Source organism: Podarcis liolepis (assembly GCF_965112155.1).
Source record: "Podarcis liolepis genome assembly, chromosome: 6".
Lineage (NCBI taxonomy): Eukaryota > Metazoa > Chordata > Lepidosauria > Squamata > Lacertidae > Podarcis > Podarcis liolepis.
This window is the reverse complement of record NC_139559.1, coordinates 65,475,881-65,701,761: the sequence shown is the minus strand read 5'-3', so window position 1 is coordinate 65,701,761 and position 225,881 is coordinate 65,475,881. Positions and strand designations below refer to the sequence as shown.

Here is a 225,881-nt window from a genome sequence, read left to right as displayed (position 1 = left end):
GTATCCCTGTAATCAGGAAGCGCCTGGATAGCATTTGTCAAGGCAATTTTCTTTTGAAGAGATAAACAGAATTCTAAGCAACAAGGCAACAACTTGCTCTGAGCAGGTCAAATTGTCAGATTTCATTAAAACGTCCAGTTTTCTTTATGTGCTATACCTGGGTGTATCTATGTGCTTCCATCCATGACTATGAAATGCAGAAGTCCATTCTGTTACACTTTGGCTTTAACCACACACTTGAGAAACAAAAAAAATGTATTGCAAGTAAACCTATTTTTCTTTGAGTAAACGTTAAAAATATATTGCAAGTTTTAGTATTAGGCATTCAGGGCAAAATACTATTTTGTTTTGCGGCAGATGTTTTAGATAGCTGTGCCACCTGCCTTTTTAGGACAAAGAAGCAAAACATGAAACATTGTATGTGCACACATACACCATCTGTTAAAGGGAATAGTCGTGCACATGAAAGTTTGTGTGTGCAGATTCCCAGTGGGACTGAGAACTGTGAATGCTTTATATAAATAAATTTTTATTTATACCCCGCCCTCCCCAGCCAAGACCAGGCTCAGGGCAGCTAACAACCAATAATAAAAACAAATTGATTAAAATACAATTTTAAAAAAGATTAAAATACAACATTAAAACATTAGGGTACAGCCTCTTCACAGGAGAAAGGAAAAAGAAAGAGGGGGAGGGAATCAAACTGATTCTAAGCCAAAGGCCAGGTGGAACAAATCTGTCTTACAGGCCCTGCGGAAAGAAATCAGATCCTGCAGGGCCCTGGTCTCATGAGACAGAGTGTCCCACCAGGCGGGAGCCAGTGTTGAGAAGGCCCTGGCTCTGGTTGAGGCTAATCTAACTTCCTTAGGGCCCGGGACCTCTAGGGTGTTGCTATATATGAACTTTAAGGTCCTCCGTGGGGCATACCAGGAGAGGCGGTCCCGTAGGTATGAAATATGAAATACCTATGGGTGGATTTTTGCATCTGGGGTTATACATGCCATTCCAATCATTACATTAGAATCATATACCCAGCACATGGCAGATGTCACTGTCAGTTTTGACACTGCTGACCACATTTTGGGAGACATGAAAGAACTAAATGTAATAATGCAATATACTGAATGAAACTCTCATGAAACATGCAGCCTTCATACAATCAAGCTCATTACAGAAGAGTGTCTGTATTATTATACCCTGGTTAAACCAGGCATGTTCATTAGGACACTGTGGTGGATAATACAAAGTGCTAGACAGGAGCTATATATTATGGGTGTGTACATGCCCTAAGATTTGCCTTGTAACTGCATTTTTTTGCATTCTGGTTTGTTTCTGAGTTGCTCGGTGCACTCTCCACTTTGCTCTGTTCTCCAGCTTCTGAGGTCATCAACATAAAACAAAGTGTTGTGTTCTGCATTCACTTGGAGTCTAAAAATAGCCATAACATTTTCTCTTTTGGGCCCAAGTGGATGAAATAGGATTCCTTCCATGGTGTATTAATCCCACCAAATTCTAGACAAATAGGTCTAGGGGATTTTGTAGGGGGATTTACCTCCATAATCCATTTTAGGGTAATACCATATTAATAGGGCCAACAAAAATTCCAAAATCCATATTAATTTCATATTTTTGAGGGGGGAGTTTTATCTTCCTTCTAACCTTAACATAATTAAGAGACAGCCAAATGGGACTCAGGAAAACCTTTCTCTGCAGTATTATTATTATTATTATTATTATTATTATTATTATTAAGGTCTCACACTTCCATTTTCTCTGCTTGAACCCATTATTTATTTACACTGCACTATACCAGGAAAATAAATACTGCTTTATAAATGGGGCAGGAGGGAAAAACAGGTTGTCTAGAGTCTCTTAATCTGTAATAGAAGCAAGCATGAAATAAGCAGACCGATAATGAGCCAATTGAAATTCTGGGCTTTTAAAGATAATCCTAAACAATTTACATCCTTCTGCATGCTAATAACACAATCACTTATGTTTAGTAGTACAAGACAATTCACTATCACGCAGGAGCTTAATAGCAAATGAGAACGTTCCAATGTCAGTTGGAAGGATAGCATTATTAGATTTCATTGCCTTGTTCTTATAATGCCCCATCAAGTCATTGCTTAAGACAGGGATTTGTTTGATCTATTTAGGAAGCATCTGATTCATGGTCACAACCCTATTAAAATGCAGAAACAATGAAATTTCTTCCCTGTCCTCATCACTGTAGCAGCCCTGAGCTGTTGGAAAGGCTAATAATGCTTTGTTTTAAAAATTGCTTTTAAAATGTCACCTTGAAATTTAAGGTCAAAAGTGAAGCACAAAAATATATGCTAGCAAGTGGGAAAATAAGGGTACCAGTGACTGCTATGCTATCTCCAGGATCAGAGGTAACATCTTCTGAATATCAGTTGCTGGGGAACAGTGGAAAACAACGCTGTCCACCTGTCCTGCTTGTTGGCTTCTCAGGGGCACTGTGGCCCTGAAAGGTGTGTAAAAAAATGCTGAATGAATGAATTTTGCTTGGGAATTCAGGGGAACAGGATGCTGAAGTAGATAAGTCCTTGATCAGACCCAGCAGGGCGCTTCTTATGGCAAAGATATACAGTATGCAATGTATTATTTAGGGCCCATCAAATCAAGAAGCAATTTTTATTCTTAGGGGAAATGGCATTGCCAAATGTTATGTTCACATGATTGTCAAGAATGAATTGTAACAAGTAGATTTAATTACTACAAATATGGAGCTAATGGTAAATATTACAATTAATTGCTTTCCTCATGTTTATAGAAGTGAAGAGACTACTCATCTAATCAATGTGTTCAAAAGAATGTAGTCAAATCCATCTGTTAGAATCTCTCTGTCCTCAATATCAAAATTAAACTGGTAATAACAAGTAATAAATATTTGCATCCATAATGACTAAAATGGATGCATTGCTTAAATATTTTACTGTGATTGAAAAAAAGGTTGGGTAATCCTATTTAGATTTATTGACATACTGTGCAATCAAACTCCAGATCCATCGGGCTGGAGGGGTTTATGTAATATAGCACAATGGCTCTTCTGGTATAAAAGCTAAAGGTAAAGGACCCCCAGACGGTTAAGTCCAGTAAAAGAAAACCATAGGGTGCAACATTCATCTCGCTTCAGGCCAAGAGAGTGGGCGTTTGTCCACAGACAGCTTTCAAGGTCATGTGGCCAGCATGGCTACATCACTTCTGGTGCAACAGAACACCGTGATGGAAGCTAGAGTGCACGGAAACGCCGTTTACCTTCTAGCCACAGCGGTACCTATTTATCTACTTGCAGTAGTGTGCTTTTGATCTGCTGTGTTGGCAGAAGCTGGGACAGAACAATGGGAGCTCACCCCGTTACGTGGATTCAAACCGCCGACCTTCCAATCGGCAAGCCCAAGAGGCCCAGTGGTTTAGACCACAGCGCCACCCATGTCCCCCTCCTGGTATAGTACCCTCACCGGAAGACACATCCCCACCCAAAGAAGACCACGTGCCCACCTACAGGCAGCACTCATCTGCCTGGTGTAACAACCCCCACCCAAAAGGAGTGTGATGGGTTATGCCAGGACTGTGAGAGATTTGACAAACCAGGAATTTTAGTTCTCTCTGGAGGTATACAAAGAAATAACAGAAAATATTACAGGACTCCCTTGGCTAAGAGGACATTAGCGAAAGCTGTTGCCTGGCAACCACCACCCAGGGAAGATTTACTCCCTCAAATTGAGTGAGATCTAGCTGCTTAGCCTCACGCTCTGGCTTCAGAGAACATAAGTCAGACTGTTGCCTAGTAGGCAGAGGCTGACAGGGCAGGAAATGAAAGCTGAAAAATTCTGACACCACAGCGGTACCATGTTATTTCTGTTCTTGATGCCAGAGTTGAATGTGATTTATATCGTGGGAATCTTTTGCAAATTGCTTTGAGAGCCTCTCAGGGCCATCTAATATGATAGAAGTTTTCAAAACAAAACAAAACAAATAAACATTTAATGCAATATGTATGTTTTGGGAAATTTATGTTGAATGTACTGTACAAACACCAGAAATTAGAAATAAGCAGAAGATATGAAGAATGTGTAAAAACGGACATGAACAAACAGAATATTATATATCACTCAAACATTATGCATAGTCTTCACTTAGTGACCATGTATATTGACTGGCAATGAATGTAGTTCCTCAGATAAATTTACATCTTCCAAATTCACTTGAGAACTATGCATATTGACAAACCACTGTATGAAATATCCAGTTTATACTGTCAATCTGAGCTCATTTTCCATGCCTTCATGTAAATGCACATCATATCTATAAGTATTCTCCATTCAACAGACATCAGTCTCAACATCAGTGCTTTTTTTTCTGGCAGTACGCAACAGTATGAAGTACTACCACCTTTTGGGGGGGGGAGCTGGGAGGGCTCTCAGACCCTGTCAACACGCCATGTCGCTTTCTCCAAGCCTGGGAAGCGTTTGCCCTGCTTAGGGAAGGAGGTCCAATGCTCTGACACAATACTGAAGCCTTGCTGCCAAAGCTGGGCAGGGGAAGTCTCTTCACCTGGGAGGCAGTGCCCCGGTAGGTGGGTGGGCAGGCAAGGGATCATTAAGCAGCTAACCCTTCCTCACCACCCAGCCTTGGCCTCAGGCCACACCCCTCCCTCATGTGCTGGGCCCTCTCCCTGCTTCCTGGTACCTAAGTACAGGCACTTTTTTTCTAGAAAAAAACCCACTGTTCAATATATACCCTCAAATTCCTTTAAAGTGGATGGTTTTTAAAAGGAACTCTATACTGTTAGGCAACATTAGGTACAATGAAGTGCAGGAGAAAACAGAACAGATCACTCTTTTCTGCTGAAATGGGATTATATATGCATAAGAGCTGTTCTATGCAGAATGATGGAGCTCTTAGTATGGTCAAATACTAGAACATTAAAGAAAGTGCTCAATCCTTTTTTTTACTAGTAACATGATGTAGAATGTCAGTGCAGCCATCAATATTACAATAAATACTTGCAATTACTATAATAGTGTTGTCCACTGCACAAGAAAACACCATAAAGAAGCAGAAACAACCCAGAAGTCAGCTTATCAAACCAACACATCTAGAGATTCCAACAATAAAACTTATATGAAGGGATATCATAGATATGGCAAATGAAATAATATAGAATAAAAAACAATTTAATCATCTTTTAAAAGCTTTTATAAACAACTTATTTTAAATATATTTCTGTGGAAATTAATGTTTTGAAATGAAGAATAATAATTTAAAAGTTCTAGAATTATACTGTTTCTGTTCATGTATCTGGTTTTGCTGCTGCAAAATTGGTGCATGCAAACCAGAAAGACAGAATGCTCCAGAACTATAATGCCTTTTTAAAAAATATATATATTTTCAGGCTCTACCTATATTAGTGCTTCAGACTATAGTATAAATTATTGCTGGTCTTCAGTAGGTACTTGTTCAGCAGCAAGGCAATCAGTCTCATACTTTTTCTTCAGACCTTTTAGGTATATTCGCAAACTGTCTGGATCTAGTCGAGAGTTGCGGGCAGTTTGAACTAACATATTTGCTAAGTGATATGTAGCCTTCTTCTTTAATGTCTCAGGAGTACTTCTTTGTTGCTTCTGTTATTTAAAAGGACATGAACAAATTAAAACCAGACTTTTAGCATTATATTTACTATTGATTAGTTACTTAGTTGCCTAATGCCAACAATCAATTGGGACTAACAACAGATTTTAAACTTCCAAAAGTTTCAGCTATAAACAATTAACATTATACATTTAATTAACATTAACATTTCAAAAGCACATCAACCGCCAAAAACAAAAGCATAACTCAGAATGTCACCATTGAATAAGCCATGACAACTAACTCATCATATAGGGAATAAGATAGATGCCAAAAGTGTTGGTGCCCAGCAATCTTTGCTGGAGGAAACTTCGCACAGATGGGGGACTACAACCAAATTGTTCAAGTCAGGAGAGGCATTCTGATAGGACTTTTGATCCCAAGCTGCATAATGCTGTAAATTAAAACCAACACTTTGAATTGGGCTTGCAAATGTATTGGCAGCCAATGTCAAGGCTGCACTATCGGCGGTGAAGTTGGACCAATTGCACCAGCAAGGGGGCCTAGACGTGGAACTTTCATTTATTAAAAACATGAACAAAAAACAATTGGCCTCCAATTAAGAAAGTTAAAATGTGAAACATGCAGACAGATGAGCCAATTTGAGCTGATAATTTGAGTTATACGTGGTGGTTTTTGTTTTAATTTTTTTTAAAATCATTGTTTTTTCCTATGGTATGCTGCATTAACTGCCACTATGTTGCCTGTATATACAATGCAAAATAAATAAACTACAGAATTTACTTCCAAGCAAAATTGTTTAAAATCAGCACCTAACAAAAAGAGCTAACACCAGAGAATGTTTTGAGATAATACTACATACCGACATTTGTCTAGAAATCAGAGTTATGATCTCCTTGGCATCCTGTATTATTGATGGTGGAAGAGAGGAAACCTCTGCAGCTTTAAGTCCTAAATATAAAACATATGAAGCTGTTTTTAATTGTCAGAGGTAGAGAATGTTACATTTAAACAAAAAGTCTATCAGGACCAATGATGATGTAATGCTCCTGGTCTTTTAACCAAAGCTAAAAGATTAGGAGCACAAAAGGCCACAAGATGACACGTAACCTCCACCTATCCTCCCCTCCAAAATCCCATCTCCTTTCCCACGTGAGCTTAAACCATGGATTAGTGTTACATCTGCATCAATGTTAACAAGAATTTTCTTCTTAAACAAGATTTGAAGCAGCTTTGCAGATCCTAATAAAGAGGGTTTTTATCAGTTATCATAGTTAGCATTTAACTACAGTTAGGAGTTGTACAAATATAATGCTAAGCCATGGAAATGTAGGGTAGAATTCACTCCAAACATGAGATGAGGGAGCACATGGTCACATGACTTAACCACAGCCAAGAGGTCAGCAGCATTACATCTACACTAGCGTCTAGATTTTTTAAAAAAATAAAAAACCTTTTAATGTCAATCTTGAAAATGCTTCTTATTAGTATCTGACTGGGTAATTTGCTTAACAGAAAGTTAACTCAGAATCAGAATAGCTGTGCATGTTCAACTGTCATGTTGAATCAACTGTCATATTGATTCTCAAAAGGCTCAACAAGGTTTCTCCAATTTACATAATATTCCCCCATAACAGACTAAATAATTATTAAATAATGAGAATGAGAAGAGGAACACCAATACCGCCATTTCTTTCTTCACAATATTATATCGAATAGTACTGAAACACAGTGGAGTAATACAAGAGACTGAAAAGAAGTGGAACATTTTGCAGAGTAGAGAGGCTAATGACAGCAGCAGTAATAACAAGTAGGTAATAAAAATCTTAGTAAGCTTCTGAGTGAAATAGATGCACAAACCATATAGTTCTAAATACAGAAAGTAGTGGCTGAATGAATCCCTCTGCACATGCAGACAACATCTTTCATGTGTTTAATGGAACAGGTATCTAGGTACTCTTGTTTTATCTCTTCATATTAATGTTCTATATGTTTATTTCTGTAAATTATAATAATCCATATAGCATATTACCATAGTTTTTTTCCTCCGTGTGTCCTTTAGAAAGAATATAAGTATACGCAATTTTCTCCCTACTTCCATAACTACTTCTTACGTGTTGCACTTCAAAGTAATTGTTTTCCACATTGGGATATAAGGCATCAATTTGACATAATTCCAAAAAATGAGTGGCAAAGAGTGTAAATGCCTAAAGTATGAAACAAGAAATTAAATAGACTATAAATTATTGGAAAAGAGAAATCTTAATGACTATTACTATCTTTTATAATATTTAGGGAAATTTCATGCACTTATTGATTAAAATATTAATAATACCTTCAAATTAAGAAGATATTCACAGACTGCGTAACATATGCCGATGCCTTCTTCAGCACTGGTACCTCTGCCAAGCTCATCAATTATGATAAGTGATCTGTCATTAGCATTTTGTATGATATATGCTATCTAGAGAGAAAGACATCAAATTTCATTACTAGCAGTAGCATGTGAGGATAAAATCTGTTAATAAGAATTCTCATTTCCTGCCCAAAACAAGAGTCAGGAAATTTACTTTAGGAATGTTTTACCAGCTGCCACATAAAAACAGAACATCCATCAACACAAACAGCTCAGTCTAAGAGTTCTGAATGCACATTCAATGCACACAGAAGGCTACACATCCCTTTTCAAACTTCTTTGCTGGTAGCAGCTCCATTAGGGATGCTGTCAGTCAGCAAAAAGAGGTGCTAATAACAACTGAATGCCTCTGATTGATTACTTGTACATAAGTGTGGGCTGAGCAGGACCGATATCTGATCCCCCACTGCTACCATCTTTGTTGCCTTCCAAAGGGCCCCCAAACCAGAGGCGGGAGCCTCCAGCTCTTTGATAGAGCCACAGATAGGTTTGGGGGCTTATGGGAGACAGGAAGGAAGGAAGCAGCAGCAATATTTTCATCTAATTGTTATTTCAGTGTGAGAGATAAAGTACAGTGGTGCCTCGCAAGACGAAATTAATCTGTTCCGCGAGTCTCTTCGTCTTGCGGTTTTTTCGTCTTGCGAAGCACGGCTATTAGCGGCTATTAACGGCTTAGCGGCTTTAAGAAAAAGGAAACAAACTCGCAAGGACTCGCAAAACGTTTCGTCTTGCGGAACGACTCAAAAAACGGAAAACTCTTTCGTCTTGCGTGTTTTTCGTCTTGCGAGGCATTCGTCTTGCGAGGTACCACTGTAACACAAGTCAATGTAAAAGGCAATATATGGTTTGGTACAATATTCAGCATAGAAGCTGAACCACTACAGAAAGAGATCCTCTTTCTGAATGGGCGTTCCCTCTCTCCTCTTCCAGTCCCCTCAGAAATGGCAGGGGATGCGGTTCAATTGCTCACAGCTGGAGTGGGGAACTGGAAAATGGAATATCCCCTTGTATGAGTAGAAGTCCCTTTGATTCTCCTCCAGGATTCTGATGTATCCTAGCCATTAATATTTTGCAACAAGAATGCACAGTCTGTGGAATTTAAATGGTAGCTTACAAGGTGGCATGTGTGTGTTGGTGGAGGTGTTTGCATGGGAAAGGGACTGGTGTGCTGAAGAAGAAGAAAATGAAAACATTGGGTATGTGCAGCCTATTAGTCTAATCTTTGCCCTGTAAGGAGAAAAACAGAAGCAGAGGTCCTTGAATATTTATATGTAAGCAAAATGTGCAAACCTGTGGGCCAATTAAATATTAATCAAGGCCACTGATAAAAGAAACACTAAGCTCATCTGAATACCTCTTTCATCTCCTTCATGAATGTTGATGAATTTGTTTCTATATCATCATCCATACCTATTCTAGTAAATATTTGCTCAGCAATCCTAAATGAAGAATATTCTGCTGGGACAAAAGATCCTGCAAATTAAAGAGAAGTACAAATTAATGTGAGGAGAAGTTAGCAGTAATGTTGCAGTTTAATGTTAGCCATGTGAAATTCTTAAAATAGTAGGAAATGATAGGGTTCTCTCTTCTAAATAATAACTTTGTAAGGCTCTGTTGACAGGTGACTCCTGCCTTCAGCCTTCTCTGGTCAGAAATTGTCTTGTGTGGCGATGACAGTATGGGCCTCACCCTTATCAATAGATACTCAGACAAACAGGGAGAAGGGGTGCAGTCATATAATGGGAAACTGCACAGACTGGGGAATGAAAGATAAACAAAAGAGAATAAGTATTCTGGGCTGGGGAAAGGAAGAGAAGTCAGGCAGAGACTGTGAGTAATGGAACAGATTTGTAGAGGGGTGGGGATGGCGAGACTGTATCAGAGTTGATTAAACAAGATAACTAAACAATGTTATTTGAAACTTAAGTTCCTGATTATGAGAAATTGCTGAGACCTCCTGTAAGGATAGTAACCTCACCAGGTCTCCTCTAAAACTAAGACAGACTTGGGACTCTGAAGGAATCAAGGCTGCTAAAAGTTGCTGAACTTAAAGGGAAAGGAAAGTGTAACACATTGGTTTGCTAAAATCACTGGATAAGAGAAACAATGAAAGTTCAAATAACTGCTTACCAATTTGTGCCATAATCTGAGAAAGGGCTATCTGTTTTAGGTAAGTTGACTTTCCACTCATATTTGGTCCTGTAATTATGATAAAATTACTTCCCTCTGTGATGTAAGTATTGTTGGCAACAGGTTTCTCAAAAGATATTTTTTCAAGAACAGGGTGCCATCCTTCCTTTATTGCTAATGTGTCAGTAAACTCAGGACGTACTAAGAAAAAATAGATAATATTTACGGTAAATGTTTTGCTGTTAATAACAAGTATATCACAATCCTACTTTGGTTAAGTCTTGTTCTTGTTCCTTGTTAGTTTATGAGAAATCTAGTAATCAATAAATTCGGAACGAAATAGGCAAATAAATTGAGTAAAACAGTAATCCTCATGTCTTGACAATATAATTCTACATACATTTACTCAGAAGTCCCAGTAATTTAAATGTGGCTTACTGCTAGGTAATTGGGTAAGACTGCAGTCCAAGGAGGCAGCTGTCAGCAAAGTGTCACCAATGGGTAAACAAACGTGGTTGGTGGCCACTGTGGATAGGAGCCAACCTTAGCTCCCATTCAAAAGTGGTGGCACCACCCACCTAGCACTGAAACAGCCCAGTGCCTGACAGAGTTGTGAGTGGTGGTGCAGCACCTAACCTAGCTGACTATTGTGCTGGGTCTGAGCCTAAGAATAGTTCCACTGATAGGAATAATATAAAGAAGAAACTTTTTGAAAACTGTAACTTTAATGCAACAAAGTTCAGGGGAGTGTTTCCTTAAATAATATTTGATTTTTGCTATATTTTGCTTCTCCTGTATACGAGAACTCGCTATTTGCTTCTATTTAAAAGACGAATATGAAACAATTGAAGGACATGTGAAGCAACTTATTAAAGTCTTATGAAAAAGCAACAAAAACTAAGTGAAGCTTCAATTTGATAGCCAAACATATTTTCAGAGATGCTCGACAGAATAAAAAAGATTACACCCAGATCTTAACTTCTGAGTCAAAGAATCTGTCTAAACAAACTATATTACATATGGTTTGGTGATGCCATGATGCTATAGCAGTAGGAATTATTTGCATGTTGATGCAGGCAGTCTTTGAATCTGCCAATTACATTATGTCAGCATTATTATTTGACTAATTCACAGTTTGGGGACAGGGGAGGTAAACCGCAAGTTTTAGTAAAAGCTTTTCTAAATAACAAAGCTACTCACCATAGTCAGAAAGCGTACAGGCGTGGGCAAATGACTGCAACATATCCAGCATAGACACTGCATCAGAGAGTTTGTACAGGCAATGAATGTGTTCATAAATTTCACTCAGTAATTTACACACTATCCTGAAAGCACATAATAGCACAGTTTATTTTATTCCTCAAAGCAATAGACAAAATATTTAATAAAAATGTTGAGCTTTTAGTCTGAAATAGCAACTGTATCCCAATACAACTAAGAATAAATCAAATACAACCAAATGTGTAATTGTCTACTTATATGGAAGTGGACAACTGCCAAGCAAGTTCAGCACAGTCACAGTTTTCTTCAAAAGAGTGAACATCTCAAAAATACAGGGTTTGTTTTTTAAAAAATGAAAGGGAAATTCAGGAGCTTCAAATTTCTCCATAATGCTTGGGGGTTAATCAAAACCATTATAATAAAAGGTCATCTAGAATGTATATTGCAGATCAGGACAAGTATCACCAAGGCCAAGAGGATGCCAGTGTGTTTAATGACCCAAATAAAGAAAGCTATTAGAAGCTAGAAGGCGTCTTTCAATAAGTGTAAGTCTTGCCCAAATAAGGAGAACAAAAAGGAACACCAAGTCTGGTGAAGTAAGTGGAAGCAGACAATAAGGGATGCAAAAAAATAAAATAAAAAATCAAGGAAATCACTGAAGACGTTAATAGGACAATAAAATATTATTTTATTAGAAGCAACGAACTGTCCAGGGAGATGGTTAGCCCTTTGTATGACCAGAGTGTCAAAGGAGGAAAACATGGAAGACAGTAAGGAATTGCACAACTTGCTTTAAGAAAATTGCAAGCTTGAATCTAAGACCTGAAACTGGGTGAAAATTCCAAGTTTGAGTGAAAATTCCTAGTTTAAAATCACTACCCACAAAAAGAAATTTAAAAGCTCATATCCAAATGTTAATTGGGCACAATATCAAATAAAAATGTTTGAAGTATTCTTACAAGTATGTCATGTGATAAATTTCTCTCAAAGACTCTTGGCATCTTTCATTCATTTTCATTAAGTCTTGTGAAGTAAAGCTATACACATTTTTCATTTTAGTAATCTGTAGGGAAATTTCAAAAAGAGATGCTAGATAAGCATAAATAACTACTCCCAGAAAACAAAGCAAGAGCAATTTGAAAAACATGAGAGTAAACTGCCTTCATTATTTTTTAAAAAAGAGAAAAGCAATAGTAATAAAGCAGAAACGTAAATTGAAAATAATTAGTGTGCAATTATTTTATCACTGGATAATGTACACCACCCCATAAATGTTTATTAAAATAGCAAGTGCTTTTGTATGTGTTTAAATTGTGGTAGCACAAGCTAACCCACTGTAAGATTAAACATTTCTAGGCTTTAAAATGAAGAAATTTGTGTTCAGATTATAAACACCCTCTTTGGTCATAAGCATTTACATGACAGACTACTGAAGAGCAAATGAATGCAGCATACAGAAAAGAATCTTCACCAAATGTTGTTGGGGTTGGAATTCTGTGCCACCACAGATTTCTGTAAATATAGCATCTTGTCCAAAGATATATTTCTTTATTGACTTGTGTAGGGGATGCAGGATGGAAAAAAGATTGGGGGGGGGGAGCAAGTGGCATCATTCTAGCAAGGAAGGGCCACTGGCAGGGATGGGCTTCTGTACCCACAGATTTTTAGGGATACAATAGAGATCTCTCCATTGACTTGGAGATGGTGGGGAAATAGAATAAATACTATAAATCTCCAGGATTTCGATTGACTTGACGTGAAAAACAAATTCCAATCCCTCCTGCAAATCACTGCACTTAGGAGTGCCCTGAGAAAATACTTGTGATTAAAATCTAGACCTATTTTCCCAAGCTTGTTTGATTTTGTTTCTTGGAGGAAGGGAGAAACGGCTGAGCATTTTTTGGACATGAGACCACAGAGTCACTTGGATATTTGGGAAGTCCTTGAGCCACTCAAGATGCCTTGTTTTTAATGGAACAATTCAATTCAGAAATGTAAGACTCTTCCTAGAATTACCTCAGTACAAACCCCTGGAATATATACAAGAAAATCCTTATTTTCATTTCTGTAACGTTGCAAGTTAGGGTAGTTAATGAATATTTACAGATATTATAGAAAGAATATTATTTATAACAGGCTAGATCCAGACTGCATTAGCTGAAATCAGCATGACTTCACTTAATCGTATTAATTACATTTTCACACTGATTTCACTGGGTTCTCAATACCACAAAGAGTGCAGCCTTGTCTTCTTAATATTGATGGCTGGAGGAAAGGGGTTAGGATAGAGCATATGTGCCTCTCGAACCAGCTATCCCACCAGTGGTTCACTTGCTTCTTCAAGTGTGATGCCCCAAAATAGCATCAGAAGGTTGGTGGTTCAAGGCCCTGCTACAGGGTGAGCTCCCGTTGTTCAGTCCCAGCTCCTGCCAACCTAGCAGTTTGAAAGCACGCAGTACAAGTAGATAAATAGGTACTGCTCTGGCGGGAAGGCGGTGTTTCCGTGCGCTGCTCTGGCTTCGCCAGAAGTGGCTTAGTCATGCTGGCCACATGACCTGGAAAAACCGTGTGCAGAGCAGACAATCGCTGGCTCCCTCAGCCTGTAAAGCAAGATGAGAGCTGCAACCTCAGAGTCGTTTGTGACTAGGGTACCTTTACCTTTACGAGTCCCAGTTTAAAGCTTAAATATTAAGACACTTTAATCTTACCACCTTGCTGAGAGTGAAAATGAGAACAGGGAGTGTGACAACCTAGTATTTCTAGTGCTAAAAATAGCAACAACCCCCATGAATGATCTTGACAGTAACTTCAGCATGGAGACTAGTACCGTGACTGGTTGGGTAGTGGTGAGTAGTAGTTCTTAGGACAGCAGCATGGTAAGCACTGGGCTAGCCCCAAAAGGGGGATAGAGAAGAGTTACAGAATCAGTGATCTGCACATCAGAACTGATAGCCTCAACATCAGAGAAGAGATGGCCTGAAGCACAGTAGTAAGTAGTAGTGCATCTGAAGCTGGATCTTGGCTGGACAAAGGGAAAAATTGCTGCCATTTATCCAGTATGAATCGAGGCAGCAAGGTTGGCATGTTAGATGTGTAAATAAGGGTGCATTCTACACCCATCAAATCTCGATGTAAATTCACTAACTATAATGACCCAACAGCTCCAAAATGTGTACCTTGGTAAATTCTGAAGGAAGTTGACCATTGTGTATTGCTGCACAGTCAGCACTCATCTGAATAAAAAATCCTCGTGCGGAACTGAAGCTTGTTTTCAAAGGAAGGTTGTATTTTTCTGCAAGCTGTGCTATCATTCCTTAATAGCAAGATGTAAAACAAAAACATTTTATAATGTAACACAGTAAGGTTCATCATAGCTATCACAAAAATATTGACGGAAGTACTATTATGCAAACAAGTACAGGCTATGATATTGCAGAAAAAGTATATATATTTAAAGTACCCAAAATTAAATACCTAAACAGTGAAGTACCTGCAATATCATCCACAATCTCAGTGTATGTTCTTCGTGCTATATCAAGAAATTCATTTATATTAGGCTTCACTGCATAGCATTTCTGTGTTCTCATATTCAAGCATCCTTTTGTGTATCTTGTATCATCATTAATGACAGTTTTAATCTTTTCAAGTATGACTCCAAACCTAGAAATATATAAAATTGGGGCAATGTCTATGCCATATTTTACAAATGCTGTATTTATCTAAAAGTAATGCAATTCAAATATTCAAATCCAAAACTTCTGTACTTCATATTCACTGGGTTGTAACCAAAGTTGTCTGTGCCTAAGTGGATTGGACTTTCACTTGCACAGCAAAACAGCAAAACTTTGCCTTCTTCTCCTTTCCCCTGCAGCCCCCTGCACACACTCAAAATTTGCTCTGGCAGGTTGGTGGAGAGGAAGGTAAAGGCCCACTACATGATTAGAAGTCCACTCTTCATGCCGAATTTGGATATTTTCAAAACCCTAATAACATCTTCATATCTAAAGCTGCACAATCACATGTTAGATACTTTGCATGGGTTTCCTAAATGTAGCTTAGATGTGAACAATAATTTTATTTGTCAGAATTCTTTGTTTACTGGCAATTTTATTGAAATTAATAGCATGTTTTTTTCTTCTTTAATGTGAGCGCTAGTTTTTCACCCATGTATTCTTTTTCATGGTATGCTTTGTTTCTAACTAATCAAGTTGGTTATTTTCTGTCTTTCAACAAGTTTCCTGCTCTTCCAGTCAGCCACTCCTCCAACAAAGTCAACTTGCAAGCTGGTCCTATCTTTCAATGGGAGGAAGAGCAATCTGAAAGGGTCTTGAATACCCTCCTTACTCTACTAGAGAAAATAAAATGCACATTTTACAAAAACAGGGTGCAAGAAATAATAACATCAGTGTCAAAGATGTTTTTAAAAATAAAACAGTACCTGTTGTCTTCCAAGGAACTATAGTAAGCCTTTAACAATGGTGTTTTATAGCTTTTTAAAGCATCCTGTTAAAATCAACATGAAAAACTGATATATTCAAGTGTACAGAAATGTTAATGGATTCAATACCCTTTCATTCATTTAGGTTTAACTGGAAAAAACAGCTAATAAAATCTGTCAATATTAGATGATTACATAGAACAATATATTTTCTGTACACTGAACTTTAAGAATAAGAGTCAACTTAAAATAAAAATCTAAACATTAGTGTTTTAACCTCTTGGCTGATTATTGTATGAACGTGGCTCACATTCTAGGAAATGCCATTAACACAAAGAACAATCTTGCACAAGATAGAATTTTATTGCTTTTGAATTCTAATCAGTTTATTTAAAATATATACAACCTGACTCAATCAAAATTGACTCATGCGGCAGCTAACAATAAAAAAGTAACAACTAAAACAAACAAAACATCATTGAGTGTTAGCTAACTGACTCATTAAAGGTAAAGGGACCCCTGACCATTAGGTCCAGTTGTGACCGACTCTGGGGTTGCAGCGTTCATCTCGCTTCATTGGCCGAGGGAGCTGGCGTACAGCTTCTGAGTCATGTGGCCAGCATGACTAAGCCGCTTCTGGCGAACCAGAGCAGCACACGGAAACGCCATTTACCTTCCCACCAGAGCGGTACCTATTTATCTACTTGCACTTTGACGTGCTTTCGAACTGCTAGGTTGGCAGGAGCAGGGACTGAGCAACGGGAGCTCACCCCGTCGTGGGGATTCGAACCACCGACTTTCTGCTTAGCAAGTCCTAGGCTCTGTGGTTTAACCCACAGCACCACAACTGACTCATTAGGTGATAGCGAATGTCTCACAAGTAGACTTCCATTTGCATGATGAGACTACCCCTTTCTCTCTTCCACACACTCCCAAGAGAGGTCCTTCTATCTTCTAGAACATATTTTGGGTGTGCGCAGGGGGCTGCATGGCGCGTGGGGGGGATCTGTTCTACAATGGTGTCCATTTCACTGACAAATTGACATATTGGATTTCACCCATTAAAAACATGAGAGCAGAGAGTGAGTGCTAGGGCCACCCCTGTTCTCAAGGCGCATTAATTACTTCCACAACACAGGTAGCCTTTTCTTCCAGACAAAATGTAGTTGACCATGATAGATAATGGTCAGACATACAGAGCATGGATCAAATTGCTCCAATAATCCTATCCACATCCTCAGCTCACAACTGAAAGACATCTAAGTAATAAAGTACTGATAAAATTACTCCCTGGATACATTCTGCATTTGTATCCTTTCAAAAGTGGGATCAAAGTTGTGAGCGATTTCCTTTGCAAAATACCTTGTATCATAGAAGGCCTCTGATGGCACAAAGTAATCATGGGGTGGAAGGGATAAAAGCCTCCTCACAAGAGCTTTGCTGGATATTGGAGCATAGATTTCTAGCACAGAGTAGGCTCCAAGATGAGCTCTAGACAATGACTAGCCATGCTTACTCCTAATATGCTTTCGTCTACGTTGTAGCTGTCTTTTTAAAGCATACAATTGTCAGGCCAGCGTTCTGGAGATGAGCAGGAAGTGTAAATTATACAGGGGCAGGCGGCCTAAGTAATTAATTGTTCAGACCGAGGAATTAATTGTTCAGACCGAGGAATAATGCCAGGCAGCAGCTTTCCAGCACTAGGTGAAATAATAGCTCTTTGTTACTGGATGCCTAGTTGAGATGCAATAATACCACCCTCTGGCCATCTGAAGTGGTGAGGCACAATAGATGGCAAGCAACTGGTTCCCTTCTCTGGCAAACTAACACAGTGGCACAGATGGTAAAGGGCCTGGTTCCCACTGCAGGAGGACTTGGTTTTAAGACTCAAAGGGCCAAATGATAACCGTAACTGACATTTAACATAAAGCTTCAGGACAGAATACCTTCAAAGGTTCTACAAGTTCCAGGGTGTGCTTCAGATAAATTAAATTTGTTATCTTTGATTCAGATGAATTAACCTGTTAGAAAGCAGAAAAGGTATATATTTTATCATTATTTTACTGTTTGATTAGCATAATGTGGCCTAGATACTGTTGTGCTTAATATAATTGTTGCCTGTTCAATTGTATTCATATTTTTTTCTGCATGAAGCATGACCACAAATGTTAGGAATGTTAACTGACTTATTTCCTTTCTCCCTAATGAACTGATCACTTTGACTGGCACTGTTATATCGCCATCATTTATATTCATCTAATATTGACACTTGGTGATTCTATGTTTATCAGTTTTTGCAGTGAAACAGGAGCCTCTTTCATACACTTTCGGTAGGGAAAAAGGAATATACACCCACACCCGCACCCCAGTACTTAGCACCTACCTGTTCACCTAGGCAACACCTTAGTGGTCAAAACTTAACAATCTCATTCTATGGTGCTATGGAGGAAGGGGGAATTTATTGTGGACCACCAGCTTGCCACTTCTAGTAATCTACTAGAAATGTTCTAGTCAGGAATTTAGCTTTAGTGTCATGAAGACTAAATAGTAGCACCTATAGCTCTAGGCAGGCATGAATAATTGACAATTAGTGAAAGATAACATAGTAGCAGGTCTTAACAGAACAGTAATTCATAGGGTTCATAACACGAGCTACTTTATTACTGGATAAAGGTTGATCTGTTAATTCTAGTTTTATTGAGTTGGATGGCCACCTATCATGTATGATCTAGTTGAGATTTCTGCATTGCAGGGGGTTGGACTAGATGGCCCTTAAGATCCTTTCCAACTATACAATGCTATGATTTGTGTTATTGGTACTTTCCTCAAGTTAAAGTATTTTGTATGCTTTTTATATAGAATTATTTCAATTTTTTACTGGAGCTTGTACATATTTTTTCCTAGTGTTATATTACTGGAGGCTAAAAACTTTATTAACAATGATAACAATATTAGCTCTTTATTGTAGGAAATCATTATTTTGGAGACTGGGACTATGTGCCTAGTCGTTATAACCAACAAATGCCAAACCTAAAAATAATTTGATTTTCAAAAACATAAAGTGTAAGTGCAATTCAGTGAAAATTAAACACAGAGAAATTCCATTAAATTGTGTGAATTATTAAAATAAATATAGTATGTTAAATTAATTTTTTTATTAGTAATTAATGAACATTTAAAATATGTTCAATACCCTGTAATTGCAAACTTCTAGAAATCTAATAAAGATTTTTATCTCATTTGTACTCTGGTGTGAAAGTACTCAAATTTAAATGGTAAAATTCTCATTTAGTGCTGCAAGTTATGAACTGAGCACACAAATCAATTAAGAGATTTCTCTCAAAACAAACACAGAAGTGATTGATAATAAAAGGAAAGATAAGTGGCAGCTATTTATTTACCATTTATGAAGTAAAAGTATTTATAAACATACCGTATCCTGCTTTGGAATTTGAACTAAAACCGAAAGTAGTTGATCAGTGTCCAGGAATCTTGAAATAACTATAAAACAGAAATCAAGCAATCATTGAGCTCAAGCCACAACCGTTATACCCGATTGACTGAGATTTAATCCTATTAATATAATTAAGGCTAAACTGCTTTAAATCTAAAATTAATATGGCCAAAATGTTAGACAGAATATACTTTTTATCTTAATAAACATTAAATTTGACCAGAACAGCAACACTGGGGGAAACTGTTCTCTCATATTGTTTCATCAATCTGGATAATCCTCCAAAACTGCTATTGGCCTTGGGGGGAGGAGGGGATACAGATATATCATTGGTATCAGAATTCACTTCCACTAGCTTGGAAATGTGGTGCAGGAAGGAAGAGTTAAACACTCCTTCCCCCAAGCCCCACTGTTCCAATCAAATCTGGAGATCCCTACACTTAAAAACTTAAAAAACATACATACATACATACATACAGCGATCCACTCATAACAAGCTGAGAATGAAGCAGCAACAATATTCATCCTGCTCAAAAGCTGTGATTAATAGAAATATAATACCCATTATTAAAGGAAATATGTTATCCATTCTATAAAGCGATATTTGATTACCTGACTGAAGACCCAAAAAGAGTTCCTCTTCCTGAAGTAGCTCTTGAACAGAATCCAACCTTGTATTAATGGTATCAGCATCAATCAAAGGCTCTAGAATATTAGATCGAAGTCTCCGACTTCCCCCTGGTGTTTTAGTATAATTTAGAACACCAAAAAGAGTGTGTCCATTCCTTTGAAAAACAGCACAGTTGGGGGGGGGGGATCTCATTAAGAAGTTGATACAAAACAATTTAAACGTTCTACAACTGCTAACACACAAATCACATTCCAAGGCTACACTCGTGCTCCTTCAATCTGCGGAAAGCACAGCAGTACCTGCCATGCCACCTCTATGAAATGCATGTTGCTGCATTTATTAACAGAAATTTGCACTCAAGTGATGATGGAACCTCTGCCCCCGCTGCATCCAGCTAACTGCACAAAAGCTTGAAATAGTTCTGGAAATATTTAGCAACCATCTCTCTGTGTGTAGGTGCTTTTCAATAAGGGAAAGAATCAGAAGTTAGAAGTTTTGAAAAGGATGCCATGTACAGGAAAGCACTGAGTGGCCTTTGACATCAATATCACAGTGCACCCAACAATGCAGATGCTCTGTGGGAGCAGGGGAATATTATGCTGGAGGTCTAAAGTGAGCTGCTCCAAACCTGTTCTTCATGTGCCAAAGAAAAAGGATATTAGCACAAGAGATAATACCGGCAATTATTATGCAACAAGTATATGACTTACTAAAACAGCTTCAGCATATAGCTATGCATTTGTTAAAGACCCAAGTCATGCATTTTGCTTATTAGTGTGTGACTATAATACATCAAAAGTTTTCTTCTGAGCAGTGAATTTTATTTCTCAGTGAAAAGGAAGTAATTTACTCAGACAGTGCCAAATGAAAGTATTGTGATAAGAACAAATGAGAGGAAAATTTAACTAATCATTTGTACAGATGTTATCAAGAATATTAGAATTGTATGTTCTGTCAAGCAAAAAGAGAGAGAACAGACTTCAGAAGAATATATTGAAACTAGTACCACATTTACCATTTCTGTCTGCAGTGGGAAGGAAGAGATTAACACAGAGAACTGGGGTGGAAGCAGCTATAACTTTAGTGGACACATTATGGCAAGTAGAGGGCAGAGAGCAAAGTGAGCAGGACAGTATCAGGCAGAGGCTGACACTAGCCAAGAAGTGGTTATTAGCCAGCCCAGTGGGAAAAGACTTCTTTACTGGGTTAAGTTAAAGGTTCCTAAGTAAGAATTAATGGTGGTGGCGGCGGCACAAGTTTAGGAGAATCATTGGAGCTGGAATAAATAACCCTCTTCTCTCCACACCTCCGATGACTCCTTTTGTTGTTGTTGTTAAATACACAACTTTGAAGGAAGACTCATGGGACTGCTCATCGCATGTAGCATATAATTATCCTAATCACAAACTTTAAAGGAAATGGTACATTCAGAATGGAATTTATACCGTGTTCAATATGGAACAACAAATATCTATAAAAAGAAACACAGGATAAATCGGGGGGGAGTGCACTTGAGGGGAGAAGCTCTTTAGGACCTCAGGGATTCCTACTGCCTGGGAATCACAAACAACAATCACAGCTCTGACTTCACTCATTGCCTAAATACACTGCTAGATGGGAGCAATCACATTTAGAAAACTATGTGCACCTTTTGCTTAATAACTTTATTTATTTATTTATTAAATTTCTATACCACCATTCATCTGAGGATCACAAGGAAGTTTACAATATAATTTTTTCCCCTATAAGACAATAAAGTTCAGTCTGTGGCACCTGCCCGAGAGCACCATTGAAGCCCTTCATGGGTGCCATGGTTGGTGACACCTGGGTTAGACAGAAAAGACCAAAATATATTTTTAGCTGAAAAACAAACTTTATTTTTTAAAACACCGTAGGTATGCATCAATATCCACCAGTTGTTGTATAATGCAAATATAAATTCATTCTATCTTTTCCATACCTTAGAGTTGTGAAATGAAACATCTTACCTAGGATTCCTATTGTTAGTTATTAATTCAAGGTTTATGGCTGACGTTGAATCAATCATTGCTGTTTGCTCACTTCCATGGAAACTAATCTTAAGTGACTTAGGTGCATAAACTGAATTTTGTATGAACTCAACATACTTCAGCACAGCTGCAACAGCTGCCAGACAGTAGTATCTATGAAATTGTAAGACAAAATAAAAACAAAATTGCACATACTATTGTGCATAAGCTTTTAAGACTTACAGCTTACCTAGCTTTGAAGGTAGAAACCCTGAAAATATTAGCTGGGATGAGCTAGAGTAAGGCTTTCAAATAACTCTCAGAAACTGATAATGACATTTGAAAGGTCCTTCTTTGAAAGATAGTAAATCACATAAAATATCTAAAGGGCTCGCTTCTCCCATACACATCTGTCTAGCTGTTAAGATCTTCTCCAGGGCTCACTGCTGAGTCCTCCCACCTTCAGAATCAGAAAGCTATAAAGTCCAGGGCCTTCTCTGCGGTGGCACCTTGTTTCTGGAACTCCCTCATTTTTTATTTAGAGCATTTGTAACTTAATCTTCAGCAAAAAGAAGTTCCTACAAAGGCTTACACAAAATCAGTTAAAATAAGAGAGTCTCTGCTTGCAGTCTTACATATATGACCGACACAAAAGGTGAAATGGTCAGGGAGGCAAGAGGATTTGACTAGCATCTAGTCTGATAGTCTTTCAATGCCAGCATGCCCTGCAATCTCCCAAATCTGCTCTTGAGCACTGGGGAAACCACCAAAGCAGATCAGGGGGATGCGTGAAGTACATGGGAGTGGGGAAAAATTGTTCCACAAGTGGCAGTAATTCTACTTTTGCAATAATGTCATTATATACAACCCAAAGAGACTTTAATAATTTACTTTGCAAGAAATACTTGTGAGAGTATAACTCTTTGCTTTAAGACAACTGAGGAAGGAAGGGATGAAATATATTTATAAAAATTATGGATGGTATGGACAATGCTAAATATTTTCTCTCTCATCATTCTAGAACTGGGGCTCATCTAATTAAATTGATTGGCAGTAAATTCAGCATAAATGAAATAAAATACTTCATAGTACACATAGCTAACGTATCATTCATTTAAGCAGGAAATGGAGATTTCATCTAGCTTAGACATTTTTTTAAAAAAAATAAAGCTTACATGAATTAATAGTGCTTATTCCATCAGTCATCAACCAGGAAAGCAAAATATATTATTCATATTAAAGGCAGTGTATGTATAATATCCAGATGCTGAGGAGGTGGGGCTAAGGATGGCCATTTCCAAGATACACGGCTTGTTAATTTTTCAGAAGCAGCTAGTTGGCTACTGTTTGAAAGCAGAATAGTGGATGAGATGAATCTTGTCTGATCTTCCAAAGCAATTCATGTGTTAAGGGAAGAGCAAGGAATATTGCAGATGGTAAACAATCTGAAATAATTTCCTTTCTGTGGATAAAGTTGTCATGTTTGCCTGCTCTACAGGAATGACTCACAATCTCCCTGTCAACACATCTTATTATAATCAAGAACCATCTGTCATCAATGAAGGCTCAGAGATAGGACAGGTGGAAATACTACTTAGCCGATGTCCAGCTGGGTTTTAGTCCTGTTACAGAGACTTTATAAATAATCTGAAGTCTTGTACTACATAGTTATGGGTAGGGATGTAATAAGGCATCATTCTCTGTCCTGCCCTATATTCTTCACATGCAGCACTGTTTCCATTCTGCTGCAGTAGTAGATAGGTAGCCGTGTTGGTCTGCCATAGTCAAAATAAAAAAATTCCTTCCAGTAGCACCTTAAAGACCAACTAAGTTAGTTCTTGGTATGAGCTTTCGTGTGCATGCACACTTCTTCAGATACACTGAAACAGAAGTTGCCAGATCCTTCTATATAGTGAGAAGGTGGGGAGGGGTGTTACTGAGAAGGGTGGTGGGAATGGGAGATAGGCAGATAGCTGAGAGAGCCTCTTGACGACTCTTAACGACTGTAATAGGTCTTAACTTAATGCAGTTAGTCTTCTATTAAAAGTTATGTTATTCATCTCTCCGTCTGCTGGTGAAATTATGTAACAAGTGTAACTTATTATGTAAATTATGTTGTCATGATGTTATTTAATCACATTCATTGAATGTGGAAAAATACTTGGGTATCATTTGTAGACTGAAAGCAGCAATAGTAAATATGAATCATATTCAATGGAATGATTTCTGTTCTGGACGTAAGTGAACATTGGCAATTTCTATCCTGGTTTCTGTTTTTGTTGGAATTCTGCAGCATCCCAAGTTAAGAGGAATTTTAGATTGAAATATGGTAAACAATTAAAATTCACATTCAACCATGCAGCACAGTGACCTTGGACAAACCACTGACATACAGCCTTACTTAACTCACACTGTTGTTGAAAAGCTAAAATGACAATAATAAATTGAGAGAGGGTGAGATATAAGTGAAATAAATACATTTAAGGCAGATACCTAAACCATGTCCTGTAAAATTTGTAGATCACAGTCTAGAAACTGTTACAAAAGATTCAAAGAAGGTTAATTAAGAATGAAAGCTAGTAAAAGCAAATGATTTGGAAAAGTGATCCTGGCATATGCACAGGGACGCGGACTTATAAAAAATATTGGGGGGGCCCGGGAAAGCTCATGAATAATAAATAAGCTCATGAATATGCAAATAAAGTGGCGCCGCCTCCTCGTGAGCGAAGAGGGGAGAGCGTGCTGCGCCTATTAATCAGCTCCGGAGCGGAAATTGGGTGGAGCTTTTGCTCGGGAGGGAGGGCAGGAGGCATGCAGCCCGACCCTGTGCATTTTATGCTGGGGGAGGGGCAGAGATGGCGCTCTGCTGGAGGGGCGCCGGAGATTATTGGGGGGGCAGAGCCCCCCCAAACAAATTTTTGAGGGGGCTCGGGCCCCCTCAAGCCCCATGGAGTCGGCGCCTATGCATATGCACAGAGTGTAATCTTGAGACAAAGCCAATTTTTCCATTGTCTTGAATGTAAAGAGATAAAGATAAAAGCATAGTGTAAAGTCATACTTGGTGGTGATTCAAACACTGTAAGAGTGGACTATCTGAAATGAATTTATATAGGCATAAACTGCTGAAGCTGAGCAAAACTTTGAAGCTACAATTGAATAATAAACAAAAACAGGAACAGAGGAGACAATGCATTACTTTATGCAATTGTTCTTTTTCCAACAGAAGCAACAATTTTGGCCTATACGCCCTCTGCTGGAATAAAGCACTGGTTGCACATATCGAACAGCAACATAAGAACACAACTTGGAGCTATAAAGGAACTAAAGTGATATAACTAATGAAAGATAACTGACAGAGAGTCTTTCTTAAGACATTCCATTAAGGAAAACAGCAGCTTCACAGCAGTTTAACACTCTAATCCTAAACACATTTACCTGGAAGTATTCTATATAAACCTTATTTTCATGTAACGTTGTGTGATATCATATCTTTCTATAAATCCAACCCACAATTATTAAGGAGAAGGTTATACTGAGCCAACAGAACATACTCCAAGCTGCTTTATATGCAGAGTTAAGGTTATAGCCAACTAAACCATTGCACATGTGAAACAAGAACCAAGAACTCAACAGAAATTCCCTTCTTTCTCTTCCCCCGGCCTCCAAAACCCCTCCCGCCCCCAATCTATGGCAGAGGCTTGGAGAAAACCTTGGCGCACTCTCTAATTATTTTATCTAGTTGGTGTAAGAGTCAACAACATCAAATTATAATTGGTTGGTAAATGCAGTTTCAACGGAGATAATGATTACAGAAATGTTGAAAGCAAACAATGGCTTGGATCCAAACCTGCTTTTGGGCAAGTACAATGGGATTTCATTGATGCAAGGCAGCTCAGTTCCTGCTGATTCACCCTCCCACTGCAATCCTCTGTGCTATATTCTATATGCTTCCAAACACTTCCTTGCCTCCAGGAGTTGCTTTTCAGGATGTACCACGGGATTGTGGTGAAGGGTGTGTGTAGAAAAACCCTAGAATTCTACTCATGTATCTTTGGTTTCAACCCAATATACAATAATAAGTAACCCAACATATTGGGCCAAAATCAATCATTATTATCAACAAGGAATATATATAAAGTAGACTAATAATCTTGTAGGTAGATGACCAGCCTATGAACTGTGAAATTACTAAAAATGTGGCATATCCAAAGATAAACTGGTAATTTCTATTTACATACATACTTGGACTGAACTTCCATCAGAACAGTGCTGAACTCAGGTATACATAATTGCTCAATATATTCCAAGCCTTTTGTTTCATGGAAGTATTTTCTTTGGACTGTAGTGAAAGTCACATTCTGGAAAACAAGCAAAGGCAGGATTACAGAACGTTGCTCCAATATGTAGAACCTTTCATTCCAATGTTCTAAAGAAATTAATAATTTCAAGCAGCAAAGCGAATTATTTACTTGTAAAGTCCCAAGTCTCAATATTTGCATTTTGCTATGGGTGTGATTCAGAAACACACATATGCACTGAATGGGTCATTTTTGTAAGCCTTTGATTACGTTTTTATTTTATTCAATTTTTAAGTGCCCCTTCATCAAACAAGATCCTGAGACGGTTTGCACACATAAGCATATTATAGCAAAACTAATAGTAACTAATTAAAATAAAACACTTTCCCACAGCTTCCAAATGTCAATACACTTAATTAATTAGATATCCTGTTTCTTTCCCAATTGTTCATTTTTCCTATGCAATAATTAAAAATCATGGCTCTTTCCCACTCCCACCACTCTTTTCCCTTCAAATAGCCTCTGGACGTTCCTGTGTAAACTTTGGCAGGTTTCTTACCCTGGGGCACCTCCCTCATAGTTTGAACCCCCAGGAAGGAGGAGGAGGGCAAGTTCCATTGCACAGCCAAAAGTCCTTGTGCTAGCAGATGCACTTGATTGGATACCACCCCAATGGTTTCCTACATGAAAATCCCTGGATGAATGTTTGAGATTTGGCAGGCTTAATCTACTCTCAAGGGACTCCTTTATCTGCAATCTTGCCCAAAAAAGATATAACTGTTTGTAGATTCCCCTTTAGAGTTATTGGAGCCATAGCAGAGCATCAGATTTAACAAATCAGATTTGGATCCAAATAACATGCTGAATCAGAATAACACAGATTGGCCTGCTTCTAGATGTTAGAAACACAAGGTGAATCCTGCACACCTTCATAATATAGTTTCTAAACTATGGTTACTACAAAATGTTTTGCAGTTGTTTGAACTGAGAAATTAGTAGCAATACATTGCTAGCTTCAAAGGAGTTTAAGCATTAGTCTGAGTCATCAGTGAAGAAGTTGTTGGTACGAATTTTTTTAGAACACGAATAGGCTGACTGCAGACTTTGTTTAATTTTTTAAAAAAACTACTTCAACAATGGGCTTTAAATTTACAAAGCAACAGCCTCCCTTAATAATAAAGCATTGCTAATTTATGGGCTCTTCTGCACATCTTTTGAAAATGCACCATTTTCCACATCTGTTTTGTGCACTGTTTTGCACTACAGTCTTTTGTGGTTCTATACCACAAGTGATCTCACATTCCATGGTAAAAGGTTCACATGCCCTGCTCATTTTCCCCCTCAGCTCTACTGTTGTGTTTCTCGTGTACCTCTCATCACCAAACCATAAACTAGATGACACTTTTTTTCTGTCACTGTTTTCTGAAGATATAGGAGGGATGTGCTCTCTGCTTCTTTTTCAGTATTTCCATCACATTGTTTGATTATTGCTGTGTTCTGACTAAATATTATTGTTTCTAGCAATGCATTTCACAATGTACGGTACATTACTATCTGTCTCTGGTTTCAGCTTTCTCTACCATGCACACTGTTTGCCCTGAGTATTTTTCAGGTCCAAAGGAGAAGGATATACTGCACTCTGACTAAACATGGTTACTAGTGTTATATTCCACCCCAATATCCTGAATGGTGCAAGATTTCAGGGGTCCAAGCACTTACGCAGGATCTGTGTGTCCTTTGGAAATGAGGCACATCAGAGACTGCAGTATCTTTACAATATATGGTTTATTTACGCATATATACAACCAGATCTAGATGGAGGGAGTTCAGAGCATTCACATTCCAGTAGAGTCTCTTGCTTCTTGCATAGGTGCAGCAGTCTTGTATCCAAAATGCAAAAAGCCATGCTCTGTCCCATGTTGGCCCACTTTCTCAGCAGCTTGCAAACTCCAAACTGATTTTCCTGCTCCCTTGCATCAGGTCAAAATGAAATCCTAAACCTTTTCCAAATTGTCTTGTCTCTGCACACTAACACACAGCTGGAGGAGGGACTCCACTTCCCTTGCTGTCTGACACTGAAATTCCTGATGACCCATCTTTTGTTAGGCTAATGACTTGGCCATCATCAGCTTTGATCTGCCAATGACCCACACTAAGCTAGCTTTGCCAGGCTGGACTGGCTTGTTTAACATACAGTGGTACCTCAGGTTACAGACGCTTCAGGTTACAGATGCTTCAGGTTACAGACTCCACTAACCCAGAAATAGTACCTCGGGTTAAGTACTGCACTGCCAGAGCACGATTTCTGTTCTCATCCTGAAGCAAAGTTCTTAACCTGAAGCACTATTTATGGGTTAGCGGAGTCTGTAACCTGAAGCGTATGTAACCTGAAGCATATGTAACCCGAGGTACCACTGTATAATCTTTCTCTCTATTATGCAAGTGACAACAACATGCAATTCCCCCCCCCCCCATGAGGGTTTAATTTTAGTTTTATTCAGAGAAAATAAATGGTTCTTCTTTAAGAAATTGGGCTACAACTACCACACAAATATTTGTCAAATAATATGTTAAATAAGTGTTCCTTGAATGTACCTTGAAATTTTCTGTTATCAAGCTGAACAATTTTGTTGCATTTCCTGTATCACATGCAGTATTTGACATGATGATTTCCAAAGGTGCTAAAATTCTGAGTTTAGTGATAACCTAAAAAAAGTAACATGATTTGGTAAAAATATTTACATGAGCAGCTTTTATAGCACATGTTGTTATTTATTTATTTATTCTTAAGTGTGTGTGTGTGTGTGTGTGAGATAGAGAGAGAGAGAGAGAGAGAGACATAATCAGTGTGCACAACAGTGTGTAACTACAGGACAAGTATTTGCCCTTTAAACTGCAATCTCAAATATGACACAGGGAGTCAACAGAGGGAAAGAAAAAGAAAAGGGGGGACTGAGCAAGAGAATGGTAGCAATTGAGTATCATGTTGTTATCAAGAATCATAGGCTTGCTGTCATTTTGAGTAGCTTTCTAGCTCCTTTATTCCAAAATCTCTGTTTGGTCTGTCAAGGCAGACAAAGCTGAGACCTAGGACAAGAAAGCAACAAGTGCAGAGGAGGCACACAGGGAGAAGGGGGAAGTTCCATTGTGTGAGTGTGCCTCATTATGCACACGCAACAATTTAGGTAATCCTGTCCAGTGAGTCAGTGACTGTAATTCTATGCCACGTACATGCAATACCTATTGACTTCAATGCAAGGGGGACTTAAGCAGTTTATATACAAATATATATCCAGATTTACCTTGGCATATGTTGTATTGTCTGCAAACTGAGATAGCACAACTTCTGGATTTTTTAAGTCAATACTTGCCATCCCCACTTCACCTCTGGCAAGACCTCTCCCTTCTATTACAGCCACAATAACAGATGCAGCATTGTGAGCAGAGACTGAAGATGATGTAACTGTAAAAACAGTGTGATACATTAGGTAACCTGACCTAATCTAAACTCTGCTCTAGCTCTACAAAAATTAATGGAGTTTGTTACAAGCAACACTTGATTGTTCATATTGCTGTTTAAAGCATGTGCTTCTCTCAGGTATATCAAAATTTTGAAAAGCCCAAAATAATTTATCTTGAGAAAAATCACACATGGTGCAACATTTACAGATATGTGTGCAGTATATCATATCTATGTAAAACAATAATGTTTACAAAGACAAACATAAGCAGTACTTTACTAGGCATATATGCTTTATAAACAACTGTTTTTAACATTAAGCGTTTTGTAGTCACACTGATTTAAGCACTGCATGTGCTTTTCTTGCTCATTAAAAACAGAGGGCAAAATCCATCATTGAATGAATGAATTGATTGATTTCGGTCACTGATCAGAGTCCAACACTGTACCAATGGATTTTCCTTTCCTTCCTTCCTGCGGCAGTCCCCACCAACCTGTTCCAGTGGGTCCCCAATCCTCCAGAGTAGTTTGGGAGTTCATAGTGGATGTAAGGAGGGATAAAGGAAGGGAACTCCCATTTGCACAAGATGAAATTTGTTGCACAAGTGGAGTATTACCCAATATGGCTGAACTGTGCTCCATAATTTTTAAGTCAGAAGAAAATTACTCATAAAGTTTCTGCATTACTTACATAAACTAATGCCAACCTTTCTATTAGACCCCAATGCCTATTAAATAATGCCAAAATTTTCTGTTTTATTTTATAGTAAGAACTGTTTGTGTGTGTTTTAAAAGAGAAAACAGAACCCCGAAGACAGGTCAGTGCACATGTGGAGTTTTGAAATACGAGGGCTGTTGCATCCTGTCCACTACAATGGACGGGATCTAATCATTCCCACATGCATGAAGAGGTATGTTTGCACAGCTTCTCCCTTTAATTGGACCCATAATGTATATCAGAATGCTGTTTGTGAGATGAAACAGCTGGCCATTTATTTGCAAAAAAAGTCACTAATTTTTTATATTGTTCTGATGCTGTTTCTCAAAACAATTTCCACTGTTTGCGAATGGCGTTGAGGGAAATCTGAATAACTTAATACTTTTTGTGACCTTATTGTCAAAGTGCTATACTAACTAATTTTACTAACAGGTGAATGGTATGCGCCACTACACTAAGATTTGTAGATGTCAAATGCAATACCAGAGGCCCAGTCACACACCAAGCTGCAATCCAAGAGCAGTTTTTATTTGTAATAAGTGACCATTCCTCCCTTCCTGGCATAGTTTTGCTAAGCAAAGGCAAAAACAAGGTACTGCATATCAGTGACAGACCATTAAGTGGCATTTCAAGCAATCCTTTAATGCTATTCTCCAATACAAAATGGCATTTAAATGCTAGTGTGACAGTAACAAAAATGGAACTGTCAGTTAACAAAACATTTAGATGATGAATAAAATGATGTTGTTTCTAATGTAATTATATTTTCAAAAATATCCCTAGAATTGTCTAGGTAATTATTTTTATTACAAAATACCTTAAGGGCCAGAAATTGACATTAAGAAATTACCGGTATATGCAATGTGGTTCACATGTCCTAAATGATAGTTGTCACATCATGTTCAGTCATACAGCAGATAATGCTTACAACAGCACAAACGGTAAATCACCAGTCAAAACATCAGTATATGTTTGTTTCTTTTGTTTAAAAATACGTTCTGTTGGTGATTACAACACTAGAGAACTCATCAGTCTTTTTAATCAAATGTTAATATGGAAAGTAATATCATCATCAATCTTTTTTTCAATTTCAGAATCATGCTCACTATTCTGGCAGTCAACATCTTCATCAATGTCAACTCTCCTCTTATTTATCTTTTTGCATACTATACAATGGAGAAGGCATTCAAAACTGCTTGCTTTCCCACTTCCAATAATTGAATAATTATATTTCATTAGAATAGCCTAGCCTAACAAAATATATAATGTTAAATAGTAATTCTTTGTTGTGGTTGTTAACTACTATAACCATAGTCAGGTTTGCTAGCTGTAACTTTCCAAAAACATTCTAATATAATTTTACATTGCCCTCTACTGTCCACTTAATTTTTTGCCAACGGTGGATGCAAGAATATAACAGAATGAAATGCCACATAATTTTTCAACAATTCTGGTCTTAATACTTGTAAGATTTCCCTGAGATGCTAAATATTTGCCTCAAAACTGTTTGATTATAACTTAAGAAACCAGAACATGCAAGGATATCACTTTGAGGGGAAATGACTTTCTAACAGAAATCTGTAGTCTTCAGAGCACCAGTAAACTATTTAATAGTATCTATCTTTGCATTGGGCAACATCTAGAATACTGTAGACTGTGCTGGTGGGCCCATCTAAAAAATCTTATCATGGAGCTGAAGACACAGAAAATGCCAAATAAAACAATAAAGGCGAAAATGACCTTTCCTGTGGGAATTTTTTTTAGAGTTTGAGATTTTAATTTAGTCCAGAAAAAATAATTATGAGAGGATATGACAGTGGTCTACAAAATTGGGGAAAGGTTAGAAAGGGATCCAAGGTGGAAAGGATAGGAATGCAGGTGCTGTGGCTTTGCTGAAGCTGAGCAGGTGCTTACTTGATTGATGATCTGAGTGGATGAAAAGACTGCATAAAGAGAAATTTGAACATAAGAGCTCTACTGGATCAGATCAAATGTCTATCTAGTATAGCATTCTGTTCTCACAGATGTCTAGAGAAGCCCACAAGCAGGTCATGAGCAGAATAGCTACCTCCTGCATGTGATCTTTAGCAATAGGTATTCAGATAACTCTGACAGTAACTATCAAAAACCCACAAACAGGACCTGAGTGCAACCATGCTAGCCCCGCTTTTGATTCCTAGCAACTGGTATTCACACGCATACTGTCTCTTATAGTGGAGTTAGAGCATAGACTTAACCTCCATGAAATTGTCTAACCATCTCTGAAAGCTTTCCAAGTTGGTGGTCATCACTACCATTTGTATTAGTGAATTAAATAATGTAATATATGAAGAAATACTTGTTTCTGTGTGTCTCGAATCTCCAGCCATTCAGCTTCACTCAATGACCCCTAGTTCTGTTATCATGAGAGAAACACTGCACTCTGTCAACTGTCTCCACACTATGACTCCCCTTACCCGCTTTTTAAAAAATTAAGAAGCCTGAAAGAAGTAATATTTTTTCATGGGGGGGGGGGTGTAGATATAGATTCCTGATCATTACGGCTGTCTTGTGTATCTTTTTCTTCTCTACAATATTCTTTTGAGATGTGGCAACCAGAACTGTATGAAGTATTTCAAGTGTGCACTGGTACTGAATATGCAAAATTAGATTATTTTTGTCTGAATATGCATCACTTTACACTTGTTTACATTGCACTGTATTTCCTATTTTAATGCCAGTCACCCAATTTGGAGAGATCCTTTTGGAGCTCCTCACAACCCCTTTTTGTTTTTACTTTTCGTTTTAATGATTTGGTGTTATCAGCAAACTTGGCCACCTTATTTTTCACTTTCATAAAAATAGAATTTGGATATGTGCAGTGAAATAGACTGGCAGTAGGTTCACAAGATACATTACACAACAATAAGTAAGAAATTTGCAGAATTGCCCAGCATGGTATGTGGTGATGGCCCTCAGCTATATGGCTTTGAAAAGGCTTGGAGAAATCAGTGGAGGAAGAGTTTCTCAACAGGTATTACTGTATTTAAGAGAAGTGGAACCTGCAACAATTAAAAGTGCTTTGTATTTAGCACTTCTCACAAGCTTGGCGATACCTCCTGGTATGTGGAAGGCGCTGTTTTTGTTACATAAAGACTGACACCTCTCAACTTCAGAAAGAGGCAATGCAAGTTACCGGTAAATGGAAGCACCATGTTAAGAGGCAGTAAACCTTGAGTATTAGATGCTGGAGACAAAAAGCAGGGGAAGGTCATCACCATTACGCCTTGCCTGTGAGCTTCTCAAAGGTTTTGGGTCCGAGCACAATTTACGGTATCTGGACTAAATAGATCTTAATCTGATCCATCAATGCAATTCTTATGTTCTTCTCCAAGTCTGAAATTTGCATTTTCTAAATTCATGAGCTATAGGTATAAAGCAGGAAAACAATGAAACTGGGTTTTTCCTAAAGTTAACTTCTCATTGTGGGAGCTGCTGCATTGCTGCACTCTTTCTGTCCCCTGAAGGTAACAACAGAAGCCTTGAGCCATTTGGCAGAAGACCCTGCAAGTGCTGCTGCCTCAACATTCTATCCAGTGCACAACACTGACTTTTTGTTACATAGAAATGTGACAATTTATTTTGTGATATATTGATCATGGAAACACACAAGACATCTTCTAACCTAACCTCATCTTGAAGATACAGTTACATTCTGATGCCTTACAGCAGAATTTGTGAAAATTCTTCAAGAAAATCTCTTTTCCACAACCATGAGTTAGGGTAACAAATGATCAAACCAAATATGGAGTCCAATGGTGGTCACCCACCAGCGGAAATGATTTCCACTGGGGCAATGCGACTTTCCCTTCTTCTCTTGCCCCCTGCAGCCCCAAAATTTTATCCTGAGGGCTGGGGACCATCTTCAGAGTGAATTTGGGGAGGCTGTGGGGGACAGATAAGAAGCCCATTCATGTAGTGTTGCCCCAACTATTTTTATTTTGTATTTACAACCCATCTGTGTAAATATTAAGATGTACAAATCACAGTAGGTGAACTTCACCTGAATATCCCATAAAAGGAGTCCCGTTTCTGCACCCTGTTCTACTTGAAGAGAGAGGTGTTTTTCGTACTCGAGAAATATGTAGAGCTCGGGTTGAAGAAGAGCTTGTCAAATTCACTGTGCTAATGTTTTCTGCATAGGAACTCTTGTCTCCAAAGTATGACTCTAATAAAAAAAAAGAATTGCTCTTAAAGAGAAATTTAGAATTAGTGATTGCAATGTTTGCTTTGCAGAGATAGCTGCAACAGTAGCTTGTAAGAACAATCTTGATCCTATTAAATTCAATGTAAAATTACTCTGAGACCTGTAACAGAAATGATCACCCTAACAAATAATTTTAGGATGTTCTAAACATATTTGGAAAATCAAGATAACCAATTCCCATTTTAACAAAAATTAATCTTTTTCTGCACAAGCAAAAGAAAAAAACAGTACCTGTTATATATTTATTATATATAATTGTGCTTCTCCTATCTGTTATATATAATTGTACCTTTCCCTCTACCATTTTCTAATCACCTAATCCTAAATTAGTTCATTTCTGGACTTTTATACTATTTACATATACTGGATCTTGAACTGTATTTAAATAGGCTTAATTAATAAATCATTTTGGATGGGAATACAGCCTTAGCATTGGGGTTTTTTTATTGGTTTGAGTGGGTGAAGAGTATGATTTACAATGCAATCCTATACATGTATATTCATGACAGAGTGGGGATTTTTGAACCCTTATCTCCCAGCTCTTAGTCCGACACTCTAACCACTATACCACACTGGTTTCCTAGAGTACTTCTGCTATGGAGCAGCTGTATAAATTAAATAGGAAAACAAATATGAGGAAAGCAAAATGCCACTTAGAGAAGGATCCAATATATTTTCCTTGATGCTTGAATTTGTTTTATTGTGGATTGTTTTATTTAATGTTTCAATGTGTTGCAAACTGCTTTGAGATTTTTTCTTTAAAATAAATAAATAAATCAGTGTGGTGCAAGCAAATTTTTATTCTTAAGGTCTGGCCCAGATAAAAAAAGTTGTGCTTAACTACTATTAAGTCATGTTCATTAAGTTCAAAGGGTTTTCTCTGAATAGAACATTGGAAACAATTGCAGCCATAGTGGAATTGAGTGTTTAGGTGCAGAGAAGTGGATTTGTAAATGTTCAAATAATTATTTACTACCCCAGTTTGATCTTACACATTTTTGAAAGATGTGGGGAGTTTTCACATGCCTTTCAGCTTCTTATGAATTGTCTGGATTCATGTGCGACCATTGTTAATGAAAGGCAGTAGGGAGGAAACAGAGAAAGTGCTTTGCTGCAAATACAAAAATCTTAAATTCTCATCTTAGGGAAAAGAGGAAAAGCAAAACACACTTTTTTTTTAACTAAGGAAAACACTTTTTCTACATATATGAATAAAGACCCGGTGCCACTGTTCATTAGGCACACACACACACACACACACACACACAATTAAAACTTGGCAGATCTTATGTGAATAAACCCAGAATATGGGGTTATGTTATGCGAATAAACCCAGAATATGAGGTCTTCTGGAAGAGCCAGAAGATGATTGACGAAATCTGGAATTGTGCAGCACTTAACCAATTTAAAGCTCTGCAACTGAGGTGGTTTTGGGAAAGGAGAGGCATAGCTGAACACGTCCCTAGGTTGCTTATCAACACAACCAGTTGTTACTTTTGCCTTTGAACCCTCAGAACTCAAGCTGACGGTGTGTCTGTTTTAACCCAGAGGAGAGAAACTGCCTCTCCCACCCTCCAGCCCCCTTGAGAGGAAGGGCGCCATGAAGCCGCTGCGGGAGCCTCGGTCTCTCTGAGGGCGAAGGGGCTGCTCGTCCGAGGAAGACGGAAGGTCGCCGCCGCGGCCAGCAGGCGCCTGCTCCGACCCGAGCAGGCCACAGGGCCGCCGCTCCACGCAAGGCGAAGAAGAGGAAGGAGCCGAGAAGGAGGTGGAGGCTGCCGAAACCTCCTCCATCCGGAGGCTTGTTCAAACGTCTCCCCAATCCTGAAGCCAGAACCCGCCTTGAAGCCCTCGCGGGTTCATCCCTCCCCCTCGCATAGAGCCAGGAATCCGCACGGCGGGAAAGACGGTTGAACGGGCTGATCCATTTCAGCCAGCAGAGGGACGGGAGGGGAAGGTTGGTAGTTTTTGTTACTGTCAACGACAGTAAAGACACTGAGTACACCTCCACGCAGTTCTGGTTTCCTTCTTTAAGGGGATTTTCCGGCCACTCTCCACATGGAGAGCATTGCAAAATAATAATGTGATTCCCCTCCACCTCGCGTGCAGGTTTAAGGTGGTACGGTCCATCCCTATAGAGGCTTCAGCGCCGCACAGGGACGGCGGGTGACCCCAATGGCTTTGCCTTAGTGCCGGTCAGAGGTTCGTTAAGTGCGGCAGCGCCTGCTTCTCCCTTTGACCGACTGTCATTTCTTCCTGCCTCATACGCCTAACAGCATACGGCCTTACCTTTATGTATGAAGAAAACTCGTTATGTTCTGAAGGGTACAGGACAACGCATGCATCACAAGTAGCTAAAAAAAATATGGTGGAAATTGTAGCCCAACATTTGGAAGGCAGCACGTCGGCTGTCCCCAACCTAGGGAATGGCCCACAAAGTAATTTTCCATTCCCTCTCTGCAGCCTCCTCCCCAAAAAAACTTCTGAGGAATTTCTTTATGACTATCTGCAGAATGTGGCTAGGGAAAACTTTCTGAAAACACAAGTTTGTGCGAGTTTCCTATGCTCACTCCTTTTCCAACAACCCCAGCTTTCACTCCAAATCGTTCTATCTTCCAGATTTGGGGGTGGGGGGCTCAAGTGGCTGCAGGGAAAGGACCAGGAAATTTCCCTTTCATGAACTTCCTGCAGTTTCACCAAGCAAAATACACTACAATTTACACTATAATATTTGCTTGCAGCCTACTAATCTGACAGAAAGGCTGGGGGGGGATGCAGATAGGGGCTTGCGTTTATGAAGAATTGTTAGCATAAATTCAAGCTAAAGATCTAGCAAACCAGCCAAGGAGAAGCTGATGAACAGGGAAAAAATTTGTATAGTGGTACCTCGGGTTTCAGACGCTTCAGGTTACAGACTCTGCTAACCCAGAAACAGTACCTCAGGTTAAGAATTTTGCTCCAGGATGAGAACAGAAATCACGCTGCAGCAGCAGGAGGCCCCATTAGCTAAAGTGGTACCTCGGGTTAAGAACGGACCTCCAGAACGAATTAAGTTCTTAACCCGAGGTACCACTGTACTGCAGTAGAGATGGTATATATGCATTAGAAATAGTGGTTAGATATTTCAGTCATAATCATTGGCCTTTCTGCCTTCAAAGCAGGTTGACATTTCTTTTTTCCCTTCAGGATACATTGTCTCAAAGGGGTTCTCATTTCTTGAACACATGTAGATTTTTAGCACCACTGTCCTTTATCTGTAATTAGTACCAAAATGTCTGGCTTTCACTTCAAATCTAAAATATCAATGATACAGCCAATGTAACAGGTGTTAACAACAAGACTTTTCTCTCATCCTGCTCAACCCTACATCTTCTCTGGAGACTTTAGAGGGCCTGCAAGTGAGAGAGGAGAGATATCCTATGAGGATGATTTGGGAGAGCACAGGGAAAGCCTCACTGGAGGCTTGTGCTAACTGAACAACTTCGTTGGATACAACCTGCCCTATTTCCAGTTCTGATGTACACTATTCAGAAGCAGTTCCAAGGATGCAACCATAATATTCAATTAAGAGCCAACTGGATAAAAGCCAAAGGTCCATCTAACCCAGTATTGCTCTCGCGGTGCACAGGTGCCTCTTCGCCCACAAGCGGACCTGAAAACATTAGAACTTTCCTCACTTGTAATCCATAGCAACTCTATTCAAAAGCATGCTACCTCAAACTGTGGAAGCAGAACATAGCCTTACTCCACCCATGAATTGGTCTAATCCTCTTTTAAAGCTATCCAAGTTAGCAGGCGTCACTACATCTTGTGGGTGCAATTTCAACAATTTATGTACTATGTGAAATTATTTTGTCCTTCAAGTTCTACTACTGCTGGAAAGGGAGACAACCACCACTCTTGTACACTTTCTTCACAAAATGCATAATTTTGTACACTTCCATCAATGGCCTCCCTTGCTTACTTTTTCTTAAGCAAAAAGCCCCAAATGCCGTAACCAGTCAGAAACCAATTTTTCACAAAATGACTTGTCAACAAGAAAAGTAAAAACAACATTGTCTCCAATGGACCATTAGTACTTCAAGTCGTGTCTTCATAATTAGCTTTAATTTATTTGAAGCAGAATCCCATTTCATACTCAGAAGATTTCAGCCAAGTTACAAATGTACAATTGTGACAAATGTGAAATGGAAGCACTTCTAGAGTTCCAGTGGAAGCAGATAATTCATCCTGCAGAAAGTAATATTCTTCTATAGCTTTATTCTTGACTATATACAACCATTTGAAGTGCTACTGAAACTGGGCTTCAAGCCACAGTTACAATAAATACATTAGAGCAAAGGAACAAATTCTAAAATTCAGCAAGGCCATTAGTTCAAAACAAGTTAATGGTAATTAATCTTCACTGAATGTCACTAGTAGAAAGCAGTTGTCAAAGTACCATAAAATTTCTAGTTATGTAAAACTAGAACATGTGATTGAAATTGGATAAAAAAGTGTAGCAGTCAGATCCTAAACAGGAACTCAAGTGCATAAAGTGTCACTGGCATTAGCAAGTCAATTTCTTTCGATAGAAACAGTGCTTAGGACAATTCACTGTCCAGTACATGCTGTCACCAAGATGAGTGAATGATTGTGTCATAAATATCAAGTCACACAATTCAAGTATTCTTCTATTGTGTCTAGTACAGTATATTTCAAAGTAGCATGACTGGAATGGAGCCCGGAGGCAAACATATTTAAATACATTTAAACATATGTCTACATCTGTTATTGAGAACCTCAAGCACATGTAACACTCAGTTTATTTACTTTGGATACAATCCAGATACAAAATGACAGTGCTTACAGTAAAGTGGTAATTTATCATGTAAACACATTTAGAAATGTCTTTTGACAGAAAATTCAAAGCAGCTGAGTATGGCAAAATTGTACACATCAAAACCTAGCTTACAAGTTCTGGCTGCACATTTATTCTTTGAAGAACCTCTTCAGGCATACAAAACACAGGATTCACAGGCTTAATTTGCTCTTCTCCCAGTAATGATAGTCCAGCAATTCCAAACAAGGTATGGAATGGATCCACCTACAACATATTAAATACACAAGGAGGTTTTTACATGGTTTCACACTTTCAAAAGGTTAGTGGGTGTGCATTAATAGATTTGAAAATTTAAATAAGGCAGAAAGCTGCAATAAGATATTTTACTGTCTAACTTCTCTCAAATTCCAAATAAACTGTGAGATTAAAGTTAACTGTTTGAATTTATAGGCAACCGATACCCAGATTGCAATAGCCTAGAAGCCAGCCAAAAATCCCAATAGCTCTGTTGCTTCATTTAATTGACATGTGCTTATCAAGAACCACCTAAAAGGCTCTACGGCAGAAGAGACAGGGAAAGCACTTCCTCTGTAGCAAGATGCCCATGCATACTCAAGAATGAAACACCTTCTAGTGACAACCCTTGTACAGAGTTTCATTTCAGAGGATCCTGTGGCCTTTAGATGAGATGATTATAGAGCTCCAAGAGACTGACAGAGGGAGGACCTAAAAAGTATCCATGTACGGTGCATGAAGCCTTTTGGATCTCATTTTGGCCCAATATTTTGAATATATTTGATTAGCTATATCCTATACAGCAGTGTTTCCCAACCGGTGTTCCGCGGCACACGAGTGTGCCGTGAGACGTTGCCTCGTGTGCCGCGAGATGCCTGGAGGGAGGCGGGCGAGTCGGGCGGGGATTTAGTTGCACGAGCCGCCTAACTCCTCTTTCCGATTCAAAGGACTTTTTGGCAGGGGGTGGGGGACAGGTAGAGGAAGAGGAGGGGCAATTTTATTTATGTCGCATACTTCCGTTACCTAAAGGAAGGAGCTACGGTTTCCTCTTGGTTGAACGCTTGTGGGATTATTGCTGTCCAGCATGCAAGTCTCTCTCCCCTCCCCTTTTTGCATGGCAAAGGCAGTTCCCGCCCAGTATTAAAGGAAAATATCTCACGTGCATGATTTGTTATTTTTTAGCAGGGAGGCGGGCGAGTCGGGCGGCGAGAGGCGGGGCGGCGAGGAGAGGCTGCGCCTCCTGCTGCTGCCTGGCGCTCCTCCTCGCAGCCGGCAGCGCTGCCTGGGCGCCTCCGCGCGACTCTGCCTCGCTGGGTTTGGTCTCCCAGCAGAGACGGGTCACACGCGCCCCTCCCTCCCTCCCTCAGCCTGCGCGGAGGGAGAGCCAGAGAGAGGCATCGCTCCTGCGCTCCAAGGCGGATTGAGCGCAGCTGAGAGGAGCTGCCGAGGGAAAAAACTTTCACTTTTGTGCGTCCCTCCCGGCGTGACGCTGCGCGCTGACGTCACGGGGCGGGGCTTTAATGGTGGTGTGCCGCGAGATTTTTTTTCAGTAAACAGGTGTGCCGTTGCCCAAAAACGTTTGGGAAACACTGCTATACAGAACACTCCCCCCCCCCCGCAAGCAGTAATCTATTAAATATCACCTGGGCCTGGGCCTAAATCAGCTCAACTTCTGATATGAAATTGTATCAGTTGCCTTATCTTCTTGAGTAATCCAGAACTACTACATCTGTTTTTGTAGAATATGGATCCTTTTAAAGATCCTCAAATTTTGCCTTATCAGTTTAGAAATGTCAAACATACATAGTGTTTATTTCAGGGGTCGCCAACGCAACACCTTGGTTGTCATACACTTTGGTATTCGTATGTTTTGGCTTCCAAACAATCGAAACCCGGAAGTGAGCCGGTTTTCGAACATTCTTTTGGAAGCCGAATGTCCAATGCAGCTTCCGCTATGGCTTCCGGCGTGACTGCGCAATCGGGAGTCGTGCCTTGGATTCCGAACGTTTCAGAAGTTGAACGGACTGCCAGAATGCATTTTGTTTGAAAACCAAGGTACTATTGTAGTTTAATAGTGCCTCTGAGGTCTTTCCTTGGTACCCACAAAACACCCAAGTTCTGCCTCCCCCCACATTGCCCCCTGCTCATGAAGGTGTGGGTGGCTACTTTTATTCCTTGAAAGGTACATCAAGATGAAGTTAGGAGAGTGACACTCTTTTCTACTTTGTCTTCCAAGTGTATGTGCTTTTCAAGGCTTAAGATTTCTTATCAAATCAATCTTCTGATTCAGTAGAATCAAAGTACACATGCACACACACCGTTGCTGTGTGTCTGTGAGAACAGGCAACTCAAGAGGTGATGAAAGGGGGTAGTACCCCCCCAGCACTCCCTCAAAAATTCAAATTGTGCCCACCAGCTGGAAAACGTTGGCAAACACTGGTTTAGTTAAATAAAAATTATTGAAGGTTAGTAACTTGCCATATCTCCTGGCCTGTCAGCAAATCCTCCGGTCTCCTCATCCTGGCAAGCCAAGATAAAACTGCGCAGTTTCTCTCTGTCAATCCAGTGCAACCTGCCAATAATCTTCAGGGATGCCAATACCCACCATGAATAGCATACATCCGGTAACTAACAAATATAATAATGACAATATAGGTTAGGACAACTGCAATTATAATCTCAAGATCAGGTTAACTGTTGAATGTAGTGAGAAACAACCACATAAAGACACACAGGGTTCTTGTGAAGACAGATTGAAATTAATATATTTAACTTCATTTATTGCATTTGTATACCACCTTTCTGCCAAGACAGCCATAGTGGTTTACAATTTTAAAGTATTAAGACAAATGTTGTAATATGCAAATGCTAAACATGTTGATGAATCTACTCACGAGTGTGACTTAGTGGGATAAAATCCACATATCTTTCAAGAAGTGTATTCAGTTTAGAAGAATTACAACCAATTTTCTTTTTGATTCTATCCTTCCACTGAACGTGCACAGCTAAATTTAAACTGTCCTAAGATACAATGGGTTATGCTTATGTTCCTAATTAAACAGACTAAGATAATGGACTAAAGATATATATAAAAAACTGTCAGAGCTGCTCTCAGATCCTAGCTCACAGAGGATCACGCTAGCCAGCATTCACTTTATAAAAGTCTTTATTGAGTTACAGTTTCCATTTCCAAGCTGCTGCGTGCAGCTCTACGTCTTATAAGCTAGACCGGCGAAGCTCCGTCTGAGTCTCCGCCCCTTGTACACCAACTTAATACCCTAGCCTTACTCCACCTTTTCCGCCTGACCGTTCTCCTCTGGGTCCCTCTGCCCCCCGTGGTCTCTTCCTTCCTGGACTCTTCTGACGCTGACCCCCCGGACCCTCCTGTCTCCTTGCGTCGGGCTTTAGGACCTGGCTCCCTTTCCGGGCTGCTCACTGCGCCGCCTTCCGGTGCATTTGAACTTGGCGCGCGCGCCCAACCTTCCACTTTCCGCTTGACCGTTTCTTCGCTCTCCGATGGAGGTGTGGCCACTCCTGACTCATGCCCTCCCCCCTGCTGCGAGCTGCCAGAGCTCGATACCTGGCGCCTTTCCTCCCCACTGCGCTCTGTTGGTGACGCTGGCCCCGATTTCCAACTGCTGCCCTCTGAACCCTCTCTGGACCCTTCTTCCTGGGGTGTCCCCCTAAGCTCCCCCCTTGCTCTGGCCACTGACGCTCCTTTCTGTGAATCTTCTGATTCACTGGACAGGCTCGGAGATCTCGGGTCGTCGTCGTCACTCATCTTTTCTTCGGACTCCTCCCCCTCGCTCTCTGTTTCCTCCCTTGCCCTCGCCTCTGCTCCTGAACCCCTGACAAAAACCAATACTCAAATCCTGATGTCATGTCATACCCTTAAAAAAAATGTGAAATATTTTGACATCCTATTTTCCACTAGAAATAGAAACATTTGCTTGCCTATAATAGTGATGCAAACAAGGACTTTTTGAGTGGATTGCCTCCATAAGCTCGCATCAAACAGCAAATTGCTAGAAGTGAGAAAGCCTAAGGTTCTTATTCATAACCCATCATTACAGTGGGGCCCATAGCTCCAAAGTCTTTTTATTTTAGTGCTGTGACAGAATTCTTTATGTGCATGAAACACCAAGTTTGCCAAACCTGATCCTGAATATAATAGACACATTAACTGTCTTTCAGTGTATTTACTTGCTGCAAGCTAACTTTTGCTGAATTGTACCATTTTTTTAACTGTGCATTTTAAAAAGATTATGAAAGAGCAATCCAATTCTACAGACATTATTCAAAGTTAAAATAGTCTTAATATATTTACCAAAACCACTCTTTAGGAAATCTACTTATGGACTACTGGTGCTACTCCCCCACCACAGCTCCCTCCATCTATAAAGTATTTAAAATATAAAATGTAACTTAATACCTTCTCTGGCCTTCCATTAAGGCCACCAGATGGCAACTGGCGTTCACAAAGCCACCAGCCTAGCAGGTCAGCGTTTATTTGGTGTAACTGGCCAGTTATGGCTAGGAATCCTGTGCAACAATAGATCTAAAATTACAGATATAAAGTTCATGTCTATTTAAAAATATAGCTACTCAGGTGAAACAAAGGAAGATTACAATGTAGAATCCCAAACAATTGTGCAAAAATGTTTACTTAATAAATTAGTCAGCATCGTTCATTAATAAAAATTTAAATCAAAATTATTTTTTTTAGAGGCTGATTTATCTTACATAACTCCTCATTTGAGATACATCTAGAAATGTGTAGCATACAGCAAGATAATGGACCAGTCTGCATGCAACTTTAAACCATGGCTTAGTTTGATAAGGACAATCCACAACTAGTTTTGAGCTCAAGCACTCTCTCCTTCATCCCCTGTCCTTTGGAACGGCCACTTGGAGATCAGAAGCTTCTGCATCTTTTAGGTTAAGCGGTTTAGCATTATGTTAGAAAAACAACAACAGTGCTTATAACTGAAATTGGTGAAAACAAGCTAGTTTCATAAACCAATTTCAAACAGACTAAAGTCACTAAAAAAATCAGTTTAGATTTGAATGTAACAAAAAACTGCAGTAAATGGAATTGAATGTTTCCAAACACCCACCCGACTTGTGGCAATGCCAGAAGAACGGGAAAGTGAAAGAACTGAGGCTCACCCTTTTAACACCAATATATGTTTAGTGTTACGTGCAAACACAGCCATTGTGCTCATCCACATTGGTGCCCATACCTACGAATACAGAATTTAGCATGAGGGGACAAACACCACTGCAGCACCAACAGGTGGTTCTGTGCTGTTAGTTTTGAACATCGAAGGATGGGTTACTCTGAGGCTCTAGGCACACCACCTTATGTATAGAGGTGTCTTACTTGCCAATCAGATGCCACTGTGGGACCTCCAAAGATAATGCAGGTAAGATCCTAATTAGAGTTCCTCCTCCAGCTTAATAATTTAGTTTTATTACAGTTACTTTTGTTTTCAAAGCTGAATATAAAAATACATAAGCTGCTCTATTTTAATACTGGACACCTGAGTTCAGTTTTCTTATTTCAGACTCCAGTTCCTAATCTCCATCCAAATAAATAATGGAAATATTTAGCACCACGGGAACCAGGATAGACATCTCTACAAATCACACCCTTCCTTCCTTCCTCCATCCCATGAAGTGCAACATTTACAAACTGTCCTATTTCTAGGCATATTTGGGGAAAATAGTTGCCTGTTGCATTGTATTATACAGAATTTAGGACATCTTAAATGTTTGCGTATCTGACATTTATGAAGCTGATAAATAATTGAGCTAAAATAACTAAACTGAACAGAAATAGGTTAGTATGTTAATTGGTGTCAACAGGCATTAATAATCTCTTGCAAGGTTTATTTAAGAAGCAGAACTACTTACCTGTCCTGCATGAGACTCAGATCCTGGTCTACAACCAAATCCTCCATCAAAGTTCATACAGGACAACACAAATTCTACTGCTTTGTCCACATCAATTGCATCCAGTTTCCCCTGAAAGGCAGTAAAATCCTTGTAATGTGTTTCCTCCATTTTAATACCAAGGATATTCAACTCCAAACATACTAGTGCTGTCCCTGCAATTTACTTCTGTGTGAAAGCTGTTAATGTCTGCAGTTTTCACTTGAATGGCATGGAGGGGGGGGGAAACGTTTCTTAGAAAATTGGCAGATGAACCTGAGATTCATTTGTTCTCTACAGGTCAACAGACAAGAAAGTATCCCAAACTTATCCCTGCCTACAGCTCCTTACCACTGTGGGGTGTGGAAAAGCTTCCTTTCACAACATATGTCAAGGGAGACAAATATGACATAGATCATGTAATATATTTCTATAGCACAGTACTCTGTTATTTACCAAATTCTTCTTTTTACAAGAAACCTGTCTCATATATGAACTGCAGCACACAAAAGCTGGAACAGTGCTATCCTAAGTACACTTTAGATGAGCAAAATAAGGAGGATCACAGAATACTGCACTCTGAAGACCTTGTATATTAGGGTTTGGGGGATAGAAAATATCAAAATGTGATGCTGTACCATTTATTCATTAAAATACTTTGCTTTTGCCTTTCCACATAATGCCTATGGATGCTCTTCTAACCTCCTCTCCAATATAACCACATGACTTGGTCAGTACAGAACAACTAACATGTCATGAGTACTTGCTGCCGTTTGCAACTCTGTAAGTATTTCAAGTTGCTAGCTTGCTTGTGATATGCTGGAGAACTTCTTACCTCCTAAAGGAAATAAAGTTTATTTGAAAGTCTTCTTTGCCCACTGTAATTTAAACATGTATTTCAAAATCACGACTGCCACTGATGAAAGGACTCACCAAGAGAGCCAACGTTGCAACAGCACAGAAGGAAAACCTCGTGTCTATTTCTCCTGCAGGAAGAAATAAACTAAGTTTTCATCCTGACAAAGCATTTAAGCAATAATTCAATAAACAAAAAGATGCAAAAAAAGCATTTTAAATGGAATTATTCCCTTGTTCCTATTTTCTAATTCCCCCCCCCCAAAGATTTCTTTCATTAAGTATTTGTTATGCAGCATCACAAAAACAATTCTGTAGTGAAATGGAGTAACCTCCCAAGTTATTTTCATTGTAAAGCCTTTCAATAAGCATATCAGCACTTTCTTAAACACTAGTACTAGTAAAGTACTAGCTTGATCTGCTTGTAGATAAAACAATAAGGTGCAAATTATGGGATCTTAAAAGCATTAAAGGTGCAACAATATTATTCTCAGATCTCAGAGTAATTCTAGAGCTAAAATGGTGACAGACATCAGCTTTATTGTCAGATATATACAAAAAATCATCACAGATCTGAGAAGCTACTGAATCAGTAAAAATGGATATGGGAATACGATTGACAACCCCTCTAAAACTGAACTTTCACACCGAGGAGGATTGTGCACGACACAAAAGGAAAGCCAAACATGGCACAATAATGCAAGTTAGAAAATGTTACCCCATATGTCTCCAGCAAACGATCCATCCTCTTTCTGTAGGTTCTTTACATAATCAACAATTTTATTTACATTAACAACCTGGAGACTGTCATAGAGAGTTAGAATCTGAAAAACAAAACCAATCAAATTAAATGTTGGTGTATTTCAGAACTACTTCAAATTGTTTTCAAATATTTGTATATTTCAAACTCCACCCCAAACATCATGAAAAGAATTAACTTTTTATTGCTACATTGTTTTCCCTTCGGTGATGCATTCTTCCCCTATTTTCATGAAATATTCTCAGGTCTCAGAGTAATTCTAGAGCTATGTGTTAAAAACCACATCAACTTTAGATTCAGATAAAGATGTCAAATCTCTTCACTGACCCAAGCAGCCGTGTTCATGCTTTTATTACACAAAATGTGTCAAACTGTGCCCACTACCCATCCTAATTTCTGGCCTTCAAGCTGAACCAAGTGTTTCAGTATTTGTAGAAAAGGCCTGCGATAACACTGCTTTTTAGCCAGCTACAGATGAAGCTTCACCAAAAGAAACCTCAAGTAATTAAGTTGCATCTCCGAAACAGGATGTACCCACACTGGTATTATTTAATTTTCCTACAATATAATCAATATTATAGCCTCAGAAAGTTCACCATTAGTAAAGATAAATTAATTCACTAAACCAATACTATTACTCATGAGCTTACCTGGACAGCGCTAAGTGTGTATAATAGGTGAGGATCATGACCTATACTGGCACTTATGCCACCACATTCACGCTGGCACGATTTGATAAATGCCAGAATTTCTTCTTTGCTCATCCGATGCAGCTGCCCCATGAGATCCATCACAGTCAGTCCCCAATAGACACCACTCATTCGTAAATATTCTGACATACAGTATTCCTAAAAAAAAGTGTAACGGATTAGTTCCTAAAGTGATATAGTATAAAACTGACGTAACTTCCCATTTAGTAGTTTCAGAAATCCCCCAAACACCAAGCTGCTTGATTTCATTCCCTTTAAAAACAGTTTTAAACGGCCAGTTTTAAATTGCCCCTTATTTTTATACTCACTTTTAGCACCAATCCAGCACAAGGCCTTGCTAGAGAAGGCTCCCTATATCTGTTTATGGCTCATATTTGTAAATGATCAAGGGAGATGTGTACTTAGTTCTAAGAACTAAATTTTTTTAAGTGAAGAGCTTATAAATGTTTTGATCTATAAATTGCTTTGAGTGTCAAAGCACAATACAACAGCTTTCAACCTCTGCAGCAGCAAAAGAAATATGGATGCTACATAACACAGAAGTGCTTACTGCACATTTATTGCTCAAACTTTTCCAATCACTTAAAAGGCCTCAACTCTCTCCTATCTCCAACTTGAATAAAAAAAACCCAAGTTGCCCTTCATGCTAATGTTTACAGATAGGACACTGGATAGTTGCACTACGATCAATTTAACATGGTTCTCCCTTGAGAGGCTTTCAATCATTACAACAGATTCATATCAAGATTAGAACAATTTATAAAATAATACTGTGAACTTGGCTCTTAATATTTGCTTAAATTCCAACAAGTGGAGGTTTCAGAATAGCTGCCTAAATGTTTACTGGCTTGGTGTGCACAAAATTGTAAACTATGGTTTGTTCTCATCTTGCTCTTGTGGTCTGTTTGGAGGGAAACAGACTATGGATGCTAGGTTTGCATGCAATGCCTACACTCATTTCCTCGTGGTAAAGCAAAATGTGGTGGGCAGACACAATTTGAACAGTATGCACAAGCACACTTGCTCATTCCCAGTAAGCCAGTTTGCTTAATTCTGATTTGCTGTTTTATGCAAACTACACCACAGAATATATAATCCACTGTAGCTGCCTTCCTATAAACACTTACCAAGGAGTCAGTCCCATTGAACTAAGGTGGGTTTACTTCTTTGTAGATATGTATAAGTTTGTCAGATTCAGCACAAGTGCAATACATTTTTTTCACATTCAATAATCAACTTAAATAAACGTTTCTTAGGTCTCAGATCAATAAGTATATCTTCAACTTTGTAGTCAGATAATACATGCCAGGTTACATCATCGACCTAGAGAAACCATTTGCACTTTATGTCACAAATAAACCTACTCTTTTACTCAATATATTAATAGTCATATGAACTATACTGTAGTAAAAGTAAATGCTACTAAGCTTATATTACGGTACTCACATAATCATCTTTCTTTGTTCCATAAGCTGCTATGTAGTCCGCATGTTTTTCTAATAATAATGAAGTTGGTGCATCATTTTTTATTATGACATCTTTTTGTGGCGTTCCCTTAAAAATAATATGGTAAAATTATTTTCACATTTTCCCCTAAATCTGATTGCATGTAACATGTCAGACATAAAACGAATAAAACAAATGGCAGAACTGATGTGTACATACACTTCAGGAATTTATCAAGATCCTTCATATAGTTTGTTTCTTTGGTTTTGTTGTAAAGAAATGCTACTGTACCTACGCAATTGGCTATAAAGGTTTCAGTACACTATGTAAGCATTTATGCCTCTCAAACAGATTTTCCAAGTGATGTTCTGGCACTTTTCTAGAAAAATAGCACTGTATATATCATAAATAAAATGAATTCTCATAATTAATGCTTAGTATAGGCAGAATAAAAAAAGAATGGGGAGTATTTAGGAAAAGCTATTCTAATTTCTAATTCTAGGAGCAGGTGATTACCCTGTGTTACATCTTCTTGACTACATGTTCCCCAACATAAATTAGAAACGTGAAATCCAGCAATAATACCAAAGTGCTGACTCATAGGCAATGTACATTCACCTCTATCATGCTTACACAACATGGAGAATTTGGCAACTACAAACATATGCAAAGTCAGACTTTGTATTTCTTTTTACTAACCAATATATATAGTTTTAGAACAATGCATCCACTTTTATTTATACAACATCAAAAATCGCTACAAACTATGCATAACCTTAAAAAGACAAATTTTCCCAAAAGAACAAAGTAGATGGAAGGGGCGTGTAAAGAAAGAAGAAAATAAAGATACAGAAGAGTAAGACCCTGAAAACATTTGAAAATAATTGCAAAAAGCTTACAAGTTTAATGAGGAGCTGAAAAAGAATTTACGCTAATTAAATGGGCAATGTAAAATTGAAACATATACCTGATCTATAAACATAAACCAAATCTATAAGGTTTTGGGTCTCCAAAAGTCCTCTCAGATGCCATTCCCTTTATTGCTGTTTTAAGGAACTCTGGAATCCAATAGTAGATAGGTAGCCGTGTTGGTCTGTCATAGTCAAAATAAAAAAATTCCTTCCAGTAGCACCTTAAAGACCAACTAAGTTAGTTCTTGGTATGAGCTTTCGTGTGCATGCACACGAAAGCTCATACCAAGAACTAACTTAGTTGGTCTTTAAGGTGCTACTGGAAGGAATTTTTTTATCTGGAATCCAACACAGAGCATTTCACACATCCATGAAGCATTCCACTTATGTGAGAACAAAGAAGCCATGTGGCTTCAGGGTGGGGTGGGTTTAGGAAAGGGGGTGGTAGCAGTTCATATATACTTGGGGACTGGTAGCTTGTGGATCTGCTAAAGCAGTGAAAAAAGAATCTGTTACTCTCATCTAGGCCAAAACAGCTTTGCAAAACAGCCTACCAGAAAAAAGCCAGTCTGCACCAGTCATCTGGGACTAGAGTTGGAAGGCAGCACTCTGGCCTCTACCAAGATCCAGGAGACCAAGGGCCACTGAGAGGTTATACCCAGTTCCCAGAAGAAAGTTTTGGTCAACCAGGCTCCGTCTATCAGCCACTTTCCCCCAAGCTTTCTTTCCATTTTCTTCCCAATGCTCTTCTCTATCATGTCTATTAGAGCATGTGCCTGTGGGCAAGGGCATTCTTTTACTATATAAAGTCTCTCAGAAAATGTTAATGCACTTTATAAGCATTAAATAATAAAGTACAGCTTAAAACTACAATCTTGATTATTATTTTTTTAAAGTTCCAGGAAATCCTACCACTGCTGAAGAAGACATTCGCTCTCAAATGCTAACAGAAACAGCTTTGCGATAGCCTACCAAAATTCAAAGTACTATTCCACGCTGCCTATTTTTTAGCAACTAATAAACCCCCACATTCTGTTGCTTAAAATTACGTGCCTTTGGTTACATTGCAATCTATATCCTATGCTGCGTAATATGTCGCTTTAAAATAAAGAGCAATTCTACATTAAAAAAAGAAAAGCACCACTTGGTGCAGTTTTTCGCTTCTTAAACAGGCGATGTTTTACTATGGCGGCCGAGCCCGCAGCCCTCGTGCCTGCAACCCGCACAGCCCTTTACCGCCAGTGATCAAGGGAAGAGTGCCCGCAACCCTTTGAGACCATCCATAGTAATCCCATTACAAAAACCTTTGCTTGGAGAGAGAGAAGACGAAGCGAGGCCACGCCACGTGCACGGCTCCCAGCACGCGACCCTCCATGGCTCCACCAGCGAGATTCTGAAAGAGCCACGTGACTCTCCCTCGGGGGCGCCGCGCGCAGGTTCTGAAGGGCGGGCACGTCCCTATCCAGCTCTTAGGCCGCAGACGGGCCAACAGCTTGATTGGCGGATCGAGTGACCAATCATCGCCCAACACGTCGTTCACTAGACTCAGCTATTCCTTCGCAGGCTCTATTATCCTCCCTCCCCCTCCCCCCCACGCCAGACCGTCTACCGAAAACCCGACGGAGCTCGTCTGCTACGTGGGCACGACCGACTCGTTTCCCCCTCACAGCTCGCGGAACTGGGATGGCGGGCTGAAGGGAGTTGTAGCGCGAGAGGGGAAACCGCCCTCGCGTGAGAGAGGACGGGAGGAAAACGCGACTTGCTACTGACCATGTTGGCACATCTGCGGGACTCAGCCCTGCGCCCAGCGCGCACGCGCCACCTCGGCCGGAAGAGAACGCCATTTCCGGCTTGAGGACCCCCAGTATAGCTGTCTTTGTGATGCCTGCAGTGACGTTCGTAAATGTATTAGGCGCTGCTTATGGCCCACGTTATTAACAGCCTGTGGGGGAGGAGTTTTTGCCGTTTAAAATGGCAAGGCTTTCCCCTCTCCCCCCTGAATAGGTTTCACCACAACTGGAAACCGTAACTAGCGTTTTCTCCCCTTCTCTTTTTATTGCTTTCAGTATTTATTTATTGCTTTTTGCAGTAGATACTGAACGCGGAAGGAGACGAATGGGGACATTTGTCCTGGGTGAATTTTTTTCCACAGGAACGACATGGGCTCTATCAAGCCCCATATTCACGCGATCAGAAAAACACGTTGACCTTTGGGGATTGTGCCATCATGACCCAAACTATTCCTAATTTTATGCCTGTTTGCGCTGAGCTGTGGGGTGGAAGTGTTTTCTTGGGGCAGCACAAAGGCATCCCTGGAAGTTCAAAGTCGCAAGACAGAACTAAAAGAAGGGACCCTGGCAGCCTGTGAACACTTGCCCTATGCATAAATATGTAGAAAAAGGAAAGAAACTTTTGAAACAGATACTGTAATTCTATTATGCATTTTCTTACTTAAATGTTTTGCTCTCTCAAAATTATCAATGTTGGTTTCTTATAAAAGTTAGGTGTTTTAAAATGATTTGTGAGAGTAGATTGCATTTGATGAAAAAGTCCAAAATAGCTAGTCAGGGCCTAGTACAGGCAAGGTGTTGATTTCAAAGAGTATTTTGATTTATTGAAAAGGCAGAGCTTTCAAGAAGTCTTTTTTAAACAAAGATGCAAGTGCAACCTAAGAGATAAATTATAGAATGCGCACTCTGACCATCCACACACAAAAATGCACCAGTCATTTTTTTAAAAAAAGCATTTCAATGCATACCATTCCCACCACCAGAACAAGTAATATAAAAAATGCATTTAGTTGCAAGAGAAAAGTTATCAGACAGCATTTCACAGCAAACTCCAACATCGGAGATCAACTGAACCGCACTACAGTTGAAGCAGAGACTGGACACCAGTATTCTAATGACACCTTAGAACAGATTTAATACTAACACAAATGAGCTGTTTTCCATTTCAATGCCAAAATTCATACCCAGATTATAGAACAAAAACAGAGTTTCAGGGCAAGTATTTTTTTTAATTAGTTGATACTATAGCTAACTGACATAATGACAGTACTGTAAACATTACTGGAACCAAAAAATACATTGTATGGCTTTTTTCATATTTGAGTGCAATAAAGCATTTGTTTAGTAAGTTTGATATAATCAGGCTAAAGGCACCAAAACCAATATGTATACTCTTCAGATAATTGAAAAGTTCAACACAGGCACCATAGGTTTTGTTTTACAACAACATACAAAGTTGTTTGCAAAACTGCTACTCTTCAGTTTCCAAAGTCATAAAATTAAAAGTCTTTATTTTTTCATAGAAGTTAATACAAATATACAGTAATGTGGCTTTTCCAAGGTCAAGGCAATTTGTTCTGAGGCACACTGTAGCATGGTGTGAGGTACACATTGATTTCAAAAGTAAGGTTCATTGTTTCTTTGTTTCACATTGCTCTTTGTATGTTGTTGAAAAAATCCACACTACAGCTGTTCCACAGATGTTTTGCATAGCTACGCTATATAGAGAAATGGCAAATTAAAATACAGTCACAGTACAGCTGACTTGATAGTGATTATAATTTCACACCTTACCTTGCGTACAATATGCATTATTTGGTAATAATTGGTATGATAACATGGTGAGTCCAGAATCTTCTTATTGCACAGAAACAAACATTCTTAAGTGGCCCTACTCCCAAAATACACAATTTGCAAATAGAAAAGAAGAACCTTAAACTGCCGGTATTGGTATGAACTTCTTAATCCAATACAGTGTCACAAGTTCAATTTGAGGCACTTTAAAAATGTTGTGAGAAGATCAGAGGGCAGGGATAACCAAGTAACTATGGAGTAAGGTGAAAGTAAAAGCAGCCACTAAAAAAACAAACTAAAAAGAACCACATGCACCAACATGTGTCTAATAACCCATTTTTTCAAGAGGTCTCTGGCTAACAGTTTCAATAATTAAGGAAAAAAGTTTTTTCCATATATTGAAGATCTGAAACAGATATGCTACTACTTTGAGGCCATTTTATTTTTTCAATCTTAAAAGGAGCATACCAGAATAAAGACAAATGTTTGCAGAATCAGGTTAATATATGCCCTTGTCTCTCTTCAAAAGTTCTCAACCCTTAAACCTGCCAATGTGTTCACGAGCTACAATCAGTCTCTGTATCTGAGCTGTGCCTTCATATATCTGAAAAGAAAGCATACAATAAATAAATAAAAGGCAGGTGCTTTTGAGCATTTTCAAAACTACATAAAATATGAAAACACAGGGAACTTCTTATCAGTATGTTACCAGTTCAATGCAAAAGTTGCTACAGATGCTTAATGGCGGGGAAACAAATCTCACCAGGTACTTCAAGGCTGCACTTAAATGGCTATGGTCCAATAGGCTACTTTAGTTAAGCCTAAGAACTTAAGCGTACCTAGTGGCATTTTTCAACTTTCTTCTTTGAACAGCAGACACCCATGGAACATAACAAATCATTTGTGAAAATTTCCTCCATTTCAAAATGTGTTTTCCATATGGACACTTCTGTTATAGAAACAAGTTCAAATCCCTGAAGTACAATGATCTACTGCTGGTGGGTCAGGATCCAGTACTGAGTTCCAGCCTAATCATACGTGGGTCACAACAGCAGCACTACCACCATACAAATAAATGGTAAATATGAAGAAATGGGTTTCAAGGTGGGTCCCGGGTCTGAAAAGGTAGAAGACTACTGCTCTAGTTTGTACAGTTATGCCATTCAGACCTCAGGCAGAATTTTTATACTATTTAAAAAAGGAATGGCTATAACCTGAGCTATGGAAACCGACCTCCTTTTCAAAAATATTACTTGATTTCAAACCGCATAGGTGCTAATCCTACTCTGAGTAGACCAACATAAAATTAATAAACATTGCTTAGGTTACTTAATTTCAATGGGTTCTGCTCCAAGTATGACTTAGTTGATTATAACGTAATATTTTGTTAATAATTACCACATTTTAATTATATATATATGTGTGTGTGTTTGTATGTGTGTTTTTATCTGAGGTCAAGCCGCTACATGTAACATACTTTCCAGGTAACTACATATACTATATTTTGTATAGGATTGCATCCTAAACAGGTCTTTTCTCCACACTGCCACGGATTTAATGCTCAGAAGATTTTAATTTTTAACCTGCAGGCATTTCATACAAATACTGCTTAAAAAAACCCTGCAGGTGCTGAGTACCACCTTAAAAGAAGCTGCCTCTCCTATGAAAGAGTATACCTCTTAAGATGAATGCTGCAACAACACAGATGTGTCATTTAAAAGGGAAACATACTTTTGTCTTTATATTATATACAGAAATTTATTAATAGACTGCTGCTATCAATTCACTAAAAATGTTAACTGGGCAACATTTCTAGTATTTGCATTAAATGGGTTACCTACCTGGTATATTTTGGCATCTCTCATTAGCTTTTCTACTGGGTATTCACTATTGAATCCATTTCCTCCAAAAATCTGGACGGCATCAGAAGCTACTTGATTTGCAATGTCTCCAGCGTATCCCTTTGCAATAGATGCATAGTAGGTGTTTCGACGGCCAGCATCTACCTCCCATGCTGCCCTTTGGTAAGCCAAGCGAGCAAGCTCCACTTTCATTGCCATTTCAGCCAACATGAAGGACACTGCCTGGTGCTAAGATAGTTGAAGAATATAGGTAAATATTGACCAGTTAGAATTGAGAAGTTTACTTTTTTGTGTACAATACATATCAAGGAACATGTAGCAGGCTTCTGCATAGTGCTGAAAATGCATTTTCACCTCCCTCATTTCTCCTGCTGCTGAGACCCAATACGTGCCATATCCAAACGCAGGTTCACAATTTATTTTCCTCAAAGAAGCCACGAGCAATAAGAACTAAACTTGGTTACAGCTCACGGTTTGTTTGGAGAGACACAAACCACAAGCCTTGCCTTAGCTCCGAGAAGGAGGTTCTGGCTGCAATTTTACCAGTGCGTATGCTGTGTGATCCCCATTAATTCACAGTTAGGTTTCACTATGGTTTAAAGTGACATGTGAATCAGACAGAAAAAGGAAAACTTTATCAATACAGTATATAGAATTAAATATTTTGCTAAGCTACTTTGTTCATATTTGTTAAAAATTACAATGAAATTTCATCTAATTAGAAAAGTTACCAATGTACAGCCAAGCCTCAGGAATTACCCAAAGTCAGAATTATTGGTTCTGGTTCTGGTTCTTCATCAGGTTTTAGGATTTCCCTAAGACTCCTATCACTCCTCAGCTATATTTATTTTGTGATCGTAGCATTAGTTATCAGAAAGCAGTGCTAGTTTAATCTGAAGTGCTTATATATTTAAATAATTCTCTATTAATGAATGTGTGCAGATTACTAAATGACTTCATGTCGCCTTGTCTCAGTAACAAACAAGAAAACCCTAAAATGGCTTACAGTCAAACATGTATTTATTTATTAAATTTATATTTTGCCTTTCCTCCCAAATAAGCCATTTGTGGGGTGGGGGGTTACATATGGAGACGCACAGTTAATACACAATGACAAGTATACAAATGTGATTAGTTTGGTTTGTTGCAGTGACTAGCCACGCTATCCCTCATTGACAAAATCAGCATTAGCTTTGCTATACGACAGTCCACATTTTTTAACTGTCAGCTGCAGCAATCTTGAATCCTCTTACCCATTTACAAAGCAACACTACCCTTAAATTTAAATGGCTTCTAGTAAGAGATTGGTGGATCATATTTTGGTTTTACCAGCATTTTGACTTCCAACTTGCTAAGCTTTTCTTTTAGGACCCTACAATATAAGCTTTGTGAAAAAGATTTCCCTCAATACACATTAACTGGAAATGGCATCATATAAATGATAAAGAGATTCACATACCTCTGCAATGACCTTTCCAAAGGTTTTTCTTTCCATAGCATACTTTGTAGCTTCATCCAAAGCTCTTTGTGCTAGCCCTACAGCACCAGCAGCTACCTATAATTTTAATGATGTGTATCATAAAAACAGAACTCTAAAATGATATATTTCTAGAACTTATTTCAGATACTTACCGGAGGCCTTGTTTTATCAAATGCTCCCATGGCAATTTTAAAGCCAGCACCTTCACCAATTAATACATTCTCTTTGGGCACTCTCACATCCTCAAAAACAATCCCTCTTGTATCTGAGCAGCGTTGACCCATATTCAGTTCCTGAAAAGAAAGTGAAATATTTATTTATGCCTTAACTTAATTATTTGATGAAGTCAAAAACTAATGTAAATTGGTAATTTATAGCCAAGAGTGCAATAATTATGCTTGTTATTTTACACATCCACACATAGAATCTAGGTGTGTGTGTGTACTCTACCTTTCTTCCAATTTGTATTCCAGGGCTGTCCGCTTCCACAATAAATCCAGTAAAAGCTTTGCCTGCAGGAGCTTTGGGATCAGGACTGGAGCGAGCCAATAAAAAATACCTAATAAACACACACAAAAACAAGAGCCAAGTTTGACTTTAACAGATGCTTCTGGTAGCTTTATACCAGAAATTAAACAACGATAAGGCGGTTTCAAAAAAGGAGGACAACCCAGTGGGTTTTCAAGACTTCTCCTGAGCTTTAACATAGTTAAGACTGGACTTCTATTGTTCGGTATTATATATAAAACAAAAAGGAAATACAAGACAATATACAACGAAAAGACTCATAAAGCACATGTGGCACAGGATGGTATTTAGTAAAAGGATGGTTTCAGCCCTCCCAACATGTACTGTCACTCCTCATTCCAAATTGTCTCTCTTCCTTCCTTCTAAACCAAATCCTGGATAGGGTAAGAGATAATACCTGATCTCCCCAACTGGTTTCTAATAAACATTCTGTATCTTAGTCACACTGAGCATGACACAAAAACAGATCAAATGTGGGTAAGAGCTACATAGAAAGTAAAGCTAGTTAACAATTGCTATACCAGTTAGCCTTGCCACCATTGGTGATCCACATTTTTTGTCCATTAATTATATATTCATCTCCTTTCTTTTCGGCTCTTGTTTTTAAACCCGCTACATCAGAGCCTGCTCCAGGTTCCGTTACACAGTAGGCCTGAGGAGAAAAAGAAAAAGGAATAAACAGGAGGCACACCTGTTTAGGCAAGCACATCTGATTTTGTTGGCTTAACTGTCTGTTTTTAGTAACTGCTGTGCTTTTTAATTGCTTGTTTTATTGCATATTTTCATTAAGACTTAGCGTATTCTAGCGCCCAATGGAATTGCTATTGTGTATTTCAATTATGCATTGATGTTATTGTTGTAAACTGCGTGGAAGCAATATTTTGCATATAAGCTGTATATAAATTAATAATACCGTATTTTTCCATCTATAAGATGAGGTTTTTTACCCAGTTTTTTTAGGTTGAAAAACAAGGTTCGTCTTATCCACGGAATACAGCAATTAAATATATAAATAAATATGGTACTTGCTTTAGCAGTCGCAGCTCCCGGCAGTGGCGAGCTGCGTGGCCTCTGTCGTCTGCTTGCCTCCTCCCACTCTGTCCACCCTACAGATGGGAGGGAGGCTATAGGCAGTCCGTTTTTGTGCGGCGTCTTCACATGGCTCCAAGCAGACTAACAAGGCCACATGAGAAAGGTATCTTCGATCGCTGTGGCCAACTGGAGTGGCAGTACCTTTCCTGCGGGGCATTCTTAGTCTGCTTGCCTCCTCCCACTATGCCCGCCCTACAGCTGTGGGGGAGGCTGCGTGTGATCTGTTTTTTCTGTGTGGCATCTTCTCGCGACTCCATTTGTGCGCGGGTGGCACAATGTTACACAGGAGGAGCGCAAGGTGCGATGTTTCGCTGATGTGAAAGGCACAAAGGGGGGATATTACTTCAATTGCCGCGCTCCTCCTGTGTAATGTCGCGCCACCTGCGTACAAAAACAGACTGCCTACAGCCTTCCTCCCAGCTGTAGGACAGGCAGAGTGGGAGGAGGCAAGCAGAATACGGAGGCCCCACGGGAAAGGTGAAATGTGCTAAAAGTAAAACGTGCTTCAGCACTCTTCCCTCCCCCCCAAAAAGCTTAACCCTGCCCTCCCCCAAAGCTCAGCGATTGCCCGCGAAGAAACAGCTGATAGGCAGCATGTTAGACGCGCGGCTGTTAGGCTCTGGGCAATCCTCTCCAAAAAAATTTCAACAAGTTAGGGCAATTCCCCCCCCCCCCATTTTCTTAATTTGGAGTCTCCCAAAATAGGGGGCGTCCTATACATGGGGGCGTCCAATATACAGAAAAATACGGTAAGTGTATACAGGTTTTTCCAAAGAAAGCAAAGTAAAATTCTATAGACTTGGGGGGAGAGGGGGAACTTACACACATCATAGGTTCCTCTGTCATTCTTCCCAGATATTTCTTCTGCTGCTGCTCATTTCCTGCAATGATGACTGGCATTTGCTGCAAGAAAAAAAAGAAACATTCAATACAAAGAAAGTCATGATCTAGACTACTACAAAGAAAGAAGGAAAATACTTACACCCAGGGAATTTGCTTCAATAGCTGTTTGAACCCCTGTACACCCATAAGCTAATTCTTCAGTAATAAGGCAGGCATCAAAACAGCCAAGGCCAAGGCCACCTATAGCAAAACATTATGAAACAAAAAACAGTCCCATACAAATTCATTTTAAGTCCACTTTACTTCCTATACACTCTAACCTTTGATAGGGTGAATTTTGACATCAGCGTAACAGGATGTTTCAATTCCATTTGTATATATCCCTTCAACAACAAAATACACACACCAAACCCCCACAATATTGGTAGCATATCCCTATTCAGAATAACCCCAGTAGTTAACTAAATAATAACTTGCATGTAGGAATGGGACGATACCAATTCAGGATACAAATTCTTCCACGTAATATTGAAAGACAATAATAAAAATCAAAACATCATCAAAGCACAATAAACCTTTGGGATCCTTTCTACAGAGCTATTGGTGGTAAATGGCCTTATGGTTGAAGAGGATGGTCCAGATGTAACACAACACCTTTCAATGGTGTCTGCTTGCATATCCACTTACCAATCATCAAACATACTGCAAAGAAGTTAACTAATATCCATATACATATACCCTGTATGTTTCGCAATACTGCTATTTCTAATAAGGTCTCAAGAGATGAAAACTTATCTTACACCAGACATACTGGCTATTGCTATTCCTTCACATTCATAAAACATCCTATCGTAAAATCTGTCATATCTTTGCCTCCTAAAAGTGTTCCTTAGTTGATGCTATTTTATTGCTTAAAAGGTAGTTTACTCACCACAGCTCTCTGGTATATGTGAATTTATCAAGCCGAGCTCCCATGCCCTTTTTATGAGGGGAACAGGGTACTAGAAAGAAAAGAAATAAAATATTTCATTTTATGTACAGTGTCTCTTTTTAGAAACATTTACTCAATGAAATGTTAAAGCAAGCTGTTTTCCTCTTATATAGCAAGCCTACCTCTCCAGTTCTGTCATATTCGGCAGCAACGGGCAAGATTTCCTCTCTAGCAAATTTACGAGCTGTAGCTTGAAATTCTTTCTGTTCATCAGTAAGTTCTAGAAAACAAGGCATTCACATGTCAAACAATCAAATATATCCAAATATTTGAAATACCTGTAATAATTCAACATAGTAGCAGAACTGCAATACTTTGCACCTGACATTGCTAGAGTGCATTATTTTGGCACCCAAATTCATCCCTAATTCTACTCGCCAGGATGTGACAGGACATGAAGCAGCACAGCAATATAGGGAAAACCATGACCAAATGGGGCAAGAGCAGGATATTCCAAGAGGTATAAGGGCATGAAGCAACATCAGCTGAAATAAATTATATTTTTGGAACAGTGTGAGGAAAATCGGGAGCCTCTGTTCAAGAAACGGACGGTTCGTTTGCCTCTTACAGAAGCATCTACTGCAAGCGAGATGACTGCACATCAGTTTTTCCACCTGAGGACATAAGACAAGCCCTGCTGGATCAGATCAGACCTCCAAGTATCTCTATCCCTGGCCATCAGGGTCCTCCCCAGGCCACACCATCTCTCTCCAGGCTCCTCATTGGTCCTGCTCTGCACCCTCCTTGAAAGCCTGGATGGAGAGATGACTGTGTGTGGCTGCAATGTAGTCTACTGCACACAAACAGCCGTTACATCTGTTGATCAGCCTAGTGTATTGGCTCTGGCTACAACATCCATTGGTATTTGGGCCCCTGTCTGACTGCACTGAAAAAAATGCAAACGCCTGTATCATATATTTTCCCTTATGAACAAAAAAGCAGCTCAGAAAGCAATTTAAACTGGGAAAGTGGCATAAGGAAAAGATGTAACGCGCACTGCACTTCTCCAATTACAATTCGTAGTTCACTAATTGTATTTAGTAAAACTGCACAGCTGCTTTTAGTAAAATAAAAAGTAAGTGCATCAGGCATTGAGTCCTCAGTCTCCTGCCATCACACATCAAATGGTTCAAATTCTGATAATTTTCTTTAGGTTTGTGAAATACTTGAGGCATGGGACATAATGTAAGATTAATAGGGGATATTTTTACAGTGCTTTGTCAATACTTACCAAAGCTAAATCCAGCTGCCGATTTACTTTTGGGTGCTGTTGCAGCAGCTTGACTCGATTGTGATCTCCAACCACATATAGCAATGCTTCGTAACACCTGAAATTTTGATTTTGGGGGGAATAAGAATAGCTCCGATAAAAGCCTCCAATAAATTTCTCAATCCTACTGCAAGTGCCAACTAAAAAATAGTCTGCAGCAGAGACCAATGCATTTACCACAGAACTGATCGTATTTTTCACTAGAAGTAGTTGGGGAATTCTGTGTTTTTCAATGTGGCCTTTGCAAATAAATATGCCCCTGTACCTTTCTATGGACTTTGTTGTCTTCCTATGAACTTTCCATTGCTGGAGCAAACTGAAGATTTTGCAAATTATTATTATATAGTTCTGCTGAAGATACATACTTATAGGACATATATTATATCTTATTGATGAAAGATCTAGTAGTATCCTTAGCATTTATTATTAATGAAAGTGACTAAAATACATAGGAAATTTCAGGGACAGGTCTCTGCCTTACAATCTAAAGGCATGAAACAATAGGAGAGGGGACTTAGAAGGGGGAAATGGAGAAACTTTCTCTGGAAGAATAAAAGAAAGAAAGAAAATGTTCAAAGTAAATATATATAATGCTTAACTGACAATTAAAGAAACAAAGCAAAACTGCAAGAAAAAAGGACAATTTTGTGCTTTCTTAAAGTGAGACAAAGTGATAGTGAACTGAATATCAAGAGGGAGAGAGTTCCACATATAAGGAGCCCAGAAAAAGCATGAAGTTGAGAAACAACACAAGGGAGTGGAAGTTAAATAGGATGTGTTTGATACCCCCAAGTAAGTTTAAACTGAAGCACAAGACTACTAAACCATTGCAGTCATCAGCCCAAGACAGGAATTAGAGTCTGAATAAGGAATTCAGTCTAAATAGACTAAAATGGAAGAGATTGAGAATTATTAACAAGAGAACCAGCAAGCCTTAGATAAGATAGGAAAGAAAAAAAGAAAGAAAAGAATGAGAAGGGTCAAAGATAATGACTAAACTCCTAATTTGCAGGGGGAAATTGCAGTGTAGAAACACTGACTTTTGCTGGGCTACAATGCGGCTCTGTGTACAAGTCACATCTGTGGTTCAACTCACTTTTGCCTCTGGCCCCACTCACCACTGGTGCAGAGAACAGTGAGATAAGATGGGACAATGGTCTGACACAATATAGGGCAGCTTCCTACACTCCTAATTTGGGGAACAAGAACTAAAATTAGTAGCTTTGACTAAGCAGAATATGAAAGTGACAACGAAAGATGGTCCAGTGGTTAATAAAATAGCAAGAGAACAAAGTCCATTTAATTATACAACTACACACCAGTCATTCAAAAGAAAAAGAAGTGAATGAGATAAAGATTGCATAAGACATGCACAAGATGTTCTATCAAGTGTACAATATTAACCAAAAGGCCACAAAGCTTTGGAGATGAATAAGTTATTGACCATTTCAACTTCACTACAATTTCAAAGAATAATTTACACTAAAATACTTTGTAACCTGTGGCTCCCTGGCTTCAAGGGTGATGCTTCATCAAACAATTGTGGAATTAAGTCTCTAATGCTATTTGATTTAAGTAAAGCATCTTTATCCTACTTTCAGCCAACACAGAGAGAGAAAGAGAGGCTCCCAGAGTACCTTACAAATGCCAGTGTTAGAAAGGCCCTCCCCCAAGGATTACAACCTAAAATATGTGACATAAAAGGCAAAGAGAATGGGAGGATGAAAAAAGCAAACACAGAAACTATTTTTTAGTTACCGAGTTTTTGTAATGGCCAGCTGGAATAGAAAGTTTTTTAGCACTCTGCTCCATACCTTGCTTTTCAGGGGTTGGAACTTATCAGTTATCTTATGTGGCATACTCTTGGGGGGGGGGGAGAAGCAGACTGCTCACTGGCACTGCCAACACCAAATTCCATTAAAGTTACACGGTACAGTGGTTTAAAGGCTGACCTTTTCGTTGTGGCAATTTTCAATTACATGTTGTCCTTATGGAAAACACTTCTGCTTTTCACTCTCATAGCAGTTATCTTTTTCAAAAAGAACTCTCTGTACACAAATGAAACATTTGCCCTGTTTATCCTCCAGTTTCCTGGGTAAGTCCTAGACAGAAATACATGCTCATAACAATCACTTGTTATGATTTATGTGTGACACCTACAGAGTAGAATATTACAAAGTTCCCACATCATAAACCAACCTGTATGAGACTGGTAAAGTGGCACAACACATTAATTGCACACAACATTACCACATCACCATATGCAATACTCAGCTCACTGGTTTGGCAACCTTCAGTTTTATCAATAACTGTCTACCAACAAATTTAACCAACAGAAATCTTGTGTAGGGCCATTTCTGTCATAGAAGAAAAATCCTCAGAGAACTGTTAATAGCCCTGCAAATCCTTTCTAGGCGAACTATTGTATACATCAATCTGTACCTGCACATTTTCAGAGTGCAAAAATGCATTTATTTACATACTGAGTATGTCATATAGATTGACTCATCAGTGATAAGTGGGTTATTATCAATGTTTAGTAGCTTTGCTCACATTTTGCTTAAATCAAGGGTAAACAGCTACTAGATCAAAGTATTCTGTACAAATTTGAAACAAAACTGCAAATATAAAAGTATTCTTATTAGCTTTATAAATCAAGTGTATAAACAAAACCCATAAAAGGACTGTTCTGCCCAACATTCTCAAAGAGCTAGTGTGGCATAGTAGTTAAGAGACTACCCTATTCATCAGACTATCTGTATTCTAAATCTCATCTCTGCCATGGACATACTAGATGGCCTTAAGCACATTTTCTTAGCCTTAGGTCTTTGTCTATAGTATGTAGATAATACTGAAGGACTTTAAAAGGGCAAAGGGACACCCAAACTACCAAGATTCAAAAGCAGTCATTTCCCAGTCACAGCACTGAACAATGCTTTAAAAAGTTGTTTTTCTTTCTAGCATATGACTTCTTAAGACTATGTCTGTCTCATTAATATACTTAGGGGCAAAAACCAATACAAACTGGGATTTTGTAACAAACCATAAACAAGAATAAAAGTTGGAAGATATACCGGTACCAGCTATACTGGCACAAAAATGTTTTATATGAAATATATAGTGGGTAGTATAATTAGTTAAACCTATTCACAGAAGATAACTCTATCAAAATCCCCTAAACCTAACACACATATGATCTCGGTTTCTATAGATCTCTTCTGTTTCCCTACATTTGCCATAAATTAAAACAACAACAACCCTAGGATCAAGGTAAGGCAGTTTCCTTCCGGAAACCAACCCCTCCTTATGAATGCCAAACAAATAAATAGATACAGTATGTTGTTGCATAATACCAAAAACTGCGGTATTGTTGTTTGTTACGGGAGAGAATGTATCTCGCTTTATATAAGCTGGAAGTATCATTCTGTGTGGGTACCTTTTCCTTTCCCCCGTGAGAACTTGGCATCCTTCCCCTCTTCTAAATATTTATGTTCTAGTTCTTCCAACTGTACAGTGTTGTAATTATAGAAGTCTTAGGACTACTAAATACGCAGTAAACCCCTTCGCCAGCTTATCAGCACTTTACTGGGGCAGTGGGTAAACTCCCTTGCACTAAACGGGGTTTTCTCCCGAGTAGGCACGCTTCGGGCTTGCATTGCCGGGTTACAGAAACCCACCCCGCCCCACCTTGGAAGGCCGCCTTCCCTCAGCAATCCGAGGCCGCCCCCAAGCTTGCCGCTTTCGGTTTCTGCGCCCGGCTTCTCCCCTCACGCCCCTCGCCCACCTACTCCGTACCCGAGAGACCTTCAGCGCGGCGGCCATGACGTGCCCTTCCTCTTCCACCGGCCGCGGCAGCAACCTCCCACCCAGTAGGCACCAAGCCAAGGCCCGCCCCCTGCGCTCGGGGATCGCTCCAGGAAGCTAGGCCTCAAGAGAGAGGCGACGAGGGAGGAGGAGCCGAGAGAAGGAAGGCGGGGGGGGGGGAGGGACGTCGGCTGACAAAGGCCGGTTGGGCTCCGGTGCCACGGTAAGCCCTGGCGGCCGCCGGTGACAACAGCGGATATTTTTTTGTGGGGCGGGGGAGCGTCTCTCTCACTTTCGCCGGGGCCCCAATCCGCCTTGCCACGCAGCCAGTGGGCAGAGGGCTCATTGCACGGCAAAGCCAGGCCATTGGTGGTGACTACTTGTGATTTGGGCACTGAAAAAGGGTTTCAGGAGGGTGACAATAAAATATTGTAGGGGGACAAGTAAGCCGCGCCTCGCATAATCGATCATACGATGGGGCGCACCCACCCTATCTGAATGTCAATATGTATCAACTTTTGGGGTGGGGGGCGGCCCCCTCCAAAATTCTATGGGGGGCGAAGGGACCACAGCCCCCTAGGAGCTGGCTCCTGCTATGAAGAGCTTCATAGCAATGCCAGCGAAACACATTTTCGTGTGTTTGCTCACTCTCTGGGTAATACACGTGGAGGGGAAATCAGGCCTGGCATCACAACCTCTGCCCACTTGTTCGATCCCTTTCTGGGGGCAATGGGACCCCACCGCTGTACCAGCCTGTGGGCACATGCAACATGTGGGATGACTGCCACACACGCTTCCCTTGTTTAACTTGGTTTTTGCTCCTCTGGGTGGCACAGCAGTGAGAACTCTGCCCCACTTAGGAAAATTCTCTCTGCTTGTCTACTGAAAGAGATAAGGAGGTCAGTAAAGAGGTCAAAGGTATGGGGATAGTCTTAAGCAGGCATCCCCAACCTGCGCCCTCCAGATGTTTTGGCCTACAACTCCCATGATCCCTAGCTAACAGGACCAGTGGTCAGGGATGATGGGAATTGTAGTCCAAAACATCTGGAGGGCCAAAGGTTGGGGATGCCTGGTCTTAAGTATCTGCAGGTTTCTTGCTCTGTCTGTTTTAAGCCTATATAAACTCTTCTCAGCAAGCTGAGTTTCACCCAAACTTCCAACCTGAAGAAATGGGACAACACCTCTGTTTGGATCAAGTAATCTTGAAATCAGGAATGTAAGGTAAACAACCCCTGGACAGTTAAGTCTCATCTTGCTTCAGGCCAAGGGAGCTGGTGTTTGTCTGCAGACAGCTTTCCGGGTCAAGTGGCCAGCATGACTAAACTGCTTCTGGTGCAAAGGGACACAGTGGCGAGTGCCAGAGCGCACGAAAATGCCGTCTACCTTCCCACTGCAGTGGTACCTTTTTATCTACACGCGTTGGTATGCTTTTGAACAGCTAGGTTGACACAGATGCAATGGGAGCTCACTCCGTTGCATGGATTCGAACTGCCAACCTTCCAATCGGCAAGCCCCAAAGGCTCAGTAGTTTAGACCACAATGTCACCCACGTCCGCAGGAATGACAATCCTGTAGCCCTGCCAGTGTTGTTGACCATTGGCTATGTTGGCTGCATCTGATAGGCACTGAAATCCAACAACATTCAGAAGCCCTCAGATTTTTGTATCCCTGCTCTAAACAACTTGTTAAAATCACATAGGACATTCTAGAGAGCTTCGGGAAAACATGCTGTTTTGCCAAGTTACGGCAGAAATGTCTTTACCTAGCCTGTCTTTACTGAGCCATGTCTAGAAACATTTCATTGACATGATGGAAAGGGCCAGCTCAAAACAGACATTTGGTAATGAAATAACAAGACATCTATTTAAAGTTACACAAATACCCTCTAGGGACAAAGCAGTAATTGTGTGACTTAAATACTTCCTTCTGGGATTTTAAAAACTAAAGTCAATCCAAATGTCTCACTTGTGCTTGTCAGGATGCAAGGGTGAATGATGCAAGCGAATTTGAGTACACAAACGAGGAGTGAATCTCAATTGAGTTATATGTGCTGGAGGCAAAAAGACAGGAAGGGTGTCAATGGAGGAAAAGTGAAGAAGGAAAGTGATGCAATAGTGAGGTGAAGGATAGTCAAATGGGAAAAAAGGTAGGAAACTATAGAGAACATCTATATGGGGCACAGTAATCAGGCCAAGTAATGACTGGACAAAAGAGCCAGGTTGGACATGGAGAAGAGATTTAATACAATAAGCCAGAAACTCTGAGGCAATGCCAGGGAACACAAGTAAACTCTTCCATTCTTCCAAGAGAAACAACTGATTTCATTCATACAACTTGGACATTTTAACAAAGTTGTATAACTAGGATCAGTAGTTTAATATCACGGAGCAGGGAATACAAATACAATTGCCACACTTTACTTTGGATTAGAAGCGTAGGGAGTGCAGACGTATGCCGAATAATGCAGTAGACTGGTATTGAGGAACATATTTACTTATGAAACAAACTCACTGGCTCATCATTTGAGTAGCATTAGGATGTAGCGGCAGACTGATGATAACACTAGAAATACAGATCTGCTCCTAGCCCTTCTCATTTCACAAACATGCCCACACAGTGGAAATCTACACTACAACAGGACCTCGTGTACGTAATTCCATTGACTCCAATGCAGGGGAAAGAGATCAAATGAAAATCACTTTCCTCATCTCGCACCCTGAGTTTCATGTGGTTTTCCCCTCCTGTCCTGAACTGGGGATGGATTGGATGCAGGAGATGTTATGAGAATGTAACTATAATGGCTCTACCACCTACAATCACAGAAATGTAAATGTAGAATTGTTCTGTAAATTTAGTATAATATTGTTATAATTTAAAAATAAAATGGCACAAAGGCATTCCTAATCTCAAATCTTTCTGGAATCCATACAATGGATCCATAGTAGTTTTTCTGATTGAGCACTGGCTACATTTACTAGCAATCCTGCTGTACCTTTGTTTTATAATTTGTCTTATGAGACATTTTCTCCCTGCAGTTTGGAATATATATTACTTTCACAGTTTCATTAATACAGAAGAAATCCCCTTTATTATTCTAATGAATAGTAGAGGCTTGTTGGTTGTTGCCAGGTTGTATAAATTAGCAAGTAAACATTGTAAAATAAGGATAATATATTACAAAAAGAGCAGTTTTTCATTTATTTAGACACTTGCATTACAGATTCATTATTTCTCTTAATATTTAATGAGTTATTTTGTGCTAAATGTTTATTGCAGTTATTACTATTAAGTTTGTATAATATTTTTTATTAATTAAGTGTTGATATTATGAAACATTACTAAACTGTATGCCACTAAATTATTGTTAATCACTAGAAATCTGTTAGTTTAAAAATTGAACAAAAAGATTTCTAAAGTTAAGATATGGGCAACTTTCTAATAAGACACTTTATCAACATATAATTGTAATAAAATTGTTTTAAAAACTAATAGGATTGTAATTAACCAGGTAATTATTTATATCACGCCATCACATGGTTCTTCACAATCTCTGACTAACCACATCTCTTCAGAAGTAAGGCCTATTGAATTCACTGGGGCTTTCTCTCAAGTAAATGGGGTTAGGACTGCAGCTCAAGTCATATTCATAGTAGGCCCACCTATATAAATAAATTTCAAGGGGTCTACCCTAAGCTTCTGGGAAATCAAAGTCTTTGGGTTCTGAGGAGTGTACGGTTGCAAAACAGGAAGGGCCTGTGGCTTAATTTGATTCAACATGGGGAAACTCACATGTCCTGTACATGGAAAGGATTGACAGATGGAAAACTGTTTCTCAATTCTGTGGGTAGTGGTACATGGCCATTCTTAGTTGGTGGAGCAATTTGTCTGGTTAATTCTGATAATAAATGAGACTCTGACATGATAACTAGTTATGGGACCCCTGAGCAGTCAGCATCCAACTTTTTCATTCATAAAATCACAGAATTGTAGAGTTGGAAAGGACCTGGGGGTCATCTAGTTCAATCCTCTGCAATGTAGGAATCTCACCCATGACAGGCAGCTAGCCAACTTCTGCATAAAAACCAATGAAGGATTCTGTTCCCCTGACAGCTTTTACTTTCAGAAAGTTATTCCTGATGTTTGGTTGGAATCTCCTTTCTCCTAAATTGAAGCCATCGGTTCGGGTCCTACCTTCCAGAGCAGGAGAAAACAAGCTTGCGCCATCTTTAGATATCATATCTCCTCTCAGTCTCCTCATATCTAGGCCAAACATACCCAACTCCCTCAACTGTTCCTCATAAGCCTTGGTTTCCTTAATCATCTTGGTTTCTCTCCTCTGCACATGTTCCAGCTTGTCAGTATCCTTCTTCAGTTCTGGTGCCCAGAACTGGTCCCATTTGAGAATGTCATTTTGAATCCCAGTTCTGTCTTCTGCAACATTATAACTATGCCTGCTATGCAGATGTGATGAGCATCACCTCAATTCCCTCTTAAAAGTCATTTGTAAAGATGTTGGACAACAATGGGCCCAGGACAGAATCCTGTGGCACCCCACTTTGTCACTTTTTTCCAGGATAATGAGGAACCAGTAGTTAGTACTCTTTGGGTTCAGCCAGTCAACCAGCGACAAATCCACCTAACAGTTACCTTGTCCAGTCCACATTTTACCAGCTTCTCCACATGTCTGCGAAGAACACTTACAACCTGAATTTCGTGGAATTCAAACTACAATACAATAGAATTCATTATAAGAAATAAGACATACAAAAAATTTAAAAACCATACAGTATCTAGCATAGTACATTGTAATTGCTGCAACAGGCAGCAAAATCATTATGTGATCCACCAAGAAATATAGCAATTTCAAGAGGTCCATGGGCAGGGGGAGTTTGGGAATCACTGGAAAATGAGAATGCTGAACTGAAGGGATGCACATAAAGAAAGCAAAGCGGGCCTTTTTAAGCATACAGTGTATAGGAATATGTGACAAATAAAAGGTTTTGCAACTCTTTGGGGGATCAGTGAACGGAAAACATACATTGACAAGTTCAGGTATTAAATTCAACACAGTTCTGTTTTATAGTGCATGTTTTGTATTCACAAACCATGTCCCACGACTTCAGGTGGGCTGGTACCTACATTCTCCCTCCCCCCTTTCTTTTATCTAAAAAAATATTTATACTTCTCCCCCGCCCGTCTTGATTACAGTTCCAAACTAGTTTTAATTAACTGGAAAGATCTTATATACAACTCGTTTGTTTGTCTTTGATTGGAATTTGAAAGTAATTCACTGCATGGCTTAAAATCATTTTCAAGTTTCCTTTTATTTTTGTCCTTAGATGATTCAAACATTGCTTTGTGTTTGCACTCCAGGAATGAACGGTGTTTGTATCTTGCTTGTTATTATAAAACAACATTTGTTTGAATTTGCTGGCAATGAAAAATAAACAACATTGGAGTGCAGAGCATGTTGATTTCCTTATCTTCAGAAAGGACCAATATATATTGGAAGGTGAGACTTTGTAGCATATACTTTGAAGAAAGGGATGAAAGAGAAGAAGAAACAGAACTATTATTTCAATTAAAAAACACTTGATATTTTCAGACCTGCTACACATAACTCTTTGGATGTTGTTCTCCAATAGTAGAAGATACTAGTACTGTATAGGAATGTTGAGTTTCATTCTGTTTTTAAGATATGGAACATTCCATTTTTGTTGGTTTTTATTTTGGAATTTGAAAAATATACAAATTCAAATTGATGTTGAAAAAATTGATGTTGGTAAATAAATGGAAAACCAATAATAGCTGCATTGACATGCAACTCTAAGCCACACTTTGGTGCTATGTGCCTTGGGTTTATGTGCTGCACACCCGCCGGTACTGCCATAAAGACATTGGAAGCTTTTGCTTCAAGAAACCAAATTTAACACTAACCACAGATTCTGAAATAACAATATATTGCAGTTAGTTCATGCACATTTACACTAGACTGATTTAGCACTGTGTGTGAACCTGGCTAGTCACAACTTTGAACATTCAGTTGAATGTAATTCTGCACTAAACGGTGCTCTGTCCGTGTGGTTTATTTGCACTGACTCAGTCTGACTCAGTATAAGGCAACTTCCTGTGTTTGTACATGGTTATCACAATGCAGTTTGTCTGGCTCATGTGCACAGAGTTCCAGACAGTGTTTCTTAAATCCATTGTTTGCGGGAACTCTTATTGTCGTGATACTTTTGTGTAAGCTGAGAGTTTGTGTGAACCCGGAGGCTGAGAGGGAGGATGTGTCAGAAGGAAAATGAAGTGTTTTTGTGTACATATAAAACTTTGCATTAAGGTAACTGTTACATATAAAACTCTATTTTATATATTAACTGTATATTTTTGTTTAAGTTGTCTGTTGTTGCTTCTTTTTTTCCTATGTAGTTTCCAAATTGTGAAGCAACAGTAGAGGGCACTGTGGCAGGAGATGGCACAGATTTCTAACAATTATCCACACAAATACTTATACATTTTAAAATGTATATCAGAACACATTTTCTCACTTGTGACATGCAGAGTCTTAGATTCATATGTACAGTACAGCAAGGTCTTAATTTCAGGGTCGTAGGTTTGAGCCCTACACTGGGCAAACAGATTCCTGCACTGCAGGGAGTTGGACTAGAGGAGCCTTGTGGTCCCTTCTACAGTTCTTTTATTCTAAGTTATTTCCAAGTTAATTCTATGCTTTGTACAACAGAGGCTGCCTTTTATTCATGTTGGAGGAAATCCAGTTAGATGGAGCAATAGCCTTACTCCAAAGAAGGGAAATTTGTATTTTCCTAAACCAATAATCCTTTACACCTACAAATATATTAAGAGATTCATGTTCAAGATGATTAGATCAACGGTGGCAATATTCTACCTTCCAGCTCACCATGGGATAAATTCACACATGCTTAATGTGGCGAATGCAGCTTCAAGTGGTTATTACCTGTCTGAAACATCGTTCTCTGAAACTCTCAGAACCTTCCCCTGGTGATGAACATGGATAAAGTATCTGCTGTTCCTCCATACCTTTCAATTTCTGTCCATTTTCAAGTCTCACAAATTGCACATATATCACCACATAGACATAATATCATCACATGTACTAACAGAGAGCTCAGGACTGAATTATATTTAAAATTAAATTTATATTACACCTTTTCTCCAAAGATCGCAAGGTGGTACACATGGTTCTCCTCCCGCTCCTCCCTATTTTATTCTCAACAACCCTGTGATGTAGGGTCGACTGAGAGGCTTGACTGGCTCCCCAAGTATCCAGTGAGCTTAGTGGAGATTGGAACTCTGGTCTTCCAGGTCCTCATCTAACCCTGCTACACTCATGCAGTCAAAACGGAGCTACTGAAAATGAGGTATCAGTACACTTAGGAAACCTAAAGGTGGGGAAACCTAAGGAGGCAAAAAACAAACAGAAAATCTGCAAAAGAGCACAGCCTAATGAAAAATGAGCATCTTCAGTGGACACAGAATGCACTTGTTGAAGTGGCACAAAAAAATCCAGGGGGGAGGGGGAGGAATGGAAAGGAGGAGTCTGAAGGAAGATCTGGCTAGCTGATTGGCTGAAATACTGTTGAGGAACACTCTACTGCAACATGTTGTTATAGGTCCCATTTGCTTTTATCATTTGTTATGCAGTTGTAAAAATATCATACTCTCCAACACAATACATCTAATCTAAGCAATGAGCAATCAACTATTAGTTGGGGTACAACTTGTAATTTGCTTAATTGCTAATCAGCCCAACCTTTCATTTGTAAAGGGCAATTTTAATAAGTAGTGCTGAAAGTTAAGGAATCACTTTACTTGTTTGCATCGGTCCTTGCATATCTCTGTAAATTAGGGAGTGAATTAGGTATGGAGTAACAGCAGATACTTTATCCATTTAGGTAACGGTTTATTAAATTGTAAATGATCATACCTCCAAAAGGCACCATTTTTGTAATATGTAAACATACTGTATTTAAATGTAATTGATTACTTAAGTTATAGAGCTAATGATCAACTAAACATTTTAAATTGGATAGTAGCCCCCATTATCACACTTGTGTGAATCAGCTCTGAGAGAGGCAGTTCCTGGCTGAACTGCTTTTATTGGGGGGAAACAACCAAGGCAAACATTCACCCTTTTCTTAGCTCACCTTTCATAATTCCACATACAATAGGTTTCTTCTCTATATATATCACACATCTATGTTAAAAAGAGCTTTACCGATTCTGCTTTCCCCCCTGGAATTCTGTAGAGGTGAAGACTAGCCAATGCTTCTGGGAGATCAGCATATATTAAATGTGACCTTAATCATTCGCCAAGAGCATAGATCTGGGGAGACCCTGGAAGCCAGATTCATCACACTCAAACCAGTTCTGATTAAGTTGTAATATAAATTGCAATAAAATAAAACACATTATTCTAGTGAGAGTTCTTTGCCATAAAATATATTGGTATTTTGATTAAGAAGAGCAACTTGTGAAAAATAAAAGACTCAATACCATTAAAATATATTTGCTGAAATCCCATTTCCCCTTCCTTTCCCCCTTAAGGTAACATGGATACAGTTCCCAGGCAGCCTTCCATCCAGACATAAACCAGAACCAGGGCTGTTGTATCATCACCTTAAACCAGGGGTCAGCAACCTTTTCCAGTTGTGGGCCGGTCCACCATCCCTCAGACTATGTGGGCCGGACTATATTTTGGAAAAAAAATATGAACGAATTCCTATGTCCCACAAATAACCCAGAGATGCATTTTCAATACAGTGGTATCTCGGGTTACATACGCTTCAGGTTACAGACTCTGCTAACCCAGAAATAGTGCTTCAGGTTAAGAATTTTGCTTCAGGATGAGAACAGAAATCGTGCTCCGGTGGCACTGCAGCAGCAGGAGGCCCCATTAGCTAAAGTGGTGCTTCAGGCTAAGAACAGTTTCAGGTTAAGTACGGACCTCCGGAACGAATTAAGTACTTAACCCGAGGTACCACTGTAAAAGCACACATTCTACTCATGTAAAAACACCAGACAGGCCCCACAAATAACCCAGAGATGCATTTTAAATAAAAGGACAAATTCTACTCATGTAAAAACACGCTGATTCCCAGACCGTCCATGGGTCGGACTGAGAAGGCGATTGGGCCACATTTGGCCCCCAGGCCTTAGGTTGCCTACCCCTGCCTTAAACCATGCTGAATGGTCTACTGACAGCTCAACCATTGCCCACATTGTCAAATAATCCTGACAAAATGGCAGATAATCAGAATCTGGCTCAACAGATGCAAGGGAGGCATTTTTAATATTATTATTTTTTACTTTTACTTTGAACATATAGCTTGGCGTGGCTCAAAAAGACCTTTGGAATGAGAGTTTGCTCAAATAAAATATTTATAGGTTAATATTAATGAAAACTTTCATTTTACTTGTTGCATAGTGCGGGATCACTGAAACCATTTACCGTATTATGGATTCTTTTACATGCATACCCAGAAAGACTACAAGTAATGCAAGTAACCAGCACCTTGATTTGAGTCTTCTCTGTTCTTCATAAGTGGTCCTGAGATTTATGTCCCAGTGCAGCGGAGATGAAATTCCTGCACCTTATAAATGTACCTACAGGGCGACACCCAACTTTAGTCAGAGCAGACCCATTAAAATCATGGAGTTAAGTAATTTGCCCATAGATTTTAGTGGGTCTCCTCTGAGTAGGACTAATGGGTTTATGTACTCTGCCACCCCTCTCTATTCCTTATCACAATCTTAAAATACAAAATCTTTTTTAAAAAAAATTTAATGCAATGAAGCTTTCAGATCGACTGCATCGACAAGCTTTGAAGGAGGATTCTCCAAGGCTGCGAACACGAGGCCTAAGCTGATCCATCCCTGTCGTGCAGCGAAACTCCTCCATCAGCACGGGAGGAAAGGACAGCTCCACGGGAGCCTAGAAAACCGAGAGCAAACTTTCCAAGGGCAACTTTGCATGTGGGGAAAGGACCACCCCGCAGAGGCAAATATTGCCCTAAAATGTAGACAGCACGCCCTAGTCATTGAGGATTTCCCCCATTCCCGGGCTGCTGCCTTTCGCGTGCCTGAAGAGCTTTTCTACTATCTAAAAATAATAATAGACGGTACGGGAAAGTCGAAACTCCACAACGCCTCTCTCCAACAAGTGTGGGGGGGGGAGAGGGAGAGGAGTAAACGCGCCTTTGACTGTCCCCCACCGGCCTTAAGCACAGACGCCCCTGCGTGGCCAAAGTTAGGCTTCCCAGAAGAAGCCCCTCGGGCCTGAAGTTGGCGAGCCTCTCTGGCCGCTGGGCGGGCTCATTGGCGCCCTCGGGGGGCTCTGGCTCGCTGCATATGGATGGCGGGGCGGGCTGAGGCGCGGGGGGCAGTCCCACGTGCCCCCTCCCTCCCCGCGTGCATGGGAAGGCCGGGAAGGCATTCAGCAACTGCAGCTGTGCTGCTGCTCCCGCCGCCGCCTCACAGCTCGCCTCAGTGTTTACCTGCTGCAGCCCCTCTGCCTTAACCAGCGCAGGAGCGACGAGCGGGGGGGGGGTCGCTCTCGGGGCGCGAGGAGGGGGGGAAACAACAACCGACCCAGCGCTCGGTAGCTCCCGCCGCTTCTGCTGCTGCTTCTGCTTCTTCAGAGCCTGCCTGCGGCTGCCTGCTCTCATGCCATCACAGCAACAAAGAACACGCTGAGCAGCGCGCGGAGAGAGGCGCCCGGGCTCCAGGCTCCACGAAGCCGAAAGACGGCGGGCGACCATGGCTAGGAAGGGGGACGCCGCTGCCTCTCCTTACGGTGAGTGAGGCGAGGGGTGCTCGGGCGGCGGCGGCAACGCAGAGTGAGGGGCGGGCGCCGCGACGCAGCCCACTTCGGGCCGGCTCCTCCTGGGTTTCATTTCGGCCTGTTTTGGCGCGCGCAGCCCCGCTGCCGCCGGAGTTTGTTTGCCTTTGGCGAGCGGAGGACCCGGGCAGGTCCCTCGGTCGCCTCCGCGTTTCTGAGCGTCCCCCCCCCCCTCTCTCTCCCTTCCTCACTCAGGCGAGCGCGGCTTGTTGCTGCGCCCTTGAGGAGGTCGGAAAGTTGGGGCTGACTGAGGCTGGCGGAGCGACGGCGAAAGGCGGCAAGTCCGGGGCAAAAGCCGCTGCTCTGCTGCTTCCCTCACGGTCGTGTAACAGGGAAGAGAGGAGCGGGGGGGGGGGGAGCCGGCAGGTGCACCGCCGCCGCCGCCGCCGCTTTGTCTTCCCTCCCGGGGGAGGACCGAGCACTGCTCCTTGTGGCCACGAGGTGCGAAGGGAGACATTTGGGGAGGGGTGAAAGGGGGGTGGGGGAGGGATGGGGCAGGAAATAGGGTACGAGGCACTGGGGAGCTTCGGCCGAGGAGATTTGGTGTGGGCAGCTGGGGCTTGTCAGTCACCTCTCTTCCTCCCCCCCCCCCACACCACCCGATGAAAAGGGGGTTTAAATTCGCACCGTGGCAACATTTATTTATTTATATTTGTGTGCAGCCAGAAGAGGAAGAGGAGGAAATGATGGTGGTGATGCTGGACATACAACTCTGCTTCCTCGGTTTGGGGAGGGAGGCGGGAAGTGGTTTCTCCTGTTGCGCCAGGAGTTAAGGACGAGAGATTTGGAGGCAGATATGGTGAGAATACGGTGTCAGGGTTGGGTTTAGGAGAATAGGACTATTTGGAGGGATGCTTCCGACTTGGGAATCTGGGGTGTTGGATTTGTGGGGTGGATGTATCAGCAGGAGCAGGAGGGATTTGAATAAAAGGTTAGGCTGAGAAATGTGGTGCTGAGGCTGAGCTGTAAGGGCTTAGTGTGGAGCCGGAAAGACTAGACTCAAGAGTTGCAGTGGGGTCGGGGAGGGATGTCATGTCTAAACTGTGTACATTTAAAGCACAAAGAATGCTGGGGACTGTAGTTTGTTAAGGGTGCTAGGAACCATAGATCCCTGAGGGGTAAACTACAGTTCCCAGGATTATTTGAGGGAAATAATGAGCTTTAATTGTGCATTAAATATATGGCGTGCACTGGTGATTATTTTCGAGGGGACCCAATGAATCAAGGATGCACAATTTTGTCTGTGTTTTAAGGACTTGAAATGCCTGTAATGGAGATGTAGAACTAGAGACTGTAGGCTGTTGTGGTGTAGTGATAAACAAATAACCCCATTTGTGACTGCTGTTTCTGTGTCCAAATTAAAAAAAAAAGGATATAGGTGAGTGCTGTTAATATGGTGTGTGTTGTGGTGTATAAGAGGGAATAATTAAACCTATAAGGAGCTGGAGTTAGAGAATGTAGAGTTGGAGCATTTTTCTATGCATCCCATGCCATTTGGAGGCTTTGATGTTTTGCAGAGCAGCTAAGCCATTTGTGTCTACAGTAATAGACTAGTACTTTCAAAATCTAATAAAATTCCAATTTAAAACACATGAAAGCTACTGAAACCGTTTTTTTCCTTTCACATCCCTTTTCCAGCTCAACACCAACCAACCAACCAAACTCAGTTCCCTCCCAAAAAGTATCTTCTGAAATATGTTTACCCTTGGGCTTAGCACATTTAATTTAACACAGGGACAGTACATTTTGGTTTACTGCAGTGGGGAAACCGCTATGTCCATGTTTTATATGAAGCTGTTAAAATATGCTAAGGAATAGCAGATATCTGAACTGAGAAACAGATTTTAAAATGTGGTGTAATCACACAGCTATAAACGTACCAGAAGTGAGAACTGAGTCACAAGAATGTGATGGTTGTTACTTTACATCTTCTGTGTGACAGCTAAAAAGTGTTGTGTCAGTGTGACTATCTGATGGCGTACCATACAACACATAATAAACAATGTTCATTCAAATCTTATTGCCTCCTTTTGTGTAGGAGAAGCCATGAGATCTGATGAATTATGCAAACTTACAAAACTACTGGGATGTATGGGGTGTTGGGGGAAAGGTAGTACCTCTTCTGGGGTAGTTTGTCCACCTTTGGTCCCCCACCCTGCACTCAGCTGTCACCTGTGGCTCCTGGAAGCTGTCAGAACCCAACAGCAGCCACACCCTGGGAACAGCTTTAACCGGCTGGCTAAACCAGTGAGGGTAGCGGATGGGTTTCAGATCCTCAGCAAATTAGGGACTTTCCCTTCATGCAAAGACGGTCTCCAGGGGATTGAGTGGATAAGACCAATAGTGCTTTTCATCAGCCTCATCTTCTGAAAAATAAATCACATCCAATTTCTCTCAAATTCCACAGCAGCAATTTGAAATTTTGCTCCACAGTGTGTTTTCAGGTGGTTTCCAAGGCTACAAAGAAAATAATAGAGGAAAAGCTGAAGGCCTTTTCCAGAGGAAACTGATGAATGCTGAATTAAAACGTGGCTTGGAACTGGGTAGTAGTAATGTCTTGACAAACATCTGAGAGCATGGAATCCCAATTAGATTATACCAGCTATCTAGCAATTTTAACCCTTTCGCTTACTTTCAGTTCAGCTGCAATGGAGTTCAGAAGGGAATGGTTTTGGTGTTTTTTTTTAATTTGAAATATTTCAAGTAGCTTCCCATATTATTGCTATAGCATGCAAAGTTCTGGATTATTGCAAAGGAAAAGCAAACCATGTTAATGGTTGGCTGTTCAACAGAGTTTAAGAGTCAAGCCATTTGAAACCATTTGTTGTTCTAACCAGCTAAAAAGTTCTGGCATTAAAAACATGCTTTTTATATTTGTTACAATAACTAATGAATCTCATCACTATAACTTGATTGAAGCCCCTTTAGATAGCTGAGAATCAGAAGTGGGAAGAGTGCTTCTGTGCACAGGTCCTGCTTGCTGACTTCCCAAAGGAATCTGGTTGGCCACTGTGAGAATAGGATCCTGGGCTAGATGAGCATTTGACCTAATCAAGCAGGGGTTTCCTTAGGTTCTTTTGTCCCAGACCCTTTGCACTAATGGCTATTAAAGCTGCACAGAAGAAGACTTTGATAAACGTGGAAGCATGTTGTTTACACTATGATATTGTTGTGAGTTTGGGTGTGTGTGAGTAGGCCATATTCAAAGACCCTTCTAACCCTGATCCAGCAAGTTTTAAAACTTCTAACACCCGTGTCGCTCACCACCCCAGTCTCCAAAGTGGTGCGAGATTACAGGGGTTCCAGGTGCTTACACACAGTTTGTGTTTCCTTCAGAACAAGGCACAGCAGAGTCTGTGGTGTCTTTATGATATATGGTTTATTTACACAAATATACAATTTGAGCCTATGGTGGAGGGGTTCACAGCCTTAACACCCCAAAAGGGTCTTGTTTCTCCAGTAGTTGTAACCTTGGATTGAAGGCTATTCCCAGCTTGCTGCTTTGCTTCTAGACCTCAACTCTGGTTTTGTCCTTCTAACTAACTGAAAGGGGGGGGGGGCACAGACATTTGCTGTCTTGCACAGAGCCCCTTTCACTTTGTTTCCCTTAATGCTCCATCACCCAGGCGATCATCTAATCCAGAAACCAGCCTGGTTTATATTTTCACACTTTCTGGATCCAGGGGTTAGAAGGGTCTCTGCGTACAGCCTACTCTCACTGCCCAAACTCATAACACTATATATCTTATTTCAGATATTGTTTCCTGGTTGTGTGGATGGAATACACAGGGAAGTACAGATTCCTACTGTTCAGTGGAAGTGCCCCCCCTCCCCACAGCTTCCTAATTCACAAATTAGTGTTCATTCATCAGTAGAAAACCCTTCCACAGATCCTTTTCATTGCAAGGGATATCCACATTCAGCACATTTAAACTTTTAAAAGTCATGTTTGCTCTGACTTTGCTTTTGCTGCCCCACTTCTTCAAAACTGTGGGATTAAAATGAAATAGATGAGGTAAAGCTGTTTGAACTCTCTTATCTAAGTTATATCCCTTTACCAGTTACTTTCCCCTAATAAATGTCTATAATAAATGCCCCCTTCCCTACATTCTTTAATCAATAGAACATAACTAGTTTCCCATGTATCATACCTTGCAACTTTTTAATGTCCCTTAGATGTAAACTGTTGTACTAACTCAATGAAAAAGAAATAAGCCTCTGTCAAAGCAAAGTTTATACAGCTGGCACTGTGGGGAGAAATCTATCAGTGTAATTACAGGCTGCTTTTTGTATATTATAAAATGCAGTTACTTAGGACCATGCAGGGCAATTTCTTACATTGCTTTTTTTTCTTACACATGCTATTAGTGTGTACATAAAATTTTGGAAATAGTTCCCAGCACTTAAATAATCTGAATAGCTGACACGTCTTTTCAGAAGGTACAAAAAATAAATATTTCATGATACTTTCAAAGGGAAGATTTGTGAGAAGTAAAAGAATAAAAGCAGACCTCAATCTACAAGCTATTCAAAATGAATTATTCTAATCAATGTATTGGGACTAAACTGATTTAAGCTGACACACACCTGCTCTGGCCCTGGCTGGCCATGATTGGAATTACATCAGCAAAATGATCTTGCCATTTGCTGAGCATATGAATCACATTGTTGTTGATGATGACAGTAATACTACTTCTTAATCTTACATGTATGCCATGTTGACTTCTGATCAGTTTCTAGTTGCAAATACAGAACTGACTGTTGATCATTTATACAAATTTAGGCCACCCTAATTTCATGAGCCAAGAAAATCTAGAGAATATTTGTGCTTATTTATAGCTGGTCAATAATTGGTACCATAACATCAGACTGGTTCCCTTTAGTTCTATCTTCTATTCTCTCTTATCATCAAGCAATTGTACCATAGATGCATGGTACATTTAACTGGTGGTACAGTTGGTGCCACAGTTGTTTGGTACAATGCATTTAAACATGACCTAAAACTCTTTAATAAGCCTCTTTCACAGCAGAATACATTTGAAAGGGAAGAAGATCCATGAAATATAGAAATACACTTTTTGTTAAGATCTCTTTTCTGAAATAAAAATGGCATGTGAGTAATTTGTAAATCAATAGGTGAACTGTTGGAAATAGAAATGGATGTATTGGTGCAAAACCCAGCTGAGAATTACTGTAAGCAACTTAGCCTCTCAGCTCCAGTCCTGAAGTATAAAATGGGAAAGAAAATGGGGTATTTCATTGGAGCTTGCAAAATTCTAATGATATTCTTATTCTTATTATTAAATTAAATTTCTATACTGTCCTTCATCCGAAGATCACACAGAGGATTACAATATAAAAGCACAAAAATACATACCATAAAAACAATAACCACCTTGCACATAGTTTAAATATGTGGTCCTGAATTGTGGTCCTGAGTGGTTTAAGGCTTTACGGGTCAATAATAACTGGCAGTTAATGCAGTCATGTCAGGATTGGCATTATACGCTTAATTCATCTTGCACCAGTGAGCAACCTCCATGCCCTCCAACATTTCTCTAATGAAAATAGGGACATCCTAAGGAAAAGTTGGACATTCCGGGATCAAATCAGAAACGGGGGGTCTGAACCTGGCCTCCAAATTCTGCACCAGCTGAAGTTTCTGAACTGTCTTCAGAGGCAGCCCTACATAATAACATGTTGCAATAATCTATCCTAGAGTTTACTAGAGCATAGTATGTATAAGTTTGGCTATCCCTGTCAAGATAGGGGTTCAGCTGGGCCACCAGCCGAAGCTGATGGAAGGCATTCTGCACCACCGAGGCTACCTAAGTCTCAAACAACAGCGAAGGATCCAGAAATACCTGCAAGCTGTGTAACCCTCTCCTTCAGAGGAAGTGTAACCCCATCAAGAGCAAGCAACCCTCCCATCCATCCAGTCTAGGGAACCAGTAACAGTGACTTGGTCTTATCTGGATTGAGTTTCAGTTTGTTGGCTCTCATCCAGTCAATTACTGAGGAAATACAGCAGTCCAGCACATCCATTGCCTCACCTGCAGATGTGAAGGAGAGATAGACAAATAGAGCTGCGTGTCACCAGCGTGTTGCTGACAATGTATTCCAAAACTCCAGATGACCCCACTCAGTTGTTTCATGTAGATGTTAAACAGCATTTAAATTAAACCCACACTGAAGGCTCCACAGGGCTGAAGAGCACTCCCCAGGTGTTATCCAAGCAAAACTGAAACCACCACAGAGTGGTTCCACTGCAAAATGGTTGCTTTTCGTTTACATGTATGTAAACTATTCATTTTGCTTATTTCCCTCCTCATCAATAGTTTATGACTATTAGTCTGTAATTTTATTACTTTTTACTCTGGAAATTATAGGCAGGAATGTGAGGATCTGTAGCCTTGGTTGCCCACTGATCACAATTTGTTTATTACCAACTGATATGTGAGAAGTCATTGGGACCTCACTTGTAATGGGGACACCTTCACAGTATTTACTTCATTGCCACATAGTTCTATGTGTTTCTCATGTTGAGCTTCAATAAAATACTTTCACATTTGAAAAATCCTAATTGTGGCTAACATTGTGTGTTTACTTTTTGTACGTATCTGATGTACTATGTATAGCTCAAAGCGTAACCACATTTAAAACTTGTTGAGCAATTTTATATATTACGTAGACAAATAAACATGTTCATCATGAAATATGCGTATATTCACAGCTTCTCTTGGCTTACTTTTCAATTTGTTAAGGTTTTGCATCCTATTCATGTCAGCTGGGAATTATGCCAAGCAGGATTTGGCTGCTGGATTATTCTTTTTCTCATTGTTAAACTGAAAGGCTATATTGAAAGGACCAGATACAGAAATCCCTCCTATGTGTGCAAAATGAGATACAACAAGATGCAATGACATTTTGGATATATTATAGTCATATTGTAAATATGTATTTTAGAGTTGTTTAACCTAAATAGTAAGGACTTCAACAAAGCATTATGCAGATAGAAACTATCTTAAGATATTCTATAAATATGTATGTAGGGAGTTTTAAGGCATGTATCATTTTTGTATTGCATGTTTAATAATCTTAACATATATAGAATATTTGCATACAATAAACTGTATATATATTGATGCATAGGGACGCGGGTGGCGCTGTGGGTAAAACCTCAGCGCCTAGGACTTGCCGATCGCTTGGTCGGCGGTTCGAATCCCCACGGCGGGGTGCGCTCCCGTCGTTCGGTCCCAGCGCCTGCCAACCTAGCAGTTCGAAAGCACCCCCGGGTGCAAGTAGACAAATAGGGACCGCTTACTAGCGGGAAGGTAAACGGTGTTCCGTGTGTTGCGCTGGCTCGCCAGATGCAGCTTGTCACGCTGGCCATGTGACCCGGAAGTGTCTGTGGACAGCGCTGGCTCCCGGCCTATAGAGTGAGATGAGCGCACAACCCTAGAGTCTGTCAAGACTGGCCTGTACGGGCAGGGGTACCTTTACCTTTACCTTTTATATTGATGCATATAAAATAGGAAATACTGTTATATTTACATTTTTATATATAAACTTGAGCCTTTGGTACAGTGACAGGTTATGTACAGTTTTGCTAACATTATTATCTTGTTTGTGCTTTAGGATGCTTGTTATGATTTTAATTGTGCAAATACTTAAGGACACAGGCAACATTTGTAATCATGAGAAGTCACACCGAGTGGGATTATTCTCAGCAAAGCTACATTGTTTTAAGGCTGAAAGTTCAAAAGAAATATTGACATAGAAATAATCAATGTTTAGGAAGGTTTTTCTTATTTCTCTGTGCACAAAAGGCCACGGTGACTAATAAAGTTTTTGTTCCATTTGAAAAATCATTAAATGCAAGAAACAGCAAAAAGATACAAAATGCATACGTTTGGCCCTGTGTGAATTTGCTGAGCAGAATGTGGCTGAAATGGCAGAACTTAAATGCAGGACAAATAACTAAGTTATTATTCATTAATTTATGAATTGTTTTTTTATATATGCCTCAGGGTGATTTACAAACATACAGTAGAAATAGAACTAAAAATGCCCACAGCTAAAGAGAGATTTAAAAACAATACAGAATTGACACCTAAGACAGAAACCCTGGAAAAGCTTGCTGGAACAAATATATCTTTAAAAATATGATAGTGTGAAGGACTGGCAGGGCTCTGAAGAATGTGTGGCAGAGGCAGGGGGCCAGGGGGTGACCCAGGAGAAGGGCCCAGCAATTTATGGGGTTTGTCATCACCCACAAGGCAGGAGCCAAGGTAGGGGGAGGAAGAAGAGTTAGGGCAGTCTGAGACATAGGATGTGGCAGAAGAAGAAGAGGCTGTTCTGGCAACAGATGGGTTAGTAGATTCCTTACCTTCCCCCACCCTGCTGTCTCCCAGCTCTAAGAGGGACTTGAAGCAGGAAAGAGAAGTAACAATTTCTGGGCAGGAGAAGTCTCAGGTTGTGGGTATGCAACCTGTCAGGGGAGGGTATATAAGCCAAATGCTGATGAAACATACGACACTAGCTTCTAAATAATTGCATTTGACTTTTATTTATTTTATCAATTTCATAAAATTTATACATTGCTTGTTTGTACAAAACAACAACCCTCAAAGCACTTTACAAAAAGATAAAACCATAAAATAAGGAAAAAAAATATGATACATTAACACACACAAGAACTTTAAATCCTAAAACAAATTAAAATTCACGTCAGCTTCCAGGTACCTGCACGACAGGCTGCAGTCACATGCAGAGTTATCCAGGAATAAAGCCCATTAAACTTAGTGGGGCCTACTCCTTAGTAAGCACGAGGAAAGGATTGGGATGCATTTAATTATTTCTTGTTGCATTTACTGGTATATCCAACCTTTCCTCCAAGTAGCTCAAAGTGGATCTGTCCCCTCCTCATTTAATCCCCACAACAACTCTGTGAGATAGGTTAGGCTAAGCGACTGCCTTCAGGTCATCCAGTCCTAGTTTCACAAGCTAACCATTACACCACCACTGGCAGTGTTGGCGAAATATATTGACTCAGACGTGATAAAGCCAGATTACCTAACCTATGGATCCAGACAACCTATGGGCAGATTTTTGCCAGTTGCCCCTTCTGCCTTTACTGCCCCCCCCCCCACTTGGAACAGCATGGGGAATGGTGCTAGGGGATGCAGACAGAAGCGGAAATTAGTGAAAATTGCTTCTCTCTCCCCCCTTGCCTAGTGTGATCCTTCCTAGATCTTGGTCCCTTCTGCAAATGGAAAGAGACTTTCTTTTCCCCCCTTTCTTTTTGCAAGTTTGGATTCAGCCCCATATTTTATGTCAAGCAATACAGTTTCAACAGGCTGCATCCCCAGATTTTTTGTCTTTTAGACATCAGGTGAAAACCTTTTTATTCTCTAGTCTAGAGCAGCCTTCTTCAACTTAACATTTTGAACTGCATTTGCCATTAGCCAGCATGTCCAAAATATCTGGAGGGCACCAAATTGTAGAAGCATGCTGTAACCCTTCTACAGTGTTTTTATTTTTCCTAGCTCCAAACATATTTGTTTTTCTGCTGCTTTTAACTATGGTCAGTTGTTTTGATTTGTTGTAATTGTATACTGTACTTTGAGAGTGTACAGGTTAGCTGATGATGACAAATGGAAGCTCACAACCTATCTGAAGAGTAGCTGTGCTAAGCTGTACACAGCTGCTGAACGACTGCGTACCCAGTTTCTGAACAGGAGGCAATCCTCGTAGAGAGGTGAGATGCTGGTGGAATAAAGAGAAATGGAATACAACTGCAGGTGCCAACCCATGTTAGATATACGCCATTCAGTCTTGCATTGTTTTTTCTTTTTTTTCTTTTTTAAAGATATTTATTGAAATTTTAAACAGTAAAAGAAACCTTCCAATCAAACCTTAAAAGAAACATCATCATCACACTCAAAGCAAAACAGAAAAATACAGTAAAAAACCTAAAAAAGATAGGAAATAAAGAAGAAGAAAACATGAAAAAAGACATAAAAATCCAATTTTTTGCTTGTTATTTTCATAACCCTTCTTCCTGACTTCCTCACATCTCCCTTTTTTGTGTTCCTTTTTGCACAACCATGTTCAGCAAATATCTTACCCTCTTTCAAATCTTGATCTATATTATAGATTTCAACCCAATGTGTCTCCAATTCTTCCTTTTATATCCTTTTGTTTACATTTGACACAATGTAATCTAGTTTTTTCACCCATGTCTTTTGAAACATTTGTTACATATTCCTTTTACCTATGTCACTGATGCCACATTGTCTTTATATCTTGCATCATTTTAACACTCCAACATTTTACAATGTTTTTGCAAGTAGTCTTTAAACTTCTTCCAGTCCTCTTCCACTAACTCTTCTCCCAGGTCTCGGATTCTGCCAGTCATTTCTGCCAATTCCCAGTCTTGCATTGTTTTTTCACCATCAGCTAGGCAGTCACTTTATCTGCCTATTTGAATGTTTCCTTGTACTGATTTGAATAGCAAAAGCAATCATTGTTGCATTTCTATGAAATGCTGATTAGTTCACTGAGAGCAGACTTTTCTAAATGTTTTAACAGTCATGTGTGGAGCCATAAAACAACAACAACGATGTAACAAAAACAATCAAACCCTATATGAAATGGAGCAATTCAGTAAATATAACAGAGCCACCATTAATCAATTGATTTACTAATATAAGACTAATTAATACTTATCTGTACTTAGGGCTTTGTTCTCTGTTCCCCAAACCAAAAGAAGAGATCATGTGAGCCTGCCATTGGACAGTCATTGTGAGCTTATTATAATTGGACTTGCGGTGTGTAACTAATTCACTGTAATAGGACCTCAGGTCCTCTCACAGTTTGTTTTGTACCAGTATGGAAATATCCCCATGTACGTACACTACTCTGCTTAGGTGCCTATGAAAGGAGAATAGTTTTGAGCTCATCTGCTTCTTTATTCCCCAAAAGTGCTAATATGTGGCAGAAGACTAACCTACAAATTAGGTGCTAACATGAGAGCCAACTACTAAGGGCTGATGTTCATTTGCTCCCCCCTAAAGTATTTGAGGGGGCTGGTCCCTTCCAAAGTTGATGGACATGGCTATTCAAATGGTGTGTGTGTGCCACATCATGTGATTGATAATGTAGGGGAGGGCCTACCTGCTCCCCTCAATATTTTATTCAAGTTGGCACCCCTGGATGTTATAACAGCATTCAGTAGATGTCCCACATATTGCCAATGTGCACTATACATAAATGCACATCTCTATATCTAAATTTTGTTGTTTTACAAATCCCAATAAATATAACAGGTTTAATCCAGACTTTGTAATATACATGCATACATATATTGCACTTGCTTGTGAAATTATTTTGTTTTAGACAAGTTAATTCCTATTAAACTGTGTTTGAACATCGCGGCGAGCCATGGTTAACTGGTAAGCCAATAATATTTTTAGATCATGGTTTGTTTGGAGCAAAACAAACCATGACTCCTGGTTTGGACATGAGGCTAAGTCAAGGATTGGGTTTTTTTGCCCCTGAGCTCCAATGTAAAGGAACAAGGTCGGTAGCCATGGTTTACCACTAGCCACAGTTTACCACAACATGCAAACCCACCCAGTGTGTGAAGTAAATTCTATAGGACTTTTAATAAAGAAGCACATTCTAAGTAAAATAGCCTGACTTAACAATGGGCCTCTTTGCAAAACAATAGCATTTGTTTTTTCATACTTCTTGGACAGATAAGTTCTAACTGACATGCAACTTATACAAGAAACAGGTGGTCTTCAGACTTAAGACGCTTACACGAGTAATACAGATCTTTCTCTTTATGCAACCCCCAGAAAACCACTTTGCCACTCAATGATAGTGACAGATAAATTGGAAGGTTGCAGTGCATAATTAACACGTAAATATTATAGCATGATTATCATTATGACAGATGTGATGGGCATTAGCAGAGGTTTTTTTAAAAAAAGGATTAGATAATTTTGTCAAGGATAGATGTATGAATATTAAGTGCCATAACAGCAGTAAATGAATTTGTTTCATGTTCAGAGGCCATAAACATCTGATTACCAGTTTCTACCTACAATGTCCTACCTGCATTGTTGGGTATCCGTCTCTGTGAAAAGTGTGGTGGACAGGGCCTGCTGAATCACACACAGCTATATATTTCTAAATAATGTTTAGCTTGTGACCTGCATACATTGGAGACATCCCTCTCCCTCACCTCATGTTCCATTGTAGTAACTGTGGTGAACTTGAATATCTTACTAAAGAAGTACAACTTCCCACATATGATAGCTTAAGAATGGCAAGGTTAAGGTTTGGTATATATGAAGTAAACACCTATGTTGTTCTGAGTATATGCACTTTTAGAAATAAAGCAGAGTGCCATTCTGTTTTCAGTGCATCTGGTGTTAGCATGATCTTGTGCAGAGTTAAACATGCCTTAGCTCACAGATTTCCATTGGTCCTTTACACAGCACCAAGCTGCAAAGAGCATGCGGGAAGGACTGTTTTGGGCTATGAAACCTGCTTTCACTACAAGATCGCCAGAGCATTGTCTGAAAACAGAGCAAAGCACTTTTTGTTGGAAAAGGATGTGCTTTTTCAAGTATATTTTGTATTTTATTAATATTGAAATACTAAGAGGATGACCCAGCCTAGCATATGTGGGAAGGGTCTATTTTAAGTCCCATTGATTTCAGCAGGGAGCATTCAAACACATTCATAACTTTTATCTTTTTAACCTTGGCTGGAACTTCCCACACTATGGATTATGCCTTTTGTTAAATTTGTTGTTCCCTGTGCTGTTACAGGGATGGAAGGGTTTATACATTGTGCAGTCCAATCCCATACACATCTCCTATCGAGTTCAGTTGGACTTACTCTCAGGTAAGTAGGTATAAGATCGTAGGCCAAACCAGAAAAATACATTATCAATAGACCTTGAAATAAGGTGATTTTGTTACTTTTGACAGCACAGCATTATTTTTGGGTGGGGGAGGGAGGGAAATGAAAAACGTAGGTGAAAAATGGGTAATAAATCTTAATGCAGGAGGCATACAAAAATGATTGCATCATCAAGTGCATCATCAGTAACAATGCTAAATGTGCTTCATACACTTTAATGCCATCAGTCTTGAGCTTGTATTTCTGTAGTCATCAGTCACAATCTCATATGCAGCTAAGAGACAAGAAGCTTATCAAGGATTTGTGTATAGTACAAGTGATGTACCACAGCTGCAGCCTTTCCCTCTCAGCAGCAAAATTACCTATTAGTTTTGGAACATGAAAGTTCATTATTCTCTGTGATGAAACAAGAACAACACAATTTTGTCATTGTCAGCCCAGGACATGTTTACTTCTTATCACCATTGCTGCAGTGCAACATATATTTCCACAGACATTTTTGCAGACTTTTGTATATATATAATATTCCTCTGTGAAGGCACTTTCTTTGGAAGCGATGGCTACAACTTTTGCCATGGCATCTGAATTGTTCCTGCTTTTTTCTAGGGATAGCCCAGCACATTTTTGTGCTCTAAAAATGGATGCTGAATTTGCCACGTTGTTAAATAATTCTGTTCTCCATCCAAGTGGTATCCATATTCAGTCTAAGAATCTTATAGACTGCAAGTTAGACAGTGCTGTGAATATAAGTTTTGAAACCACAGCTACAGCTCTCAAGGTGCCCATGCCCATGTTCCTGTTTTTCCAGAGCACCTTTCTTTTAGTTAGATTATCTCAGAGCTCAGGTTCAGGAAGATGAAAGGATCAAGCTTGTATTTAACAAGCTTTCAAGAGTGGTTGCTTGTAAGGCTAATGCCAGCATAAATTAGGACGGACTGAAAATTTGTGTCATGGCATTAGGAATGATGGTTTGAAGACTCTCTGGCTTGGACATGACTTGACCTAGGACTTGCCTGATAGTTTCCCATTTTTTTCTAGCAAAAGGCTATTTGGACAATCACTGATAAGCTTCTTACTGATGTCATGAGTTGGGACAAGGGGAGTAGGCTGTATTTCAAGACCCTTCTAACCCCTGGATCCAGCAAGTATGAAAATATAAACCAGGCTAGCTTTCTGATGAGGTGATCTCCTGGGTGATGGGCCATTAAGGGAAACAAAGAAGACGGAAAGCAGGTGGGGCCCCCTCCCCAGACTTGTGGTTAGTTAGAAGAAGAAAGCCAGAGTTTAGGGCATAGAGTTTGCAGTGATGTGAGCTAAAGGCAAAGCAGCAAGCTGGAGAGAGACTCAGAGCAATGTTTGACTTCTCTTTGAATCAAAGACTGTAGGTATGGGGGAAACAAGATATATGTGGAAATAAACCATATATCATAAGGACACCCCAGTATGCACAGTGCCTCATTCCAAAAGAAGACACAAACGTTCGGTAAGCGCCTGGAACCCCTTGGTATCTTGCACCACTCAGAGATTTGGTGTAGCACGATGCAACATTAAATTAGTGGGAAATAAAAAGCGATCCCCGAAGTTTTCCTTTTGTTTCCAAAGAAATGTCCAGGGCAGCAGAGATTTTGCTATCAGGAGCATAGTCTGCCCAAGTTTCAGTCAAAGTCGGCTAAAAATCAGAAAGAAAGAACAAAGCGAGCTTTGTTTCGCAGCTGCTCTAGCCACCAGCCCTGGAACAGAAAGAGTGACTGATTCATGCCTGCCCCTTCCCACAGATCATAGTGGGAGGGAGGCTAGCCAGTTTCTCTTCAGAGTGGAAGAATATCTTCAGAAACAGTTGGGTGTTAAGACATCATATCACAGGGATACCTCACTGAGTTCAAAGTGGCACTCAAGGAGTGCTTTTTGATTTCTTCCTTGCCAGGGGATTTGGCAGCAACAACAAAATTGCTGATAGAAGGGGCCAATCAGCAGCTGTAACAGTTGCAGGGTATAGAACAGGTTCCAGATACTGAAAATAGCAATGGCATGTAGTCTGTAATTTTCCACTTTAAAAAGAAGGGCAGGGGGACAAGCCTATTTTATGATTTCAAATGGCTGAACAAATACATCAGACATATATTTTAACATGTAGAAATCCTCTCCTATGTAGCCATGGACATGGACACCTTGTAGAAGTGGGTGGGATGTTTTATTATTGCATTTCTTTTTTCTCTTGGTTTTAATGTATCTCTGCAGCTTGGTGGAGGGTCTGTCTGTTTGGCTGCATGTTGCTTTGGGCTGCCCTGGGCAAGATAAAGTGGCTAACAAATTTAATAAAAAATAAAAATAAACATTCAGCCAGGAATCATATAATCATAGAATTGTAGAGATGGAAGGGACCCGAGGGTCATCTAGTCCAACCCTCTGCAATGTGGGAATCTCAACTAGGTCATACATGACAGGTGACTTCATGGTTTCTGTAGGTTTCTAGGACACACAGATGCACATAAGTGAAGCTTGTTCACAGGAAATGTCTCTGTTATGGCTTCAACAGGTGACATTATCCATCATGTGAATTTTGCATTAGACTTTCCATTACCCAGAAAGTTCAACAAGGTGCTGATTATAGTGATAGCTTTGTGAAGAGAACAGGGTATTCCCACATGCGCTCATTGTAAGGGCACCATTCTTTGAAACGACAGAGGTGTGGCAATGGTAGTGCACCTTTCCTCTAAGGTAGTCTTCCCTATAAACGGCAACAAGATTCAGATTAACCCATTTCAAGATATATAGCATATGGAATATATTCTATAATCTAGACTGTATCTTCCATGCTGTTCCTGTCTCATGAAAGAACAAAACATCATCTCTTTTCAGGTAGAAATTAAGATGAAACTGTTTAGAAGATATTTTGAGGTTGTGTTTACAATCAAGGGGTATACAAATTTTGCCAAATAAATTAAGCTTTGTCCCACTAGTTTATATATATGCCAGGACAAATTTTACTTGGTCATTTCACCATGGCATGGGAATCAAACCTGGACGAGTAAAAATGCTGGCAATTTAAAAACAAAAACAAAAAACATTTGACAATGACATTTCTTTTCCAAGCAGCAGTCAGTTGCAAAGCACCCAATTGTTAATTCAGGAGAGCATGGCCATTATGGAAACATTTTCAACTCCTTATTTATTAAATGAGTGTGTATTTTAGAAGACAGCACATGCATGTAATGTGAGCTCAGCTTGGAAGTCCTCTCTGCCACAAGGAATGTGAGCAGACATAAGCATGAATTCAGCACTGCTAAACAAATTCTGTAAAATAAGCGAATAAATACACACCCAGAAGTTTGAAGAAATAGATGTTTTCACATTCTCTCCCTCTCTCTGTGAATTCTAACTTGTGTTCACTGAAATATTTAGTATTTCACTAAATTCAGGAGACCATTGATTAGCTACAAATGAACTAACTTGCATAATCATTAATACAACTGCTGCATAGTATCCAGCATTAGCTTTGGAATACAGTAGTAGCTATGTTCTGCTTGCTAATTGTGTCACTGCAGCATTAGATGTTTTTTATCAGTGAGGCTGCTTCATAAGTATTCAGACTTTCCCCCTCTGAAATACTTGCCATGTTTTCTTTTTTTTAAAAAAACAACAACAACTGGATAAAGTATTTCATGCCTATTGATCACTGTAGTTTAACAATGTCAAGCTGGTGGGGAGGTATGTATTATTGTTTCAGAGCTGTGCCTCACTTTTCATAGCAGTGCATCATAAATACGGTATGTTTAAGAAATTGAATCTTATATTCTTTCTAAGGAAGTTGGATATATTATGATTTGTGGACTGAATATTTACAGCACTTTACTTCTGTTCATAGTTTATTTTCATAAGTGTGAGTCCAACTAGCTTTATGCTTATGTAGGTTATGACAATTTATGACTCAATACGCACCTTTCCAGGCAGGCATTGTGGTCCATCAATAAGCTTCCTGTTCTTGTTGGTTCCTAAGGAAAAAACAGTGTGATTATCAAGCACACAGGCCATCATATGTGATTCATCAGGGATGGAAAATCTGTGTCCTTCCAAATTTTATCATCCCCAGCCACCATGGTCAATGGCCAGGGATATGGTAGTTCAAGTACCTCCTGGGGGGTGGGGACAGGTTCTTATTATCTTGCTGCCCTCTAGTCTATGTCCTGTTTTTGGATCATTACTTTCCAGCACAGTATCTAAGCCAAGATGTGTGTGGCCTCCATATGTCTGAACATAGCACCTTCATACAAGTCTGGGAGGTGGGAATGCCGGGGTGGGGACACACATAGGAAGCAAATAGTAAGGGACTTCATATCTGTGCACAGAGTACAGTACAAGCATATCTGCTTCCTGACTTTCTAAGGCAGGAGTTGATCATTTGAAAACAGCTATATATTCATATCTGTATCTGTATCTGTATATATGTATGTATGTATATATGTATGTATGTATGTATGTATGTAAAGGGACCCCTGACCATTAGGTCCAGTCGTGGCCGACTCTGGGGTTGTGGCACTCATCTCACTTTATTGGCTGTGGGAGCCGGCGTACAGGTCATGTGGCCAGCATGGCTAAGCCGTTTCTGGCAAACCAGAGCAGCGCACGGAAACGCCGTTATATACATATACACACACACAAACACAAACATATAGACACATTCATCTTCCATCTCATTCAAGATCTTACATCTTTCTTTGTCTCTCAGAGGGATTTCTATTTAAAAAAGAGTTTTCCTAAAAACTGGGAGCTGTGATGGACATTCCCTTGCTAATCTGGGATAGGTGTAGGTACTTTAGAGTACTATTGAAGGTAGTATATTCTATTTCTTGTTCTGGCTTCATTTCCATCTTTTATTATTTAAGAGAAAATTTCCCTCTCTTCCCAGCTATAGTCGGAACAAGGCGGTTAAAGGATAGATTCTTCCCCTTTCCCAAGGAGTCTTAACTACACATTTATGGGTCAAGAGGGGATTTTAATTGTCCTTAGTGACTATGAAACAGGATCTTATTTTGGATTAATTAATGCCAGCTACAAGGATGTTACCCTTTACACATCCATCAGACTCCCTCTCTGATGATATTTTGGAAGCAACTAACTGATTCCCCAACCCATTTAGTTCCAGTGTTTTGTGTGATGCTGAAATTAATTTGTTAGATGATTATTAATCTTTGTGTTACTTTGTTGTGGGTGGCTGCCTTCAATAACATTGTGATGGAGTTTGCTTGTGATTAATCTTATGTATATGATGTCTGCCCAATCCTGAGCCCACCCAAATTCCTAGTAATATTTTTTAAGGCATGAGCTGGCCTTTTAAGAAATCAATTATCTTAAGCCTGTATCACTATGGAAGGTAGCCAACTAAATCAGGCAGTAGAACCATTGAAGCCAATTGTTGTGAGCAGCTGTAACAGACTGTCAAGTCTGTTGATGTCATTGGGCTTGCCATGAGTATTTCTTAGTTGCCTATATCTCTGTGGATTTTTATCACCTGTTTCATGGGCATTTGCTTTGCATGAACAATCAGAACTGGTTCCCACCAGTAGCCATGGCATTTCGTTTGGGCAGAACTTTTTCAGTCAATTTAATGATAGTCAAGATTAAACTGAAACACATTCAGCCACATCTATTGTATTGTACATTCCAGTATTGCACTGCTATGATACTGATATTACTGTCAACTTTTAGTTATGATTTGTTGGTTGACCAAAACTATTATTTAACAATGTGTTAAAAATGTGATGTATCTAGAAACATTATCTAGGATTGGGGAGACGAAAAGCAAAATCCTTGGTTGGCCTTCAGTAATGTGCGTCTCACAGGAAATTGTGTGAATGAAACTAAGCAATCACATCCCTTGTGATTCCTTGTACTCACATCAGGTCCAGAATCTATCTGGACCTATTTGTAAATATGGACTGATTACTTCATTCATCATAGTGCAAACCATCATACTATGTCTACAAACCAAATTGAACTTTTAAAATAAAACATTTTGATTCTATATTTTCATTTGACTCTCTGTTGTGTTTGGATAAGAAAAGGTCAGGTCATTAAGCCCTTTGGGTGCTGTTATGCTAATACCAGTGTGTAACGTGGGTCTCATGTACTAGAATTGGCTTACCCAAATAGTCGACAAGAGTTCAATTTGTCTAATTTGTTTTTCTAGTGCTGTTAAGCTTTTTTATTTTTCTTCTTGGCATCTCTACTTTTTCCTCATATTATTAAACATATAAGCATATTATGCATCTCGTTGCTTCAACAAAATGCATGGGTTCTGTCAAGAGCAGGACACTTGTAGCTGAATATGGATTCATTATGCCTCTTGCGCTTGTAATCACTGCTTGCTTGGTCATCAGTCTTCACATACATACGGATTTACTCAGTTTGCTGTGCAAAGCCACAACATAACCACCCACATCTGTTAACATGAAGCCCTTCTCCTGCTCCTTCTTGTTGCTCTGTGGTCCATTCCAAAGGTAATAAGTATTAAAAATAGCAGTTACATAGGTAATGGTATTTGGATTGTTGAAAGTTATTTGCCCAGTAAAATAAATGTAGGCATACTGAATGTGATAAAATAAACTGCATTGACTTTGAACTATTAAAACACTTAAGTACTTAAACAGAGTGATTAGTTTTTCTGTGATGTTATTGGCAAAATTGGTTATAGAAGTATGTTCTGTGCTATTATAGCTGGTTTCTCAGTTCTAATTTCATGCCCTACCGAAGTCCACAGAAATATAATATATACCTAGCCAGTGAAATGCACTGGTGATTCCAAGGTATGGTCATACTTCGCCCTTGTGTTATGGTCTGGGGTCACATGAAGCAGCCAAATGACTGAAGTCTTGGTGCATGTTTTCCAGTCATTACTTCCAAGAGAACAATTAAAAAAATATTTAAAGTCCTCCTTCCACAATAAGTGTATTTGGTGATAATTGAATACCTTGAATAGTGCAGTTCTGGGTATTACTGTGTGGTATTATTTGTACTGGGTGGTACAGTAAAACTAATTGGTTTTCATCACTTAACAATTCTCCCTGACAGGATTTCTTGGACGTGCTTGGTATGTTAAAAAAGCAGCTGACTAACAAATAATGTTGCAATAATACTGTATTTATTTTGGGCCTTTCCAAAAGAATGATAAATAGCCTCTGTACTGCGGCTTTGCTGGTAGCTGACAAAGGGCAATGAACTATATCTCTGAATGCCCCCTTCTGTTGCTTTCAATACAATGTGATATCTGTGCTAGCATCTAGACAGCAGCTAGAACAAGCAAGACGATAATAACTGTTATGTCTCTCAGGCCAGCATACTTGAATTCTTGTAATGTTTATCCCAATAAGTAATTTGAAAGTATGAGATGAGATTTGTGAAATGCTCATCTATTTTTATACAGATGATGGTATTCTCCCTTGTTCCCTTTAATTCTGGCAGTTGGAAATTACTTCTCAGCTTCAATGTGAAGAAAAGTGTTATAAATCTTTTAAAAACTGCAATATGCTGAGCAGTTCTACATTCCAATTTCGCTGGGTAGAGGGGTGGGAGGAAGATACACCACGAGTATGCTGGAGAAATAGCTAATGCATGGTCAGCCCAGGGTGGGGTGCGAAATGCACAATAAGGAAATTCCAAAATATTGGGGAAATGGCCGAAATTGATCCAGCAGCACCACTAAAAAAATCACAAATCTGGTGCCATCTACATGCTGCCTGCTTACAGAAGGAGCTCATTAACTTAGGTTGAGTTCTGCACAACTGCACAACTCTCAAAGCGTCACCTCACCCTGATTCCATGAGAGCCCCAGTGGCACAGGCAGCAATGGCCGTAGCAATTCCCAGGCATCTCTCTAGGCAGGGGTTTGTGTCCCCTCTTGCTCCATAACATCACTCTTTTATGAGCACAGCACACAGAGCAGGGAAAAAGGATTCTGCACACAACGTATCACCTACATAGCTCTCCTGGGACAAGGGTTCAAATTCCATCAAGAGAGGAACATACCCTCTTGCCAAGCAACCATGAAGATGGGACTGAAGAAGCAATAGAAGCACAGTGACAGCAGCAGCTTCAGGTAGTTCACTGCATATAGTGTATGGAGTAAGGAAGGAGGAGTTCAAGTCCTCCTTGGGAAAAAGAGAGAATATGACCCCACTCACTTTTTGCACAGATCGTTGTAACATTTTGTTGTTGAAACTTGTACATGTCTTCTTATTGAGTTCTGCTTTAGAGTGGCAATAAACTGTGGGATAAATGCATTTTATTTTGTTTCCAGTCGCATCAATCCATAAATTTGCTCGTCATTACTCCTGTAGATTCTTGGAGGTTTTAAGTAATCAATGGAGATGTGTAAATGACTTTGCATATATGAAACATAGCCCATGATATGTTACTGCTGACAATGTCTGTTACTACATTATGTAAACATACATATGTTCATAATACGTAATAGTAATCAATTAATAATGCCCGTTCTGGGAGCCAGGAAAATTGCTTTTCTAGGTCATGAGATAAGAGTATTTACAGGCAGATGGAAAGTTAAAGAAAACTTCTTTCTGTAAATGAAACCACAGTTTAGTCTAGCCTGTAGCTGCTTCCTCTTGGTCTGACCTCAGCTTGACTTGTTGTTCTGTCAACTCCTAAATCCAGCCAAATTGTCCTTTTATATCTTATATAAGTAACCTTTCACTATCAAATTGTAGACTTCCGTACCACCAATTACCCTTGTAACCCAGATCACAGCCAACTGATTGCAAGATTTCCTTGTAACATTGAAGGAGGTACAGTACCTGCCTATAATTGTAGGTACTGTATGCAGTTAAAACCTAGTGTTATAACAGCTGTGTTTCAGTCGGCTTAAACACCACACACAACACTGGTTCTATGCAGTAAAATTTAAGTGGATACCTGTGGTACCTGATCATCTGGATCTACCATGGGATTCACCCTCAAGTCCTCAATATACTAATTCTGGCCAAAGCCACCAGCACAGAGAAATTAGACTCACCCCCCCTCCATTAAGTTAGGGAGCCTTACTAATACCTAAATTCACCTGTTTCAGCCACTTATTTAATCATCAAGTACAGAGGTGGATTAAGGAATATATGGGAAATTTAATACATCCATGGAATCATAGAATTGAAGAGTTGGAAGTGACCCTAAGGACCTAGTCTATCACCATATGGGGATCAAATCTGCAAACTTGGTGTTATCAGCAGCATGTTCTAACAAACTGAGTTATCCAGTTGATCGAGCAGGCTTAGTGTCAAATAGTAGCATCCTTAATCCTACTATACTAAAGCCCAGGAGTGGCTGGCATAGAGTAGAGGGTGCCTTGTTGTCTTTGTTTTCTGAAGTGCATAGGATCAAGTCATTTGGTGTCAGAATTATAATTCTAATATTTGTATTCCTACAGAATCATATATGGGCTCTTTCAAGAAATACCTATAAATATACAGTGGTACCTCGGGTTACAGACGTTTCAGGTTACAGACACTTCAGGTTACAGACTCCGCTAACCTGGAAGTAGTACCTCAGGTTAAGAACTTTGCCCCAGGATGAGAACAGAAATTGTGCGGTGGCGGGAGGCCCCATTAGCTAAAATAGTATCTCAGGTTAAGAATAGTTTCAGGTTAAGAATGGACCTCCAGAACGAATAAAGTTCTTAACCCGAGGTACCACTGTATGAGGTATTGTGCCCCCCCATTTATAGTTTTATTTCTTTTTATAGGAATAAGAATTTGCATTTTCCTCACAATACAGCATGCAGTGATTTTCTGCCTTATGATGTGGCTATCTAATATGAAAGGACAAACTTGGCTGTCCACACTGCATCACCAATGAGATGCTGTGTGAAGAGGGTTCATTGCTCTGCATCTGACAAAGTGGGCTTGCTGCAAGGACATATATGCTATTATACAATAAATGTGTTAGTCTCTAAAGTAACTTAAGGCTATTCATTATTATTTGTGACCAACATGCAGTGGACCTTTGTGCTGTTATCCATGCATAGAAGGCAGCAGAGTAGATTTCCTCAGTATATCAAAAGGTTGTGGAACAATATGTCTACTGTCCGAATATTGAGGCATTTGTTTTGAAGAAATGCTGCCTTTTTACGTTGCAGTGAAAAATGCTTGTATGGGCAGCAGGAATGCTAGCGGGTATTTCCCCTACATAACTTGGAGATGCAGCATCTGTATTTCTGCATAACAGCTTGCCTGTGAAAATATATGGATAACTACATGGGATCTAGGTGGGGGGAAACATTAGGACATATTGTGTTCTCAGTGTGTTGCCAGCCTCCTATGGTTTGTAATTTGTGACTTCAATACAGAAGTGGTATCTGGTGTATATTATTTCTGAAAACATATAGCGTGCCTTTAAACAGATGGAAAATCTTTAGAAACACCCATAAATCGCTATTTTGAAAGGACTTTCTCAAAAGTTGAATTCCTTAAATAAGAAAAATAAAAAGAGTTGTTTTGGAACAAACAAGGGTCCGTCAGTTGCAGCATAGCATTTCCTATAGTGGCTAGCTAGATTCATCTTGGAATTCTGCAAGTGGAATGCTAAGCAACAACCTTCCCTCGTTGTCTGTCTCACCCCACCTGGCATTCAGAGGTATGCAACTTTTAAATACAGAATATCCACTTAGCTATCATGTCCAGTAGCTACCTATTGATCTATGTTCCATTAATTTGTGTGATTATTTTTTAAACCCATCTAGGCTAGAGATACAGTGGTACCCCTTGTTACATATGCTTCAGGTTACATATGCTTCAGGTTACAGACTCCGCTAACACAGAAAGAGTGCTTCAGGTTAAGAACTTTGCTTCAGGATGAGAACAGAAATTGTGCTCCAGCGGCATCAGCAGCAGGAGGCCCCATTAGCTAAAGTGGTGCTTCAGGTTAAGAACAGTTTCAGGTTAAGTACGGACCTCCGGAACGAATTAAGTACTTAACCTGAGGTACCACTGTAGTTAGAATTACGCCTTTCGGCTTTGAATTCCGTAAGTTAATTATATGTTTACATTAAAAAGTTCTTCCATTTCCTTGACTTGAATCTACTTCCACCAATTTTATTGGGTGACAAAACTGTATTTATTCACTTCCTCCACAATATGCGTATTCTTGTGTCACCCCACCTCCAGTTGCCTGAAGTTGCCTTTAGTCTAAATTTAAAATATGGAAATGCTTTAAGTCTTACATTGTAGGAAAGGTGCTCTAGCCCTTCAATCAAGGATGGGACAAGCATAATTATACATAGTATTTACAGTGCTGAATATAAGGGCATTATGAAACTAGTGATTTCAATTTCAATCCCTAATCATATACTAGTTTTTCAATCCCTAATCATATCCTCAGTTTTGTTAAACTGAGATGTGAATGAGCCTTGCGCTTGTGAACAAAGCCCCATTCCTCCTCCCTCCTCAGCAGGCTACAATTAAACACAGAGATCACCAGTTAACCATGGTTTCCTTTTGTATCCAAATCCAGAAACCATGGTTACCCAGTGTGGGACAAGGCAAGATCTTAAACCACAGTTTAAAGTGTTTGTTCAACAGCTCCTCTGTGATTTCCTCCTTCTCCTTTCACTCCTTTGCTGTCTAATTGTAAGACTGCTGAACTGGCTGTTTCCCTGCTTCTGACAGATCAAATATTTGTTCATCCTGTGGGCTCCTTTAAGAGGAAGGATAGGATATAAATATAATAAATAAATAAATAATATGTGCCTTAATGCTTTTAGCAATATGCATACATGTTTGAGGTGTTCTGGCAACCATACAAGGCATATTAGAGTGAATTGTTACCACTTCCAGCCTAAACATTAAAAGAAATAAAGGATGAGAACTAATAACACACAAATGTGACACTGGCTTTTTCCTGTTTAGAAAAAGTGCATTTTTCTCTTCAAAACAACAGTTCATTAGCTGCTATATTTATTTCTCATGTGTCTTTTTTCTATCACTGTCATTTTGATCCAGGAGATTTTTGTAGGTTTAGAGACTGTCTTTTTGCAAGAGCTTTCATGTTCACTTGAATGGAGAACACTATGAATAACATACAATACTCAGCAACGATTCAGAAGAGCTAAGATCACACATTTAGGTACTGTGGAACTCCAGCATAGGAGTATGGATAATGATGTAATGCTTTGAAATGAAATAGTTTCATCATCAATCATTTGGAAGTGCATATTTTCAACTAATATTTAGGAGCCACAAAAAAAGAAGAGGGAAATACAATATTCTGTGGAACATATTCCACAGAAGAGGCATAAATATTAGTGTAAAAAGTGGATGGCACTAAGAGTTGAAAGAAAATGCTGGTGCTTATCTGTAAAGTTCTATATGTTTTGGGACCCATACATCTGTTGGAACATGCCAGTGTAGGTGTTAATACCAATCATCTAGTGCATGGAGCTTACCATCAGAATTCCTTCTCTGGATTCCTCTGCCATTTGACATAATGTGTGTGTCAGAGAGAGGGCCTTTTCAGTGGCAGTGCTTCATCCTTTCAGCGCCCTCCGCCCCCCACTGCTGGGAGTCTTGTCTAGCACCTACTTTGATGACTTTTCAGGGTGAGGGAAGAGACCTTTTTATTTTTCCAATCCTTTACTATGGTTTCCAAGTGTTTGACAGCCAGCTTGGCTGTTGGGCTCTTGGGAAATCTGCACATTGGATTTTGACAGACAGGCAGGACAACACACCTGGCAATCATGTTACATAATGACATCATATGACTGACAGTTGGATTGTCCCATTTGCCTGTCACAGTTGGCTTATGGGGGGCTCTGGCCTGTGTAGTCAAAAATATTCTCCACCCCTGACTTAGAACTACGACCTTCTGAGGCCTAGATTTGCTGATAAGAACTTTGGTGTTCATATTGTTGTGCTTTATTTTAAGGTTCTTAAGAGATGAGGCAAATAAGGCTTCCTTTTCTAACAGAGGTGCATTGAGGAGTGCTTGTGAAGGGCTTATATCAAATACACAGTAGAGATGCTAAGTATTATAACTGTTTTATGAGACAGATCATCTATTAACCTTGAAGTGCTGCTGATTGATTCTACATGATATATGTTGACAAGGCAAATGTGGGGATGTAGTTTTTTCGAGGAAAAGGCCCCCTCAGCTCAGCTTGGCTAGCTCAGTTTCTGAGACTGCAGCGCATGATAACGCTAATGAGTTTCTGGGTGACAGTAAGAGTGGGATTGAAAATTTCTGCCGTGGATTGTGAAAAGGATGTTCTTTCCTTCTCCTAGTAACTATTTCCCAGCACTGTGTCAATGAAACTCCTACACTGCGGAGGGCTTGCTAATTATCCTTTCCCTCAAATAAAAACAATTAAGCAGGAGCTTCTCAGAACTAATGCCACAAGTATAATTCTCAACAGGTAAACTTAACACCCCAGTTAGTTTGCCCTGATGCTCCTGTAAGCATCATTGGGCTCCTTCTTCAGCCAAATCTGTCCTTTAAGCATAAGTTGGAACTGCTTCAGTGACTGAGAACAAACACTCTCTGTCTATTACAGGCATGCAATTCTGAGTCAGACAATTGGCTCATATAGGCCTGTTCTGCCTACATTTCCACATCCAATGTGGTTCTACATCCAAACCATGCATTCTTTTAATTTGAGAATTTAACCTGGGATTTAATGTATGCAAAGTACAGGGTGATTCATAATGAAGTATAACTGTATGCTTCATTATGAATCACCCTGTATATGCTATTCTACCGAAGTACAGATTTCCTGGTCTAGCTTCAGATAGCCTTTACACATATGGCTATAGCCTGCCTTCTCCTCCAGCTGGGATTCCCTTTAAAGTTTCACTTTCTCAGTCTTGCTAGCTCTTGAAACCCATATCTAAGTATTGTACATACCAATATTAGTCACTGTACCATGTCAGAAGTCTGAAAGAAAAATAACAAATTCTGTTATTTCTACCAAGTTTTGCCTGCTCATCTTCTGGAAATGATCCTCACTAACTACAGGTGATCAAGCAAACAGTTGTTTAGAAGTGTAACAGAGATGTTGTGGCAGCCAAGCTTATTTGATTAAAGATGCTATGAAAGAGTGAGCTGTATTAGCAGTAAATACAGGATAAGTTCATTGAATTAAGAATGCTATGGATGAGCTAGATGTATTGATGGCCATCTTAGGAGCTCGAGTCATTTGACATCAAGTGGCAAGATTCCCATTGATTTTATTGGAGCTGACTCACTTCACGACAGATTGGGAAATAATATATAGTTATAACATGGCTGTTCCTTAATTCACTTACATCTGCAGCTGAAGCACATTTTGAAATATTTCTTAAGGTTCCATATATTTGGCACTAGCAATGCTTGCTGCCAATGTGTGTGCTCCCATATCTATTGGAATACTATTAGATAATTGCCCAGAGAATTTGGTTCTTTGCAACTACTGAGGAAATACTTTATTAGCATTTATCCCCAAACACCATTATTAACAAAGTTTTGAAATGGGCTGGGAAAGTAGGTTAAAAAACATGGTTTGAAGTACATTTGCAGGATATGTCTGAATTGGCAAACTATAGTTGAAGCAATCAATTTGTTTCTAGAGGCCATTGCACCTAGAGACAGATATACTGAGAAGATGGGAAAGGGAATCTAGACATGTTGCTTTTGCTTAAATCATGCTTTCCCCGTATGTTTGGAACCTCAACCCATGGTGTGGGTTCTAAACAATGAGCATGGGCACAAGTCATGATTTGTTGCTACTTAAAAAATGATATATTGATCTCACATGTAGCAAGTTTACAGAAGCTATAACTGACAAATTGGAAATAGTTATGTATAGATACATTCCTGTAACAGGGGATTATAAAAGCAATTTTATATACAAACAATATTATGCTTTTTCAAGACTATATCTGTGAATAATATTTTAAACTTTAAACTTTAAGCTCACCCTTTGCTTTGCTGGCATTATAAAGGGTGTAGCAATTTTCTTTGCACAGTGGAATGGACTAAGTCAGAATCTGGTATTGTAATGAAGATAGCTTTTTCTTCATTTTCCTGTGCTGCATTTGCTGATGCAATGACAGAAGCATTACCATGTGCTAATATCAGCCACTATATTTGTTGTTAGTCGCATGCTTACTCTTGCCAACTTCCCCATGCTGTTCCTTTGAAACATGGTGTACACAGTACACAGAAATTTTCAGCTGTATAATAAACTGATTACTTTGCCACTTCTTCAAGATTGGCTTTCTTCAAGATGTCTTGATCTCTGAGTTCTATGCTTGTGTGTCCAATGTTTTCTGCAGTGCCTCTATTCTTGTTAATCATGCTATATTAATGACAATAAAACAAGGAAGCCAAGTGGTATATCTTTCCAGCCAGAGGGTAAATATACTGCTTTTTCTGCAATAGCAGGGAATTAGACAGGGACAATGTATTGAAATACATCTCCAGTGTGATAAGACATAGACTGTGAAGATTTAATGGATAATAGACTCATGTTTTAATTAAAGATTTGAAATCGTTAAATGTTTAATTAAAAGCCAATGTTGAAGAAAGGTTCTTTCCATCTAATCATGGATGAAATCAGATAGATATACCTTCAGTGTAGCCCATAACTGCCTGTTAATTGAGTTATCTTATAAATTGCTTTTACTGTTTCTTTCATCCTAAGTGTGTTTACACTTGACCAAAAGTGAACAGTAATTAGGCTGCAATGTTTAACTGATTAATTGGCTAGATTAATTGATTAAAGCATGTAATCAACTATAAAGGTTCTCTTGGTTAATAGCGCAGTAGAGTGTAAATCTATTTGTGGTGCAAATTCTTACAAAGAGGGGAAAGCGCCATTGTAAAATATTCAATTTCCCATTTCTCCAATAAAGGATGGGACACTTCTTCTAAGATCTGGTGTGGGCAACCTGTGGTCTTGTAGATGTTGTTGAACTCAGCCATGGTAAGCAAGGCCAATGGTCTGGGGTGATGGTAGCTGGAGTCCAGTAACACCTGGAAGGCCACTGGTTCCCCATCCCAATCCAAGATGATGATGATGATTTATATAATTTATATACCACCCTTTATCAAAAGATCTCAGAACTGGCATTATATAGCCTAAGAAAGAATATGTCCTTTTTGATTCGAAAATGTTGTTTTTACTCATATTCAAAATTAACCTGCTATCATGCAATGTATAACATAGCAAAGATGTCCTTCTTCATTCACCCATATGCAAACTTAATAGAATAATAAACTAAAACCTTTATTATTAATTAACCAAAATTTCTTCAATTCTAATTTTAGGTTTTTAGGTGTTTTTTTAAAGCTGCAATTCTATACTTATTTTAGGGCAGAGTAAGTGATTCTCTCTAGTACTCATTTTGAATTCATTCTAAGCATTTGTTTTTGTGAAGAACACAACTCTGTGAAATCTTACTTCCAGTCTGAAGTTAAGGAACATAAGCATATCAAAAGGTCAGTCTACTTACTCCTTCCCCCCTTTAAAAAAGAAATACAGTATAACTTATATTACAAATGCAGTTTCGTGTCTTTATGGAGGGAATTAAATAGAAGTAAAGGAGGTGATCTGATAAAAAGTGCCTGAAAACCGCACCAAATTCAATTCGGAGCTGTATAATATGACCCACGTGGCATTGGAAGTTTTATTTCAGTAGCTTATACCAGGGTGCATAGGGGAGAAAAGGAAATCTTACTAAAAGTCTTAACTGCCATAGAGGAATAGTTTTGTTCTCAACTGGGTAGAAATGATGGTGCTCTTAAGGCTATGGAGGAAACGGCTAAAGGTTTGTGGATTTCATATATGCAATCATTGTATTGAAGCAATAGATGCTTCCAGATTATTCTGCTTTCTTCTTTGGTTTATTTATTCATTATGAATATTCTCCTAATGGGCAGCAGCGTGGTGTATTTAATTGGGCTTCTTTTATTTAAATAATGAACCATTCTTCCATTAATTAAATGTAAATTAGGGTTGTGAAGAGTCAGGAAATATAATGAGTAAGTCCTGCAGACCTACACCTTCATCTTGCTTTCTTTGTTATTTTTATACATCATAATGACTTTATAAGAACTCTCCTCAACCCTGCAATTTAACATGCTCATCAGTAATCTCTTGTTAAATGAAATTTCTTATCTCTGTAACATTGGAAGGTTGATGAGCTTCTTAACTGATAACCACACTTGTGATGACCTGTCATGTTAAAATTCATTTGCTCTGACATTGATCCATTTTTCTTTTTTCATATTTTTAAGACATCTGATTGTGGTTTTAATGTCTGTTTTGCATATGAATTGCAATAATACCTCTACTTTCTTCATGGAATCAGAGTTGTAAAAAAAGGATACCAGTGCAGCCATATGGGATATTTCCCCCCCAAAAAACATTTTGAGGATATGTGTAGTATTTGCTACCAAATTTTGGTAACCCCGTTTTATTGTTGGTAAGCAAGCTATTGAGGAATTATTATTATTATTATTATTATTATTATTATTATTATTATTATTATTATTATTATTTATTTCTTTTCTTGGTCAACTCTGATAGCAGATTCTATCCAGATATTCCAGCAGAGCACTTTATAAAAACTTACCATAGAGATTGCATGCACTGTACCACATACCACTGCTGAAAGTTTGGATCTATTCTGAGTCTGTAAGGTGGCAAATATATAGACTGGGCACAGGTGATTATTTCTGTGGAGCAACAGGAACATTTCCCCCTATTGCTGTGATGGTACTAGCTCTAATCATGATTCAGTAGATTCACAGCCGTGCACACTTAATGAAGGAGATGGGGACTAATAAATGGGTTCAGACCACTGCTGCCATTTACGTACTTTTTATTCTTATTGTTGGAAGGAGGTGAAGAAAGAGACTCGGGGTTTTTTTGCCTTACACTTTTCATCTCCTGAATCAGGCATAAAGGGTACATTCTTTTGCTGTGGGGGGGGGGGATATCATATTTACGATTTATTTTGTCTGTTTTTAGTTCATGAAGAAATTTACTAAAATAAAATATTTCCTATACTACATTTTTTAAAGGGGAGAGCAGAAAGCATAAATAAAGCTTTCTGCTAAAAACCCCCACAAAACATCCAGTAGTCTTTTGGTTCACAACAGTGATAGGGTTCTTTATGAAAGAGACAAAGACATTTTGGTTCTGTGGTTGATGGGTGGGATCAGGATAATGAGATTGCTACATGCTAATCTGGCGCACAGACACCGCTTTCATTTTAATTGTCTTATGTGCTGTGGAAGTTCATTTTAGTCAAGTTTTGACAGTTCAGATTAGAGCTTGCAGAAATGGAATCAGACTGTAGTGTAGAAGAATTGTGAGTGTTCAAAGCCGGTTTCATGGAGATGAGTCAAATCTGCAGTCGGGAATCATACGCAATCTAATGCTGGGCGATCAGAGTCAAAAGAAGTAATTGGTATAGTGTAGGAGAGCAGGAATTGAGGAGGAGCAGGACTGGATCCTGTTCACAACTAGGATCAAAGCAGATACCTGTAGGCCAGAATAAAGAAGAAAAGAGAAGCTACTCTGAAAGCAAGTTCGCTTCCAAAGGGACTTGACCATATACGGCTGCTGGCTCTTTTATTTCTCAGATCATTATTTTATAAGACTTTATGGGCCCATCCATCAAAATGAAAGCAGGAAATGCCAACCAGTTGGGATGCTGAAAGTTTGCCCCTTCTCATTTCTGCACGATTGGTTTTGGTTCAGTGAGAGACTGTTAATGGACTCCATATTCCAAGAACCCCAAGAAACTCACTGCAAGGAGTATTTATGTTGCCTGCCTGTTAATGGCCTATCCTTCAGATTCATATTTTTCATCATTCTACAGGTTTTTTTAACAGGTGTTTTGAGAATGGTCAATTGCCAATATGGTTTTATTGAAGGAGTGTGAAATAACAGAGGAGATCTAAAGTCTGTAAGAAACCATTACAGATTATGTCCGTAAGAAGCCAGACCTTTGAAATGGACTTGAATAACATATTTACTTCTAATAGTGAATATGCAGGCAACTGCTGACAGGACTGGAATAAGAGGAGATATCAGCATGCTTCATTATCAATCCCAAAGTACAACTCTTTTTTTCTTTTTTAAAGAACACTCTAATACGTAGAAACCTCAAACAGTCCAATGAGATCTGGGCATGCTCCATAGCCACAGAATGTTAAGCGCCAGAAAACAGAAGTGAATACGGGTGGGATGGGGACTGGAATGAATATTCTGAAGAAGGGCATGGCTAGCACTACCCTTGTGTTAGTTGATGAAGATAGATTGCAGCATTTCATTGCAGGTCTCACTTTTATTTATTAATAGTGAACTCAGGTGGTCAAGTACCCATCCCAGCTTGGATGCAAGAATGAGGCCCTGTAGTGATTTCTGTATACTCAGGGGGCTCCCCAGGTATGCAGAAGCAGAAAAGCTTGCAAATAAAAAGTAAAGTGCCCCCAAATCAGTTGTATAGGCACTTGAGCTTCAAATGTTGAATGTTAGTTGGAAAAGAAAACCTGGAAGGAGGGAGGTTGACTGGCCTTACAAATAGCAGTTTTCTGGAGAAGGGAATGTTGCTTATTCTCGACAGGAGAACTCTTGCTAAGAGGATCATAATACATTTTTCTTGCATGCCCTGCTTGGTCTTTCTAATAGTGAATTCAGGTAGTTGAGTTCTTAGTACTAGAAAGAGAAATAAAAGTAGTGGCTTCTTCATACTTGGGGGACTCCCTTAGGTGCACAGAACCATGCAAGTTTATAAAACAACAGAATATTGAATATTGTTGTTTAATAAACAGACAGAAGCAAAATGTCCTGCAAGGGCATGTGAATTTCCAGGATGTATGGAATGTTGAGTGTTAGTTAAAAAGGGAAGAGAAGAGGTTAGAAAAAAAGAACTCAGAGAAACTTGTCACATTCCCCAGACAGAAATGCAATTTAAAATGGATACCATATGACCTTTCCTGCTTCTTGAAATTTCTTCCTTAGTCTCTTGCATCTGAAATCATATGCGACACCTGTGACATAGATTAGAATGGTAGTATTTTATCCATACTTAATACAATAGAAAATTAGTCCCAATATTGTTGATTGTATAATGTATGAATAGCATTAATCTTCATATACGTCTTCTTTGTCCATCATTATGTAGCTGTCATTTGCCTGTTTTGTAATTTATGCCTGTTTAGTTCTTAATTGCTCCTTTTAGGTTTTATTTCAAGTTGCTATCAAGGACCAGCAAACATGGATTCTAATAAGTCAGCACAGATCAAAGGTGATAAACTTCCTTAAATAGAAAAATGTTAAATAGAAAAATGGAAAAATATCAAGCAAAGCTGAAGTGAAACGTGATGGGGAAAACGCAGCTAAGATTAAGAAAAATGCCTTAATGTTACAAGTACATGAGCCATGAAAGGTCAGGGAATGGAGAAGAGGCCCTTAGTGGCTGACAATAGTAATTTATTGGCAGAAGAGCTACTATAGACATTGATTTGGGATGTGGGGAATTAAATGAGCCCTTTGGTTCTAACAGTTTTCAAAACAATAGGCATGGAATTATTATTATTTAAATAAAAACAGCTTCCCAAGAAACAAAGAAAAATGCCTGAAGCAAGCAAGCTTCCAACTAAATAAATAATTCTGAAATGGGCATGTTTTAAGATATATAGAATTTGTGTGTGGGGTCTGAATAATTTTTTAAATGAAAAATATGTATTTCACAGCTTTTTGAGAGGAACAGTAACAGAGACTAGGAGAGAATGTTTAGTACCTCCAGATATTTTTAAATGGCATTCTTGGTTTTCACACAGCCTTTTTTGTTGGTTTTTGGTCAGTCTGTAATGGACTGTAAATGTCATCTAAAATGGCCCTTATGTGCTATTTGAATTTGATCACACGTTCTCCTAAATGTCAGTGAAGTACCTTCTAGTTCCATAGGCACTTGAGGCTCATGAAGGAAGTGGGTAGTGTCCAGGAAAGGCAAGTCAAAGGCAGGTCAAAGTATAGAACAGACATGATCAGGACCTTGGACAGCTCTGCAGGTTGAAGCGCTCTCCTCCTAAGAAGATGTTGTCTCATCTGGAAATTGGAGAGAACTGAAGCTTTATGTAGGCTGACAAGAGCTGGAGTGCTTCCCTGGAGGACCAGGCTGGGAGGTTAATGGTCCTTCTCCTTATTTTGCAGTCTTTTACTTCTGTGACTCAGGGGAAACAAAGGTACTGCAAGGGACTTCTCCTCTAGGGATAGAAGATAGTGCCAGAACTGTGCCCTCTGGTCAGATTAAGAACTGAAAGGTGGTCAGATCATGTGACACCATTCCTGTGCCATCTGCAATAGTAAATTGTTGTTTTAGACGTTTAAAAATAGTCGTGTGCCAAAAAATTTTTCTCCTGTTGTTTTTTCAACCATTCTGAATCAATAAGTTGTAGGCACCGTGAAGAATGAATTGTCTGAAAACAAATACCAGATGCTTTCCAAGCAGTCTTTGGGGCAGATAAAATGTTAAACCATTCTTTAAAGAAGTATATTTTATTGATTTTGGTACAAAACCGTAAAAATGGGTAACAGTAATGATTCTGTAAAGTGATATTGCAGTATGCTATCCTTTCTGAAAAGCAAATGGTTCAAAATGAGTAGGATATTAATTTACCAGTCAAGACATTTTTATTTGAAATGCATTTGTGATCTGTAGTAATTGGCCCTGTTGGGGGTCTCTTTGGCTTCATGAAGTCCATAGTGGACTAAGGAGGATATAACATATATTGTCAGAAAAGGTCATATGGAATTGAATAGACAAGTTTTCTGATCACTGAGAATTGATTTTTTTAAAAAAATTATCCCATGACAATGTCTGTAAGTTTCGAGTCACTGCTTTTAAGTGCAGCGGAGTCTTGTTGGGAAAAAATAAATAAATTTACACTTGCTGGGAAGGTAGCAACGAAACCTGATTTGTGCATTAGATTTATTCACAAGACTGCCCAATTGTTTTATCATCACCTGAGTGCAAAAAACACATGCTAGTGAGGGACAGCTTTTTTAAAAAAACACAGTGAACTAGTTTTAAGTTTTCATTCATACTCTCTGAGTGCTGACACCTGTATTTGAAGTCACTGAGAGCTAGTATATTATTTTTGAATTTCATGTCCTTCTTTTTCTTTTTACTCAAATAATACCAACACTTATACTCCGAACAGTCAAATGAGTCTCTCTTCATGTTTATGGCTTCACTTAAAGTTATATCGTCAGTACTGAAACTTCTGCTGTTCTCTACTAAAACTCTGCTTGAATTGCTGAGTCATACTTTATAGAACTAACTGCCTGCCTTCTCTCTTGCAAGGGGAAGTGCTCCAGAACAGTCTTCAAAGTGCAGGGTTATGAAGTACACATTTTACACATATATACAAACATGGATGCTCAGCAGGCTTTTAATGCACAGGATGTTAGCACTTGATGTTTTGTTTCTCTTTAAAGGTGTCTGAACGAGTTGCAGATGTTTCATTGGATATTTGCAGTAGAAATAGGTGTGTAATTCTAGAGGCTGCAGCGAGTTGTTCAATGTAAGCTGTTTCTGAGACTTTAGCAATAACAGTGCCCATTTCTGAATGTAGCCTACTTATCTCTCTGAGCTTAGGTCTGGTTGTCTATATGCCATAAGTAACTCCATGGAGATACTCAAAAGTTGTTGCGTATGGATTTTACTTGTTGTGAAATTGTTGGTGAAATTTCTAGACATCCTAAACATCTGTGCCCTAGAAAAGTTGGTCCTGGAGTCAACCAAAGAGGTGGCAATTCTGGACTTAATCTTAAGTAGTGCCCATGACCTGGGGTGAGATGTACCTCTTGTTGAACTGATTGTGAACCACAGTGCTATCAAATTTGATAAATAGACAACTACCAAAAACCTGCAATGCAGTCACATTTCACTTCAAAACAGAAAGCTTCACAAAAATGAGGGGACTGGGGAAAAGGAAATTGAAATGTAAAATCATGGAACTTTCTGACATAACCACATGAGAGTCTACCTACGGTATATTTTACTGCACATGCTGTATAACGGGGTTAAATTCTGCAACTTCTGTTTGAATTAGTGTTATAATCATTATGTGTCCTCTGATAATTCCAACAGTTAATTAAACATTGAAAATGATATTAATTATCAAGCAAATTGATACAGCCGTTTCAACACTTTTTTCTACGTTCGTTGCCGTGCAGTAGTACCTAAAATATTTTTGCGGATTTGCAGGTTGAAATAAAGGCTCTATGTAAGCACCACTGAAGTAAATTGGCTAGATTGGATGAATTGCTATCATTTTCAGTGATCGTTATGGTTGGTGCATGGTTTTAGTAAGAATGTAATTATAATTCAAGAAAAATAATCATGTAGTGATTGTCTCACTGGTTGTGATGCACCTGATGGCAGTTCAAAAAGCCTGGATGAAAGTAGTATTATTCCATGGCTTCCCACACAGAAGTGCCACCTAAGGGCTGAAATGGGTTTTTTTGCAGACACATATTATAAAGCTACATTATACTATGGTTACCAGATGTCCCCGGTTCCCGGGACAGCCCGTGGATTTACCAACCTGTACCCAGACAAAATCCATCCCCGGAATGTCCCCGGATTTACTGTAATGTCCCTGGATTAATCATATGCCTGGGGACTTCAAGACCCTCCCCAGAGCCCGAAGCAATCATCCGCTACAGTTCCAAAGAGGGTCTCCCCGGGAGTGAGAGGTGCAGCTGGGCTTTGCTGCAACTCTCCCACCTATCTGCTGATGTTCGAAAAGAACCTCAGCTCTGCAAACAGCCCTGCTCCTCCTCCTTGCTTGCTTGAGCCAGAGAGGCAAGGCTACTCTTTGGACCGGCAGAGCTGAGGTTCAGGGAAGAAGACTCCCTGCATGACATCTCTGCAAGCTTCCCTGTCTCTCCTGCTTGCTCATGAGGAAGAAGGAGCCTTTTTTCATACTTTTAAAGCCCCTTTGCTGCATTCTGCCTGCTTGTTAGCTGAGCTACCAAGCCGGCAGAAAGCAGGATGCTGCCTTGAGCCTTCCCAGATCTTGTCAATTGCTGTATCGCTTAATGCGTTTTGTTTTCATTGATTTCCTCCCCCTATTTCTTACATCCTATTTTATTAGATTATTTCATGTAATCTGCTATGTATGTAACATGCAGTCTCCCCACATCTTCTCTGACAGGTTGATGTTGTCCCTGGTATGATGTCAAATATTTGCAAAGGGGAAGGATAACACCTCTGTAAGAGTTTCGAAGAAGATTCCTTAATTGGACCAAAACTGCTTTAAAAGTCCCCCCCCCCCCTCAAAGCAAAAGCCTGGTCTGTTTTCATTACAGGTTATTATTTGAAGTTCCATTTCTTGAGGAATTTTTGTGACCATAAGATAGCCAAATTCTACCTCAATTAACATTTTGTATATAGTTGATACTACTACATCCTTTGATATAGCAGGAACATTGACCATAAGTTATTCTAAAGTGGTCAACTCAAAAGAAAACTGATGGCTGCAAGAAGCTTCTAGCCCATTGATGTCTGGTGTGAGGAAGAATTGGAAAAAGCATAGAAAGAAGGACTTTAATACTAAGATCTGATGTATTTTTTGGAAAGAATTTACTGGACTGGAAATATAGACCGTTTGGCCCTAATAGAATTGCACTGAATAAAACAAAAGTCAGGTTCTTTGTTATCATTTGTTTAATTCAGTGCAATTCTATTAGGGCCAAACAGTCTGTATTTCTAATCAGACAGTTAACTGAAAAATCTGCTGTTTGCATCACGCCCCTTCTGAAATGAGATACTTAGTTATTACAATCAGTATGTTTTTGCTCCAATATGTAAGCATTTGCAAATATGAATAACTTAATTAGGTGCCATAAAAAAATCTAGCTTCAAATCACATTTAAGTTGGCAGAGGAAAGGAAGATTAAGATGATTACCTAAGTGAAGAACAGTGTGGGAAACCTGGATAACCTTAAATGGAGATCTTATGCATTTCATGAAAAACTTCACATCCCTGCCATAAACTGCAGCCCTGAAGTTATTTGTGGGGAGGGTTGCAAAATTATGTGAAAATGTTGTCCCATTTAGAGCAAGAACAGCATTGCCTTCAGTCTGATATAGCTTCTTGATGTCATTATTTCGGAGCCTATTCAAAATGAAGGCAGGTTTGATTTAGATTTGTGACATCTCACATATCCAGACTTGACTGCATAGTGACATGATGCCATGTTGTCTATGTGATTCCTAATTGGCTCTTATTCTGTCAGGAAGAAGTCTGTGAGTGTGTGTGCATATTTCTATCTGTCTGCAAATCAGGGAAATAAGAAGCATTTGAACAGTGTGCAACAGAGGAAATGTTTGCTGGGTAATTTTGTGAACTTTCCACATTTGAAGCCTTCTGTTTTGCCTCCTAATTATTGTGGGTGAAATTCAGTGCACTCCTACCTGAGAAGCAGTGGTTTTGATTTATAACAGACACTAGCAAAGACCTAGATACCAAAAAAGTGGTGGTGTAATGCACAAACAATATGGAATACAATTTCTGTTAAAGGGAAATATTGAATACAACTTATAATAGCAAACAGTGACCACAATGTTTGGTGCACACTGAAAATGCAAAAAGCTTGTAACAAACAAAACTTATTGCACATCTAAATGACACAAAGAAAACTTCTTATTCATAGAAACTTTGTAGAAAGTCAGAATTTTCTGGCGGAAAAAAAGATTTATGATGATATATGAACTATAAGGATCCAAAACATGTTATCTGATTTTGCATCTTTCCTAATTGATGACCAGTTCTGTAGTTATACAGATTTTGGATAATTGTTTGAGTTTATTCAAAAACTCTCATGTCCTGTAAATGTGCTTAAATATGTTCTTCCCTCTCTGTTGTTTAGGTTTTCCTGCCAACAGTATACTCTTCAGCCTCCAGTTATTCCTGTGCTAATGCTTCTATCCAAATTGCACAGAGTCATGATGAGTCAATTGTTTGTACTGTACTGAGATTGCTATGGCCAGGGCATGTGCAATCTGTAGAGCTGGAGGGAGAAAGCTCTATAGTTTCAATTAATTCCCCTTCCACACAGCTTATTTTCAAGGAAGAGCAAGACACTATTCTGCTAGTCCTTATGTTCACGGCTTCATAAGTTTTTATTATCAGGTAATAAAATAGAATTTTGACTCTTAATTGTTTGTATCAAATGGCAGCTTTCTTCTTTGCTATAGGAAATCTTTCAGCTATGGTGCTACTTTGAGTGATCTCATCATTTGTAAAGTTAATTTTTGGCTGCAGCTGTAGAGCTGGGCCATTAAATGCTGCTCAAAAGAAGGCGCTAAAATGACTTCAGTTAAGCTTTTTGTGATTTTCTGAATCTGGGGAGGATGTGCCAGTTTATAGGTACACTCAAGAGCTCAGTAGTGGCTCACAACATGCAGATTAGGGGACTGCATGATCCTTTTTCAACTGGAATAATTTTGTAGCATTTTACATCTGTGGTGGTAATGAAATTCTTGTTCTCCTTACCTTGAGGAGGCTAGCCAGCCAGCCAGTTCTTCCTTATAATAGGTACACTGAAGAGCTCTGTACTGCTTAGTTATTTGAAAATGCTTTTAACATTTTCTTTGAATTTCTGTAGACCTTTAGGTGAAGGATGGGTAAATAATAATAATAATAATAATAATAATAATAATAATAATAATAATGGTGCTGATGAGGGAACCATAAGATATTTGCCATAAGAGTGAGGAGGGGAGTTATTTCTTCCTTTTCACCACACAATGGATTGGGATGTTGGGGAGTTGGGATGCTTTGATACTGCTGTCTCTGGGAGAGGCCCTTTAACTTACTTCTATGACTACAGTGGTACCTCGGGTTAAGAACTTAACTCGTTCCAGAGGTACATTCTTAACATGAAACTGTTCTTAACCTGAAGCACCACTTTAGCTAATGGGGCCTCCACTGCCGCTGTACTGCTGGACCACGATTTCTGTTCTCATCCTGAAGCAAAGTTCTTAACCCGAGGTACTATTTCTTGGTTAGCAGAGTCTGTAACCTGAAGTGTCTGCAACCTGAAGCGTATGTAACCCGAGGTACCACTGTATATTCATGAGGCACAGAGGCAGTAGTTAATGGTGTCATGTTCCCATTCAAAGATGATTGTGCTATAATATTTTTTTAAAAAAACTAATTGAACATAAAAACAGAATGTTTATTATTTGCAAATTTAACCGAGGGAGGAAGGTAAAGAAAATGTTTATTTAAAAGACAGAAAAAAGAAACAATATATGATTAACTATGGTAATAATAATAAGGCTGCCAACAGCTCACATGAAGTATAAAATAACCATCAGTACATCCATATTAATAGCTTAATGTACGGTAAGTCCCCCAGATGTCCAAGTGGTTGTGGGTCAAATTGTGACAAATGAGCTAGAAACTAAAGATTGCAAATCATGGTCGAACAAACCCTACACTACAACAAAAGTAGGAACAACAAAGCCCTTTTGACCAGCTAAACATTAAAAATGTCTAAAAGCTAAAACAAATGTAAAATGTTAGAGCAAATAAAATGCCTGGTGCTTATAAGAATACAGTGTTGGTGCATACCTCCCTCAGGAGGGCATTCCAAAGATCAGGCCCTCTCCTTTGTACTTCTTTTAAAAGAAAATATGGAGAAGGGTCTCCAGGAGGTGCTGACATCATTCAAGCAGCCACATAACATTTCCATAGTTGTGGATATGCTTTAAAAGGGAAATAATTCCACTTTCGCAGATACAGTGGTACCTCGTGTTACGTACCGTCCCCCTTGCGAATGCTTCGGGTTATGCGCTCCGCTAACCCAGAAGTAGGTCTCCTTGTTGCGAACTTTGCCCCAGGATGCGAGCAGAAGTCGTGCTGCGCTCGCTGTGGTAGGCGCCATTAGCGAAAGTGCGCCTCATGTTACGAGCGGTTTCTGGTTACGAACAGACCTCCGGAACCAATTAAGTTTATAACCGAAGGTACCACTGTATTGCATATCGACCCCAGAACTGATACTGAACTGTCTACACTTTGGGTGACCACTGGGCATTTAGGCCATAGTACAATTCAAGAGTTAAGCTCCCAGTCCCATTGATTTCAATCTGCCTAAGCATGCTTGACTCATTGTGGTCATCCTGCAATCAGGGGGAAAAGGGAAGAAAGGGCCGTGAAGGGAAGAATAAGTTCACATCTAAAACTAGATGCCCCTGGTGAGCAAAATGTACAGGTCACACATTAAGATTTCAATTTGTTAAGGCAGTTTAACACATGATTAACTTTAGGAATGTGCTCTGAGTGCTATTAGCTCCTTGCTTGATGATGATGAGTACACACTTGAATACTTCCTTAAATGTATTTTAAGGAAGTGAGTGAGGCATTGACATTGACTGTTAATGAGCACAAAGAGAAGGCTTCCTACACATGTGGGCTGAAGCTGGGTTGCATTATGTTTTCAGATTTTCAGTGCTTGACCTTTGAAGTTTCTTACAGATTTGTGGAATACATTTTTTTCTGGATGGGAAGGACCTGTTAACTCTGTGCCTCTTGGTGTCTGCTGGCAACACCTGCCGGCAACACCACTGCCATTCCTCTGCAGTAGTTTATGCTGGCGTATTCATAAGGAGAAGGGACACGGGTGGCACTGTGGGTTAAACCACAGAGCCTAGGACTTGCAGATCAGAAGATCGGTGGTTCGAATCCCAGCAACGGGGTGAGCTCCTGTTGCTCAGTCCCTGCTCCTGCCAACCTAGCAGTTCAAAAGCACATCAAAGTGCAAGTAGATAAATAGGTACCGCTCCAGTGGGAAGGTAAACAGCGTTTCTGTGCACTGCTCTGGTTCGCCAGAAGCGGCTTAGTCATGCTGGCCACATGACCCAGAAGCACTACAACCCCAGAGTCGTTCGTGACTGGACCTAATGGCCAGGGGTCCCTTTACCTTTACCTTTATTCATAAGGAGTTGTTGAAAAGGAGGCAAAATGGGATTTGCTTCATATCTAACCTGTAGTTCCTTCGCTAGCATGTGTGCTACTGCCCTGGTGTTTTTCTTTTACTCAAGTCACAGGAAAAAGGGTTACAACTTCCTTATGGAACTGGGATGATCTGAGGACAACTTGACTCCTTTGGAAACTAGGACAGCCTGTACCCTTACTGAGCAATACATGCAAACCTTGAACCTTCAAGAACTATGCCTACAGATCCTTTTAAAGTGGCAGTAAGCTCAGGATATGGTCTTCTCTGAACAACTACACCCATCCTTTTTGACATTGTGAGTCTTGATAACATGGCTAGAATCTTACAAACTGATCAACCCTCCCACACAGAATTTCCCTTGCAGAAAATGCCCACTGAGAATTCATAATTGACTGACTATACCAGGGCTGTGGGGGACTGAATTCAGGCTAGTGGGCTGGATCCAGACCTTCCTACAACCATTGCAGGCTACTTTTGACAGGTGGTTGCAGCCACCCAGACATCAGACATCTATCATCACATCAAGTGGAAGTATTTTCTTTCGCTGGCACAGTTTTATTTCAAAGGAAGCATGGTTTGCACCAGCTGCTGATCAGCTGATCATCAGTGGCTGCAAACCTCAGCACTTTTGCCAGCATGATTTGATTTCAAACCATGTGGGCAAAAGAAACATTTCCATTTGGGGTTTGCTGTTCAGCTGATTGGCACTTACAGTAATTGGCTGCACAGCACGGTTCCTGATGGGGAACTCTGTAGTGCAGCCAATTTCTCTGGGGTTCTCTGATGGGCATTTGCAGCAAAGGCAAGGAACAATCAGGAGTGCTCTTTAGACTGTTGATTGGCCCTTTGTATCAACATATTTACCTACCTCACATACAAAGCTGAGGGTGAGGCACATGGGTGTGGTTTGGGGAAGGCAACCTGACCGACCGAAGTAGAATCCCTGACCAGCTGATTTGATCCGAGGGCTGAGGTTCACCACTGTTAGTCTAAACTCCCTTAAAGAAATAATAATTTAGGGATCAAACACCAGAGCAGTTTTAAGGGGGACATTATATAGGCTATATATGCATAGAAAGATCATAGAATTGTATAGTTGTAGGGGACCCTGAGTATTATCTAGTCCAGGGGTAGTCAAACTTTTTATACCTACGGCCCACTAATGCATCTTTCTTGATGGTAAAATTTCCTTCCCGCCCACCAGTGCTCAATGGAAGGAGGATTCAGCTTGTGTCATAGAACCCCCTACCGCCCACCTAGAATCCTGAAATGCCCACTAGTGGGCGGTAGGGGCTAGGTTGACAACCCCTGATCTAGTCCAAGCCCTGCAATGTAGGAATAGGCAGCTTGCATGCAGGCATGCAAAGAACTCCAAACCTTTTGCTGTATCCATCCACTGCACCTTTGTTTACATTGTGTACACCTTTGTGTACATTATGGAAAGTTTTCAGTGTGGCAGGATTGCTTTTTTCTGACACTTGCTGCAGGAGGGGGAAAATGCAGAGACTGCATTGGATTGAAGAAAAGGAAAATATTGTTTAGAAGCTGAAAGAAAAAGAGATATGTATTGCTGGGAGGTGTCTTTATTTTTGATTTTTTAAGGAAGAAACTCTGATGTAAATCTACATATGATGTTTTTAGGTGGTTTAAAAGAAGATCCAGCGTGGAGGCGAAATAAGGTTCGGTGGAGGTGCCAACCTGCTGTTAATTTGGGCTCCCCTTTTTGACTTTGTTTATTCTGAGTGCTTCCCATTCCTCTCTCTTCCTCCTCAAACAACTATTTTCTCATAGCAAGAGTGGGAAACCACAACATAGGAAGCAGAAGAAGGGCTTACCACGGCTCTTGACTGGAAAGCTGTGCATGCATCTTGCATGCTTTGATGGTTTCCATGCAGTCAGTAAGTTAGATGGAGACAAAAACAAAGAGAACTCAACTTTAAGTACACCCATCCCACATCACAAAAGCAGTTGAAAGTATCTTTAATGCAACATATCATTTAATGTTCATTCTAGTTTGGGCAGTAAGCCCCATTGAATGCAAGTGGACTTAATTCTGAGTCTGCATGCATAGGGTTGACCTTCAAAAACTTCAGGGACTGGGAGCTTGCTTCTATTCTCACTTCTTTCCACCAATAAAATCACAACATTGTGTTCAGTTTGGATGGAAATATAAAAGTGTCTGTTACTGTTGTAAATTATCAGAAACCTCTATGATTTGTGTTAAGAGCACATGGAAATTCAGTTACAAGTGTTCCTTAAACTTCTTGGGCTGCAATCTGAAGTACATGTTCTCGGGAATAGGCATCATTGGACTCAGCGATGGGCCATGTTTACTAACATTTGTTATGTGATGGGCCATATTTTCCCACTGATGGCAGCTGCTTTGTGCTGTTGCTTACACCACATTATCGAATTTTGCAAATATGCCCATAGCCCAGAAATATGTGATATCTCTGCATTAAGTTATGGCATGGCACTACTCTGAAAAAGAAAACATTGTGCATTAATTTAGCTTTTTGTTGCTGTGGTACCTTTGTAAGGATATTAACACTAAGTTGATCTTCCAGCTTTTGCTAGAGTTTGCAAAAATTGCTCTGCAGGCATTTGTTTTTGAATTTTTGCTTATTACAGTACTTTCAGGGCCCACACTTTATTTTGCTAGGATTTCTGATCACACATTCATTGACTCTCTTAACCCCTCATTTCTTATATAAAATAGAACATCTCAGTGACTGTTCTGTCACTTCTTGTTTCCATGGAGACTCTCTTTGAATGCAGTTATAATTAGCATGCTGCAGCCACAGTAGTTTGTCCTCTGAAAGAAATAAGAACATCCTAGGAAAAATGTGTTATACTGTCAATTTTGGAACACTTAAACGGAAGCAATTTCTATGAACTATGAGGTCAAGCTAATAAAATGTGTTCTGAGGCATAGCAGTTTGGCTGCAGCATTAAAGAAGCCAGCTTGCAGATGTCTTCCACACATGTAAACATGATGTAAATGTGGAAAAATGTTGCATTAGGTACTTTGTCTATTTGCTTTTATACTGTGCTTATGGAAAACATTCTGGTCTGAGCAACATGTAAGAGTGCTTCTACATAAATGTGTTTGCCCCCGATCACTTAGTTAGGCTAATCATTTGCAAATCACATGATGGATTGATAATGGATAATATAATTGTAACCAGAATGGAACCATTTGTCTGAAATGGAAAAAAAGAAAAGAAAGCCCCTGGTTCAATTAGATTATTAGAATGACTGGCAAATTTGACAACTATGCTGTGGCTTAGAAATGGGATTGCCTGGTTGAAACAAATAAATGCATATTTACCTTGATACATACTAATACAGTGTGTGATAAGGTAGCCATGGCTTCCTCCAATGGTTTTGCCCTTGTTCTTTTGTTTACACTCATCCTGTGGGTTGGCAAATATGTATTCTTGCTCACAGCTCTAATTTAAGTAGCCTACACTATAGCCACACTATAGCTGATTATTTGTATCATGTAATTGGGCGAAACTGATTTATTTATTTTTTGAGCTGTTCCAGTATCATTTTAGTTCTGGTTTTGGTACTAGATGTCTTTAGCAACCCTGCTTGGTGACATGCCAGGAGAGAAATGGGAAGTGTCACCCCATTCATTGTTCTAAACTGCTCAGCTGCTTTCAGTTCTATTGACCATGGTCTCTGTATTGGAGATAGGGGTAGTACCATATTGCAGTGGTTCTGGTCCTTACTGGGAAACAGGTTCTGAAAATTGACTCTCTTTTAATTCTCTTATAGGGTTTGTCAAAGGTCAATTTTATTTAGACATTTGCATGAAGCCACAGGAAGCATTTGTCTGTGGAAACAGAGCATGGCATCATCAATATGTTGATGATGCCTTCCTCTATTTCTCTTTGTCATCAGATCTAGGTGTAGCAGTGATCTCTCACAATAAATGCCTGAAATCATTCACTAGACTGGGTGAGGGTGAATAAACAGAAACTCAATACAAATAAGATAAAAATTATGGTAACAGGAGACTCAGTAGACTGACTGGCTGGGAAATGCCTGGATCAGATCCATAACTTGGGGGTATTCCTGTATCCAGTTTTGCTTTTGGAACCATGGGTAGTGACTGTGACCCATGGTGATTTTTTCAGCTTCAGCTAGTTCATGCCCACAACTCAGACTATGAGATCTGGCCAATGTCATTCATACCTTGCTAAACTGCGAATTTTAGACTATTGTAATGCATTGTTTTTGTGCAACTGCCTTTGAACACAGACCAAAAACTTCAGTTAGCTTAGTGACTGCAAGCATGGCTTTTGATGGGTCTAACCAGTGAGAAAATACTATGCTTATTCTTCAGCAATTGCAGTGATTAACATCTAGGATCAACAGAAGATGATGGCTGGATCTATAAAGCTCTGAAATATGTTGTGGAATATTTCTTCCCTCTGCTCCATGTTTTAAGCCTGCCTTTGCCAACTTTCCTGTATTTTGGACTACAGCTTCTATCAGCCCCAGCCAGTATGGAGGACACAAAGTTGGCAAAGACTGCTTTAAGATCTGTGACAAACTCCTCTTCATTTGTAGCTGCAAGGTTTGCATCCACCAGTGTATGGCTTTTTCAGTAATATTTACTCCAGTGTGTAGAACTCCCAGGAGGCTCGTTTAATCCCAGCGTTTCCCCCCCCCAGACACAGACAGAAACATTTTTGCTCTTTTAATTGAGACATGTTTTGAGTTTTATCCTAGCCTTGCACCATTTACATTCATTTTAAAATTGTTATATTAAAAGCGTTCTGTCATAAACTGCTTGAAAACAGGTCAAAGGAGGTTAAACATTTCACAAACAAATAAAATGAAACTGTGTGAGGAAGCTTCTGCTGCAGTTTCAGTTTCTCTTTAATTATTAGATAATATCAATTATTATTCTTTGGTTTATCTCCCTCTCAGCCTTGGAGAAAGCTTTGAAGCTGTTGGATTAACAGGCAGTCCTTAAAGACTTTAACATTCCATACATGTTCTCTTTTGTTTCCTATATCCCCAAATATTGTCCTGTACTAGTAGAATCATTACGGACTTATACACATCGTCCAACACACACTGTAACTTCAGAAATGTACAATGGCCAATATTCTTTCAAAATGCTACCTATGAAATGCATACAAATGGACTTGCTGCCTTTCCAGGTGATTTGACACAACTTTAAAATGCTGTTGGGTGAACAGGAAAATGTGCTCAGAAATTGATTTTTCTTACACCATTTCAGAACTACCTTTTCTCAGTAGATTTAGGAGGTTGATAGGCCCGGTGACTTTAGGTGAATTTCCTGGGTGTTGTTTTTTTTGTCAGCACCCATTAAATTGTTGCTTTATGCTGGTTTGAACTTTAGAACAATGAATACCACAGAAAAATGGCTAAAATAAGTGGAAGAAATATATAGTGGGGGCAGGGAATTTTGATGGATACTAGATAGCAGATGGGCCAAAACTCTTGTCTACAATGTTATCTGTATGCAAAAACCGAACCTATGCATTGTTCAAACTCCCCATTTCCTGCAGTAATTATTTCATCCACTGTGGATATCTTCTCAGATATTGTGACATGTTTGTCCTTAAATTAGCTCCTAGCTTTAAAAAAACCTGCTACGAAGAAGAAATATTTTTCAAAAAAGGTTAAATGTGTTCAGAAACTCCCCATCACCCTCTAAAACCTATAGGAGAACTTTAAGTTATTGGCTACCCCAAGATGGCGGAATCAAGCAACACAATATAATGAGTCTTGGTTGATGGTGTCTTAGAGCAAAAGCAGGACTCCGTTTATATATATTTAGAGCTTAATATAGTGATTCCCATATTTTGATAGCTGGGATCTCTCAAAATGAATGTCTGTGACACAGTCATCTCACATGTACGTCAAAGGGCAAGAGGGTGAAGTTTAATACTATTTCAGCAGATGTTCTTCACTAAGGTCTTTAGAGAGTGGATATCTTTTGGTTCTGGTCAAGTATGCTTAGTGGTCTTACTAGTAGCCTACAAATAACACTGGGTTAATCTCTCTGTACATGTATCATGTTTCCAACCAAAATGAAAGACGACCCAACAGGAAACTGGTCTGTGATTTTGTGTGATTCTAGTGATGTTTGCTGTGGTCCACCTTTAGCTCTAGTATTCAGCTGAGCTCTTTTTGCACTTTGTCCAGGCCATATTAATCCTGTAAGCTTGTTGTCTCTGAATCTGATTTATGGTCTGACCTTTGGAGGTACTTTCTGACTTGCTTACTAACTTTTATCTTGGTATTGACCCATTTTATTATCAGTTAATCCTTCTGGTTTATAGCTTGGTCCTCTGCATTTTCATTCATCATCCTGCTTTTAGTTTTCACACTCTTCCAATTATGTCTGGCTTCCCGCTTATTAAGTAGAGCCATGCATGCCAAATCTTTTAAAATATTTTTTTAAACCAAAACATTTATTTACTTTATAATCTGCTGCTATATGGGGCTCTCAGTGGTCTGTCATCCAAAGGACTGATCAGGTTCACACCTGCTCAGTTCTTACAATACTGTCTGATCAGGTACTTCTAAACCATTTGCTAGGCCCAGTGCCAAATCTTAAATGGCCATGAAATGAAATGAAGGTAAGAAGTGGAAGTTGTTAAGTAGTCATTTTATACTAAGAGATTATGGTAATTTCTGGGGGGAAATGTTATATTTATGCTTTTAAGTGCTTTGCTTTAGTGCATTTGTTAATTTGCAAATTTTGCTGTGAACCCTCTAGTGAGCCAGTAAACAAATATGTAATTTTGGTCTAAATGACATAAAGCTAAGTATTTCTTCATAACTTTCTGCATTAAAAAAAATGAACAAGCCCCAGTTGTTACTTCTTTAGCAATAACCATTTGCAGTCTGTGTATGTGATATTACACAAGCCTAATTAAACCAGAGGGATTTGCAGGGAGAAAATTTAGCAAGTTAGAACTGGATTCAGCTCTCAGAAAAGTGTAAATCCATAGGAAGCTAGTGGAGTCATATTTGTTATTTACATTCAACAGGAACTGAAGAACTGCATAACTAGTACTGAGCAACCAAGGGAACCTTCAGTTTGCACTGCATGGATAATCACTTTTGAAACTGCAGAGAAGAAGGAAGAAAAAGGGAGGTCAGAATATCCACTGGGTATATGCAAGCCCTTGAACAGACTTCAAGTATCTGGATGCTGGCTCTTCATTGTTGTTGCCATTTAATCCTCAGTGACACATGGCCCTTTAGTCGTAAACCTCTCGGGCACAGCTTTTTATTAGCCGTCACAAAGACAACAGTGCCAGTTAAAACATTTAAATAGGGGGCTTGCAGATTTAAAGAGCTTGGGACAGAACCTGGTGGCCACAGTATTGTACTAGGGAGGTCTTCCAGGGAGCAAGTCTTCCAGAACTCATGGCCAGGAGTGATGGGTTGCATTTAGGTGTTTATTGGTTTTGTTTTTGTAGGGAGGGGATGGAGTTACAAATTGTGCTAGTTGTACTGGCATTTTAAAAATCTGAGCCAATTTGAGGGCACTCCTTTGGAATTATTGGTTAGCAATTAGTAAACCACTGACAACTCTTTAGTAGTGATATTCTCATTTTGAATTTGTGTGTATTCATTGTGTTTTTCAATGAATAAATGCATTTAGGAGAAATAGCTTGTTGAATATTGTCTGATGATTTGAATAATAAGGTTTAAAGAAAATTCAGTTCACAGGGCAGTTCACTGTAGTGGTTATCTTATGATCAAATTAAATAAATTAGTGTCAGAAGCAATAGAACAATTGTTAACAACAGAATCAGACTCATAAGAACAAAGAAACATCAGGGAAAAGATGGGTAATATCAAAAAGTTTCAAAGGAACATTTTGTTTAAACTAATCAGAACGATACTGTAGAATTGTTGCAGGAGTTTTGAAATTCCTTTGTGGCATGGGGCTCTCAGTACCTGCATATATAATTGGGCTTCTAAAATTAGTAAAACAGCCTGAAAACAGCTGTGCGACACCAGCAAGTTGTGGTGCTCAATTATTGTGCGGCTGTCCTCTTTTGTGTCAGTGCAGCCTACAAAGGAGCTGATTGAGGAAATCTAGAGAGATCGTGGAGTGGTGGCGTTATCATCCTTTGCTGGCCTGTTTTTTGAGAAGGAAGAATGAAAGTCGGTAGAGTCTCTGTCTGTGTGACCTTTGCATTGAGGTCATTGAACTTTGCTGTTGGAAGGTACCTTGAAGGTCATTTGTTCCAACTTCTTGCTAAGTGCAGGAATCTTGCAACTATTGCATCCCTAAGAGATAAACATTCAGCCTCTGCTTACAAACTCTGTGCAAAGGTGTATTCTTGGAACATAAGACCTTCCCTATCCAGTCTGGATGACGTCTAAGCATTTGCAACCTAGACACGTGTCCTAGATTCAAAGTATTCTGTTTCAGAACAGACACTTCCTCTCTATCTCTAAAGAGGCATCTCTTCTGAGTGCTTTGCTCCCAAATACTGTTCCTTTACCAGAGGGTCTGTTGCTATGGGTCCTAATTAACAACTATTCCTATTGGGAGCTCTGAGGAATTTTGAATTTGCTAAAATGCTTATGGCTAACTTTTCATGTAGAATAAAGAGGTGCCAAACTGGAGGCAAGATTCAATCAAGTAGTTCTGATGACATTCTAAAGTTGAAAGATACAGTTTGAATGGTTTATGAATAGCTCCACTACTGAGACGTTAAATTACAGCCTGTATAACCACATGAGGACGATGAATACTGGATACATAAAACACTTTTATTGCCAGTTACCTTTAAGGTTGAGCAGAATGAAAATCCATCATGCGGGAGCAGTCCTGCAGCACATCTTGCACAAGGGGATTACAGTAAGAAGGAGAGAGAGAGAATTTGAGATTCAAGGAGAAGGAGGGTTTCAGGGCCTGTGACCCAGGAAAACGAGGATTACTGAACGCATGATATGGGAGGAAAAGCATTACAGCTTGTGTGATGTTGGGAAGACACCGATTATGGCAATACAAATTTGTAAACCTTCACACTTTTTAAAAATAATGTTAGTTAGAGAAACCCAGTGGAGATCTGTTTCAACAAGAGACCGCTATCTTTACAGTACAGTTGTTCCGCGCATTTCCTTCCTAGCAAATGCGTAGGTGATGTAATTGTTATCATGCCTCAGCACATGGGCATGTGACACCCTGGGGTGTTTATGTGAGTAAGAAAATCCAGCTTGTTAAAAGGAGGATTAAAAAATAAAGCGTATTGCAGAAACCAATTACTTGAAGTAAAACATGATCACTGTAAAACTGCTGGTTAGTGGTGATATTTTTTTAAATGTTTGCAGAGTTAAATGAGCACTCTGAAATATTTATTGCTTGTTCAGAATGAGTTTTCAGTGTCATTCATACTTTTAGGTAACATTAGTTGTTGACTTTTCCACTTCTTGAGAGATGTCGGCTAATTTAATGCTCATCCGGAAGAGGTAGTTTAGACAGCGCTGTGTGTGCTGATTTTCTTGCACTTCATTCCCAGTAGGGTCCTTGTGTGATACTGGGATGTTACACACCCCACAAGCACACCAGTATGTATATATATGGAATGTGAACAACAGCTTTCATCTGGGATGCAAGTGGGCTTTCTTAATCCTTCTTCATCATTTTATTAGAAGGCCGCCTTTCGCTAATTAAAACCATGCTCAAGGAGACTTAGAGCATGAAAAGATTTACGGAATTACAAACAAAACAAAAGTAGTGATAAACAATAAGTAAAACGCATAAAAAAAACGCAACAAAATCGAACAAATTCCACGAAAAATCTCAATAAGATCTAAAAATAAATATACAAAAAAGTAGTATCAATTACAGCAACAAAACCACCCAACACACCACCCTAAATAATACCACAGCCCCTTGTTAGGAGAGCAAAATATGAAGTTTTTGGAGTGGTTGATGTTTGCTTGCTGTAATGGTACTTGGCAGTTTGTGGTATTAAGAATGAAGGTGGTTTGTATGGGTGTCAAGGAGTATTGCTTAGAATGAACTTACAGTGGTACCTCGGGTTAAGTACTTAATTTGTTCCAGAGGTCCGTACTTAACCTGAAGCACCACTTTAGCTAATGGGGGCCTCCTGCTGCTGCCGCGCTGCCAGAGCATGATTTCTGTTCTCATCCTGAAGCAAAGTTCTTAACCTGAAGCACTATTTCTGGGTTAGCGGAGTCTGTAACCTGAAGCGTATGTAACCTGAAGCATATGTAACCCGAGGTACCACTGTACTCATTTCTACTGATTGTGCCCTAACCCATTCAGTTGCTGCTATTAAGGCATAACACATTGTCGTGGAGCAGGAAGGGGTAGATAACATGCTGCATTGACTGTATGTCATGTTTATGCTACAACTGCTATAGCACATTTGTAAAACTCTCTCCAGTGGGAATATTACATATTCCACTGCAGAAATGTACAGGATAGAAATATGTTGCAGATTTTAGTGAGAATTTACAAAGGAAGGAAGCTGATGGTAGCAGATGGCAGTTGAGTTTCCAGATTACAATCTGGGAAATGTGTACTTCCTTTTAAAATTCACTGATCAACAGAGATATATGGTGGTCTAGACAGCTCTTGTCAGTTCCTTGCCTGATACTTCCCTCTGAGCTCCTTCTCCACCTGCAGGACACCAGCTGTGCTCTGTTACAGGCCAAAATGTTAAAAGATCATCTGAAAAATGGATGGGAGCAGCATTGACAACCATTAATGCCTTTAAAGGTTAAACACGTATTCTGTGGGTTTCAAACTGACAATCCTACTATTAAAAGTCTACAGTAGGGTTCATGCAATCCGTGGGTGGAGATGTCAAAGAGCCACAGTTCCACCTACATATGAGGATAATAGCATATGGCTATCTTACAGGATAATTGTAAGGAGTGCTGATTTGTGTGAATTGGATTGAACACCACACGATGTATAAATGCACAAGTACTAAAGTAAACTCGTTATCCATAATGGCACAACTCTCCAACAGCCACATTTTATGTTAATTGATACTACTGTACTTCAGTGAACTCCCAACCACCTCTCCGTTGCATTTTGTATACAAAAGCAGTAAGAATGTGGTAGTTGCTAGCTAAATGTTAAGTTGAATTAACATCTGCAGCTGTGAAGTAGGGCTGCAATAAAGGGGACTGAAGATGCAATCCAATGCTCACTTTCCTGGGAACAAGCCTCATTGAATTCAATGGGGTTTACTTTTTTAAATAAGGTTTTATAAAAGCCCCCCCATAATACAATAAGAAAAAAGAAACTAAACTAAATGAAAACAAAAAACAGAGAAAGAAAGAGAAAAGAAAACACCAAAGGGGGAAAAATAGTTCTGTGACACATGTTGGCTCTTTATTGTGGATATGGCATAATTCATGGTCTGCAGTTTACACTTTTGAAAAACAAATGAATACACCCCTAGTTTTATCTTGGTCAGTTTTAGGATGGAAGATGCATGTTTGGCTGGGATGATAACACTGGTATTGGTGTCATGCTAAATAATTTCTCAGTACTGTACCTGGACCATAAAGAAGGCTGATTGCCGAAGAATTGATGCTTTTGAATTATGGTGCTGGAGGAGTCCCATGGACTGCAAGAAGATCAAACCTATCAATTCTGAAGGAAATCAGCCCTGAGTGCTCACTGGAAGGACAGATCGTGAAGCTGAGGCTCCAATACTTTGGCTACCTCATGAGAAGAGAAGACTCCTTGGAAAAGACCCTGATGTTGGGAAAGATGGAGGGCACAAGGAGAAGAGGACAACAGAGGATGAGATGGTTGGACAGTGTTCTCAAAGCTACCAACATGAGCTTGACCAAACTGCGGGAGGCAGTGGAAGACAGGAGTGCCTGGCGTGCTCTGGTCCATGGGGTCACGAAGAGTCAGACATGACTAAACAACACCAACAATACCTGACCTTGAGTAACAAAGTAACACAAATCTCTCAGTTACTTGGCAGTTGAACTGTTTTTTGTGGTGTTTTTTAAAGGCATGTGTCACATGCTCCTCAGTGTGTGGTTATTCTTTAAAATATCTGTGTTAAACAAAATATAAATTCATGAATGAGGAAAATGTGAGGAAAGAAGCTGTTCTTTGCAGATTCTATAGCTACCATTTTGTTTAACATAGTAAGCCTTCTAAAACTGATCTCTGCCAATTGAGTTTTGTTTCCAATTTTCTGCACTCAGTTAAAATCCAGTTCAAATGGACAAAATCCAGTTCAAATGGTGACTTCGCGCCGGGCTCCCGAGGGCTGCGCAGAGCTGCCTGCATTCTGAAGCCTGGGGCGCGCTGAAGAGCGCACCCGGGCTTCGTGCAGCTCTCCACTCCGTAGGATTGCGGATAACAGGCTGTTCTGGGGGCTGGGGTTGGGGGAAGCTCGGGCTTCCCCCACGTCAGCCCCGCGCCTGGGGGGGGGGAAAAATAAATTTTTTTTCTTTATTCCCCCCCCCCCCAAAAAAACTAGGTGTGTCCTATGGGGCGGTGCGCCCTATGGGGCGAAAAATACGGTATATATATTTTTTTATGTAAAAAATATGCACCTGTAGTTCTATGTGCATAGGTTAAAATATTGATTATAGGATACAGGTGAAAGCAGCAGAATGACTTTGGATGTTTCATGCAAAAAATAGGCAATTTCTGTTCAAACTGAAGCTAAATGTACCAGGCAGCAGACTTTCACATGCATGTCCTATCATTTTATTGCCTTATCATTGTTTTCAAGTGCATGAATGCAGCATAGTGCATAAAACTGAAAATGGGCTATAAAATGTTTACATTCTGTGACTTTTTTATTAGGATTTTAAAATGATGAAGCATGCAGTTAAAATGTGAAAATCAATATTGAAAAATACAATATATGAATGTAATTGAGGGGAACTATGCCTTTCCCTTTTGGCTGTGTCTGGTTCTGTTGTTAATAGTACTTTAAAAAAAATTCAATATTATTTAGAGGATTTTTTTTTAAATGAGCATTTTCTATTTTTTAACATTTAGTCTCATGTGTCAGGCCTGAGGAATCTCTCCCTCCCCTCCCAAAGGTTTCAAGGAGCCAGGAGGAAACAAGAAAGTTTTACTTATGATTTATTAAGTCACTGCAGTAACAGACAAAGAATTCCAGCCTTTCCTCCATGATGGAGTCACTCACTCTGGCTCCTTCTCCTCCTTCCCCCTTCCCCAACAGCACCCGCCTCTACGGAAGCCTCCCATTGCCAAACATTGCTGCGTATGTTGTTCTTGTACCCACAATGACTGTCGCATCCTAGGGGACGGAGGATCCCCTATGCTGTCTATTGAAGCGTTCGCTGACTGCTCTCTCCCCTCCCTTACTTCTCCTAACTCAGCATACCTTGCCTGCTCGCTACATAGCTTGGCTGGACTTCAATACTGTCTCTCTCCTCCCTTCAGCTCCAGGAGAAGGTGGGAGTAGGGGAGAGATCCCCACCATTCCTCTGTCTCTTCATTCCATTCCCTGACATCATGAGAGACACATTTCCTATCAGCAGGTTTCAATTCTGAATCCTTTCTTCACAAAGCTGTGTCTGTCAGATAGTGGATGCCAGGTAATTTTGATCAACCAAGGGTGGGGATTGTTTGACTTTCCAGCTATCAAGACTCCAACTCCCACCAGTGCCAGACAGCACGGCCAGTGGTCAGGGATGATGGGAACTGTAGTCCACAGGTTTCCCACCCTTGCTTTACAAAGAACTTCGGATTGTCATGTCCTTTGCTGTATTTTGATATTTGTTGAGTACCATGAGTGTGCACTGCTCGTTACAGAGTTACATGGGCAGGAATAGACAGCCCCATGCCCTTTAAAATCTAAAATACTGAATGAAGAAAACAACAAATGGTGCTCATGTGCCTCATCATGTGATCAATTATGTGGGGCGGGGCTAACCTGCCCCTCCCCCCAATATTTTATTTAAGTTGGCACACCTGCCCTACATTATATTACCCCCCCCCACAGCATTATCATTGGTGTGTTACTGAAGAGGAACTGAGGGAGCTAACTAGAAGGAAGAGTAATGGTCGTAGAAGAAGAATGGATAGCACAAAGGAGACAACTAAAGTCTCTGCTGGAAGAGAATATTTGCTGGCGTGTGTATAAGAACTTGTATCTGGCTTTTATAACTTAAAGCATAAAGAATTTTTATACTGGTAGCATCTTTAATTTTATGTGCCGATCTGCAAACATTTCCTCTATTCATTGATTTCACAGTGAATACCACTGCCCTTCACTACCATGTAGTTAGAATAATATTGAATCTAAACTTGGAACAGATTGAAGAAACTCCTATTGGTAATTCTGTTCTCCATTGGTAATTCTGTTCTCCACACTGAAGCTCTTTTTATACTTGTTATATTAAACCCCCATAAGCAAAGACATATGCAGAGAATGAGAATATTTCCTCAGTTTCTTTCTCCCCCCACTCTCACACACTTCTTTTGTAAAGGAGATTGAATGGACAGCAAAATGTAGAATGATTTAACATATTATATTTACAACTAGGACAAGAACTTAATATAATGTATGCAGCTCCATGCGGTTTCATTTGGTACATCCTTTGTAGCCTGAGGGTTTGGAAATACTAGCCACAGTGCAGCTATAAATATTTTATCTCATCAAGGAAGTAAAAAATGAAAAGAAAAGAAAAAGATATAACTATGAATCTTTTAATTATGTTACTTATGCATTGCTTTCATTGTGTTAGTTATACAAAGCTGTTTAACTTTTCGGAATAGTGACAAACCTCTTCCTCCCATGGGTTGCAGTCCCGATAACAGTTCTCCCTCCTCCCAGTAAGTAAAGAAAAAGCAAACTGTGAACAGCTTCACACTATGCATGACAAGTGGGGAACAGCCATAGCAGTGTTTCCCAACTTGGGCCTCCAGCTGTTTTTGGCCTATGACCCCCATTATCCATACCTAGCAAGACCAGTAGTCAGAGATGATGGGAATTGTAGTCCAAAAGCAGCTGGAGACCCAAGTTTGGCAAACATTGGGCCATAGCTCAGTGGCAGAACATCTGCTTAACATTCAGAAGATCTCAGGTTTAATCTTTGGCATCTCCCACTGTGGCTGGGAAAGTCCCCTGATCCCAAACCTCAGACAACATTGTAAACAACACTGAACTTGATGGCCTAATGGTATGATTTGATATAAGGCAGCTTCCTATGTTTATCATGTACTGACCTTCATACAGTATGACTGTTACCAAAAAGTGGCCCATAGTTAAGTATCAGAGAATCCTAGCATTACTGGAACACTCAGATCCTTCATTTCATGCATTTGTTTTCTAAATTCATGTAATAAATCTTTAAGAATGTTTTAGTCAGTTATCCCTAAAGAAATTACGTGTCTTTTAATATTGATTATGAACAACCTCATGCTACAGTGGGCTAGTATGTAGAAGTTGTACGAATGAATAAAATCCAAACACTGCCTTTATTACCCAAGGAAAAACAGAAGAGGACCTACAGAAAGTAAACAAATAGCAGAAGAGGTGGAGAAGGAAAAATCCCTTTCAGGACTTGTGGGTATATTCCTTGTTGGACACTGGTAGTGTAAGATTCAACAATTCAGTGTTGACATTAGAGACTGGATTTTATGAGAGAATAATCTATCTGCATATTTGAAATTTTCTTCTGCTCCCAAACTCTAACACGGATAGACTTCTGGAGCTTTTTCTTTTCTTTCTTGAGACCAATCATAACAAATAGTGGCTGGGTGCAGGGGATAAAATGTGAGGACCATGCAGGTCATTTAACTTCCTCTCTTGTGAAGTGGAAATGTAATCATTCTGGAAAATTAAACATGACTGACTTGGATTACTGCGTATGAAGGTACAAATGATAATTATAATCATTCTACATCAGACGTTTATACGTCATTTATATCTCTTGTCATTTCGCAAGGCTAATTTTACACAGCATCCGTCACATAATAGCTCAAGAAGTAGGACCAAGGTAGAAAGAAAGAACCTCCTTCTTCACCCCCAAGTCATTATAAAAGTCTAATAGAATATAGAAAGGACATCTAGCAATCAAAATGTCAAACAATTACAGTGCCCAACTAGCTCAACACCAGTTTTTCATATCCATATATCTGTATTTTCTAAAATTAATGTGCATAAAGTGAATATGGTTTGACTACTCAGATAAGTATATATTCACTCAAATAAACATACATATTCAGAAGTTCATCCACATTCACCCAAAAGTGCTAGTGCTTTTCAACTTACACTGGTCTGGGGGGGAAATTGTGTGCAGTCCTGAATGTGTTTACTCAAGTCCCATTGTGGGGCTTCCTCCCAGGTAAAAGGGTATAGGATTTCAGATTTGGTTAAGAAAATATGCAGAGGTAAATAAGATATTCATGATCAACTAGGAAGATATTAAAATATTAATACTGGATCAAATTATAGGACTCTGAAGTATTTCTCTGATAGCTCCATCTGTGTAGTGATGCCAAGGCCTAATACGAGAAAGGGTAAGGTAAAAGGTAAAGGACTCCTGGATGGTTAAGTCTAGTCAAAGGTGACTATGGGGTGCGGCACCCATCTCACTTTTCAGGCAGAGGGAGCTGGTGTTTGGCCACAGACAGCTTTCCAGGTCATGTGGCCAGCATGACTAAACCACTTCTGGTGCACAGAGGGCAGTGATGAGTGCCAGAGCACACAGAAATGCCGTTTACCTTCCCGCCGCAGCGGTATCTATTTATCTACTTGCACTGGTATGCTTTCAAACTGCTAGGTTGGCAGGAGCTGGGACAGAGCAACAGGATCTCACCCCCTTGCGCTGATTCAAACTGCTGACCTTCTAATCGGCAAGCCCAAGAGGCTCAGTGGTTTAGAGCACAGCGCCACCCACGTACCTCAAGGGTATGCAGTACTGACACCTTTTTTCTAGAAGAAAAGCACTGGTTAAAAATGTAACACTTCCTGTAACAACTTCATGACACCTTTTTTTCCCTACAGTAAAAACACCCTGAAGATCTGTATGTAGAAGCAGGCTTCTGTATAGAAATATGTTCAATATGGAGAGTAAAAGAAAAGGGGCACTTTCTCCTTTTAATGACACTGTAGCATGAACACAAATAATTGTGCCATATTTTTAATTTATTCATAAAATATATCATCTTTCCAATCTTAAAAAGAACCCCAAAGTGATTTCCAGTTATTAAAATCTCATCACAATTCGAACTAGGAAGCATTAAAAAGCCAGAAGACAAATAGGTGAATTGCAATCACTGTCACATGAATAATAGCTTGTGAGCCACTTAATGTGCATTGGGAGAAAAGAGAATGGCCATGTGACTCAGAAGATCCATAGAACTACCTGCAGCTTTGGCCCCTCCCCCAAACCCTAACTTGGGACAGCTATCCCCTTTCCCAAGGCAATATCATAAACTGGTTTTGAAATATCACTCATTTTCAGAAGTGTTTTGCCAAATAGATTAATGGACTTCTGTTTGAGAAACAGATAGGTTAAGGAAGCATAGACTTAGAGGAAACACAATTAATTCTGATTTATTTCTGTATTGGCATATTTTATTGACATATACAGTATATTTCTGCTTGTACTATTGTAGTCGAATATTGCTTTTCCCCTTTTAAGTGAGTAGATGAGACGGCATTGCTCTCTGATTGTTTTAATTGCTAAGTGAGATTTATTCAAACTTGATTGCCATTATGCAACTGAAGGAGCAGGTTGTTCCCATTATAATGATGCCTCGGTGCCGGCGGAGGGGGGGAGGCGTTGGGCAACACCATGCAGTCCTTGAATTGCAGGAATTGGAAAGAGGCTGGTGTTGATGTGAAAACTTAACCTCAATATACTGCATTATGTAAATTGCCTGCTGGAAAAAATGGGGAAGGAAGTGCTTGTTTTCACTGTTAGGCGGAATTAGCTTGACACTGAAACATCTTTATATTTCTTTGCACTGTACTGGTAATTGTACAAAGGCGAACAACGAATAACAAAAAATTCTGTCTTGCAAAACAGCTGATGTCAATCTAATTTAAGTCAGAGAATATTTAAATATGTCTGCACTCATTCCAAGAATACGTATACATTCATTTGTCTCTTCACAGGAACTGCCATTCACCTACATTCTGTAGAGCAAAGCTATGGCTGCCAAACGTTTGGTCCAGCAAGGCACATTTTAATTTTGAGAAAGTGCTGTGGGCGCCAGTGACATCACTTCTGTGGGGGTGTGGCATAAAAACATGGCTGTCATGGGAGGGGGCCGAGTACAGGCATTGCTGGTTGCTCTCTTCCCAAATGCACACGTTCATTTCACATATACAGGCCACAGATAAATATATCCCTCAGCCCAAGTACATCTCTTCCTTTCTCACACACATATTCATACATACATATTTCACATACATACATATTTCATACATACATTTTTCAACCCCTGCTTGCAAACATACACCACAAACACACCTCTCCATCTCCATGTATGGGCTAGTTTCTGCGCAAAAAAATTGAGAAGAATGGTATCTGTATGTTTTGCCTCATATCTCAGGTTCTAAAAATGCTAGAAACTTTGTCTGTTTATATGAGAACTGGGAACCTAGGGGTTATGATTTATCTGGGGTACACCAAAGAAGGCCTTTGTGGGCACCTGCACACACTGGGTCAGCAATCCCTGCTGTAGAGTCTTGTGGAAGCATGTCATTGCCTCAGGACATGCTGAGGCACTTGAGTCCAAAGGAACCTGCAGCTTTATTAGCTAAACAGATTAACTTCTGGATCATTCCAGTCAAAAGGTCTAATGACCCAATATAGCCAATGTGTTGTCTTGCCCCATGATCCAAGTATGCTTCTATTTCTTTTTCTCCACCAATGCCTCTGTTCTCTGTTCCCTTTTTAGTGCCACACAAACATCTCATTCCAGCCAGACTTTCTTCTTGGTTCATCCCCCCTCTGGTTTTCAAGCGCTCATCTATTTCTTGCTCTCCTGCTAAATTCACCAGCCATCTTTCAGTTATAGCACCAGTGTGTGTGTGTGTGTGTGTGTGTGTGTGTGTGTGTGTGTGTGTGTTTGTAACAGCTTATATGTGTTATATATGCATTAATAATGTATCTCCCAACAAGCAAAGATGTTAATTATTTTATATTAGATCACGGTTTTAAAAGGACCTGTTTAAGGATTCAGAATGCAAAGCAACTGCAGGGCATGTGGGATTATAAAGCAAGTACTGAAGTGCCTAATTAGGCACTGCACTTTTCTTTCTATAACAAATCTTGCTGCTCTTTTTAATGAACTTTTAAAGAAGTAGTTAAATAGTGTTGTATTCTACAAATACAGAATTTAAATCGATCTTATGAAAGCAAAAGTATAAACGTAACAGCGCACTGATTTTAAAAAAATACTAAATACTTCTTTAAACATACAGAATCATAGAATCGTAGAGTTGGAGGGGACCCTGAGGGTCATCTAGTCCAACCCCCTGCAATGCAGGAATATGCAGCTGTCCTGTACGGGGATCGAACCTGCAACCTTGGTGTTATCAGCACCATGCTCTAAACCGAGTTATGCAGTGAATCCAAGGTTGTGTATAGGGACCATGTCTTTAGGCAGATCTTATAATAAAGCTTTCTCACCTTGTACACATACTGTGCTGTATATCCTGTGTGTGTGTGTTCATTTTAAGCAACAGGACATTTTAAATATTAGTTAAATTGTAAAAAAAAAGGTTATTTAGAAATGTCTTCTTTCTTATATGAGAGTAGTCCATGGAGCATGCGGATGGACAGACAGGCTCTTAACCACTTTGAGCCAGAGTAGAGAGGCACTTCTCTAGGCCTGCACCCTGGGTAGGAACAAACCTAGCCAACCCCTGGGTACAGCTCAGTTTTATACAACAAAATCTGAAAATCTGAAGCAGAAATTTCCCTTTTCTTCTTTAATAAATGAAGAGATATAAAATGTTCATTCTCACTAGATGCCACAATAGATTGCTAGCATCCAAAAACTACAGCCAAGGAATTAGATGATTTTTTTAAAAAAATTGCTTATTAAATTTGAACTCTACCTTTACGTCAAAAGTTGCTTAAGGCAGCTAACAAGAATAATATAAATTAAATATAATAAAGTACAACAATAAAGCAGCAATAATAATAAAAAGTAAAAATGAATTGACAACTGATGAAAGAAGCCACAACTGACAAATTGTAGTAAATAAACAGAATTAATTGTGGTTTGTTTGGTTAATAGGTGGTTGATAACATTTCAAGTCAGTGCTTATCTGTGCTTTAAAATGCATGATGTATGTCTTATTATGACACCCTTTTAATGTTGGTTATTATTTGACAGCAGGCAAAATGTTATGTGTGACATGTCATTGAAAACCAGGATTTGTCAGGGCAAATTTTGAGAATGGGAAGGCTATTAGAGTTTTGTGCATATTGGAACGGCTGTGAGTTGGCATCCCTGCTTCATTCATTTTGTTCTCTAAAAGCTTACTAAAGTGGCAGAGAAACAAGACATTGTGGTTTGTATAAAGCAGAGGTTTCCTCTTATAATGGGAGTCTCACACACAGTACTTAACATTGTAAAATGTGGTGATGGTGATATAATAGGTACAGTAACAGAATATTATCCTTTTAAAAATGGCAGAATGGCAGCATTCATTAGGCATGTAGGCAGAGAAGATCTGTTACATAGCTCAATATTTCAATAATAAAAATCCCAATAACGCACTGATTGTTTACAACTTCCCCAATGTTAGGGTTTTATATTACATGGAGACTGCTTCTAGTTCAATTCAGATCATCCGGTGAGTGACAGTATGAGATATTTTTCATCATTGTTTTCCCTAGACTTAGGCAACCAGGTCAGTCTTAGCCCGTTAGCATCATTTAGTTCGGTTGCATATTATTCTACAGTATTGTTCAGGTCTACCATTCCAAGTGCGTTGCAGCCAAGTTCACTAAGTGGTCTTCTGGTTATCTGGTATTTGGCAGATGTCAAAACAATGCAGCTCCCAGGGCTCTGCATGCCAGAATGTTAGTCAAGTGCAGTACATATTTAAAAGAAGATAACAAAGGACGAATATGAAAGACAAGGTCAGAAATTCTGAAAAGCTTCAAGTAGCTGCAGTGTATTTTAAATTATGTCATAGTATTTGTCATTCTTTTGTTCGCAGTACATGCTTTTTGTTCGAGAATAAAACAGAGTATGAGCCTCAGCTTCCCTTGTATATGTTTTATATGTCTTAATCCACATATTTCAAAAAGAGTTTTTTGGCTTCTGAATTTATGCATATGTTTATTTGTTTGTTGATAACTAGTTCTGAGCCTGCTGGAAAGAATGGGATAAAAATTCAGATTAATTTTTTTAAAAAATAATAATAATAAAGTGCCTACCTAGGCCTTGTCAGACCCAATATGGGGGAGGGTTTTATTACAGGTAATGGCTATGTTGAAAGAACTACTCCAGCTAAACCATTTTCCTTTGACGACAATGCAGAGCTAATAAGACATGCCCTATATTGTATCTGACAACTTCTGGTACCCCTGACACAAGTCCATATCATAGGGATAGAAAGCCTTTTTTTCAGCCTGAGAACCCATATCTCAGTGGGGGACAGGGCCAGCAGATATGAAGAAGAAGAAGAAGAAGAAGAAGAGGAGGAGGAGGAGGAGGAGGAGGAGGAGGAGGAGGAGGAGGAGTTTGGACTTGATATCCTGCCTTTTCACTCCCCTTAAGGAGTCTCACACCGGCTAACATTCTCATTTCCCTTCCTCCCCAACAACAAGCACTCTGTGAGGTGAGTGAGGCTGAGAGACTTCAAAGAAGTGTGACTGGCCCAAGGTCACCCAGCAGCTGCATGTGGAGGAGCGGGGAAGGGAACCCAGTTCACCAGATTACGAGTCCACTGCTCTTAACCACTATACCACGCTGGCTCCCCAATAATAATATGACTCTTATTAGGCTACATTCCAGCCAAACACAAGCCAGAGGTTTCTGCTCTCCTTCTCCCACCTATATTTCTCTAGCCAAGCAAGCAGCAGACATTATCACACATGCTGCAGATAACTCCCTGCACTGATAACCACACACTGGAAAAGGTTCTCGCAGCAGCATGTAAAAAGCCAGTGCATACAGCCACCCCACCAGCCATCTCAGTGTATGGCACAGGTAGTTCAAAGTCAGTGCAGCCAAAAGCTATTCTGCAAAGAAGATTGTGAGAAAAGGCATTTTTCTAGCTTTCAGGCATTCCAGTTTAGTGTTTGTGTGTATACATGAATAATTATTGAAAGCAATGGTGAAAAGTATAATGGAAAAGGAATGGTTGAATATATGCAGAAATGTATTTAAATCTCTTAATGAAAGGTCACATTCCTAAGCATAGAGGCCTGCAAGAGTTGCAGTAAAAAAACCAAAGCATTGAAAAGCTTTGAACCAAAGCATTTGAAGCATGCAGTTAGGAAACAGAGTAGTAGGATAAAAATAGACATTCAGATCCCATTTCTAAACATCCATTCATTCATCATCGGTTCCAATGTATTGTATTAGCCATAACAACACATCCAAAAGTATTATTATAGCTATTCAATAAAACAGAATGATAAAATATAATTTTTAACAGTTCAGTCAACTACATTCTGCTTGGTAAAATCAGTTCATCATTCCCTTTACTTCTGAGGCTCAAGTGTGAGTGCTGTTGCCCATATAGCCAAACAGTAATATTAATGCAAAAGAGGGAGTTGTCAGCAGGCATGCAGGAACTCTAAAGTTTACAGGAGTACAAAAAAAGAAAACTTTAGAAAGATTCCTAAGGGGGAATCCCCAAGAACACTACAATGATTTCTGAGCATGCTCAGTGGCTACTGAATACAGTACAAGCTAACTCCTGGGAGGTGAATGGGAAGCTTGGTGAGATGAGAATATAATGGAGTGTCCTGGCGGAGAACATCGCTCACTGACTGGAACAGTGAACAAGAGCATTTCACATTTCGACATTTCTGCAACATTTAATCGTGACTTTTCAGACTGCATTAAAATAGCAATGCTACAATACTCAAAAATCACTGTTAAAAAAGAATATAAAATACAATCGCATCTTGCATGCAATTAACTTGCACGATGTCAACCTTGTGGACTACATTGCTTACTTTAGTGTCATTGCTGAACTTGCCAGAAATGTTGGGCACTAAATGATACAGACAAGATGATACAAAAAGTTAAATATATGAAATATTTTTAAACAATTGTCTAAAGTTTACATCCTGAATGTGTGTGTTATCGTACCCTCAAAACCCTTTACACTGGCTATGCTGCTTGCAACACTGTTTTTGTTTGCACAATGTTACTACAGGACTTCAACATGATATACTAGTGGTATTTAAGTGAATAAAACTGCTTCAAAACTTCCCTGAAATTAACGAAACTCTAAAAATGCTCAAGTTTGCACAGAAAACTAGAAGCCTCTAAGCAACTAACGCAAAGGCAACATGAGATTGCAGCTGTTAGCATATTTAAATAAATAATTGAATAATACACAAAGCAGACTGTGTGGGATATATTTATACCACGGCAATGAATGCAATGCAATCTGTCTACACATGCAAAGAATATACAAGTTTTGAAGGGGTGGGGAGAGACGCACACAAAAAGCAAAGACAAAGAAAACAGTTGGTGAGTTACAAAAGGATTTGTAACAGTTCGGAACTCTACCAGGCAATGTTGCTTCCCAACCTACGGTGATTTGAATAGGGTTCTGTGTGTGCATTTGTGTACTTTGGAAAAGAGGTGGTTCTCTATAGAGTGACATTTATAGCAGCAGCCGTATGTTGGCACTGGGTGATATCAGTTTTCTTTTAGTCGTAAGTCCCACCCCCATTGTGAGCCGATCCTTATTGGATGAGGTTGTGCCATTCAATTAGTTTTATTTTTAAACCTGGTTACATGGTATTTTGTGGACATAAGCTCACTGTACAAACTGTTCTTCCTGAAAAGTCCTTGTAGTTGTACATTGCTAGAGTTGGAAGCAGCAATATGACTAAAAAGGAAGAATTCTACTATGGAGAAAATGGTAATCTTATATGTCTTTGCTCTAAATGAATAACGTGAAAAATGTTTTGTACCAGAGACTGATATTCAGGGTTCTCTTCCATCTCTGTGTCTTTGGGGTATGTGAAAAGTGATTGCTAGATGAAACAGTGTTCAGTAATTTGAAGATGTATTTTGTTTTACTTACGTAATGTATGTTTTTGAACCAATCTTTTAACTTCCAAACAAGTTAAAAATGGGTTCAACCCTTTTTGAAGCAACCTCTGTTGTACAAGTTCTGCTCTTAAACTTTAAAAAAAACCCTCAATATGTTGTGAAAAATGGGACAATTATTTAACTGCAAGTTTATCCCATAGCTTTCAATGAAAAGACTTGGTTTTGATTGCATTCTGTGCCTTTATATATGCATCAGATCAGCAAGATACATTATACAAATCTTTAGATTTAGAGCAAATTTCAAAATTAAAATTTCCTCCAAGCAAAACCTTCCTATAATACTATAATGTGTTTCTATCTGGAACTTTCTGCTACCACTGATATTTACAGTTGTCAGTTTTAACAAATTATTGTTATTTTTTGACTTTTTGTATATTAACCTTCCTTTAGTAAACTGTCAAGTTCTGTCTTGGTAGCAATCTTAAACCAGACCCATCCCTCCCCAATATGAGTAGGTATTCTGATGCTTCAGTAGAGAGCTGTCATTTCTGGAAGGGGTTTTGAAGGTGTTTATAATAATTCAATGTTTTACTTTCTTCAGGGAACACTGTTGTCTTCAACTTGTGAAATTTGTTTGCTTTGTGAGTAATAAAAAACCACACCCCTTACTACTATGAGATCAGAGTATGGAGCGCTTAATCTACTATGCCCTTGTTCGTTAGTAAATTAACAGGTATTGGTTTTTCCTGGAGTGGTATTTTAACAGTCACATCTGATCCCCAAATGCATAGTTTTTCCATTTTAATATGATAGGAAACCAATAGAGGTGTGTCATGCATACTAAGGCGGAAGGAAATTATTATGAATTCTGTTTTGCTAAGAGGAATGGAGTCATTATAAAAAGTAGAATAACTTCTTGGAAAAAGAAACCTGGTGTGCACTTGGCCCCACTGGCTACATTATCAACCATTCTGTTTCATGTAGCTACCCTGAGCATTCAGGAAATTGCTGCTGTTGATGATGCTGCAGCATAATGTAGGGCAAAATAAAAGCATATGGAGGAAATTATGTATGAGGATCCTCTAGTCTTTTTGAAACCTTGGCTTATTACGGTCCTAAAGAGACAAGAAACTATGTCTGAAATGCAAAAATTTGCCAGTTCTACATAAATATTTCATACCTGTGTTTGATATACGGATACACCTGGATGTAACCATGCAAATATATAAACATTTGCTCCTGTTGGATGCATGCTGATGGGTTAATGAAGAGTATTATAAGACAGGTCTCTGCCACATCACCACATAGCTATGCAGATCCTTTTCCCATTTCCCTCCAATTGTGTGTAGGAAAGAAGTTGCTCTCATGCTCTCAGGGGGTTGCACTAAGTGATCCTTGGGGTCCTTGCCAGCTCTTTAGTTTTATGATTCTAGGTACAGCAACTTTCAAGTTCTAAATGAGCGTAACTGAAGGAAGTTCTGCAACTTAATGGAGTATAGGCAACTGCATAGCACATTGGGTACCTTTATATTTCCCTTATAAGCTTGGTTTTGGTCTGAAGGATTTCTGTGTGACAGGGTAATTTGTGTTCTGTACCAGCCAGCAGTTTTTATCACATACATCTGTTCCAAAGCTATTAGCTGCCAAGGTTCTTGTGTGGCAGAAATATGTTTTTGTTGGTTATTGGCATGGAAGAGAACATATTTGCTACAATGCAAACAGAAACAAGGGAGCTCCCTCAGTTTACAGAGCAGGGCTTGTGTGTTGTGAAGGTTTTCTGATATGAAGCAGGACAAAATTTCACTTTTGTTAATCAGTAAAATTCATCCCTCTCCACCCCCAAAAAGAGAGAAAATGTTCTCTGGCAGCACAGTCCTATGAAGTGTGCTCAGATTAAGCCTCACTGAGTTCAATATAACTTACTCTAGGAAACTGTGTATAGGGTTGCATCCTAAATTCCTTTGACGTAAACTGTTAGCAGTGGGCACAAATCATGTTTTCTCCCCCCTAGCAAATGGGATTTAAGAGTAGCTTCACTGAATGTCCATGTATCCTCTGAAGGAAAGAATCAGTGGTGTGTTGTAAAGAATGCTGAAAGAATGAGGTTCATAAACCTGTTAATGGTGCAAGTAGCATAGCCATATTATATACACCAAGCTTTAATATCTTGATGAGTGTGTCGACATGTGAACTGGGCCATAGTCAGCTGTCAGGATTTTCTAACACAAGCCAGAAGGTAATGCAGGTATAATGTGGTAAAGAATGTTAGACATTAACACACCTAGCTGATAGATAGGAAATATGTGCTACCATACCTAGTTTTCTTAGATTACTTTAGCAAAACCTGTGACATTTTCTTGGGTTTTTATCTCACATCTTTCCATAAAATAGTGAGAAGCAGAAGTGATAAGCTACTTTAATTTAACTGTCATCAGTAACCTGTGGAAGATAAGAAGTTGCTGGAAAGATTCTATCACCAGCTGCAGAAATGCACAGTGAATTCCTGATAAATTGACTCATCCTAAATATTTTTCCTCTGTCAATCTTTGGTGCACGGATTGAAGTTAAGAAATTCTATTATTTAACATAGCTGCTCCCAATGCAGTGAAGTAAACAAGACGTCTGAACAGAGTACCTATTAATCCACCTCACATTTCCTCCCCTTGCCTTGGAGGTTTCCTATGTTACTGCCAACACAGTCCACACAGAAGTAACACTGGTTTACTGTGTGTGCTGTGCTTTAAATAGCCTGTTTATGTGCCCATTTGCAAAAGAAAAAAAATGTGCTCACTCTCTATGCTAGTAATATGTTATTATTAATAAAAATAACTTTTTAAAGGTTGCATTCTGCCATTCTAGAAGGCTAGTTTATACAACAGTTTATTTTTACCTGTGAATTTTCCTGACTGTCTCTGGGTAGGCACTCACATGAAAAAAATGGCTCATGTGAACCAGCTAATTACCGGTATGTATATGGGCAGCATCAATTCTTGGGAATGTGGCAGCTAGGAAAATTTATCCATGGTGGTGGAAATTGCTATGAGGTATAACCAAAACCAGCCTATTCACAAAAAGGATTTTAGGCATGGGTTCAAAGACAAGTCGAGATTGTTTGTGTGTATAAACATTTTTACTTTGGAAGCCTGCTGTTCAAATATATCCTTCAAGTCACAAGGGAGCTTTAGGCAAGCTGTATTTTCCCCATCTTAGTCTCCCATCTGCAACATGGGAATATAATACTGTAAACTATTGTGTTGTTCCAAAGTTGCTATAAGGATTACTGAGATAGTGTCTGTGAAATTTGAACACTTGAAACCATAATTATTCAAAAGTTATTTTACAAATTGCCTCAGAATTATACTTTGTCCATGGTTGGTGGTACAAGCCAAACCTTAAGAATAAAAATTACCTTTGATAGCTTCGTATGAACTAACTGGTCATCAGGAAAGCAGGTTCAGATCCCCTGTACAGTAGTACCTCGGGTTACATACGCTTCAAGTTACATACACGTCAGGTTACAGACTCTGCTAACCCAGAAGTAGTGCTTCAGGTTAAGAACATTGCTTCAGGATGAGAACAGAAATCATGCTCTGGTGGCGCGGCGGCAGCAGGAGGCCCCATTAGCTAAAGTGGTGCTTCAGGTTAAGAACAGTTTCAGGTTAAGAACGGACCTCCAGAACGAATTAAGTACTTAACCCAAGGTACCACTGTATACAATAAGTGGCCCAGATGTTCATAGTGGAAAGCAAAATATTGCTCAGATACATTAAACACTAGATCTTGTATGTTTTTTAAAGTTGTTGCAGGAAATTGTCATGTTTTCACAAATCAGCTTGCTACTTACTGGACTGTGGCTGAAAGCATATATGCTTGCTTATGAGCAGTGCTGTTTTTCTAGAAAAAGAGGTGCCAAAACTCACCATGAACGCCTCCCTTGTTCTCTTATAATGGCAATGGCGACTGCCTGAGAGGTGCTGGAACTGAAGTTCCAGCTGAAAAAAGCCCTGCTTGTGAGTAAGTGCAATTGAACTCATTGGGACTGTGTTGGACTGTGTTGTAAACCAGTTAGTTCATTTCTGATTTTAATAGAACTTTTAAAGACATGGTGGAAGTCCTAGCTGTCCATAGAAATTTACTGGAAAAGCTAATATTTTAGTGTAGCTGTGATTGGACAGTAGACATTACAACCCAAATTAAATGTACCAGCAAAGAGAAGAACTAGTGTTCTTTCTAACCCATTTCTTATTTTATATGTGCTATTCGGTAATTTGAGTTCTCTGGTATTTAAAAGTAATACCCGTCAACAGGTCAGCTGATCAACCCATCATTGTAAAAGCAAGTTAGCAGAACAGGAGGCATACAATTGAGGATTAGAGTTTGCCTGGGAGAGGTCTGAAGTAGACTGACTTTGCTGCAGTCTGAGTTTTATATGAGTGATTCTTGGCTTGCAATACATACAAGCCTCATCCCAGCCTATGAACTGCAATACTTGCAGCAATGTACATAGCAGGATAGCCACAAACCCCTCACCTCATCTCTCTTACAATACTCCCAACTTGCAGTGTGAGAGTAACAACTGCAGACAACACAGCAGAGTTGTAGCAAGCTTCTCTCTCATCCTGAGCCCTAAGATATATTGTAGTGCTTTTGTAAATCACAGTGTAACATGCAACTTGACCCTCAACATGTAGTTTTAACCCTGGACTAAACTGGGCTGTGATAAGTCACACTCTCCCAGCCAAAGTTGAAAAACTAAAATAAAAATAAAACACCTGAGTTAGAAAATCTTGAGCTTCTCTGTTCTTTGATGCCATTTGTTTTGCTGAGGGCAGCCTCGTAGCAAATCACAATTGTGCTGAAATTTTGGGATTTCTCTATATTTATTTCCACAAGTAGCTTTCACTCCTTCTTTAGAGGACATTTCAATATGGCTTATCACTTAGACCCACAAAATTGTTTATCTTCCATGTAATGGCCCAGTCTTGTAATTTTATGTGCTTATGGAATAGGGACCATGCCCCAGTGGTAAGGTTGCCTGCTTAGCACAATGTGAGAGGAGCCAACCACATCTCCTCCCATCTGTCATGTTGGGGGGAAGACGGGACAGTGTGCCTTTGAGCAAAAAGAAGTAAACCCAGCTCTCCAGTGCTTAAGGTACAGTGATGCATCCAGTAATATCCCAGTGATGTGTAAGTGTGTATGAACTCAGAAAGCTTAAGCCATCAATGATATAGTTCCTACATTTTCTAGGCCATGTGCCTCTGATTCAAGGGTTAGGGATCTGGCTGAATTTCAAGATCAGTGTACCCCCCTATCTTTCTGTATGTGGGAAATTGTACTGCACTGTGATTCACACACCATATCAAGGGAACAGCAAACCTTAATGGTTTAATATCACTATTGGCCATATGCCACAGCTGAGCAGTAGTAGTTCAAGAAGACAGTTCACTAGCCCTTGAGAGCCATATATTGCTTTTTATATGGCATCGTTCATCCAGAAGGGTACCAAAGTGCTATGCATGTGAATATATATTCATTAGCCTCGGCAATAGCAAATGCTATCATTTATATTATGTTACAGAGTTCCATTATAAACCTCTTTATTCATTTGCTCATCTCTTTACGCTTTTGGGCTCAGACCTTTATATGCTTGCCGTACAGTCATAGGGCATTGTGCTTTTGTTTTAAATAAAACATATTAAAAGGGCCTCTTTTTAATGAAATTCTGACGTTAATTCCTCAAATCATATATTTGAGGGGGGAGAATTGACATATTTGTGCTTTTAAAGTAGCAAGATTTTTAAATTACACGGTCTTTTGCAGTTCTGCACTACTGTCTGTGTTTAGAAATGCTGCTTTGTACCTGTTTATTTGGTTCCCTTTTTAAGATCTATTGAAAGCCCTTTCTGGACTTAGGAAATAGTTCTAGATGAGCTGAAAGGGGATTGCAAAGACTTTTGTTGTCAGAACAGAGCAGGAGAAATCGCACTGTCCACTTATCTGTCAAATAATCAGACTACTCCAAAACCTCATTCCACAACTCTTACTCCTTCAGCCCCTTACTCTTTTGCTTTCTCATTTTGATTGCTGTACATTTTCCGACACTGATTGTGGTTCGAGGACCCGACCCCCGCAACGTGAAATGAATACGCAAGGACACGTGATATAAGGTTAATGGGCAAGAATAGGCCACAACTTTATTGATTACAGCAGTGAAAAGGTATTGTCTTAGGCATTGGATGTCTAAAACAAAGGGGGTTTATTCACCAGTAGGTGGAGCCTGTTGATGCTAATCCAACTATAGGCTCTCCCCTGATGTCACCGAGGGTCGTGCTATGGCCTCCCGCCAAGCAGGCATCGGACAGAATACACGACCGCCAGATTCCTTTAACGGAATACCCAAAAATTGAAGGCATAGGCGATGGCCACACCTAGCCCTTCGACACACCACAACACATTATTCCAATGCCTAACCTACCCACCAATACCACAAAAGTTGTGACGATTGCTACGAGGTAGGCTAAAAAACCAAAAAGCCTAATGCCAAATGGAAAAATTCCTACCAGGCCCCCTGGACAACCAGGGCGACCAACCTAAGGTCCATAGACGACGGTGAAGAATGAGGCCGAGGAGAGGCTGGCGCCGCAGCAAAAGGCTGCTGTACACGCCCCCTCGGAGGCACCTGGTTGGGTGCCTGCGGAGGGGCGTGGGCGCCAGCCGGGAGAGAGGAGGAAGCAGGGGGCAAACGCTCGGGCTCCCGCCCACAACCACTCCCCTCTTTTCCAGGGAGGAGAGTCTTTATTGTCTCTGTTAGCTAGATTTACTCACGCTTTTTGGTTGGAAAAACATGACCAAGTGGCTGCTAAAGCACTTTATTTTAAGGATAATGAAGAGAATACAGAGTTCAGTTCTCGGGGACTGCCCCCTGGTGCTATACTGGATATGTTGCCTGCAGGCACAAAGCACTACGTGCTCAAGGGACAATTTTGTCTTTTCATTTCCAGCCAGGTAAATTTTATGTCTAGTACTAGTATGGCTTTCTTTCTTGCCCTTTGTCTCCTGTTTCTTGCTTGCTGCCTTGCCACTGGTACTAACTGATCCTCCCAGGCCTTTCTGTATAGTTGGCACTTGCTCTCAACTTTTCACCGCCAACCCATATTCCAGCCATCTTCTGCTGCTGTCCACAACTCATTCTCTTCTGCTGTCTGATAACAGACCAAACAAAGCTCCTTTGCTCAGGAACATATGGGAGTTTGGTTTAAGATGCAAAGCTGAAGTGCATCTAATTGAGATGTACCAAAAGAAGGATTGACTGCTTGTCCTGTTTAAAGAGTGTCTATTCCCAACCGGCACACCTCTCTTTAATTGCCTCTGATGGAAGCAGAATAGTGTAGTGTACAAAAGCAGCTGGTTTTATAAGAGAAACAAGTCTAACGTTTGACACCCATGTGGCCATTCAGCATAAATATTCTATTAGTTGTGCAATTAAAATGTGTAGCTTCATAAGGAAGAGCAATGCTCCACATTGATTTGCAGGGATCAAGTGAGAAATCTTTTGGTGTGTTGATCCCTGTAATGAGCAATCTTGCCATACAAGGACAAAAAACTCAATTTTCCAGCTGTCATCATTGCATAGAAAAAGCAAAAATGTCGAATACTGGATTCACCTATGATTAAAGCCTCTTTGAGGGAAGTTCCACCAGGAATGAGCTTGGTTCATCGTATCTTTTCCTATAATTATAGCTTGAAATGCAAACAAATGCTGTCTCACAAACATTTTATATGTATTGCTTTATGAGTGTAAGCTGGCCCCACTGAGCCCAGTGCAGCTATTCGCACATATCAAGTAGTTTGCATGCATTAGAGTTTGCAGAATAGAATCTGAATACATGCAGTTCCTTAGAGTAGCTTGGTACGGTAAGAATACAACAGGGATTGTGGTCGACAAAGGTTAGGAGGAGACAACTTCCCAAAAGAGATGCAGCTTGGAGGAAGGGGAGGGAATCAATTTAATTAGAATGGATTCTTTTCATAGATAGCTTAAACCAACACACCAAATTCACTGCCTAAAACATGATTTTCTATCAATATTGATATAATGACATAAAACTCGAAGAACAGTCTTTCTTCGGTTCCATCCTACAAATTTGAGAGAGAGAGATGCAATTTTTATCTACGGACCATTGTTGATTAGGATGGGAAACCCAAAGCACATTTATTATGGAAATGTTTGCATTGAAGTCAGCACCATTGTTCCATTTTAAGTGTGTTGTGGACTGGAGCTTTAATCTCTATTGAATTCCTTAAGACTTCATCGTTAGCACTGCAATAAAAATGTGATTAAAAGATGAGAGGCTTGAAAGGAAGTGGGAAGGGGCAATGCACCCCAGGATTTCGAATGCGACCTTGTTGATTAACACCTCAAAAGCCAATTTAATTAATTTATTTCATTTCCAGTTTTCATTATATGGCATGTTGTTGTTGTTTTTTTAAAAAATATATCTTTGTGTTAATGTAATAATCCTGGGGAGGGTTCCAATGGGGTCAGATGGGGTCAGTCATGCAGCATGGCAAATGGCAATACCTCCGTCTCCTGAGTCACTAGGGTCCATCTCAAATTTGGACACCTTGCTTGTTAGGCCATCCTTGCCTCTGGAACCACTGGAGCCCAACTCAAGTTCAGCCTCTTAGGAGGAGGTGATTGCCCTATCTATTCTGTTTGCTCTAGAGGAGTCTCTGACACCTCCTCCATCACCTACTAGGTCACAGAGAAGGCAGGCCAGGCATGAACAGACAGGCCAGGCCCAGCCTTCCTGGAGGAGTGAGCATTTGCTTGCCAAGTCTAAGGAACAGCCTTGTTGGTTGCACTAAATTAGCCCCCCCCTCCACTCAAAATTACAGGGGGCATGTCACTTGTTGGATCAATGTCTTCAGTTGTCTAACTATGCGCTGTACCTGCTGTGCCTTTCAACTTTATCCTGCTTATGTATCGCACTGATATGAGTATTAAATATTTTGGTAGAAACTGTAATCTGAGTTTGAGTTCTTCATCCAGTAGGAGCCAGGACAGTGATTTGGATATTTGGATACAGAATTTGGAAACAACAACAACAACAACCACACCTTATGCAATTTACCTGTATAGAGAACCTTTTTAATGTTTAATGTTTTATTATGTTTTTTATATCTGTCAGAAGCTGCCCAGAGTGGCTGGGGCAACCCAGTCAGATGGGTGGGGTACAATTATTATTATTATTATTATTATTATTATTATTATTATTATTATTATTAGTTTGGCAGTATAACATTTCATAGATAGGCAAAAGTGCACAGCAATTTTTAAAAATGAGAAATTTAGATGTGGAACCATTTCTTATACCTTGAAATATATTATAGCAATGAAGAACATTTTATGATGCTATTTGGTTTGCAGCAAATAGCATAGAGGAAGAAATGTCTGGTTCATAGTTAAGGCATCAAGAAATAAGGAACTAAGAAGAGGCCTGTCAGTGGCCCATTTAGTGCAGCATTCTGTTCTCAAAGTGGTCAATTGGGTGCCTACAGGAAATAGCCTGTGGGCAGGACCTGAGTTCAGTTTTTTAATACCATAAACATTGTGGAAAGATGTTAAGCATTCAGTCATTTAATGTGAATCGTCACGTAAATACTACATAAGCAAGGAGTGCCTTGAATAAATGGATTTTACAAAAAGAGAAATTTATTGTCTTTACACTTCCAATATCATTTGCCCACCTACATTTTTTTTAATACTTTTGGGAGATATGAATGTTTGCTACTTCATCCATGAAAGCTAGATTTCACATAATCTAATAAATAAATAAAGCCTGATATTGTGAGCTCCTTTTTCATTAATTGCTCTATAACTTTGGTTTGTGGGACGCGGGTGGCGCCTGTGGGCTAAACCACAGAGCCTAGGACTTGCCCATCAGAAGGTCGGCGGTTCGAATCCCTGCGACGGGGTGAGCTCCCGTTGCTTGGTCCCTGCTCCTGCCAACCTAGCAGTTCGAAAGCACGTCAAAGTGCAAGTAGATAAATAGGTACCGCTCCGTCGGGAAGGTAAACGGTGTTTCCATGCGCTGCTCTGGTTCACCAGAAGCGGCGTAGTCATGCTGGCCACATGACCTGGAAGCTGTACACCGGCTCCCTCTGCCAATAAAGCGAGATGAGCGCCGCAACCCTAGAGTCAGTCATGACTGGACCTAATGGTCAGGGGTCCCTTTACCTTTTTAACTTTGGTTCACTTTCTGTGCATCATTCCAACATTTAACCAAGTCAGCCGTGGACAATAAAGTTATTTCATGTAATATTACATAATAATAAGAAAATGGCAACAACTAATAACTAGAACAGTGAAACTGTTAAGACAGACAAGCACGGTCTCCCTCAAATTAACAAAAGGCCAATTTAAGGGGTCTGACTTTCTGTTACAGTTACATATTCATTTTTTCATGCGTTTCTTTCTTGACAAGATGTGATGGCTCATTCATTTTTGTGTGTGCATGTTGAGGTTGGCACTAAATGTGTACTTCAATGCTGCTTAGTGTGTTGACTCTTCTTTTGGATGGTTTGGTACATGTACCAAAAAGTGTTTTGAACCAGGAATATTGTGGATGATATAATGAGAAGCTTATGTTGAAACAGGGGTGGTGTTTTTTAAAAATGTGGACATAAACAAAAATCCTAAATGCATGTTGAGGGCTATGTGAATTGTCCTCAAGTTAAGTGTGTTATAAAAGGAAGGACATTTGTTCCCAACTTTTCACATAATTATTGTTTTTCATAGCTCCCTTGAGTTGTAGTCACACTGAAAATAACAGCTCCAGCAAAATCGCATTTCATCTTCATTGAAACCTAGATAAATCTGCAAATTATGTGGTGTAAAATTATTTTTATAGGATATGGGAAGGCAAGGCTGTGAATAGAGCTTCTTATTTCATTTTAACATTTGCAATTAAGACTTTCAATGGGTAGTTTGAGAGAAAAGTAGCTTCAAATTCAAGGCAGCAATGCTTAATGGGTTTTTATTTCTCTCACAAGCCCACATTGAAGAAACACGTTGGGAAAGAGTGATAATTTTAAGACAAATGAAAGAACTATACTGCATGTTTTCTCGAAAAGATAATTGCTCTGTCTTTCCTGATTTACCTAGTTGTAGGCTGGCAAAACTTAACAAACCCGTGTTAATTCTTTGGTTCTGCAAATGGTTGCCTATTGTGCAGACTTGTTGTATACAGTACTTTGAAACAGTAGGAGGAAGCTCACAAAACTGGTGACTCTGAGAATGGCTGCTTACCCAGTTGTGGGGTAGGCAGCTATTTTGGCCTGTCACAGAGAACTTGCACTCCCAGGGAACAATTCCTGGGAACAACGACAGGCAGACTGGGGTATTCCCAGCCCAGCCGCTGTGGATTGGTGGGCTTTCCCACCAGCTGCTTGATTTAAATTCCAGCTGGTCCGGCCAGACTGAGTGGATGGGGGTTGGGAGCACATAAAGGCCAGCTGTGCCCAACCCTAGGGTCTCTGTCCAAAAACCTTCAGCAGCTTGGGAGAGTCATCTGTACAGACCTGCATCTTGCAGAGGACCCATTAATCCTGGGTCTGACCCTGCCATGTGGCAGCCCTCTACCAGTGGGGCTGGAAGGATATACACCCAATGCCTAAGCCAAGCGCAACAACCTACATGTGGAATCAATAAAGTTGTGGCCAATTTTTTAATCCCGGAATGTTGTCCTGTCCAGTTTGTTCTCTTTCACAGGCTAGGCCTTGCCTAGGGGTGTGTGTGGCTGATGTGCCCCTGCCTAGAGGGAGCGGTCATTGTGAGTGGGTCCACAATTCTTTTTCATTCCTTATAGCTTCTCTAGTCATTTGCACATACAGTGGTACCTCAGGTTACATACGCTTCAGGTTACATAACCCAGAAATATTACCTCAGGTTAAGAACTTTGCTTCAGGATGAGAACAGAAATTGTGCTTCAGTGGCGTGGCTGCAGCGGAAGGCCCCATTAGCTAAAGTGGTGCTTCAGGTTAAGAACAGTTTCAGGTTAAGGATGGACCTCCGGAACGAATTAAGTACTTAACCCGAGTTACCACTGTGTATCAAATATTAAGCACAAAATATATAGTTGCTTACAACAGTGCAAGTTGTGTCTACAGCACTTTCTCCCTTCCAGTTTGTACAACTCACCACACAATTTCAGGGTCATGTTTGGTTCTTATGTATATATAGTCAGACATACAATGCTGCCTTATGCTAGTAAACCAGTGGTCTATTTAGCCCAGTGTTGTCTACCAGTATAGCAGCAGGTCTCAAGCAGTAGGTTAGCCCTTTCCAGCATGCTACTGGATTTTTCTGACATCTGTTGCCAGGGATTGAATCTAGTACATTATGCAAGTAAAGCATGTGTTCTAGAATAGAGTTGTGAGTGTTTTTTCCACATCCCCCCCCCCCAACAAGGAACAGAATTCCTTGAGGTCTGGTGTGATTCTGTGTGTTCTTTGACTGTGATTCCCTGTCCTAGTCCCTCAGCTCACCCTGTTGCTCAGTTCCTGGTTCACTTCTGGCTGCTTTCTCCAACTTAACCTTGACAACATGATGGTTTAATGGAGTGGACACAGTTATACCGTTTATAGTGATACAGATACAGGCTGTGTACACAACATTCATTTAAAGTACACATGTATCTGCAAAGAATCCAGATAACTTTTATCTCTCATAGAGCTGCGGTTCCTTGACAGTCTTGAGGTTGTTGGGGGTTTTTTTTTGGGGGGGAGTACTTTAAATGTATGGTGTGTATACTGCCACAGCTTCACGTGATTTCTCTTCCTTAAACTAAACTTGAACCACTTATGCAAGCTGTCCTGTGAATCAAACTAAGCAATAAATTAGTGAGGTTTTTCATAAGAGTTTAACATAGGATAACAGATTATTCCTGACTTTCTGTTTTGTTTACTATGCTGTATCTTTATAATATTTTATTTTAAATGCAGGTGAACCAAGGAAATTTGACCCAAAGTTCAGAGGACCTATTCACAACAGGTAAATACTTCTGATTTAGTATATTAAACTCCTGCATTGTTTTTCTGTGAACAGAAGAAAAATATGCACTTAACTGAAAAAATTGTATCAGTTTTTATTTGTTTCCAGATGTTGTCTCTTTCTGTACTTTGGAAGTGAGGGGGAACTTTTTTCTTCCAATATAATTATGATGCTAATGCTGATGTAAGAGATTCGCAGAGTCTGCATGTTCCTCTTGCCATATGAGGGCTTTCATAAACGGCACGTCCATTGAGGGGTTGTCTACCCTACTTCAACTATAATGTTTAGGAACTGTTACTATGTGAAGTCCACCAGCTGAACTGGTGTGAAAATCACACTAAGCCAAACTATGACTTGGTGGGACTGTGCAAGCTGACATACACCTGGAAAGGAGCTCACAGCTACTTTGCTCCTTCCCCTTCCTTTTACTGCCACACTAAGGTTTGGCTTAGCATGTTCTCTGAACCCGGGCTCATGGGCTCATGACCAGTAAACAGATCTTGAGGCATGGCTCAATAAAAAATGTGGTCCCATTTTTGAAAGAAGAATTATGAGGCATTTTGCACTGCTCATCATTGCTTTCTTGGTTTGGTGTACAAGTACAGTAGTGACATTTCAAGCCATTCCAGAAATAGCATGCTAATATTTTCCGATGTGGGAGGTGCCATTTCCCCAGTACAGCCTAAATGCTAAGTTTTTCTATGGTAAGAAAAGTGGATATGGGTGACTGATAGTGCACATCTTCAAGATACTGTCAATTCACAAACTTAAGCATGAAGCTGCGTGTTCATGAGATCATGCTATTTCAAAAGGTAGATAACAAGCATAGGAATTAAATGTTGCCACATCTCGTGCTGCCATTGCTCATGAATCACACTAGCACATCAAAAATAAAATCACATTTGAAATATAAGGTGTTCTTAGAACCATTTGTGAATGCATTCTTTACTAGGGAGTGCTTAAATGTGGTGTGATTAAGCAATCCCACTTTACTTTGTTTTAACTATCATGATATATAATGTGCCTGAAGAGCACTGAAGATGGAAAGCCAGTAGAGAAGCATTACAAGCAATGTACTTTAACCTATAGCAGGCGTATAAGACGAAAACCAATGAAATATTATAAAAATATTCAAAGGGCTGCAAGAGGCATCCCCAAACTTGGCCCTCCAGATGTTTTGGGACTACAACTCCCATCATCCCTAGCTAACAGGACCAGTGGTCAGGGATGATGGGAGTTGTAGTCCCAAAACATCTGGAGGGCCAAGTTTGCCTATGCCTGACCTATAGTCTTCACTTGAGGCAGAATTCCTATTAAGCTTAATGGGATGCTTGGTATCTTTCAAAAACTGCATGCTGCATAGCAGTTTATTTGCAGTTATCTTCTGATTTTAGACCCCTGCTTTATACCATGACGCCCTAATACAAACATATAGTTACCATGACAATAGCTGCAGATACTGCAGTTATTTGTATTGTGCTTCATGTGCACGACCACAGAATATTATGGCTATTATGCAATTAACATTTAAATGTGGTGTATTTTATAAAACACTCGGGAGAAATGCTATATGGGGAGTTTGCATTTCCCACCCAAACACAGTCCCACATACAATTAAGACATAATCAAGAGCTTTATTTTGTCATGTTGCCTTTCTTTAAAAACAAGGATCATTTGTCCTTGGTACATACATTATTTTTGGACCTGATTATACTGTGTGACTGCAGTGCCCCATGATTAAAAATATATCACTATTATTTCAGACATTGGACAATATTTTTAGCTCTCTAATTGCCAAGAAAGGTGGCGTGTTTAGTGCCAACACTGGCATATTTAGTTGCTGCTAGTGTTTCTTATCTCACCCTCCCCGCCTTCAGTGAATGCTGATATTTTGATGGAAGGGGTGATAATCTTCTGCCCATTTTTTATGGCCCTGAGTTTAACTTTAAAGAGCTGAGCTCACACATTATATTTGGTGTATAACTCAAAGTGTGTGTGTGTAGTACACTCTACTAATTTACACCTGTTCCTAAAATAAGCAATGTGACATATGCAAGGGTAAAGGAAAATATCAATCTATACTTAATTTTTAGGTGGGCAGTTCTAACAAGCTTTTGGCTACATGTGTTGGGGAAGTGGGATCTCAGCTGTCCATCATAAGTACCTGATTCATCTCCAAGTCTGCTGGATGCTTACACATGAGTGTCTTCTTTGCATAGTGTCTACAAGTAAGAAATCTAACACATGTAGGCTTGAATTTTATGACGAATATGGAAAAAATGTGCATGATTAATTTATTTGCCTGTACACATTGTAAAGCAAGACACAGTTGCATGGTTGTCGAACAGTTTCAGTCTAGGCAGTCATTTGTTTTGGTGAGGCAGGAGCGATTCCACTGCCTGACCATGGATATCCAGTATGTTTGTCAGATCCAGCCCAAGGTCATCTATTGATTAACGTTGACAGAAGGTTATTTTCCTATGAAACTTATCATCTTTTTAGTATAGGAAGCTTTTTGAGATGTCAGTACAGTTCCAGAATCTGTAATAATATTTAATCAAGACTACCAAAAGGCCAAACCTAAAGCAGAATGACGTTTTATTTTATTTTTTCAGGTATACTATAATTATATGCAAAATAAAAACCCATTTGCAATAGAAGTTTACCAGAAATAGACACCTGAAAAGTTTGGAACCATTTATAGTCCATAGAAGATCTGCGTCATGTGATTGCACATGTAAGATTAGTGTATAGGGGAGATGTGTATTTTGGTATATAAGAACATAGGAGGCTTATACCAAGTCACACCATTGGATAATCTAGCTCAGGATTACCTACACCAACAGACAGCTGCTCTCCAGAGTTTCAGTCAGGATTCGCTCTCACCCCTACCTGGGGATCTACGTTTTCTACTACCGAGCTCCATTTTCCTGACACATGGCTTCTTTCGTTGTCTTCTTGACTGCACCATACAAGAGGACACTGATGTACAAAAGCAACAGCCTATTAGTTGTGGCATCCTGTTTCCCACAGCAGCCAAGAATGTTGCTCCCAAAAGCCCCTATGGAGGACATCCTGACATAGGCAGCTGTCACATAACTGGTGGGCTTGTCTACAGGTGCTCTCACTAGTAGCTGAGACCCAGACCTTCATGATGACCTGTGGTAGGACCGATTGCAACAGGGCTCATATCTGCAGGGGGACTGAGTTTCCTTTCCATAAAAAGCAAGTTTCTGATATTCTTAGAAGGAAAGTTATGAAGCAAAATGTACAGGCAAACTTTTAAAATAATTTCTGTGTGATGAGCTAACTTGGCTGCTTCTGCTTCTCACTTTTTTTGGCCAAAGAGAAAAGTGAGAGCTGTGATTGAAAAGTGGGTTGTTTGGTCTAGTACAGTGCAGTCCAACACAGAGCCCGAGGGGAACATTTGACACGTGTGTGCATGCACCCATCCACCCCTGCAGCCCTCATACTGTCTTCCCAAAGCCAGGTAAGCAGGGGGCTGGAATTGGGGAAGGAGGCATGAGGGCTCTGACAGAGTCCTAGAGGCTTCCAGCCTCCTTTCTAAAGCCTGGTGCCTTGCTTAGGTAGTTTTGGGAAGGCAGCATGAGGACTGGGGGGGGGGGAGCATCAGACTTGGGCCTTGGTTCCTCCCCACCCCCGCCATGTTAAAAGGCAGTGTGCAGCCCACAGATTCTGTGTTGAAGTACTCTTGCAGCCCACTTGGTGTAAAATGTTGGACCACCCTAGTCTAGTAGGTTCCTTCCAATGCAACTCTGGGCATAACTTAATGCATTGAACAGTCAAGACACCTGCTGTTCACTGCAGAGGAGTGGGGATGCAGAGAAGAAGAAGAAGAAGAAGAAGAAGAAGAAGAAGAGGAGGAGTTTGGATTTGATATCCCGCCTTTCACTCCCTTTAAGGAGTCTCAAAGCGGCTAACATTCTCCTTTCCCTTCCTCCCCCACAACAAACACCCTGTGAGGTGAGTGAGGCTGAGAGACTTCAGAGAAGTGTGACTGGCCCAAGGTCACCCAGCAGCTGCATGTGGAGGAGCGGAGACGCGAACCCGGTTCCCCAGATTACGAGTCTATCACTCTTAACCACTACACCACACTGAGAAGGCTTCAAGAAATCAAAACCTGTGCAAATTAAGACTTAGGTGAAATGGCTAAAATGTTTTGAATGCAAAAACATTATTGAGAATATGTTGCAAATGTGCTTTTGTTGTTTTCCTGGAAAAGAGAAAAATGAGACCACCAGCAATTACTTATCAATTTTAGTTTTCTCTCTGTGGGGAAAAAATGGAAAAGATAATAACAATGGTACTGTGATGTTCAAAGCAACATTTTAAGTACATAATGTTCTTTTCTACCCACCCATGTACTTTGTTATTATTAGTATTATAGTTGATATTTTGAAAATAGATAGAAGAGCCTTGAGTGAACATTTAGTGAGAGGTAACTATGGAACGTGATGGAGGAAGCTGCATTAATATTAATAAGGGAAATTGTATTAATGGAGCTCTTTCTGTGATAACTTCCCTAGTTATATAGGAAAAACATTTACAGATAAAATGAATAGCAGACAGATGCTAAATAATATTTTTATCAGTAGGCTTTTGTATCCTAAAGCTTGTATTTCTTTAGTATGTGGCCTGATCTTTATTGATTAACTTGAGTTATTTTTCAGCATATGTGGCAAATAGGGATCTGAATAGTCTGCCATGGACATATGCTATGTCTGAGATGAATATTCTTAATTTTTAAAAGTGATTCTGGAGAGGTGAAAGCTAATCATCTCCAAAACAGACTTTCTGAATAGTCAGGATTTTTAAAATCCTGTTTGGGGCCTTCCTGTATTACGGCATAATCTTATGTATGTCTGTTGAGGCATACAATCCATTGAATTCAATGGACCTTGCTTCCTGGTAAGCATTTGTTATTTTAGCCTTTGTCTTGTAGGCGATCTTACTGCACCAGAAATTGCACAGTGTCAGCAGAATGGCACCACAGTAAAATGTGACTGTGTGGTGATGTCACTTATGGTAAGTATGGGTGACTGGCAGCAAGGACAAAATAATTTAAATAAATGATGTCAACATTCTAGCTATAAAAGGCGAGTTTCTCCTGCACTGCTACAAATGTTTTTGAAAATTGATGAATAACCTTAGTTACAGCACAGTACGACAAACAGTACTAAAATGAGAAGTAGCTTGTGCTATTGGGTGAAAGAGAGAAGATGGAACTGCTCAGCACCTACTTTACCTCTGTCGTCATCAAAAAGTAAAGCATCCTTTACTTTACCCATCCTGGTGATAACAGAATAAATGATGGAGAGAGCTGTAGCCTAAGGTAGGGAAAGAGGTGATACGGGAACACCTAGCTACTTAAAACGAATTCAGATCTCCGGGGGCTGATGAGCTTCAGCTTGGTTTATTCCCCTTCATTTTCCTAACAAAAATTCTACTAATTTCTACGATGCATTTCCATAGGTTATATGTATTTATTGATTTAAAATATTTAAAATTCTCATATATCTCATTTTTTAATTGATTTAATTGATTCTCTCCGATTGGCAGCTAGCAATAAAGTTTAAAATAATTGTAATGCAAAAGAGAGAAAAAAGAATACTTAATTAAAAAAAAAATACAGTCATACCTCGGGTTGAATGTGCTTCAGGTTGAGCGCTTTCGGGTTGCACTCCGCGGCAACCCAGAAGTAACGGAGCACGTTACTTCCAGATTTCGTCGCATGCACTCAAAGTGAAATCACATGCATGCACGGAAGTGGCAAAACATGACCTGCGCATGCGCAGATGCACCGCCGCGTCTTACATTCCATTCAGGATGTGAACGGGGCTCCGGAACGGATCCCGTTTGCATCCTGAGATACCACTGTACCAAGTACAGCTTCATCAGGCTTAAAGCAATTCATTTAACGGAGCTTAAAGCACATTTCCGTATGGAAGTCCATTCATGAGGGAGCAAAGTGGGCCTCTCTTCTGAGGTGACTTCCAGTACCTTGGTACAGGTCCTAAGGAGGACCTTCCCCTGGTCCTGCCTATACTTATCTGTGGACCTTGAGTGCTATGTTGAAAATTTCATAGATGGGCATATTCGTGTGGGAAAAAGTAGTCCTTCAGATACCCAAACTGTAAAGAATTGGGAGCAACATTTTGAGTTGATACCAGAAACAAATTGGACACGCGCAGTTGTTTCCAACAGTGGTATCACATAATCCCGGTAGTCACCCACCATTAACAGCCTGACCACTGCATTTTGAAGCAATTCTAATTGATCTTTCAGATGTTTTGAGTGGACACATAACATGTAACATGTGAATTTGACTAATGTGAGTTTGCAAACATAGATGCCATACATGTACACTACTTAGGGAGCTGAAGCTGACTGCATCTTCCTTTGAAATGCACACTCAGTGGGAGAGGAGGGTTCACCCTGTGTGTAGGGGGTGGATTTCAAGATTGAGCTATTGTACTTATCTGACCATACTGTTCCGATTATATATGTTAACTTCTATGTATCAGTTGTAGCCTGATTTGATAACGCTTACCGTAGATAAAAGGAAAGCCATGAAGCTGTTCTCCATTGAGATGTGCATTGTATGTCTAGTATTTGAATAGTAGAACACTGTTACACTATTGTACTTAAGGGATTGTCTGTGCATCAGTGCTGTTGTTCCATTTCTAAATTTTAGCATCAGATTATAGTGCAGATGTTGCTGTTTTATGAATGATACATCATATTCTGGATACTACTGCACCAGTAATATAACAAGTGATGCAGTATTTGCTTCCAAAGGCTAATATTTCTCATAAAATTGGGGATTTCATAGACATGTCTACACTTTGGATGCTGGTGAGGGAGCATCTAAACTAGAGCTGTCAAGTAATTAAAGGCTTTTAGTTGATTAGCTGTCTTGCTTTTAATCAATTAATTAGACAAATTAAAGACAAGTGATGCTATTTCATGAAAACACCACTTGAATTGAATTAAATTGATAAATAAATTAGCATATGGGAGATTATTTTAAATGCATTTGTTAGATCAGGTTTAGACTGTCACTTCTCCAGAGAGGAATACACACCCAGCTATCGGCCATTTGTATATGTTAATTTATTTAAATGTATGTATATAGGGAATTGTCTGTTGTTTAGATAACTAGCGTAGAAAGCAGCTGTGTGATTATGCCTGACTGAGAGTTGATGCACTCGGATCATTTAGAAGAGTGAACTCAACTTTCACAGTGTGGGCCAAAGTTAAGTAATCCTGTTGATTTCATTGGGAGAATTAAGCACATCTTTAACTATCTCTCACTGAAACAGATGGGACTTATTTGCGCTTAACTTTAATACCCTCTGTGTTTTCCTCTTCGTACTTTAATGCATATCTAAATAATATTACAACATTTGTTACTTTGTGATCTAATAAGCACAATAATTACATTTTGTCGGAAAATGCTAGATAACGTAGTTACTTTATAGTCCCGGTATAACTGATTTGATGCTATTATCATTGCTTCATTATCCCTATACTGATTCCACTGAGGATCAGTAGGGAGAGAGAGCAGTACATGCATGTGCACACAAACATATCTAGATTCTGTACAGATGAATACTTGAACACTCTGAAGAGTACTGTTACCATAGTTTACCAGAATCATCAACAGCATGAATCATGATTACATAAATTAGATTCCTTCTCACTTTAATTCAATTCAGTCTTCAATAATGTTTCAGTTGGAATAGTTATTATTACTGTTATAAATATCAACAAACATTATGACTATAGATATTTCCTATTAGAAGTTTAATCAGTACGCTCTTAGTAATAACTAAGAAAGCTATTGGCAATCTTTATATATGGAGAGAGAGAGAGAGAGAAATTAAACTACTAATATTTTGTTTAACTGTTGGCTACACGAATCCTTTTATAATGGAAAATTTAGAGCTTTGCTCTGGCAGTGATGCACACTTGAACACACTACTGTTGAAATAGCGTGCATATATTTTCATTTGCCAAATTTTCATCCCGCTTCTGATTGTCACCTTTGAAACGGCGTACAAAAGGTAAAAATGCACACGTAGAAACACACCCTTTCTTAACCCAGCTCCTTTCTACCACCTCCACATTTAGTGCACTCAAGTATCTAAATAGAGACTGAACTGTTGGGAGGAAGATAATTTTTTTTAACATAAATGATCACAAAGGCAAAGCTAATACTTAACAGCGGTGCAAACTTTGTCAAACTAGAACATACACACAAAAATCTTTGAAAGAAGTGGAGCATGGTTTGGTTACCTTGTCTTCTGGTTTTTACTCCTTACCTTTTCCATACATTTCCCCCTTGGATTACTACGGTACCATTTCATTGCGCCATCATGAGACTAATAAGATTAGATCTTTCTTCTTAATTTGTTCACGTCCATGATTTCAAGAGGCAGTGTCACAAATCACGAGCCTATTAGTGGTATGCCCAATGACCTTTATTTTCTCTCTGTGAAGGCCTGAAGGGATTCCACAATTAAGCCTCCAAGAGTATATGAACAAAAAGAGCTATAATTGGTGGCCAAGAGAGGCCCTGAAATTAACAGGAACAGAAGAAAATATACTCTTTGAACTGATTGATTGCAGGATATTACATTAGCTACGCAAAAATGACTCCATAATTCAGTAACTTCAATCTCCCTCTCTCTCTCCCCCCCACCCCAAGTTTACAATCCTTAAATTCAGAAAGCTGATTTTTTGCTTGTGGTTGTTGCAAGGCCTCAGCCCTATTTAATTATACCTCTGGATGTGTTGGACAATGGTGAGCACTTTGCTTAGTTTTCACAGGTTGAAAGATAGCCAGCTTTCTCCCCACTCTAGAACTGAAGCTTTGGGCTGCTTTGTAAAATAGGCTTAGCTTTATTGAATAGTCTTTGTGTTTCCAAGCAGATAACAGAAGTGGGAAGGGATGGCACAGGGAAAGCAAATGAAACTGGCTGTTCCTAAGAAGTTCAGATAATCCTTGGTATGCCTATATAGGTATAAGCCACCTTTTTTAAAAAATACCAATTTCAGATGTTTTAATAAGGTACTAAGAATAACGTTTGAGAAAGGAAAGCTTACAGTATTAAGGTGGAAAACGCAAACCGCACTTCAGTATCCGGTTTCCCCCCTCTATTTCTCCCTGTCCTGGGGCTGCTGATATGGTTTATGATTATAGTAATCCCTGGGCAACTATTCCTTTTTAGTGTGTTATCCTCATGATACCTAGGGTGCTCCATTAACCTGGTCACCAGTTCTTCAATTATGATTTTCTATCCACTTCTGTAACAATTTCCAGAGAAACAGCCATTTTAGTCTTTTGCGGCAAAAAACAGCCGCCTCCTAGCAATTTAAAGATTTGGTTTTAGTGTTGGATACTAACTGCGCATAATAAATAGTGCATGAGCTTTTTGTCCCATCCTTTCAGGTGAGTACAGAAGCCTTACTGCTCCATCTGCTCCTGGGGCCGCACAACTCCTGGGACATGTTGTATGTTGGCCTCAGATATGCTCCTCAGCCTGCCTGTGTCCCACAGCCTTGAAGGCAAGTCTTGGGACTGCACCCTTCATGCTTCAAGGTGCCTAAAGTTTGACAAGTGCCCTTAACTACCTGATAATGTAGTATATAACTTCCACACAATGAACCTATTTAATGGCTGACACTCATTAAGCAGATCTGCCACCAAATCTGTACAGAATAGGCAAATCACACACACACTGCATACAATGGTGAGCAGTGATGCCTATGAAGGGCAGGAGGGTGGATAACAAGCAGCAAGAGGCAGGGAGGAGTTAAATAGCTTGAAGCCGAATGCCCAACTTTCTTTCCTTAAGTATCCACAAACACTGCTCACTGACTGATGATACCATTGTTTGGAGTGCAGCAGAAGGAGGATTGCTGATGCCATTGCTGTCATTTCAAGATAGTGGCAGGCAAAGGTGAAATGTGCTATCTCCTATAACCTGAATGGTTGTACTCCCAGTACTTTTCTGCCTCCCATCCCTTTAAATAAAACATATGTGCAATAACATTTGATTATTATTTTTTTGCATCAGTGATAGGACTTGCATTTGCTCATAGTTCTGTAGTTGCGGTCTTCCAGATACTGTCGGGCTCCCACCTCCCACCCGTCTCACCTCAACCAATGATCAAGATATTGGAAGTTGTAGTACATTGCTTGTTTAAAACCCTCTGTTGTTGTTGTTGTTTTGCAGTTTTTTATGTGCTTTAATTCCTTGGCATTTTAAGGTTTGTTATATTTACTTGTAATGAGTCTAGCTTCCTTTGCAGTGATTTAATTGTTGTGTTTATATTGTTATTGTGTTTATTATTTAATTTTTTATACTCTTATACATAAGCCACTGCTGCACTCACACTGACAGGGAATAGCTTTTCCCATCTCTTTCCCTCACAGAATGGGTGGGAGTATGGGTGTCCAATCCTAGCTCCTAATGAAATGCGGACATTTTAAAGGGTGCAGACTCGATGTAGGAGTAGCTGAGCTTTCAACTAAGCAGAAAGAGCAAACAGTCTCTAATGCATTGTGGATTTTTGAAGATATGTTCCCTGAGTGCTGGGCACTGTAGGAGGTATTGGTGGGCACAATGGCACATGTGTGTGCCAAGTTGGCTTGCCCTGTTCTAGATGTTCTATTTTTCAGCTAGCTGCATACTTTATCCTTTTTTATTTATTTCTTTAAATAGTAGAGGGAAATATATTAAAATGCCATGGGCATTATTAATCATGCACAAATTGTAATTGTGTCTGAAATGCGTTCTGGTTTAATATGCTTCTATATGGCTCTGATAAAAACCAAGCCTTCTGCCTCCTAGATTATTCTCTCCTCACTGCCGCAATAAAGTACATTGGCCTGCTTCTTTTGCTCTGCAATGATTTAGGAGGAACAAAAAGCATAAGCTGTGTGCATAACCTGCACTGTAATTTGGTTTCATGACAAGTTTGCTGATACATTTTCCCTTTAAACCCAGGCAGAAAAATGTTGCCTTAAACGAGAAAAATGCATTTAACATATGCTATCCGGCCATAACAACAACATAGTTATTAGAGTAGAACTTAACATACAGACACCTTGCAGCTGAACTAGAATGTCAAAGACTTATTTAACCATCAGAATATGAAATACATAATTACCAATCCGATATGATCTAACATCTTGCTACTTTGTTAGAATTTATAGCAGCTTGGTACAAGGCACTGTAGGGAAATGAATCTCCGTGCGGTGCACCTAAGTTTATTCAGTATTCAACCTTCCTATGTTAATCTTACTGCATGTGTTTAATATTTAATGCTACCATAGCTGAGAACTGAATTCCTGGGCACAAGCTATTTCAGTCATGGTACTGAACTTATATACTGGCAGTGGCAGCCTGGAATGGGTGTGTGAAATTTATATTATATTCTAGGTAATTGTACTATGGTTAAAAAAAAAAAGGCTTTCCAATTTGTTTAAGCTGTACAGGAAATAGAAAAGAAAATGATAGCAACAACAAAAGTTGCTTAGAGTATGCTAACCTTTCCGCTACACTCAATATGTTACACTCAATATGCTACACTCAATATGTCAGCAAATTTGGAAAACTCAGCAGTGGCCAGAGGATTGAAGAAGATCAGTCTATATCCCAATCCCAAAGAAGGGCAGTGCCAAAGAATGCTCCAACTACCGCACAATTGCACTCATTTCACATGCTAGCAAGGTTATGCTTAAAATTCTACAAGGCGGGCTTAAGCAGTATGTGGACCAAAAACTCCCAGAAGTGCAAGCTGGATTTCGAAGGGGCAGAGGAACCAGAGACCAAATTGCAAACATGCGCTGGATTATGGAGAAAGCTAGAGAGTTCAAGAAAGACATCCATTTCTGCTTCATTGACTATGCAAAAGCCTTTGACTGTGTCGACCACAGCAAACTATGGCAAGTTCTTAAAGAAATGGGAGTGCCTGATCACCTCATCTGTCTCCTGAGAAATCTCTATGTGGGACAAGAAGCTACAGTTAGAACTGGATATGGAACAACTGATTGGTTCAAAATTGGGAAAGGAGTACGACAAGGCTATATATTGTCTCCCTGTTTATTTAACTTATATGCAGAATTCATCATGCGAAAGGCTGGGCTGGATGAATCCCAAGCCAGAATTAAGATTGCCGGAAGAAATATCAACAACCTCAGATATGCAGATGACACAACCTTGATGGCAGAAAGTGAGGAGGAATTAAAGAACCTTTTAATGAGGGTGAAAGGGGAGAGCGCAAAATATGGTCTGAAGCTCAACATCAGAAAAACAAAGATCATGGCCACTGGCCCCATCACCTCCTGGCAAATAGAAGGGGAAGAAATGGAGGCAGTGAGAGATTTTACTTTCTTGGGCTCCATGATCACTGCAGATGGTGACAGCAGTCACGAAATTAAAAGACACCTGCTTCTTGGGAGAAAAGTAATGACAAACCTAGACAGCATCTTAAAAAGCAGAGACATCACCTTGCCGAAAAAGGTCCATATAGTTAAAGCCATGGTTTTCCCAGTAGTGATGTATGGAAGTGAGAGCTGGACCATAAAGAAGGCTGATCACCGAAGAATTGATGCTTTTGAATTATGGTGCTTCAGGAGACTCTTGAGAGTCCCATGGACTGCAAGAAGATCAAACCTATGCATTCTTAAGGAAATCAGCCCTGAGTGCTCACTGGAAGGACAGATTGTGAAGCTGAGGCTCCAATACTCTGGCCACCTCATGAGAAGAGAAGACTCCCTGGAAAAGACCCTGATGTTGGGAAAGATGGAGGGCACAAGGAGAAGGGGACGACAGAGGACAAGATGGTTGGACAGTGTTCTCGAAGCTACAAACATGAGTTTGACCAAACTGCGGGAGGCAGTGGAAGACAGGAGAGCCTGGCGTGCTCTGGTCCATGGGGTCACGAAGAGTCGGCCACGACTAAACGACTAAACAACAACAACCTTTTCGCTGAAAAGATCTTGAAATTAGGTCGCGCATTAAATGGATTCTGCAAACAACGCTTTTGAGGAGCTTTATCGGGATGTAAGAAGAGCCTGCTGGATCAGGCCAGTGGTTGGTTTAGTCCAGTATTCCTTTCTTTGCACTGGCCAACCAGATGCTTGTGAGAAGCCTTCATGCAGGACCTGAATACAAGAGCACACTCTCTGCTCCTGTGGTTTCCAGCAACTGGTATTCAGAAGCATTCCTGCCTCCAATTGTGGAGGCAGAGCATATAGCCATTGCCTCATCCTCTCTTAACGCCATCCAGGTTGGTGGCCATCATTGGTTCCTGTGGAAGTGGACTTCCAATAGTTTATGTGTTAGGTGAATAAGTCCTTTCCTGTATCTGTCCTGAATCCTCCAACACTCAGCTTCGTGGATGGATATCCATGAGTTCTATTCTTATGAGATGGGGGGGACGATGACTTTTCTCTATCCACATTCTCCATGCCATGCATAATTTTATAAACTTACCGCTTCTCCCCACCGCCAGCCTCCAAACCAGGTCGGGGAATAGCGGGGTGGTGGCGCTCCGCCTCCCCACTGTCCCCCGAGCTTGTGGGGCTGCCCGATATCTGCACGAAGCCCAGGGTGCGCTGTGCAGCACGCCCCAGGCTTCAGGATGCAGGCTGCTATCCACAAGCCTTGGAAGCCCGACGGGAACTCCCGTGGAGCTCCCAAGGCTTGCAGATAGCTTCCTGAAGCCTGGAGAGCGAGAGGGGTCCGTGTGCACCGACCCCTCTCGCTCTCCAGGCTTCAGCGAAAGCCTGCATTCACCCCATAGGACGCACACACATTTCCCCTTCATTTTTGGAGGGGAAAACGTGCATCCTATAGGGCGAAAAATATGGTATATTGTGTCACCTCATACCCACATTTTTTCTAAACTAAAAAGCCCCAAAGGATGCAACCTTTCTTCATAGGGGAGTTCCTATTGACTTTGTAAAAAGGACGTATTAATGTGTCTCTCTCATTTGAGTGAAGCTTCCTCTTTTGAAATCAAATGCATCCATCTTTGATTTTTTTGGCACTTGGCTCAACAATGCTTGCATCTTGTGCCAGGTCCTGGGCACCACTCAAGATTAGGTCACCACTCCTCTGGTTGGTTCCTGCACCAACTGGTCTATATTTAGGGTATATAGATTATTATTTTTTTACCTCTTTTAACGTCAAAAGCCTCCCTTAAGCCTGTTGTGAGCCTCTGTTTTACTCTGCTCAGCTGCACAATAGGTGGTTTAAGGCAGGAGAAGCATAAATTAAAGTTTTAAAATCAAAACAGGAAAGCTGTAGATGAAAAGAAAACAAGAAGAGAGACATAAAAACTTGCAAATAAACATTCACAAAGAAGGTCTTAACTGCTGGACAAAGTTTTCAGCACTATAGACGAATGAACATTAGAATGCTTCGTAAAAACTAAAAAGCCTTTGTTATCTGGATTTTCACTTTTTGAAATTTGGCAACCCCACACAGTAGCAATTTCCACTTATTCATATTTAGAACAAATCATTGCTTTTCAGGATGTGTCTTGATCTGCTGTTATTCTGGAATTTTGTCTCATCTAAATCCTCTACAGGAATTCATAGTCTATACAATGAAGGGCAGAATGGGACGACACTTCCTTAACCAAATATCTCTGTTGTATCTTTGTTGCTCAGCCCCATGTTGATGAGATTAATATATAATCTCTTTCTTTCTAATAAAACCAAAGCCCTCCTCAGGTATTTGTTGTTTACCTGCTTGCTGGACCTGCTACCCCCTCCCCACCTCTCTCTCTCTCACCACATGAAGAGAGCTATGGCACATTTAGTATCCTGCAGGGAGAAAGAGATTATGTCATAATCTTATCAAGTTGTGTGTGTGTGTTTTGCTGAAACAGCTAATATCCCTGCTTTATATTTACAAATGTGTAGTATATTTCCATCACGATGAAACCTCTGTTGGGTGCAGCAGTGTAAAACGTGTGTGACATTCAAAATAAAATATAGGCCAAAAATTAGGATACGTACAGTAAGTACTCATTGGAGGATGACTGCACCAAATGTTACAAATGTTACAAGGAAGATATGATTAGAATGTCTTGATTATGGCTGCTGTTTATCATGCTATTAGTTATGTAAATTTATAATGTTGCTTAAAAAGAGAGAGAAAATGTTACTGAATAATTGCAGTGTTCTAGTTTTCTTTGTTTGATAATTAAATGTTGCACTTTTTAACATGCACTGAAAAATGAAATAGTGCTTCAGTCTTGAAGTAGTTGATTTACCCTTGTGTTAGTAAAAGGTCGTAGCGTTTATTGGTCATCTTAAGGGAAAGGATACTGCTTTGCCTGTAATGGCATTGATTAAAAACCAAAATAAAGTAACACCTGAACTAAATGTTTGGGGCAAATCTGAATTAGAGCACTGGTCACCCACTTCCTCTTTTTGAGAGTAAATCTCTATCAGTCCAGATAGACAAGTTTCACAAGGCAAATCGAAGCTTTCATTGCATTGTGACAGTAACTCTTAACCCCCTGAACAGAATTTTCAGAGGAGGCTTACCTAAATAACTGCAGTTCCAAATGAATAATCTGTATTCAGATTCATTTAGCTTCTTCCTCATCAGAGAGGCATTGTCTGTCACACTGTTCTGAACCTTTGAAACCTTGATCCTTGGGTGTCTGTGGTACCCAGTGCCTGGCACTGCAAGAACCGACTTAGCTCTGTAAAATATTTTAAGTTTGGTCCCCGATGAATATAATAGAATCATAGAATTGTAGAGTTGGAAGGGATCCTGAGATCATCTAACCCAGTGGTTCCCAACCTTTTTTTGGCCATGCCCCACCTAAGCATCCCTAAAATCCTGATGCCCCCTCCCATGACATATAATTCTTATTATTCAAAAAGCGAACTCCTATTTACGTAGAGGAAGCCTGGAAGCTTATTAACTGTTAATAACTTATTCTCGAATTGCCCCCCCCCTTAAAAATCAAATTTCCCCCCTGTGGGGCATGTCCCCCACATTGGGAACCACGGATCTAGCCCAGTCCCCCTGCAATGCAGGAATATGCAGCTGTCCCATACAGGGATTGAACCTGCAACCTTGGTGTTATCAGCACCATGCTCTAACCAATTGAATCCCAGAATCCAACTTACGTTACACTACGCATTCTAATTTGCAGTCTATCAAATTTATGTACAATAGATGTTTATTAAAATAGCAAAATTATTCTGTGCATTTTCAAAGATAATGCCTTGAAAGGCAACAGCAGCCTTTGCAAATATATCTTTTCTGTTTTTTTTTTTTATAACGTGAGCACTTTATAAATATTTTAAATTGTATTTTAAAATATACTGTCAGGATGGCTGTCAGTGACCAAGGTGAACCCCTAACCTCACCCTTATTGTCATGTTCTCATTTCCTCTTTTTCCCTGTCTAGAAAGTTTGCCCCTAGATCCTTGATTTCACTGCCCTTTATGGATTGAGGCTGAGCACACTCTTAGCAGCTGCATTACCCATGACTTAATTTTCTTGAGATGTGCCCTCTTCCAGTCTCAAGTTCGTTAAAGCCTTTTACCAGCTTCACTTCCAGGATGGCCTTCAGTTGCAAAGCTAAGAATGTCAAGAGCTGGTTTTGAGTGCACACATAATTATACTTTAGATCAGTCCACCTTGAATATCTGCTCTAAAAATAGGCTGGAACGAACACCTTGAATCTATGCAGTCTTTGTGGTTCTTTGCCATTTCTGTGAAAGACCCCTTGAATTTTATTTACTTAATGAAGATGGGGTTGGGTTGATTCACTTGTTGACTCAAATGCATTCTTGAAAGCAGAGAACAAAATCAAAGTGGAAGGAATACTAAATCAGAAACTGAAAAATAGGTCAGATTGTAGCTCTGTAAAATATTTTAAGTTGGATACAATGAATATCTCTCTAGGTATAGAGAAGTGCAGTGGATTGACCCACTTAGCTTAAAGTTAGAGTGCTGAACAATACTGGTGTTCATTTGCAGTTTGTGCTCTGTTCACATGTTCTGCTTTTGTGCTCTCACCACTCCTCCTGGCTCATTTATTTTAACAGTGACTTCAATGTTCTAATATTCTTTCCCTTCCTTGTGGATTTACCGTTCGTGGGGGTTTTCAGCTTGACTGGTGAAGCTAAGTGACCTGCTGTTTTTCTGTCAGTGCTCTATGGGACAATCAAATTCTTCAGATTTCCCAGGTGTGAAAATTATTAAGGATTTGATCCACGTGCATTTATCTCACCCAGTATTTCTTCTTCCTTGATGGCTTATAGTTGAATGTGAGAACTACCTCCATTGAGAAGTATTTTGTCTAAATAAATAATTTAGAAAGCAATTTATTCTGGTGACTGTTTCAAACATGAAAGTTGTGTTGATACAGCAGTTGTTATACGTGCATCTGTGGACACTGCATACAAGTATCTTAAGATTCTACACTTAGGTAGGAAGAACCAGCTGCACAAATAGAAGATGGGAGACACCTGACTTGCCAGTAGTACATGTGAAAAGGATCTAGGGGTCTTAGTAGACCATCAGCTTAACATGAGTCAACAGTGTGTTGCACAAGCGAAGAAAGCTAATGCTATTCTAGGCTGCATCAACAGAAATCTAGTTTCCTTATCAAGGAACCTCCTTATCAAGAACAGTAATAGCAGCACCACTTTAGTCAGACCCCGCCTGGAATACTGTGTCCAGTTCTGGGCACCACAGTTTAAGAAGGAAATTGACAAGTGGGAATGTGTGAAGGATAAGGGCCAACCAATGATAAAGGGTCTGGAAACTAAGCCTTATGAGGAATGGTTGAGGGAACTGGGTATGTTTATCCTGGTAAAGAGACAGAAGAGATATGATAGCCTTCTTAAAATATCTAAAGGGCTGTCACATGGAAGATTGAACAAGTTTATTTTCTCCTGCTCTGGAGGCTAGGACTCAGACCAATGGATTCAAGTTTCATGAAAGGAGATTACGACTAAACATCAGGAAGAACTTTTTGACAGTAAGAGCTGTTTGGCAATGTAACAAACTCCCATGAGACATGGTGGACTCTCCTTCCTTGGAAGTTTTTTAATAAAGGTTGGATGGCCATCTGCTATGGATGCTTTGGTTGAGATTCCAACATTGCAGGGGGTTGGACTAGATCACCCTCAGGGTATCTTCCAACTCTACAGTTCTATGATCTTAAATTTACCAGGTTTATTTCCAGACTGAAGATTATATTCAGCCAAGGCCTGCTCAGATCAGACCCATTGAAAATATTGAACCTAAGTTAGTCAGTGTATCTTAACTTCAATAGGTCTAATGTAGTGGGACTAACATTGACCACCCAGAGGCTGCAATCCTAACCCTACTTACCTGGAACAAAGTGCCATTTAATTAAGTTGTGCTTACTCTTGAGTAGGCATGTGGTGGCATTGTTTTGAGAGGGGATGCTCCCTGAGCACTATGGGACTTGCACATACATCCACTCACACAGTAATCTGATCACTGAGCTGCTGAATATTAAGACACTGAACTGCAATGGTTCACCAGGTTTTCTCTGCTTCAAATGGTGATCCGTGATCTAGAATTAAAGTTGTATTCAGCTCTGAAAAAAGGCAGTCAGGTCCTGAACTGCCCAAACTAATGACACCAATGTATATTATCTCTATTTTTTAAAATCTTGTTGAAAAGTTTCTTTCTGCTCATGGCCAATAAACACAATCTCCACCCCCCCCCCAAACAAGCAGAAGTTGTAAATTTGTATGCTGTTTGTAATTCACAGGACACTTTTATGGACTAAGAAGGAAATCTGCTGCTATGACCAGAATGATCATGCTTTGCACTGCAGTAATGCCTAAACCCATAAGTGGTCCATGGATATGTGCGTTGTCATTTTATGTAAACTACTCCTTCCTAGGAGCAAGCATATAAACATTTGGCCTTGCTTATATCTTACTGGCATTTTGGACGGTTAATTCTTGCCATGGAACTTTTGGCTCAAGATAGTTGTGGCTTTGAAAATGAGATTTGCAGAAGGATTAGCACACTGAAAGCGATTGGCAGTGGATGGATAGATCTGCTGAACAGATGCAATTTGCACCTACAGTGTACCAAGAATTCAATTTTATTTTGCTTCACAGTTGTATTATGGGACACTTGTGTAACTGCTCAATATCTTCTGTCTTTAGGTATTGTACAGACGTTCTCTGTTGTGTCATCTTCGTTGTGGTCATCCTGGGTTACATTGCTTTAGGAATTGTGGGTAAGTAAATACATGTACAGTTGATGCTTATCCTATTCATAGGAAAGTAACTTCTAATTTACTTGAGAAGCAATTGTTGCCTTAAGTTAAATGGGCATCCCGATTAAATATAATTACATTCATTTAACACATTTCTTGGAAACAAAGCATGAACTACCTGCTCTCATTGACTGTTGTAATTATAGGGGGAAAATAAAAATGATTGGTATATTGACCAAAAAAAATCCAATATGAAACAAAGCTGGCAGAGTAGCCATGGTTCAATAATTTTGTTCTTCATTACTGTAAAAAGCTGTAGTTATAGCAGGAAAATGTTGGTAATTAGAAGTGGGAGAAAATAAAAAGTTTTAAAAATGAATTCTTTATAATGTTAGCAACAATCCATGCAAATAATGAATAGAACAGTTGCTTTTTTAAGTGGGATGCAGAGCTAATGATCAGCAGCAGATTCTTTAATGTGCATCTCAATTTTGTTTGAGAGAACTTCACTGAGAGCCGAAGCTTTATAAGGCACACAGCTGCCACTGCTCCATGTCTCTTTAATTTCCACTCAGCCCAATGTCCAATGCAAGCCATGTCTGACATTATCACACAGTGTTTATTTGACATCACTTGGTGTATTTATTAGACAAGCCTTCTCCAACCTGGTGGCCTTCAGAAATTGTCGGTCTACAATTCCCATTATCCTTGACCGCTGGCCATGTTAGGTTACATGTTGGGGAAGGCAGCTCCATATTTCTCAAGACAAACCCCAGCAGCTGACATGAATATTCAACTCATGGATACATCTTTTTAACTCAGTGGCCAAACTCCCATTGACATTAATAGAGCTGGACTTAGTCCGCTGTTTATTTACATGTGATGCTGCTCTTTGGCAGTAGAGTTCACTTCAGTTCTGGCTTAGCCTTAGTGAATTTTTAAAAATTTCTTTTTATTAACATCATAACATTTTTTCTAAGCTGTACAGCTACATAGCAATAGTATTATGCCATTAGACTACAAAAAGGAACACACATCTCACAGAAGAAGTACAATCAAGAGAATTAGAAAGGATGTTCATCCTTTGTCCTGCTGGAACAAACAGTACAGCTCTCTATCACATCATAGTTCCATAGAAAAGGCAGTCACTATACAGTCGAGATGAAAGTATAGCTTTTTTTTGTTGGCTCTCTTTTAAACTGAACCAAGTTCAATATTTATAAAGACAGGTTCCAGATTTCCTCTGGCCTGTAACCAAGCCAGCTCTAAAAGAAACACTACCTGCCTTTAGCACAGGACTCTCAGATATCATGCTTTATGTTTCATGGGATCTCTCCATCCCTGAGGCAGGTACATTCCATGTATAATAAAGGTTTTTGTACCCATTAATACCCTGCCCTACCGAGTTTGTGTTTCCCTTCAAGCTATCCCTTTGTGAAACAGAAATTTTAAATGTGTGATCACATTTGTTTCTGGTTCATCATTCTGAACAATAGATTGATTAGAAGAACTGAATACTTCCAGGAAAAAGGCTAGGGAGATGGTTGGTAGCTTGTGCCCAGCACCCCTGGACTCTCAAACCTTCCTACTGCACTGTACATTCCTCCAGCAATGCACAAATCTCCTGTAATCCTCTGGCTAGGATTTCACAGCAGTTTTCTACATAAGGTTTTTACAGAATTATGTACTGCATAAAATCTAGATGACTGAATTGTTGGTTGCCCAGTTCTATTTTCCCCACAGGCATTGGTCACTGTATTGCCTGTACTCTCACTGTAAAGAGAGAATCTCTACTTAAACTTTTGAATACCTGTAAATGCTCAAAATAAAAGCTATCCATCCTGAAATCAAAATTCATTTTGGGTGGTGGTGGCTATTTTCTGTTCCTCTTATGGGAGTACTTTTTCAGTCTCAAATTCAGATTCTGAAGCTAGTCGGATCTGGATGCTTGTTACACACACACTTGTACACAAGTTGGCTATACGATTATTATTATTATTATTATCACCAGCCTTGTTTTACACTTTTTCATTTGCTTTATTTTTTTAAAAAAATGAAAGATGAGATCAGCCTTGGATAGACTCCAGGCAGTTCTCCTGTTCAAATGCAGGAGAGTCAATAAAGTTCATATAAAGGGAAAATAGAGTATAAATCAATTCACAATCATGAGTTGTGCCTAAAGCAACTCGTGACCGAATAAGATCTGTATATTTCTGTCCTTTGGCTCTTTATAGATAAAAAAAATGGGGAAGGTTTTCTATAGTCTATAAATGTATGAAGCAGATCTTGAGTCCACATTTTATTTGGATGGGTACAGAAACAGAAAAGTTCAGATCCATCATTTCTAGAGCGTGGAGTTTGCTATTGATTGTGGCGGGGGGGGGGGGGAATGCTGAGCTGAAATTCTAGCTTTAGTAATACATGCAATCAGTGTGGCTTGAGTAATATTTGCAACGGTACAATCAGGAAGGGATTTAGCTCTCACTGTAGTTCCAAAGACATTATATTGTCATGTGGTGATAAAAGGACAATCAAATCTTCTTGCATGACCAAAGCTAGTGATTTATGGTAATAGTCTTTCTCTGATCTGCTTCAGTGATGATTGGCTGTTAAATGATTATGAGCCACATAAATATTTATTACAGGAGTTATTAATTGCTGTCATTGGGTCAACTTTACCGTCGGACCAATGATGCTGATATGCCATCCAGTGACGTTTCAATTTTTGCAGAATTCAGTCCACAATATTTACATTTGCACTTTCTGGATTATTAAGAACATTTTTAAAAAAGCAACCTAGTAAAATGTTTAAGACAAAAACCAATGAAATATTATAAAAAGATTCAAAGGGCTGCAAGAATGGTATAATTCAAAATAAGAAAAATATTATATGGTTTAGCTCCTGGCAGTTCTCATATAACAATTGAGAGCTGACTATGCTAAGCATTTTGCTAAACCAAGAGCATAAGTGAAGCTCAAGTGAGCAAGTGATTAGCATAGACAGCTCTCAATTGTTATATGAGAATTTGTTATCCATGAATCTTTAGGTCAGATGCTCTCCTACATATTTCTATTTCTGTTTCTGATATCTTCCTATTGCAGTAAGTGTTAATCTGTTCAAAGACACAACAGGAGATTAAACAATGGGACAGGAGGCCACCTGTGAAGTAGTAAACCAAATTTACCTTCTGTATTCAAAAAGAGGCTGCTTTTACAGCACCTACCCCTATGTATAAATTTAGGATCATGTGTCCTATAATCTGCTTCACTGTATTGGTAAATTGCTGGTGTTTAAATCCATAAGCACAACTGGCTGGTTTTTATTGCCACATACTAAAATATTTTAAATGTTTTGTCTTTTAAAGGGAAACACTTCACAAGAATGCTGTTGGTTCTTAATCATCAACTGATTTGCAGCGTATGTTAAGTTTCCAAAGCAAGTAGTTATTCTCCATATTTTGTCCTTGACGGGGAATCTTACAGTTCAGTGTTTTGCAGCCACTTACTCAATCCCAGACCAATAAAGGAATACAAAATGAGAAGATATTTGACAAATGCATTAAAATGATAGATGTTTGTGATTTCTAGCTTTGTGATTTGTGAGCTTGAAGTACATTAGTGAATGATGGCAGCATAACTTGATGTTTGAAAGATGGAGACCTGACAGGCTTTTGCACACACACATGTCATTCTTGTGCTATACCATTGTTACATGGAATGCTGACATATTAAGATTCTCAAAGATTTATGATTGGTTCCTGGAAGTTTGCACTAAGGATCTGTCAAGTGATATGAAGACTTGGAACAAAGATTTTGGCAGGCAATTAGACTAACAACGTTGAAACCGTATAAGAAAAAGTTGCCTAAAGTTTACTGAGTTATTAGGATTGTGGTCTCTATAGACCCAGTATTGGTTTGGGGAAACCCAGCCAGATGGGCAGGGTAGAAATACAAAAATTATTATTATTATTATTATTATTATTATTATTATTATTATTAGTCCTTTTGAACAAGATTGTTTTATTACCTGTTGCATAAAGAATTGTGGTTCATGTTATGAATGGCTGCTAAAAAATAATTTCTGCTTAAAAATAGGAATACATTTTATTATTAAAAATTTCAGACTTACTTGCATTGGAAAAGGTAATACATCAAATCCAGCAATAAAGCTAGTTATGTTGATATAAAAAATATGATACCAGTTTGTAAATTTGTAAACGAAGTTTAAAACATAACACACACATCCCAAATACATTGCTGTTTAACATATGTCTTTGCTGAGCTAATGCTGTATGAGAACAATATGTATTTGGCATTGCAAGTCATTGTATAATGTAGAAAGATAACAGGAGATGCAACTAATTACAGTGGTACCTTGGTTTACAAACTTAATCCGTTCCAGAAGTCCCTTCTTAAACCAAAGTGTTCTTAAACCAAGGTGTGCTTTCCCATAGCAGCAGGGGACTCAATTTACTAATGGAGCACACTCAACAGGAAGCAGAACATGTTCTGCTTCCAAGACAAAGTTCACAAACCAAAACACCTACTTCTGGGTTTGCAGCGTTCTTAATCCAAGTTGTTCATAAACTAAGCTGTTCTTAAACCAAGGTACCACTGCAACACGTCCTATTGTTGTTGCCATTTTGCAATGTCTGAAATGGTGCTTTTATTTTTCCTCCTGGTGAAATATACGCAGGCTTCCAAGGTGAGCACAGTTTAGGCATCTCACCATAGTGAGATAGTCCACTTCAGAAAAAGCACAGGAGGAAAAAGTGATTTACGCTCCTTGCTTTCTCCCTATTATAGAGCATCAGAGTCTTCAATTCCCCCCACCCCAAAAAAGTGCTGGTCTTGGTAAATACATAGTTTCATATATCATTGGTTCATCTCTTTATATGCAAAAGCTAAAAGAGGTTTTAAAAACAAATGTTCAGCTGATTCGTATGACTGTCTCCCTCCCCCTGCCTGTAAGCAGGCCCTTGGTCATTGCCAACAATCAAGTATTCAGCCATGCATAACATTTTATGGGTGCTGAAGTTCTGTACGCTTGGATTCTATTTCATTTAATACTTGGGATTGGGTCAGCAGCAGTTCACCACAACAAATACCTGCAACAAATAAACTACACAGCTGTCTAAGGCTGATTTCTTCTTTCTGTGGATGTTGTTCAGTTAGTTTCTATTCTTTTTAGAGTGGGAAAGAGAATGAGATATTTATCAAGTGCTAAATCTTAAATAGTACCACACTTTGCTTTCTCCTTATGTTCATTTGAGATGTGAAGCCATCTTCCCTCTGTATCCACATAGCAGAAAGGATTCCCATTTAAAGGAATCCGATTTCACAACAAACTGAGATGAATCTATTTGCAAAACAAAGCTGCTGTGTAAATGAGGGGGGTGTACTTGTAAATTCAGGAGGTAAAGAATTCGGCAAAGAAAACCATGTTCTGTAAAATAGGCCAGTGCAACACTTGTTTGTTGCCATTATGGTTGGATCCATAGAGCAGATACAAAATTGCAATGTAGCATGAACACTTCTGGGTGTTCTGTGGCCTGATTGGTAGGCTGAGGGTTCCTCTGCTAAAGTCGGGGAGTGTGTTACCTGAGGACCTATTCCTTTGCAACATTGCTGGTGTTTCAGTTTTTGCCCAGATCAGAGGGCTATACATTCGCACCTTCGATCTCAAATGCCTTGGCTCCCAAACAAATCAGCTCCCAAACGATTGAAATCAGGAAGTGAGTGTTCTGGTTTTCAAATGATTTTCAGAAGCTGAATGTGCAGCGTGGCTTATGATTGGCTGCAGGACTCTCCTGCAGCCAATCAGAAGCAGTGCCTTGGTTTTTGAACGGTTCCAAGAGTCGAACAGACTCCAGGAACGCATTGTGTTCGAGAATCAAGGTACGACTACATAGCAAAAATAGGAAAGCTTTTTGGCTTGCATTCACTGGTAGGCAGTGAGTTTGTAGGCCATACACATCCCAGCTACCCAAACACAAATACTCAGGGAGAAAACACACTCACACACGCAGACAGAGAGGAGGTGTATGGTGGGGTGCAAATGAGGTCATTGCATGCCTCCCTTCTCCTTGCTGCCTACCTGAATGGCACTGGGAATAGCTCCTTAGCATTTGCAGTGGAGAGGAAGGTGCATGGGAATGAGTCAGTAGACCTTTCCTTCGCATGTCAATCAAGCTCCCTTCTAAACAGCTGTGTGAGCTGAGAGAAGCATTGTCAATTTAATGTGATGGTAATGATGGGGCAAGGCTGTCTGAGGGGGAAATGTTTAGTGGACTGTCAGGAAGGCTCAGCCAGTGACTGAGGATTAAAGCCCTTTGCACTTCTCTTTTAAATGAGTGGCCAGTCCAAACTCCCTGACCTCTTCTGCCTGCCTGCCTGCTCACAAATGAGAAGTGGAGCTGCTTCAAAGAGGGCTTTTGCAAAGGACTTGCCCTTTACAAAAGCACTCCTTGAAGCAGCTCCCCCCCTTTCGGAGTGAACAGGCTGGTAGGGGCAGGGGACTCCCCATTCCTTGCTGCCATTTGTATGTTTGCTCAAAGGTGAAGGGAAACTGATGATATATTGCCATTTGGGGCAGAACTGGCCTCAAAGTCCAGAGTTCTTTTCAAACTTCATTGCAAAAGTACACAGTTAAATTTCATTGATCTGAGTGTCCCGGAAGTAGCTGCAATATTTACTTAATCGAAATTTAGGTGGTCTGGAGTACTATTTACATGGGGTAATGGTGATGTTTTATTTTGCCTAATGAAGAGTTCTGTGTAATTCAAGAACTTGCTTCTAGCTTTTTTACCATCTGTTGGGCTGATAAAACAATCACATCACTTGCTGTGCACTGCTTGTTTTGTGGAACAACACAGTTTTTAAAATGTGTTTGGGTAGTTAGATCATTATTGTTTCCATTTTGCAGAAATGACTTGTGGGGTTCAAATTATAGTTTAGGTGGCACTACCTTCTCATGGGCACTGTTGTTTCTCAGTGTATAACCAAGACCTGGATGGCGAAGCAGGGTGAAGTTAGCCTCTAGGTTGCCCACCTAGGTACCTTCTTCAACCCCAAGGGAGACTGGTGTCAGGAGCCAGGGCCTGGAGTAGGTCAGCAATAAAAACATTGGTGTCAGTGAAGTTAACTCTTTATTCAAGAAACCAAAACAGCACAGGCTTAGTGATCACAGTGACTCTTCCCAGTAGTTCTTGTCCCAATGAGGCAGTTGCGACGACTGAATGAGGCTGAAGGGCATTTCACACAATGTGTATTCACATCAGCAAATGTAACCTGGTTAAACTGGCAATAAGTATGACAATAGTAACTGGAAAAACACAGCTGTTATTATGAGAATTGCTGTTGTATGTGGACATTGTGGTATGTGAGCATTTGTCAGAGTACTATTTCTCTATTATTTGAAGTTCTTGGAATATGAAAACTAATTCCGGAAGCAAACTGGATAATGTTGGCAGCAGTGGCTAATTCTAAATTATCTGCAAAAATGCAGCTGTTAAGTTTTGCAACCAACATTGCTGGACTGCTTTAAATCTCACATGACAAGATTTATCCCTGCTGGTATCTGTACTGGTGGGAAGAATAATGGTCCTAAGGGAGGGGGTATCTTCTGTAGTGTCAACATTTTTGAAAACAAACTAACCTCAAAAAGAGGGAAGCTTGCTACAGAAGCTGCACTGTAGAGTGTATAAAGAAGAGATTAAAGGAGTTCATATCAACTGCAAAAATTGATCTGCTTGGACATGGCATTTTTCTGCAATAGATGTGGGGAAATATTCAAGGACAATGAAAACCTCCTTTGTGCACAAACAAACATCATGTCCCATTTCAAGAATGTCCTTTCTTCTATTCTCCAGTTTATATATATCCATGGAGTAGTAGATGATAGACACCAAACATTCCCCCCCCCAAAAAAAACCCACACCCCATAGTATTTTTAGGTCAAGTTTTAGGTCATGATTTTTAGTATGGACCTTGACTTGGTTTTGTACTTTTGAAGGTACGTTGCATTGCTTAGGATTTTAAACCTCAGAGGTGTAGTATTACCCTTGCTAAGCAAATGTGCTAGTGGCTTTGTGCTACTCTTTGGGGGAGCCAGTAATACAAAGAAGTATCCTAAATATCCAAATGTTATACTAAAAAGTCTATTAATTTAGAAGCAGTACGACACAATGTTTTAACATGTGCAATTTTGTTAAGCACCTTACAACAGCTGAAAGTTTTTCTTGTGCCTGGAGACCTCATTCCTGAATTGAAATCTCAGTTGGATGTACAAAATTCCAAGAATTACTGCACTCCTATATAGGGATGCGGGTGGCACTGTGAGTTAAACCACAGAGCCCTGGGCTTGCCAATCAGAAGGTTGGTCCCTGCTCCTGCCAACCTAGCAATTTGAAAGCATGAAGTGCAAGTAGATAAATAGGTACCGCTCCAGTGGGAAGGTAAACGGCATTTTTGTATGCTGCTCTGGTTCGCCAGAAGCAGCTTAGTCATGCTGGCCACATGACCCAGAAGCTGTACACTGGCTCCCTCGGTCAGTAAAGCGAGATGAGCACCGCAACCCCAGAGTCGTCCACGACTGGACTTAACAGTCGGGGTCGCTTTACCTTTTTATATACTTCTATACTTGATAGAGTTTAACCACTGTGGAGTTTCCTGCCTTTAAACAATCACATCAGACCTTTTGGAACTCAAATTTAATTTTGCACAAGCATACGGATACTAGCCCAGAAGCTCAAATATATAAATCTTCTGGACGTCAGACACCATGGTTTAGCGATATGAACCTGACCAAAACATCAGACTTGCACACTCCCTTCTTCTCCTGCTTCTTGTTACATATGAATCAGGGACTGAGGTTTAAGCCAGCACGGCCAGCCATGAGGCAAACTGCGGCAGCTGCCTCAGGTGATGGAATCCAAGGGGATGGCCGTGCCACACTCCCCACTGCTGGCAAAAGAAGCTGCAGTGGCTTCTAGTGAGATCTCACAAGAGACCCTCATGATCTTGTATGGCTCTCATGAGAACTCACTAGAAGCCACCACTGCTTTTCCTCACTTCTCCTGTGCCACCATGGGTGCCCCACCTGCACCCCCTGCTGTTTCTGGAGAAGTGAGGAGAAGCAGGTTTTGGTAAGATCTCACTAGATCTGGTTGGAAGCCTTCTGCTTCTCCTCACTCATCCAGAGCTACTGCAAGCTCCTCCTGCCCCACCAGAGAAGTGAGAAGAAGAAGCTTTGGTGGTAGTTTCTGAGTTCCAGAGACATTTCATGGGGCACTCATGAGATCTTGCAGGGCAACCCTGTAAGTGAGCCTGTGGTGAGGCATTGGGGGCACCTTCTCATTTCTCCTCAGGCAGCAAAACAGGATGCACCACCCCCTTCATAACAGTCTTTGTTTTAAGCCAGGATTTAAGCTTGTGAATCCCACCTTCCAGCCACACTTCGGCATGTGTATGATCCCAAGGCTCATGCACACAGCACTGAATTGTGGTTTAGAATTACATGTAAACATGACTGTTTTCTTACAATATAGTACAGTGATCTGTACTATACCGGGGTGGTGGTGGTGTGCTTCCAAATGAACCAACTGCCTAAATGAATTTAGGTTGCAGTCCTATACCCACTTAGCTGGGAACAAGCCCCATTAGACTCACTGGGACTTACATCTGAGTAAACATGTATAGGATTGCACTGCTAATGAAAGACAGTTATCCATCCAATCATCTGCCTTCTCTTTAAATCTACAAATGCATTGTGGTAGGACATAAGCAGCTTTATTTTTTTCCATAGATTGCTGGAGGTAAGATGAATGAAATAGACTTTAATTCTGGCAGTTCAACAAAATGGAAAAGAAGCCATGAATGAATCCCATTGTGGAAAGCAGCTTTTGGCTATTAAGATTAATCAAAAGTTTATTAGCTTAAGATGTGGTGTTGTAGTGAGAGTGAACCTGGGGGACCAGGGTTCAAGTCCCCATTCAGCCATGAAGCTCACTGGGTGACCTTGGGCCAGTCGCTGCCTCTCAACCTAACGTACCTCACAGGGTTGTTGTGAGGATGAAATGGGAAGGAGGAGAAGTCTGCACCCCACCTTGAGCTCCCTGAAGGAAAGGTGGGGTGTAAAAGTAATAATAAACACCTCTGGACCACAAGTGCCAATGTACAGACTGCCATGGACAGCTTTACACAGGGCTCTGTTGTGTCATGCCCTATCACTCTAGTGCCAGAGTGTGCCAGTGACACTGGAGAAGATTTAGTTTTGAGTGTTTCTAAATTTAAAACTACAGAAAATAAAGAGGAATGCAAGCATGTGGCAATTATAGAACAGCAAGTTCAAAGTGATTTGCATAAATCGGGGTTGAGAGTGCATTGTAAGCGGCTCATGCAATTCATCGTACTGAGAGAATCTAAGATGTGTGAGTGCAGGCACGCTTGGGTTTGTTTTAGCTTTGTTTGCTGCCATTGTATGGCTTTATGCCAACAAAGTCTTTGTAATGCTTCCCTGTCCTCATTTTAATAACCGTTATTTTCTAAGTGCATTACCTCATTTTCTGGCTGCCAGCCAGATATGACCTGATGGAAAGGGGGAGGGGGAGAGAGAGAAATGTTTTACTTTCTATCTATTCATCCATACTTTTTTCATTAAAGGGGAAAAAAATCTACTGTTTAAGGAAAATCAATAGTATTCAGTAGCTATTGAGAGAGGTTAAAATGGTACATGACTGGCAGTGCATTTTAATGACCAGCAAACTTTAATTCCAAGCCGACCTGCTACAAGGAGGAAATGGAGCTATAAAATATCACTGATGCTTTCTTTTTCGCAGCTTGGGTACACGGTGACCCCAGAAAAGTAGCTTACCCAACTGACAGCTATGGGCAGTTCTGTGGTCAAAAGGACACGCCTAATGAGTAAGTACCAAGCTATTCCTTTGCCTTCACTTTTCATGATGCATGAAAGGGAGCACTAGACTCCTGTCTCCTGGAAGTCTTAATGGAAGGGTGAGGGAGGACCCTGCCTTCCTTCAGTGGTTTCTCTGTGTTGACTCCAATTAAGATTTATATTGAAAAGGCTGAGTGATCAAAGCAAAACCATTGAACATGTGCAGTCCGAAGGCTGTTCATAATTCAGTAAAATACAATTACGTCATGCATCCCAGTGATTAGAATGCCACACTTTATAAAATGCATTGGAGCTGATTAGCCAGCATAAGTTGGAACATTTAATTGAAATGTCCTCTGAGAAATTGTTCCTGTCATTCCAAGAAGAAAAATAAATCCTAAGTACCACAGGCTGCATCTCATTTCTATAAACTAGATACCCCTTGCTCAGTGGGTAAAACATGCCAGCAGCAGAAAAATAGCAAAGGAGAATTCTACCACTGGCTGCTACCAGCTTAAAAGAATGCACTTTATTTTCATACTGGAAATTCCTATAAGTCCAGGTCTGAACTTTGGGCCGAGAGCCACTCATAACTTCTCCCTGCAGATCACCCACTTTAATGTCCCTACGTTATCACAGTGTTTTAAGCATCTAAAAGCAACACCATAGAATCTGGGTCTGGTGTGTTATCCATCCAATCATCTGCTGTAAAGCATAATATATTTTATAGACAAAGCATCCTGTACAGTCTTTGAATACATAGGAAGCCTTCCTGAACAATAGATAGGACACTTTTAGATCAGGTGATCTGCCATGTTGAGCCATTCTTTTCCTTTCTTTTCCAATTCCCAGCTGTACCACTTCCCAGCTGGGGCGAATTATAATTATTTAAAATATTGTTATACTGCCTTTAAACAGTAAAATCTCTCTCTCTACACACACACACACACACACACACACACACACACACACACACACACATAATTGAGAAGGATTTTACTGTTTAAAGGTAGTATAACAGTAGTACTGTGACTACCATTGTAAGACAGAGGCAGCCAGTAGAATGCCCTCAAGATTCTGCAGTGATACAATTCCCACAATCCCTGGCCATTGGCTTTAACTTATGAGAGGTATAGTCAGCAACATTTGGAAGGCACCAAGTTTTCTTCCCTTGCAGTCGCATGTTCCTACTTGTAACCTCATAGATGCATATTGACACATAGAAGGAGTTGTTGGTCTGTTGTTGTTGTTGTTGTTGTTGTTGTTGTTGTTGTTGTTGTTGTTGTTGTGAAATGCTCTAAGTGTGCTTAGTGTGAAATGCTCTTAGCTTATTTACCCCATGTCCAAAACAATAATCAATCCAGCAAATACAATTAATATTCATTACTGTATTTCAGACCTTCAACAATTTAACACCCTTCCCCCATTTGCACTGTGTTTCCTTTGCACTGAAATCAGTGGGATAGAATGAAGCAGTGACAACAAAATCAAATAATTTATGCAATTAATTACGTAATTTACAGAAGTTACATAGTTTCACCACAGCGGCCAGCAAAAAATAATAATATAGGTTTTGGTGGACGACTGCATTGGAACAGAAACAGTGCTCCATGCCACCAGTACAGAGCAGAATGGAAAACAATGCCAACTTACATCCCTAATTTACCACATAGGAAAATATTTGTTTCCACTACAGAATTCCGTAAAGGAAACAATTGCCCATAGCATTACCAAAACATGACTAAGATCTCACAGTTAATGTTGAAATAGCATGAATTCACTGCAAATGAACCTAGTGGTATCAATTGGCAATGATTCCCTTTTGGACCAAGTTCAGAGCTTGATTGCTCCATCGGCATTACATGCACTATGTTCAAAACAGTAAAAGCATTTGCTTCTGTTGCATCCACTGCAGTAAGAAGAATTCTGCAAGGGAGTGGGAGTTATGATATCTTCATTCTCAGGATGGCTGACCAAGGCAGTCACAGTGGAAATCGTGGGTAGCCAGGACGATAGAGCCTGATGCTGTTATGGGGTTTTTCAGTTGTACCCCACAGTGGCAATGTTGGTGGAAGACCAGCTTAGCCAGCAGAACCAAGTGGAGGGATACATTCGGTCAACCCACATATCCCACATTTGGTGTGAAGGGGGTGGCTTCCTCTGTGGATGTACTAAGTGTCATAGAGCCAAATTACGGTACTTTTTTTTTTTAAAGCAAGCATGATTTGGGGGATGATTTGCATGTGTTAATTCATTTCAATAAACCAGCATTTAAAACAGTGGTTATAACAAACCACATGCAGTTTTGACCAACTAGCTGGGAAACAAACAAAAAAATTAATAGTTTCGGATAAGCCTGACAAACTGACCCAAAGCTAATATACATTAGAGGTCCAGAGGCTGGCCCTAATTCATATCTTGAGGGAAATTAAATTTGGGGATGGATGCTAATCTTTGCGATAATGCCATTTAGAGTCCCTTGGCACAAAGCAATAAAATGCAAATAAATGTTCCAATGTTTTAAACAAATACTACACCAAGCAAATATTTTTAAAGATTTGATACTTGGGCATTCATAGACTAGGGGTAGGGGGAATTGAATTACAACAATGCAGAATTAATTCCGTTTTGTTTGATCTAACACCATTCCGGGGGACCCATCAGCACCTTAATCCATCTATTTGCTAATCTCCACATAAGTCCTAAATTTGTTTTGCATTCAGAAGACTATAGCTCCAACATGAAAGAAAGCTTGCCTTTGAAGGAGACAGTCATACATTGCTGAATTTTTTTACTGGATATTTTGTGTTTTCCTTGTATTACTGTCAACAGCTAGCGAACGTTTCAGCCCCTAAATAATCTACCAGCTAATTGTATGAATGTGAGTTTCCAAAGATGTAGTAATGTAGAATCCTTGTCTGAACTTTGAATATGCAAGCTTCCTTATTACCTAATCGCCAAATATGTCTTCTGTGGCCTCTTTGTGTTTTCCGACTTGCCGAATTGGTTCAGAGTTATTGACAGAAGTTGGAAAAAGCAGATAGTCAGCAAAGTATTCACATGCTATCAATCTTCTTCACACATTTGCTGGTTAGCATGGATGAATGTGAAAAAGGCCTATTATCTCCAACCTTTCAGGAGAACAGTGCTGCAGCTAATGGGAGCCAGTTTTATGTTCTGCATGTTCCTGGGCAAGACTGACAGAAATGAATGAGTTAATTCTCCCCTTCTCCCTTTCAGAGTCACTAATATGTCAGCTCTAGTGTGTGCCTTACATACAGTCCATTCTAGTACTTTTTGATAGAAGATTCTTGGGACTTTATCTAATCCACAGATTCCCTTATGCAAAGAAATTCTTGATTGATTTTTTAGTGCCACCTTGTGATTAACATAAAAACCACCAGCTTGTTTGTGCAGTGTAGCTTGTATTTGAACACCTACTATATGTACAAGACAGATTCAGAATACACTAGAAGTACCATATGGCTAGGTGACAAAGTCTTAACCTATGAGATGTAGAATCAGGTTAATATATGTGACTAAGTGCCATTGTGATCTACTCCGCAGGGAAGTATTGTCCTTCCCATAATTAGAGTTCAGGTGTGCTTCTGTCAGTTCCCTTGGGAATGCTTTTGCTCTGTTTTCTTTAATTGTTGTTGTGGTCTCTTAAGTGATTCTATTACGGATTCATACATACTATGAATTATTACTGTAAATACACATGGAGTTATTATTTCATACCTATTCATTTGCAGGAACAAGACAATTTTGTTTTACTTTAACATTCTGAAATGTGCCAGCCCTCTAGTGCTAATAAACCTACAGTGCCCTACAACACAGGTATGTAAATGACAGTCAGATTCAGAGCACAAGGAGTGTCACTTACCAGAGCTACTTCTAAAGTGAAAGTTTTTGGAAGTACTGTTGGCTTTCTGTACAGTGGTGGTGGGAGAGGGATGGTAAATACGGATCCTGAAAATATTGTGTATGTGAACATCTGTAAACGTACTGCTATGACTTCCCCTGGTTTCTGGGTGTCCTGACACACTCTAGATTTATGGGTGCTGGGATTTAATCAGTGTTTTGAGAATTAAGGCGACTTAACAGGCTTTGACAGTGCCAAAAGGCACAAGCTAAGCTTCTTTTCCACTCCAGGGCATTGCCTGAAACTGTATATCCACTTACCTGGGATCTGAATGGGACTTATTTCTCAACAAACATGAACAGGATTGTGCTGTTATAGGTTTTACAAATGAGCTTTATATGGGATTTATTTTGAAAGGGAAATAGGAAAAAGCCAGCATTTAAACATTTACTTACAGTATACATCAGTGGTTCCCAACTGGTGCTCCACTGACTCCAGGAGGTCTGCCTAACCCACCCAGGGAATCCATGGCACCATTGACATAACAAAAACTACCATAGAAATATCAAAATTTTCAAAAGTAAGGGGTCCATGGCTTGGCTTTTGAAAAACATGGTCTGCAGTAATTGGGAACCACTGTGTGTGTGTGTGTGTGTGTGTGTGTGTGTGTGTGTAATTACAGCATACAAATTAAACGTGCTAATATCTTGGATTTATATTGCAAGGGATTCAGCCTGTTCAAAGGAGGCCATGTGTGCAAAATTAAAATGCAGCATATCTCTGAAGTTTCATTGAAAAGCTGTGTTTTGTATCCTCCTATCCTAGGTAATTATCTGCTGGTGTAGCAGATACTGGGATCAGAAAATAAACTGAAGCGCTCTGTGTGAACTTGATTGCCATGTATTATATGACTTTAGAAAGAGTTATGGCCGGAATAAAGCACAGGCTAGCCTTAACCCGTGTACAATAATGAAATCTTGATTTGCTTTTGACTGAGCTGTTGAAAGTGAAAGTGGTTGGCTCTGCAAATACCCTGTTAGGGCAAAACCATTTTAACAGTTGCACACTTCATTGATTAATGTTTGTGTACTGTGCGAACTACACCGCATGGGCATCTACTGAATTGCCTTCAAAAGTAGTTATAAGCACTTGGAAGCCTCGAGAAAATGCCTTCTTCCAAGTACTTCATTTAAAAAGAAAAATAATTAATAAACAGGTTTTAAAATCAAATACTTCCAACAGGCAGGAAGATTTGGAGAAAATGCTGCAGCTGATGAAAATGTCAAACTGTCTCCTCTGTGTTTCAAAAGTGTTTATCTTCAAGATACTGCAAGGATAAAAAAAATGTGATGTCTGTTTCTAAGTGCTGTGCTAAGTAGGCATTCTGATGAAATCATCAGAGATGGCTTTTTCTTCTTCTTTTTTTTTGTCTAGCTGCTTTGATAATTTAACTTTCTCATCTTCCCTTGTTGCTTAGATCAATGTGCATTTTTCTTTTCTTAAAGCTTTGTGTCTCAAAGTGCCCAGACAGGTTTGCAACCTACATAGACATGCAATCTTCCTACAGATATAACAAAAGTTATTGGGAATACTACAGACAGTTTTGCAAGCCTGGCTTTAGCAAGCCATGGAAGGTGAGTATAGATAAGATATTGTGATGTGAATATTACCTTTTATCTGTCCAAAGTGGGTGCAGTCCTTAGCAGGTTTCTATCTCAATAGCTGTACAGGGTTTGTTGTTTTTAACTCTATTGTTGGTTACAACTACGTTATTCCTAGTGCAGATTATACCCAAAGACTCCAGTATGACCAGCAATGGGCAAGAGGTTTCCTTCTATTGATACATTTTATAATTAAAATGCTATTTTGATGCGAGTTTCAAAAAAAATCTTCAACCTTAGTAGTCTTGTAGCTAAAAATTTAAAAATTAAGTTGGTCATCACACAAAAAAAGAAGAAGCCCATCACCAAAGAAAGGAAACAAAAGATGGCACAGTCACATAAAAATTGCATGTACTAATCTATATTTAAATCTTAAATTAAATTATACATCTATATGTAAATCTAGAACTAATGGGCCATATCCAATGCTGCAGCTCCATGGCGGAAAGGACTTCCATGTACATGGCGGAACTTCCTCATCCTTTGATTTAGTCTCCAGCTCCCCTGCCAAAAGAACTTGGATCTGGGGGGCAATAGGGGAGGAGAGGAAATTGCACTAGCCAATTACTATAATTTAAATAGATATACAAAATTTCTCACACAACGGGGAAGTCTGCAACTACGTGACACTTGTTCCATTTTGGTCTGCTGTCTTTTTACTTACCATACTGTTGAAGGTATATCTTTAAACCAGGCTTGGATTGGTTCTTCCACAGTGACCAGTTTACTCATTTATAGGATAAGGGAATGGGTGTTAGTCTTGGAAATTAATTCTTACCTTGTAATCACATTATAAGTTTGAAACAACTTGATAGCTTTAAAAGCAAATATTCAAACCTACTTTAATATTCCTCTCATACTGGAAACCCCTTGCTGAGTCCTGATTGCAGCCTTAAGTTAATTATGTTAATTGTGTTAAAAGGTAAATTTATTCCTACCTGCGATGAGCACAAGGCCACCTGCTTGAAGCTTTCTCTGTTCGATGGTTTTTGTCTGATGCCTACTGTTTTGTTTTCACTGTTAGCAGGATGCCAGAGAGTCACAGCTCCATCCTATTTTTCATTTAGACGCTCTACTGTGGCCTCAATCAAATAATTTGCAAGGGTTTTAAAAAGAGTATTAAAAAGAAAGAAAGAAAAAAGGGGGAACGCTATAGATTCAATTGTCACATGATTATTTCTAACTTTGGGTTTTTCTTTCGCTTTCCAGTCTGTGGCCCAAGTTATGCGTGATGAAGATTGTCCTTCCATGATCATTCCAAGCCGGCCTTGTGAGTATTTGAGTATCTGTGGTGTGCTTTTGCCACCTGAGCCTCCCACTCCCCCGGCCAAAGCCTCTTTTACCTTGGCACACAGTGGCGCCTGCGAAGCAGTGACAGTTTTTGTTGAAACCTCTCATGGAGATCTCATGGAGCATTGGGGGTTGGCTGGGTGTCTGAGGGAGCTCCACCTCTTGGAGTTGTGCCACCTGAAGCAGCTGCGTAAGCCCACCTCATGGATGACCCAGACCTGGCTTTCTGCTCTGATAGTGTACGCAATGATCTTGGCATGCCCCAGTACTAGCAATATTCGCCTACACTTATTTTGAAGCACCCTTAGCTCATTTTCTTTATAAGATCAGGGTCATAGTACAAAGCATAAGACAAATTAAAACTAGGGAGATAACCAGCTTAAGCTAAAATCACAATGTGCCCTTTAAAGCACGATCGCTTGGGAATCTCCCCTTGCTTCAGTTAATGCACAGCATCCCCCCGTCACATGACTTCTCCAGTTTAAATGTCACTGTGCTGTCCTCCAGCTACTCTGGAACAAGACAAGAGCATTTACCTATGCCAGGTGGCAGCCCTTAGCACCCTAGAGTAACATACAGAGCAGAGAACATGCTGCTTCAGACATGCCTTTTCTTGTAGGTGTCTTACTACCTGGAGGAGATGGCAGCCATGATATTTGTTCCATTTCTAAGAGAATGCTGTGCAATCAGAAATCAGTTTAGGGTATTTAAATGGATGGAACCGAATGGCAAATAGGAATAGGAGGTTTTTTTAAAAAAAATAAAAATAAAAGCAGGACTCACTATAAATATTCTTTTTCTTGTTTTTGTTTTAACAGTTCTTAAGAGATGTTTTCCTGATTTTGCCACTAAAAATGGAGTTCTGACTGTGGCCAATCAGACTACTTTCAAAGATGGAAGAGGAAAAACAAGGAACGTCACTGATCTCAGGGAAGCTGCAAAGTATGGATTGTGTGTGTCCGTCTGTGTATTTGTATAACTTTGCCTGACCTGTTTGCCAAATGATAATTTCTATGCTTGGCTACAATACCATGAAATTATTATTATTATTATTATTATTATTATTATTATTATTATTTGGAGCACTGATTACATGGGGCCATATCTGGCTTAAACAAGAGGTGAATCTTCATGCTCTTCATTTCAGTTATCTTAGGAGCAAACTGGAGATTATACACAAATGTCTGCAACTTACATTCGTGCAGCTAGAAAAGTTTAGACCCTGGTCTGGCGGTGGTGGGATTGTATCAGATCACATTCATGAAGCATACAGTTAACATTTCTCACCTTCCCTGCCCCCTCACTTCTATTCTGTGCTTTACAACTGTGCCTACATTCCTGAAATGCAAAAGCAGCAAGCAGGCAAAATAGTTTGCCAGGCCTAATTAAAACAGGAAAAACTCCAACAATGTGCGGTTTTGCACTATAAAACTCACTTTGATCATAGAACCGCCATGATAATAAAACACATGTACTTTGGGAATAAGCTCCATTTTGTTGTAGAAAAGGGTAATACTGTTTTTCTTAAAAATAAGAAGAAAGACAGAATGGTGACACAACTACTGTAGCTTCAGTTCAGTGGCCAAAGTGCGGACCATCAGGACTGTTTGTTGCTGCCTCCTATCATCTTCCACCCTCTCTGTGGTCATTTGGGTGTCTCCTGGGCTGCAGGGCCCTGGACTTTTGCCCTGGGGCCTCGTTCCAGCTTCACATATACCCACAGTGGCCATTTTTTATAATATAAGAAAGCACCTTTAGAAAGAGACTAGTATCAAAGAAGTGTGAAGATACCAGATGCTTAAACTTTCCCCCAGCCATTCCCCTCCTTCCCTGGGTTATTTCAGCTATGATATACCAAATTTTCAACCTTGGATGTGAAAGCAAAATCTTCATGCATTCACACGAACAGCCTTGCTGTGTTTATTATGAAACACAGCACCATTCAACATGGCAGTGGGGAATGAACTCCTTATCCAGACTCCTTCAAAGTAAATAAACCATTTGTTCCTGTATATAGACATCAGCCTTTAAAATATTACCCTTCCAAATTAATTTATGTCACTACAGAGATTCAACTAATGTTGCTTTTTATCTCAGATGATATTGAAACTTTGATCAATTGACAGAAATTTCACCAGGTGCATATCAGATGGTTAAAGCAGCCTTAGCAGTATGCATTTAGATTTACAGCAGAACCATCCTTCACGTACCTTGTTTTTAAGGCTCACAGAATCATAGAATTATTGTAGGGTTTGAAGGTACCCCAAGGGTCATCTAGCTGAACCCCCTGCAATGCAAGAATCTGAGCTAAAGCATCCATGACAGGTGGCCGTCCACCCTCTGTTTAAAAACCCCCAAGGAAGGAGGTTCATAGTATGGCGAAACTTTAAAATGCATTCCTTAATTGTGCTGTATTCTTTGCTTTTTTTGTAGTCACATAAAAAATGGTGGATTTCTGTATAAATCTTGATTCTAAATTCGGTATTACCATCGTACCTCGGAAGTCGAACAAAATCCATTCCGGAAGTCCGTTCAACTTCCAAAATGTTTGGAAACTAAGATGCAGCTTCTGATTGGCTGCAGGAAGCTCCTACAGCCAATCAGAAGCCACAGAAGCTGTGCCGGATGTTTGGGTTCCAAAGAACTTTCACAAACCGGAACACTCGTTTCTGGGTTTGTTGTGTTCGGGAGCCAAAATGTTCGACTTGCAAGGCGTTCGTCAACCAAGGTATGACTGTATTGTGAAAGTACTATAACTACAGTACTAGTAATAATGGTGATTAAAAGTTACTACATATATTTAATGTGATTGTACATATGACAAGATCAACAAGCACAGTTCCATACATAGCTACTCAGTAGAAAGTTGAGTTTAGTGAGACTTAAAGGGCAGAGGAAGACCCAAATCTGCCATACTGGAGAGGGCCTGGCTCCACCAACTTTTTCTACCAGTGGAAGACATGGTGGCTTGGAACTCCCCAATGTGAGCATCCAGATGGAAGGCAGATGCACAAGTCTGGGCCCAATCCAGTCATATTTTCTGTACCAACATGGGAGCTGGCACAGCAACAAGGCATTTGCCACGCTGGCCAGTGCAAGTGGTGAGGCTGTGAGAGAGGGCATAGTGGCTAGGCTTCTCCTTCAAGGCCTACTGTTGCTGGCCAGGGGTTTGGACTTTAGCCTAAGTGTATATACATTGACAGCCTAAGTTCCAGAAGTGTCCTTAGAATTCAACTGCTCCTGTAGCCAATGCTTGTTTTGGGCAGAAACTCAGAAATGTGGCATCATAACTGTAGCATATTGCTGGCTACGGCACTTTATGTTTCATTTTTCCAGCATAAAAGATGTTTTTTGCTATAGCCTGCATTTTCTCATTACAGTGGGTTGCTTTGTTTAAATAAGGAATATCGGCTACATAAACTAAAATGTTGCCCCCCTTTCTTTCTAAAGCGGCATCAATAATGTTCTTGATGCAAGATCAGTCGGGATGAAAATTTTTGAAGACTATGCCAGTTCTTGGTATTGGATTTTAATGTAAGTTTTTATTCAGAGGAGGCCTTGCTTCTTGCATGTGAAATTGGGGTGCTGCAAGGCACACAAAAAGCGGGGGTGGGGGAGTCACCTCTGGCACTTCCATTTACCACATCAGTGCATCTTGGGGTTTCGTTATGGCTCTTTCCTGTCACTTGTGCAGGAATATCAGTCCCTTGTGGTCCTTCTACAATGGTGCCTAAACAATGAGGAAACGGGTGGGGCCCCATGGTATAATATTCAGGAGGGGTGTATACCTACCACTCATAAACAAGGCTTCCCACGACCACACTTTAAAGGGCTGAATTCAATTTCTCTGTCAAAATCTGGTGGCCCAGAACCTGGGTTCTAATCTACAGTTTGACAATGCTATCTACACATCAGAAAACTCTAGCTGTAGTCCTGTTGCCATCCTGACACATAATGGCATCAACTTGGGCCCCACACTGTGGGTGTCCATCATGCCCCACCCACACCATGCCCAGTATACCTGAAGCTTCTCCACCCCAATCGTTCAACCCAGACACTGAGGTTCAGCGCTGAGGGCCTTCTGGCAGTTCCCACACTGCAAGAAGAGAAGTTACAGGGAACCAGGCAGAAGGCCTTCTTGGTAGTGGCTCCTGCCCTGTGGAATGCCCTCCCATCAGATGTCAAGGAGATAAACAACTACCTGATGTTTAGAAGACACCTTAAGGCAGCCCTGTTTAGGGAAGTTTTTAATGACTGATGTTTTAATGTACTTATATGTAGGTGGGCGGGGTATAAATAATATATGATGATGATTATGATTATCATGACATCAGGACACACACTGTGGCATCATGACATCATACCATGGGGTGTGGCATGAGCTGCAGCAATGTGGCAGTGACTGGACCCCTCCCAACTGATATCCATGCTCTCTCTTCCCCATCAACTCTGCTCTCTTTTCCACCATCACCCCCCACCTGAACACCACGCTCTTTCCATGGGGTGTGGTGCCTGCACGCCCACCCCTGCATTTTGTGGGTGCCCGGCCCCTATATGGAAAATTTGGTGGGTGCTCGGGCACCCAGAGCCCCCGGGGAGATGACGCCTATGCTTCCCTGTATTTAAAACACTGAACATCAAACCTGGATAGGGAAAGCACTCATTTCAGAAAGCGTTATTGTTTGTAAAGTAAATGCAGTGGGGAGGAGCATTGAAGAGAGGACAGATACCTAGCTGCTGATTTATTTAAATTGCTATGTCTTTCTTTTCCAGAGGCCTGTTCATTGCAATGGTTGTCAGCTTGCTCTTCCTTGTGCTTTTGAGATTCATAGCAGGTGTTCTCTTCTGGATTTTCATCTTTGGCGTGATTGGGATTATAGGTTATGGTAGGTGCCAATGATTTGCTTTTGACACAGAACTGCATATCCAAAGTTTATAGGTTGGGGTTAGAGGAAAAGTGGCTCCTACCAATGGATTCAAAAACTGTTAACTGGGAATCGTCTGCCTATACAGTGGTACTTCTAGTTGCATTCCACTTTTGTTGCAGACTTTCAGCTTACAAACGCAGAAGCACTTGATTGCGCTGTGCACACGCGCGGAAGAGGCGCTCTAATTGTGGGCTTTTGGGGGTATGAACGGCACTCCAAAATGAATTAAGTCTGCAACTAGAGGTACCACTGTACTTATCACCCTCTGTCCTCAATAGTCTACTTGCTACTTAGCAATTCCTAGTTGAGCACTGCACTTATAAAAAAACCCTCCCTCAGTCCATTCCTCTTCTTCACCCAGCAGCCCAAACAAGTATTTTCAAAGTCCACAGACTGTGGGCTGGACCTCGTTCAGCTGAGGTGTGTGCCTGCTTGTGAGGCATGTTTGTGTTTTTCTTCCCCCAGCAGGACAGCAGTATATTTTCTGGCAGTTTAATGTGCCAAAAAGAAGAACCATGCAAAAGCTTGCCATATTCTACCCACTGTGCAGCTGCGGCTCTTTTCTGTGTCTAGAAGACTAACATCACCATCTGGCTTTTGTTAGGAATTGTCAGTGGCTGCAGGATTAAACAAACATTTTCTCTTTTCTTCCTGTGGTTTTATAAGTTGGAAGGTTCATCATCCTTTCTCCAATGTGTCCTACTAAAACCTGAAATACAAAACAAGGTTTATTTGTCGGTACAGGGTCTTCAAAGAGACCTCTGGCTGCTTCAGGCATAATGAGGGTTTTTAATATAAGGATAGCTATCTATTTCACTCTGTATATGTGTGTTGTTATGTGTGCTGTTATGTGTGTTGTGAAGATGCAATTGGCTGTGGCTTACTGATTTGTACAGGAATGGTGCTCCAGACAGGGGCATAGCATGGGATACAGCTGCTGGGGCAATGGCCCTGGCACATTTTTCGGGGGGGGCGGGCTGCTCATGCAGCCCTGCCAGCCCTGAGCCGCTTTGCGAGGCTGGGATGATCCTAGTATCACAAAGCAGCTTAGGTCTGTCAGAGCAGAGTGAGAGGGATGTGACAGTCATGAGTTCTTCTCATGCTGCCCTGCCAGCCCTGAGCCACTTTGCAAGGTTCACCAAGTGGTTCAGAGCTGGCATCGCTCTGGCAGCATTGGTGGCAAGTGCTAGGCTGGCGCAGTGGGTTTCATTCACCCTCGGCACATGCCCACCTGCCCGCACATGGCACTGGCAAACCATGCTATGCTGTTAGCTCCAGATGTTGCCATCCAGCATGGCCAACGTTCAGGGATGATGGGAGTTGTAATCCAATGATATCTGGAGAGCCCCACATTCCCTGGCTGGGTGTAAACAGGGAAAGAGTTAAAGGCACAGTCATCACGCATGGATATCCATTTGTTAATTCTATGCTTTTTCCAGACAGTGCAGGAAATTATTTGTTTGAAATGGTTTGAAACTACACCCTGCCAAAAATTTCCTCTGGAGACCTCCAGTGAATGACTTTTAATGGTGCTCTTGTTCCGGCTGCTCAGTATATTTGGGAGTGGAAAACAAATTGCCCCCTGAAGAAATTAGCTAGTGATACTATATAGTTTTATTTTGTTTTGCTTTCCTTTATGATTTATGTTTTGGCTCTTGTTCCTGCCTGTTATGGAGCTACTTCTAGCACCTTTCTGCAAATAACGCAGTTCTCTGCCTGTGGTTTGGATTCCATTGCGGGGGTGGGATTTGGTGGGACCTATTTGGTGGGACCATTTGTGCAGTGATTAGGGAATTGATCTGTGTCGCTCTTCCAGCACGTATTCTTTGTTTCAAAAGGTATTTGGCATTGCTACTGGGAATATCATCGCCTTCATGGAATACCTGGTTCTGATCTTACTATCTACGACATTGGATTCCAGACGGACTTCAGGGTGTATCTGCAACTGAGGCAAACATGGTTAGCATTTAGTAAGTGGATTTAAAGAGAAGTCTGTATTTTGACACCCACTTTGCATTCATCTAATTAAACAGGATTTTGCTGTTGTTGTGATGGGCACTAAAGCGCATGACATCAGCATTGTTTCATAGAGCTCTTGCCTTAAGAAGCTTTCTAGTGCTCAAGCTACTGACTGGAGGCCAAATGTTAAGAGCTTCCTGCAAAGAAAGCACTTTTGCGCATATATATATATATGCACAAGAAAAATTCAGGTATGCAGTGGTTAGATGTTTGCATGGACAAGTGCAGCAAATAATAGCTTCCCATTAATAGCAAACACAGGGCATTGCCCATTATTCCTCACCATTGGCTATGCTGTCTGCAGCTGGTGGGAACTGGAAAAATCTAGTCTAAATAAGCAAAATAATTAAAAAGAGGGATGTGGGGAGCCTTCAGTTGTCTATATTCTGAGGATTTACTGTCAGGTGTGATGAACATATTACACAGATTATTGATGAGCAAGGTAATACCTTTTTTTTTGTTCAGTTCTCCAATAATTTACCAGCTGCTTTTTTATAATATATTAATTTTCAGCAGTATAACCAACAAAGCAAAGCAAGGCAATCTATGAAGCTTTTTACCAAAGCAACAGCACCACACAACATACTGAACATAGAGAACGTCCTGTCTAGGGAAGTAATAATGTTTGAAATATCTGTAAAAGAGAATTAACACAGGCTAGATTAGAGCCGGGACTGAAATCTGTTTCTATTGCTGAGACTGCACTGCAGGATTATTATTATTTTAACCCTTTGGCATGTGTGTATTATATTCTCTTCACCACTAAATAGACACAAATCTGGTATTGGGGAGATGAGGGAGTGACCTTTGAACAAGCTTGACTTTGGCAACTCTTTTAGAAATTAAAACCAGAACTAAATTTAGATTTCATGTTTTAAACTTGGCAACATTTTGAACACTTTTTAGCCAGTGTAGAGAGATTTTGTTGTGCACTTCCTCCATGTGGAAGGTTTTAACTCCAAAATCATCAGCAATTATGTGTGTGTGTGTGTGTGTGTGTGTGTATGTGCATATATATATATATATACATACATACATATACATGTATATGTACATATACATATACACACACACACACACACACACACACACACACACAGAGTATATATATAGAGAGAGTATATATAGTATATACTCTCTCTCTCTCTCTCTCTCTCTCTCTCTCTGTGTGTGTGTGTGTGTACATATATATTTGTTGTTTAGTTATTTAGTCATGTCTGACTCTTCATGACCCCATGGACCACAAGCCTGGGATGCTTCTCTCTTTAATGTATCCCATAGAGTTACAGAAACATAGATGCTTGCTTTTTGTTTTCATAAATAAATCAAGAATGTTACAATGCCATTAGCCATGAAACTTCTGAAATCATACAGCTCTCAATTAAAATGTGAGCATACATCCTTGGAGAGTGTTTGTTTCTGGAACAAGTGAGGAAGTTGCCTCGAGGAGCTAATTTGCATAATATATTTTCCACATGATTATTGGGCCCGCCATGCAATTTTCTGCCTTTGCACTTTCTGCTCTCGTGGATCTGTTTCTCAAAAGCATTGGGCACCATTCAGTGCTTGATTATCCAAGGTGAAGGGTATGCAAATCACCGTGTGTCAGCCCAGCATCCATCCATTGCCATGTGAAATTGTTCATTGCAAACTGCAGTATACTTTCTGTGTCAGGTTTGGAAAAGGGGGCAGCTAATGTGAACACCTGCCTGAGTATGTAAACAACCTGGGAGGAATTTGTATAATAATCTCACAGTTTACTGGGAGTACTGGCACATATGCACAAAACAGTATGAAAGTTGGGAGAAGTGGGAGAATGTAATACAAAATAATACATCGCTGTCACTGCAATAACTGTGTGACAGTTTACACACTATCATTAGTAATTTGTTAAAAATGTTTTAAAATGTTCTTAAATGCTTGGTTACAATTTAAGGAATATTTAAAAATTCTGCATTATAGTAAATGTCAATTGCCACACAGTTTTGTTGCAGCTGTCCCTGAAAATGTTCATCAAGTAACAGATATTTACTACACAATTTTATGTAAAATTATTTGTTATGTAATCATATTTCCAAGCTCCACTCCCATTTCCACACTGTTCTCAGGCTGCTTTTAGGCTCAAATAACGATCCTGATTATCTTGGAATTATTTTTGAGTGACACTGGGATGATAGAGGTCACGATCAGACACATCTTTTAAAACATCAATTCCATTTCCCAAATACTATGCTAAAATAGCAGCAAAAGCCAACCACTGGATAATGACTGTCTAATCGTAAATATATATTTCTTCAAATGGAACTGAGCATGTCAAGCAAAGCACAGCATTTTATTGCTTTGTTTTAAAACAAATCATTCACAAACACTCATATACTATAATGCTCATCAAGTATGAACCTTATATATGTATAATTAAACACAACACACAAATGTAATCAGGACAGGGGCACACATTCTGGCTGGCATTATACTTTCCAAGCACTTTAGAAATCCGGGCTAAATTCAGACATGTGGGAACTTGTGAAGTGCAGCACTGAAACCAGCCACTTGAAAGGGGTAATGTCCTGGTTTGATATCTGTCGATAAACTTAATTTTCTTGCTTTCAGTGATACTACTTTGCATAGTGGAAGTTGTCATTATACTAATGTTAATATTTCTGAGAAATCGAATCCGAATCGCCATTGCACTTTTGAAAGAAGGGAGCAGGTATGTATACTGGAAACACATAATCATTGGACCTCTCATATTTGCATTGTTTTTTTGGTGCTGAAATAGCACTTTGAAGGAGTGAGACAAGCCCCTCCCTCTCACCGTGCAGATATTCTTGAGAGTGACTCATGAATGCCTAATCATGCAGTTGCTCAGTTCATACAATTTCTCTCCCGAAGAAAAGGGGAAAGTATCACTTGGTACTAGATCCTCAAATAATCAAGTAGTCACATGGAGAGGTCAATATGCAGCAGCCTGCAAAGTGATTGGAAATCAATGCAACATCAAGGTCATGGGCATGATGTTCTCCCTGTGTCTACTGGCACCCTAGCAGCCACATTGTAAAATGCCTGTAATTCAAGCACTTCACCACGTATAAGCCATGTAATCTGCAGTGCTAACATGTGGTAGGGACAAGTTCTGTGGAACAGCATCCCTGTTAAGATATGACACATGTCCTCTATATGTACTTTCCAGAAACAATTCAAGACATTTTCGTTTCAACAGGTTTTTGCTGCTGGATGAAACTGTCTCTACCTTAGGTGTTTATACTGCATTGATATATATATTTTAGTCTATTTATAATTATCTTTTTTGTACTGTTCATAAATTTTTAGTTATATGTCAAATCGACCTAGAGGCATGTGGAAGGCATAAATTTCAAAAAATAATTTTTTAAAAAGACCCTCGTGAAAATTTGTAACCAGCATTTCAGATGTTCCTGACAGAAGGCACAGCACATATCTAGCATCCAGGAGCAAACTTCTCTCATGGAGTGCACCCAAATTGTAAATATACTGTGCCAGAAGTACTATGGCCCCATTTAAGAACTGGCAAACAACACCCGTAAGATTAGGTGGGCCACAACTGGTGCATATCCTTCATCCAGCCCATTATTGAGAATGTTGTTTTTAGAAGCACTGAGAGTGAAAAATTCAGCTGGGTGAATATTAATGCCACCACATGCCAGGCTATTTAACAGTCTCATCCCACATATAAATATTCAACAGTGAGGATGGCAGAATATAATCCAGAAGTCCATGTAGAACATCTGTCAAGGTTTAGAACAGAAATTGCACAGTAACACAGTCTAAAAGTGGTGTAAACCGCCCTGAGACCTGTGGGTATAGTGCAGTATATAAATTAAATGAATGAATGAATGTAGCCACTACACTGCTGAAGGATCCCTGTGGTAACATGGGCACTGTATTTTCTTGCATATAAAACACTTATTTTCATGTAGGCAACGTTTTTTTGTTATATTTATCGGTCTTTTCACACACCAAGTCTTTAGATCTAAAAGTATGCCACTTTCATAGTGAATTTGGTAGACCATTTTATCAAACATTCAACATTCTTCCCGTGATGTTGATGCTGTAAGTGAGAACAGATTTTGTCCCAGTGGCAACCTATGCTTGAGTAACCAAGTGTATAGATTTCTTGAGTCTGTTGTCATAAACAGCATTTATACAGCTAACGGCTTCATCATACCAGTGCTGGAACGTGAATATGTACCTGTGCCCTTTCTTGGAGCCGATTTTCTCTCAAGCCAGCAGCATCAAAATATGGAGGCTCTTGTGGAATAAAGAGACTGTGATTTAAATATGTAACAGTCCCTTTTCATTAAAGCTATAAACATGGAGTTCAGCAGTTATTTGTTGCAGCACCAGTCTGTACTATATAATTTTATCCTTATCATTATAATTCAGAGCCACTTGGTAAAATAAGATGCTTTTATTCAAATAAGCCTCAAACAGAAACACTCTTGAAACTTTATAAACTTCCTGGTAGGAGGTAATAATTCCTTATAGTTTTGCCTCTGCATTCAAAGGTCACTTGAGGGCAATACTTTCTGATATTTATGCATGATGCATGAAAAGAAATGCTGCATGTAATAATTATGAATGCAGCAGAGCGTACCCTATAGTCAAGGCCTTGAAAAATGCATTGCTAATGACTGAGAGCTAAATGATTCCCCCCCCAGCTCAGTTTAACATTTTTTCAATGAAAAGGCAATTTATATTAAGCAATAAAGCGTTTGCAATCTATTGCTAGAACGGTTAACAAGCAGTTTGTTAGAACAAACGGTCTGTGTCTTCGCTGTCAACCAAGAGATCTGTCGTTAATTCCTGAAAACCACTGATTTGTGGTTATTATACCTTAAGTAGCATAAGGTGATACTTTTCTCCAGTGACTCAAAAACTATTCAAGGGGTTTCTAGCACCAGTCATGATTTTCCCATGCAGAACTACTGTTTAATGTAAAAAATTCCTTCCAGTAGCACTTTAGAGACCAACTAAGGTTGTTATTAGTATGAGCTTTCATGTGCATGCACACTTTTTCACTATCACGCAGTGCCTTGAGCCTTGTTCCATATGGGGCAGTATTAAAGAAAAGCATTATCAGCTTTCCATTCCCTCATCAGTGAAGGTTGCAGAAAAATGCTGCAACAGCAAAATGCAGTGGGTAGGATGCACCTAATGAGCCCTGTTAAGTGAAAGCCCTGCACAGACACCTCCACTTGCGAAACAGAGCTTACCCCATCCTCACTGACCCTTCAATTTGGGATTATTCTGTCTGGCAAGCTGAAGGAACAGTTAGAAGAGTTCAGTGTTGAATTCTACCCACTATGTTTCACTCCTACAAACATTCCCAGAAGAAAGAAAGGAAAGAAGGAAGGAAGGAAGGAAGGAAGGAAGGAAGGAAGGAAGGAAGGAAGGAAGGATTTACTACAGCATTGTATGGGAGCAAAAGGGAACCAGGTTGGCTGTGACAGCTTAAAAAAAAAAAATATGCTAAGCACAGGGAGCAGGGCTTCCAGAGAGGACAAGGTGCACAGTAGCAACCACAGCCTGGACAAAAGGTGGCAGCTCAGGGGGAATTAAGAAGAAGAAAAGAATCAATGTTACGAAACCTGAAAGCAAAAGCCAACGTACAGGAAAATCAATACATCTCAGAGCAAAATACATAAAAATGATAATCTAAAAAACAATGACAGAGTGTTAAAGAGGAATGAAATGGAGGAGGAGATAGAACCGGGAACAGAATGCAACAGAAAATGGTGGAAGGCAGTAATATGAGATTTTATAATAAAAAGAGAAAGTAGGAAACCAGAAAGAACAATAAAGAATATTTTACTAAGGAATATATCACTCAGTCAAACAAGAGTGGGAAACGTTTCAAAGGTTAAAAAGGCATATAAACTTTGATATTTATGGCTTACAAATATATTTTCCCCCTCTCTTTTTTAGAGCAATTGGTTACATCATGTCTACATTATTCTACCCAATCATCACCTTCATCCTTATCGCAATCTGCATTTCTTACTGGGCAGTGACAGCTGTGTATCCTTCTTTGAGTAAGAAAGGTGCCTGGATGCTTCTTGCATTCCTAGTTCAGCATTTTAGCACTAAGACAGAAAGTCAGGAGAGTGCCACCTCTTCTGAAAGAAGCTACATTGTGTGTGGTGGTGAGTGGGGAGGCGGAAGGGTCCTCGGTCAGTTTTATGTCTCAGTTGAGTCAGGTTGCACTGTTGAAGTCCAAGCTTGGCAGGAAACTGATGTGGAAGCTTTTAGGGGGTTGCATATCCCAGGAGATCCCCAAAACATTCACCGGGTGTGAACACCTTAAGTTCTTGAAGTGTTCTTATAACAGTGACAGCTGAACATCTTCCGAGATTGATGCGTACTTTCTCAGCGCCACATTCTGGATGAACCTTGTAGGGTAATGGAATCTCAGTTTTGTATTGCCGATACCACTTTGCATTTGGGGGAAAAGCATCCCATAAGAGTAATATTTATAGCTTTTTCTCTCTCGTCAAAGTAATCACCTGGAGATGTATTTTTATTTTTTATTTTTCTGCATCTGCCCATAGCTTTCCCTATGGTGTCCATATACGAAGTCATTAAATCATACCATTTCCTTTTCTGTGCTTACCCCCAAGGTTACCCCACTGCTGTACTTGTTATTAAGCAAACTGCTTTACTCTCCTGTTGGAAGTGCTTGCAGGCACAGTAAATAGGGTTGTAGAAAGTGCATTCGCACAGTGGGTATCATATTTTATGCTAGACATGGAAAGGCAGAAATTAAATGTATTCTCTGGGGCTTTCCCTGTGAATGCCAAGTATCTCTTGTGCTATGTTTCTCTGTTCAGAGTCTGTGATTCTGTTTCCTACTTAACCCAATTAAATCAAGCTTTCTAGCTACATCCGGAGAACCTGTGTACAAAGTCATGGCTAATCAAAGCCTGTGCAAGTATGCAAATCTGACCTGCTACCCGGAGGTAAGCAGCATTTTATTTTATTTTATTTTTGCAAAATGCTATGTGAATTCTAGCTCTTCTTGAATGTCCTGTACATATGAAGTCAGTTTGAAAAACAGTGCAGGTTCTCCACTCCCTATGCTTTCTCATAATAGAACTGCACACATGAACATCATCACCATCATGATTACTTGTGTATCTTTGTTTCTCTATTTGATCCTTTTACATGGTTTTGAATGTATTGTATTTTCTGCATTGCGACTTGCAGTTACTTTTATTGATCATGGATTAGTAATTCTTTATTGTAATTGGTAAGAGTGAATTTCTATATAATTATTTGCTGAGGTTTTGAGAGTTAAATTTATTGTGCGCTCTTAAAAGATGATTGAATATTACTTTATTTGATGGAAGTCGTTCCATTTTAAAACTATGTTTTATTATGACTTTATGTATTGGACCAGGTCATTTATAAGCTGTGTGTTCTTTGTTGTATATTTTGTTGCTGTATAATAATACAGAAAGGTGGTATACAAATTAAAAGAGAGATGAGATGAAATGAAACCTATATGTCCCACTTATTATTAGTTCAGGAGTCATCAGTATCTTCTGTAGTGCCTGCGGAAGGTCTCGTTAATTATCCCCTCAAAATCTCAGAATAAATTGAAGACTGTTTACTCCTCCTGCTCAGTTCATGTTTGCATGGGCTTGGTCTCTCCATAGAACATGCCCACATTTCATTGACTGTCAGGACTGGACAACGACTGTCTCTTTTCTATTTGAACTCAATAGTAGTGCAAAAAGCTTCCCCTCAGTGAGTTAGTGTGGTGGTGGCGGCTGGTGTGGGTGCCTTTCTCCTATCAGAGGGGGAGAGGGTACATCCACATTTTATGGTTCTCTCTCTCTCTCTTTGCTCCTTTACTTGAGGCAACCATTTTGTTTTGTGTCACTCCCACAGTGTTATGCCACGCCCCAGTGGCAGCCATTTGTGACTGGCGCCCACAGCACTTTCTCAAGATCCCAAATGGGACCAAAAATGTTGGCAGCCCCTAATGTAGTTACTTTATTGGCCCTTAGTTCCATTAGGAACCTTCTGTATTACCTGTGTCTAGCTACTGCCATGGGCAAGATACTGGGTAACATGGACCATTGTTGCCAGTCTTTAGGACTATTCTCATGAAATCATTTGCCAGATGAGTTAACTACTGGTTCAGATTTATTAATGTGTTGATGATTTAGAATTGTGCTGAAACATTTTTATATCCCTTTATTTGTGACCTTCCCCCCCTCCCCTTGTCCATAGACATTCAACACAACCAATGTAACCAAGCTGTGTCCAGGAGCCCAGTGTACTTTTGCTTTCTATGGTGGAGAAAGCCTGTACCACAGATACATCTTAATCTTTCAAATCAGCAACGTGTTTGTGTTCCTCTGGCTGGTGAACTTTGCAATTGCATTGGGTCAGTGTACTCTCGCTGGTGCCTTTGCCTCTTACTACTGGGCCTTTAGAAAACCTGCTGATATTCCAGCATGCCCACTCTTTTCTTCATTTGGACGAGCAATACGGTAAGCTAAAGAATCACTCGTCCACATTCGTATCTGTTTCTGCTTTTAGAAACTTGCCCTATACCTTACAGTGAAAAGTGGCTTTTAGAATCAAAACAATTACAGAATTTAAAACACTGCTATACTTGCACGTCCAGTTGGTATACCAGAAGCAGTGCATGTGGTGGAATAAGACCACTTAGCTGCCCTCCCAACATCACATCTTCTCTGTGGGGCAGGTTGGAGCCATGCGGTTACACTAGCAGAATTGCCAGATTGGTATGCGGGGGAGGGGGGCTGACAGTGCAACCACCTGGGCACGCCCTACCTCCATCCAGGTAAGCAGCAGCAACGTCAGTGTAGGAAGGGCAGCTCTGTGACTCAGTCCCATCATAAGCCCTGCTTCCCACATAAAGCCTCTTCTCAGTCATTAAGCCTTTCCCATTTGCTGCTTTACATAAGATATTTAGAATCTTTGAATTGTGCCCTCCCCTTAGCCCTGGAGATAGGAGCAAGCTAGAAATCAAAAGCAAAAGAAAGGAATACTTTTTGTATACATGATTTATTAATATAAGAGAATTATTCAATTGCAGTATAGGAAGTTGCATTTTGCAATCCGTGGATATATTCATAGTTTGGGGGGGGGGGAGTTGTGCCAGCTGCCTCACCTGTGTTGTTTATCATAACAGCACTGTGTCCAAAAACAGATCTCTTCCTGATTCGTACCATATATTTTCCTACTAGATATCACACTGGTTCCCTAGCATTTGGCTCGTTAATTCTTGCAATAGTCCAACTCATTAGAGTAATCCTGGAATACCTGGATCACAAACTCAAAGGTGAGTTTCATGACATTGCACATTCTCTATTCCCATTGAGAGTATGGTATTTGTTTGCTATGAAAAGCTGATAATCATCTCTCGGGCTCATAGGCTAGTATGGTTCAGAAATGTGGGCCACAAGCCCCTGTTTCTCTTTTAATGATGGGAAATACTGTGTGCATGCACTATGAATGCACCAGTGCAGTAACTGATGAGGTTTTCTTTTTTATAATAATCATTCATGGAGTGTTCAGGGTGTCTGTAGTTTATGCTGCTTCTCCTTTGGCACAGCAAGAAATGAAATAATGGCCTGGTTCTCATATCACATTAATCTGAATTTTCAGTGTTCTTGTGCACATTGTTGAAAAGTTCTTGGCTCCCCTCCTGCTGCTGTGTGTGAGGCTTCCATAGTCTGGCTCATCATGGTCCAGGGTTTTTTATTCTCTCCCCCCGCCCCACCCCCCGCCCCCCACAATCAGTAAGCCCAAGAGCAAAACTTGGTCACCACTCACTGGGCAGAAACAAATGACAAACTCTAGTTAGGACATCACAACAAGCTGTACTTTGGTAAGGCAGCAGGTGGAGAAGTGACAAAGAAGCAGAATCAAAAACTTTTCGGAAGTGTGCACCAACACACTGCATTCACAGTAAACCATGGTTTGCTTTTACAAAAAAGCAGGGATGGTGTGGAATGGTACCCTAGTACCATTATCAGTTCTGAACTATATGTCAACAACAACAGCTTAAATGTGCTGTGTGGCAAATCCAAAGGTTCAGTTTTGTGCTGGCTTGCAGATGATAAACTGCTAAACTACAGCATGGTAGATTCCACATAGTGCTTTTTAGGAGGTGGTACTCATCAGTAAGAAGTACCTTATCCTCTGGCCTTTTTGCTGCCCATGACAGCCATTGTGTGCACACAACACTTTTATCAAGATACCAGTACTGCCCTCCCTCTTTTTTTAACCAAAACCCCTCACAAAACACTGTACATACTTGTTGCAAATCAGTGAGAAAGCAATCAGCCAGCAAACCCACACAGATGTGCTGGTGCAAACCAAGTCAAATCAAGTATGGGCCATGTTTTCCATCTTCTTAGGTTTTCTTCTTTCTTAAGAAATGTTTCCTTTCCCCCCTCCTGCAGGCTCACAGAATGTCTTTGCTAAGTTCCTCCTTTGCTGCCTCAAATGCTGTTTCTGGTGCCTGGAAAAATTCCTCAAATTTATCAACAGAAATGCCTACATCATGGTATGTATTTTCTCTCTCTTCTTTGCCAGTATGCTGCTGTGTCATGTCTGAAGACTAGTTAGTGGTGTGGCAAACACAACCCCCTAGTGAGCCTTATTTTAAACTATAATATTTAGTGATATCCTCTTATTTAAAACAAAGTAAACAAAACCGTAGAAAGAAATAATGAAAACAATGGTCATGTTTGCACATAACACAACTCCTTAAACTGAGCTCTTCCTTTAATCAAGGGTTTAACATTATGTCTAAACCAGTGTTCATGGTTTGTTTCACCCCAAACAAACCATGATCTATAGCCAAGGTTTGTAGTTGCCTTACCAATCATAGCCTCTTTGGAGGAAACAAACAATGAATGCTGATTTGCATGTACAACTAAGGCAGGCAGTTCAGCCCTATGTAGAGTGCATTGCTGTAGTTTGTTTGGATTCGTGATTAAGGTTCTGAATGACAGGTGTGGGTACCAAGCTGTTTTGAGTCTCATTGTAAAGCTCCATTGGTGGTTTATTTCTTCCAGACAATTGGAAGACTCACTTTTTTCAGACTTGTGTTTAAAGTCATTCTTAATATTTTTGTCTTAAGCAGATTTGTGTGGCCAGGTCCATTGTCATATTCTGCACTGCCAATTATCTGCCTGTATTTTTGGCTCCTTTACAATAATGCAAATTGTCCATTTGTGGCTTAGCTTTAGAGAAAATATTTTAGTATCTCTTAGCAGGGGACTTTTGGGGATCTAGTAGAAATAAAACTTTAAAAGCAAACAGAGCAGGGTGAGGTGCAAGTGGATATTTTTGTTCACAGACAGGAAATAACATGGTGCTGGACATCTTTCTTTCTTTGTACAGTGGTACCTCAGGTTAAGTACTTAATTCGTTCTGGAGGTCCATACTTAACCTGAAACTGTTCTTAACCTGAAGCACCACTTTAGCTAATGGGGCCTCCTGCTGCCGCCGCACCGCCAGAGCCCGATTTCTGTTCTCATCCTGAAGCAAAGTTCTTAACCTGAAGCACTCTTTCTGGGTTAGCGGAGTCTGTAACCTGAAGCGTATGTAACCTGAGGTACCACTGTATCTTGCCATTCTCATAGTTCTGCCCCCCCCCCAGTGCAAACCCTTTTCATAATGGGGCTTTCCCACAAACAAGTTAACAGCTGTTAATATTTTGCAGATTGCGATATATGGTAAAAACTTCTGCACATCAGCCAGGGAAGCTTTCTTCCTGCTCATGAGAAACGTGGTGAGGTAAGGGACCGTGCATTCCATAACCTGTGGACTCGTCATTTAAAACATGATAAATGTGTTATTAAAATGAGACACTAGAGGGTGCTGCAGAGCAGTGAGCCTCCCACAGTGGGAAATTCCTGTTAAGCTTTATAGAATGTTTTAATATGAATGGTTTAGAACATCAGTGTAGATCCAGCCTGTGTGACACCTGCCACTCCATGGCACTTCAAAAGCATACTCTACTAATCTATTAAATATTCAAACCATTGCCAGCGTTGAAGGCCTAGGCTGCAGAAGCAACAGAATGATCTGATGTATTGCACCATACCACTGCAGAAGGGGGGGGGGAGAAACACCCTTTTGAATGCTTCCCTACATTAAAAACAGCAACAACAGCAAACAATGAAAAAAGCTAACGTTAAGAACGGTTTTAGTTTTGCATGATTCTTTCTGTACTAGATCTCAACTTGCAATGAGTTTTTTTTTTAAAAAAAATAATGTTGGGATTTTTACATAAGGGGAGCATTAAAAAATGCACACCCCTCCCCCAACACTTATTTTCTGAACTGGTATGGTACATTCCGTTACTTCATTCTGTTGCTTAGTTAAATAATTAGTTCAGCAGCTTTTAAGATACTAATCAGAAAGTGAAAGAGCATCTACCTTCTCCCCAGTATCTCAGAATATAAATCTTTTCTGCCCTTAGATTAATTAGCATGTTTGAACTCTTATCTTTAAAACTAGACTCTTCAGCACAGTGAACTATTACATTACATGGTTGCTTTAGAATTAAACTTTTCAAATTAGTTTTCACACCAAATCTTCTCAACGATTTTAATGTTGGCTGAAAGTAGCCCTGTTTTAACTTTTGGAGATAAACCTTTTGCAATCCTGTTCATTATCTCTGTTGCATAGAGTTGCAGTGCTGGATAAAGTGACAGACTTTTTACTATTCCTGGGAAAAATTCTTGTTGCTGGAGGAGTGGGTAAGTCAACAGACTCTTTCAGATTAATATTTTCAGCTTGGTTGAGTTAAAGCAATAGCTTGATAAGGAGCTTTGACTGAGGCTGGATCTAGACACATCAAATAAGTGTTTTAGTTTACAGCGTTGTAAATTTAAACAGGGAAAACAGGTAGAGAAAAATGAGGCTCTACGTTGCCATCTGGTGGCAATATGTTATATCGCACATACAACACATATAAATCACCTTTTTCTTTACCAGTATAGCTGAGTACTGAGACCTCTCTGATTTGGGCACTACTAATTCAAATGTTGTAGCCTTTTTAAAACCTGAGCTTCGTTCATGTCAATCTTTGTGGGGAAATCTCATTATCTCAGTGTCTCGGGATGTTCATTAATCAGATAAACAAGGGGCTATTTAGATTATTTTACTGGCATGAATCTAAACTGACAGCAAGCAAAAGAATTTGGGCCACAATTAGATGGGAATAAGGGAAGAAATGCATGCAACAAGAAAAACAATGGTTCCCCAAACCAATATTTATCACATATCATTATGTTTGGGGACATTTCCAGCAGAGGACTAGTGACAATGCTTAATCCACTCCACGGCTGACTGTTCAGCCCTTTTTCAACTTCTAAACTCAACTGGAACAAAACTGTTTGGGGGTGGGTGGGTATGACTATATGACCAGTGCTGAGACACCCTCTTCTTTGTGCTCACTGATTCTTCCCTTTAAAAAAGTCCTCTGCTTTTTGGAATACAGGATTGCTGAGTAACAGTTGAATTTGCGTGTAAAGAAACCCCCACACACTTTGATTTATTATGGGCCATTTTAAATGAGCCCATGCCACCGGCATGAGTGGGGTAAACATACCAAGAAGCCTTGCTTTCCTCTTACAATTGAATCAAGGATGAACAAGTCAACAAAAACTCATGGCTTAAAGTTGGCTAGTGATTGTTGGCTAGAGAAAGGCTGGCTTATCATAACATGCAAATGCAGACAGCATGTAGAATTTGGCTTAGGATCTGTGTATTTGTAATTAATGTGAAGAGATTTAATAAAGTTTATTGTCCCAAAATATTCAATTTAAACATACTCTTAATTTCGGAATTTGAATTGATGATGTTCTGAAAGTTTGATTTTTCACTTCCTTGTTGATTTTGAACTCTTAATTCACTGGTACTCAACTTCATCTATAATGTGCTGTTTGCTGTTATTGCACATTATTTTAAAGCTGTAAAAGTAAATGAGATTTGTCTGGAAACGCAAACCATGAAATAGTGAAATTGATTAATGTTTTCCTTGTGCTTAAGGACAAATCCCTTGGGCTAATTAATTTACATGTCTTTCGCTTCCTACTTAGCACAGATGTTATTGGGAATTAATATCCCAATTTGTCATATAAAATGTTGAATCAGATATATGGAAATACACCGTAGTTGAATGGTTCTCCAAGACTAAAAGTAGTTGAGTTATTTTTTTTAAAAAAAAATCAAATTTGTGTTTCTTTTCTCTCTTTTTAAAATTGTACTTTTCATTGCACTGTCTTCTTCTTTACTTATAAAAGCCAGTTTGATTCATAACATGATATTATTGATTAAAATGTTCTGGTTGTGTGAATCACAGATAATTAATCTGAATACAGTTTTGTCCCAGTACAAATACTGGAAATAATTCAAGTCAGAGTCAGCTGCTTGAAAAATGTTATCTTTCCCCCTCTTATAGGTGTCCTAGCTTTCTTCTTCTTCACACACAGGATACCAATATTCACACAAGAAGCACCATCACTGAATTACTATTGGGTCCCACTCTTGGTAAGAACATTACTAAACTTCTTAGAAACCAGGCCTGGCACCTAGCACCCACCATGGCATGGCAAATGTTAGGATCCATGGGTCTTGAACTCCCTCATTTCCTTTCCCCCTTCCTCTAACAGTGACATCCTTTGCATTTTGACTGTGGTTGGGCTTTTTCTATTCATCTTAGGGCTTCACACCGATAAGAAGAAGCAAAGGGCAGAATAGATAAGTCCAGAACAAATACACAGTTGTATTAGTGCTTCGCAGAAGATATAAGTGGCACAGTCCATGCTCACCAGATACATGGCAGGGAAGAGGAGAGGTCAGGGTTCAACATCATAGAACAAGAGGGTTCAAGGTTGGGATGGGGGGGGGGTCATCAAGCACCAAAGGAGCTTACATTAGTGAGATACAGAGTCCCATTGCTTGGGATGGTTTATTATATATCACATCTAATTGTCTACTTAGGCAGGAAAGACTTGAAATCCAATGGGTTTGCAAGAGCGCTGCAGATCCACAATTAAAGCCATGGTCAGGCATTCTCCTGAACATGTGGGAATAGGGCAGTAGGACCTCGAGGCAAACCCTGCCCTCAGTATTCCTGTAAGTTCTGGTACTTCTTGCTGGCTTTTTCCCCAAACTGGGAACCGTGATAAGTCTGGGTTCCTGCTTGCAGGGAGATTTATAAAAGCACATGAAAACTCCCTTCAGACCTTTGCATTAATCACAGGAAGATCTGAAAAGCAGCTTGCAAGCCATGGACATTGCAGGCATTGCCTTCCCCCATGGTTTAAACCTTTGTCTGTTCATAAAATTGCCTGAACATAGCTCTTTTCTTCTCATAGTTTAAAGTAAGGAATGCTTGTTTTTTCTATTTATTCAGACAATTGCAATAATCTCTAAGCAACATACAGAAATTCAATACGTTTTTTTTAAAAAAAAAAATCCCCAAATTATAAAACCAGAAATCAGAATGCCTGCTGGAGTTTTATTTGTTTGTTTATTTAAGTTTTCAGTAGATGTCTGACCTAAACTGGAAGGGAATTTGATAAAATTGGGTCCCTCAGGCTCCTGTGAATACAAGCAGTGCAAAGACCTCACTGATCAAGGCAAGGACTTAAGGGATCAGGAGGTACCTGACATATCCTGCAGCCTAACTTCTTAAGGGGCATGTAAATTAATATAATGAGCACTCACACTTTACATTGTGGGTGCCCTTTGCAGGATCGCGTGTTGTGCTACAATTCCCAGGGAGCTTACTGGCAAGCAGGGGCTGGCTTGCCTCTCAGTGTTCATTTTTGGAGGTTCACACCCAGCCTCAGTAATCAAGTTTCTTGCTGGGAGGTGGGGCCAGCCCCATTTATAAATAGGGGTTGGAGCCGACAATAGTCAGGCAGTCAGCTCTGGAGATTCACCCTCCCTACCCTCCCGTTGTTTAATGTTTCTTGTTTGCAGGTTAACTTTTTCTTCCTGTTTAGCGGCTGCTGCTACAGTCTTTGACTGGTTGCTGTTGAAGGACCAGGAAGAAATTTTCCTGCATTGGCAGGTTTTGTCTTCCTTGTAGCAATTCGTCACAACTTTGGCGGTTATGGCCTTGGGTGGAATCCTTGAGTCTTTTCTTCCCTATTTGGTGGGGGGGGGGGCCTGAAGTGGCGACTCACCCCCCTGCAGTGGCGATTCCAGGGTCCCCCTCTTAAAGGGGTTATATATATGGGTGTCACTGGCCATAAACTGAAAGGTTGTCAGTGAACTACTCTGCATGCAGGGATATGAGCTGGGCTGCCTGCTACACTTATGTCTCACCGAGCACCCCCATATCCCATTTACCCTGATGAGCCCCAGTGTCCGCCAGCTGGGAGGCTGAGAGGGATACATGCCCAAGGCCTAAGCCAAGGTCTTCCTACATTCGGAAGTTTAATAAAGTTGTGGCCTAATTTTAATTCCATATAACATTGTCAGAGTCTTTATTCCTTCCTTGTGATCCCTGGGAGCTGGGGCTGTCGCCGCCTGGTCACGCAATATTATTTAATTCCCATATGATAATGTATAATCAACATGTTTCTTCCTCCTTTTTTCAGACGGTCATTATAGGCTCTTACCTAGTTGCACATGGTTTCTTCAGTGTCTATGCAATGTGTGTTGACACACTTTTCCTCTGCTTTTGTAAGTAATTGGCTCTTTGTTGTTTACTTTCCTCTTTTTGATAATGCTAAGATAAAGAATATGTGTAGTAGGAAGCCATTGCTGTTTCTCTCATTGTGCTGTTTGATCCATTGCAATCTTCACTACAAAAAAGAATATGAATTACAGCAATATCAGATGTGGCTTCATTAGTTCAGTCAGTAAAATGTGACTATTCACTAGACCATGCTAGTCTTCAGAGACTGTTTCATAATAAGTACTAACATGTTGCTTCTGGGTGCTCTGTAGTTTCATCATGTCCAGTGTGTTTCACTTAGATGAATGCTGTGTCACCCCGCTTATAACAGCCTTGCAATTTTTGAAGGCACAAGAATGTTGTATTAATTTAAAATAATGTAAAACTGTATTCCCCCTACAGGGGCTGAAGGTTTAATATACATTGACATGACAAACATATATCAGCCCTTATTCACATGTTAATCGGAGCTAGGTATTAGCCACATATTTTCAGTATCAAGACTCTTGTAATGCCATGATAGATAGGATAGATAGATAGATGATAGATAGATAGATAGATAGATAGATAGATAGATAGATAGATAGATATGTACCTTGGAACACATGTAAAGGGCTTATCATTACCACTATAATCAGCCCATAAACACCTGGAATTCGCAATATTATTTGAATAAGTGAAAACCTGCCTTCTATCCAGTTATCGTTTTATTTTCTATGCACTCCTGATTTTCTGTTCCTCTGTGATATTGATCTCCAATATAGAGATCTTTTCTCCCCCACTCCGCTTTCTGATCACCTCCTGAGCAAAGGACCCGGCTATCTTGAGGCTGCAATCTATAATTGGAAGCTGATTGCCACCGCCATTTGCATGCACTTTGGCTTTTTCTGCCATTTCAGTGTGTGCGAGTATTCTTGTGAAAGTTCTAGCACTTGTCTAAACTGTGATTCACTGTCTTTCGAAAATCGCTTCAAAAAATTGGTTGGAGCAGGAGATGGTGATCTACAATCTTGGTGTGCATTCATAAAACTGATTTATTATGTTGGAATGCACAGGAAAATGTCAACTTGAGTTGTTGACTTCCAACAACTAATTTGTTATGAATGGTTGGGTGGATGGGATGTTGTTCATCCTCAAAAACAAGTTTGTTGCCATTATTCAAATTTAAAAATAAGGCTTTGGCAAGCGAGCTTGGAGAGGATAACTCTCCACCCAATGTATCTCACATAGTGAAATAAAGGATCAGATTCTGAAGTTGTCAGCTGAATTTGTGAAACTTTATGGTGAATTAAATTTCTCGAAGAACACAGGCATAGGCATCCCAGTTGTTGAGTGAAATCTCTATAACTGCATAGCACTATAATATATTTTTTTTGACTTGGCAGTTTATAAACATTCTTACAATACAATTTAACAGCAATGCATCTGAAAACTGCACTTCTTAAACTCAAAATAGTGTTCTTCCAAGTTAAATCAATTTATTATTGGACTCCACCCCCTGCCCCCCCCCCAATGCAATTGTGGGATGAAATTCGGACCCTTGGATTAGTGCAATCCTTTTCCAAATGTGCTTCCTGAGAACAGGCCACTAGGAAGCTTTTCTGTGCAAGCCCTACCGAAATGAATGACGTGGGTGTCATAATGTGTAAAGGAATGCAGTGATGACCATGGGGCCTGTGAAAGAGGCTTTAATGCAGCCTTTGCCAACCTGGTGCTTTTCAGGTGTTTTGGACTACAACTCCCATCAGCCTCCGCTAACACTGCAGGCACAAGCTTGGCGAAAGCTGCCCTTATAATATATATGTGTGTGTCCTCTATTTTGCTGAGCAACTCTCTAAAGATATCAGCAGAGTCTGACCTCTTGTGGCAAAAATAAAAAGCAGAATAAGAAAGAGCCAGAAATAATGATACAGATTTTTCACATGGGATGCAATATTCTTGGGAAGAAAGTACTGTTATTACAAGGTGGTCAAGACCCCCCAAGTATGAGATTCATAAGAAAACAGGGCCTTCAGTAGAAAATCCAGCTTTACTACCAAGCACAGAATAATCACTTTTAATATGTTGCATGTGCAGAAGTGTTAAACGCAATGTTGCTCAACATTGGTTGTGGTCTACCTTCTGTTTATATTAAAAGGTGGGTATTAGCATTTTCGTGGCACCCTGCGACAGCACCAGCAACACTAAAATTCAGTTCTCTTGTAACAAGTTTTCTAATGTTGTTTCTTTTCCTCCCTCTGAATCTCTGTCTCTTTCTCTCTCATTTTCATTTGTGTTTGACTGCATGGCTGCTTGCTGCTTTGGCTCCTTTTGATCACTTCGCATTCAGGTGAAGACTTGGAAAGGAATGATGGATCTACAGCAAAACCCTACTACATGTCAGCTAGTCTACACCGAATTTTGGGGAAGAAGGAACTGAGTCCTAAGAAGTTAATGGGATAATTTTTTTTTGATTTTTTTTTTTAAATGTGAAAATGGCAACAGTGTCAGTTTTAAGATAAAATAAGCAGGATCCATATTATTTAGGCTAAAGAATTTTTTTTTAAAGTATAAATGATGCTTGTGGTTAATGAATGATTTGTGTTTGCTTTGTACTATCTAAAAATGAGCAAATGGGCAACATTTAAAACCATTATTTAACAGCTGTGAAACAAGGCCACATCATAGTTTTTATAGAGTGCCTATGGAAAAGTGTAAATGTGAAGCTTTTTTAATATTTAGCTCTTAGTGTTTAATAACTTTTCTAACTCAAGATTTTGCTGTTTGAAATGACAGCCATTTTGATACATTTTTTATAGGTGTATATTTGTAAAGGATATTCAGGCAATTTTTGAAAGCACTACAGTGATTCCTAATTAGCCATAAACAGATAAAGACTAGTAACCAGCAGGTGGTCCTAAATTTGTAATTATGGTGCTATGGCTGTATTTTTACTGTACATGCTGGTTGACAGCAACTTAAACTGTGATTAAATTGTATTGATGGTTCCCTATGACGAAGAGCAAATTGCTATGTCAGTCTCCCCCACTACAGATGTCACATGCAAGGAGGGGGGGGGAGAGAGAGATAGATTAGCATCATACTGAGTCATCTCCAAGAATGCAATGAAAGATTGTTTGAATTGCCTAGAACGAGAGTCATATTATTAAGGATAAACTGTTTTAAAAGGGTCTTGTGCCAGAGATAACATTTTAGGGATAAAATCTAGGCCAAGCAATAGCCTTTTCCATCTGATGCAATATTAAATCTGTGGTGTAATTTTTTTTAAAAAAATGATTAGTGGCACTGCTTAAGTGTGCCATGGTTTCGTCCTGTGTTGTGTAAAGATTTAGCTCTATCGGAAATACAGTAGGCCCACAGATTACATGAGGGTTGTGTTATACATAGTCAAAACCCATTAAGTTCAATGATGGGTGGGATTGCCAAAGTATTTTTGCCATGGAACTCGACCCGCTCTTCCCCTTTTAGGTTTTTTTAAAACTTCTTTTTACCGTTCGCGTAAAGCTGAATGCACACAAGTTAAATGTGCGTAAGTTGCAGCCTTACCTTAATCAGAGAATGAAATCCAACTTGGTACTGTTTTTTCCCCTGTGGAGAAAGCCCTCCTGGACTAGCTAAAAGCCCCAATTGAAGGTTTTGGGTTTTGTGGGGGTTTTTTGCTTTGCAGCCATCTCGACTGCTGCTAAGTGGAAGGAGAAATAGAATGAGATAAGTTGCTTTGAGCCCCTGTATTTATATGAACATCCAATTATTTTTCATATGAGGGAAGAAATATGTGTCATGCTAATGAGCATCCTGGCCAATCACTGATTAAAGCAAGAACTACATCTGAGTGTCGTTTGAGAAAACACCAGTGATTGAACATCAGCTCAGTATTCCACATAATAAAGTACAGTTTTGTAATATTGAAAGTGCAGAAACATTGTAGTTCCCATCAACTATGGAAGGCAAGTGACCATATTGCTCCATAGACACAGTGGGAAAGTACTAACTGTGCGAAGATGAGAAACAGATATTGGAACACAGAACTCTTGGAGGTCTAATCTGTGTTGTTATATGTTCTTATTGGTGGAAACTGAGTGAAGAAACTAAACCTCAGAAAATTGAGAGGCTTCATCATGTTTATAGCCTTCGGTTAAGGACTTACTTTAAGGTAACATCCTTTATTCACCCCTAAACTATATAATAATTGCAGGATTTCGCTGATTTACAGTAATGTAATTTCGGCTTTTCTGCTTGTTTTGTTCCAGGGTCATGAGAGGCTTCTGAAATTAGTGTAGCATGTTGTGTTGGGTTTTTTTTTTAATACAATATTATTTTGTGCTCTCTAACCCCCTTCAACATAATAGCCCTCCATCATTAAGGCAGGAATGACTGGCTATATTTATGGAAAGCATTCAATGAAAATTCATGCACACAATGACTAGTTATTTGTGGAACAGTGAACTGTTTCTTCTGCAAGTAATTGAGCATGTCTTGAGCTGACAATCTTAAAACTGGAGTTTTCCCAAATTCACTCAGGTGAACAGTTTGAACTCCACATAGCCATTTCATTTCAATGACAGACAGGTGTCAACCACCACTCCTTGGCTTATTACAGTGAATCTTGTTACTAAAAGAGGAACCCGTCAATGTTTAATATGGCCTGGAGACGTTTCTTTAACCCCCCTGTAATTTTACCTGCAAGTAAAGACTTGTATCAAGGTGAATATATTTTGGATTAGGATGCTTAAATCCTAGATAACTAGACAACTGGAATACATTCGATTAATTTACTATGCACTCAACCATGTGCACACTTTCCAAGGCATGTGATCTATTTTCATTCCAGATGAATGTAGGCATGGGGTTAGATCCAGGGGGAAGTCAGATAAAGGGTGATGGTAGTAGAAACTGGCTTTCCCGCCCACTCCTCAACCCAGGAACTCCACCCATCCTCCTAAAAGCCTCTTGAGTGTCAGTGGACCTTGCTGAATGGGGTGGGCTATAAGGAGAAACAGGGACTCCTTGAAAGCCATTTCACAAGCAAAGCGTCCACCTGTGGGAGGTGCCTCAACTTGATTTTCAGAGATCTCCTCCATGCTGCAGCCCACCCCATTCACCAGGGTCTTCCTTTAGGAATGATGGAGGAGGAGGAGAAAGAAATGTCAGCTTCTGCCAGCCCCCGCTCTGCAGGCTGGTCCAACTAATAATGTGTACTGTAGTTCCTAAGTCTCAGATGCAATAGGAAGTGGGAAACAGGTATATTCTTGAATTATTGATCATTTGCATACTATCAATCTCATCCATTACTGGATGACCAAAATATAATGTCCCAAATACTGCTATAAGTTAATAAGCAATTGGTTATTGTTAGCAACTGGAGGTCCTGGAAGCAAATGTGTGTTGCCATCAAAAGATGTTTTATCGAGACACTTGGGAAGCCCTGAGATCAGCATCTCTGTGCAAATTGGGGGTGAGCATGAGTATGCATTGGCAGAAGGCTGCTTATGCAAAAAACATCCATTGTGCTAAATCAGGCCAATAGTGTACTTACTCTGGTCTTACTGCTTTATCTCAATCAATTAGGCAAGACACTAGTCTGATTTTCAAGTTTGACATACCAGGATATATTTCAGTTCAGTATGCCTAAAGTTGTGTCCAAGATCTTAAGATGCAACCCGAGTTACAGCTTTAATCTGGAAGCTTTGTAAGCTGCACCTCCACAAATGTTTATGATACGTGTCCGAAGTGTCACATGTTTTTGAGGGGAACATCCTAGAGCCATTTTATCAATTAAGCAACTAAGAAAACTGTGAAAATGCAAAGCAATAGCACTGAAATTTGGCATTCATGCATTCATCTGAAGTATCTGCTAAATTGTTGCAAAGAGAAAACTTGGTATACAAAATTCCTGAATATCTTTCTCGGAAATGAATGTGCAAACTAGGGAATAATTTATTTTTTGAAAGATAAATACTTTTGAACTTGATTGATGTGTTTCTTAATCCTTGGGCCAAATCCTGTTGTTTATTATAATGTCAGTTTTATGCATAACGTGATTTAACATAAAAGCTAAAGCTTGATTAAAATGCACTTCCTCGCTTTTGAGTATTGGGCAAATCATTTCGAGGTGAGATGATTAAATTCTTTAAAAGGCTTTGATCCTGCACCCATTCATGTCAAAGGAAGGCAAATGTTTCATTGACTGAACTGGTGCAGCATCTGGCCGACGCAATGAAAAAGGGCTGATTACGTTATTGCACCAGCGTTTACAGTATAGTAAACGCCAAACCATCCAGTATAGAAAATACACTGAGGATTTTGCTGTTGTGCACGAAAAAGGTCAGCAGGTGGCAGAATTGCTTTCGTATTACATTGGTTTGATTGTTTGCTCTTTGACATTCTTCCTCCTAGTGGAAGATTTAGAAAGTCATGATGGCTCTGCTGAAAGACCTTATTACATGAGTAAATCTCTGCTGAAGATTCTGAACAAGCAGAACATGCAAACCAAGAGACAATAGGAAATGCCCAGTGTCCTAAACCACGCAATCATGTTTCGTTTGATGCATTGTTTCTTCGATACGGTATTGATTGTCAGCTATCATTTGCGCATGTTTTATACCAAAGCTATTGTAGATGTGAAGCCATCAAAAGTTTGTAACGGCATTGTGTGTGTGTGTGTGGTTTGTTTGTTTGTTTTTAAATCCAACAACAAAAACCATGGGAGCATTTTTTTATACTGAGATTTTTAAAATTATTTTTATTCTCTCTCCCCCCCCCCCCATTTTGCCTTTAATTCTTGTGGCTTGGGTATTTGAAATGAAAGATTGTTAAAATGTCTGGCTGCTTTTTCTGTTTTGTTTTTTTTTTAAAAAAAGAAAATATGTGAAAATATGTTTTACTGTTGCGGATTTTGCTCTGAGCGAGTGAAGAGATTTCTTAAAAAGTGAAAAGGTCCTTTTGCATTTAGGTGGTCATGGAATACGTCGATGTCTCTTGATTGCATTTAGAGCCTCGCCAGTCTCCTAGCCTGTACAGCTGTGTGCTCTATGACAAAGTGCCTTACTGGCTAATAATATTAACTAGCTTATGTTTTGAAGTTTACAAGCGCCATTTGAAACACAGAGCTACTAACTGCTTGATGAAATAAACAAAACTGTCTTTCAGCTTACTTGAAATGTATTGATACAAATCTGTTCCTTTGCCCCTGTGTGAAATATTTGCAGTATCTACATTTTCCTACTATCATCTCCAAAAAAATAAATAAAAAAAAACAGTAGAGAGTGGTATTTTTTAGAGAATTGCTTAGGGACATTTGGGTTTCTAATGCTTAGCTTTATCTGTGTCGAATGTATGCTGCAAGAAACCTTTAAGCAGGGCCTAGCTTACAGAACTCTCTTTTTAGAGGAACTATCTGCGTATATGTTTGGTGCATGGGACCCTGGTGCACTGGTTCCATGCATCCATTCCTCATACTCAGCCTGTGCTAACCTTCAGCTTCGACAGGTGATGTGGTCCCCATGTAGGAAACATATGCAAAATTTTGAACAATGTGGGACCCCCTCCTCCAGAACTTCCCACTCTCTCAGTTTAAAGATGTTTGAGACTAGGGTTGCTAACTGTCCTTTGTACCTGTGCCTTTTTAACAGTAGCCTGGCTGTGGCTTGTTGGAATAATCAGATGATAATTTCTCTCTCTCCATACTGTTAAATGCTTCAGCTGTTAATTCCTGCATATTGAGCTGCTGTTAAAAACACAACTCCAGAGATTACCTGAAAAGCTGCCAAACTGATGTGGAGCAACCCTAAGTACCTGATGTAGGTTTACATATTCCTGGAGTTAATGGGGAATTAATTTTCTTCTTCTTCTTCTTGCTGGCCTTGTGTTTGCAGAATATTTCTTTTCTGATTCTAGTGGTGGTGAAATAACCACTCTGCAGTTTCCACAATTAACATTATGCTGTCAATGGCATAAATCCTGACAGAGCTGCTTCTTAAACAGATGTGATATGTATGTCCCTTTGGGCATGGAAATGCCTTTCCCCCCCTCACAATAATAGCTACAGTTAATAACAACTGTAGCATATATGCCCTCCTAACAGGAGATAACAGCGGCATGCCAACCATAGCTATGGTGCAAAAAGTGCTTGTGTATCTTAGGCCCAAGGGGAGAGAGTAGATAACTTAGGGTGTAAATATTGAAATTCTTTGTCCAAATTAGTCACTTCCGTAACTCCCTATACTATTTGTTCAACAGTAAAGGAGGGGAGGAAGCTTTCAGGACTGCAGCTTCACAACACCCCAACCTTAAATGCATTTGCTTGTCTGTAAGTTCCATTGATTTCAAGTAAGTGTGTCTACAGTCGGAGAGTTTAAATACTGGACCAGATATAAAATTGGCTTTATCAAAGTAAGAGAAATGGGACCAGGGTTTAATTTTTAGAGCTTCTCTTACAGGGACTCACACCTTCATAGAAGGCGGTTAGCTAGTCAGGGCTGTACCACACACCTGTGTCAATTCTTTAAAGAACTACACCCCTACTATTTAAATTAGAAGAAATGGGAATGAAAAGATGCCTACTACACTTGTGTAAAGTGTTTATTGCTTTGTCGACTAGTGTGAAATGGATGCTTTGTTTTTAGACTCTTGCTAAGATGTTATTTTATAAAACGACTCTTAATTTTATAACTTTTGATACTGAATTATTGCTTCCCTTGTAAAATGTTGGTAATTTGCACTTCACAGTATTAAAACTTAAGAACATAATGGCTTCTTCAGTTTTTGAAATGTATGGCTAATGGTACTAATATTGATCATTCATGCAGTCTGTTTGTAAAAAAAAGGGCCTATCAGCATCAGAAATGTGTATTCATAAATTGCATGGTGGCAAATTAAAGACCTTGTTGTCAGTTTCCCCTGTGATCACATTTCTACTTTAAATGTGATTTTAGAGACTGTCTGTTTTTCTCCCTTTTTTGTTTTTTGTGCCAGAACCAAATTAACATGAGCACACGGCCACCTGAGCTCTAAAATCTTTTTGCTTCTGCTGTGCAGAAATATTAGGGACATATTGTTGAAAATATCTTTTCAGAACTAAAATGTTTAATATTTAACACAATTTGTTGTTCCTTATTGTTTTACAGCTCTTGAGGTTCTAATAAAGATTTAGATAAAGAAAAAGCACCTTTCTGTTTTTGTTCCTTCTTAGGTGGCGAAGAGTCATAGCTTAGTAGGAGAGCAGGCAAAAGTAGCCGATTGCCAGGTTCAATCCCTGACATCTTTAGGTAGACCTGGGAGAGAACCCTGACTCAAAACTATAGAAAGCTGCTGCCAGTCAGCATAGACCAGGGGTCTGCAACCTTTAAGACAAAAAGAGCCACTTGGACCCGTTTCCGAAGAAAAAAAACCTGGGAGCTGCAAAACTCGTCATTATAAAAATAACTTTTTTGTCACTTTTTTATTATTTCTTTGTTTGACCCCTTAGAATTACTCCTCCTCATAGAAATAAACGTTAAATTAACAAGTTATCTTTTTTGGTGTGTGTGTTCTTCACTCCCCTTCAAAACAGTGACCAGCATACATGCCCCCTTT

General features: G+C 39.7%; 4 protein-coding genes and 2 long non-coding RNA genes across 17 annotated transcripts; 3 read left to right on the top strand and 3 right to left on the bottom strand.

Annotated features, from left to right (window-relative positions):
• Positions 1-4,023: 4,023 nt before the first annotated feature.
• MSH4 (mutS homolog 4) lies at positions 4,024-36,410 on the bottom strand (the record flags this gene model as incomplete). Of its 4 annotated transcripts, XM_083510432.1 has the most annotated exons (20): positions 4,024-5,651; positions 6,482-6,570; positions 7,652-7,826; positions 7,955-8,083; positions 9,390-9,508; positions 10,166-10,366; positions 11,366-11,490; positions 12,346-12,449; positions 14,563-14,699; positions 14,877-15,046; positions 15,825-15,889; positions 17,771-17,845; positions 19,258-19,325; positions 19,891-20,063; positions 21,898-22,071; positions 26,140-26,255; positions 28,791-28,901; positions 29,498-29,658; positions 34,416-34,580; positions 36,191-36,410. In XM_083510432.1, the coding sequence occupies 20 exons, from the start codon at positions 36,408-36,410 to the stop codon at positions 5,460-5,462; spliced, it is 2,769 nt and encodes a 922-aa protein (XP_083366558.1). In that variant the 3' UTR covers positions 4,024-5,459. The 4 variants fall into 4 exon arrangements, with proteins under 4 accessions (XP_083366558.1, XP_083366561.1, XP_083366560.1 ...); XM_083510435.1 differs by lacking the exon at positions 7,652-7,826; XM_083510434.1 differs by lacking the exon at positions 21,898-22,071.
• Positions 35,917-41,068, top strand: LOC310710117. Its single transcript, XR_014527816.1, has 3 exons — positions 35,917-35,931; positions 35,964-40,258; positions 41,054-41,068. It is a non-coding gene; the product is annotated as an uncharacterized lncRNA (long non-coding RNA).
• RABGGTB (Rab geranylgeranyltransferase subunit beta) lies at positions 38,708-51,968 on the bottom strand. 4 transcript variants are annotated; one of them, XM_083510586.1, is made up of 10 exons: positions 51,374-51,391; positions 50,126-50,216; positions 49,159-49,266; positions 47,653-47,850; positions 46,961-47,066; positions 46,321-46,373; positions 45,370-45,480; positions 43,886-44,011; positions 41,932-42,081; positions 38,708-39,702 (listed from the first exon to the last, which is right to left on the bottom strand). In XM_083510586.1, exons 2-10 carry the CDS (start codon positions 50,138-50,140, stop codon positions 39,562-39,564), a joined length of 1,008 nt encoding a protein of 335 aa, XP_083366712.1. In that variant the 5' UTR covers positions 50,141-50,216; positions 51,374-51,391; the 3' UTR covers positions 38,708-39,561. The 4 variants fall into 4 exon arrangements, 3 of the variants coding, with proteins under 3 accessions (XP_083366712.1, XP_083366711.1, XP_083366713.1); XM_083510585.1 differs by lacking the exon at positions 51,374-51,391 and adding an exon at positions 50,419-50,887 and having other exon boundaries at positions 50,126-50,227; XR_014527790.1 differs by lacking the exons at positions 50,126-50,216; positions 51,374-51,391 and adding an exon at positions 51,840-51,968 and having other exon boundaries at positions 38,708-40,248; positions 41,044-42,081.
• A 1,099-nt stretch (positions 51,969-53,067) lies between these two features.
• Positions 53,068-65,830, bottom strand: ACADM (acyl-CoA dehydrogenase medium chain). Its single transcript, XM_083510576.1, has 12 exons — positions 65,515-65,830; positions 61,681-61,777; positions 60,572-60,669; positions 60,390-60,459; positions 59,598-59,698; positions 59,438-59,518; positions 58,045-58,175; positions 57,446-57,554; positions 57,148-57,288; positions 56,975-57,070; positions 55,495-55,743; positions 53,068-54,257 (listed from the first exon to the last, which is right to left on the bottom strand). Exons 1-12 carry the CDS (start codon positions 65,539-65,541, stop codon positions 54,186-54,188), a joined length of 1,272 nt encoding a protein of 423 aa, XP_083366702.1. The 5' UTR covers positions 65,542-65,830; the 3' UTR covers positions 53,068-54,185.
• Positions 65,831-65,974: 144 nt separating this feature from the next.
• LOC310710115 lies at positions 65,975-73,894 on the top strand. The gene is made up of 3 exons (XR_014527814.1): positions 65,975-67,669; positions 70,863-71,035; positions 73,812-73,894. It is a non-coding gene; the product is annotated as an uncharacterized lncRNA (long non-coding RNA).
• A 1,918-nt stretch (positions 73,895-75,812) lies between these two features.
• Positions 75,813-225,470, top strand: SLC44A5 (solute carrier family 44 member 5). 6 transcript variants are annotated; one of them, XR_014527774.1, is made up of 23 exons: positions 75,814-76,357; positions 155,596-155,644; positions 174,870-174,943; positions 185,761-185,845; positions 189,572-189,656; positions 191,187-191,315; positions 192,552-192,612; positions 193,451-193,574; positions 196,083-196,166; positions 197,406-197,518; positions 199,399-199,530; positions 202,190-202,289; positions 205,544-205,636; positions 206,487-206,574; positions 207,854-208,116; positions 208,840-208,934; positions 210,061-210,164; positions 211,329-211,402; positions 212,300-212,370; positions 214,077-214,165; positions 216,229-216,313; positions 218,638-220,461; positions 220,559-225,470. XR_014527774.1 is itself a non-coding variant. In XM_083510517.1 (22 exons), exons 1-22 carry the CDS (start codon positions 76,321-76,323, stop codon positions 222,809-222,811), a joined length of 2,142 nt encoding a protein of 713 aa, XP_083366643.1. In that variant the 5' UTR covers positions 75,813-76,320; the 3' UTR covers positions 222,812-225,470. The 6 variants fall into 6 exon arrangements, 5 of the variants coding, with proteins under 5 accessions (XP_083366643.1, XP_083366641.1, XP_083366645.1 ...); XM_083510517.1 differs by lacking the exon at positions 218,638-220,461 and having other exon boundaries at positions 75,813-76,357; positions 222,705-225,470; XM_083510515.1 differs by having other exon boundaries at positions 218,638-225,470.
• Positions 225,471-225,881: the final 411 nt, after the last annotated feature.

Coding starts and splice junctions, on each gene's coding strand:
- RABGGTB (XM_083510586.1), bottom strand. Junction 46,374..46,960: donor GTTTGCTGGAGACATATGGG/GTAACATTTTCT, acceptor TTCTTCCTGCAG/GAGAAATAGACACGAGGTTT. Junction 42,082..43,885: donor TTAATGGAAGGCCAGAGAAG/GTATTAAGTTAC, acceptor TATATTTGTTAG/TTACCGGATGTATGCTATTC.
- ACADM (XM_083510576.1), bottom strand. CDS start 65,541: ATGGCCGCCGCGCTGAAGGTCTCTCGG. Junction 59,699..60,389: donor ACATATACCAGAGAGCTGTG/GTGAGTAAACTA, acceptor GTTTTGCTATAG/GTGGCCTTGGCCTTGGCTGT. Junction 57,071..57,147: donor TTGATAAAACAAGGCCTCCG/GTAAGTATCTGA, acceptor TTAAAATTATAG/GTAGCTGCTGGTGCTGTAGG.
- SLC44A5 (XM_083510515.1), top strand. CDS start 76,321: ATGGCTAGGAAGGGGGACGCCGCTGCCTCTCCTTACG. Junction 155,645..174,869: donor AGAGGACCTATTCACAACAG/GTAAATACTTCT, acceptor TTCTGTCTTTAG/GTATTGTACAGACGTTCTCT. Junction 208,935..210,060: donor CCTGGATCACAAACTCAAAG/GTGAGTTTCATG, acceptor CCCCTCCTGCAG/GCTCACAGAATGTCTTTGCT.